The 266,415-nt window shown below is 42.7% G+C and overlaps 1 protein-coding gene and 1 long non-coding RNA gene across 4 annotated transcripts; both read left to right on the forward strand.

Moving 5' to 3' along the window:
* The first annotated feature begins 25,649 nt into the window (after positions 1-25,649).
* On the forward strand, positions 25,650-219,638 carry LOC139538289 (collagen alpha-1(XVIII) chain-like). 3 transcript variants are annotated; one of them, XM_071340143.1, is made up of 43 exons: positions 25,650-25,817; positions 25,909-25,976; positions 137,183-137,724; positions 140,871-140,954; positions 141,197-141,259; positions 142,751-142,819; positions 146,734-146,815; positions 160,519-160,640; positions 162,240-162,266; positions 163,168-163,374; positions 164,031-164,057; positions 167,490-167,552; positions 168,115-168,198; positions 168,453-168,503; positions 169,114-169,242; positions 169,537-169,599; positions 171,730-171,774; positions 175,036-175,167; positions 185,004-185,075; positions 185,192-185,218; positions 185,393-185,491; positions 185,903-185,929; positions 186,220-186,309; positions 186,991-187,023; positions 194,776-194,811; positions 195,013-195,072; positions 195,213-195,290; positions 195,374-195,409; positions 201,254-201,307; positions 202,851-202,922; positions 203,008-203,073; positions 204,989-205,016; positions 205,537-205,590; positions 205,705-205,739; positions 206,236-206,367; positions 206,534-206,693; positions 208,758-208,822; positions 215,780-215,908; positions 216,072-216,104; positions 216,209-216,592; positions 216,716-216,913; positions 217,144-217,259; positions 217,937-219,638. In XM_071340143.1, exons 1-43 carry the CDS (start codon positions 25,807-25,809, stop codon positions 218,148-218,150), a joined length of 4,167 nt encoding a protein of 1,388 aa, XP_071196244.1. In that variant the 5' UTR covers positions 25,650-25,806; the 3' UTR covers positions 218,151-219,638. The 3 variants fall into 3 exon arrangements, with proteins under 3 accessions (XP_071196244.1, XP_071196243.1, XP_071196242.1); XM_071340142.1 differs by lacking the exons at positions 25,650-25,817; positions 25,909-25,976 and adding an exon at positions 119,029-119,501; XM_071340141.1 differs by lacking the exons at positions 25,650-25,817; positions 25,909-25,976 and adding an exon at positions 119,555-120,530.
* Positions 43,077-49,782, forward strand: LOC139538290 (uncharacterized). The gene is made up of 4 exons (XR_011667699.1): positions 43,077-46,998; positions 47,094-47,686; positions 48,209-48,255; positions 48,361-49,782. It is a non-coding gene; the product is annotated as an uncharacterized lncRNA (long non-coding RNA).
* Positions 219,639-266,415: the final 46,777 nt, after the last annotated feature.

Below are 266,415 nucleotides of genomic sequence, written 5' to 3' on the forward strand. Positions count from 1 at the left end.
GAGCCGTTACAATTAGTGAGGTCAGGCACTGATGTTGGGTTATTAGGCCTGGCTCTCAGTCAACATTCCAATTCATTCCAAAGGTGTTTGATCGGGTTGAGGTCAGGGCTCTGTGCAGGCCAGTCAAGTTCTTCCACACTGATCTCGACAAACAATTTCTGTATGGACCTCACTTTGTGCATGAGGGCATTGTCATGCTGAAACAGGAAAAGGCCTTCTCCAAACTGTTGCCACAAAGTTGGAAGCACAGAATCATCTAGAATGTCATTAAAATTATGAAACATTTTATGCTGTAGATTTCCCTTCACTGGAACTAAGGGGCTGTTAGGGTGGTCCTTTGCATGGGGTGATGTTAGTTTCCTTTAACAATCAGTCTTCCAGATAGATGACACAGACACAGGAACCTTGATATAAAACTCTTTAGTAATAAAATGCAATTGCAGACAGAGATTCACATAAATAATACCTCAGTAGTCTATAGTAAAGATCTGTGTGGCGAAACAGGAGACAACAACCTAACGTCAATCATATCTTAACATTGTTGCATTGGATTAGATACAAAGTATCTAAGTTGAGAAGAACATGTCTAGACTGTGGTTTCTCACTCTACTATCTTGGCCTTGAGCCTGCGTGACTATCAGCAGGTGCAGACAATTCTCAGCCTGAGAACTAAAGCAGTACATCTCCACTTACCCAGTACTCTCCCATCATTGCACATTGCAAGCATACAAAGGTTATCACATCTATACAGTAATCATGGCACTGGTGTAGTCCCACACCCGACCCCCAGGGTAACCCCCAACATTCTCCCCTTTGAGACTACCTAGCCTCATATAACCATGTACAGAAATCGACGTTAGACATCTGGAACTTTTAACCATTCACATATAGGTAGTATAGTAATTATCCTCTGGGTCAGTTGGGAAAGCAAGAGGGTCATAGTTGGGGTCAACACCAGTGGAATCATAGTATTCATCATAGGAGGCAGGTAAAGCCAATACCATTAAACCAGGCATGGTCTTCCCTGCCATTGGTATACTCATTGAACCAAACAACTCTCTCATGGATTTGGGTTTAGACAAAATTAACACCGCATTCCCGTTTGGGGACACTTTTCTACCTAAGTCTCGAACAAACTTTACCCACGTGTTGACAGGGCCAGCTTCACCCACACGAACAAGTAGCATGGATAGAGCCAACACAGTCAACCACCGATGTAACGGTTTTCTTCCGTTGGTGAAGGAGAGGACCAAAATGCAGCGCGGCTAGTGTTCAACATGTTTAGTAAACAAAAAGACGATAACGTGAACAGTATACAAAATACAAAATAACAAATGTGAAAACCGAGACAGTCCTATCTGGTGCAGAACACAAAGACAGAAGACAACCACTCACAAACCCCAACACAAAACAAGCCACCTAAATATGATTCCCATTCAAAGACAACACAAAACACCTGCCTCTGATTGAGAACCATATTAGGCTAAACATAGAAACAGACAAACTAGACACACAACATAGAATGCCCACCTAGCTCACGTCCTGACCAACACTAAAACAAGTAAAACACACAAGAACTATGGTCAGAACGTGACAGTACCCCCCTCCTGAGGTGTGGACTCCGAACGCACCACCTAAAACTCTAGGGGAGGGTCTGGGTGGGCATCTGTCCACGGTGGCGGCTCCGGCGCTGGACAAGGATCCCACTCCACCATTGTCTTTGTCTCCCTCCATAGCGTCCTTTGAGTGGCGACCCTCGCCGCCGACCTTGGCCTAGGAACCTTCACAAAGGTCCCCACTAGACTGAGGAAACTCCTCCGGACTGAGGGACAGCTCATGACAGAGAGGTAGCTTAAAAACTTATTGTCAATAGGGGGGCGCTGTTTTCACTTTGGAAAAAATCGTGCCCAATTTAAACGGCCTCGTACTCTGTTCTAGATCATACAATATGCATATTATTATTACTATTGGATAGAAAACACTCTGAAGTTTCTAAAACGTTTTGAAGGATCCCACTCCACCATTGTCTTTGTCTCCCTCCATAGCGTCCTTTGAGTGGCGACCCTCGCCGCCGACCTTGGCCTAGGAACCTTCACAAAGGTCCCCACTAGACTGAGGAAACTCCTCCGGACTGAGGGACAGCTCATGACAGAGAGGTAGCTTAAAAACTTCTTGTCAATAGGGGGGCGCTGTTTTCACTTTGGAAAAAATCGTGCCCAATTTAAACGGCCTCGTACTCTGTTCTAGATCATACAATATGCATATTATTATTACTATTGGATAGAAAACACTCTGAAGTTTCTAAAACGTTTTGAATTTTATCTGTGAGTGAAACAGAACTCATTTGGCAGCAAACTTCTATACAGGAAGTGAAAAATCTGAAAACGAGGCTCTGTTTCAGGGCCTGCCTATTCAACTGGCTTTTATTGATATGTATGCACTTCATACGCCTTCCACTAGATGTCAACAGGCAGTGGAAGGTGGAATGGGGTGTCTAGCTTGATCTGAGGCCGAATAAGAGCTTTTGGAGTGACAGGTCCGGTATTTTCTTTGTCTTCGACGGCGCGCGGGGGAGCTCGACATTGTCTTCTGAAAAGCGTTCGGTATACACCGCGAATATATCCGGCTCTGGTTTTATTTGATACATATGAGAAAAACATCCTTAAAGTAGGTTTTTTCAACCGAGTTTTATCAGTTTATTAAACGTTTAATGGGACTTTTGGAATTTTCCGTTCTTTGCGCCAAGAGAGGATGGGAATGTTCGCACCACAATGCTAGCCAAGGTTGCTAATTCGACAGAAGAAATGGACATTCTAAAACCAAACAACGATTTATTCTGGAAATAGGACATTCTGATGGAAGCTCAGCAAAAGTAAGAAAACATTTATGATGTTATTTCGTATTTCTGTGTAATATGTTGATGCCTATTCTCCGCCGTGTTGGTGAGCGCTGTCTCACAATAACCCAAGCTGTATGTTGTGGTAAAGTTATTTTTTAAAATCTAACACAGCGGTTGCATTAAGAACCAGTGTATCTTTCATTTGCCATACAACAAGTATTTTTATGTAAAGTTTATGATGAGTTCTTTGGTCAGATTAGGTGAGTGTCCAAAATATCTCCGGACATTCTGGGGAAATGTTGCTACGTATTCACAATGTATAACCACGATTTGCAGCTCTAAATATGCACATTTTCGAACAAAACATAAATGTATTGTATAACATGATGTTATAAGACTGTCATCTGATGAAGTTGTCTAAAGGTTAGTGATTAATTTTATATCTATTGCTGGTTTTTGCGAAAGCTACCTTTGCGGTGAATAAATATCTTTGTGTGTTTGGCTAATGTGGTATGCTAATTTAATTCTATATTGTGTTTTCGCTGTAAAACACTTAAAAAATCGGAAATATTGGCTGGATTCACAAGATGTTTATCTTTCATTTGCTGTACACCATGTATTTTTCATAAATGTTTTATGATGAGTATTTATATATTTCACGTTGCTCTCTCTAATTATTCTGGCTGCTTTGGTGCTATTTGTGATGGTGGCTGCAATGTAAAACTACTATTTATACCTCAAATATGCAAATTTTCGATCAAAACATAAATGTATTGTATAACATGTTATAAGACTGTCATCTGATGAAGTTGTTCAAGGTTAGTGATTAATTTTATCTCTATTTTGTCGGTTTTGTGAAAGCTACCTATGCGGTGGAAACATGGTGAAAATATGCGGTTGTGTGTTTGGCTATTGTGGTTAGCTAATAGAAATACATATTGTGTTTTCGCTGTAAAACATTTAAAAAATCGGAAATGATGGCTGGATTCACAAGATGTGTATCTTTCATCTGGTGTCTTGGACTTGTGATTTCATGAAAATTATATTATATGATATCCCTGTCCCGTTATGCTAGGCTATGCTAGTCAGCTTTTTTGATGAGGAGGATCCTGGATCCGGGAGGGTGATGTAGAGGTTAAAGTTTTTTTTAAATCTGACACAGCGGTTGCATTAAGGAGAAGTTAATCTAAAGTTCCATGTATAATACTTGTATCTTTTATCAATGTTTATTATGAGTATTTCTGTAAATTGATGTGGCTCTCTGCAAAATCACCGGATGTTTTGGAGGCAAAACATTACTGAACATAACGCGCCAATGTAAACTAAGATTTTTGGATATAAATATGACCTTTATCGAACAAAACATACATGTATTGTGTAACATGAAGTCCTTTGAGTGTCATCACATGAAGATCATCAAAGGTTAGGGATTAATTTTATCTCTATTTCTGCTTGTTGTGACTCCTCTCTTTGGCTGGAAAAATGTCTGTGTTTTTCTGTGACTAGGTACTGACCTAACATAATCGTTTGTTGTGCTTTCGTCGTAAAGCCTTTTGAAATCGGACATTGTGGCTGGATTTACAACAAGGTTATCTTTAAAATGGTGTAAAATACTTGTATGTTTGAGGAGTTTTAATTATGAGATTTCTGTTTGAGGTTAACCTCTCTAGGGTACGTGAGACGTTAGCGTCCCACCTCTTCAACAGCCAGTGAAACTGCAGGGCGCCAAATTCAAAACAGAAATCCCATAATTTAAATCCCTCAAACATACATACTACTTTATGCTGAAAAACAGACACATGAGGACAAACAATAGAAGATGATGTCATTAATGGACATACAGTTGAAGTCAGAAGTCTACATACACTTAGGTTGGAGTCATTAAAACTTGTTTTTCAACCACTCCACAAATTTGTTAAAAAACTATAGTTTTGGCAAATCGGTTAGGACATCTACTTCGTGCATGACACAAGTCATTTTCCCAACAATTGTTTAAAGACAGATTATTTCACTTATAATTCAGTATATCACAATTCCAGTGGGTCAGAAGTTTACATACACTAAGTTGACTGTGCCTTTAAACAGCTTGGAAAATTCCAGAAAAGCATGTCATGCCTTTAGAAGCTTCTGATAGGCTAATTGACATCATTTGAGTCAATTGGAGATGTACCTGTGTAAGTATTTCAAGGCTTGCCTTCAAACTCAGTGCCTCTTTGCTTGACATCATGGGAAAATCAAAAGAAATCAGCAAAGAACTCAGAAATAAAATTGAACTCCACAAGTCTGGTTCATCATTGGGAGCAATTTCCAAATGCCTGAAGGTACCACGTTCATCTGTACAAACAATAGTACACAAGTATAAACACCATGGGACCACGCAGCCGTCATAACGCTCAGGATGGAGACGCATTCTGTCTCCTAGAGATGAACGTACTTTGGTGCAAAAAGTGCAAATCAATCCCAGAACAATAGCAAAGGACCTTGTGAAGATGCTGGAGGAAAAAGATACAAAAGTATCTATATCCGCAGTAAAACGAGTCCTATATCGACATAACCTGAATGGCCGCTCAGCAAGGAAGATGCCACTGCTCCAAACCACCATAAAAAAGCCAGACTACAGTTTGCAAATGCACATGGGGACAAAGATCATACTTTTTGAAGAAATGTCCTCTGGTCTGATGAAACAAAAATATAACTTTTTGGTCATAATAACCATTGTTATGTTTGGAGCAAAGAGGTGGAGGTTTGCAAGCCGAAGAACACCATCCCAACCGTGAAGCACGGGGTTGGCAGTATCATGTTATGGGGGTGCTTTGCTGCAGGAGGGACTGGTGCACTTCACAAAATAGATGGCATCAGTCAGGAAGTTAAAGCTTGGTCGCAAATGGGTCTTCCAAATGGACAATGACCCCAAGCATACTTCCAAAGTTGTGGCAACTTAAGGACAATAAAGTCAAGGTATTGGAGTGGCCATCACAAAGCCCTGACCTCAATCTTATAGAAAATTTGTGGCCAGAACTGAAAAAGCGTGTGCGAGCAAGGAGGCCTACAAGCCTGACTCAGTTACACAAGCTCTCAGGAGGAATGGGCCAAAATTCACCCAACTTATTGTGGGAAGCTTGTGGAAGGCTACCCAAAACGTTTGACCCAAGTTAAACAATTTAAAGGCATTGCTACCAAATACTAATTCAGTGTATGTAAGCTTCTGACCCACTGGGAATGTGATGAAAGAAATAAAAGCTAAAATAAATCATTCTCTCTACTATTATTCTGACATTTCACATTCTTAAAATAAAGTGGTGATCCTAACTGACCTAAGACAGGGAATTTTTTCTTGGCTTAAATGTCAGGAATTGTGAAAAACTGAGTTTAAATGTATTTCGCTAAGGTGTATGTAAACTTTCGACTTCAACTGTGAATATCACTTGAAGCTTGATGATGACTTGATCATTTGAATCCGCTGTATAGTGCTAAGGCAAAACAAAAATGTGCACAGGTGTTTGGAGCATTCCGATATGCTACAGCTGGTGAGGTGTCAGGTTCGCCTCTGTCCTTAAAGGGTGATTATTCCAACGCTCTGTGAAATGCTGCAGATCTGCACGCAGACGAGGTAGGAAGACATATCCCAAACAGAAGAGGTGGATAGAATTTGACAGGTCAAGGTATCCTTCTTCCTCCAAACTGCATGTGAGACAGGTTCCATGTACAACAAGACAGGCAGAGATGAAGAGAGAAAAAGAACACAGAACAGTTTAATTACCTCTGGTTATGGACACTTTTGCCAGTAATAAAGCTTCCACGGCCTGTTCCTTGGACAGTTAACATCTGGCAATATCTACATTCTCGAACACTTGATCAGCTCGCACTCTGAAAGTTAAGAAAATATCATATTTTTTTGTAGATATGAAAACAATAACCGAGATATGACCGTTCAATCTAAAGCAGCAGATGTCATTTTCAGGATACGTCAATACAGCACAGAAAGCTTAACACCAGACTGGTGTTGTGGTTGTTCAATAGGTGATGGGAAATATGCAATATGTATTCAAAATAATATACTTACCTGTTGTATCTTGAAAAAAAGCGTTGGAATTAAAAGTGAAATGTTTAACCTATTAACCTGCTTCATTATTTATGTATTACCTGTTGATGAAGAACAACTCCAATTTCATACATCATTGAAAATGTGTCTAGCAATAAGTAAGAATAAAAAAGATAAAATAACTTCTTATATTTGATGGAGACGTTATACATCTTAGTACCTTATCATTTTATGATTTGTATCAATGTGGACGAGAGCCAGGGGAGCAGGAACAGAGTATTTTTGCCGAGCAATGCAACGAAGCTGGATCATTCTGGCAATGATACCTGCACCATCTACACACTGCAAAGACTCCCTATCTCTTCGCCATTGTACACAATGGCCCATTGCTCTGAGACTTCCTTTGACCATTCTAAAGCCCGCATGGGGCATCCTTGCCTTAATGGCGCTGACTTTCTGGTCTACCTCTTCATCTGACATATCAGAATGGCATTCCCTGACAGACATATTGTGTTCTTTCATCCTTCCGTTAAAAAAAGCTAACCGTTACACTGTCATGAAATATGATTATATACTGTATCGACTATGAAACAAAGAGGACATGGCCTGCTTATGAGTTGCCATGAAAGACAGTTAAATGCTAAATGCTTTTGGTTAGCTAAATGCTTTTGGTTAGCTTGAGATTCTACAGTATGTATGTATGTAATGTAGTACAATGTTATGAACCGACACTGAATCTTAGGAGCTAACTACTAGCTGTGTAAAAGTTTGACGGAAGAATGCCCAGTTCTGCTTACCTGAGATGCCATCATCACACAGTCCTTCTTTGTAGGTGTCTGATATGACTTCCTTTGTGTCAGAAAGAGAGGCTGAACAGTATTGGTTATAGCCAAACTGATACTCAAAAAATTGCCAAAATGGAGGGTGGTTGGTGGCAAAATTAAATTTTTTGTTTTCAAATACATTTTTTGTTCTCAAAATATTTTTGTGGAATAAAATCCATAAAGATTTGCGCTCTATTACAAAATATTTGATTGCAACATTTGTTTTACTTTGAAGCCTTGATTTTCCTTTCAGAACAATTATTTTTGATTGAAAATAAAAATGTTGCTTTCAGAAAAATTATTTTTGATTGAAAAAACAAAATGCCCTCGACAAAAAGACTTCCATTCGTTGCAAGTTGGGGAGGGATGCTAATAGCTGAACAATAGACTATTAAACATTTGCTAAAGAATAGTCTAATAGCCGAGCTAGGTGTGGGAAAAAAAACGTCCTATCACAGACCAGATTTGCCCTAATGACCAAGGGGGAGTTAGAGCACTGATTATGCTTTTGGGTCCCAACGCACTACTGTGTCTCTAACTGACAATGAATGGGCATATAAACCAAATAATAAACTGATAATTGTGCACGACTTCAAATGAAACAAGTAGGGAGCAGGTTTCGAACCCTCAACCTTCTTGCCCGAAGTCCAGCGCGCTATTGACTGTGCACCAAAAGCATGCTCAAGCCACAGAGTCGATAGAGCGCGGTAGCTTGCTAGTCAATGTAATAAAGTAATGACTTTTCAAATAAGTTACCTTACATGTTATGATGGCTGACAATTTGTTAGCTATGCTGTCCTTACAAACCACATAGCATATCATTACAGCAGTATTTACCGGTATGTTAGCTATCTGCCTAACGTTAGTAGTTATACATCAATCTTGACAGTATATTAACTATAGGCTATCTAACTACCCAATGTTTATTGACTTGATTACTCCTGTCATTCTTAGCTTAGCTAAATGGTATTGTCATTGTGTGTTCTCAATGGACATTCGGGTGCTTTCGTAAATATGCTCTGGCTATCTACACAGATTTCAGAGCACTCTCGTCTGAGTACCAGAGTGCAGAATAATGAATTTATGAGCGCTCAACACCCATTGAATATGGCCGGTGTCAGTAAAATTCGGCTACAAAAGCGTAATTAAATTGTTTCCAGTAGCACAGTTACAGTCACCAACACTCTGGATAACACGAAAACTGCCTAACCAGCTCTGCTAGGGCAAGTAAAATGGTCAGATTGGTCTCATTTGTGTCTGGAAGTAGCTAGCAAGCTAGCCAATGTTAGCTTGGGTGCTTGACTGCCGTTGTAAGGCCAGAACGCTCAAATCAACCCTACAACGTGAGAGCGAAATGGTCTGAATTTACAAACTGACAATGCTCTGAATTTATGAGCGTCACGTTGTACAGCGTCATACTTTCCGTTCCATCTTAACAGAAACCCAGAGAGTTTTTCATTTTTCATGGAATAGAAACACCATAATATTAATCAAATTAAGTAAGTAAGTACCAGTCAAAAGTTTAGACACACCTACTCATTCCAGGATTTTTCTTTATTTTTACTATTTTCTACATTGTAGAATAATAGTGAAGACATCACAACTATGAAATACATATGTAATCAGTATAGAACAAATTCTTATTTACAATGACAACCTAATCATTCCCCCCCGTTGGGGAATTGACCCCGGTCTCCCATGTGCCCTCCCCAGAATGTGCCCTCCCCATCTCAGGTAATGCCAATATGGAAGACTATCAAATGCTTCTCAAAGATGCCCTCTGGTTGTCAAACTAGCACTAACTTGCAGCAACAGAAAAAATGGCTGACAATTAAATGACGCGCTACAGAATGGTGCGGCAGCACGCAAGGTGTGCCGCAGTATGACGCAACTTTTAAAGGAGGAACCACTGTAAGTGAATCTCAGAAATGGCTAATATATGAATGTTATCTGATGTTATCAAGTTATTGATTTCATGAACCTTATTTCTAAGGCTACATATAGTATTGATATGGGCTATCTTCAACCCTTTCCTGGGTAGCTTATCAGAGATAGACATAATACTGAAAAGTGCAAACATAGCAAGAGAGAAAAATATACATTCAGCAGTCCATTAATCAATTGATGTGTGTGCGCAATTAACATATTGTTTAGTGTTGTGTTGTGTGGTGGCTTATCTGGCATGCATCTAAAAAAATGTTGGGGAGTTTGCCCCATCAAGATTTACATGCTAAAATCGCCACTGCCAAAGTCAACCTTTAAAGATCATAAAAGTATATGCCAGGGATGGTCTTTAAACTGATACATATCTTCATTTATTTGAGAAGAACAATTTACTGCCTCATTTTGAAATTCTAGCATAGAAACACACACACACACGCAAAACAAAGTTATTTGTCTGGCTGGATCCATTAGACATTACCTGATAAATTGACTTGGAGATAGGATCATTCAAGTTTGAAATCTATATTCTCCTATCTAATCTGGAGAATATAGAGACAAAAGTTGTTACTCCTGGAAGAGCGGCGATAATGGTAGCTATCTTGTGTAAACATATGGCTTTTAAGAGGCATGTGGATGTGCGCTGGGGCAGGACTACAGCCAAGCAGGGATGGTTGGGACATGCCTGGACTGGCCAGGGAGCACGTCGCTCATTTGAGGTGATGGCCCGTCGCTCTGTGTGGGCAGTCCGATTTGTTCAAAAGTGTCTTAAAGGCGTTGGACAGGTTAAGCACATTTAGCAATATCAAGGAAACTACTGGTCAAATAACAAGGGATCAACAAGGGATGTTAACAAGGGATCAAGCTTTTATCTTCTGGACAATTGAATGTTACAAAATGTCCCATATTACTAATCTAAACCGACTGTGTGACATCATGCGCCTATTTTTGGTGATAAGTTGATAGTGATATTGTATTCCAACTTGTATTCCAACACCCCTAAATGTTTTCCTGTCCTTGTGACATCTCCGTATCGACCACAAAATAAACAGAAGAGATTAATGCTACTGTCACCTACTGTATGTGGGTACTTTCCAGATATTATAGAGGATATAAATAAATGCACTGGCATACCACACACCCCCGCAACCCCCTCGCCGGATAGCATATGAACACGCCATAAGCCATCACAAAAATTTTAAGAATTATAGGAAATTAGCTGTAAAACTGCATAATTTACTCTCAGCCTCATGGAAACATTTGTAGAATTGCAAGAAATTTGCTTTAAAACAGCAACATTTTATTTCAGCATTGTGGAAAAATGTGCAAAATAGCAGGACAACTAGTTATGTTATTAGGGTTACTCTGTGTTAGTAACTTGAGCAGTTACAGTATACACTGCTTACATCCAGCTAGCATCTCCTATGTATTTGACCCCAGACAAGAATTTATAAGGGAAATTCCTTCCCGGTCAAATGACCTATCAAATCCTACTGATGTCAGGAGAGTATTTATAAGGTATGACTGCATCCTCTGTAGTATGTCATAGAGCACATCTCGCCATGCTAATGCACTTTATTAGCTGACTTAACTGAGTTCAATGGAATTGACCACAACCCTGGTCAATAGCTTTATTTAATGGCCTGATTAGTAAACTCAACAGAATATCCTAAGCTTTGTTCAGAGAATGGTCTAAATGAAAACCGTATTTCTACGAGCTAGTTTTACCTCTAACCTATACTAGTGAGTGGTGTCAACTTACTTACATCATACGTCAAGAGTTGAATACATTGCACTACCTCCAGGCACATTTCTCAAGTTATAAAGGCCATCTGGGCCTCTTGAGGTCACACTTTTATGTTAATGTGGGGAAAACTAAAGGGACATAAACTGACCAGCAAAACCATGCCAACCCATAGCACTAACCGATGAATTACCTGATTGGTTAAGGTTAGGGGTTGGCTTCTGGTTAAGGTTAGGGTTAGAGTTATGGTTTGCCATGCCAGTCATGACCCTTTAGTCGTACCCTGTCAATGTGAATGCAAAATATTTTTATCTAATTAAAGTCAAACTCATGACTCTTTCATTGAATTAAACTTAACCAAACGATATTGAATTTAGCTCAAGCCTGCTAGACACAGCCCACTGGGCACAACACGTAATTTCAGCATTAATAATTGGGAAATATTTGTGTGAGACATTGATCAATTACAACATATATTCACCCACTCAAAATCACAGCCAAAAGTTAGTTGAATTTCCAATGTGTCATCAATATGCTTTCAACCATTTAGAAGTAGAACCAAATTCCAATGAAAAAACAATGTCTTATTTTTGGTTTAGATGTCACCCAAATGTCTATCACCATTCAAAGCACATTTTTCCTATTTTGTTGCCGTACAACCTGGAAGGAAATTTTATTTTGGGGGGGTTTGTATCATTTGATTTACACAACATGCCTACCATTTTGAAGATGCAAAATATTTTTTTATTGTGAAACAAACAAAAAATAAGACAAAAAAAATTAAAACTTGAGTGTGCATTACTATTCACACCCTCAAACTCAATACTTTGTAGATCCACCTTTTGCAGAAATTACAGCTGCAAGTCTAGCCACTGGGATTTTTGCCCATTCTTCAAGGCAAAACTGCTTCAGCTCCTTCAAGTTGGATGTTTCCCCTTAAACCACTTGAGTGTTGCTTAGCAGTAGGGTCATTGTCCTGCTGGAAGGTGAACCACCGTCCCAGTCTCAAATCTCTGGAAGACTGAAACAGGTTTCCCTCAAGAATTTCCCTGTATTTAGCACCAAATTAAATCAAATCAAGTTTATTTATATAGCCCTTCGTACATCAGCTAATATCTCGAAGTGCTGTACAGAAACCCAGCCTAAAACCCCAAACAGCAAGCAATGCAGGTGTAGAAGCACGGTGGCTAGGAAAAACTCCCTAGAAAGGCCAAAACCTAGGAAGAAACCTAGAGAGGAACCAGGCTATGAGGGGTGGCCAGTCCTCTTCTGGCTGTGCCGGGTGGAGATTATAACAGGACTATGCCAAGATGTTCAAAATATTCATAAATGCCAAGCATGGTCAAATAATAATCAGGAATAAATATCAGTTGGCTTTTCATAGCCGATCATTAAGAGTTGAAAACAGCAGGTCTGGGACAGGTAGGGGTTCCATAACCGCAGGCAGAACAGCTGAAACTGGAATAGCAGCAAGGCCAGGCGGACTGGGGACACCAAGGAGTCATCATGCCCGGTTTGCCGTGACGTATGGTCCTAGGGCTCAGGTCCTCCGAGAGAGAGAAAGAAAGAGAGAAGGAGAGAATTAGAGAGAGCCAAGATTTTCAAAATGTTCATAAATGACAAGCATGGTCAAATAATAATCAGGAATAAATATCAGTTGGCTTTTCATAGCCGATCATTAAGAGTTGAAAACAGCAGGTCTGGGACAGGTAGGGGTTCCATAACCGCAGGCAGAACAGCTGAAACTGGAATAGCAGCAAGGCCAGGCGGACTGGGGACAGCAAGGAGTCATCATGCCCGGTTTGCCGTGACGTATGGTCTTAGGGCTCAGGTTCTCCGAGAGAGAGAAAGAAAGAGAGAACGAGAGAATTAGAGAGAGCATACTTAAATTCACACAGGACACTGGATAAGATAGGAGAAGTACTCCAGGTATAACCAACTGACCCTAGCCCCCCGACACAAACTACTGCAGCATAAATACTGGAGGCTGAGACAGGAGGGGTCAGGAGACACTGTGGCCCCATCAGAAGAAACCCCCGGACAGGGCCAAACAGGAAGGATATAACCCCACCCACTTTGCCAAAGCACAGCCCCCACACCACTAGAGGGATATCTTCAACCACCAACTTACAATCCTGAGACAAGGCCGAGTATAGCCCACAAAGATCTCCACCACAGCACAAACCAAGGGGGGGCGCCAACCCAGACAGGAAGATCACGTCAGTAACTCAACCCACTCAAGTGACGCACCCCTCCCAGGGACGGCATGAAAGAGCACCAGTAAGCCAGTGACTCAGCCCCTGTAATAGGGTTAGAGGCAGAGAATCCCAGTGGAGAGAGGGGAACCGGCCAGGCAGAGACAGCAAGGGCGGTTCGTTGCTCCAGAGCCTTTCCGTTCACCTTCACACTCCTGGGCCAGACTACACTCAATCATATGACCTACTGAAGAGATAAGTCTTCAGTAAAGACTTAAAGGTTGAGACCGAGTCTGCGTCTCTCACATGGGTAGGCAGACCGTTCCATAAAAATGGAGATCTATAGGAGAAAGCCCTGCCTCCCGCTGTTTGCTTAGAAATTCTAGGGACAATTAGGAGGCCTGCGTCTTGTGACCGTAGCGTACGTATAGGTATGTACGGCAGGACCAACTCGGAAAGATAGGTAGGAGCAAGCCCATGTAACGCTTTATAGGTTAACAGTAAAACCTTGAAATCAGCCCTTGCCTTAACAGGAAGCCAGTGTAGGGAAGCTAGCACTGGAGTAATATGATCAAATTTCTTGGTTCTAGTCAGGATTCTAGCAGCCGTATTTAGCACTAACTGAAGTTTATTTTGTGCTTTATCCGGGTAGCCGGAAAGTAGAGCATTGCAGTAGTCTAACCTAGAAGTAACAAATGCATGGATACATTTTTCTGCGTCATTTTTGGACAGAAAATGTCTGATTTTTGCAATGTTACGTAGATGGAAAAAAGCTGTCCTTGAAACAGTCTTGATATGTTCGTCAAAAGAGAGATCAGGGTCAAGAGTAACGCCGAGGTCCTTCACAGTTTTATTTGAGACGACTTTACAACCATCAAGATTAATTGTCAGATTTAACAGAAGATCTCTTTGTTTCTTGGGACCTAGAACAAGCATCTCTGTTTTGTCCGAGTTTAAAAGTAGAAAGTTTGCAGCCATCCACTTCCTTATGTCTGAAACACAGGCTTCTAGCGAGGGCAATTTTGGGGCTTCACCATGTTTCATTGAAATGTACAGCTGTGTGTCATCCGCATAGCAGTGAAAGTTAACATTATGTTTTCGAATAACATCCCCAAGAGGTAAAATATATAGTGAAAACAATAGTGGTCCTAAAACGGAACCTTGTGGAACACCGAAATGTACAGTTGATTTGTCAGAGGACAAACCATTCACAGAGACAAACTGATATCTTTCCGACAGGTAAGATCTAAACCAGGCCAGAACTTGTCCGTGTAGACCAATTTGGGTTTCCAGTCTCTCCAAAAGAATGTGGTGATCGATGGTGTCAAAGGCAGCACTAAGGTCTAGTAGCACGAGGACAGATGCAGAGCCTCGGTCTGACGCCATTAAAAGGTAATTTACCACCTTCACAAGTGCAGTCTCAGTGCTATGATGGGGTCTAAAACCAGACTGAAGCATTTCGTATACATTGTTTGTCTTCAGGAAGGCAGTGAGTTGCTGCGCAACAGCTTTTTCAATTTTTTTTGAGAGGAATGGAAGATTCGATATAGGCCGATAGTTTTTTATATTTTCCGGGTCAAGGTTTGGCTTTTTCAAGAGAGGCTTTATTACTGCCACTTTTAGTGAGTTTGGTACACATCCGGTGGATAGAGAGCCGTTTATTATGTTCAACATAGGAGGGCCAAGCACAGGAAGCAGCTCTTTCAGTAGTTTAGTAGGAATAGGATCCAGTATGCAGCTTGAAGGTTTAGAGGCCATGATTATTTTCATCATTGTGTCAAGAGATATAGTACTAAAACACTTAAGTGTCTCTCCCGATCCCAGGCCCTGGCAGAGCTGTGCAGATCCAGGACAGCTAAGCCCTGGAGGAATATGCAGATTTAAAGAGGAGTCCGTAATTTGCTTTCTAATGATCATGATTTTTTCCTCAAAGAAGTTCATGAATTTATTACTGCTGAAGTGAAAGCCATCCTCTCTTGGGGAATGCTGCTTTTTAGTTAGCTTTGCAACAGTATCAAAAAGAAATTTTGGATTGTTCTTATTTTCCTCAATTAAGTCCATCATTCCTTGAATTCTGACCAGTTTCCCGAGTCCCTGCCGATGAAAACGCACAGCATGATGCTGCCACCACCATGCTTCACTGTGGGGATGGTGTTCTCGGGGTGATGAAAGGTGTTGGGTTTGCGCCAGACAGAGCGTTTTCTTTGATGGCCACAAAGCTCCATTTTAGTCTCATCTGACCAGAGTACCTTCTTCCATATGTTTGGGGAGTCTCCCACATGCCATTTGGCGAACACCAAACGTGTTTGCTTATTTTTTTTCCTTTAACCTGGCCTCTCTTCCGTAAAGCCCAGCTCTGTGGAGTGTACTATGGACAGATACTCCAATCTCCGCTGTGGAGCATTGCAGCTCCGTCAGGGTTAACTTTGTTCTCATTGTTGCATCTCTGATTAATGCCCTCCTTGCCTGTTCCGTGAGTTTTGGTGGGTGGCCCTCTCTCGGCAGGTTTGTTGTTTAATAATGGATTTGAGTGTGCTCTGTGGGATGTTCAAAGTTTCTGATATTTTTTTATAACCCAACTCTGATCTGTACTTCTCCACAACTTTGTCCCTGACCTGTTTGAGGAGCTCCTTGGTCTTCATGGTGCCGCTTGCTTGGTGGTGCCCCTTGCTTAGTGGTGTTGCAGAATCTGTGACCTTTCAGAACAGGTGTATATATACTGAGATCATGTGACATATCATGTGATACTTAGATTGCACACAGATGGACTTTATTTAACAAATTATGTTACTTCTGAAGGTAATTGGTTGCACCAGATCTTATTTAGGGGCTTCATAGCAAAGAGGTTGAATACATATGCACGCAGCACATATGCACGCAGCCAAGCTTCCTGGATGACAGGAAGCTTGGCCCCAGTAATGTACTGGGCCGTACGCACTACCCTCTGTAGCGCCTTGCGGTCGGAGGCCGAACAGTTGCCATACCAGGCGGTGATTCAACCAGTCAGGATGTTCTCGATGGTGCCCCACAATGGAGGTGTCATAATACCCATAAAACCTAGCAATCAAACAGGGAAATGGTTCCAATAGTTTTTCCACCATTCATTTTTCCCACAGCAAATTTTAGAAACACTTAAAATAAGGTCTGTGTTTCATGTAGGCTTACCCTTGTGTGATGTTTTGATAACCATGTAAAACTCTGTTTACTTTCAGATTAAAAAATGCTAATTATCATCAAAGTAGACATCATGCAAGACTACAAATCCATGCAAGCTCCTACACATCATCTCCAGCTGACACCTTTGCTAATAGGTATTGTGTCAATTTAAAACTTGCACAAGACCATTCACAATTGTCATTTTAAAGAAATTTTGCAAATCTATTCATCATTCCAGAGATTCTTACCTTTGCCTTGATTCGGCAGTCTCGTCCAACTCATCATGATAGCCACACCAGCAGGTAATTTGTATTTCAGTTTTGGGGGTAAATACAGGCGAATATATTGTTAAAAGCCACGTGTCCTCGAGAGATATTCACAGCTATCAAACCGTCATGCCACGGGAAACCTACATGAAACAAAGCACTTATTTTAAGTGTTTCTAAAATCACCTATCGGAAAAATGTATGGTGGAGAAATTATTGGAACCATTTCCTTGTTTTGGTTTTATAGGTATTATGAATCATACTATGGTACTCTATACTGAACGATGTAAGAGCAGCAAACTCTCCACCTTAACAGACACAGTAGGTTCACACAATATTGCCGAGGCCAACTGTTTAAAGATTAATCAAAAGTTGAAATGTAATATGTTTCTCAGCATACAAGGTGAGTAAAAAGATGCCTGGCTATTTCTGCGCAACTTGTTGCTTATAGCATATAATAACAGTCAAGGAAATGTACCCACAAGTGCAGTTACAATGTTGTCCGTTAGGTGGCACCAGCCATCTAATATCTATGAAGAACACTAGCCAAAATGATATGATGGCAGGCATATACAGTGCATTATGAAAGTATTCAGACCCCTTGACTTTTTCCACATTTTGTTACGTTACAGCCTTATTATGAAATAGATTTTTTTTAAGTCCTCATCAATCTACACACAATACCCCATGATGACAAATCGAAAAAAGGTTTTTATAAATGTTTGCAAATGTATAAAAAAACATATTTACCAGTATTCAGACCCTTTGCTGTGAGACTCGAAATTGAGCTCAGGTGCATCCTGTTTCCATTGATCATCCTTGAGATGTTTCTACAACTTGATTGGAGTCCACCTGTGGTAAATTCAATTAATTGGACATGATTTGGAAAGGCACATACCTGTCTATACAAGGTCCCACAGTTGACAGTGCATGTCAGAGCAAAAACCAAGCCATTAGGTCGAAGGAAATGTCCGTAGAGCCCCGAGACAGAGTTGTGATGAGGGCACAGATCTGGGGAAGGGTGCCAAAAAATGTTGTCAGTATTGAAAGTCCCCAAGAACCCAGTGGCCTCCATCATTCTTAAATTGATGTAGTTTGGAACCACCAAGACTCTTCCTAGAGCTGGCTGATCGGCCAAACTGAGCAATCGGGGGAGAAGGGCCTTTGTCAGGGAGGTGACCAAGAACCCAATGGTCACTCTGAAAGAGCTCCATAGTTCCTCTGTGGAGATGGGAGAACCTTCCAGAAAGACAACCAATCTCTGCAGCACTCCACCAATCAGGCCTTTATGGTAGAGTGGCCAGACGGAAGTCACGCCTCAGTAAAAGGCTCATGGAATTTGCCAAAAGGCACCTAAAGACTCTCACACCATGAGAAACAAGATTCTTTGGTCTGATGAAACCAAGATTGAACTCTTTGGCCTGAATGCCAAGCATCACGTCTGGAGGAAACCTGCACTATCCCTACAGTGAATTATGGTGGTGGCAGCACCATGCTGTGGGGATGTTTTTCAGTGTCAGGGACTGGGAGACTAGTCAGGATCGAGGGAAAGATGAACAGTGCAAAGTGCAGAGAGATCCTTGATGAAAAGCTGCTCCAGAGAGCTCACGACCTCAAAATGGGGCGAAGGTTCATCTTCCAACAGGACAACAACCAAAAGCACACAGCCAAGACAATGCAGTGGTGGCTTCGTGTCACGCCCTGACCTTAGTTATATATGTTTTCTGTATTATTTTGGTCAGGTCAGGGTGTGACGTGGGAGGGTATGCGTGTTTTGTGTTGTCTAGGGGTTTTTGTAGAACTATGGGATTTTTGTAAGTCTAGGTTATTGTAGGTCTATGGTGGCCTGAATTGGTTCCCAATCAGAGGCAGCTGTTTATCGTTGTCTCTGATTGGGGATCCTATTTAGGTTGCCATTTTCCATTTAGGTTTTGTGGGTTATTGTCTATGTGTAGTTGCATGTCAGCACTAGTTGTTTATAGCGTCACGTTCGTTTTGTTGTTTTGTTTAAGTGTTCTTCGTTTAATTAAAATAAGAATGTATTCCAATCACGCTGCGCCTTGGTCTCATCGTTATGACGAACGTGACACTTCGGGACAAGTCTCTGATGGTCCTTGAGTGGCCCAGCCAGAGACCGGACATTAACCCGATCTAACATCTTTTGGAGAGACCTGAAAATAGCTGAGCAGAGACGCTCCCCATCCAACTTGGCAGAGCTTGAGGGGATCTGCAGAGAAGAATGGGAGAAACAAATAGAATGTCACATTGTACATTACGATGAAGCAGTATTTTAACAATCAAACACAAAATATGTGTAGGCTGTGCAAACAATCAATTGAATGTTTGTATTAGAAAACAACATATTTAAGTAATCCATGTTCCTAAAGTAGGCTATAGTGGCCTTATCTACTCATCTACTTATCTACTTATCTACTGGTAAAATCAGACAGGACAAAAGCTATTCAATGGATGCTACAGAGGATATGTGGCCATGGTGGATGTTGATGGCTCATTCTCAATGGCGTATAGGTGAGTCACATCTTAAGCTGTGTACACTGAATTGGTGTTGTGGGGGGATATCATGCTGTGTTGTCGGGCCTGCTTTGTGTTGTTGAGGGACACCTTTGGTGACGTGGGACAAGCGCCCTGCCACACATTCAAATGTGTTTGTCAGCTGCTGAAGCACAGTATGAACGCTCTTAATCTCACTGAGGAAATTAAAAATTAAGAACATAAATATCTAATTTACATAAGTATTCAAACCCCTGAGTCAATACATGTTTGAAACACATTTGGCAGCGATTACAGCTGTGAGTCTTTCAGGGTAAGTCTCTGAAATCTTTGCACACCTGTATTGTACAATATTTATTACATTCTATTTATTATTTCTTTTTAATCTTTAGGCTCTGTCAACTTGGTTGTCGATCATTGCTAGACAGCCATTTTTAAGTCTTGCCATAGATTTGAAAAAATGATAACTAGGCCAATCAGGAACATTCAATGTTATCTTGGTAAGCAACCCCAGTGTTTGAGGTTATTGTCCTGCTAAAAGGTGAATTCATCTCTCAGTGTCTGTTGGAAAGCAGACTGAATGTAACGTTCGTCGTCTGGAATGAGAAGGTTCGGACCAAAGCGCAGCGTGGTAAATGTTCATGCTTTTTATTACAACTGAACACTAATAACAAAAATAACAAAGAGAATGAACGAAAACCGAAACAGTCCTGTCAGGTGCAGAAACACAAAACTACCCACAAAACACAGGTGGGAAAAAGCTGCCTAAGTATGATTCTCAATCAGAGACAACGATAGACAACTGTCTTTGATTGAGAACCACACCCGGCCAAACAAAGAAATACAAAACATAGAAAATTAACATAGAATGCCCACCCAAATCACACCCTGACCAAACCAAAATAGAGACATAAAAAGCTCTACGGTCAGGGCGTGACAGTACCCCCCCCCCCCTCCCCCAAAGGTGCGGACTCCGGCCGCACAACCTGAACCTATACGGGAGGGTCTGGGTGGGCATTTCTCCGCGGTGGCGGCTCTGGTGCGGGACGTAGACCCCGGACTGGGGACCCTCGTAGCGGGCCCCGGACTGGGGACTCTCGTAGCGGGCCCCGGACTGGGGGCCCTCGTAGCGGGCCCCGGACTGGGTGATGGAGGGCGATGCTGGACGCTCCGGACTGGAGGGCGTCGCTGGAAGCTCCGGACTGAAGGGCGCCGCTGGAGGCTCCGGACTGGAGGGCGTCGCTAGAGGGTTCGGACTGGAGGGCGTCGCTAGAGGGTTCGGACTGGAGGGCGTCGCTGGAGGCTCCAGACTGGAGGGCGTAGTTGGAGGGTCCGGACTGGAGGGCGACTCTGGAGGGAGGAGACGCAGAGACAGCCTGGTGCGTGGGGCTGCCACAGGGCCCACCAGGCTGGGGAGACCTACAGGAGGCCTGGTGCGTAGAGGAGGCACCGGATAAACTGGGCTGTGGGGGAGCACTGGAGCGCAGCCTTGGCACCACTCCTCCAGGCTGAATGCCCACTTTAGCCCGGCCCCTCCAGAGTGCAGGCACAGGTCGAACCGGGCTGTGGGGGAGCACTGGAGATCTGGTGCTTACCGCTCGCACCTCTCCATTAGGCTCAATGCCCACTAGCGCTCCGGGCTATGAGCGCGCACTGGCGACACCGTGCGCTTCACCGCATAACACGGTGCCTGACCAGTACTACGCTGCTTCTGGTAAGCACGGGGAGTTGGCTCAGGTCTATCGCCTGACTCCGCCAATCCCCCCGTGTGCCTCCCCCCCAAAAAAGTGGGGGCTGCCTCGTGCCTGCTGCGCTTCCTTGCCTCATATCGCCGCCTCTCAGCTTTCACTGCCTCCAGTTCTTCTTTTGGGCGGCGATATTCCCCAGCCTGTCTCCGTGGTCCCTTACCGTCCAATATCTCCTCCCAAGTCCAGGAGTCCTGAACCCTCTGCTCCTCCATACCACGCTGCTTGGTCCGTTGGTGGTGGGTAGTTCTGTAACGACGTTCGTCTGAGGAATAAGGAGTAGACCAAAGCGCAGCGTGGGACATGTTTATTATAACCTGAACACTTGAAACAAAAACAAATGTGGAACAAAACGCAACAGTTCTGTCAGGTACTCACACAAAACAGAAAACAACTACTCACAAAACCAACATGGAAAATGGCAACCTAAATAGACTCCCCAATCAGAGACAACAAGAAACAGCTGTCTCTGATTGGGAACCAATTCAGGCCACCATAAACCTACAAACCCTTAGACCATACAAAACCCCCATAGATAAACAAAAACCCTAGACAAGACCAAACCCCTAGACAATACAAAAACTAAACAAACCACCCTTGTCACACCCTGACCTAACCAAAAAATAAAGAAAACAAATATAACTAAAGTCAGGGCGTGACAGGTTGTGAATACTTTCTGAAGGCATTGTATGTTTGGGCCAGTATTCGTTTATGTTTCACATATGCTTTATAGTGCAGATCAGGGTAACACACGCTCCAGGATCCAGATCAAAGCATCCTTAAGAAGCAAATAAAAATGGTGCTAAAAAATAGAAATATATATATTCCAAACACACCTCTTGCAGATCGAAGACGAGGTTAAGCTGGACAAAGCAGAGGATCCGGAAGCTATGGCGGAAGCGGAGGTATTGTGCTATTCTCTTGGCACAAGTACAGTTGATGATAATGAGTTGACGATGGTGAAGAAGAGTGGAGTAAGAAGGACTAAAGTTGGAAATGAACAGCAGTTCATGGTTGAAGTGCGATTCACGAGCAAGGATGATTTTTTGGGTGACCCGTTTGCGGTCTCGAAGATGACAAAGGACGAATTGGATAAAGTGGAATTGGTCAGAGTGACCAGGAGCGGTATGATGTTGATTTTGTGTGTGTCAAAAGCGCAAAAGGAGAAAGCTCTGTTGCTCTACAAGATGTCAACGTATGATGGGGAAAGCTATGATTGTCAGAGTAGGGCACCGGTGAAAGGTGTCATCTCTGGTGTCTCGTTGGACAAAGAATCTGTGTGATTTAAGGATGACATTCCAGGAGTGGTAGACGCACGTTGCTTGAATCGAATGATAGACGGAAAGAAGGAGCAAAGCCTATCGGTTTTACTGTTTACTGTTGATGAAGTGGTTCTCCCAATGTATATAAAACTTGGGTATGTGAGATTTGCGGTGAGACCGTAAGTGCCGAAGCCATTGCAGTGTTACAATTGTAAAAACGTTTGGACACGTGGCAAGTGTTTGTTGAAGGAATAAATGTGTAGTAGTTGAAGAGTCAGATTAAGCATCTTGTTGTAATTGTGATGGTAATTACGTTCCCGAGTTCCCGCAGTGCCCTGTAAGGATGAAGGAGGTCGCAGTAGCTAGGATCAGGGCGATCCAGCAGGTCTCCTATGTGGAGGAGCAGTGAAAATAGCTGAAGGAGTGAGTAGAGAAGAGATGTTAGTGAATGTCCCACAATCTGCAGTGAATGGCATGCAGGAGTAGGATCCCGACACACTAATAGTGAAGAAGGTAGATTTTGTTGTGTTTGATTTTTTATTAGTTTGAGTAGCGCAATTTATCACTTGCGCTACTCAAACTAATAAAAAATCTAAGCTATACATCATTGTCAAGGCGGCAAATAGATTTCTGGCTCTCCAGGACTGAACTATGAAATATTACAGTGAGTACTGAATGACGAGTTCCCCCCTCCCAGGTTCCTGAGCCTGTGTAAGGATCTGATATTTAAATCCGACTGAAGGAGTACAGTTTTTGTTTTTGTTTGAAATTCAGGGTAGTAGCGTGAATTCGGTTAGTGTTTATTATTAATTATTTATTTATTAGTATGAATTTGTTCATCTAAAACATATTTTATTTTTGGGGTATTTTGTACTACCCCGTACAGTAGGTGGCGGCACTACACCTTATGAGTGTAGTCTGTCAATAAACCTCAAAGAAGTAGAGGAAAGAAAGAAGAACACCTCATGCAGTCAGGCCCCTACAGGGCGAGAGAGGCAGGTTTGAGGTTTCCAGGGTTAGAGTAGTGCAGAAGTTGTCATATGCTGAGGCAGTGAAGAAAATAGAGTAAGATGGGTCATGGGCAGTGGCGACCCGTCATTCAGGGCAGAGCCCCACCTGTTTTGACCCCTCATTTTTTAGCAAAAAATGTGTTAATAAATACATATATATATATATGTCCTGCCATAGAGTTATATTGCAAGTACTCTTCCAAGAAGGCTCAAAGTCATTGGCCACAGATAAAATGACGTCAAATCACTTTATATGCACGGTAGCTTTGATTGGACTGATCATGTCAATATCTTACTTTCAAAGTCTTAGCTAGCAGTCATCATCATGAATCAAGTCGACAATCTACTGGCAAATCCTTTTTAATCCTTGTCATATGAAGAGAAATAATAAAGAGAAATTATAGATAAAATGTATCGGTGCTCATCGACCATTGGACATAAAGAACATGTTGGAAATCGCAAATTCAACAGTGAGTCGTTTGGAAGTAATCAGTGGCTAACTGCAAACATTGCAAAGCAACCACTAATGTTAACCTGCTATTCAATGGAGTGGCTGTGTGTTTTTTCCCCCCGAGTTCCCACCATAAATCCAGAGAATGTCAGACTTTGATGACACAATTTGCCCACAAAGGACCTCTGTGTCACCTTTGCAAGGTGAGTTCAAAAATATATTGTATGCTGCTGCATAAATTATGTAATATGCAAGGAAGATATGCATACTGTAGCTAAGAAAGTCATAAAAAGTGCATGATGTGTAGTAAGCTGATAGTATGTGCCTAATTTGGTCTATTTTCCACAACGCTGTATTGTAAACACATCGTTCGTGGCCCTGTGTGTGCTTGTTTGCCAACTTTTTTGTACAGCTTTGACAGTGCTACTGATAGCACACACAACATTATATAATAGAATTGTGTTATTTGACGTGTCAAATTAAAAGATTATTTAACACGTCATATAGTGTTATACTGTATGACGTGTATCTTTTTTGACACGCAAAGACCCAAACGGTGTTCAATGTGCCTCACCCTAATAATTTGGTCTATTTTCACCTCTTAATTTTGCCTACTGTTCTAACTTGGTGGTGGACATGTAGCCTATAACCTGTTTTAGAGAGATGTAATCATCGAATATTGTAAGAGTTTTCATTGTCTTATTATATGCCCCCTTTATTTATCCTACAGTTCTGACTTGTTGTTCAGGGTGTACACTGTAAGAACGACCCATGTTATGAATTTTGTTTCTGTAGTTTTCAAAAGTGCTGAACAATTTGTTATATTGACTACATCCGTCGTTGCTCGCTCATTAATGTCTTAATTGAAATGATGGATTGCCTCTTATCGCTGGTCGTTCTTATGCCATAGTTTGTACATCTCAACTGTCAGTAGAAACCACATTTGTTTAAGCAAGTCAGCCATATCAGCTATGTTTTTTTAAAAGGCAGTAAATGAGGCTGAATGAACTGTTTCGATGCCAGACAAGGCTCCGCTGAAAGCCAGGTGTAGCAGTGGTAAGGGGGTGGGACTCTGCTTTTGGGACAGCTTTATGTAGGCCCTAACTTTTTGTGGGCACCGTTTGTCACCGTTATAGTGCAATTAATGTATTGTTTAGTGTTGTGTAGTGGCTTTGCTGGCATGCATCCCACAATTCTTTTGACCCACCAAGATTTACATACTAAAATAGCAGCTGGTTAAGGGAGAGTGATCCTGAGAGGAGTGGTGTGAGTAGTAAATCTGTACCAGTACAGAGGGATAAACCAACAAGTGATATATGTTTCAGTAAGATTGGATTTTTAGCATTTATAGCAATGGTTAACAATTGTACTGCAAGGATGGAATGTAAATTGCAGAAAATTGAGGCATTTGTTGCAGCTGCAGAGAGGTATTTGGGTGTGCGAGACTTTTCCTCAGAAGAGTTACAGGGTGTGTTAAGTGGTGTAAGGGAGTTATACTACAGTGTAATAGGGGGCGGTAATGCAACATTTATTGGATGCCAACCACCACTAAACCTCATTGAAGAAGAAGACGCAAAAGGCACCTACAGTCGGAAACCTGGCACTCTTTAGGACCCAGAAGGATTCTCCTTTGTCAGATTATGTGGGTCACTTTTCTCTCCCACGATTTTCTCTGTAACCAGCAGAGCCGACAGCCGAGCATCAGCTGTTCAACCGGCTTCGAATCAATCGTGGGGGACCAGGGAAATTGCGAAAAGTTTTACATTTATTGGCCCAGAAATCACATGTAGCCTTTGAACTTGGTCACTACCAAAACAGAGATGGAAATGAGGTATTTTTCATTAATATACGCTCATGGGGGATGTAAAGAAATCGAAAGATATGATTATTAATTTAATACACGATGTGTTACCTCGTTGCAGGTGTTGCTCGTGGCCACTACTTTGCTTTTGCCTGGTTCTTCTGACACCCGTAGCATCGCAATGGCCAGGTAAGCCCTAAGAACTATAAACTATTAGGAAATGTAGCTGCTCAGATGTCTACAACTTGTTGGGTCTTTGTCTCTCGAACCGTTGTGATGTTACCGTTGACAGAAACGTTTGTGAACCTTGTTGGTAATGTAGGGACACAGTTTTAATAAAACAGTAAAATATTGAAATACACTTAGACGATGGTTTTACAACTTTCATTGACCAAAACTATTGGAAGGTTGACACCTGTAGGCTAATGTAAGGTGGGGGCTTTCAGTAGGCCTGTCTATGCTAAATTACCTTTTGTCCTGAAAATAATCTACAGTTATTTTGGAAATGCTGTTTGTGTAACTGTGTAACTGTGCTATAATGTAACCAGCGTTAGCTATTAGAAACATTGCCCGCGTCTGTGACGTTTCTTATTTTGGACGGTAGATTACTTTCTTCGAGTCAATATTTATTGTATGAGTTATTTTATATTGGCATCAGGGGAGAAAAGAGTTGCAGGTGTACTGGTTAATAAACAACCTCAGGCTGTATTTCAACTTGCAAGGCTTTCTGAATTATTCCATTTGATCATCCCTGCAAGTTTTTTTTCTGAAAATAAGTGTAAATGGACTGAGTGATTGATATATTTAATTCCATATGATTTTATAGACCAATAACAGAGTTCCAAACCTCTTGGCCAATAAGAGCAAAGTTTCAGTTTTCCTGCATTGGACCTTTTAAAGCTGCATCCACAAAAAATCTCTCTGTCCAATGACAAAATGTGTAGATTGTAGGAAAGTTGCTTGAAAACTGCAAAATGTTTTCTCTGATGCCAAGAGCCAGATCTTTAAAATGTTCCTAGCCATTGCCGGAGATTTGGTTAGTCCGGCTATGCACTGCAGAAGTCCTAGTAAAACTCCTTGTATGCTATCCCACTCTAGTTGTTTTCTGATTATGTTGGGGTCCCTGATGAATTTGCTATCACCAGAGGGTTCCCCAGCCCCAAAAAGTTTGAGAACCCCTGCTCTAAGGCAAAAATATTGGTGAAAGTAATAATACAATTAGTTTTCATTGGTATTTTGTGAATTATGTTGAACTGTGTTTTTACGATTTTGGTTGATTCAGTGATAGTTGCTCAGTGAAAGTGTGTTCCATAGCATAGTCCCATGGATAGCATAGTTCCACAAGCAAACACTATGTGCTGGATTGACATTGTATACCAAATAAAAATAGAGTTTTGAATTAGACCTAGTCTATTGAATGTCGATAATCAGGCCAGGATGCAAAGAGAACGACATCTTTCATCTGAACTTCTAATTCCACTTTGACGTGCACAGAATGGCTTTGGTCTGTTGACAGGGGCTTGCTCAAGTCCAAAGTCTGCCCTCAGAACTCACATTCCTTCACTGTTTGTCCAGTGTCTTGCTTCATATCTAACCAGAGGTTGGGATGGGGACCCTTGAGTAGAGCTGGGATGATAAAATGAAAATTAACATCACCGACATTGCCTTCCTCTTACCGAAGCATTTTGCTTACGTTGGTCATTTTCTACACAACTGTTCCTGTAGATTGTTCTTAAAACCATTATTTGGTCAACAGAAATAGCCTATGCATTATCTTAATTCTTGCTATGAATGTTTATATGTGCCTGTTCCTGTTTCACTGTGGGCTGCTGACTCTCACTCCCTCTCCCAACTGTGCGCACATAGGAACTGAGAAGCACAAGCATGACCGTTGCTCAAAATGCTATTGCGGGAAAAATACATTTTTCAAAGCAGCTACTATTGTAGTTCCAGAGAGGAGTGTCACAGCTTTCTATAAATATATAATGTATTTCTCACCTCTTAATATTGAGTTCATGGCACCACTTCACAACCGGATTAGGATCTAGTTGGTATGGTTTTGATGCGCCCGCAGTGCGCGCCATTAGCAGTGAATATGCCTACATCAAGAGAGCGTAGATATGGTAAAAAATTGTTTGATTTATCAGTATGTATTTTTGTTCATATCGCCCAGCTCTTCTCTGGAGTGTACTAAGCTCTGTAGTGCACACTAGTCTTGAGAAAGTGGAGTTTCAGAATGGAACTATTCCATACTAAATTATTTATCTCTGAATCTCACTGCAGCCCATTATTTAATTTATGTCAAAGTTCTGTCCATTGGATTGTGCAGCTGTCAGATTGAATACAGGGAGGAGATCGACACTTTACTCACTTACCTCATAGAAGCTGTAGTCGAAATTGATAGATTGGGGAGCATTATCTACATAAATGTTAATAGCAGTAAGAACTCACAAGGGAAAGCTTAGTGGTGTAATACTGTGAGTAGGTGTTATGTCCAACGAGCTGGGATATTTTACACCTGTATAATTTGGTCCAAATGTCTTCCACATGATTTAAGACACTATTGCTGCATAAGAACCAAGTCAAACTAGAATTGAATCATGTTCACTTCATCTAGCTCATTGGGATGCATTTCTCCATTTTAAACAGTGTATTGTTGAGACCAGTGCCTCTGATATAGCCTTCAGACTTTTACAAAGTGCCACGTTGGCAGCAAATACTTCAGAAACACTCTAATTCCAGTTGAAAATACAATGTTAGCGACAATGCCGTGGATCTTATGGTGCCATTAGTTTGGTGAATCCTGCACGTCTTTCGCTCTGGTTGGAGATTAGAGTTAAATGGGCATGTCTTGTAGGCTGGGACAGGAATGGGGAATCTCCAGACAATCAAGGATTATAAAAGACAGCCACATCGTGGGCACACTTGCTCCTGGACAAGTTAAACAACTTCTTCGCCCACTTCAAGGAAAACCGCACCGAGCCGCTGATGTGGGCCCCCGCCGCTCACGAGGACTGTGTGCTCCCGATCTTCGTGGCCGACGTGAGTAAGACATTTAAGTCTGTTAACCCTCTCAAGGCTGCCGGCCCAGACGACATCCCAAGCTGCAGCCAAGCTGCAGAGCATGCACAGACCAGCTGGCTGGAGTGTTTACGGATATATTCAATCCATCACTATCACAGTCTGTTGTCCCCACTTGCTTCAAGATGTTAAGGACCATATCACCTCCATCTTACCTGACTCCTTAGACCCACTACAGGTTGCAAGCACCCCAACAGATCCATGGACGATGCAATCGCCTTCGCACTGTACACTGCCCTATCCCACCTGGACAAGAGGAATACCTATGTAAGAATGCTGTTCATCGACTACAGTTTGGTGAAGAAGGCACAACAGTGCCTCTTCAACCTCAGGAGGCTTAAGAAATTTGGCTTGGCCCCTAAGACCCTCACAAACTTTTACAGATGCACCATTGAGAGCATCCTGTCGGGCTGTATCACTGCCTGGTATGACAATTGCACTGTCCGCAACCGCATGGCTCTCCAGAGGGTGGTGCGGTCAGCGCAACGCATCATCGGGGCACACTGCCTGCCGTCCATGATATCTACAGCACCCGGTGTCACAGGAAGGGCAAGAAGATCATCAAGTACCATGGCCACCTGATCCACGGCCTGTTCACCCAGCTACCATCTAGAAGGCGGAGACAGTACAGGTGCATCAAAGCTGGGACCGAGAGACCGATAACCATCTATCTCCAGGCAATCAGACTGTTAAACAGTCAGCACTACCCGGCATCTGCCCAGTACCCTGCTCTGAACCTCAGACACTGTTGCTAGCCGGCTACCACCCGGTACTCTACCATTCACCTTAGAGACCGCTGCCCTATGTACATATTCATTGAACACTGGTCACTTTAATAATGTTTGCGTACTGTTTTATCCACTTTATATGTATATACTATATTCTAGTCATGGCTCGTCCTATATAACTACTGCTATACACCCCTATTCTATTCAAATACTATCTATACGATCTATACACACCATTCACATACATATGGATATATATTATTCATATTCTGGACACCTGAAGATAATTTCCTGCAATTCTATCCAATTTGCTATGGGGTTTTGTACTGTGTATTTATATACTGTATTCTCGATATACAGTTGAATTCGTAAGTTTACATACACTTAGGTTGGAGTCATAAACTCTTTTCTCAACCACTTCACAATTATCTTTTTAACAAACTATAATTTTGGCAAGTCAGTCAGGACATCTACTTTGTGCTTGACAAGTAACTTTTTCAGGATCCGAGGACCCATGCCAAATCTTTTCAGTCTCCTCAGGGGGAATAGGTGTTGTGCCCTCTTCACGACTGTCTTGGTGTGTTTGGACCATGATAGTATGTTGATGTGGACACCAAGGAACTTGAGGCTCTCGACCTGCTCCATTACAGCCCTGTCGATGAGAATTGGGGCGTGCTCTGCCCTCCTTTTCCTGTAGTCCACGATCATCTCCTTTTTCTTGATCACGTCGAGTTTGTTGTCCTGGCACCACACTTCCAGGTCTCTGACGACCTCCCTATAGGCTGTCTCATCGTTGTCGGTGATGAGGCCTACCACCGTTGTGTCGTGAGAACTTAATGATGGTGTTGGAGTCATGCTTGGCCACACAGTTGTGGGTGAACATGGAGTACAGGAGGGGGCTGAGCATGCACCCCTGAATGGCCCCCGTGTTGAGGATCAGCATGGCAGATGTGTTGTTGCTTACCCTTACCAACTGGGGGTGGCCCGTCAGGAAGTCCAGGATCCAGTTGCAGAGGGATGTGTTTAGTCCCAGGGTCCTTAGCTTAGTGATGAGCTTTGAGGGCACTATGGTGTTAAACGCTGACCTGTAGTCAATGAACAGCATTCTCATGTAGGTGCTCCTTTTGTCCAGGTAGGAAAGGGCAGTGTGGAGTGCAATAGAGACTGCATCATCTGTGGGTCTGTTGGGGCAGTATGCAAAATGGAGTGGGTCTAGGGTCTCTGGGATGATGGTGTTGATGTGAGTCATGACAAGCCTTTCAAAACATTTCATGGCTACAGATGTGAGTGCTACGTGTCGGCAGTCATTTAGGCAGGTTACCTTGGTGTTCTTGGGCACAGAGACTATGGTGGTCTGCTTAAAACATGTATTTATTACGGAGTGAATCAGTCAGAGTACACGTCCTGGGAATCCGTCTGGCCCTGCGACCTTGATCACACAGTCGTCTGGAACAGCTGCTGCTCTCATACATGTTTCAGTGTTGCTTGCCTCGAAGTAAGCATAGAAGTAATTCAGCTCATCGGGTAGGCTTGTGTCACTGGACAGCTTGCGGCTGGGCTTCCCTTTGTAGTCCATAATATTTTGCAAACCCTGCCACATCCGACGAGCTTCAGAGCCGGTGTAATCTTAGTCCTATATTTACGCTTTGCCTGTTTGATGGTTCGTCATTCAAGGTCAATGGCAGCTTCCACAGGTATGAAAAGCAGTGAATAGGTACCATGCTCATACTGTTCAGTGGGCGCAGTTAGAGCTGGGCGAATGTATGTTTTTGCGTGATATTCCAGAGGTGGGAAGGAAGGCGACCAACCTTAGGTCCAAAATAAGCCCAGAGAAACGCATTGGGCTTATATTGGACAGATTTTGTCGAGAGTGATACCTCTCGCTTCACCTCTTCCTCTCTGTTTACACACACACACACGTATCTTACCCTCAACTAGCTATGCATTTGAGATTTGATCCAACCTTTAACCCTTTTTATGTCTCAACTACTCAAATTGCTTAAAGCAGACACTACTAAAATGGGAGAATTAATGAACATTTATTGTGGAAAATTAATGCTTAGTCTGTCGTGCGCGGCATTCCAGTACCACCTACCGCTAGCAGCATTTTAGCCAAAGACTATTATACAAAATGTCTAGTCTTCAGTTTATAAATGTGCAATAAGCATAAAACACAATTATAGAAGGTAGGGATGGGCAACTTTGATGAAGGTGGGGGCCACAAAACATCTGAAGTCATGAGGGGCTGCAGTTGCTGTCATCCAACATAATTTTAGTTTTTAGAGTTAATTTTGATCAATTCCACACATTTTGCCATGGGGTGTAGAGCAAATGTTGCAGTTTTAATGCAAGTCTGCTGCAATTCTACAAATATTCCCGGTGGCGGAGAGAAATGTCTTATGGCTTGGGGGTAGAAGCTTGGTAGCTGGTAGCTGATTTTATTTTATTTTTTTACTTTTTATTTAACTAGTCAAGTCAGTTAAGAACAAATTCTTATTTACAATGATGGCCTACCAGAAAGCAAAAGGCCTCCTGCGGGGATGGGGGCTGTGATTTAAAATAAAAAATAATAATACATTGACATATAAGAGAAACTACTGATGCACAACACACTTTCTATTCAATCTCGCAATGTCGTCCCTAAATTAATCGTCCCTAAATTAATCGGATACATTTTTTGTTGGGAATTTAATCCGTGGGCCTTTAGTCGGGCCGCCAGTTGCCCATCCCTGATATTCGGATTTGGCAACTCATTCTCTTTCTGAGAAGGTAGGCCACTTGATTTCAAAAGGTGGACAGGCTAGCATGCTGTTCAAACAGCTGGACATGGACAGAAGAGTGTGTTCATAACAATTAAACTGTTTTCTTGTTGGCTAGCAAACAGATCCAAGTTGGCTGAATTTGAAATATAGAGATTAGCTGGCTACTCACTAACACGTGGGCTTGTGGTTGAGAGATTGTTTGAGAGCTGTGTTCTTTTTCTATAATGCCTGCTACAAAGTTAATAATTGTTAGTGAATGTGCGTTATGCATGATTCTGGTTAAATTTGTGACAAAAAGATTTTCATAGACTGACTTGAAAGCCAGATCAGTGATTATTGGAAAAAAACAGGTACAATTATTTTGAATAAGTGATTAGTGTGTCTTATGATTGTGGAAGGTTTATATTTAGCCTAGGTATAAATTCACAAGCCTTGAATTCTATTATATTATTACTGAGTGTTTTGAAATGCAGTGCAGTGCACTGACCTTTTATTATACAACAAAGCTTTTTTGCAGAGAAAACATTTAGCTATAGATCATGAATCAGCCATAATAAAAAATAAAAAACTGATATATATATATATATATATGATTTTTAGGCCTTGTCTCTCAGCCCAAGGCTATGGTGTCTAATCCATAGATTTTCCGGTCAATAAACTGACTTACCAATGGTTGAAGTCTCTAAGCGTGCCCATTGTCATGGCTGGGAATGTTGTTGCTAGGACATGAGTCATGGTCTAATAGAGTTTCTTGCCCACTCTATGCAAAGTGCCACAGTTATCACTGAAGCCTGGCCAATAATTTAACCCACTTGACTGTTGTGGGAACTGGGAATAGCTGGGGGTTGAAAGGTTGTGTGCGTGTGGCCAATAGTTCAACCCACTTGACTTGTGTGTGTTGCAGGCGGGGCTCGGCAAGCATAAGTCTTGCTGTGTTTGGGTTCTAAATCATATTATTAATTGTAAATACTTGCTAGTACTCACATATTCCATTACTCAGAATTAGGGATGCACGAAATATCGGTGAACATATCGGAATCGTCCGATATTAGCTAAAAATGCCAACATTGGTATCGGACCGATGTCCTTCTAGTTTAACACCGATGTTAAGAACTGATGTCAAAGCTACCGTGCATATCTAAACTCAGCAAAAAAAAGAAACGTCCTCTCACTGTCAACTGCGTTTATTTTCAGCAAACTTAACATGTGTAAATATTTGTGTGTAAATATTTGTATGAACATAAGATTCAACAACTGAGACATAAACTGAACACGAACCACAGACATGTTACTAACAGAAATGGAATAATGTGTTCCTGACCAAAGGGGGGGGGGGTGGGTCAAAATCAAAAGTAAGTCAGTATCTGCTGTGGCCACCAGCTGCATTAACTTCTTCGGGGTAGGGGGCAGCATTTTCACTTTTGGATAAATAGCATGCCCAAATTCAACTGCCTGCTACTCATCCCCAGAATATAAGATATGCATATTATTAGTAGATTTGGATGGAAAACACTCTGAAGTTTCTAAAACTGTTTGAATCATGTTTGTGAGAATAACAGAACTTATGTAGCAGGCAAAACCCAGAGGACAAACCATTCAGAAGTTTTATGTTGAGGTCACTGTCTTTTCAATGAGGTTTCATTGGGAAACCAGATTCCTAAGGGACTTGTTTGCAGTTCCTACCGCTTCCACTGGATGTCACCAGTCTTTGGAAATTGGTTGAGGTTTTTCCTTTGTGTAATGAAGAAGTACGGCCATCTTAAATGAGTCACTTGAAGTAAATTGTTTGAGAGAGGCACATTACCAGAAAAGTTGCGACAGTTTGTTTTCTTTTTGTATTGAACACAGATCATCCCGTCTTCAATTTGATCGATTATTAACGTTTAAAAATACCTAACGTTGTATTACAAAAGTAGTTTGAAATGTTTTGGTAAAGTTTACATGTAACTTTTGAGATTTTGTAGTGACGTCGCGCAAGTTGGAAGCTGTGTTTTTCTGGATGAAACGCGCCAAATAAATGGACATTTTGGATATATATGGATGGAATTAATCAAACAAAAGCACCATTTGTGATGTTTATGGGACATATTGGAGTGCCAACAAAAGAAGTTCGTCAAAGGTAAGGCATGAATTATATTTTTATTTCTGCGTTTTGTGTCGTGCCTGCAGTGTTGAAATATGCTACTCTCTTTGTTTACTGTTGTGCTATCATCAGATAATAGCATCTTATGCTTTCGCCGAAAAGCCTTTTTGAAATCTGACATGTTGGCTGGATTCACAACGAGTGTAGCTTTAATTTGGTATCTTACATGTGTGATTTAATGAAAGTTTGATTTTTATATCAGTTTATTTGAATTTGGCGCTCTGCATTTTCCCTGGCTATTGGCCAGGTGGGACGATTGCGTCCCACCTACCCCAGAGAGGTTAAGTACTGCAGTACATCTCCTCCTCATGGACTGCACCAGATTTGTCAGTTCTTGCTGTGACATGTTAACCCACTCTTCCACCAAGGCACCTGCAAGTTCTGGGACATTTCTGGGGGGAATGGCCCTAGCCCTCACCCTCCGATCCAACAGGTCCCAGACGTGCTCAATGGGATTGAGATCCGGGCTCTTCGCTGGCCATGGCAGAACACTGACATTCCTGTCTTGCAGGAAATCACACACAGAATGAGCAATATGGCTGGTGGCATTGTCATGCTGGAGGGTCATGTGAGGATGAGCCTGCAGGAATGGTACCACATCCGGGAGGATGTCGTCTTCCCTGTAACGCACAGCGTTGAGATTACCTACAATGACAACAAGCTCCGTCCGATGATGCTGTGACACACCGCCCCAGACCATGACGGACCCTCCACCTCCAAATTGATCCCGCTCCAGAGTACAGGCCTCGGTGTAACGCTCATTCCTTTGACGATAAACGCAAATCCGACCATCACCCCGGGTGAGACAAAACCGCATATCGTCAGTGAAGAGCACTTTTTGCCAGTCCTGTCTGGCCCAGCGATGGTGGGTTTGAGCCCATAGGCGATGTTGTTGCCGTTGATGTCAGGTGAGGACCTGCCTTATAACAGGCCTACAAGCCCTCAGTCCAGCCTCTCTGTCTATTGCGGACAGTCTGAGGACTGATGGAGAGATTATGCATTCCTGGTGTAAGTCAGGCAGTTGTTGTTGCCATCCTGTACCTGTCCCGCAGGTGTGATGTTCGGATGTACCGATCCTGTGCAGGTGTTGTTACACGTGGTCTGCCACTGCGAGGAAGATAAGCTGTCCGTCTCACAGGACGGACATTGCAATTTATTGCCCTGGCCACATCTGCAGTCCTCATGCCTCCTTGCAGCATGCCTAAGGCACGTTCACGCAGATGAGCAGAGACCCTGGGCATCTTTCGTTTAGTGTTTTTCAGAGTCAGTAGAAAGGCCTCTTTAGTGTCCTACGTTTTCATAACTGTGACCTTATTTGCCTACCGTCTGTAAGCTGTTAGTGTCTTAACGACCGTTCCACAGGTGCATTCTCATTAATTGTTTATGGTTCATTGAACACACATGGGAAACGGTGTTTAAACCCTTTACATTGAAGATCTGTGAAGTTATTTGGATTTTTACGAATTATCTTTGAAAGACCGGGTCCTGAAAAAGGGACGTTTGTTTTTTTGTTGAGTTTATATAACTTAGTTACATGATGTAATAACGCTGCGTAAAATTTTGCGCTACACGTGCAACACGGCATTCCTAACCTAGCCCACACAATGTCTGCTGTGTGGATCGAGCAGTCAATTGAAATAGTAAGAAAATTTCAACGAGACAACTCAAAGGCGAAATCCATTAACGCCATGACTCTTCTCTGTCGTGGGTGATGTTGGCTTTCGCCGACTGGTCGAGCACCGTTACACACTACCAGGTGCGCTATTTTTCAGATGTTGCCCCACCGGAGTTACACAGTAATAGCGCCACTGCTATTAGCTTCACGACATACATACTATGGAACGCCGTTTGGGTCTTTGCGTGTCAAAAAAGATACAATAGCACTGTCAAAGCTGTACAAAAAAAGTCTGCAAACAAGCAAATACCGTCAACGAACGATTTGTTTACAATAACGCGTTGGTAATAAAGCATAATTTGTTCAACCGCAACTTCTGGGGTAGCTAGCTTTAGCTTAGTACCTAGCTAGCACCAATACAACCAGCCTGAAAAGAATGACCAGTAGAAACTGAAGTCATTTTCCTTATTCTTAGCAATGATTTAGGAATCCTTGTGAGTAAGTATTAGCTAGGTAGCCACTTGTTGTTTGCCTATTGAAATTGAACTTCAGTTCATGAAAATTATTAGCTAGCCAGCTACTTAACCCTGTTGCCCAAACCTAACGTTATAAGCAGCCAGCTAGCTTCATCTGGTATCGGCCAAAAATGGCAAATCGGTGCATCACTGTTCAGAATGTGCAATGTCGTCAAGGATGTGGTCTTTGTCTCTTTTTCTGTTCTCTCCACTAGTTTTCAAAGACTTGGTTACAGAGATTGACTCTGCCCTAGTGCCCCTACTCTTTCTACTCACATTAGTGTAACCCTCTTATTTGTCAGTCACTCAAAGATTGTGGGTGGGATAGGATCATTCAAGACAATGGTTGTCTCCACACAGTCGCTATAGAAGTAGTAATGGACTAATCACATATGGTGTTCTGTTGTAAAAACACCAGACGTGCCATTGTACAATAATCCCTTAGCAATCCTTACAGTATATAAAGCAACACTGCTGAAACAATGGCAGTTCTTTCCAAATATCTCACAAAGAGAGAGGAGACCACACATAATGTAATGCAACATAACTGTTACCGAATGATTGAATCAAAAATAGTTTTTCTGCTGCTGTGAATAATTACCCCCGGAGAGTGATAAGGGAATGTAGACCGTGTAGTTTATATGTATTAGGGCTGTCCTCGACAAAAAAAAATCTTGGTCGACCGAGAGTCATCTGTTCTTTTGACCAATCAATTGGTCAACATTTTGAAACGTGTTGTTCCATACTGTATATTGACACATCCTATGCGTTTTAATCAAATAAACTATATGCACTGAGCTTGTCTGATGCTTTAAGCGCTCTGTTTAATGAAATAAGACACACATATTACTAGAGGGAGTCCGACTGCAATTGATTTGATTGTGCTGGGCTCAGACTTGCTGCACTGTGTAAAATAAAAACATTATAATAATAATAAGTACAGCGAGTGACTGTGACTAGCACCCATTGTCTGTCTCTCCTCCCTGCTGCAGCGACCACCGCAGAACATCAACAGGGTTTATCGCACTGTCCATGTTGGAGAAGCTGCAACATACAGTGCATTCGGAAAGTATTCAGGCCCCTTCCAATTTTATTTTTTTTACTTTACAGCCTTATTCTAAAATTGAATTAAAAAAAAAATCCCCATCAATCTACTCACAATACCCCATAATGACAAAGCAAAAACAGGTTTTTAGAAATGTTTGCAACTGTTAATAAAAAATAAGTATTCAGACCCTTTACAAAGTACTTTTTGAAGCACCTTTGGCAGCGATTACTGCCTTGGATTTTCTTGGGTATGACGTTACAAGCTTGGCACACCTGTATTTGGAGAGTTTCTCTCATTCTTCTCTGCAGATCCTCTCAAGCTCTGTCAGGTTGAATGGGGAGAGTTGCTGCACATCTATTCTCAAGTCTCTCCAGAGATATTAAACTCTGGGCTCTGGCTGGGCGACTCCAGGACATTGAGACTTGTCCTGAAGCTACTCCTGTGTTGTCTTTTCTGTGTGCTTAGGGTCGTTGTCCTGTTGGAAGGTGATCCTTTGCCCTAGTCTGAGGTCCTGAGCGCTCTGGAGCAGGTTTTCATCAAGGATCTCTCTGTACTTTGCTCCATTCATCTTTCCCTTGATCCTGACTAGTCTCCCAGTCCCTGCTGCTGAAAAACATCCCCACAGCATGATGATGCTGCCACCACCATGCTTCACTGTAGGGATGGTATTGGCCGGGTGTTGAGCGGTGCCAGGTTTCCTTCACATGTGACTCTTGGCATTCAGGCCAAAGAGTTCAATCTTGGTTTCATCAGACCAAAGAATCTTGTTTCTCATGGTCTGAGAGTCCTTTAGGTGGTTTTGGCAAACTCCAAGTGGACTGTATTGTGCCTTTTTACTGAGGAGTGGCTTCCTTCTGAACACTCTACCATAAAGGCCTGGTTGGTAGAGTGCTGCAGAGATGGTTGTCCTTCTGGAAGGTTCTCATCTCCACAGAGTAACTCTGGAGCTCTGACAGGGTGATCGAGTTCTTGGTCACCTCCCTGACCAAGGCCCTTCTCCCCCGATTGCTCAGTTTGGGCGGGCGCACAGCTCTAGGAAGAGTCTTGGTGGTTCCAAACCAATTTTTTTGATACCCTTCCCCAGATTTGTGCTTCGACACAATCCTGTCTCGGAGCTCTACGGACAATTCCTTCGACCTCATGGCTTGGTTTTTGCTCTGACATGCGCTGTCAACTGTGGGACCTTTTATATAGAGAGCTGTGTGTGTGTCTTTTCCAAATCATACAATTATTTAATCCATTTTAGAATAAGTCTGTAATGTAACAATATGTGGAAAAGGGGTAGGGGTCTGAATACTTTCCGAATGCACTGTAATGTTAATAGACATGGGTACTCCAGTGAAAATTTAATATTTTGGCAAATGAAATTAGTTTTTGATCAAAACCCTACGTCCCTATGCTTTCCATTAGCATCTATCAGGTTAGCAGCACATTGAAGTTCAAAGACTGATGTGAATCGTGACGATATGCATTACACAAAGTATCCCATCCAGAAATGTCATGTTTGACCCTAAGAAGGTGAGGTGGAGCAGTGAAAGTGAAATGTTTGCACTCACTACTGTAAGTCTCTCTGGAAAGCAGAAACCCCTCCTCCCGAATGAAGTGGACCAGATGGACTATGTACATTATAGTCTAATCCAAGGTGGCTTAGCAGTTCAGACGTCTTTTTCTGTTCCGTATTGTTCGTGTCCTGTATATATATATATTTACACCTTTCTTCGCATATCTTTTATCTATTTTATTATCCAAGAACTCAACTACAAAAGCTTTCCTGCAAAAGCTTTCCTGCAACCCGCTTCACCAATTACAAAAAGTATTACTTACCTCAATCTGAAAATCCATCGTGGAAGCTAGCCAGGGGCTAATTCAGAAGCTAGCCTGAAAGCTTAACCAGAAGCTACTCCGATAGCTAGCCAGAAGCTAATCTGTAGCTGCCCCGAAATTAGCCGGTTTGCTGGCTAGCGTTGGTGTTTCAGCTGCCCACGTTTAGTGGTCATCAGCTATTCCTTTAGCTCGATAATCTACCGGCACTTTTGTGCAACGCGACTCGGACCGGAGCATTCCGGGACTCTTTTTTTCTCTCAGTTTCCCCGGATTCCAGCCGCAGGCTCTGGACACTTGTACCTTGATTTCGCAGCTAGCTAGCTGCAAACCGTGTGACTATTGGCTTACGTCGACCCCGGAGCAAACTCTAATCATTCTGGAGCTAGCCAGCTGAGGAGTTCCATCACCATCCGGACCCGTTTCTTTTGTTGCTGCTGCAGATACGGAACCCCACCGGGCCTTCACGACTGACTGCCGCGACTGACTGCCGACGTTATCTGCCCGAGGGATTTATCCAACTGGCACCTCCGTCCCGACGTTACCTGAACGCTCATCTGAGGCCCGCTAATCGTTAGCTGTCTTATCGGCTGCTATTTGAACAAGTATATTGGACAACTATTATTATTATTATTATTTATTTATTTTATTTTTTCCTTGGGTCACTATATCTATTTTGCCAATTTGGATTGATCCCCTCTACCACACGGAACCCCACTACACGGAACCCCACTAACCTACCGACGGAAACGCACGAGGTATCTACAAACAGACCTCCATCCTATGCTGCTACCGATAGCCATATACCCGGCCAGCTGTCTGGATCGCCACGACCCCAACCAACCTCTACTCACTGGACCCTTATTGATCACTCGATTAGCATGCCTCTCCTTAATGTAAATATGCCTTGTCCATTGCTGTTCTGGTTAGTGTTTATTGGCTTATTTCACTGTAGAGATTCTAGCCCTGCTCTCTATACCATATCCAACCTCTCAGTTCCACCACCCACATATGCGATGACATCACCTGGTTTCAATGATGTTTCTAGAGACAATATCTCTCTCATCATCACTCAATACCTAGGTTTACCTCCACTGTATTCACATCCTACCATACCTTTGTCTGTACATTATTCCTTTAAACTATTTTATCGCCCCCAGAAACCTCCTTTTACTCTCTACTCTAGTAGCTCTAGGCGACCAATTCTCATAGCTTTTAGCCGTACCCTTATCCTACTCCTCCTCTGTTCCTCTGGTGATGTAGAGGGGAATCCAGGCCCTGCAGTACCTGGCTCCACTCCTATTCCCCAGGCGCTCTCTTTTGATGACTTCTGTAACCGTAATAGCCTTGGCTTCATGCATGTTAACATTAGAAGCCTCCTCCCTAAGTTTGTTTTGTTCACTGCTTTAGCACACTCTGCCAACCCGGATGTTTTAGCCGTGTCTGAATCCTGGCTTAGAAAGACCACCAAAAATTCAGACATTTTCATCCCCAATTACAAGATTTTCAGACAAGATAGAACGGCCAAAGGGGGCGGTGTTGCAATCTACTGCAAAGACTGCCTGCAGAGTTCTGTTATACTATCCAGGTCTGTTCCCAAACAATTTGAACTTCTACTTTTAAAAATCCACCTCTCTAAAAACAAGTCTCTCACCGTTGCCGCCTGCTATAGACCACCCTCTGCCCCCAGCTGTGCTCTGGACACTATATGTGAACTGATTGCCCCCCATCTATCTTCAGAGCTCGTGCTGCTAGGCGACCTAAATTTGAACATGCTCAACACCCCAGCCACCCTACAATCTAAGCTTGATGCCCTCAATCTCACACAAATTATAAATGAACCTACCAGGTACCACCCCAATTCCGTAAACACGGGTACCCTCATAGATATCATCCTAACAAACTTGCCCTCCAAATACACCTCTGCTGTTTTCAACCAAGATCTCAGCGATCACTGCCTCATTGCCTGCATCCGTAATGGGTCAGCGGTCAAACGACCTCCACTCATCACTGTCAAACGCTCCCTGAAACACTTCAGCGAGCAGGCCTTTCTAATCGACCTGGCCGGGGTATCCTGGAAGGATATTGATCTCATCCCGTCAGTAGAGGATGCCTGGTCATTTTTTAAAAATGCCTTCCTCACCATCTTGAATAAGCATGCCCCATTCAAGAAATTTAGAACCAGGAACAGATATAGCCCTTGGTTCTCTCCTGACCTGACTGCCCTTAACCAACAGAAAAACATCCTATGGCGTTCTGCATTAGCATCGAACAGCCCCCGTGATATGCAACTTTTCAGGGAAGCCAGAAACCAATATACACAGGCAGTTAGAACAGCCAAGGCTAGCTTTTTCAAGCAGAAATTTGCTTCCTGCAACACAAATTCAAAAAAGTTCTGGGACACCGTAAAGTCCATGGAGAATAAGAACACCTCCTCCCAGCTTCCAACCGCTCTGAAGATAGGAAACACTGTCACCACCGACAAATCCACTATAATTGAGAATTTCAATAAGCATTTTTCTACGGCTGGCCATGCCTTCCACCTGGCTACCCCTACCCCGGACAACAGCACTGCCCTCCCCTCTGCTACTCGCCCAAGCCTTCCCCATTTCTCTTTCTCCCAAATACAGTCAGCTGATGTTCTAAATGAGCTGCAAAATCTGGACCCTTACAAATCAGCCGGGCTAGATAATCTGGACCCTTTCTTTCTAAAACTATCTGCTGAAATTGTTGCCACCCCTATTACTAGCCTCTTCAACCTCTCTTTCGTGTCGTCTGAGATCCCCAAAGATTGGAAAGCAGCTGCGGTTATCCCCCTCTTCAAAGGGGGGGACACCCTTGACCCTAACTGCTACAGACCTATATCTATCCTACCCTGCCTTTCTAAGGTCTTCGAAAGCCAAGTCAACAAACAGATTACCGACCATTTCGAATCCCACCACACCTTCTCCGCAATGCAATCTGGTTTCAGAGCTGGTCATGGGTGCACCTCAGCCACGCTCAAGGTCATAAACGATATCGTAACCGCCATCGATAGGAAACAATACTGTGCAGCCGTATTCATTGACCTGGCCAAGGCCTTTGACTCTGTCAATCACCACATCCTCATTGGCAGACTCGACAGCCTTGGTTTCTCTAATGATTGCCTCGCCTGGTTCACCAACTACTTCTCTGATCGAGTTCAGTGTGTCAAATCGGAGGGTCTGTTGTCCGGGCCTCTGGCAGTCTCTATGGGGGTGCCACAGGGTTCAATTCTTGGACCGACTCTCTTCTCTGTTTACATCAATGATGTCGCTCTTGCTGCTGGTGATTCTCTGATCCACCTCTACGCAGACGACACTATTCTGTATACTTCTGGCCCTTCTTTTGACACTGTGTTAACAACCCTCCAGGCGAGCTTCAATGCCATACAACTCTCCTTCCGTGGCCTCCAACTGCTCTTAAATACAAGTAAAACCAAATGCATGCTCTTCAACCGATCACTGCCTGCTCCTGCCCGCCTGTCCAACATCACTACTTTGGACGGCTCTGACTTAGAATATGTGAACACCTACAAATACCTAGGTGTCTGGTTAGACTGTAAACTCTCCTTCCAGACTCACATCAAACATCTCCAATCCAAAGTCAAATCTAGAATTGGCTTCCTATTCCGCAACAAAGCATCCTTTACTCATGCTGCCAAACATACCCTTGTAAAACTGACCATCCTACCAATCCTCGACTTCGGTGATGTCATTTACAAAATAGCCTCCAAAACCCTACTCAATAAATTGGATGCAGTCTATCACAGTGCCATCCGTTTTGTCACCAAAGCCCCATATACTACCCACCACTGCGACCTGTACACTCTCGTTGGCTGGCCCTCGCTTCATACTCGTCGCCAAACCCACTGGTTCCAGGTCATCTACAAGACCCTGCTAGGTAAAGTCCCCCCTTATCTCAGCTCGCTGGTCACCATAGCAGCACCTACCTGTAGCACGCGCTCCAGCAGGTATATCTCTCTAGTCACCCCCAAAACCAATTCTTCCTTTGGACGCCTCTCCTTCCAGTTCTCTGCTGCCAATGACTGGAACGAACTACAAAAATCTCTGAAACTGGAAACACCTATCTCCCTCACTAGCTTTAAGCACCAGCTGTCAGAGCAGCTCATAGATTACTGCACCTGTACATAACCCATCTACAATTTAGCCCAAACAACTACCTCTTTACCTACTGTATTTATTTATTAATTTATTTTGCTCCTTTGCACCCCATTATTTATGTCTCTACTTTGCACTTTCTTCCACTGCAAACCAACCATTCCATTGTTTTATTTTTATTTATTTTTTATTTATTTTTTTTATTTTTATTTTATTTTTAGTTTTTATTTTACTTGCTGTGTTGTACTCACTTCGCCTCCATGGCCTTTTATATTTTTATTTATTTATACATATATTTGTTTGCCTTCACCTCCCTTATCTCACCTCACTTGCTCACATTGTATATAGACTTATTTTTATTTTTTTTCACTGTATTATTGACTATATGTTTGTTTTACTCCATGTGTAACTATGTGTTGTTGTATGTGTCGAACTGCTTTGCTTTATCTTGGCCAGGTCGCAATTGTAAATGAGAACGTGTTCTCAATTTGCCTACCTGGTTAAATAAAGGTTAAATAAAATAAATAAAAATAAAAAGTGTCATAGCATGGTGACCAGGGCTTTGAGTTTTTTATTCAAATGTGCAATCTGTAGCTTTCATCTCCTGTCAAAAGTTTGGCCCCTACATTTGCTGTAAACTGAGGTAGTGGAGGCCGTGGCAAATTTAACTATTCGTTTTTTGTTTGACTGAATGTGTTTTCTAGTTGGCTTCCCATTTTTTTCTTTTGAACTGGTGAAGTGAAGTACATTTTTGTACCTTTTTAAACCGCATGAGAGATCAATTGCTGGGGTTCACAACGGGTGGGTCACAACGAGTAAATGAAGGTTCGGTTTGGTTACAATTATGTCAACAAATCATGCCTCCTTTTGCCAAGCTCCACGTTCAAATCACCCCTCCGTCCACTTCGCTTCCCTTCATTGAATGGGGCGCCGTTATTTCATCACCTCCAATGCGTTCAAAGGATCAAACATTTAAGACTGAAAAGCCCAATACGGATTGACCATGCAATGACTGCTTCAAGCAGGATGCACAGCCATCTGGTTTGCATGCCCTGCTGAAGGACCCTATCATGCAGAACAGGTGGTTGGAGTTCGCTGGTCCCCAGTGGTGGTGAGTACACCTGTAGACCATAGACTGCTGGTTATGTATCTGCTTATGTGTATTTTGATAATCATTTTCACTCTCATCGCTAGCATAGCTGACATTTAGCAAGCTAGCTACCCTAACTAGCAAGCTGGCTAACGTTAGCCTACCTCAATACAACCCGGATTTGGCTTGGAAACACTATCATTTCAAAAGAAGGCAAATAATTATTAGGAAAACCTTTTGTCATGATTGTGAGCCAGATTGACTTTAGTTGCAATATAACTTTAGCCAGCTAACTAAGATTGAGGGACCACCGTATTTTAGATAGCTACCAATGCTAATGTTAGCTATTTTTGAAAAACTTTGCTAGTAACAATAATGGAAACATTGGCATCTCTCTAAAGTAAATTTGACGACATCATAATATATATTTCCTACTAATTATTTGCCTACTTTAGCAATGTCATCGTATTTCCAAGCCACTCTTAGTGTAATTTAGACAAAGTCACAATGGCCTCCAAGACTTTTTCCATATTTTGTTACATTACAACCTTATTCTAAAATGGATTGCATTTGTTGTTTTTTCCCTCATCAGTCTACACACTTTCCCCTAATGACAAAGCATAAACAGGTTTTTAGAAATGTTTTCTAATTTATAAAAAAATGTACAACTGAAATATCACATTTACATAAGTTTTCAGCCCCTTTACTTACTCAGTACTTTTGTTGAAGCTCCTTTAGCAGTGATTAAAGCCTGGAGTCGTATTGGGTATGACGCTACAAGCTTGGCACACCTGTATTTGGGGAGTTTCCCCCATTCTTCTCTGCAGATCCCCTCAAGCTCTGTCGGGTTTGAATTGGGAGCGTTGCTGCACAGCTATTTTCAAGTCTCTCTAGAGACGTTTGATCGGGTTCAAGTCTGAGCTCTGGCTGGGCCCACTCAAGGACATTCAGAGACTTGTGCCGAAGCCACCACTGCATTGTCTTGGCTGTGTGCTTAGGGTCGTTATCCTGTTAGACTGGCGCAAAGGTTCACCTTCCAAGGTCCTGAGTGCTCCGGAGCAGGTTTTCATCAAGGATCTCTCTGTACTTTTCTCCGTTCATCTTTCCCTCATTTCTGACTAGTGTCCCAGTCCCTGCCACTGAAAAACATCCCCACAGCATGATGCTGCCACCACCATGCTTCACCGTAGCGATGGTGCCAGGTTTCCTCCAGACGGCACGCTTGGCATTCAAGCTAAAGAGTTCAATCTTGGTTTCATCAGGCCAGAAAATATTTTCTCATGGTCAATGCCTTTTTGGAAAACTAAGCGCTCTCATGAGCCTTTTTACCGAGTGGTTTCTGTCTGGCCACTCTACCATAAAGACTGATTGGTGGAGTGCTGCAGAGATGGTTGTCCTTCTGGAAAGTTCTCCAATCTCCACAGGGGAACTCTGGAGCTCTGTCAGAGTGACCATCGGGTTCTTGTTCACCTCCCTGACCAAGGCCCTTCTCCCCCGATTGCTCAGTTTGGGCGGGCGGACAGCTCTAGGAAGAGTCTTGGTGGTTCCAAACGTCTTCCATTTAAAAATGATGGAAGCCACTGTGTTCTTGGACCTTCAATGCTGCAGACATTTTCTAGTACCCTTCCCCAGAACTGTGCCTCGACACAATCCTGTCTCGGAGCGCTACAGACAATTCATTCGACCTCATTGCTTGGTTTTTGCTCTGCCAAGCACTGTCAACTGTGAGACCTTATATAGACAGGTGTGTGCCTAAATAAGGGGATTCTGTTTTTATTAATACTTTTCTAAACTTGTTTTCGCATTGTCATTATAGGGTATTGTGTGTAGATTGCTGAGGTTTTATTTAATCCATTTTAGAATAAGGCTGTTTACGTAACAAAATTTGGAAAAAGTTGAGGGGTCTGAGTACTTTCCGAAGGCACTAAGTATTTGATGCAGCTATTGTGGTACTAGCTAACCCATGTCTGACAACAACAGTGTACTAACTAGCAGCAACAAACTCAAACCAACCCAGGACCATAGCAAAACATGTCAAAGTTGGTTGCATCGTGCACACCGGCCAGAATCCAATCCAATCTGGAGCCATTCAGTCTGCATCTGTAAAGCATAGAATGAGCTTCCAAACCAAATGACGCTATTTTCCGAGCTATGTTTATAATCGAGAGATGATGACAATCGTTGACCCTGTTTTTCAAAGTGCACAGTTGGGTACCAGACTGATCGCCTGGTCATGAACGGATGCCGGGACCTACGAGAAGGAGCGAAGGTGGGTATCATAACATGTCGTCCAGCAATGTGATTGCAGTGGTTTAGGGACCGCCAGAAATAATTTAAATAATTGTTCACTTGCTATTTTCACAGCTTGTCAGGCAAGACCTCAGCATAAAAGTGTCATGCGACACAAGTACCCTTGTGACACCACCTCCGTTGTTGCCAGAGTCTTCCTTGATTCCTGTGAAAAGGACACACCATTATGAGCTCTCTGATAGTGACCCGAGTTACTGCCCTGATGACACAGGCGGCTTCATCAATGACAGGCAATGTGTTATGTGAAAAGTTGTATTAAAAAATACTCTGCTTGATAAACTAGTAGGCTCATTCCCCCAGTCAAGCAGCTACAACTAGTAGTCATTTTGGTTGTGAAGTGCATTAACAAAAATGCTTTGTCCTTTCTTTAGAACTAAATGCAATTCACCACTTGGCTGTCTATTATATCACCCTGTCGCAGGCCCTCCCAGTCATCACCACCACATAAGATTGCCTGCTGCAATTTGCAGCTGAACATGCAGCATAGGGAAGACCAGCAATGGGGCCCTCATCAGCATCATGCAGACATGCCCTCTCTGTAAGCATTCCTGTGAATGGAACGGTCAGCCACCTGTGGGCAAGAATCCGGCAAGCAACCTTCAACAGGAACAGATTTCACAGGCTCCTTATTTGTACAAATACACAAGGTAACCCACTTCATTACTTTAATACATTTGATAACCCAATTGTGAAACATCATTTATGTAAACTGACATTTTAGTTGTTGCTTGTTTTCTACTTGGATGCATATAATGTCCAGGGCATAACCCTCGTCTGGTGGAACCAGCCTGATCGCTGTCTTCTATCTTTTTCACTTTACATTTTATAATAACTGAAGTGAAATAGAAAGGTGAACGCAGCGAACAGGTTGGTTCCACCAGGCTAATCATAACCATCCTTAAAAATGTAATCAATGGTCTGTGTGTGTCCGACCAGTATTTTTGGTGAGAGGCCAGGAGCTGCTCTTTGCTACAATGCCCATCAATGGGGCTCTGTCAAAGGCCTCACCTCTTGCCTGCTCACCAACATTCGTCAATGGGGAGAACAGAATTATGTAGGTTTAGTCAGACCTGTTCAAACTTGAACATAGTATATGTTTTTGTGTCAGATATTACGTATCCCTGACTACCATTGGTAATAGAACAGTGACTGTATGTATGTGTTCACAGATACATGAGGTACAAAGAGACCTGGCACTCAACACATCCACAATGAGGTGATGACTAATAATACAGTACATCACAAATGTCCAGTAATACAACACCCTTTTCATTCCATGTGTCAGTGATGAACTTTGCCTCAACTCTGCCTATTTCTACAGGTGGACTGGAGATGCTATTGCCAGACTGCAGCCTCAGTCAATTAATGGGGAGACCATAATTGGCAAGGTTCAATCTGACCTGTTCAAGCTTCAACATAGTACTGATCCTAACTGCCATTGGTAATAAAACAGTGACTGTGTGCATGTGTTCACAGAAACATGTATGGAACCAGCACATGGAGACTTCCAAGTCCAGACTGACAGACAGCCTTGATACTGATGTCTCTGAATGGAAAGACCTGGCGTTCAAATTTTACTACACAATTTTGATTTGTACTGTCTTTTTTTTATTAGTGAATTGAATGGTATCAGTCAAATTGTATTGTGCATCAGGATCAGGGAACTCCTGTTCTATACGGGACACCACACAGGAAGGTATGTCCACTCTGACATGTTTGCCAAGGTAGCCCCATTATGACATAACATTGAAGGTTGTGCAATATTTAGACTTAAGGATGCCACCCTTTAGATAAAATACATAACGGTTCCGTATTTCACTGAAAGAATAAACGTTTTGTTTTCGAAATGATAGTGTCTGGATTCGACCATATTAATGACCAAAGGCTCGTATTTCTGTGTGTTATAATTAAGTCTATGATTTGATAGAGCAGTCTGACTGAGCGATGGTAGGCAGCAGCAGGCTTGTACGCATTCATTCAAACAGCACTTTCATGCGTTTTGCCAGCAGCTCTTCGCAATGCTTCAAGCATTGAGCTGTTTATGACTTCAAGCCTATCAACTCCCGAGATTAGGCTGGTGTAACCGATGTGAAATGGCTAGCTAGTTAGCGGGGTGCGCGCTAATAGCGTTTCAATCGGTGATGTCCCTCGCTCTGAGACTTGGAGTAGTTGTTCCCCTTGCTCTGCAAGGGCCGTGGCTTTTGTGGAGCAATGGGTAACGATGCTTCGAGGGTGGCTGTTGTCGATGTGTTCCTGGTTCGAGCCCAGGTAGGGGCGAGGAGAGGGACGGAAGCTATACTGTTACACTGGCAATACTAAAGTGCCTATAAGAACATCCAATAGTCAAAGGAAAATGAAATACAAATGGTATAGCGAGAAATGGTCCTATTATAACTACAACCTAAAACTCTTACCTGGGAATATTGAAGACTCATGTTAAAAGGAACCACCAGCTTTCATATGTTCTCATGTTCTGAGCAAGGAACTTAAACGTTAGCTTTTTTACATGGCACATATTGCACTTTTACTTTCTTCTCCAACACTTTGTTTTTGCATTATTTAAACCAAATTGAACATGTTTCATTATTTATTTGAGGCTAAATTGATTTTATTGATGTATTATATTAAGCTAAAATAAGTGTTCATTCAGTATTGTTGTAATTGTCATTATTACAAATAAAACAAATCGGCCGATTTTAATCGGTATCTGCTTTTTTTGGTCCTCCAATACGGTATCTGCGTTGAAAAATCATAATCGGTAGACCTCTAGCCGCTAGGCATCTGTATCAGCTGGGAATGACAATGAAAAGTGCACATTGTTATATTAGCGGAACAATGCTTCTGTTGTATTATGTAAAGGGTTATTTATTCTACATGGATTTGTTCCTACATTTGAAAGTTATCAAAACACTTACTTTTGAACATCTACATAAATTCAGCAATTGCTTTCTCATATTACTCTGTAGGCTACTGATGTATTCAACGCTTCCCCTGGCATCTCACCATACATCTGTCGTGATTGAGTGGGGCGAAACAGCTGTTGTCAAGGTTCTGACAGATGGGTGTGTCTTGGTGGTGGCAAGGACATACCCAAGAAACACCCACATCAAACCACACCCCCAAGCCAACTTGCGTTTGGCTTCTGTCATGGCCACCAGCATTTCTTGAGGAAGCCAAAAACGTGATATAGAGTCTGTACTCTATCTGCTTTGAACCATCAGACATTGGTTTCTGATGTGCGTGCAGAATAGGGGGTTAATGTCAACAAAAGCGGTGCTATTTGCTATCATCTATCTTCTTCCCTTTCAGGAGAAGTATTCTACAAAACATCCTTTAGAATCGCACTGACAGCTGTTATTAGTATTTTAATGTGCTGTCTCTGCTTACTGTTTCAGGTGCTCTCGCCCAGACTCATACCAGCCCAGTGTCAAAAAACTGGTTTGACAGTTCCAAAACACAGAGGGAAACAATAATTACTGCTTATGTTTTAAGGACGGTGGATTTGTACCTCCACTTCTTGTGTACCTAGCCATCTCCAGTGCTAATAGCACACTGAGCCACCTTAGCTCACCATAAGTCGTTCCTGTTCAATGTGAAACCCTCACTTGTTTGCGCTTCTTTCACAGCCGTAATGTAAGTGAAAGCTAACAGAACATGATGCTTCACCCAGCAAATGACAGGTCTCCCGATACCATGTTTCTCTGAAATTGCAATTCACTTCAGACCGGGGTGTCAAGTAGAGGTCTGAGTGGGACTGATTTTTTTTCTCCATCCCACTCCTGGCTGCACCTGCAGCTTTTCATACCACATACGCCCGCTGGCTTTCTGTCCGACTCGCTCCCACAAGAACTGGTCCCGAACCCAACCGCAGTCCCGCAATGTTTTTTTTTTAGGTGTATGTGATGCAACTTGCTTGCCAGCCATGGTCCCAGCAATTTCAAATGTATTTGTCACATACACATGGTTAGCAGGTGTTAATGCAAGTGTAGCGAAATGCTTGTGCATGTAGTTCCGACCATGCAGTAATATCTAACAAGTAATATAACCTAACAATTTCACAACTACCTTATCCACACAAGTGTAAAGGAATGAATATGACTAGGTACATAAAAATATATAAATGAGTGATGGCCGAACGGCATAGGCAAGATGCAGTAGATGGTTTCGAGTACAGTATATACATTTGAGATGAGTAATGTAGGGTATGAGAACACTATATAATATAAAGCGGCATTGTTTAAAGTGGTTAGTGATACATTACATCAAGATGGCAAGATGCAGTAGATGGTATAGCGTACAGTATATACATATGAGATGATGAATAATGTAGGGTATGAGAACACTATATAATATAAAGTGGCTAGTGATAAATTGATTACATACATTTTTCCATTATTAAAGTGGCTGGAGTTGAGTCAGTATGTTGGCAGCAGCCACTGAATGTTAGTGATGGCTGTTTAACAGTCTGATGGCCTTGAGATAGAAGCTGTTTTTCAGTCTCTCAGTCCCCGCTTTGATGCACCTGTACTGACCTCGCCTTCTGGATGATAGCGGGGTGAACAGGCAGTGGCTCGGGTGGTTGTTGTCCTGGATCTTTTTGGCCTTCCTGTGACATCGGGTAGTGTCCTGGAGGGCAGGTAGTTTGCACCCGGTGATGCGTCTATCCTCTGGAGAGACTTCCGGTTATGGGCGGAGCAGCTGCCGTACCAGGCGGTGATACAGCCCGACAGGATGCTCTCGATTGTGCATCTGTAAAAGTTTGAGTGTTTTTGGTGACAAGCCGAATTTCTTCAGCCTCCTGAGGTTGGAGGTGCTGCTGCGCCTTCTTCACCACGCTGTCTGTGTGGGTGGACCATTTCAGTTTGTCCGTGATGTGTACGCCGAGGAACTTAACTCTCCACTATTGTCCCGTCACCCTCTCCACTGCTGTTTCCTGAAGTCCACGATCATCTCCTTAGTTTTGTTGACATTGAGTGTGAGGTTATTTTCCTGACACCACACTCCGAGGGCCTTCACCTCCTCCCTGTAGGCTGTCTCGTCGTTGTTGGTAATCAAGCCTACCACTGTAGTGTCGTCTGCGAACTTGATGATTTGAGTTGGAGGTGTGCATGGCCACGCAGTCGTGGGTGAACAGGGAGTACAGGAGAGGGCTGAAAACGCACCCTTGTGGGGACCCAGTGTTGAGGATCAGCGGGGTGAAGATGTTACCTACCCTCACCACCTGGGGGTGGCCCGTCAGGAAGTCCAGGACCCAGTGGCACAGGGCGGGGTCGAGATCCAGGGTCTCGAGCTTAATGACGAGTTTGGAGGGTACTATGGTGTTAAATGCTGAGCTGTAGTTGATGAACAGCATTCTTACATAGTTATTCCTCTTGTCCAGATGGGTTAGGGCAGTGTGCATTGTGATGGCGATTGTGTCGTCGGTGAACCTATTGGGGCGGTAAGCAAATTGGAGTGGGTCTAGGGTGTCAGGTAGGGTAGAGGTGATATGGTCCTTGACTAGTCTCTCAAAGCACTTCATGATGACGGAAGTGAGTGCTACAGGGCGGTAGTCATTTAGCTCAGTTACCTTAGCTTTCTTGGGAACAGGAACAATGGTGGCCCTCTTGAAGCATGTGGGGACAGCAGACTGGGATAATGATTGATTGAATATGTCTGTAAACTCACCAGCCAGCCAGCTGGTCTGCGCATGCTCTGAGGACGTGGCTGGGGATGCCGTCTGTGTTAACACGTTTAAATGTTTTACTCGCGTTGGCTACAGTGAAGGAGAGCCCGCAGGTTTTGGTAGCGGGCCGTGTCAGTGGCACTGTATTGTCCTCAAAGCGAGCAAAAAAGTTGTTTAGTCTGTCTGGGAGCAAAACATCGTGATCCGCGACGGGGCTGTTTTTTTGAAAATTCTTATTTTCAATGACTGCCTAGGAACAGTGGTTTAACTGCCTGTTCAGGGGCAGAATGACAGATTTGTACCTTGTCAGCTCAGGGATTTGAACTAGTCCACAACTCTAACCACTAGGCTAACCTGCCACCCCATTTGATTAGATTAGGCCTACTGTAATTTGTAGAGCGCAGAGTTGGAGAGAGAGCAGACACTTGCATATAGCCTATCTTTTTAGGAATGGAATGATTTTGATGGACACATTTGGGTGATCAATATACATTTTTAGGTAATGTAGTAAACTATAGTACATTTCCTTGGAAAGGTAACTGCCCCATGCTTCATCGCCCATGCATAGGCTGTAGCCTACTCTACTTGATCTCGCACGAAGCCTATGTCTACCTAGTTCGAACGCATACAAAGCAGAAAGGCAGCTTTCCAAACATTCTGCGGGACCCCAAAAATATTTTCATCCCAAAGTTGTCCGTCTGACCGCCTGCTCCCGCCTTCAGCATGAAAAATGCAGAGCGAGACACAGTTATTCTCTGTCTTGACCCGCAAGTTCCGTGTGCATCCCACGGGATTACAGCCATATTGTTGTAAACATAAGAAAGTGCCTAATTACGGGGCACTCGGGAGACCGGGGTTCAAATCCCTGTTGGGGAAGAAGGATTTTCCTGTCCATGTAAATAAGAATTTGTTCTTAACTGATTCCATATGTGTTATTTCATAGTTGAGATGTCTTCGCTATTATTCTACATTGTAGAAAATTGTAAAAATATAGAAAAATCCTGGAATGAGTAGGTTTGTCAAACTTTCACTGGTACCTGCTTAATTGATTTGATTAATATTATGGTGTTTGTATTCAATGAAAAACCCTCTGGGTTCCTGTTTGGATGTAACGAAAAATATGGTGCTGTACAATGTGAGGTACAATACTGGGCTTTTTAGCTAAAGAATCCCTGTGTCGGGTGGACGAGAGACCGGGGTTCAAATCCCCGACGGGGAGGATGGAGTAGGCTTGTCTCAGAGCAGCATGAAACGGTGCTAAAATAGTTGTAGGCTTTTACTTTTAACTTCAATATGCTCTTTAAATGAATAAGACCTACACCCATTTTTAACAGCATATCTACAAATATTTTTTCAATGATGTGACTCGAATAATTATATTTAGAGGATTGAGGACTCTATATTAATATCTAAGGGGCATTTTCCATTAGGATCTGTGAGAATATTTGAGACTAAGGGGCTTTTATCGAATTCTAAATTAATGAATAATAATAATAATTTTGTTTAAATAGTTGCAATATTTTGGAGATTTCGTTTTCATTTAACCAAGAGTGAGTGAGAAAGCCAATTCTTGAACATGGTGAGACATTCTCACCAATTTGTAAATAAAGCCAGTTTGTTATTTAAGTTTCTCCAAATATAAATAATTCTAATTTGAATATTTAGCAGTCATCACTTGCTTATTATATTCAGTCAACACATACAGTTGAAATTGGAAGTTTAAATACACCTTAGCCAAATACATTTAAACTCAGTTTTTCACAATTCCTGACATTTAATCCTAGTAAGAATTCCCTGTCGGGATCACCACTTTATTTTAAGAATGTGAAATGTCAGAATAAAAGTATAGAGAATGATTTATTTCAGCTATTATTTCATTCATCACATTCCCAGTGGGTCAGAAGTTTACATACACTCAATTAGTATTTGGTAGCATTGCCTTTAAATTGTTTAACCTGGGTCAAATGTTTTGTGTAGCCTTCCACAAGCTTCCCACAATAAGTTGGGTGAATTTTGGCCTATTCCTCCTGACAGAGCTGGTGTAACTGAGTCAGGTGTGTAGGCCTCCTTGCTCACACACTCTTTTTCAGTTCTGCCCACACATTTTCTATGGGATTGGGGTCAGGGCTTTGTGATGGCCACTCCAATACCTTGACTTTGTTGTCCTTAAGCCATTTTGCCACAACATTGGAAGTATGCTTGTGGTCATTGTCCATTTGGAAGACCCATTTGCGACCAAGCTTTAACTTCCTGACTGATGTCTTGAGATGTTGCTTCAATATCCACATAATTTCCATGCCTCATGATGCCATCTATTTTGTGAAGTGCACCAGTCCGTCCTGCAGCAAAGCACCCCCACAACATGATGCTGCCACCCCCGTGCTTCACGGTTGGGATGGTGTTCTTCAGCTTGCAAGCATCCCCCTCTTTCCTCCAAACATAATGATGGTCATTATTACCAAAAGGTTCTATTTTTGTTTCATCAGACCAGAGGACAATTCTTCAAAAAGTACGATATTTGTCCCCATGTGCAGTTGCAAACCGTAGTCTGGCTTTTTTTATGGTGGTTTTGAAGCAGGCCGCTCCGCAAGGAAGAAGCCACATTCAGGCTATGTCGATATAGGACTCGTTTTACTGTGGATATAGATACTTTTGTACCTGTTTCCTCCAGCATCTTCACAAGGTCCTTTGCTGTTGTTCTGGGATTGATTTGCACTTTTCGCACCAAAGTACGTTCATCTCTAGGAGAGAGGACGCATCTCCTTCCTGAGCGGTATGACGGCTGCGTGGTCCCATGGTGTTTATTCTTGCGTACTATTGTTTGTACAGATGAACGTGGTACCTTCAGGCGTTTGGAAATTGCTCCCAAGGATGAACCAGACTTGTGGAGGTCTTCAATTTTTTTTCTGAGGTCTTGGCTGATTTCTTTTGTTTTTCCCATGATGCCAAGCAAGGAGGCACGGAGTTTGATGGTAGGCCTTGAAATACATCCACAGGTACACCTCCAATTGACTCAAATTATGTCAATTAGCCTATCAGAAGCTTCTAAGGCCATGACATAATTTTCTCGAATTTTCCAAGCTGTTTAAAGGCACAGTCAACTTAGTGTATGTAAACTTCTGACCCACTGGAATTGTGATACAGTGAAATAATCTGTCTGTAAACAATTGTTTGAATAATTACTTGTGTCATGCACAAAGTAGATGTCCTAACTGACTTGACAAAACTATGGTTTGACATTTATGGTGTGGTTGACAAATGAGTTTTAATGACTCCAACCTAAGTGTATGTAAATTTCCGACTTTAACTGTGTTAAGAATATCATGGAATATTTGAACGTTTTCGTCTCAGAGCTGAAATAGACGTCCGCAGCGGGAAGGCTATGTATTCTGTGTGAATCTCTCTTCGGTTACACATCCTTGGAATAGCAGAACAGCACTACGGTCCGAGCGGCCCTTGCTGTGCCTGGTGAGCAGTTGGTCAAGTTCTGTTATCAGAAGACAAACCCGCCACGTATGTTGACTCTGCCTGTCGGAGGTGGAATTCCAGAGCTCACAGGTGTGCCTGGCATGGATTGTGACTCCATCTCGTTCCTCGCCCTTTTCAACGCATGAGTGAGGCAATGATTCCAATGATTCGTCTGACAAACGAACTTTGCGCCCTGCAGGCCCAGGCATAGATCAAAGCTGGCGAGACATTCAATAACGTCATCTTCACAGACTGATCAACCGTGGCCTTTGAGCAATTTGCTCAAAATTGCTACAGAAAAAAAAGGAAGAAGATCAAGAAGCTTAACGAAAGCATGAAGATGTTAATGAAGAAATGTTGTTTTGAGGTAGAAATGTAACACTTTAGAGTACTTAAGCATCGAATACATTGCAGGTTGAGGGATTTTCACAACAGTTGCCGGGCTATAAAAAGTCTATTGTCCTGTTAATAGAAAACATTTGCATGATGGGCTACAGTCTTTATTGTATCCCCAATGTCACACATTTATCTACCTTTCCGATTACTTTTCTAGTTTGGGATTTACAAATGTGCGCTTCTAATTATTAATTACATTGTTTTAGTTCGAACGTGCATACTTTTTTATTTAAATTATTGTTTTATGTAGGATGCTACATTTTTGACCAGTTGCAATTGTAAAAACATCCTACTTCTATTAGGCTGTTAAGCCTCATAGCCTACCTCAGCCAGTTGTTATTTTATATAGGTCTAGGCTCCGAAGAAATACTCCAATTAAGCCTTCTTGTTGTTTGTAAAGTCAAATTAAAATTAAGATTACTGTTGAAATGAATTTCTCGATTGGTGTAGGTTTTCGCCATCTGTTGGTGTGCAACACTTGCATAACAAGTTAGCTATATTTTCAGCACCAGCCACTGTTCACCTCCTATTGTTGCCCTGTGGTTGCCACCAGTTGTTTTTTAAATTGAATCTTTATTTAACTAGGCAAGTCAGGTAAGAACAAATTCTTATTTACAATGAAGGCCTACCCCGGCAAAACCCGGATGACGCTGGGCCAGTTGTGCGCCGCCCTATGGCACTCCCATTCACGGTCGGATGTGATACAGGCTGAATTCGAACCAAGGACCATAGTAAAGCCTCTTGCACCGTGTGTAGGTAGATGTGGAAAGATGGATACAAACGATTTGTTGGGGTGGGGGGGTTGGGTTCACACCTATCTTGGCTATTAGACAATTCTTTAGTAAAGGTTGAATAGCCTATTGTTCATTTAATAGCCTATCCTGCTACGCTTGTGAAAAACTAATAATTATTATTTTTTCACATGTTAAAGACTCCAATTGATAGTGTTTTTAGCCACAATCGGCCCCAACCCCAATTAATATATTTGGGCACAGTTGATAGCGTGCTGGACTTTGGGCTAGAATGTTGAGGGTTTGAAACCTGTTCCCTGCTTGTTTCATTACATTATTATGCCAGTCTCAGAGCAGATAGCCTGGATTGTTACTCCCATCTCGTTCCTCGCTCTCTCCTACGCGTCATTCAGCACGCTTGTGGGCGTGCTGGCAGGATGTACTGTTTTTTATTCTGTATATATGAATTACAAATCGGCCTTTACTTAAATCAAGTTTCTAGGCTATTGCATAGTTACAATGCGTAATCATTGATGTCCCAGGAGCAGGAGTGGTTAACACTGTTGAAGTGTATAATTGTAATACATACTTGCAGACACAGCATCATTCAAATAATGGAGTTTGATACACCTGGTATTGGCTATGACTGAAAAAAAACTTGCTAAATAGCGATTTTCCTAAATTAGCTTTATAACAAAAAAAATTGCACAATCGTTTGCAATACGCACAAGCCGTGACGCTGGGTTCCTCTAAGTCACACGGTGTAAGCTCAACTTTTATAGGAGGAACCACTGTACGTCAAACCACTGACTTGCACATGTGGGGGGAATCAAGTGTTCAATGAACCGTCTGCTGAGCAATGACTGTGGCTCTGGTGGGAGATGGATTTGCAGTGGATGGAAAAGATATTGGCATTCAGATGTGCTCATGCGCTTCACACACTCGCCTTTTGCTAGTTGTTTTTTTAATCCACTTCCACAGTGGAAGAACACGAGAGTTAATCATTGAATCAATATTTTTCATCAGACATTCGACAGAGGGACCTGTGTGTGGGTGTATGTGTGTTTCCGCTAGAACAGAGACTGCCGACAATCAGTGCTCTGCTCCGATGCTCAGTCTTTATTTTGGTAGTTTGGAAATCAACCTGGACTTTTGAGATATCTGTATTCCACCTTTGGCTTCAAACGAAAGTGTTCCTGTTCGCTCCAATAGACCCTCTCAATGGTCAAAGAAGCCCTGAGAACCTCCATAATTAAAATGCCAGTGATCAAAGAAATCTTCAGCCTAAAGGTTGATGAAAAATGTATGCGCATAATGTTCAGGATAAAAGTGTGATTTCCCTCTTGCTCACTTTCTTTCATTATCCGATTTCCTCCAACCCCCTCAACTGGTAAACTCTTGCTTGGCATGAAACATTGATGACCCTCTTCCTACGTGGAGTGCCCCTCTCTACATTGAGAGCTGGTGCAGTGCCAGCTATAGCCACTAAGGGTTGTGGACAGGCAACTTCCGCTTACCCGCATGTTAAAAAGACCATTCTGCTAATTATAATTCTGTCGAGGGGCAGTGGGAACCATCAAACCTAGTGGTCAAACAAAGAAATGGTTCCAATCATAAAAGTCCTCTTGTCCTAGAGAGATTTACACAATTATCAAAACGTAACGCCAGGATAAGCCTACACGAAACACATCGCTTATTTTAAGTCTTTCTAAAATCCCCTATAGGAAAAAATTATGGTGGAAAAATTATTCTAACCATTTCCCTGTTTGACCACCAGATTTTATGGGTATTATGACTCATACATAAAAATGTGATTTATTTGTCAGATGCTCTGAATAATATTTCTTACTGTGAAATGCTTACTTACAAGCCCATTAACCAACAATGCAGTTCAAGAAATAGTTAAGAAAAGATTCACTTTGATTACTTTAGTTTATTTCTTAACACAATAAAATAACAATAATGAGACTATATACAGTGGTACCGGTACTGAGTCAATGTGCGGGGCTACAGGTTAGTCGTGGTAATTTGTACCTGTTGTTAGGGGTGAAGGGACTGTGTAAGTAGTCTGGGTGGCCATTTGATGTATTGTTCAGCAGTTATGGCTTGGGGGTAGAAGCTGTTAAGGAGCCTTTTGGACCTAGACTTGGCCCTCCGGTCTCGCTTGCCATGCGGTAACAGAGAGAACCGTCTATGACTTGGGTCTATGACTCTATGACAAGTCTATGACTTGGTATCTGAAGTCTTTGGGAAAAACATGTGGCCTTCCTCTGCCTAGTATATAGGTCTTGGATGGCAGGAAGCTTTGCCCCAGTGATGTACTGGGCCGCACGCACGACCCTCTGTAGAGCCTTCTGGTTGGATGCTGAGGAGTTGCTATACGAGGCGGTGATGCAACCAGTCAGGATGCTCTCTGGTGCAGCTGAAACACTTGAGCCTCTCCGCTACAGCCCTGTCGATGTGAATGTGGGCGTGTCCCGCCCTCCTTTTTGTCTGTAGTCCACGATCAGCTCCTTTGTCTTGCTTATGTTGAGGGAGAGTTTGTTGTCCTGGCACCACACTGCCAGATCTCTGACCACCTCCCTATAGGTTGTCTCATTGTTGTCTGTGATCAGGGCTACCACTATTGTGTCATCAGCAAACTTAATGATGATGTTGAAGTCGTGCTTGGCCACGCAGTCGTGGGTGAACAGGGAGTACAGGAGGGGACTAAGCACGCACCACTGAGGGGCACCAGTGTTGAGGATCAGCGTAGCAGATGTGTTGTTGCCTACTCTTACCACCTATGGGTGGCCCGTCAGGAAGTCCAGTTATCCAGTTGCAGAGGGATGTGTTTAGTCCCAGGGTCCTTAGCTTAGTGATGAGCTTTGAGGGCACTATGGTGTTGAACGCTGAGCTGTAGTCTTGCTCACACCGGCTACGGAGAGCGTGATCACACAGTCGTCCGGAACAGCTGGTGCTCTCATGCATGCTTGACTGTTGCTTGCCTCGAAGCGAGCATAAAAGGCATTTAGCTCATCAGGTAGGCTCGCATCACAGGTCAGCTCGTGGCTGGGTTTACCTTTTGTAGTCTGTAATAGTTTGCAAGCCCTGCTACACCCGACGAGCATCAGATCTGGTCTAGTAGGATTTAATCTTAGTCCTGTATTGATGCGTTGCCTGTTTAATGGTTCATCTGAGGGCATAGTGGGATTTCTTATAAATGTCCGGATTAGTATTCTGCTCCTTGAAAGCGGCAGCTCTAACCTTTAGCTTGGTGCGGATGTTGCCTGTAATCCAATGCTTCCGGGAACATATTCCAGTCTGTGCTAGCAAAAACAGTCCTGTATCCTAGCATCCGCACATCTGAACACTTCTGGATTGATTGAGTCCCTGGTACTTCCTGCTTTAGTTTTTGCTTGTAAGTGGGAATCAGGAGGATAGAATTATGTTTAGGTTTGCCAAATGGAGGGCGAGGGAGAGTATGTGTCTCTGTGTGTGGAGTAAAAGTGATTCTTTTTTTCTTTCTCTGGTTGCACGTGACATGCTCGTAAAAAGGAGATAAAACATATTTAAGTTTGCCAGCATTAAAGTGCTGCTTATGGATCAGCATTTTCTTCTTTTCTTATGGCCTTATACAGCTCGTTGAGTGCTGTCTTAGTGCCAGCATCGGTTTGTGCTAGTACATAGACGGCTACCAAAAATATAGATAAACTCTCTTGGTAGATAGTGTTGTCTACATCTTATCATGAGGTACTCTACCTCAGGTGAGCAATACCTCGAGACTTCCTTAACATTAGACATTGCGCACCAGCTGTTATTGACAAATAGACCCCCCCCCCCGCACACCTCTCGTCTTACCAGACGTAGCTGTTCTGTCATGCTGATGCACGGGAAACCCAGCCAACTGTATATTGTCTGTGTCATTATTCAGCCACGACTCGGTGAAACACAAGATATTACAGTTTTTAATGTTCCGTTGGTAGGATAGTCTCGAACAGAGATCATCCAATTTTTCTCCAATGATTGCACGTTGGCCAATAGAACGGATTGTGGAGGCGGGTTACCCACTCGCCAACAAATACTCACAAGGCACCGCGATCTCCGCCCCCTGTATTTCTGTCTTTTCTTCATGTGAATGACAGGGATTTGGGCCTGGTCTCGGAGAAGGAGTATATCCTTCACGTCGGACTCATTAACCTCTTTGGGCTAGGTGTGACGCCAACATCCGGTGAAATTGCAGAGCACGAAATTCGAAATACAAAATTCGTAATATTAAACATTCATGAAAATACAAGTGTCTTACATCATTTAAAAGCTTAACTTCTTGTTAATGCAGCCGCTTTGTCAGATTTCAAAAAGGCTTTATGGCGAAAGCACACCATGCGATTATCTGAGGACAGCACCCCACGAACAAAAGCATTACAAACATTTTCCAACCAAGAAGAGGCATCATGAAAGTCAGAAATAGCGATAAAATAAATCACTTACCTTTGTGGATCTTCCTCTGTTTGCAATCCAAAGGGTCCCAGCTACATCACAAATTGTCCTTTTGTTTGATAAAGTCCTTCTTTATATCCCAAATAAGTCAGTTTAGTTGGCGCGCTTGACTCAGTAATCCACCGGTTTCCCTCGTTCAAAATGCATACAAATGAGTCCCAAAAGTTAACAATAAACTTCGTCCAAACAAGTCAAACAACGTTTCTAATCAATCCTCAGGTACCCTAATATGTAAATAAAATATCAAATTTAAGACGGAGAATAGTATGTTCATTACCGGAGATTAATAACAAAGTGTGCCCTCTCATCCACGCGCGCCACAACACTACAGCCAAAATGGGAGCCACTTAGAAAAACTACAAATTCTAGCTCATTTTTCAAAAAACTAGCCTGAAACTCTTTCTAAAGACTGTTGACATCTGCTGGAAGCCCTATGAACTGCAATCTGGTAGGATTTCCATTGATTTCCCTGTAGACAGGCATTTTAAATGGTGTCACCTCCCCAAAAAGTTTTCCGGATGGATTATCCTTGGGTTTTCGCCTGCTATGTCAGTTCTGTTATACTCAGACATTATTTTAACAGTTTTGGAAACTTTAGTGTTTTCTATCCAATAGTACCAATTATATGCATATCATAGCTCCCGGGCCTGAGTAACAGGCAGTTTACTTTGGGCACCTCATTGATCCAAACTTCCGAATACTGCCCCCTATCCCTAAGAAGTGAAAGAAAAGCTCTTCGTCCAGGTTGAGGTGTGAAATCACTGTTCTGATATCCAGAAGCTCTTTTTGGTCATACGAGACGGTAGAAGCAACATTAAGTACAACATAAGTTACAAACAATGTGAAAAAACACAAAATAGCACAGTTGGTTAGAAGCCCTTAAAACGGCAGCCATCCCCTACGCCGGCATTATAATATGTGGTACTCTATTAGCAGGAACACGTTGAGAGGTGGGGGAGGCTTTTATGTGGAACCCAACCCTTTCCACGGCATCCAAATGCAAATCTGGGAAGAGTTTTGGTGTTAGGTGGCTGTTTCATGTCCCAGTTTAATGACGATTCATGTGATAATAGCAACATTTAGGCTATGTCTCCACAGCTTTCATGAAACTTGTATCATAATGATCCCTTAAGTAGGCCGTAGCCTTGCTAGGCCTAGTATTGTGCAATTAGTTTTGCGACTCTTTATTAACCAAATGAAAACTTCAGAAATATAATAGTGGTAATCGTTTATAAATGCCAGAGTTTTTCGTAAAACATTTTAAGGCGTAATTCTCTTAGTGCTAAATCTTCTGCTTTATGATCGTCTAGTTCCATTCACATCAGTCAGTCCGTCAGCCCTCTGTCTGAATGATGGTTGCCATGGCTACTAGGTACAGATTTGTTAGACACAAAGCAGTGTTTGGCCCCAGCGAGAGGGAGAAACGGGATCCCCGGACTTGGTACTTTGTCCCCTTCTTCAGCTTTAAGGAGTGTTTACATGTTTACAGGGAAGAACAAAACCATAGAGCCCCCCCCCCCATCCCCCAATGGAAAACCATACCATTGAATGGAAACTGAATTGGAATAACTACCATTGTAAGGTTTTTAAGCAGCAAGGGCAAACGGTAGTAGGCTGTGTAGGCTGATCCTTGGGCGTTGTTTTTGAATCCAGGCTGTATCACAACCGACTGTGATTGGGAGTACCATAGGGCGGTGCACAATTGGCTCAGCGTCGTCCGGGTTTGGCCGGTGTAGGCCGTTATTGTAAATAAGAATTTCTTAACTGACTTGCCTAGTTAATTAAAGTTAACAAAAAAAGAAAGGTTAAAGGTTTATTTCTTTTCTTTTTCTTTTATGTTCAAAATTATTAATTTATCCGATTTTGAATATCCCTTCAGACTCCCCAGTGTGTTATTCTTTAATTAACAGCCTATGCAGTGGGGAGAAGGTTTCTCAAAGCCCTATATGTATTTCCATTGCACCTAATTGGACCTCACTCATGGCCATACCCCTCTTCCTCCTCTTATCTCCTGATTTGAAATTCCTCCTATTCATCTGTCCTTCGGGAGTGGCAGTCTCCATAGACAGTTCTCGTCTCGCTTGCTCACAAATCTCACACCATGGGGGGTGTGAAAGAAAATTTGCCTGGGTAGGGGAGATTAACATCGAGTGCACAGGGACAAAAAGGGAATTTGCAGTCCGTTACATCGTCCTCTGGTCTCTTGACGGATGCCGGTAATGGGGGTTGTGGGTTGAATATGGCAAAAGTTGAAACGCAAATTTTTTTGCTCGTCTGTAGATTTGTCTTTTTTTAATGCAATACAGACATTTTGATTTGACATGTACACATGCATAGAAATACTAAATTCAGGAGGGGGGAATTAAGCAGGTTTGGGCAGTATACTGGGGTATTTGGAAAAAGCCACATTATATACAGTGGGGCAAGAAAGTATTTAGTCAGCCACCAATTGTGCAAGTTCTCCCACTTAAAAAGATGAGAGAGGCCTGTAATTTTCATCATAGGTACACTTCAACTATGACAGACAAAATTTGAGAAAAAGAATCCAGAAAATCACATTGTAGGATTTTTAATGAATATATTTGCAAATTATGGTGGAAAATAAGTATTTGGTCACCTACAAACAAGCAAGATTTCTGGCTCTCACACACCTGTAACTTCTTCTTTAAGAGGCTCCTCTGTCCTCCACTCGTTACCTGTATTAATGGCACCTGTTTGAACTTGTTATCAGTATAAAGACACCTGTCCACAACCTCAAACAGTCACACTCCAAACTCCACTATGGCCAAGACCAAAGAGTTGTCAAAGGACACCAGAAACAAAATTGTAGACCTGCACCAGTCTGGGAAGACTGAATCTGCAATAGGTAATCAGCTTGGTTTGAAGAAATCAACTGTGGGAGCAATTATTAGGAAATGGAAGACATACAAGACCACTGATAATCTCCCTCGATCTGGAAAGGGTTGGGTTCCACGCAAGATCTCACCCCGTGGGGTCAAAATGATCACAAGAACGGTGAGCAAAAATCCCAGAACCACACGGGGGGACGTAGTGAATGACCTGCAGAGAGCTGGGACCAAAGTAACAAAGCCTACCATCAATAACACACTACGCCGCCAGGGACTCAAATCCTGCAGCGCGAGACGTGTCCCCCTGCTTAAGCCAGTACATGTCCAGGCCCGTCTGAAGTTTGCTAGAGGGAATTTGGATGATCCAGAAGAAGATTGGGAGAATGTCATATGGTCAGATGAAACCAAAATATAACTTTTTGGTAAAAACTCAACTCGTCGTGTTTGGAGGACAAAGAATGCTGAGTTGCATCCAAAGAACACCATACCTACTGTGAAGCATGGGGGTGGAAACATCATGCTTTGGGGCTGTTTTTCTGCAAAGGGACCAGGACGACTGATCCGTGTAAAGGACAGAATGAATGGGGCCATGTATCATGAGATTTTGAGTGAAAACCTCCTTCCATCAGCAAGGGCATTGAAGATGAAACGTGGCTGGGTCTTTCAGCATGACAATGATCCCAAACACACCGCCCGGGCAACGAAGGAGTGGCTTCGTAAGAAGCATTTCAAGGTCCTGGAGTGGCCTAGCCAGTCTCCAGATCTCAACCCCATAGAAAATCTTTGGAGGGAGTTGAAAGTCTGTGTTGCATCCTCGAATATCTCAACAAATATCTCCGTGTCACCCAACAGCTATCAACTCCTCTGCTTGAATCTGGTTCTAGGCCGAAGACTGAATTGTGTGCTTTTGTGTTGGGTTGAGTTTTTTTGATCATTGTTGAGAAACTCATCTTGCCATGACTTATGTTATATAAGAGGATAAAAAATGTTCACAAGAATTCTCTTAAATGTTCACTAAAACCTAAAGGTGTTGAGGATTCACCTCCCTTTAGAATATATTATCAATGGACAATATTGGCTGCAAGGTGCTCGAAGAGGCACAGAGAAGGGACTAGAGGGTCTCCTTTCACAAAAAGCCTGTTTCAGCACTTGATGCCAAAGAGCCAAACTGAATTCCCCAGCTCAGATGCTGCTAAGGTCTCATTCGTGAATCGAGAGTGGGGTGGACAATGAAGGAAGCCCTATATTCAGTTTGGCCGGTGTGGCCAGATGGCACAGTGCCATGCATTGAGATACACAGAGAGGATAAGAGGAGAAGGTGACTTAAGCCAACCGTAGGGTCGTTAAAGCATTTAGAGAGCCAGTGAAATATTTGCAGGTGATTATTTTGGCCCAAGCCAGTGACATTATCAATGTTGCTGAGTGGGAGGTCCAGCAGTCTTGACATGTCTGCAGTTACCCTCTGTCATTATTGGCCCGTTGGCAGAACTATCCAATGAGGCTCCATTTTGCGCCCGTCGGAAACAAACTGAGGCGGGCCCTGTGGTTTCACGTCGCCAGTTTACAGCCATAGTGTCTTGTTTGGAAAATGGACTCTTCTTCTGGAGATATCTTTATTCTGTCTCATATAGAACCGACACGTTGTCAGGTACATACAGATTTTCATGACCTTGAGTTTCCTGTCTTGAAGCTGTCGGTCTCAACTTAGTAGCCCACAGCAAGGTGAAAGTAAAGAGACGACCTTGTCAAGTGGATTCTGTGCCTCTCAGTATGGCGTTAACTGGGCTGGGAGGTTGGTTAGAATCAGTTTGTTCGCCCACACCCTACATCTAATATTACAGTCTTTGTATTACTCTCGAAGGTGTGAGGGATACATTTCTTTATTTCATGTAATACTTCCCTCCCACTCTACTGTATTCTCTTTTCTCCCAATGTCTTTCTTTTTCTGCCCCACTGAGTGAATGAAGTACCCGGTAACGTTATACCACGCCTCTGACAGAGAATAAATGTCGATGTTATCATGTGCTTATATGAATGAAGTCGTAATGTTTTATCGTGGCAGACAGCAAATATCTCCCGCTCAATCCAGAAATAATCTTTGCCTGCCCCAGAATGTCTGCCTGCCTTCCACCTTCAAATTGAATGCTTCCCTCTTATCACACACACCAAGGAGTTGTCAAAATGTTTTAGTCCAACTTAGTTATGCTATGTTATACTCCTTATCGTTTATAGCTGGATAATGTCTTCATCACCTATGGCTGCTAAGATAATTCAGTGATTCAAGTCACATTTCCATTCTTTGTACAAACATATCAAAGCAAGTGTGTAAATAGTGTAGCCGTCATAAACCAGCTGCAGATGTCAGTTCTACGTCCCTGCCTGTACACCCTTTAATTACAGTGCATTCTGAAAGTAGACCCCTTGACTTTTTCCACATTTTGTTATGTTACAGCCTTATTCTAAAATTGATTAAATATATTTTTCCCTCATCAATCTACACATAATACCCCATAATGACGAGGCAAAAACTGTTTTTTAGAAATATTTGCACATTTATTAAAACAAAGAAACTGAAATATCAGATTTACATAAGTATTCAAACTTTCTGCTATGAGACTCAATTGAGCTCTGGTGCATCCTGTTTCGATTAATCATTCTTCAGATGTTTCTACAATTTGATTGGAGTCCAACTGTGGTAAATTCAATTGGTCGGACATGATTGGAAAAGGCACACAGCTGTCTATATTGAAATTCCCACAGTTGAAAGTGCACGTCAGAGCCTAAACCAAGCAATGAGGTCGAAGGAATTGTCCGTAGAGCTCCGAGACAGGATTGTGTTGAGGCTCAGATCTGGGGAAGAGTACCAAAACAATTCTGCAACATTGAAGGTCCCCAAGACCACATTCTTAAATGAAAGAAGTTTGGAACCACCAAGCCTCTTCCTAGAGCGAGCCGCCCGGCCAAACTAGGCAATCTGGGGAGAAGGGCCTTGGTCAGGGAGGTGACCAAGAACCCAATAGTCACTCTGACAGAGCTCCAGAGTTCCTCTGTCAAGATGGGAGAACCTTCCAGAAGGACAACTATCTCTGCTGCACTCCACCAGTCAGGAATGATGCAAAGATGAACGGTGTGAAGTACAGAGATATCCTTGACGAAAACCTGCTCCAGAGCACTCAGGACCTCAGACTGGAACGAAGGTTCAACTTCCAACAGGACAATGACCCTAAGCACACAGCCAAGACAACGAAGTGGCTTCGGGACAAGTCCTTGAGTGGCCCAAACAGAGCCCGGACTTGAACCCAATCGAACATCTCTGGTGAGACCTAAAAATAGCTGTGCAGCGACGCTCCCCATCCAACCTGACAGAGCTTGAGAGGGTCTGCAGAGAAGAATGCGAGAAACTCTCCAAATACAGGTGTGCCAAGCTTGCAGCATAATACCCAGGAAGACTCAAGGCTGTAATTTGCAAAAATTTCTAAAAAACTGTTTTTGCTTTGTCATTATGAGGTATTGTGTGTAGATTGATAAGGGGGGGAAAAAACAATTGAATATTTTTTTTTGAATAAGGCAGTAATTTAATAAAATGTGGAAAAAGTAAAGGGGTCTGAATACTTTCTGAATGCACTGTACCTACCTTCTAAGGGAAGGAAGAGAGCCGTGGCCTGCCTTTACTCTTTTTGCGCTAAACTGCCCACTGGGGGACAATGAAAGCTGGCACCCTTCTTCAGTCTCGGCCAGACTAATTGAGGGCCTGATATTGTCATCCCGATGAAAGCTCCCTTTGTCCCGCTCGCTTTTCCTCCTGTGTACCTGGCCCTCTGATGTAGCTACAGGCTGAATGTCATCCCCTCCAAGCTATTTTCCTCTCTTTATTACTGCGAATTAAAATGTAGTTTGAAGGTAGGGGTAATCTTCATTTTGGCTCTTGTGGTGTTTATAAAGGGGCGTCCGATGCTATGGGGACTGTCGTCCATCAGCATTCAAGGGCGACTGACAGCGTCTGCTTTTTATTGTGTTGCTTGAACATCAGAAAAAGTTCAGTCTGCTCATTAATCCACAAGTATAAGATGTCCTTGACAGTCAGTACCTAGGCAACGAGGATTAACACAGAGGAATGGGAAATGGAACTCACTGTGCCCTAGAATGTGGTGCTACTTTGAGCCAGTCACAGGTTCACGGACTCTTTGCCCCCTCAAATACATTTCCAGTGGGCGAGCTGAAATTTCTTTAGTTTGTTTCTCACTTTGGGATCTGTGTTGGGCCTGATCCCTCTCGTGTCAATGGCCACATCAACTAGGGTTTGCTCACACACAAAGTGAAGCTCTATGATGAAATGGGGGATCCTTATTAAATACAAAAAAAGTACTCATTATTTCACGGTCAAATCTACTGTCAAAGTCTAGATATGCATTGACATGATCTTGATGTGCAGAGCAAAGCTGAAATGCAATACTCAAGCGTGGGCCTTGCTGTTTCTAAGCACTGCAAAAGGACAAAGAGCTGAGCTGACCATAGAGTGATCTAACAGACTCTGTTTCCCTCAGACCTGAGCAGCACTCAAAATGAGATATCCATACACATTCTTTTCTGATGAATCCTTCCCCCCTTCAATGAAGAATGTTATTTATTTATGCATTAAAATGCATCAACAAGCATAAAAAATGGATCCCCGAACCCATATACAAAGTTAGAGGATGTGCATATGTATGTGTGATTTTGCTAGCGTTTGTAAGCCAGTTTGTAAATGTTGGACTTGCACAGGCAGGTAGAATATGTGCATACTTCTGATAATTTGTCTTATGGCATAATCAAAGCACAACGTGACATTTGGAAAGTAGGTAAGAGGTTATAAAGCTTTTGTTCACATCTTTCTACACATTTTATTACTTTTTGTGTATACAAAGTATCAAGAACACCTGCTCTTTCCACGACAGACTGACTAGGTGAATCCAGGTGAAAGGCTATAATCCCTTATTGATGTCCCTTGTTAAATCCACTTCAATCAGTGCAGGTTAAAGAAGGATTTTTAAGCCTTGAGACAATCTAGACATGGATTGTGTGTGCCATTCAGAGGGTGAATGGTCAAGACAAAAGAGTTAAGTGCCTTTGAACGGGGTATGATAGTAGGTGCCAGGTGCACCAGTTTGAATGTGTCAAGAACTGCAACGCTGCTGGGTTTTTCATGCTCAACATTTTCCCGTATGTATCAAGAATGCTCAACCACCCAAAGGACATCCAGCCAACTTGACACAACTGCGGGAAGCATTGGAGTCAACATGGGCCGGCATCCCTGTGGAACGCTTTCGACACCTTGTAGAGTCCATGCCCCGACGAATTGAGGCTGTTCTGAGGGCAAAAGGGGGATGCAACTCGATATTAGGAAGCTGTTCCTAATGTTTGGTATACTGTGTTTTTTCACACACTGAGAATGTGTCATGAACGATTGCGTTGTTTCCCCACTATTCGTTGATTTCGGGAGTTCTTCCACATATCTAATTGATCAGCCGTTGTCAAAAGCGAAATGAGTATGACATCTGGGCATTTAAAGTATACTATTTTTTTAAATTTGTCGCATACTATTAAACTTTTTTTTTCCGCATACTCAAAGTGAAGCAAACAGGGCTCTCATCTGAGTGTCATAATTAGAGGTGTTGGAAATGACAGACAGACCCTTTAGTCTCTATGTGTGTTCTTACCTATAGTAACAGCATTTCATCTAAACATACCAGTTCAGCTTTTTGTATCATCTCCCAATTATAACTTCAAAAGGTTATTGTGGATGTTTCATTTGTGTACATGTAACAGTATAACTTTAGTACGTCCCCTCGCCCCGACCTCGGGCGCGAACCAGGGACCCTCTGCACACATCAACAACAGTCACCCATATATAGGACAGACACTTCAAAACCTTATTCTTCAATTTTCTGTATTTTTGACCATGTTATTCAATGCATTTCTATGGACTATTTTAATATATACCTAAAGGGATCCTGAAATTCAAAATGAAATAAGTAAACGATTCATGTTATGACCTTCTTAAACAATTACCCCCCCAAAACAGCTTAAACGTTTAAGAAATTTTAGAAAATGAGCAATTGTATTAGTATAAAATAATATAATTTCCGTATTTTAATTATTTATTTCTATAGTAATTTTTTCTAATCTTAAACAAGGGTGTCAGTAATTACGGATCCCACTGTAAAATTATATTCGTATTTGTGGATTAATTGACTTCTACCTGATCCCTTTTATGAAGGTTTTCGATCACAACAAAGAAAATGCTGTCGGGTACATCAAGGTTTTTGTGTTGTGCCGGCCATCGGTTGAGACACAACATACTCTTGAATACAGGGTGAGTGTCATATTTTGGCTGATGAATGTACTAAAATTGGAATAAAATTCAATGTTCACCTTTTTAAATGGTACCACAAAGATGGTTGGAGGGCTTGACATCAGAGAATATTGAGTTGAATGGAAATATCTGTTGTGTTAAAGTATGCTGTCAATCCTCCATAGGAAACTGATTAGAAATGTATATGAAAAATATATAATATCCATAATAGAATAGACATTGACATTTTTAAGTTGACATTCGACGATGGGTGGACCAGCGGTCATCTTTGTGGTAGTAATTACAAATAAAACATTTAAATGGCGTACCAGCTAAATTGCAGTGGTCTGAAGGGATCAGTCCATTCTATGAATTCTATTTCGATGATTGAAATAACGACCACCCTGTTCAAGAGCATGTTGCGTTTCAACCCATGGCGGGCACAACGCAACCAAAGATGATGGGAAAAAGGGTATAACCAACAAAAATACGTGAATATAAAACAAATCTGTGAGTTTAAGTGTTTTTAGATGATTGAACAGAAAGGTTTAAAAATGAATTTAAAAAAAATTCAATAAATAATCATAGTTTGACAATACTGTTTGTAAGCTTTTTAATGGTATCAAACTCAACTGTTGATCTTGTCCAGTGATGAATACATGGATGTCTCATGGTATAGTGAGGTATGCAAAATGGCTAAACTTTGAGCACCTTTATCTCCTGAATGTTTTGGCATTTAATTCCAAAAAGTCACTTCTGACCACTTCTTCCATGGGCAAACATGTATGGAAAGTTTGTTGAAATCAAAAATGTTATTGAATTCAAATAGATTTACCAAATCAAAAACCTTTAATGAAAGGCATTAAATTAAACCATTAATACGTATATAATTTAGCATATTTTAGATGACCATGTTTTCAGGAATTTGATTATATAATCTTAAAGCCCATTGGAGAAATAGTATTGGACATGATACAGGAAGTAGGCGGGACATTCATAGCCTATACATTAATGTTAAGAGGTCCAATGTTAAGCTGAAGAAATGTCTCTCTTCTGTTTCTCAGCTAAACTCAGATTTTTGGGAGTGTGACGTGCAGATTGCAAAATCTAATTCAATCTAGAGCGAAAACATGCTAGCATACCGCTAACATACCTGTAGACTTCCAGTCATTGTGGTAACGCTAGTCAGCATTGGCTTGTGAAAATACCTCTAACTTCCTTCATACTGCACTTAGAGACGTAAAAAGGTCATCCATTTGAATCTGTGGCTTGAAGAACAGCTCGAAAGTTTCTGAAAGAGTTTGAGTTACACAATCTCAATGTTTCAAGTCACTTTGATACGAGTCTTCTAGTTCTTGGGAGCCACTCAATGTGTATGTAACACTTGAGCTGAGTTGAGTTTCTCAACTATCTAATGTCTATCAACTGTCAGACATGAAATACCTGTGAATTGATTGCAGATATATATGAGGGCAAATGTGTTATAATTCATCATAGAACAGGAACCGGAAGTAGAGGTCTCTTCTAGTGTTACCGAAACGGTTACTTTTTCTATAAAAAAAAAACACTGTTCGGTACTCAAATTTTTTTGTTGTGCGTTTGGTACTTCTGTCAAATGTGTCTCACGTGATTGACAAGATCAAGTCTGTCTATCAGCGCAGCCCCTTCATAGCCCAAACTTCCTGCTCCACTTATTCATTCATTGCTAGAGCTGTTTGGGCTGGATTGTTCGCTCCCCACTCGTGCTGCACAGAAGTTAACATACTTGAATAATGCAACACGGCATGTAGAAATGTTGAACCTGTCCATTACTGTACGCAAAACAATGTCCATACAGGCTAGAACATTTTCACCATGCAAGAAGATACCGGTAGCTTCCAGCTTGAATTGTGCGCTAACTTTCCTTGCTAGTTAAACAGCTGAAGCAAACATCAATTCACTACTTGACTACTTAGTTTGTGATAATATGCTTACAATAATGCAAAATATGCTGGTTTCCAAGCTGATTGTCACCAAAAAACACTATTCATTCAGTCTTCCTCGCCACCAAAAACTCATTCACTTCGTCGTCTCCCTCACTTCCCGTCTGGTTTCCATAGCCACAGTCGGATTCCACAGCCACGTTCTACCTCACAAATGATGTCATTATTGTCATAAAGAGAAAGCGCACACTTTCATTGGAGGTTTCTTCTATGCAAATGATGTTGATCAGTACAATAAAATATGTTCTCCTAGCCGTTGCTAATAAAATATGTCTTAACAAAGTAAAAATGATTGTTTGATTTGTATAATTGATTCATTAGCACATGGCATTAGCATTAGCACATGGCTGTCTCTAAAATAATTGACATAAAAATTATTGTAATGTAATGATACTGAACTCAAAAGATGCCCAATGATTGAACAGAGCAATAGCTGAGGTGTATCTGTCTGGATCAAGTGCCATTCTGTGACTGGCTAAACACGCCTTAGTTTTCTTTTTTCTTTTGTGGGACTGTTTTGGTATTGAGTATCGTCATACTAAACCTGGTATCAGTATCTAAGTCAAAATTCTGGTATCGTGACAACACTACTTGGTGTATAGTCATACCAGGGGGAACATCATACTGGTCATTTTGTCTTTAAATATCCTTACATATGGAGCAAAGCTTCATGAGCTGTTTTGTGCAGGACATCGAGGCAAAACTCGTACATGACATGGACTTGAAATGCTCTCTGTCAATGAAGCCTCAATTTGGGATGGTCCCTTTCTTATACACTACAGTGTTTTGACTTTGACGGCTAAGATCATTTGGAAAGACATATTGAGGAAGTCAATGGCTCGTTCATGCTCTTTTTCGCTCTCTGAGCTCAGTTTCTCCCCTTCACTTCATTGACATTCATCACATCAGTGAAATAAAAGCCTAACCCTCTTTTTCTGCTCACTGCCAGTGGAATTCTGTGGCCTGGTTGCGCAGCGCCGCCTTACCTTGTCAGGAGGTAGGGATTAGCAGTGTAATTAGTACACCTCTGAAAGTGACAATGGCTGGGTCTGTTCCCACCGCTATCTGCTTAGGGGATCAGCTGAACTGCCCCCATCTAAAATTGCCCCCCATTTTTCTTCTATCCCACAAACCACCATGCAGCAAGGACTCACGGTCAACGGAAATGAACTGTGATTATGAAGAGGAGTTTCGCCTCGATGTCCTGGAGTTGAATCAGTTCATGGGAATAATAACAGGTTCTTGTCCCCAGTTTTTTATTTATTTTTATTTACTAATGATGCAGCAATTTGTGACGAGCGTAGAGCCTCACTCTGTTACTTATCTGGAAGGATAAACTTGTAAGCTTACCTCTCTGAAAGGCCCCTGAGTCTCTGTTTGAATAGCATCAAACTTGAATCAACCTTGTTGCCAAGGCCCTGCTGAGTTTTGTATTTGAACAGATGCTAAGTAAAGGACGTGTGCAAAAGTGGGTCAAGTGGTGTATGGAGAGGGCTCAAGTGTGCGAAACTTGTTGATGGTCCTTCTCCTGTTCAGTGTTCCCCTTTTCCAATTGATGGTCCATTTGATGGTTTATTTGTCACAGTATCATCCTACATTGGGATTTTCTGTCCTCTAAAGCTCTATTCGGACGGGATAAGTTTTACTGGGGGAGCTCAGGTAATGTAATTATGTGCACAAGCACAAATCACCATCATTTTAGTCCCGTCCGAATCTGCCATGTCAGTCATTTTTACTTGGTAGGAAGGTTATTATCCCAGCCTTAAAAACCTACTGTTTTTCGGCAAACTCCGATGTCCTCTGATAATACTTATCCTGTGCAAATCGTCATTCCTGTGTTTTGAGGGATATTACAGAGTTTAACATGTGCTGCACCCAGTTTGGGTAAGAACATGGGAACAAATTGATGCTTAAAACAAAGTGCCATGCCCTTAGTCTACAGATTAATTATCTGTTTTGTCATATCAACTTTCCAAGTGACATTTAAAAAAAAGATGAAGTGGACGATATTGTGCCAATGAATTGATAAATTGTCAAATACGTCAGGTAACTAAATGTGTGCATAGGTGCATTAGGCCAATATCAGGCTATCCCTAGACATTTGAAATATTTTCACACCTAGAAGAGCCTCCAGGCTTCCTTTCATAATGGTCAATTGCGAATGAGGGAAGTAAAATGTGTTACAGGGGCAGTTTTTTAAAACAAATCCAGTCCTAATCGTCTGCTGGAAAAACGGACATGCCGGGGTAATAATTACATAACCGACGTTCTATAGTAATGCTAGTTACTAGTACTAATACTAGTTACTGAGTTGTGTAGTTGAATAAAGGTTAAAATATATATATATGTGTATATATCTCTATATATTATGTGTTTGTACGTGTATATATACAGTGGGGAGAACAAGTATTTGATACACTGCCGATTTTGCAGGTTTTCCTACTTACAAAGCATGTAAGTGGGCCAAAATCCCTGCTGCAGTGTGTGCAAACCTGGTCAAGAACTACAGGAAACGTATGATCTCTGTAATTGCAAACAAAGGTTTCTGTACCAAATATTAAGTTCTGCTTTTCTGTTGTATCAAATACTTATGTCATGCAATAAAATGCAAATTAATTACTTAAAAATCATACAATGTGATTTTCTGGATTTTTGTTTTAGATTCCGTCTCTCACAGTTGAAGTGTACCTATGATACAAATTACAGACCTCTACATGCTTTGTAAGTAGGAAAACCTGTATTTGTTCTCCCCACTGTATATACATACACGTACGTACACATAATAAATATATATATACTTAAAATAAAGTGGTGATCCTAACTGACCTAAGACAGTAATCTTCTGACCCACTGGGAATGTGATGAAAGAAATAAAAGCTGAAATAAATCAATCATTCTCTACTATTATTCAGAAATTTCTTCCTAACTGACCAAAGCCAGGGCATTTTTACTAGGATTAAATGTCAGGAATTGTGAAAAACTGAGTTTAAATGTATATGGCTAAGGTGTATGTAAACTTCCAACTTCAACTGTACGTACGTACGTACATACATACACACACATGTACGTACGTAATTACAGTTGAAGTTGGAAGTTTACATAAACATTAGCCAAATACATTTAAACTCAGTTTTTAGTAGCATTGCCATTCAATTGTTTAACTTGGGTCAAATGTTTTGTGTAGCCTTCCACAAGCTTCCCACAATATGTTGGGTGAATTTTGGCCCATTCCTCCTGACAGAGCTGGTGTAACTGAGTCAGGTTTGTAGGCCTCCTTGCTCGCACAAGCTTTTTCAGTTCTGCCCACACATTTTCTATGGGATTGAGGTCAGGGCTTTGTGATGACCACTCCAATACCTTGACTTTGTTGTCCTTAAGCTATTTTTCCACAACTTTGGAAGTATGCTTCCTACCTCATGATGCCATCTATTTTGTGAAGTGCAACAGTCCCTCCTGCAGCAAAGCACCCCCACAACATGATGCTGCTACCCCCGTGCTTCACATTTAGGATGGTGTTCTTCTGCTTGCAAGCGTCCCCCTTTTTCCTCCAAACATAATGATGGTCATTATGGCCAAACTGTTCTATTTTTGTTTCATCAGACCAGAGGACATTTCTCCAAAAAGTGCAATCTTTGTCCCCATGTGCAGTTGCAAACCGTAGTCTGGCTTTCTTATGGGGGTTTTGGAGCAGTGGCTTCCTCCTTGCTGACCGGCCTTTCAGGCTATGTCGATATAGAACTCGTTTTACTCTGGATATAGATACTTTTGTACCTGTTTCCTCCAGCATCTTCACAAGGTCCTTTGCTGTTGTTCTGGGATTGATATGCACTTTTCGCACCAAAGTACGTTCATCTCTAGGAGACAGAACGCGTCTCTTTCCTGAGCTGCATGTACCGAGATGAGATCCTCAGAGCCCTTGTGAGAACATATGCTGACACATGCACATTTGTGGCCTGCTGGAGGTCATTTTGCAGGGCTCTGGCAGTGCTCCTCCTGCTCAAAGGCGGAGGTAGCGGTCCTGCTGCTGGGTTGTTGCCCTCCTACGGCCTTCTCCACGTCTCCTGATGTACTGGCCTGTCTCCTGGTAGCGCCTCCATGCTCTGGACACTACGCTGACAGACACAGCAAACCTTCTTGCCACAGCAGCAGTTTGATTTCACAGAAGTGTGATTGACTTGGAGTTACATTGTGTTGTTTAAGTGTTCCCTTTATTTTTTTGAGCAGTGTATATATATACACTGCTCAAAAAAATAAAGGGAACACTTAAACAACACAATGTAACTCCAAGTCAATCACACTTCTGTGACCTCCAGCAGGCCACAAATGTGCATGTGTCTGCTCAAACGGTCAGAAACAGACTCCATGAGGGCCCGACGTCCACAGGTGGGGGTTGTGCTTACAGCCCAACACCGTGCAGGACGTTTGGCATTTGCCAGAGAACACCAAGATTGGCAAATTCGCCACTGGCGCCCTGTGCTCTTCACAAATGAAATCAGGTTCACACTGAGCACATGTGACAGACGTGACAGAGTCTGGAGATGCCGTGGAGAACGTTCTGCTGCCTGCAACATCCTCCAGCATGACCGGTTTGGCGGTGGGTCAGTCATGGTGTGGGGTGGCATTTCTTTGGGGGGCCGCACAGCCCTCCATGTGCTTGCCAGAGGTAGCCTGACTGCCATTAGGTACCGAGATGAGATCCTCAGTCCCCTTGTGAGACCATATGCTGGTGCGGTTGGCCCTGGGTTCCTCCTAATGCAAGACCTCATGTGGCTGGAGTGTGTCAGCAGTTCCTGCAAGAGGAAGGCATTGATGCAATGGACTGGCCCGCCCGTTCCCCAGACCTGAATCCAATTGAGCACATCTGGGACATCATGTCTCGCTCCATCCACCAACGCCACGTTGCACCACAGACTGTCCAGGAGTTGGCGGATGCTTTAGTCCAGGTCTGGGAGGAGATCCCTCAGGAGACCATCCGCCACCTCATCAGGAGCATGCCCAGGCGTTGTAGGGAGGTCATACAGGCACGTGGAGGCCACACACACTACTGAGCCTCATTTTGACTTGTTTTAAGGACATTACATCAAAGTTGGATCAGCCTGTAGTGTGGTTTTCCACTTTAATTTTGAGTGTGACTCCAAATCCAGACCTCCATGGGTTGATAAATTTGATTTCCATTGATAATTTTTGTGTGATTTTGTTGTCAGCACATTCAACTATGTAAAGAAAAAAGTATTTAATAAGAATATTTCATTCATTCAGATCTAGGATGTGTTATTTTAGTGTTCCCTTTATTTTTTTGAGCAGTGTATATATATTAGTCCCGTGTGAATAGGGCTTAAGTAGGCCATGGACAACCATTCAAAGCTACAAATGTAACAAGTCAACATTTTGTTGGGCTCGCTCCGTTCTTGTTATGAAGGTTGTTTTAGGTGACACAACTTTGGCATAGCATTGCATATTTACTCTGATGTCTGGTGACTAATGCTTGCAGACATATTATGCAGTAAGATAAATCCTTTTTTGTTTTCATTTCATCAACCAAAAAGGGATGTTCCTCTCCATAGATAATTTTGCTGTTAGACAATATGTGTTGAGGAATTGGTTCTACGACAACCCCTTAAAATATTTAAGATGGCCTGTCTTCATTACTTCTCTCAAGGTCTCCTTATCTCCAGATGAATGTGCTTGGGACTTGTCTCAATAGGTCACTGGCTAACAAAGCAACTGTCTTTTTGATGTTTTGCAGACTGGCAGAAAAGCGGTGATTCATCAGACCAATTTTCTTTTGGAGTGCGCTACAGTAGGTTGTGTTAGCAGAATCCAACGTTTCATTGCTTTAAAGTCTGACCTCTTGAAAAGCCTTACAGGCCCCAACAAGAGGGACAATGTTGAGATGGAGGAATTGAAAAAGATAATTGTGTTATGTAATCCACTTCAGGGTTCATTTTCTTATGAATCATGTGGAGGAAATAACCCCCCCTGTGAGTTTATGGTCACAGTCTTTATAGGTGGGAAATCCCCTAGACAGTGTATTTATAGCCCATTATGTAAGGATTTAATCCAGATTGTGACACTTCTCTTAGGGCTGCACAATTAATCAAATTCAGATCTAAATTGCGATATTGTTGTGTGTAATATCAATATCGCAAGAGGCTGCGATTTCCTCCTTTCTTTGACACTCCCTTAATATGACAGAAACTAAACTATGGTACCTCCTCCAATGAGATGCGTTAGGCTCTGTTCATCCACTCTCTACATGCACAGAGGATGCTGACAAATCAGAAGCATGCTCTCTCACTTTTGGCGCATGCTGGCCAATCACAAGCGTCCTTGCTTAGAGCACGCAGTTAGTCGACAGGTAGCCTAGTGGTTAGAGTGTTGGACTTGTAACCGAAAGGTTGCAAGATCGAATCCCCGAGCTGACAAGGTAAACATCTGTCATTCTGCCCCTGAACAAGGCAGTTAACCCCCTGTTCCTTGGCCGTCATTGAAAATAAGAATTTGTTCTTAACTGACTTGCCTAGTTAAAAAAAAAAGATGCTGCGAGGAGAGAAAGGGCTTTACCAAAGACAGTGCAGTATGTGGTTTAGAAACTCTGTGGCTTTACCTCTGTGTCGGAAACCTGAGTGCTGCTAGTTCTAACAAGAAGGTCAATTTAATGCCAAAGAAGGGCGCATCTGCAGTGTTTTGGCAGTATTTCGGCTGCTGGCGAACCGATGTCAACCACATGCAAGTGTTGTACAAAATGTTCCTCAGACTTGTGGAGACCACAATCAACACGACAAATGTATTCAATAATTTGAAGAAGAACCATCACCTACTTATTATGATTGAATGGTTAAAAAAAAGCCAGACAGCAGCAAAGCCCCTCAGGCACAACCAGCAACTGTCACGACTTCTGCCCGAAGTCAGTTCCTATCCTAGTTTGGCGGTGTTCTGCGGTTGACGTTACCATTTTTCATTTTCTATTTGTTTTGTCTTGTTTTCCCACACACCTGGTTTCCATTCCCTCATTACGTGTTGTGTATTTAACCCTCTGTTCCCCCCATGTCTTTGTGTGGTATTGTTTGTTGTAAGTGCACATTGTTGTCTGGTGCGCTACGGGTCTTGTACCCATTCTTTATTATTCTGGATGCCGGTGGTTATATATATTTATATTTAACTGCTCCGGTTATTACCCAGTTCTGCTCTCCTGCTTCTGACTTCACTGCCACCAGTTACGCACCCCTTACAGCAACCTACGTTAAACAGGCATTGATTGCCTATGCATTTTCAAGTGTAATGCCCTATGAAAAAACATCCCGTAGACACATAGAAATCACTGAGGCTATCACATAGCCAAAGACATGTTTCCTATTTACACAGTCAGCAAAGACGGCTTCAAGGTGATAAAGGAGCTGGACAGGAGATACAAGATTTCATCTCGCACATATTTCTCCCAAGATGCCATCCCAACACTGTATAACAAAATGAAGGGAGAAGTTGAAACGTCATGTTGAATGACTGGACCAGACTCCAATGTTTGGACACAGGCTGCACCTTGCAATCGGTAGGCTACGTGTTACATGTTTTTAAGGCAATTTTATTTACAAGTTCAATTATAATAATGATTTAACCTACTTCATTTAAAAAATATATATATTTTACCTATATTTAACTAGGCAAGTCAGTTAAGAACAAATTCTTAGTTTCAATGACGGCCTAGGAACAGTGGGTTAACTGCCTTGTTCAGGGGCAGAATTACATAATCATAAGCTTCCTATTCCATCTTCAGCCAATGGTGCCTGAATAAATAATTAACTTGGGTTTTTTCAGAACTCATAGTGGTAAAATAGCTGGCTGTAGGCAGAATGGGATATCTATCTACCTCGAGGGCACCACCTTTACCACATCAGGTGTACTTCACACCCCTGTATTGACTTAGTGCCTTAAAGTATTCACACCCCATTACTTTTTCCACATTTTGTGTTACAGCCTGAATTTAAAATTGTTTCAAATGTAGATTTTGTGTCACTGGCCTACACACAATACTACAATGTCAAAGTGAAATTGTTTTTATAAATGTTTACAAATTAATATAACATGAAAAGCTGAAATGTCTTGTCAATACGTTCAGGCGTAAAAATGTGCTTACCAAGTCACATAATTAGCATGGACTCACTTTTTGTGCAATAATAGTGTTTAACATGTTTTGGAATGATTATCTACTCTCTTTACCCCACACACATAATTATATGCAATGTGCCAGTTCAGCAGTGAATTTCAAAAACAGATTCAACCAGAAAGACCAGGGAGGTTTTTCAATGCCTCGCAAGCAAGGGCAACTATTGGTAGATTGGTTAAAAAAAGCAGACACTGAATATCCGTTTGCATGGTGACATTATTAATTATACTTTGGTTGGTGTGTCAATATAGCCATTTACTACAAAGATACAGGTGTCCTTCCTAATTCAGTTGCCGGAGAGGAAGGAAACCCCTCAGGGATTTCACCATGAGGTCAATAATGCCTTTAAAACAGTTAGTTTAATGGCTGTGATAGAAGAAAGCTGAGGATGGAGCAACAACATTGTAGTTACTCCATAATACTAACCTAAATTACAGAGTGAAAAGAAGGAAGCCTGTATAGAATACAAATATTCCAAAACATGCATCATGCTTGCAGTAAGGCACTAAAGTAAAATTGCAAAAAATGTGGCAAAGAAATCAACTTTATGTCCTGAATACAAAGTGTTATGTTTGGGGAAACATCACTGAGTACCACTCTTCATATTTCCAAGCGTGGTGGTGGTTGCATCATGTTATGGGTATGCTTGTCATCAGCAAGGACTAGGTCCTTTGCTGTTGTTCTGGGATTGATTTGCACTTTTCGCACCAAAGTACGTTCATCTCTAGTAGACAGAACGCGTCTCCTTCCTGAGCAGTATGACAGTTACGTGGTCCCATGGTGTTTATACATCCATACTATTGTTTGTACAGATGAATGTGGTACCTTCAGGCATTTGGAAATTGCTCCCAAAGATGAACCAGACTTGTGGAGGTCTACACTTTTTTTTCTGAGGTCTTGGCTAATGTATTTTGATTTTCCCATGATGTCAAGCAAGGAGGCACTGAGTTTGAAGGTAGGCCTTGAAATACATCCACAGGTACACCTCCAATTGACTCAAATGATGTCAATTAGCCCATCAGAAGCTTCTAAAGCCATGACATAATTTTCTGTATTTTTCCAAGCTGTTTAAAGGCACAGCCAATTTAGTGTATGTAACTTCTGACCCACTGGAATTGTGATACAGTGAGTTGTGAAATAATCTGTCTGTAAACAATTGTTGGAAAAATGACTTGTGTCATGCACAAAGTAGATGTTCTAAACGATTTGACAAAACTATAGTTTGTTAACAAGACATGTGTTGTTGAAAAACAAGTTTTAATGACTCCAACCTAAGTGTATGTAAACTTCTGACTTTAACTGTTTGTATATTTTGGGTATATGTTGTGAAACTGTTAGATATTACCTGTTAGATTATACTGTCGGAGCTAGAAGCACAAGCATTTCGCTACACCCGCAATAACATCTGCTAAACACGTGTATGTGACTAATAGATTTGATTTGATTTGGATTGGAATCAGAATTAAAATCAATAAACTTTTTAATTCCGTATGACTAGATTAATTTTCCCTTATTATCCATCTTTCAGACAAACAATCTCTGCTGAAAGCACAATTGACAGTTGTTGGATTAGTCAGCATGTGGCCCACAACAAAATTTGTGATTCCCCCCCCCCCCCCTTACGTTTAATTGTTAACTCAAATATGAATGCTTTGGGGGGTGGGGGAGAGCCTGATGTTGAACAATCCATGTCCGTGTCTGAAATCTGGCTTGTATATTACTTCCTTAAACTGCATATTGTGTAGTAATCGTCCTACAATCTATTTAGCACATACTGTTTAATAAAAAGTATGCAGTATGTCAAGGTTGAAACGTATTACTTGTGGTTCCTTTCAAGACAACTGGGATCTCGGAAACAAAACAAGAAATAGTGTGACGTTGGTGATCTTCAGGTCAGAGAAGTTGGACCTCTAGGATGATGCCAGAGTTTTTGACTTGTAAATCCAAGTTGGATGACCGTTCAAAACTATTTTTCCCAGTCAGAGTACATTTTTTCCCCCCAGATGCCAGAGTTCCCAGATGCCTTGAATGTACCATCAGTTACGGCTTCACATATGAACCGGAAAGGATTGTCTATAGCCCTACTGAGTTTAGCCCCACCTTTCACTACAACTGAGTGCCTGAGTTGTTGTTTTGGGCTAATGTTAGCTAAGTAGCTAGCATTTGGAATGACGTATTTGGAGTAAACTTGAGTGTACCCCAGGCTTACGCATGTATCAACTGAAGAGTCACCTGAAGCTTGAGAGGAATGGGAGATGCAGTAGAGCAATACAGTGCTGGGGCAGAGGGCTCGTAATGAGGATGACTGGCGGTTCTATGAAATGTGTGTGTTGGGCTTTCTGGTGCCCAGAGCTGCTGAGGCATCACCCAGGTGTGTTCCATACATTGTGAAGGATAAGTCCAGTGTCTACACGACTCAGGCTGGCTCGGTGGTGTTCTAGCTATCAATAGATCTAGCTATCAAAACTCGCAGCCCCCCTCTTCCAATGCATTGTGGCTGCATCCAATGCAGTGTTTAGTGAATTCTGCTAGATGAAAAGCCGAAATGAGTATAACATTCTGACACTAAAAGCATACTCGATTTTTGAAAATTCACATCATTTAAAAACGTTCTTTTTTTGAATACTGGGAATGTGTCATGCGTGATTACATTGTTTCCCGCAATTGGTTGATTTCAGTAGCGTGTTCCCATATCTTATTGACAAATGATTAGCAGTTGTTGTCAAAGCAGAAATGAGTATGACATCCAGCCATTTAAAGTATACTTGATATTCAAAATGTCACCATACTATTAAACAAAATATTTTTGCATACTAAAACGGTCTACTATTTAGTAACAGCCCCTTTATCTCCGCTTTTGATTCATCTCTGCTCCCCTCCACTGAATTCCAATGGCCGTTAGCGCGGTATCCTTAGTGAACGGTCTGGCCTGTGAGGAATTCCCCGGCCTGCGAGGAATGTCCCGGTAGACAATAGAGCCTGGGCTCACCTCTCTCACCACCAAGCTGGGCCCAGTCAGAGAAGGGAGGAAGAGACTGGAAAAGGGGCTAAATCCAGGGCTCAGCTCAGGGATTGAGTGTCTGTGTGCTCTCGTTTTTAAGTGTATTTCTGGGCCTTTGTTGCAATGTCACATCTTTGATGTTTGGGATGAAAAGACCCCTCCCCTCCCTTATCTTCCATAAGCATAGCTTTAGCCAGTTAAGGTGCATTTTGTGTCCCCTACACCGCTGGAACCTTCTAGTTACACACAGGCTTTTTGTGTCGTTCTGCCTGGGAGCCTCTTTCACATGCAGCACTTTGGTAATGCCCAGCCTGAACATGATTGGAATGCTTTTTTCAATTAATTTTTTACATATTTTTTTTGTATAAAGGCTCTTTTGTTCCAACAGGATAATTATGTTGGAATGTATTCCCATCAGGGGGGCTTGAGTTTGGGGATGAGAGGAAAGAGAGAGAGAGGGGGAGACAGACAGGCATGGGAGAGAGAAGGTCTTTATCTGTCCAACACTTATTCCAACACTGTCGCAGCGGTTATAGCCATTGTCTTACCCGCAGAATTTTGGTGGACATGGAGCAGTCTGCAGCCCCCTCTTTGTTGCTCATCAAGACACTAGCATTTCCTAAACCGCATATTTTGCATGCTTATTATCCGGTCGTGTGTAGAGGCTGTTCTTCTACAAACACAATGACTTTCCTTTGTTTACAGAGGATTATGTAAATAATTTCAATGAACATGAAAAGCTACAGCATGTCCTTTTTTTCCCCCTCTATTAGCCTTTTCGGAACACATTCCATAACCTTAAACAAAGGGAAAATGCCTCAGAATTAACTAAGAAAGTGAGTCATGCTGCGAGGTCGCGGACTGCTTGATCCGCAGGGTCAGCTGACACTGTGAAGGGTCAGCCATCTTGACTTATCCTTCTCTGGCCACTGGAGTTCAACTTAACTCTGATGCACGTACCGCAGTCATGGACCTTTTCTGCTGACATGTCAGTTTAGTTGCATATTCGTCACAATCCATTTGGCACATTCTATGCATGTTTGACTTAGATGTGGACCATGTAAGGACATTTAGTTAAGAATAGAAGGAATGATGTGTGCACAGTCAGCAGAATAAGGGCCATATATTCAATCAAAAGTAAATCAAGTTAAATCAAGTCTTTGTTCCACCGTTTCCCTGCACCAGTCTGGTTTTGTCTTGTTCCAGACATGAAATTGTGAATTAAAGTATTTTTCACTGTCCTGCAGCAAACTTCCAAATAAAGCTTTAGGTTTTGATTAAATATGGGGCTTGACTCTCTCACTTTGTAAGCTGTTATTGGAAAATGGCGTGTTGAAGCCTGTCTGACGGACAAATTCATCGGTTGTTTATCATTTGGAAGTGCAATAAAGCTCCTGAAAATGATTTGTTGAGTCTCATTTCAGGATTAAGAGGTCAGAGATAGGCATGGATGGTTGATGGATGGAACCTAGTAATGCCTTCACTGCCTTGTGTTCTCAAAACAGGCTGAGTAACAAGTGTTTGGCAAGCCTTCTTGAAAAATCCTACCACTGAAGGAACTATCTAGTTAGTAGACAGTTGCCATGTTTTTCCTATGTTATAAATAAAATATACTATCAACTGCTGTGTCCCAGCTATATCCTTAATGCATGCGAGGGATACTTACAGCCACCCGAGGTATCCTACATACCCCGGGAGGTTTTCACCTTCTGTATCTGAGACTTAAAAAGTTAGAGCTTGGTGTGGGCTCACATTGGACGATGGCTTGTTGTTCCACGTAATACTCGCTTTCAGGATAGTCCTACACCAAGCTTGTTTGTGTCTCTGATTTCCTCCCTCAAGCTGAAGAAATCAAAGAGAAAACAGAGGTCCCAATGTAAACTGTCCGGACTATAAGGTATAAATGTTTGTAGAGCTGGCTCTCGCACGCAAGAAACCCCTGGCGATACAACAGATTTGCATTCATTAAGCACACGATGGCAAAAACCTTTTGCATTGGAAAATGAGAACAAGGTCCTCTGAAATGTATGCACCACCCGGGCGCCTGGATTTCCCCCCTCTTACTTAGCGGGGGTAGAAGAGTTCCGATTCAGCTGTCTGCTTGTCCTGACTCACTGCTTTGCTTGCAGAGGAACTTTATTTGTTTTGGCATGAGTCACTCGTCGGAATTACTTTTGTGAGTCTGTGAACATTTTTGGTGGGATATCAACACACGCCATATGAACCATAATTGTCGTTAAAGCGACTTATACCTATATCGAAACACCGGTCATTCTATTTCATGTCATTCTCTCATATCTATACTCCTTTGTCAAATACTGCACTTTGTTACTTGACTGTAAAGTGTAACTTCACCTTGCATTGGCTGAGAGGGTAAGACAGCTCAGTAAGCCAGACAAAATGTGTTTGAGCCATGTAAAGGTAGGCCTATTACAAGCAATGAGACGAATATAATGTCCAATCCTAATGACACCTCATCCTGTGGGTCATGAAAAAGCAACGCTTTTGCGAAGTCCTGTTTTGACATACACACCATGACCAAAAGTATGTGGACACCTGATCGTTGAACTTATTATTCCAAAATCATGCCCATTAATATGGAGTTGGTCCCCCCGTTGCTGCTATAACAGTCTCCACTCTTCTGGGAAGGCTTTCCACAAGATGTTGGAACATTGCTGTGGGGACTTGCTTCCATTCAGCCACAAGCAATAGTGAGATTGGGCCTGGTTCGCAGACGGTGTTCACATTCATCCCAAAGGTGTTCGATGGGGTTGAGGTCAGGGCTCTGTGTAGGATAGTCAAGCTTTTCCACACCGATCTCGACAAATAATTTCTGTATGGACCTCGCTTTGTGCACGGGGCATTGTCTTGCTGAAACAGGAAAGGGCCTTCCCCAAACTGTTGCCACAAAGTTGGAAGCACAGAATCGTCTAGAATGTAAATGTATGCTGTAGCGTTAATTTCACTTCACTGGAACTAAGTGGCCTCGCCCGAATCATGAAAAACAGCCCCAGGCCATTATTACTCCTCCACCAGACTTTACAGTTGGCACTATGGGTTGGGGCAGGAAGCATTTTCCTGGCATCCGCCAAACCCAGATTTGTCCATCGGACTGCCAGATGGTGAAGCGTGATTCATCACTCCAGAGAACTAATTTCCACTACTCCAGAGTTCAATGGCCGTGAGCTTTACACCACTCGACACTTGGCATTGCGCATGGTGATCTTAGGCTTGTGTGTGGCTGCTCGGCCATGGAAACCCATTTCATGAAGCTCCCGACAAACAATTATTGTCCTGGCGTTGCTTCCAGAGGCAGTTTGGAACTCGGTAGTGAGTGTTGCAACGGAGGACAGACTATTTTTACGTGCTACGCACTTCAGCGGTCCCGTTCTGTGAGCTTATGTGGCCTACCACTTCACGGCTGAGCCATTGTTGATCCTAGATGTTTCCACTTCACAATAACAACACTTACAGTTGACCGAGGCAGCTCTAGCAGGGCAGAAAATTGAAGAACTAACTTGTTGAAAAGTTGGCATCCAATGATGGTGCCACGTTGAAAGTCCATGAGCTCTTCAGTAAGGCCATTCTCCTGCCAATGTTTGTCTATGGAGATTGCATGGCTGTGTGCTCGATTGTATACACCTGTCAGTAATGGGTGTGCTGAATAACCGAATCCACTAATTTGATGGGTTGTCCACATACTTTTGTGTATATATAGTGTATCAGCTTTTGTCTGAATATATTCCTTGGGGTGAAACGGTCATTTTATGATGGTAGCCAGGGACCATTAAAAATAGTAACAGTCAAGGAAAGGCTTTGTGTGTAAGCGGAAAGAAACGCCACTTGCTATGAGGGCAAGACACACAATGCAACAGTTTAGGTCAAGCCAAGTCGTAATAATATTATAAAAACCAACGTTAAAGTGGCATAAAAGGACACTTGGCACCAAATCTGGATAATTTTTTTCTCTTATCTGCTTGATATCAGTGTTTGCAGAGGGTTAACAAAGTGGATACATGTACACACACTATATATATCTGTTCACTTCATGAGGGCATTTTCCTATAACATGCAGGGCCAGTATAAATAACAAACCAAACATTGGCTCCTTCATGAGGACCTTACAGTGGGAATGGCTCATTGCACCTGTATTTAGAAGCCTTCTAATTTCCTATCTTCCACTGAAATGTTGACAGAAGACCGTCCACAGACTTGAAGGTGAACAGGGTGAAAATGACGTCTCTTCCCCACTGTTGTTGAATTATGTTTATCTGCAAATGTATAGTAGAATAGAGCTGGGCGATGTGGACTTAAATCCATATCGTGATAAATTGACCCATTTTTGCGATAACGATACATCTCAAAAAAATGATTTTGCTCGATAACAAATACAATAAGAAAAACGAATTTATGGCCAGTTACTTTACATTAGCGACAGGGCTCTAGATTTTTGTTTGCCAGTGCCAAGTAAGACAACTGAGGTAATTTACATTTAAGTCATTTAGCAGACGCTCTTATCCAGAGCGACTTACAAATTGGTGCATTCACCTTATGATATCCAGTGGAACAACCACTTTACAATAGTGCATCTAACTCTTTTAAGGGGGGGGGGGGGGTTAGAAGGATTACTTTATCCTATCCTAGGTATTCCTTAAAGAGGTGGGGTTTCAGGTGTCTCCGGAAGGTGGTGATTGACTCCGCTGACCTGGCGTCGTGAGGGAGTTTGTTCCACCATTGGGGTGCCAGAGCAGCGAACAGTTTTGACTGGGCTGAGCGGGAACTGTACTTCCTCAGAGGTAGGGAGGCGAGCAGGCCAGAGGTGGATGAACGCAGTGCCCTTGTTTGGGTGTAGGGCCTGATCAGAGCCTGAAGGTACGGAGGTGCCGTTCCCCTCACAGCTCCGTAGGCAAGCACCATGGTCTTGTAGCGGAAGCGAGCTTCAACTGGAAGCCAGTGGAGAGAGCGGAGGAGCGGGGTGACGTGAGAGAACTTGGGAAAGTTGAACACCAGACGGGCTGCGGCGTTCTGGATGAGTTGTAGGGGTTTAATGGCACAGGCAGGGAGCCCAGCCAACAGCGAGTTGCAGTAATCCAGACGGGAGATGACAAGTGCCTGGATTAGGACCTGCGCCGCTTCCTGCGTGAGGCAGGGTCGTACTCTGCGAATGTTGTAGAGCATGAACCTACAGGAACGGGTCACCGCCTTGATGTTAGTTGAGAACGACAGGGTGTTGTCCAGGATCACGCCAAGGTTCTTAGCACTCTGGGAGGAGGTGTTTAGGAGGAGGTTTACTTTTTTAATCATAGGCTATTTCATTTAACCTATCCAAGAAATTCATGACAGATCTTTTGATGTGCAACCTGTCAAATTAGAATCCAGAATTATCTGATTTCTTTTTGGCTCTTCAGAAAATTTCCCGACATCTTTGTGCATATTGGCCTATAGGCTGTATTATACACCACCTGAGGAAGTGGGAACTCAAAACACTTATCTAGATTGCTAACTCGAAATATGATATTGTTGCTAGACAGCCATATAGGCTAATTGATTAATCTATCAGTAAATGTAGGCTAATGTTCCGCAAAAACTTTCCAGCGCTAGGCCTAGGCTACTTGATGTAGGCCAAGTCACTGCGAATGGCACGCTCCGTTTTATGGGCGCAATAAAAAAACTACAGCCTACGGCGGTTGTAAAGTGGTGCCATGAACTTAATATTAAGAGGTGAGAAATACATGATATACTTACAGAAAGCTTTCACCCTCCTTTCTGTAACTAGAGCAACAGTAGTTGCTTTGAAAACTGTATTTTTCCTGCAATAACATTTTGAGCAGCGGTCATATGCTTTTGTGCTGCTTCTCAGAATGCCTCTTTCCCTCCTCCATGTGGTGAAAGGGAGCGAAAGGCAGCAGCTGACAGCGAAAAAGGGACAGGCAGATACTTTCATAGCTGGAATTACCATAATGGATATGATATTACTGTTGTTGACCAAATAATGCTTTTAGAACAATCTACAGAAACGTTGTGTAGAAAAATCGATAATTTTCGGATGATCGTCCAATATAATGTGCTTTATTCTCTTCCATTTGTCAGCACTTCAGTTGGGGTGTGCGTTGTGTTCTTTTTGTTTTACCCATACCCAGTAGATAAGTCTATGAGTAAATTAATGTTTGTCGTCAAAGTAGAGCTAGCTTAAAATGCTAGAGGGAGCTTAGCTTACTAACTGACATGAAGTTCCTTTGACATGACCACTCCAATGTTTCTGACAGACTGCATTTTTTCCCACCTTTTCATAATTTTGATGGGGGCCCTTTGTTCCGATGTCCTCCTCAGAATTGCACGTCCAACCCCCACCCCCTCACCCCACATTCTCTTTCCTTTTCTGTTTGTCTTTTCTGGGAAAATACTGTAATAGCAACAGGCAATTTTTCCAAGATAAATATGTACACTGCAAATCCCGATGGGACAAACAGTCTGTCAGATGCACTTGATGAGTGATAGAAATGGTCATTGTTGCGAATGGAACGTTTGTTAAAAGAACAAATTTGAAGGATGGCAGTCTTATCTTTCCATACTGGAAATGGGTTCTGTACTCTTAAAAGAAAATGTATTTAACCCTTATTTTGTCTTTGGGACTTTATGGATTTTGTTCCAGTTCTTCCCCTTCCAAAGCAGATGTTATAATCGCAGAAGTCCACACCTCCACTTCCTGACTTCCGCCTCTGATCTGTCCGCTCTTCACTGAGGTGAGAGTGAGGCAGATGACATGACCTGCGTGCCAGCTCCGTTCATTCACATCCAAATGACAGCTCATCACCTAGCCAACCCCTCCCCTCCCCACCGCACACCACCACCCGTTCTCATTGAGCTATCAAACCACAAAGCCCTATTCTCCTGTCCGACTCAGGGCGAGGCAGACCACAGTGAGTACAGTCCATATTTCAGCTTACTGACAATTTGCTCATTGGCAGAATCCACTGGCTTGTGTCTTGCGAGCCTTCACTGAAACGATAGAATTCTTGGAACACAATAGTTGTGAGGCGAAGCTTTGCCAGAAGGTTAGAGTTTACAGTTCACCGAAAGGAAAATACTTTGGCTGGAATCCAACCCATTTATCTGAGGGGACAGGACAGGGCTTGACATTTGGTCTCTGAATAGGGACCGTCTCCCTCATTTTTGTGTCTGATGTTATCAAAAAGAATCCTCGACTTCCTCCGAGTGCTTGTATGTAGCACAGGTCTACTCCTGTTGGGTAGCTGCCCTTGCACTGTTCCTCAAAGTACCCCCCCCCCCCCCCCCTTCCCAGCAAACCAGCTGCTGTGTGCAATGTCCCCCACCTGTCTCCCACCACCACCACAATCGCTCCCCCTGCTCCTTTTCAATGGAGATTTAGAGCAGGGAAAGCCTCTCTTTCAGTTTACAAGATTGATGGTGGTTTAAAAAACAGACTGGTCACAAACAAAGTGACAGGTGTATTTTGTGGTCAGGGTTCAACGCGGATGTGGTCGTCGACGGCAGGGCACAAAGCCCGGGCCCTCCGTTTGGGTCACACTGGAACGGACGACTTTCACCTCAGCTACTTGACATTGGTGGTTACTCCCATCTAATCAGAACCGAACCAGGCTGACCCCAAATGGGGTTGGGTTAGGGTCAAGTGGCTGAGCTTTGCACAGCACCGTGTGTGTGTGCGCGTGCATGCGTGCGTGCCGTGCATGCGTGCGCTGATGCCCCCATGCGCCATTGGTCAGTCATTTCATTGTATTGTAAAAGCAGTAGTTGTGTGGTGTACTTCTTGGTGACAGTTGCTAGTTATATAATGTGTGCTCAACCCGTTTACACTAGAGATGGGCATTTGAAATATTTTCAAATAATAATAATATTTTAATATATCTAGATTATTTTTCTTGTTTGCTGCGCGAGTCGGTACCGCTTTGCTTGCGCAGCAGGGCGGAGGAAGGGCAGGGGCCTTTGTGTGTGGGGAGGGAGGTAGAGGTCTTCATGGGTCCAAAAAGTTGCACCTGTTCCGAAATGGACCTGGGGCTTTCCCACCTAGACCCAATATGCATAAAGGTTGTTTTTTTAATATAGCGACACGTTTTGAATGGACCGAGGACAACTAGACCTGTTCTGTATAGACCTGGACGGATCCAGTTCCGGTTCAATCAGAGTGAGGGAAGAAAATACTTTTAAAAAATTAAGCTACTTTATTAACTGGAGCTTATTAAGCGCAATAGGAAGGAGAGAGGTGCTGCTCTAGCAGGTGCGGAAGGGGCTGTACTGTGAGCGAGTGACATAGGGAGGGAGAGATGAGAGCAACCAACCAAACCGACTTGCGCAATAGTAGACTAATAGCTGCCATAGCTAGGTTATTTATCATCAAATATGATTACGTAGTACCTGTCTTGGTACTCTCAAACCGGGAGACGCTAGTTACTGTAAGCTAGCTAACGTTAGCTAGCTTTCTCATCCTACAGTTACAAATAACAACAACTCCATTCAGATTATGAAGTAGCAGCCTGCCTGTTGGCTCTTGGTCATTGTAGCCTGTCCTTCTCCTTTAACTTAAATCCATCATTTTAATTCCATCTTCCATTGATTAGATATCTCCTAACTTTTGCCACTCACGGAGCAAGGCTATATGACTGTAGCCTATTGCCTTGAGTTTTGATTGGTCAACAAGCTACATTCACCACGCTTCACTCTCGTGAAAAGCAAGCGCTGCAGTAAAAAGAGAAGTGAGAAATGTTATAATTTATACTGCAGCGCTTGCTTTTCAAACGCAGTTGCGTTTGGATCTGTACAGGCCCTTCCGGACAAGTCAGTTGAAATTACACGTACCCGAGACCCGTGACAATTAGATTCGACCGAGACTCGTGACATTATTTAGAATTCCGGACCTTCTCGGGTATTTGGATACAGGTGCATCCGTGAAGACCTCTAAAGGGGGAGAGAGAGAGAAAGTAGCTATACTCACGCTAGTTAGACAAACTTGTTGCTGCCATAGGTTATCTGTCATACCATCTGATAGTGCCTGTCTTGACTGTTTCAAATCAATGTAAAGATGTTATCTAGGTTAGAACAGCAGCGTCTGGTAAGACAAGGGGCTGCGGTCTATGTATTTTTGTAAACAACAGCTGGTGCAGGAAGTCTCGAGCTCTTGCTCACTTGAGGTAGAGTTTCTCATGATAAACTGCAGACCACACTACATACCGAGAGAGTTTTCATCTATATTCTTTGTAGCTGTTTACATACCACCACAGTCAGAGGCTGGCACTAGGATGGCATTGAATGAACTGTATTCCGCCATAAGCAAACAAGAAAATGCTCACCCAGAGGCCGGGGACTTTAATGCAGGGAAACTTACCCCAACTTACCCCAACCAGAAGCCATGGATTACAGGCAGCATCCGCACTGAGCTAAAGACTAGAGCTGCTGCTTTCAAGGAGTGGGACTCTAACCCGGAAGCTTATAAGAAATCCCGCTATGCCCTCCAACGAACCATCAAGCAGGCAAAGGATCAATACAGGACTAAGATCGAGTCGTACTACACCGGGTCTGATGCTCGTTGGATGTGGCAGGGCCTGCAAACCGGACCGACTATTTTCTATGTGTATATCAATGATGTCGCTCTTGCTGCTTGTGATTCTCTGATCCACCTCTACTCAGACGACATCATTCTGTATACATCTGGCCCTTCTTTGGACACTGTGCTATCAAACCAACAAACACGCTTCAAAGCCATACAACACTCCTGCCGTTGCCTCCGACTGCTTTTAAATGCTAGTAAAACTAAATGCTCTTCAACCGATTGCTGCCCGCACCCTCCCGCCCGACTAGCATCACTACTCTGGACGGTTCTGACCTAGAATATGTGGAGGTGCCTGGTTAGACTGTAAACTCTCCTTCCAGACTCACATTAAGCATCGCCAATCCAAAATTAAATGTAGAATTGGCTTCCTATTTTGCAACAAAGCCTCCTTTACGCATGCCGCCAAACATACCCTCGTAAAACTGACTATCCTTCCCGATCCTTGACTTCGGCGATGTCATTTACAAAATATCCTCCAATACCCTACTCAGCAAATTGGATGCAGTCTATCACAGTCCCATCCGTTTTGTCACCAAAGCCCCATATACTACCCACCACTGCGACCTGTATGCTCTCGTTGGCTGGCCCTCACTACATATCTGTCGCCAAACCCACTGGCTCCAGGTCATCTATAAGTCTTTGCTAGGTAAAGCGCCGCCTTATCTCAGCTCTCTGGTTTCCATAGCAACACCCACCCGTAGCATGCGCTCCAGCAGGTTTATTGCACTGGTCATCCCCAAAGCCAACACTTACTTTGGCCTCCTTTCCTTCCAGTTCTCTGCTGCCAATGACTGGAGCGAATTGCAAAAATCTCTGAAGCTAGAGTCTTATCTCCCTCTCTAACTTTAAGCATCAGCTGTATGAGCAGCTTACCAATCACTGTACCTGTACACAACCAATCTGTAAATAGCACACCCGACTACCTCATCCCCATGTTATTACTTAATACCCTCTTGCTCTTTTGCACCCCAGTATCTCTGTGTGCACATCATCATCTGCACGTCTCCAGTATTAATGCTAAATTGTAATTATTTTCGCCTCTAGGGCCTATTGATTGCCTACCTCCCTACTCTTCTACATTTGCACACACTGTACATAGATTTGTTTATTTTTCTTTTCTTTTGTGTTATTGACTGTACATTTGTTTATATGTAACTCTGTTTTGTTTTTGTCGCACTGCTTTGCTTTATCTTGGCCAGGTCGCAGTTGTAAATGTTCTCAACTGGCCTACCTGGTTAGTAAAGGTGAAATATATATTTTTTATAAAAACCATTACAGACTACAAAGGGAAGCACAGCCGAGAGCTGCCCAGTGACACGAGCCTACCGGACAAGCTAAACTACTTCTATGCTCGATTCGAGGCAAATAACACTGAAACATGCATGAGAGCACCAGCTGTACCGGAAGACTGTGTGATCACGCTCTACGCAGCCGATGTCAGTAAGACCTTTAGACAGGTCAACATTCACAAGGCCGCAGGTCCAGACGGATTACCAGGACGTGTACTGGGAGCATGCGCTGACCAACTAGCAAATGTCTTCACTGACATTTTCAACCTCTCCCTGTCCGAGTCTGTAATTCCAACATGTTTTAAGCAGACCACCATAGTGCATGTGCCCAAGAACACTACGGTAACCTGCTTAAATGACTACCGACCCGTAGCACTCACGTCTGTAGCCATTAAGTGCTTTGTAAGGCTGGTCATGGCTCACATCAACACCATCATCCCAGAAACCCTAGACCCACTCCAATTTGCATACCGCCCCAATAGATCCACAGATGAGGCTGTCTCTATTGCACTCCACACTGCCCTTTCCCACCTGGACAAAAGGAACACCTATGTGAGAATGCTATTCGTTGACTACAGCTCAGCGTTCTACACCATAGTGCCCTCAATGCTCATCAATAAGCTAAGGACCCTGGGACTAAACATCTCCCTCTGCAACTGGATTGTGGACTTCCTTACGGCCGCCCCCATCTCTTTAAGGAATACCTAGGATAGGATAAAGTAATCCTTCTAACCCCCCCCCCCCCTTAAAAGAGTTAGATGCACTATTGTAAAGTGGTTGTTCCACTGGATATCATAAGGTGAATGCACCAATTTGTAAGTCGCTCTGGATAAGAGCGTCTGCTAAATGACTTAAATGTAAATGTAAAGGTAGGTAACAACTAGAGGTCGACCAATTATGATTTTTCAACGCCGATGCCGATTTATTGGAGGGCCAAAAAAAGCCGATACCGATTAATCGGCCGATTTTTATATAGATATATATATATTACAACAATACTGTATGAACACTTATTTTAACTTAATATAATACATCAATAAAACAATTTAGTCTGAAATAAATAATGAAACATGTTCAATTTGGTTTAAATAATGCAAAAACAAAGTGTTGGAGAAGAAAGTAATGCAACGTTTAAGTTCCTTGCTCAGAACATATGAAAGCTGGTGGTTCCTTTTAACATAAGTCTTCAATATTCCCAGGTAATACGTTTTAGGTTGTAGTTATTATAGGAATTATAGGACTATTTCTCTCTATACCATTTGTATTTCATATACCTTTGACTATTGGATGTTCTTATAGGCACTTTAGTATTGCCAGTGTAACAGTATAGCTTCCGTCCCTCTCGCCCCTACCTGCGCTCGAACCAGGGACACATCGACAACAGCCACCCTCGAAGCATCGTTACCCATCGCTCCACAAAAGCCGCGGCCCTTGCAGAGCAAGGGGAACAACTACTCCAAGTCTCTGAGCGAGTGATGTCACCGATTGAAACGCTATTAGCGCACACCCCGCTAAGTGGCTAGCCATTTCACATCGGTTACACCAGCCTAATCTTGGGAGTTGATAGGCTTGAAGTCATAAACAGCTCAATGCTTGAAGCACAGCGAAGAGCTGCTGGCAAATGCACGAAAGTGCTGTTTGAATGAATGCGTACGAGCGTGCTGCTGCCTACCACCACTCAGACTGCTATATCAAATATCAAATCGTAGACTTAATTATAACATAATAACACACAGAAATAAGGTCATTAATATGGTCAAATCCGGAAACTATCATTTCGAAAACAAAATGGTTATTCTTTCAGTGAAATACGGAACCGTTCCATATTTTATCTAACGGGTGGCATTCCTAACTCTAAATATTGCTGTTACATTGCACAACCTTCAATGTTATGTCATAATTATGTACAATTCTGGCAAATTAATTACGGTCTTTGTTAGGTATAAATGGTCTTCACACAGTTCGCAACGAGCCAGGCGGCCCAAACTGCTGCATATAACCTGACTCTGCCTGCACGGAACGCAAGAGAAGTGACACAATTTCCCTAGTGAAAAGAAATTCATGTTAGCAGGGAATATTAACTAAATATGCAGGTTTAAAAATATATACTTGTGTATTGATTTTAAAGAAAGGCATTGATGTTTATAGTTAGGTAGACATTGGTGCAACGACAGTGCTTTTTACGCGAATGCGCTTGTTAAATCATCACCCGTTTGGCGACGTAGGCTGTGATTCGATGAGAATTTAACAGGCACCGCATCGATTCTATGCAACGCAGGACAAGCTAGATAAACTAGTAATATCATCAACCATGTGTAGTTAACTAGTGATTATGTTAAGATTGATTGTTTTTTGTAAGATAAGTTTAATGATAGCTAGCAACTTACCTTGGCTTCAGGCTGCACTCGCGTAACAGTTAGTCAGCCTGCCACGCAGTCTCCTCGTGGAGTGCAATGTAATCGGCCACAATCGGTGTCCAAAAATGCCGATTACTGATTGTTATGAAAACTTGAAATCGGCCCATTCCGATTAATCGGTCGACCTCTAGTAACAACACATCCGCCACGCTGATCCTCAACACAGGGGCCCCTCAGGGGTGCATGCTCAGCCCCCTCCTGTACTCCCTGTTCCCTCATGACTGCACGGCCAGCCACGACTCCAACACCATCATTACATTTGGCGATGACACAACAGAGACCTGGCTGTGTGGTGTCAGGACAACAACCTCTCCCTCAACGTGATCAAGACAAAGGAGATGATTGTGGACTCCAGGAATAAGAGGACAGAGCACGCCCCCATTCTCATCGACGGGGCTGCAGTGGAGCAGGTTGAGAGCTTCAAGTTCCTTGGTGTCCACATCACCAACAAACTAACATGGTCCAAGCACACCATGACAGTCATGGAGTGGGCACGACAAAACCTATTCCCCCTAAGGAGACTGAAAAGATTTGGCATGGGTTCTCAGATCCTCGAAAGGTTCTACAGCTGCACCATCGAGAGCATCCTGACTGGTTGCTTCACTGCCTGGTATGGCAAATGCTCGGCCTCCGACCGCAAGGCACTACAAAGGGTAGTGCGAACGGCCCAGTACATCACTGGGGCCAAGCTTCCTGCCATCCAGAACCTCTATACCAGGCGGTGTCAGAGGAAGGCCCTAAAAATTGTCAAAGACTCCAGCCACCCTAGTCATAGACTGTTCTCTCTACACTGCTTGCTACCACACGGCAAGCAGTACCGGGGCACCAAGTTTAAGAGGCTTCTAAACAGCTTCTCCCCCCAAGCCATAAGACTCCTGAACACCTAGTCAAATGGCAACCCAGACTATTTGCATTGCCCCCCCCCCCCCTCCACACAACTGCCAATCTCTGTTGTCATCTTTGTATAGTCACTTTAATTAACTCTACCTACATGTACATACTACCTCAACTAACCGGTGCCCCCGCACATTGACTCTGTACCGGCAGTACCCTGTATATATTGTTATTTTTTACTGCTGCTCTTTATTTACTTGTTACATTCATCTCTTATTCTTATCCGTATTTTTTTAAACTGCACTGGTGGTTAGGGGCTCGTAAGTAAGCATTTCACTGTAAGATCTACACCTGTTGTATTCGGCGCATGTGACTAATAAAATTTGATTTGATATCTACGCTAGCCAGATAAGTTAGCTAACTAGCTAGCTAGCAAAGCTAATTGGAGGCAATTTTGCTGCTCTTCATATCCTTTTGTACAACAACTCCATTCGGATAAAAAAAAACAGCCTACCTGTTGGTTACTCGTTTTAGTCTACTCCTTTCATTAAGGTAACTTAATTCCATAATTTGAATTCCATTTTGCATTGATTAGAAATATCCTACTTCATCTGCTAGGCTATATATGGAGCCTCTGACTGTAGTGCCTCTTTGATTGCCCGACAATAGCAACAAGCTACAGGCATGAAACATGTGCAGGCTACTGGTGTCTTTATTTCGGCACCCCTTTTAAAAAACAACATAAAAAACAACGTTAAAGTCATGGTATAAACAGTACTTGTGTGTAGCGATGTCACACGAATAATTCTATTTAATTCCGGCAAAGCCATTTCATTGTTAAAACATGGCTATAATACTAATGTTCAAGTTTGTTCGTATATTAGATGAATCGATTAACCGTGCCCTTACCTATTTTTACACTAGCTCCAAATAAGCCCAATTCTTAAACCCCCTCACCCTTCACTCTCAGTAAATATTTAGCCAGTCAGTCTCAACCCACAGGGTCCTCTTCACCTCTATGACCCCACCTGCCCAGCCCTGTCCAGTCAGTCACAGACAAGCAGACATCTGGATTCCTGGTGGGGAGTGCCAGTTTGTTCATTCTGGGTCTGGGAAGCAGGTAAATTATTAGCAGTAGTTGGTTCACTCCCCACCTCTACACTCCACTGGCTTTCTGGCACAAAATGGCTATTGGAGACAGTGGCATCACAAAGGTGGGTGTTGCTGCACATTGGTGCCATGGATGAGGTGAACTTCCTCCCCCTCAAATCGTAAAGTGCTTTGAGCACCTGGAAAATTAACTATAAATCACATCCATCAAGAGCTCCTATGCTCAGTTGCCCTCTGTGGATGGAATGGTGGTTTGAGCTCAGTCTTGTCCGTGGCCGTGTTTGAATATCCCCTTAATTTACCCGCTGCTCAAAGTGATCACTGATCCAGCCATTCACAGAGGAAGGAAGAATGCATTCTTAAAAGGGATAGTTCAACCACATGACGAAATAGATATTCGAACATGGCCCATGTCCCGAACTCCCATGACCCCTGATCTTGGTTGGCCTCTGCTTCTTGCCCCTGCCCATGTTCCGTCTGAACTGTGTGAACAGGCCCGTCCTGCGGGCTGCCCCTTAAGCCCTGCTAATACTCTTGTGATTGAGCCTCTCCACTTCTAATGAGGTTGAAGACTCTGTGGCTGGCTGTGGCACCCCGCAGAGCTCTCCAGGATTTGAGGACTCCCTCTTGTGTTAGAAGGGCTGTATTGCATTGCATTGGTGAATTGGATAGAATTTGTTGTTCACAATTCGTTTTTGTACCTCAGGTGAGTAGGGATGTGCTACTGTTTAAAAATAGGATGTATTATCAAACATCTTGGCACTGTATAAATATGTTTCGTGGCCTCATTTCAGAATATTATGTGGATTTGGCAGCATTTTGAAGCAGAATTCTCACACATACCTAATATTGGCGCACACAGCGTATTAGTTTTTGATCCAGTAAGGGTGGGGGGGGGGGGAGGAGGCATTATGATTGTTCAGTCGAGTCGTTCAGGATACGTTGTAACAAAGAACACGTTCCTGTGGTCTGACTGTTGCTTATGAGATCAATATTGCAGAATTGTTGAAAGGTTTTCGCTCTGGGGTTGGCTGCTGACTTGTTCAACGTTTATTACGAAAATAAGCAGTTTTATAATTAATTTATCTCAGTCAACATTGTGTATGGGCCTACTGGTGGATTTTTCTGTTCACCCCCTCCCCTGAAGAAAGTCCCCTCTCCACTCCGTTTATTGACATTGGATGAGAGGCGTTGAGCTTCAGGATAGGCATCAGTTGCATTGTCGTTGTGCACGCACCTACCAATCCCTCTGTTCGTTTACCTGCACAATCACATGCTTTATCTGACAGGAGGTTCCAGCGGGTTCACTGTTGACAAGCCTTATTAATACACATACAGTGCATGTTTATGTTTCCACAGGTGTCTCTTTGTTCGGAGAATGTCTCTCTCTCTCTCTCTCTCTCTCTCGCTCTCTCTCGCTCTCTCTCTCTCCTTTCTCTCTTGCTCTCTCTCTCTATCGCTCTCTCTCTCTCTCTCTCTCTCTCTCTCTCTCTCTCTCGCTCTACTCGCTCTACTCGCTCTTTCTATATTGTAAGCACATGTTCTTTTATCCGTTTGGATCAAGGCCCAATTATGTCCGGGTTTTCATCACGACCACTTCAAATCAATTAAACTAATGTTATATTCTATTACATTTATATATCTTCTAAGTCAAATGTATTACGGTTACACTTACATTTTCACCAAGTGGAGGAACTGTTGGTCCATAAATACAATTCTATGCAGATATAGTGGTTTGTGTTGGGTTACAGTCAGCCCCACTTATAAAGTTATAGAAATGATGAAAATATCAGCCATAACACATTTTAACATTGGTCTCATTTGATTAAGTATGGCAAAGTTTCTCAAAATGTATTGTAGAGTACAGTTATTTGGTCATACATTAGGCAGCACAGGGAGCCACTTGCATGAAGCTGACTTTTCATCCACTGCTGTGTGAATTAAATCTATACATCAGGGTAGTATTCTAGCAGCGATTCTGTCCTGGGTGCATATTGAAAGGAACAGTGTAACATTGTACTGCGCGTGTTCTTGTTATTATTATGTATTATTATTATAATTACACAACAGCTTCTAACACTTTTATTGGTTTCATAATACCATCATCGTTTTAAGAACGAGTCAGAACATGGTTGTGTATCAATGGCAACTGTAGAGAAAGTGTGAATTCATTGATATTGTTATAGCTATCGTACTGTATCCATGTTATAACACAATTCAACTAGTTACTAGTGTCAATAAATTGAGTAGTTATAGCATTTCACTTTGTTGGATCAACAAGTGATGGTCCTGCCATACATGGATTAGTTCGAACCATAGAGAGTGAGTTTGGCCATTGTGGTTTCAAAATAATAGTGTACAAAACTTCATAATTTCAGGGTTGTTCTATATAAATTCAATCACTTTCTAAAAGCACATCCTTTTGAGGGTAGAAGTTGTCAGAAAGTGACATCTGAGGTGTTTGTGTTGTGCCCACCATTGTTTGAGACACCTCCAGGATTAGAAGTAGAATCCAGTTGCTCATCATTTACTGAGCGGAATGCTTGGTGGCAGGAACATAGTGTCCCAGCTCTAAAGTTGGCCAACCTCCCTCTCTTTCTTTATTTCTCCCTCTTTCTTTCTCTCTCCCCTCCCTGTCTCTCATTTCCCCAATCCCTCTCTTTCCCTGCCTCTCTTCCCCCATCCTTTTCTTTGCTCTCTCTTCCCCTCCATCCTGTCTTTCTCTCTCTCTCCCCCCTCTCTCTATGTCTCTCTGTACTGTATCTATTTGACTGGGCTGAGCACTATGGGCTACATTCTCCCCTGTTGTTCAGGAATGTAGCGATGAAGGCGGGGGATGCTGCTTCTGCTTGCCTGAGCAGGACCACGAGACCACGTAGGGCTGAGCTGGCTCTTGGGTTTGTCTGTACAGGTTGGGTTTGTCTACGAAGAACAAGTCCGCCGAGAGCAGACATGAAAGATGTCTGTCAAATTAACTCCCCTCCCTCACTCCTTGGTTGGAGCCCCCTCTACCCCTCCTTGTCCTCCTCTCCTCTATCTCCATAAATGCAGCTGAGCTGCGACACATCTCTAACAGCATCTGCGAAAGGCCTCTCCTTCCTTATCTGCCAGAAATGGCTTTGTGATGTCTCTCATTGTTATAGCCTTTTCAAATACTCCTTCAGGTGCCGCGATAGTGCTCTGGGGAACTTGTGCACACACACACACATGCACATAATTGTCCGTACAGTCTATGCACACCACATATTTATATTCCAGACTCTGACATTGCTCGTTCTGACATTGCAAGTTTTGATATTTCTTCATTTTTGTCATTGATTATTTGTGTATTATTATTATTGTACTGTACTGTTAGACACTTACTGCATGGTTGGAGCTAGAAACATAAGCATTTCACATCTGCTAATCTGTGTACGCGACAACTAAACTTTGATTTGATTGTGAAGATGGAGTCTACAGCATTTCTCAATCCATTGCTGGAATGCTCCTCGCGGTGTGCACATTTTTGCTCTGGCCCAGCATGAACACACCCAATTCAACTTTGTTTATTCTTTGTGTTGGTGCTGGGCTAGAAGACAAAAGTGCACCCTCTGTGGGTCCCCTAGTTATGGATTGACAAACACTGCTATAGGCATAGCAGTTCTGGGATGATGACCTTCTAGAAGGCGTTTTGAGATGTTCCTGTTGTTCCTTTGAGTGCTGCCCTCTGCTGGAATGGGTTACCACTTGTGTTTTCATGACACCATAGCTACGGTAACATCCTTGGCTTTCATGCAGAACATGAGGAGAGTTGAGAGGGAAGCTATACCTGAATTGTATAATTTTCTCTATGCAGTGTAGCAATCCGAATTTATGTTTTATGGGAGTACTCGCCTACTAGACATTTTTGTCAGCTGAAGGGGTGTATGTTGTTGGACAGGTTCAAGATACTCCTATCTCCTGCAATCTTATTTTATGTTGTGGATATTTGTCATGGACAGTAGTGGGAGATGTTTGGCTTGTCTTAGATGTCCTGAACTGGTTTTAATTATTATTATAAGACTTATATTACACAGTTTCCTGGTGTAGGAAAATAACACTATACATTTTTGTAGGAAAATAACACTATACATTTTTCTTAAACGTACCACCTTTAATTAATTGATCTAAGTCCTATAATCTCCCCCTTTATCTCTTGAGACAATCAGGTGTTTCTTGCAAAATCGATTTTATTTATTGTGTAGAGCTTAAGTACGTGTGTGTGTGTGTGTGTTCTATTATTTTTATGTATACTTTATAATCTCAAATTGCTTTGTAAACAACGCGTGTAGACTAACAGTGAAATGGGGTTACTTACAGGCCCTTCCCAACAATTCAGAAAGAAAAGTATAACAATTATAGAAAAAAATAACAAAAGTAATAAATACACACTGAGTAACAATAATTTGGCTATATACACACGGGTACCAGTACTGAATCGATGTGCATGGGTACGAGGTAAGTGAGGTACAGTAGATACAGCTGCGTTACTGCCTAAATTCAACATTTATTACATTAATTTTGTTCTCCTGCATCTACCCACAATACCCCACAATGACAAATTTAACATTTTTGCAAATGTATAGAAACATATACAGAAATATTTACATAAGTATTCATACCCTGAGTCAATACTTTGTAGAAGCATCTTTGGCGGTGATTACAGCTTTGAGTCATCTTGGGTATGTCTGTGTCAGTTTTGCACATCTGGATTTGGGGATTGTCTCCCATTCTTCCTTGCAGATTTTCTCAAGATGGGGAGTGGCGGTGAACAGCAATCTTCAAGTCTTTCCACAGATTTCAAATGGGATTCAAGTCTAGGCTTTGGCTGGGCCACTTGAGGACTTTCACATTATTGTTCCGAAGCCATTCCAGCATTGATTTGGCTGTATGCTTGGTGTCATTGTCCTTTTGGAATGTACATCTTCGCACCATTCTGTCATTTGCACTCTGGAGCAGGTTCTCATCAAGGATGTTCTTGTATTTAGCTCCATTCATTGTTCCCTCTAACCTTACTAGTCTCTCAGTCCCTGTTGCTGAAAAGCATCCCCATAGCATGATATTGCCACCACCATGCTTCACGGTAGGGATGTTGTTTGACAGGTGATGAACTATGCCTGGTTTTCTCCAGACATAGCACTTTGCATTCAGGCCAAAGAGTTTAAAAAATGTCTTATCAGACAAAGTCTTTTTCCTGATGATTTCAGTCATTCACCTGCCTTTTTGCAAACTACAGGTGTGCTGTCATGTGCCTTTTTTCAGGAGGATCTTCCATCTGGCCACTCTACCATAAAGCCCAGATTGGTGAAGTGCTGGGTTGAGGTCAGGCTATGTGCATGCCAGTCAAGTTCTTCGACACTGATCTCAACAAACCATTTCTATATGGAACTCACTTTGTGCACGGGGGAATTGTCATGCTGAAACAGGAAAGGGCATTCCCCAAACTGTTGCCACAAAGTTGGAAGCACAGAATCTTCTCAAATTTCATTGTATTCTGTAGTGTTAAGATCTCCCTTCACTGGAACTAAGGGTCTGAGGCCAAACCATGAAAAACAGCCCCAGACCATTATTCCTCCTCAACCAAAGTTCACAGTTGGCACTATGCATTGGGGCAGGTTCTCGTTCTCCTGGCATCCACCAAACCCAGATTTGTCAGTCGGACAGCCAGATGGTGAAGCGTGATTCATCAATCTAGAAAACACATTTCCACTGCTCCAGAGTCCAATGGCGGCGAGCTTTACACCACTCCGTGCGGTTCTTGGCATTGCGCATGGTGATCATGGGCTTGTGTGCCGCTGCTAGGCCGTGGAAAGCCATTTCTGGAAGCTACCGACAAACAGTTCTTGTGCTGGCGTTGCTTCCAGAGGCAGTTTGGAACTCGGTAGTGAGTGTTGCAACTGTGGACAGACGAGTTTTATGCGCTACTCACTTCAGCACTCAGTGGTCCCGTTCTGTGTGCTTGTGTGGCCTACCACTTCGCGGCTGAGCCATTGTTGCTCCTAGACGTTTCTACTTCACAATAACAGCACTTACAGTTGACAGGGGCAGCTTTAGCAGGGCAGAAAATGGACAAACTTCTTGTTGTAACTGTGCCATGTTGAATGTCACTGAGCTCTTCAGTAAGGCCATTCTACTGCCAATGTTTGTCAATGGAGATTGCATGGCTGTGTGCTTGATTTTATACACCTGTCAGCAACGTGTGTGGCTGAAATAGCAGAATCCTCTCAATTTAAGGGGTGTCCACATACTTTTGTATATATAGAGTATGCCTCATCACAATTCTATTTCGGAGATCTACGGAAATTCCTTGGACTGCATGGTATAGTTTTTTGCTCTGACATGCACTGTCAACTGTGGGAACTTATATAGATGTGTTTCTTTCTAAATCATGTCCAACGTATTGAATTGGCCACAGGTGAACTCCAATGAAGTTGTCGTGACATCTCAAGGATGATCAAAGGAAATTGGATGCACCTTAGCTCAATTTGTAGTGTTATAGCAAAGCAGTGTGAAACGTTTTTTTAAATGAGATATTTCTGTATTTCATTTCCAATACATTTCCAATTTCATTTCCAAAAAAATTTATCACTTTGTCATTAATTGTGTGTAGATGGGTGAGAAAAAATCGAATACATTTTGAGTTCAGGCAAACAAAATGTGGAATAATTGAAGGATTATGAATTATTTCTGAAGGCACTGTATGTACATAGAGGTAGGGGTAAAGTCACTATTCAACAGGATCGATAATAAACAGTAGCAGCAGCGTATGTTATGAGTCAAGAGTTAGTGCAAAAAGGGTCAATGCAGATAGTCCAGGTAGGGATTTGGTTAACTATTTAGCTGTCTTATGGCTTGGGGGTAGAAGCTATTCAGGCTCCCTTTGGTTTCAGACTTGGTGAATCAGTACCACTTGCCCTGCAGTAGCAGATAGAACTGTCTATGACTTGGGTGGCTGGAGGCTTTGACAATTTTTAGGGCCTTCCTCTGACACCGCCTGGTATAGAAGTCCTGGGTCGCAGGGAGCTCGGCCGTACAGACTACCCTTTGTAGAGCCTTGAGGTTGGATGCCAAGCAGTTGCCATATCAAGTACTGATGCAGCCAGTCAAGGTGGTCTCAAAGGTGCAACTGATAAACTTTTTGAGGGCCCATGCCAAATCTTTTCAGCTTCCTGTGGGAGAAGAGGCTTTGTCGTGCCTTACTTCACGACTGTGTTGGTGTGTGTGGACCATGTTTATTCCTTAGTGATGTGGACACCAAGGAACTTGAAGCTCTACAGCCCTGTCTGTGAATTAGGGTGTGCTCGGACCTCCGTTTCCTGCAGTCCACGATCAGCTCCTTTGTCTTCAGACATTGAGGAAGAGGTTGTTGTCCTGGCACCACACTGCCAGGTCAATGACCTCCTCCCTATAGGCTGTCTAATCGTCGTTGATCAAGCCTACCACCATTCGTGTCGTCAGCAAACTTAATGATGGTGTTGGTGTCGTGCGCAGCCACGCAGTTGTGGGTGAACAGGGAGTACAGGAGGGGACTAAGCACGCACCCCTGAGTGGCGCCCGTGTTGAGGATCAGCTTGGCGGATGTGTTGTTGCCTACTCTCACCACCTGGGGGCAGCCCGTCAGGAAATCCAGAATCCAGTTGCGTAGGGAGTTGTTGAGTCCCAGAGTCATGAGCTTAGTGATGAGCTTGGAGGGCACTTTGGTGTTGAACGCTGAGCTGTAGTCGATGAACAACATTCCCACATAAGTGTTTCTCTTTTCAAGGTGGGGAGAGGACAGTGTGGAGTGTAATAGAGATTGTGGATCTGTTGGGGCAGCATGCTAAATAGACTGGGTCCAGGGTGTCTGGGAGGATGGTGTTGATGTGAGCCATGACTTTCAAAGCATTTCATGGCTGCAGAAGTGAGTGCTACGGGAGTTAGTCATTTAAACAGGTTACTTTTGCGTTGTTGGTCACAGTAACACAGGACTATGGTTGTCTGCTTGAAACATGTAGGTATTACAGACTGGGTCTAGTCTTGTGAATGTATACCTGTGTAAAGGTCTTACTCACATTGGCTACAGAGAGCGAGATAACGCAGTCGTCTGTAACAGCTGGTGCTCTCATGCATGGTTCACCTTTGCTTGCCTTAGCTCGTCTGGTAGGTTTGCGTCACTGGGCAGCTCGTGGCTGTGTTTCCCTTTGTAATTCGTGATACTTTGCAAGCCCTGCCACATCCGACGAGTGTCAGATCCGGCGTAGTAGGATTCAATCTTAGCCCTGTATTGCTGCTTTGACTGTTTGATAGCTCGTTGGAGGTTGTACCGGGATTTCATATAAGCGTCCGGATTAGTGTCCCGCTCCTTCAAAGCGGCAGCTCCAGCTTTTAGCTCAGTCGGATGTTGCCTGTAATCCATGGCTTCTGCTTGGGATATGTACATCATCGATGCACTTATTAATGAAACCGGTCTCTTGTATGGTGAACTCCTCAATGTTATTGGATGAATCCCAGAACAAACAGTACCAGTCAAAAGTTTGGACACACCTACTCATTCAAGGGATTTTCTTTATTTTTACAATTTCTACATTGTAGAATAATAGTGAAGACATCAAAACTATGAAATAGTACATATGGAATCATGTAGTCATCAAAAAAGTGTTAAACAAATCAAAATATATTTTTTATTTGAGATTCTTGAAAGTAGCCACCCTTTGCCTTGATGACAGCTTTGCACACTCTTTGCATTCTCTCAACCAGCTTCACCTGGAATACTTTTCCAACAGTCTCGAAAGAGTTCCTGCATATGCTGGGCAGTTGTTAACTGCTTTTTCTTCACTCTGCGGTCCAACTATTCCCAAACCATCTCAATTGGGTTGAGGTCGGGTGATTGTGGAGACCAGGTCATCTGATGCAGCACTCCATCACTCTCCTTCTTGGTCAAATGGCCCTTACACAGCCTGAAGGTGTGTTGGGTCATTGTCCTGTTGAAAAACAAATGATAGTCCCACTAAGTGCAAACCAGCTGGGATGTCGTATCGCTGCCGAATGCTGTGGTAGCCATGCTGGTTAAGTGTGCCTTGAATTCTAAATAAATCACAGCAAAGCACCCCCCACACCTCCTCCTCCATGCTTCACGGTGGGAACCACACACATAGTAAATGATGGCGGAGGCATTATGTACAAAGAAAACAAAATGGCTGCTATCTACTGCAGCGCAATCATATTAATCAGTTCACCTGATTAGTGTATCACCACAAAAATATAAGGATGTATGTTTGAACAAACTTTTCTAAGGGCTATGTTTGCCCACAATGAAGTCTCCTTCTCAGAAGGACGTAAGATATCTCATCAGCAAACATTCACATCAAGATTAGGAGGAGACAGCTCGTCCAGTTTGTTCTCTAGTGACTGTACATTTGCCAACAGAACGGAGGGCAGAGGCTGTTTATTTGAAGGCCAACGTAGTCTAGTAGTCTAGTCTAGTTATGAATCACCTGGACCACTCTCCCTATTCGTCGGATCTACCCTTGGCTCATACTTTAATTCGACCGGAGTCCTCCAAGCTATCTGTTGTTCGACTATATGCATCAGGAGAAATCCATAGGCCTCGATCCCAAATGAATGGAAACAATGGGACCCCAGATCGAATTAGATGTTGCAAATCATTCCCATTCATTTGGGATTGAAGCCTGCAGATATTCCATATATATACACACCAATGTTGTGGAAAATGGACTCATGTCTGCATGGGGGCATTGAGATGTAAACTGTTCCTCACTGGTGGTCTGACTGGCCAACTACTTTTTTAAGTTTGAAAACCTCTGTCAAACGTTTGTTTTGGGGTGACCCATCCCATGTGGACACAGCAAGAGAAACAGGTTGGCCAGTCAGACCTCCAGTGAGGAACATTTGCATCTCAATGCCCCCCATGCTTACTCCAATTCATCTTCTCAAGGGTCATGCTGACTTCTTTGCTTTTCTGTGGTAAACTGGTTTGATGATTGTATCACACTCTTTCTCTGTGTTTAGTTCTGGTCTGTGTTTGATGTGACCAAGATGTGTGAAGACAGTCATATAGTTGTGGGGTTGTGGAGAGGCCTGTGTGTAATGTATGTGTGCATGCGTATGTACAATATGTCTGTGTATCCTTGAGGGAGTATATATGAGTGAATGACAGAAAAGTGAAGTGTGTTTTGTGTGTAAATTTGAATAGGAATGTGAGTTGGTAAAGTGAGGAGTGTGTGTCATTTGATACACCCGTGTCTGGAGTCCACGCACCAGTGCTTGTTTATTCTCCACTGCCCTGTCTTTATGGTGACTTCCAGTAAGAGGCCAATGACCCACGCTAGCTGTAACAACAAGGGCCAGGGGGCTGCCAAAAGGCCCCTGGGTGTGTGGAGTGTTACTAAAGATCCGCTCATTGCATTCTGGTTTATTGTCGCCGTCTATCCTGCCTGAGTTATTTCCATGTTCTGTTCTGTTTGGCCTGCAGTCAAAAAGGCACCAACGCTAACGGTCACCCTCTTGAAATGGATCCAGATATGTTGCACACTTCGAACTAGCTGCGGTCTTATGGCCCGCAGTCTACTTCAATGTCATTTTTTCACCACTCTGCTTTATCAAATATATGAATGGTAGCTAGGTCTGAAGTTGTAAATAGAGTTGCAAATACCCATAAATGATTCACACAAGCTATATTTAGGCCTAGCCATTGTATATTTGCTGTACGATTAAGAAGACACCTAATCTCAGAGGTTGTGTACTGTGAAAAGTAGTGCATAGTGGCAGACGATTGGACGGCGTTCGGCCTATCGGATTACCCTGTTTTTGTTGCCGTTTTCAATTAGGCAAGTCCATTCATTGACCCATTGACAACGGCAGCCTAACGAGTCATTCCTCGGGTTATGTTACATAAGTATTGTCTGAAGAAGGGGAAGCAGGTTAGGAGACAGTGCTTTGGCATCACTCCTGCTTCATATGAACAGTCATACCATTTTGTCATAATTTCCAGTCACAAGTTTGAGTGACAAACTCCAGGAGAGTTTTATTGATGACTACTGCTTCATAGCCTATTGATGTCTCTTTCTTTGCACGTGCTATGTCATTTTTTATGGGTCAAATTCATCTTCAATGAACTCTATGTATTCCTATAAACGAGTGCCTTTAAAAATGTTTCAGGTTTCTTTTGACTTACATTTGTAGGTCCCATGTGTGATCGCCTAGTACTTTTCTCTCCACATAAGAGTTAGTGGAAAGATGTCCTCCCACCTTCCTGTTTTGATGGAAGAGTGTTCTGCTCACAATAGGTAGCAGCTGTGGAGGAGAGGTGGGTTGGATGTGAACTGGACAAGAGGAAGCGGATGTTTCAAACCCACGCAGCGATAGCCTGTGATTTCAGCGCACAGGGCTTTTACGAGTGATGCCAGAAAGACGATAAGCATGCAATTCAACCATTTTCTGCTTCTTGTCCCAGTTTCTCCATTCGAGTCATCACGTCGATGGGCATCCAACTGCCCTTGTCCACTATACACATTTCCAGTGCCAGTCATTCAACAGCCACCTCCTGATTGCACAGAATAGGTTCAATGCCAAGTTCATATCTGCCACACCATGCTTCCACGAACCCCTCAGACTTGGTATACAATCACGACTTCCCAAAATGTTTCTGGACTCTGGCCAAAGAAGATATTACATCCAATAATAGTTACTGCATGGTGTAACAAGCCTTCTCAGGCCAGGTCCTTGTTGGGTGCTTTTCACATAGGGTTTCTTTGTAGTTCATTTGGCATCTGTGCAAATGTCTGTTCCTTGATGGTGTTAAGGGGTGATCCCTTGTGACTCAGCTCAACTGTGATTCCTTCCGACAGTAACCCCTGAGCCTATTTCAGTATGCCCCAAACTGAAGTAAACAGACATAGGATTTCACACTTGGTTACTTTCAGCCAATTTTGGTGAACTCAGTGCATTTCGCTTCATTTTATGTGGAGTGTGAACACTCCAAAGGAACTCAGACCCCTCAAAGTGCCCCTGGAGCAAACCAAACTGAGACCATCTCGAGACGTGGTCTGAGTTCGGTTCGCTTGGATTCTGTGGTCCGGTTCCCTTTTTTAGAGAAAATTGAACATAAAGTTCCCCAGGTTCCCTTGTTATTATTCCTGCACCACACACTAGACTACTACAACTCCGTTTCCCCTGCCAGTGCCATAAGTTCTCACGTTGGTGACACAAAAGAGGGAAGATGATGATGTGCAGGTTCGCGGGGAAAAAACGTGTGCCGTTTATGGATATTGATTAGCGGCTGTCAAGGGTGCACATAAATTCCAAAATGTGTGGAATTTTTTGTTCAGATTATTTGTTTGTAATATGTTCTCTATAGGATAAGAGTGCTTCATAAATTATTTATTTGATTGGGGGTTTGAATAGTGTGAGAAGACAACATATTTGGGGATGATCACAATATAGGGTACAAAATCAATTCTAGCTCTTGAAGGGGCAATGGCCTACATTGGGTGTACAATGTTCAATTATAGCATTATTTAATCTGCAGTTATTTTTCTGCTATGTATTATGTTACCAATAATATTGACATGTTCATAGTGTCTTGTTAATAGTAATTGATTACAATCACTCATCTTTTAACTGAATGCAATCTATTAGCTTCCAAAATGTAAGTAGGTATATCTAGCTGTCTGATAACACATTCTGATAGAATGGATTGTCCTCCACATGGTAAAAACCCAGAGTGCATTGAGTGAATCTTGGAAAAACTTGTTGGTTCCTTTCTGAACATAACAATGTGAATGCAAAGACGACTAGGACCACAAAATAGATTAAGTGAACCGGCAAAAGAGTTGAATCCTCATTCAAAGGCAAGTGCCGTGTGAATACAAAGAGAACTGTGTTCTTTTGCTTTATTTTAGCCCATAGTTCACTTTAAAGTCGGCTGAGATCGGTTCTTTTAAAGAGGACTATATGTGATAACACCCTTAAACAGAGAGGAACGCAGATTTTAGTTTTCTGTTGCAAAAAGTTTTTCAGTTTTCCCGTTGCATGTCGTAATGAACATGATCCAGGTGTCTCTGTCTGCTGTGGGATTGGGACGTTCTCCTGCAATATCCCCAGCTAATATCTGAACTCTGAATTGTGACCCAAAGGGAATTGAAATGAATGTAGACTTTATTTTTGCAGGACAGTCATTTAATTTCCTCTGCTGCTGGAATAGTACTGTTTTAGTGTTGTTTCGATCTATATACCGTCTATGCAGCATTACTTTCTACTCTTTTCTTTCCACTGTGGTGGGAGACGTTTCTTCTGAAATGCTGTGATTTGTGTATTACACTTCATCAAGAGCTATTCAAAATATCTTCATTTGATTTGCCTTTACCTACAGTGTGATTCTTTTATTTTATACTGGAACAGGAATTGATGGTCTATGTCACCCAGATATCATTAGTTCAGGGAGTAAAGTTTCAAGTATGGTTCCATCCAATTTAATGATAATTTGTGTGCGGGGAAGTCTAAAACAACCCTACTAAAGTCGTTGAAAGGAAAATGATCCACAAATTTGAATTTGTCTTAGTTTTACTATTCCATTGTGCATAAATACAAGTTACAAAATGCAGTTTAAAACCTTTTTTACGGTACTACTAACCTTTTCCCAACATCCCAAGGGCCCTCGGTAAAAAAGAAAAAAAAGAAAAGAATGGTGTCCAAGTTTCTTATAACTGAACGTTGTTGTCTTTGTTAGACATAACAGTGCACACCTTACACATCCTCACAAATAATTACCAGTTGCAAATGAACATGCCTCATATAAGAAGATGACAGGACGTTTTTCGATCTGCGTTATCTTTACAGCGGACGTGAAATAGATGGTGAAAAGCTGGGGCATTTGCCTTTGATTTTCTACTGCACTTAAGGTACTTTTGTTTCGTGTAGATTGTAGATTTCCGTGTAGATTTCCCGTGTTGAAAACTCTCTGGCGCTGTCACTCAAAAGGCGACTTACACGGCATCAGTTCAATGGAATTATGTCTCTACATCGTCGGGGACGTCCAGAAATAAGCGAATTTCCTGATGCGGAGGAGACTCCAGCAGAGAACACGCCAAGCGAAGGATATTCTTGGGCACCCACTCTTTTGGCAACCTCCGCCCCTCCCAGGCCTATGAAACATTGCAAACCCTGTGAACTCTCTATCACACATTATATTTCACATTATGACACCTTTAGGCCCTGCCTATTCATTTCATAGCTGCAATAACAACACTCTAGTTTGATTTCTCCAGATGATTGCATCCATGCGAAGTCTTTGTTCTTCTCTACAGTATGATTCTCTCTTTGAGGACTTTGGGAGACAGAAGGCTTTGGCATCTGATGCAGTGACGGAAGGGAGTGAGGGAGATGGAGCAGAAGAGGGTCAGGTTGTGTCTGGTTGTCAGGGATGGAAGTAACTAATTACAAATACTCTTGTTACTGTAATTTAGTAACTTTTCCATGTAATTTGAGCATTTTTCAAAGACAATCATTTAACTTTTAGTTAAGTATGTATTGTACTTCTCTACCTTATTAAAACCATCCGTTACAGAGTACAATGTTTTGTAGGCTATCCATAATAGTAGATCATGAGGGCAAGGAAAGTTTGCGACTGAGGCCCTCCAAAAAAAGGTAATCGTTGTTTAGTCAGTGACCAATCAAATAAAATGTCACGCATCACACCAATAAAGGCCAATCATATCAAGCTGTGCGCACAAAGTGAATAGAGATTTTATAAAATGCAAAAATTACTTAGTTTAGTTCGAGACGTGTCATGAAAGAGAGGAACGTTTTTTTTATCAAAGCGGTGTGTGTGAAAACAATGGAGACGGAGGAGACTGACCAGTTCTCATTCAAGCACAAGAGAGGTGATGCAATGCAATCTTTGGTGGAAGCCTACACAAACTCTGCCTCGAACTTCAGGGAATATTGTAGAGGTAAGATAACTAGCTAGCTATGAATGATCAAAAATGTTGCTAAGGATGACTTTAGCAGCTAGTATAGATAGCTATCTAATATTCAAGCAAGCTAACAGCGAATGTTACCTTGCTTGGTCATGACACAGTACTTAGAGAGACCTAGGATTTTTTGCTATGTACTGTAAATTGTCTTTGTAAATTAGGATAACGTTAATCTAAAAGCCTGAGACTCAGTTAGTCTAACTGTGCATATATATAATTGCGTGTCTACACAATAGGTACAGCTAGACATGGACTCATCGCAACATTAGACAACTTGTTAGGTCTGAGAACGTGATGAACTCACTACAGTCCCGGTATCTGAGAATAATAAGTATGGAAAGTCTGTCTGGGCTATTGTAATGTCCGTGATATGATGAACTAAGTTGCCACATAAAGCAGAATTTGCTGAAATATTCCATATTTGTATGTTGTGTATTTACAACTATACAGGTTTGGTCTACACGAAACATCATCTTGGCACAATGACAGAGGACGAGACAGAGAAGCATTCATCATATGAAGATGATTTCTTCTCATCACTGATGCCAAAAAGGTCACACGGTACAGGGGAGCTGGATGGGTGCCAAGCCTGTGTGTCAGACAATATGGACTTGCTTCATTCCTTTCCATACATAAAGAAGCTGTCCCTCAAACTGAACAAGGGCCTGCCTGCCTCTTTGGAATTCTTAGCCGTGTCGGACTGCTCTTCACTGCAAAGCGAGCCAGGATAGACTTGATTCACTTTGACAATCAGTGCCTGCTGAAACTGAACAGCATGTTCAGAGAGATGTTCAGAGAGAAGTAGGCCTTAGAACAGAACTCCTTTTGTTTTTGATCAAGGAACACTAAATAACCTAATGTACTCTGTACATGGAGCCTATATATAGTTTGTCAATCTAATACAGCCCATTTTCTATTTTGAGGGGTTTGCTCATTCATTTAGCATAGGAAGCTAGCTCTGTGATCACGCTGGTGGCAATGCACGTTGCTTGTGTGACTGCGTAGGACAACACATCAAGTCCTTCATCCTAAACCAGGGATCATCAACTAGATTCAGCCGCAGGCCGATTTGTTTAATATGAATACTAGGGACAGATTTCTCAAATTAAAATCACTTGGATCTGATTTCCTGGTATTTTTACAGTCTATTATGTCCAACAATAAAACATGTATTTTTTATTTATTTATAGAAGACTCGCGGGGGGCCAAATAAAACCACCCGTGGGCCGCCAGTTGGGGAACCCTGTCCCAAACTATGATAATCAAAGAGAGCTCTAAGGGATAATGGTGTCGTGGATTTTTATGAAGTTGTGACCACAATGAAAGAGTTATCGCTTGGACTGCAAATGGAAATAAATCAGTAAACTGCTTTATTCTAAAGTTGTCAGCACCTCCTCTATCTCTTGTGGTTGTGGTCAACTTAGTTTGGAGTGACTTGTTAATTTCCTTAGAAACTGGCAAACAATCAGCAACAATGGACATTAATTTTGATAGTGTTGTGCCAATATCCTCTCCATTGAGGGAAAATGATATTAGCCTTTGTTTCCACTTACAAGTGATCATTAAACAGTCCCAAATCATCCTTCCAGCTCGTAATACCGATATCCGATATTTTCCTTGCCATAAAAAACGATACCAATATTAAACATTTTAGTGGCCTTTTTAAGCATTAAAGTACAGTTGAATAATTACACACACACACACACACACACACACACACACACACACACACGGACACAGCGGTCTAAGGCACTGCATCTCAGTGCAAGAGGCGTCACTACAGTCCCTGGTTCGAATCCAGGCTGTATCACATCCGGCCGTGATTGAGAGTCCCATAGGGCATCGCACAATTGGCCCAGCGTTGTCCGGGTTTGGCCGAGGTAGGCCGTCATTGTAAATAAGAATGTGTTCTTCATTGACTTGCCTAGTTTAAGGTTACACACACATACACCACACCACACTGACCAAAAAGTTATTTTGTTGGCATTTATGTATGTCCCCATTACGATTAGATCATAATCAAAACCTATTTCTTTCACTTACTTGTTATGCTGTTTCGTTGTTCATTTGTTCAGTCGTTTCATTCTCAACCAGGATTTCATCATACATGTCAAGCAGTGAAGTTTCAGCTCTGTCTGTCCATGGCCTCTCTTCCTCAGTGTGCACTGTCAATCAATCAATCAATCAATCAATCAAATGTATTTATAAAGCCCTTTTAATATCAGCCGAAATCCAGCCTAAAACCCCAAACAGCAAGCAATGCAGATGTAGAAGCACAGTGGCTAGGAAAAACTCCCTAGAAAGGCAGGAACCTAGGAAGAAACTTAGAGAGGAACCAGGCTCTGAGGGGTGGCCAGTCCTCTTCTGGCTGTGCCAGGTGAAGATTATAACAGAACATGGCCAAGATGTTCAAACGTTCATAGATGACCAGCAGGGTCAGATAATAATAATCACAGTGGTTGTAGAGGGTGCAACAGGTCAGCAACTAAGGAGTAAATGGCAGTTGGCTTTTCATAGCCGATCATTCAGAGTTAGAGACAGCAGGTGCGGTAGAGAGAGAGTCCAAAACAGCAGGTCCGAAACAAGGTAGCACGTCCAGTGAACAGGGCAGGGTTCCATAGGCAGAACAGTTGAAACTGGAGCAGCAGCATGACCAGGTGGACTGGGGACAGCAAGGAGACAGGCCAGGTAGTCCTGAGGCATGGTCCTAGGGCTCAAGTCCTCCAAGAGAAGAGAGAGAGAGAATTAGAGGGAGCATACTTAAATTCACACAGGACACCAGATAAGACAGGAAAAATATTCCAGATATAACAGACTGACCCTAGCCTCCCGACACAAACTATTGCAGCATAAATACTGGAGGGATATCTTCAACCAACAATTTACCATCCTGAGACAAGGCCGAGTATAGCCCACGAAGACCTCCCCCACGGCACGAACCCGAGGGGGGCGCCAACCCGGACAGGAAGATCACGTTAGTGACTCACCCCTCCTAGGGACGGCATGGAAGAGCACCAGTAAGCCAGTGACTCAGCCCCTGTAATAGGGTTAGAGGCAGAGAATCCCAGTGGAGAGAGGGGAACCGGTCAGGCAGAGACAGCAAGGGCGGTTCGTCGCTCCAGTACCTTTCCGTTCACCTTCACACACCTGGGCCAGACTACACTCAATCATAGGACCTACTGAAGAGATGAGTCTTCAATAAAGACTTAAAGGTCGAGACCGAGTCTGCTTCTCTCACATGGATAGGCAGACCATTACGTAAAAATTAAGCTATAGGAGAAAGTCCTGCCTCCAGCTCTTTGCTTAGAAATTCTAGGGACAGTGAGGAGGCCTGCGTCTTGTGACCGTAGCGTACGTGTAGGTATGTACGGCAGGACCAAATCGTAAAGATAGGTAGGAGCAAGCCCATGTAATGCTTCGTAGGTTAGCAGTTAAACCTTGAAGTCAGCCCTAGACTTAACAGGAAGCCAGTGTAGAGAGGCTAGCACTGGAGTAATATGAACCATTTTTGGGGTTCTAGTCAATGTTCAAGCAAACTGATATCTTTCTGACAGATAAGATCTAAACCAGGCCAGAACTTGTCCGTGTAGACCAATTTGGGTCTCCAATCTCTCCAAAAGAATGTGGTGATCGATGGTATCACTGTCACTGTGTCCGTTTCTATCTTGTCCAGCTGTGTATGTAACATTTCACGTAAACCCTGTTTCTTGTCTGCATCGAAGTAGCGGTCCTTTTACCTAGCATCGAGCATGGTGGCGACACAGTAAAGAGGCTCAGAGAGAATGTCACCAAATTGGTTTTCAGCTGAGCTAACATAAGTGCAAAAGGATTTTCTAATGATCAATTAGCCTTTTAAAATGATAAACTTGGATTAGCTAACACAATGTGCTCTTAGAACACAGGAGTGATGGTTGCTGATAATGGGTCTCTACTCCCATGTAGATATGCCATTAAAAAATCTGCCATTTCCAGCTACAATAGTCATTTACAACATTAACAATGTCACATAGCCCTTTTTTCAAAGGGATTTGTTGTTTTTTAGGGTGAGTCGCTCTTTAAGAAATTGTATTATTAGACTATTCTCTGGATCATAATATACAATTTTGACAGTGTTTCTTCTTAGCCAAAATTGATCTTTGCATTACCGCTGTCAGATGACAGATAGCTAATAGGCTATTTTATCATTTGTGTGGTGAAATTAATAAGTGAATGTTCACCACATATGTTTCTTTCACAGAAATGGTGGAGTATGTAATGCATTTAAAGTTTACGTTTATAACCCTCTAGACTTCAGATGAAATTACATAGGTAAACAATGTCAATGACAACAACAAGACCATAAAACCCTGCACACTCTCTCTATGCCCTTCCATCATGCGCCTACAATTTTCACATACTTTAATTTAGTTTTTTAAGATAGGCTGGTGGACTTTCTACTTATCATGTTTGTACAAAGAGATTAACTCAGGGGGAAAAATGGCCCTTTTCTGTAAATCAATGAAAAGCACCAACATTAACATTGAAAGTCAACCAGCTGTTTTCTCTAAAGGTATTCTTTCTAAAGATACTTTTCACTGCTGGAACAAAAGGAGGGTAGGAGGAGGAGGAGCTGTGGGAGGGAAAAGTTACAAGGGCAACCCAATAAGGATGAGACCTCCTTGTACCCGCCTTCAAATTAAGGCACACTGGTCTGCAGTGTGCTGGAGGAGAATGGAGCATGTGGAGTGAATCAGTGGCAGTGGGCATGTCACAGTTCACTCTGGGAACCTGATCAACACTGCTGGTGGAGTACGTTTGGGCAGCAGCGGGATGGATTGCAAGATTGGATTCCAGCTGAGTATCTCCCTTTTAGTGGTAGTCTTGGTGGGCCGTTGTGAGGCGTTCTGGTTTTCCTGGGGCAGTACACATGGCACCACTGAGGACCCATCGCTGGACAATGATGGATCTGGGAACCCAGTGACGCCGGAATCACCAACGCCGGAGAACATTGAAGAAGTTGGGGCAGATATCATTGACATAGCAAGCGGGATACATAACTTTGAGCTAACTTGGAACCAGAATGCAAAGGCCAAGGAGGCCCCCAAGCTGACCAATGTGAGGTCAAAAGCCAGGAATGAGCGCCCAATGGAAAAGGGTGCCGGTCGGCACACGTCAAAGGGAAGCAAACCTGGTAATGACATGTCCGCAGTACAGGGTATGGGATCTGGTCTCTGGGAGTGGTCAGGGGTTGGGAGTGGGTCTGGATTTGGATCCTGGTCGGGATTTGGGTCTGGTTCTGAATTCGGATCTCGGTCTGGATTTGGTGCTTGGTCTAAAATTGAATCTGAATCTAGTTCTGAATTTGACTCAGAGTCTGAAATCAGACATGGGTCTCAAATTAGACCTGTGTCTGGAATTGGTTTTGGGTCTCAATCTGGATCTAGCATTGAATCTGGATCTGAACCAGGAGCCTCTATGTGGGATAGCCAGGAGGGAACAGTTTTACCCACAGACCTCATCGGTTTAGCAGAGAATGTCAATGTGCTTGCAGGGAAAGAGAATGAGATGCTGGGTATTACCCAGGTGGACCTAGCAGAAAGTGTTTTGGATGAGCACAACAGAACAGCTGAGTGGAATGCTACGGTTTTCCCCATAGACAGTCAGCCTGTCCCAAGTGTTAATACCTCTCTTGAGACAACTCCCAGTAGCAATAGAGTAATTAACAGTAGCTCTAGTTGGAACGCCAATAATTTTAACTCGACAGAGTATTCTGATGAATACACTGTCTCAGGTGATTTTCTAACCCCTTTTGACAGCAACCGTTCTCTCTTAGCTACGAGTGAGACGCCGGCCCCGGAATCCCCACGTTGCTTTCCAATAGATTTCCATTTGCCTTTCTGCAAATCCATGGGTGGCGACAGCTTTGTGTTACCCAACTATTTCAATCACAGCAGCGTGAAGGAGGTCCGGGCTGTTTTGGGCTCTTGGGCGTGGCTCTTGAGGTCCCGCTGCCACCATAGCCTGGAGTGGTTTTTCTGCCTGCTGCTGGTGCCCAGGTGCCCCCGGGGACTGCCACCGCCTTGGCCTTGCCGTAGCTTCTGCGAGGCCCTGCAGGACAGCTGCTGGACAGTCCTCGATGAGGGCAGCCTCCCTATGGAGTGCCACTCTTTACCTGATGAGGACGATGGGTATCAGTGCTTGTCAGTTGGTAACCAGAAAGGTAATCCCTGGTTAAAATGCATCCCCTTTTTTGGGAATCCATTTTCAACCATCCCCAATCCCACCCCGTTTGTCTTTTTTAAACACCCAGTAGTCCTTGGACATTTGTCTCGTGTTTTCGGGGGCTCATCCTGACACAGTGTGTTTTAAGTGCATTGTGTGAAGGTTCAGGGGACTAACCCGTGTATTTCCGTTTGCAACTCAACCCTTCGGCAACAACAATGGTGTGAGCAAAGACTAAACAAGCATGGCACTAGTGTTTTCCTCCCAACCCAAACCGGTGGCATGTCAATGTATGTCCATGTCTTCCGGTTGGCAAGTGACTAACTAAAATGTATAAGAATGTGTCACACACACACATGAACGCACACACATTCCCCAGATGTAAAACATTTGTTTTCTTCTTCTGGAGAGCTATAGATGGGCTATAAAGAGACTTTAGCATAATGTAAGTTAGGTGCAGGATAAAGAGTCTACTTTTGAGGGAGAGGGACTTGATGAAGCTGAAGTTGGACGTTTATGCATATATAGTTTGAGATGATGTAATAAAACCAGAGTAAGGGGCTAAAGTTCACAGTTGGATTCCGTGTTATATGATTTGTCCCTCCCAGACTTAAATGGAGTATTTATAGAGCCATTTTATTTCTTTCATGTGCACTTAAAGGAGTGAAGGACACCACGGCACTTATATCAACAAGCTGTCACATGTATTCATAGAATAAACCATTGCAATACACATTACAAGTACATATACACGGTAACTTTGAAATGAAAATGGTTACATTTTGGTTGTATGAATTGCTTGTCAAAGTTTGTGCATTCTGCTCTCTGCATGGTCAAATGAGCTGTCGTGTTACATTGAGCACAAGGGAAGTGATTCTTTTATTTCTTGTGGTTTGGTGTGATACATTCAGCAAGCCCACCTTTGTGTGTGTGAATATACTTGCATGACAGTTGATCTTATTTTAGCTTGGTGACTGTTTCAACTTGGAGACATATAGACACCAGTTGCGGGTATTTCAATGGCCTTGAGCATGACGGGGGACAGATAAATGGTACTGGTAGAAACTTATTTTTCCTTTCCCTGTTCAGTCTGCATATTGCTTTCAGCAACAAACTTGTTTTGGATGCCACTGGGTGCACATGCAACATTTTTCCTCTGCTAGTTGGGTAGAAGTTGGGTTGAGCAATAATTTGCCTATGCCATCAGTGTACTAGGATGGTAGCTCATTATATTCAGTTAAGTCAGTTCTTAGCCGTCACTGACCTTTCTAGCCTCCGATCTCATGATTAGATCCCACCCTGCTGTTATGGTACAGTGAGAGGGGGCTCTCAGGATTCACTTTTGGCCTAAGCATGCCGTGGCAAAATCTCTAAACCACATGTTGAGCTCCAATTTACTTTCTTCTCTTTGCCAGGTAGTAATGTGGAAACACATATGCTTATGGTTTCTATGACAAATGAGTGCATTTTATTTTGTAGGCGTTTTTCTGAATCTGCACATAACTTTTTAAATACTTCAGCAGGCACATTTCCTAAAATGGAAAAACATGAAACATAAAAATCGTCTTACAATGTTGGAGATGTAGGTGGTGTAGGTACACTACATGATCAAAAGTATGTGGACACATTCTTGTCGAAAATCTAATTCCAAAATCATGTGCATTAATATGGAGTTGGTCCCCCCTTTGCAGCTATAACAGCCTCCACTCTTCTGGGAAGGCTTTCCACTAGATGTTGGAACATTGCTACGGGGACTTGCTTCCATTCAGCCACAAGCACATTAGTGAGGTCGGGCACTGATGTTGGGCGATTAAGCCTGGCTCACAGTCGGCGTTCCAATTCATCCCAAAGATGTTTGATGGGGTTGAGGTCAGGGCAGTCAAGTTCTTCCTCTCCGATCTCGACAAACCGTTTCTGTATGGACATCGCTTTGTGCGCAGGGGCATTGTCATGCTGAAAAAGGTAAGGGCCTTCCCCAAACTGTTGCCACAAAGTTGGAAGCACAGCATAGTCTAGCATGTCATTGTATGCTGTAGCATTAAGATTTCCCTTCACTGGAACTAAGGGGCCTAGTCTGAACCATGAAAAACAGCACCGTACCATTATTCCTCTTCCACCAGACTTTACAGTTGGCACTATGCATTCGGGAAGGTAGCGTCCACCAAACCCAGATTTGTTCATCGGACTGCCAGATGGTGAAGCGTGATTCATCACTCCAGAGAACTCATTTCCGCTGCTCCAGAGTCAATGGCGTCGAGCTTTACACCACTCCCATAACAGCACTTTCAGTTGACCGGGGAAGCTCTAGCATGTCAGAAATTTGACGAACTGACTTGTTGGAAAGGTGGCAGCCTATGACAGTGCCACGTTGAAAGTCATTGAGCAGCCATTCTACTGACAATGTTTGTCTATGGAGATTGCATGGCTGTTTGCTCGATTTTATACACCTGTCAGCAACGGGTGTGGCAGAAATTGCCGAAACCACTAATTTGAAGGGGTGTCCACATACTTTTGTGTGTATATATAGTGTACATTTCAATGAATAAGTCATTCAAAAAGAAGAGACACATTGTTTGCCCTATTAAGAGCCCACAAATGTTTAGAATAAGTAGTTGTTTAAAGGTACTGAAAATGGCTCCAGATGACGAAGTTGTCAAATAAATACAGCGGTGGAGAATGATGCCATTTCACCCTGATCAGGGTGGTGTATTTGGAGTTTCAGTGCTCACATTCATATCATCCGGCTTTACACAATCTCTTTTTACGGCACTGCTATCTCTCGACAGCTTGCTCCACTGACAGGCTTTAGTGGACAAGATGTCTCTGGTCCGACACTAAGTGAATATGTAGAGTGAGTCTGAAAAGTCTCACTTTGTAGGAACCACCAACGTGATTCTCTGAAACATTCAGAGTATGTGCCAGCTAAATTAAATAAGTCACATTGTAAATGACCTCGGGGCAAGTCATGCTCTGCACTCATGTTATAAAATGAGTCCTTGAGGGCAGGAATTTTATTGACGATTTATATAAGAGTTCAGCAGTGAGGCTGAGGCATCTGTGCTTAGTATTGCCTATTAGAGCTGCCTTGAGGTACAGCTCTATTTATCCATTGCAGCCTATCATCTTAGTCAAGACCAACAAAAAAAATCCTGCTGAAAGACCATCTGGTAGCACTCACCCACATAATGGTCCCTTGGTTGAAGTCCATCAGCTGGTGCCAAACAAATGGGTTTTGGGTGTAACAAATGGGTCTCATATTGCTTCGTTTTTGGGTGAGCGCTGAGCTGCTGAGTATGCCACAAACATAATTGCCCTAAAACATGCACAAATGTGTGATTTTTGTACTTTTGTCAAACATTTTTGGGTCATACTGTATATTACACTACTCACGTGGTGCCTGTTACGATGGCAAAATTGCTTGATTTTCTGAAGTGAACTACAGTGGTGCAGCTCAGTGTTGAAACGTTAACAGGTTGACGCTTTCATAAGACTGCAGGTCACAGTTGAATAGCCGAGCTAATGTGTCACAACCTGTAAAGACCAACCCTAAAGCCAAAATCGGTCTGTTTCTTTGTTTATTAGCCCAGGGTAACTTAATATGGGTATTTTTCCAACCCCCAACACTCTTCCACCACATCCATTCCCTCGCTGGTAAATACATTCATAGTGTTGTGTGTGTGTTCGTCATGGCTACTATTTCAGACACTTCCCGCTATCTACAGTTCCTGTGGACATCGTGTGTGGGAGAGTGCACTTTCTTTATCTCTATCTGTACCCCCTCATGCCCCCACTTGTCATTTGAATGGCGATGGGCCGCTTATGGAAGAGTCTCCCATCGCTTCCCTTCATAATTCTGAGCCGGAATTTTGGACTGGTGCTCGGTGGGTTCACAGGGGGTTGTCATGTTGACTTCATCAGGGCCCTGCACAGCAGAGTACAATGAGGCAGTTTACACACTTTCTATATGGAGAGATGTGTGGGAGGGTCACTGCCCATGGGAACATTGCACTGCTGTTGCCCTTGTGCATGAGTGGATCAGATAGTGGGTCGTTCTACCACTTTAGCAACTGGGAGCACCCCAGTGGCATGAAATCAAATGGTTTAACTCATTAGCCATTTTAGTCATGTCTCGGGTTTTGTCATGGTCACTTGCTTTCCTTTGAAAGATAAGCGGTTACAGATTTCAGGGTTGTTGGGGTCAATTGCATTTACATTTGATTTGTTTTAACGTGGCAAATTGGAGAAATGTCCAAGAAAGTCCTCTTTGTAAAGAAGATACATTGGGTAAGGGCATTGACTGACCTAGTATGGGGTCCATTCCTGCAGTGGTCAGCAGGTGGAGCTAGTAACTAGTTATCCATGCTCTTAGATAACCCCCACATTTCTATATCATATAATGATATTCTCCCTTCAATGTGTACCATACCAGATTATGACCTGATGATGAGTGAAATTGTCTCCCTGAATTGTGTATACGTTGGCCAATATACAGGATGATGTTCCGTATGAATCTTTATTGCCATGTAAAAATGGAAAATAAGAACGACCTGTAATTTTTGTTTTGTGTTGCTTTGTATGCACTTACATCATTCAGTAGGCCTATTGGCCATTTCATAGGCTATAGGCCTGCCTACCTCTGGATGGGATAGGGTGGGTGGGAATAGAGCTAGGAAAGTCATGTTGATGTTAGGCTGTATATGTTTGTGCATGTGTATGTATCTTGTTTGTTTATTTTGGTCTCGTCTGAATAAATAAACAATATAAAAATGGAGACATTGCTTCATAAAAGGGCAGTCTGCTGTTCAAACAATAACACAAGTAGTCACCCCGCCTCTGCGGGATGGAGAAATGTAACCACTCTTAAATTCATTGACTATGGATGCAAGGACTAACCAGCTATGATGTCAAAATTATAGTTTGAACACTGTTTTGAGGCTCTACAGTGTTTGTTTACAATTGCATTGATTAACAAACAATGGAGTAAAACAAGCGTATATGTTGGGCTATAGTGGGGTACGACAGTTGAACTAGGTTCATGAGGCATTTATTTAGTTATATTCTTAAAGAATCAATTGGTGTAACAGTCCAAAAATCACAATTGCCCATGTAGTTTAACTTTAATTTAACATTTCCGGGAATCGACTGAATTTAAATAGTTAATCCCAACGTCGCTAACTGCTACGGTGGTCCGTATGTCTTCCCCACTGCCAGACAAAACTCTGGCAGTGGGATCATGTATATATTAGGGTATGTGTTTGTGTTTTTGTGGCTTTGCAGTTTCTATTCCCAGGGGTTCATACTATACTGGGTCTGACACTGATTATCCACAATGCAGTGGTTCCATGCAGGGAGTCTAATACTGTATCCCATGACAGGAAGGCTTAAAGCTGGCACAGATCTCACACAGGTGTTAGCCATGGAAAAACATTTCTAATCTGCACTCTGACGGTTCCAATTATGGGCACAATGTTGTCAATAGTTCACTGACAGAAGCTCCTAGCTCCCTGGTTTCTGTTACAATTGGAAGGCCAATTAAATGGTCCTTTAGTATAGTAGAGATACAGAAGTCACTGGAGTATGACCATGCAGAGAACCTCTTGATTAAACAGTTTTCAATGACTTTTGGTAATTTTGGTTGCCATTTTGTTTTTTCCAGAGCTATTCTTTGAAGCATTGTTTTATTTTATTTTTTTAAATCTTTATTTTAACAGGGAAAACAGACTGAGACCTGGATCTCTTTTACGGCTGTGCCCTGTGTAAACATGTTGACATGTACAGTTTTAGACATACAGACAAAAACATTGAAGCATTGAAGGAACACCCTGCCAAATTGCTCAAGGCATAGCATTCCCATCTCGTAATTTTCTGAGGTGATATGATTAGGGCCCGGTACCGAGTCTGCAGAGCTTAAGTGGTACCCACTCCGTCAGCAGTTGTCTTTTTGGAAATCGAGCTCAAATCTTACTGCTGGCGATATCGTTAGAATGCCTCCACCCCCATAAGTTATGCGCTATGGTCATATTCAAAGAGAATGCAATTTAGGCCTCGTCACCAAAAGTGCAAAAATGTTGGATGCATGGAAAGGGTACAACCTGGTGGTCATCAGAGTGCAATGCATTTCTTTTCCATCCACATTTGAATATGACTTTACCTTGATGTGTACCATCCTCCATGTGCACCATTGAACTCTCTCACTTGTTTCCAATGGGGAAAATGAATGGGAAAATAAGTTGGAAGTTTCCTTGCCTGTCTGTGTGTGATTTAAATAAACAACTCAATAACGCAGAAGTCCCAAACGCTAGTGTCATTTTAAGATATCAGACTTCAAAATCCTTCTAGACATTTCCGCACAGCGAGGTACTAGCCAAACCAGCTCGACCCGTGTCTTCTACGGCTTGCCGCACCTCAGATTGTGGAGCCCCTTGACACATATGTTTTATCTATCCATTCTCTTAGGTATTATTCATTTGTTCTCTCACTCCACAAAGGTAGCGATCCCTGCGATCATAATAATTTGTGGCCAATCTCAAAACACTCAGGTGTGGTCCTTTTTAGATAGAAATTGTATTGGGGATGCTCACTGGGACACAGCACCATCTCGGCTGCTTCTCAAGTCATAAATTACATAGTTTACTAACTACACAGGAAACCGCACTGCGATGCCCTTTTTATATTGCTCTGTCGAAAGCATTCAATACGGTTGATCATGTCGTCCTGCTACAGAGGCTACCCGAAATTGGTCTCGACCCGAGCGGCCTACGGCTGGTTAAGAAATTACCTCCACGATAGAAGTCCTGTGTATCTGCTGATGGAGTTCAGTCTAATTTTCTTAACATAACCAAAGGAGTGCCACACGGCTCAGAATTAAGCCCTTTACTGTTGATTACATTAATGTTGGCTTGTTCTTGAATAATAACTGGGGCCTACATCTCTATCCGGATGCCCCCTCAGTGCAGCAGGCCATTAACGACCTTCAGCTTTGATTCAATACAAGAATTGCTTACAGATCTTAAATTAGTGTTAAATGTTGATTACACCAAGTTTGTTGTTCTCCAGGTCTTGTCAAATTGAACCTAAAGAGCTGCGTAGCGGCACCTTCAAGGGAGCCTAAATTAAGCCAATCCGTCATTAGTATTTAGGTATTTGGATTGATGAAAACGGTCTTTTAAAACACACATTGAATAACTGAGAAAGATTGGTAATTAAGATCGGTTTCCTTTATACAAATAAATCCTGCCTTACTTTTGAAAACAGGAAGACGATTGTTAAAGCATCGCTCCTCCCAGTACTTGACTATGGTGATATAATCTACGTGCACGCAGTAGCCTCTGTTTTAAAACCTTTAGATTCAGTCTATTACTCAAGCCATGCATTTTTAATCACAGGAGACAATTGTCATTCATATACAGTAGTTCTGTTGGCTGGGAGACTCTGACTACCAGAAGGGCCCAACATTGGCTGATATTTGTATATAAAGCCGTTCTCCAGACACTCCCATACTACCTCACCACTTCTTAATTGGAAATCCAGCCACCATCAGACTTACTCTCAAGACTGGCTGGTTCTAGAGGTTCCACGTGTCTCCACAGAGTCCGGGAAGATTGCTTTTAGTTATTGTGCCCCTAGAGCATTGAATGACCTGCAAGCCACTTTGAGGCTTGACTCTCTGGTCTCGAAGGGTCAGTTCGGGACTTTAATTATGAATGTGGTGAAGGCGAACTGCACTTGTTTTGATTGATTTGTAATTTTATCCGTCGCTTTTGAATGCGATTTGTTTTAATTGTAAATGTTGATTCATTTTTTCCAGAGCACCCTTGTAAATGAGACCCTGGTCTCGATGGGACCCTGGTTTCCCCTGGTTAAATGAAAGGTTACATTATTATAATTTTTTTAAATTGTCACTTGTGCCACTATTTGGCTAAAGATATGAGAAAAAAAATATCTGTACAAAAAACAAATCCCTTTGGAATGGTAATTGTTTACGTATTTTATTTCAACCCTAGATTTTCAAATCTCTTATTCCCCAACATGGGATAATTTGGGAACCAACCCCAACAGGACCCTTTCAGAAGCTGCACTTTTTTTCTGCCTGATTGAAATAGATCAAGTCTTGTTAAACTGTCAGTGGATGACAAAAGCTTTTCTGGGGGTTGAATGGAGATCCTAGTTAAAATGCTAATATTATAGGGCTGGGCAGTATACTGGTATTGATGCATGGACCGGTTTAGTTTTTTTCTTTACCTCCTATTTCAATGTTTTGGTTTGTTAAATGTGATACGGCACTCAATTTTTATACTTTACTCCACTACTTGAGTCTTATCTCTCGCCAAACTACTCCCCCATTCACTCAAGGAGTGCAGTTGTTGTTGCTTGGCCACAAGATCGTTTGCCGACCGTTCACTCTTCAGTTTGCATGGTCATTGCAGCAGATGCAACAATATGTTGATGACAACGATGCTGCTTTCCACTTTGCTTCTGAATATAAATTTGCAAGTGTTATATAATTACACTTGTGTACCGTGTTACCGTCTGCAAACAGCTAATTGTCTTTTCATAGCAAGTTGTGGCTAAAATAAAGCATTAGTCACTAATCGCTAGTTAGCTCGCTGGCTAGCTAACTAGCTAGCTAATAAATGTACTGAGTCAGAGCAAACGTAGCTAGCTAATACAGCCTAATACCTGTGCTGGTGTAAGCTTAAATCAGCATGTTGTTTGTGCAACAGCATCTTCTAAATCAGAGAGGAATAGAAGCTGCTTAGCGACATGAAGTAAGATACAACATTTAATGTAGCCAAAGATGATAGGATCCGACTCCCCTGGGAAACACTGACCAACACTTTGGTTCCTACCTTGTGACAATAACGCCTCCATAGAGATCCTATTAGAATATGAATGCCTCCCTGGCTTTTTCATTTGGTGTCATGTCAAACAACACTCTATTCAAAGTGCCCACTATTCCATTCTGAATAATCATTATATTTCCATGATTCCAACAGTTCACCTAAGTGTTTTGACCTAGCCTAGGCAGCCGATAGTGGCCGCTAGATCTGCACTATTATCTAGGATTGATGTACATTCCCGGTAATACACTCGTGTCGCCCGTGGACCGGCTCATACATAAAGCATCCTCCATTCAGGGGATAATTTTCCTCATTAACTATCTTTATTGGCGAGTCAGCAGATTTTCCACCACCATTTTTGGATTTTCAGACAATTTAGGATGTTGCACACCGCATTCAACCAAGGCTGTGCAACATCCTAAGTGGTGTGAAAACCCCAAAATGGACGTGGAAAATTGTGTTAAAGCTAGTTAAAGAGGAAAAGTATGCCCTTTAAGCCTGAATGGAGGATACTTAATATACGAGCCAGTCCACTAGGGACACGACTGTATTACCGGGAATGCACATCAACCTTAGACGATAGTGCAGATCTAGAGGCCACTATCGGCTGCCTAGGCTAGTTTTGATCTAAATCGCAATTGCAATATTTTGTTAAAAATAAGGCCTAGATTTTTTTACCCATATCGTGCAGCCCTATGTGGCAGTGTGTAAATTAGCTCAAATTATATCAACTTTTGTTTTGAAGTTTCTTTGAACAGAGTAAAACAACCTGAATTGAGAAATACCCATTTAAAATCACTTAGAATATATGTGTTGCCACTCTAGGGTCATGCACAACTCATAGAGCAAATGTACAACTTTTATTATTAAAAAACATAAAAGACCACCAAAGACCGCCAAAAATGTGAAACATATCGTGATATGATATTTGGGCCGTATCGCCAAACCCCTGCACACAGACCAATTTGTTTTCATCATTTCAAATGACTCACTCACACCTTTTAGACGACACGATACGGGTGCATTCACCGACATCTGCAAAGGCATTCCTTTAGCTTTACGTTTGAGGGGGAAACCCTTACAATCATTCATTATAAAGCCGGTAATTCAATTGGCTTCCGTTTCTCGTTGTGTTGCAAGACGCTTTGCCGTTGTTGTTGACGAGTGATTGATTCTACATTGTTTAATAGGCACGTCAACATCTCCCAGCTTATGTTAGTATGCTGAGCAACATAGGTCATTTTAGGGACTATGGAAAGAACCACACTGTGAATGCTTGTCACTCAGCAGCACACATTGCCATGAACTGCCAGATCTGTGCCTAAGATATCAACTGAGTCTCCCTTGATATTGTTTATGGCCATGCCTGTGGGTGAAACTAGATCTGGTCGGCATAATAGGTGAACTGTTCCATAATGAGGGGGCTTGTGTTCGGAAAACTCAGAATGCTGTAGGAGCACACAGTTCCAGGAAAAGGAGGACTCGTGCCGTAGGATTGGCAAGGCACATCGAAAGATCAGATGACCGTATCATAGGAGAATGAGGTAAGGGCATTAAGAAGGTGGAGAGGAGGCAAACTTTCCCCTCCAGATGGAACGTTATGATCTCAGACTGAGGGACAAGGCTCTGTTTGTCTATTGTCACAAGACACAGATCTTTGTCTTTTTGTTTTATCCCAAAAACCCTGGGACACCCCCACGTGTCAGCCAAAGTGCAACACCCCTGCAGACTTTTAGGGGTTAATTGGTGCCTTGCACAAGCGCAGGAAATTATGACTAGGACCTTGATGCCAGCAACCCTCCAGTTGCCGGCCCACTCCCCACCAGACTTTGTACCATTGAGAACTGGCAGAGAGAGAGTGAGGGGGGTTCCTGTGTTGACATGCAAGCGCAGGCCTGCCCGTCCATCTGTGGCCCCTCGAGCAGTCATTCTCACTTTATCCTGACTGACATCTTGTAGGGCAGTGCGAATGACGATTTATTGTTTTCTATTCAACAGTCATGAACCCACAACTCCCTCTGGTGATTTGAGTGGGGCCCTCACTTGCAGCAACAAATGCCTAGTCCTGTTTAGGGTCATATGTCTGCTTAGTTAGGTCATATGTGACAGACCGGCTCGATTTGGTCTTATGTAGCAAAATTTGAAATGGTGTATTTTACATTGGATAAAAGTAGTGACTCAGAGCTAGAAAATGGTACGTCCTACACTTCAGTTGAGGAACAATGGGAAAGTAATTCCGCTTTGAAAGTTGATAAACGTGTAACCTCACTTTTGAGAAAATGGCCTTTGAATGTGTTGGTACACCTACTGAGAGCTCTTCTTTGTCTACACCCATTCAGCATTGTTTACACCTTCTTAAGCTTTAGCCCCACCCATCTATTTAAGGGTTGATCCGAGCGTTCTGTCCTAACAACAGCAGTCAAGCACCCAATCTAACTGGCTAGCGTTGGCTAGCTTGCTAGCTACTTCCAGACACAAATGAGAGAATAGCTCACTCTGACTATTTTCCTCTGCCCTAGCAGAGCTGGTTAGGTTGTTTTTATGTTATCCAGAACATTGGTGACTGCAACTGTGCTGCTGGCAACAATTTACGTTTTTTTGCCAACATTTACTGGCACCGGCCATAATCAATGGGTGTTGAGCGTTCGTAGATTTGTCCGTTATTCTGCGCTCTGGCTATCTAATCCGATTTCAGTGCTCTCTCGTTTGAGTGTGCCAGAGCGCAGAATAATGAATTTACCAGCTACAACTATCAACAGTTGTCACAGTGACATCATTAACATTCTATTGAAATGGTTACTTACATAGTGGAGTATTTTGTGAAGACATGTAGGTAGCTAAACAATGAACCATAATCCCAACTCATGATGTTACTACCCTGCATGAATCTGCAGGTAGCTAACCAACCAGGTTCAATGTTAGCTAGCTAACATTAGGCTATAACTAGCAAAGCAAATGGCTCTGAGATACAAATAATATACACCTAGCGAGCCAGCCAGCGAATGTTAGATAGCTAGCTAACAGTAGACTTTCATTTGAAATGAAAACAACTTTCTAACAAAATTAGAAATGTGTAATGTCTGAAAATGTTGCTAGCTAGACTATCTTACCCGTTATACATGGATGGCTGCTTCTCCCTCTGTCATAGATGCCACGGTTGCCCTTAGTTTGAAGATGTAATCCGGAGACAGGTGTTTTCTCCATCTCCTTAGCTATCATACTCTAATTCCACTGATTACAAAATTCGATCCAACAGAAAGTGGAGAGCAACACTTATGCAGTTCTACTACGCAATATATATATATATATATATATATTTTTTTTTTAAACGCGTTAGACAGTATTACCTACACATACTGACCAACTCAAATAGACAGAAGTGTGCTACATGGCAGACCGTTCTGAACTCATCTCTCGACATGTCCAGCCCACTCATTATCTCAGCCAATCATGGCTAGCGGGAAGGTTGCTCTTTTTCTGTGGCTAAACCAACTAGGCTCATGATTTAACAATCGTATTCCTATTTACAGATGGCATACACGTTTTGTATTAATGCAAATGACAGTTCGCATGTTCTAGAAGGCATTTCTGCCCAAAAAAAGTTCATGTTCAAATGGCTCTCCTGTAAAGTAGTGACATACGCCTAGTTTCCTGAAACGAGTCACATATACAGTATTATGCATGTTGAACTTTTAAATCCAACATTATATTGTTGATATGTGCACATTAGTGTCTAGCTGTGTTGGAGAACAGAACATGACCCACTTGAGAGTTGTTTGGCTTTTTCTTCAGTTCTGTCAAATGACGTTCTAATCTCTCTCGCACTGATAGATTGGCAATGCAATAAGCGAGACACAGGAAGGGGCCCCTGTTATTTCAGACCATGTACTCCACACCTTATTTATTTATGTTCATAGGAGCGCTCTTCCGTAGCTTTGGCATAGGGTTAAGTGGATTACCTCATGTATTTGACCTTTCAACCTAACCACCTGCAGGCCCTAATGGCCTACGCTTCTCATAGATCCCCAGGAGGACTTTGAACCTTGTGTAATGACTCATAGAACGTGTTTATCTGTCATCTGAAGGTTCTCAAATAATGTTTTGTAAAGGAGAAAAAAACCATATCAGCTAATGCTCAAAGATGATCAAACAAACTTGTAGAGGTTTTGTAGAAAAAAACAAACATTTGTTTTGCATTACTTCCCATTTGAAGTGTCTTCTTTATCCTTGACCGATAAGATTTTTATCTCCCATAATGTTCAATATTTATAAAGATGTATTGATTTATGTTTTGAATTAGAATTATGATGAAATTGGACAATTTGTGCAAGGTTATTTGCTTTTCACCGTGCGATAGAGGTGCATTTTCTCACTACAAATCACAAGATGCGGATTTGAGGTCGAGAGGACACACACGTCTTTGTGTTCTCTGTTTATTTCCAAAACTTCCCCCATTATTATGCACTGATCCCATACCATTCACCCGGGGTGACGGAAGAGGGAGCACAGATATTTGGGGAACACAGCTGTAGGTTTCCTGTTGCACTGACATGATGGCATTTAACAGATGTCACTGAATTAAAGGGGAACTGGTGTGTGTGTGGAGTAGAAGTCAGGAATTCCATTAAATCAATTCCATAAAATGAATTAATTCACTGATTCAGTTCGGTTCAATTCAGGAATTGATGGAATTTGAGAAATGTATCAATATTTTGTATTTTTTTTATGGAATTAATTTCTTATGCAGAATTTATCCTCATGCAGAGTATGCAGTGCATAAATATCTTCTTCTACTTACAAAACTACAGCCTGAAAAACCTTAGACTTACAGTACCAGTCAAAAGTTGGGACGCACCTACTCATTCAAGGGTTTTTCTTTATTGTACTATTTTCTACATTGTAGAATAATAGTGAAGACATCACAACTATGAAATAACACATATGAAATCATGTAGTAACCCAAAAAGTGTTAAACAAATCAAAATATATTTTAGATTTGAGATTCTTCAAAGTAGCCACCGTTGCCTTGATGACAGCTTTGCACACTCTTGGCATTCTCTCAACCAGCTTCACGAGGTATTTACCTGGAATGCATTTCAATTAACAGGTGTGCCTTGTTAAAAGTCAATTTGTGGAATTTATTTCCTCCTTAATGCGTTTGAGCCAATCAGTTGTGTTGTGACAAGGTAGGGGTGGTATACAGAAGATATCCCTATTTGGTAAAAGACCAAGTCCATATTATGGCAAGAACAGCTGAAATAAGCAAAGAAAAATGACAGTCCATCATTACTTTAAGACGTGTACCTTTGATGTCTTCACTATTATTCTACAATGTAGAAAATAGTAAAAATAACGAAAAACCCTTGAATGAGTAGGTGTGTCCAAACTTTTGACTGGTACTGTGTGTTTCTTTGTGATAATCTTGTGATCCTAATTATGTGTTGTGATGAGTGTCATAAGCATTTGGTTTACATGTACATCTACAGTATTCACCTGGAACAAGAATCTGGGTGATAATATCTCAATGGTCTTAGGAAGTGTTTTCAGTACATAATGCATCTGATCTAACTGAAGCATACAGTGTTAATTAACTCTGATTTCAATTGCAGTACAATCAAGGATGACTATCCTCCCTTTTTTTAGATGAACTTTTTTTCCAAAACATGATTGCGTGAGAAGTGATTCAAATTTCGAAACACGTTGGAAAAAGCAGTCGGAGGCACTTGTTAGAAAAAGCTTACAAAGTCTATTCAATCAGACTTCCCGTTTTCTGTTTACCTGTGTCAAATTTTGTTAACTATCGTGTAAGATCCTAGTCACTTCAAATTTATACAGACAACGAAAAAAAGGTCCACAGACACTGGTCGTACACTTTGTGCCTTGCAATATTGCATACAGTCAGTCATAACCCCCATGGATCTATTTGAAATGCTGTCGTTTGAAATCAAAAGAAGTATGGGGTCACTTAAAGTAATGATTCACCCATTTTGAATGCTATGTTTTTTTGCGCATCTCTCAGCGATGTTCTGTGTCATTTCATGTTTTCATCTGTATCTGAGCTATTCCCGTTCAAGCATACATACATTTGGCCGGTATGACATAGCATTTAAGACTCTCGAGTGGTGCAGCGGTCTAAGGCACTGCTTCTTGGTGCTAGAGGCATCACTACAGACCCTGGTTCGATCCCGGGCTGTATCACAACCGGCCGTGATCGGGTGTCCCATAGGGCGGCGCACAATTGGCCCAGCGTCTTGCGGATTATTAGGGGAGGGTTTGGCCGGGGTAGGCCGTCTTTGTAAAATAATAATTTGTTCTTAACTGACTTGCCTAGTTAAATAATATAAAGCCTCTCTCACTACACTGGAAGTTAACAGGAATATGATTTTAAGATTGCGAAAACGTCTATCATACATGTCAGATTTCAATACTGGCTGATGTCATAACATGGGAGGTTGTCTTCTCTCGAATGAGCCATTGATCATGCTTTTGCGATATTCCAACCTCAAGGAATTTATAATTTAACAGAGGGACTAACACATTTCTCCTATTTGTCTGCCTCTTCAGTGCATTGCATAGTGCCGTTCGAATATCAGACTCGAATCACATCGATATGCTGGTTGAACATGGTGAGATTGTAGACTCCTATATTGATAGTGCAGTTTGTTTAGGCGATTTTACAGCTAAATAGCTATTACTGATATTGACTTTAGTATTATTGTAGCTACGTCCAGCCAGCCCATAGAGAGAGCATTGCATTGTGTGCTTTGTAGTCGACTTGAGCTGCAACAGATTACCGCAACGATTTTCACATGTTGCTACCAACCTATAAGGACAACCTATTAGGACAAAATTAAACATTTGCTCACAGGAATATTTTTCTCACATATTAGTGTTATGTAACACTGGAAATTATAGGAATAAGCAAAATTGATAAGTAGCTTTAAAAATGACATTTTTGCGTGTGTTGCCTGTCCTTAACTGACCCCATGTTAAAACAATCTGAGACTGGCTAGCATGGAGTTCCCCTTATCCAATGTCAGTGAGGGAAGAACGTCATGTCGGCATGCATTCACAAGGGGCTTTGGGCTAAAATAACTCAGTCTGTTGAAGCGATCTAGATTCTTGTAGGTCCCAGGAGAAGTGTTCTCCCCATGCTTTTTGTGGGATGTCATAGTCGCTATTAGTTTTTATAACCCACTCCATTATTTGAAGGCAGGCAATAGGAGTTGGCTTGTTTGAATTAGGTCCTTTGAGAAATGCTCACATATAGGGTTGGCTTTCAAAAGTCAAGCGCAAAAAGGTAATTGTTTACTGTAGCTTCGCAAAGTATTCCAGCACAGTGGTTTGTTTGGCTGTGTGTCAGTTGCAATTAACTTCAGCCGTATAATGTGTTTGTTTGTAATGATTCCCTGATATCTAATTACCATTATCGTGTGGAGTTGATTGACACGTTGATATGCAATGCACAATTTATCTTGAAGTTGTGATAGATGATTTACAAGTCCAAGGAAGTTTCCCATGTCAGGTCATATTTCTCTTAAATATTAGACCAGGAATCATTGAAATATCATTACGTTAATGCAGATCTTCAAGTGACTCTGGACACTGGGTTCATTAACATTGCTGCCAGTTTCCCTCCCCAAAAACTCACAAAACACTACTAAGAAAGTGTTGGCGGTCTGCTTTTACTTCACAGACCAAAACTCACGGTGTCAAACCCCAACACGCTAACCCAATATCGCCATGCAGCTCACCCCGTCATCGGCGTTTCCTGTGTGCTGTGTACTAACTTCCTGTTTCTCTACTGTAGATGAGAACGGTATCTCACTCCTGCAACTGATCGGGGACCCTCCCCCAGACGAGATCACCAAGACCTATGGTCCCGACAACAGCCCCGGCTACGTCTTCGGTCCCGACGCCAACACGGGCCAGTTGGCACGTGCCCATCTTCCCAGCCCCTTCTACCGGGACTTCTCCCTCCTCTTCAACCTGAAGCCCCAGTCCACCAAGGGCGGAGTCATATTTTCGGTCACAGACGTCTCGCAGAAGATCATGTATGTGGGCGTCAAGCTGTCGCCGGTCAAGGCGAGCAAGCAGAATGTCATCTTCTACTACACGGAGCCCGACTCGCAGGTGTCGTACGTGGCGGCCACCTTCCCCGTGCACAACCTGGCCGACCAGTGGAACCGCTTCTCCATCTCCGTGCTGGACGACAAGGTCACCTTCTACATCAACTGCGACGACCAACCCCAGGTGGTACGCTTCGAGAGGTCCCCGGATGAGATGGAGCTGGAGGCCGGAGCCGGGGTGTTCGTGGGCCAAGCCGGAGGGGCCGATCCCGATAAGTTCCTGGTATGTATCATGCTATGACTGGACTTTTTAATATCAGAGTCTGGGGTCCGTTGTGTTTCTACTTGGTCAATGCGAAAATGTGACATTCGTAATTTCCTGGATTGAAGGACTTGAAAGGCAATTCTACCCCAAACCCGGTCTTATATTGTACTTAGGGCCCTATCCTGAATAGCCTATGGCGTAATAATAGCATGAGAGTAGGATCTGTCGTCCGCAATTCTGGCTCAAACTTGAGCAGAAATCATAAATCAGAACGTCCGATGCAGTCCAAGACGAATTCATAGTTTTGACGTATGTGCACTTATCTCAAGCTCTACTATCCTTATAACATGTCCGACTTGAGAAATATATCGGTGTCAGGGGCAAGTGGAATCGGATATCAGACCAGTCAGTGTTGCCCTCCTAGTCAGGCTGATTCAGACACGTGAAACAGCAACAGTCGTGTTTGGCAACCCCTTTATGATTTGATTGCCTTTAATTGGCCTGCTTTAAATCAAAACATAAAAGTGGTCTGACCCCGACCATCCCCTGTTTCCTCCTGGGAAACACAGAAGTATAATTGGTGGACTTCATGGTGGGGGATCAATTAGCTCCAGTTGGCCCTCCCCTCCACCCCCCTGTGTAAGTGCCGCAGCTGACCCTTATACTGTCACTCTGCAGCACCCAGCACACAGAGACAGGTCTCCCTGTAAGCAGAGGGCACAAGTAGACAGGTGCTTCTGTGACCAGGACAATTGGCCTTATGTTCCGAGCACAACCAAGATGGTGCCTATTGACGGTGCCCTTTGTTTAGTTTTTGCTGACATCATCTGAATTTGTTGTATCTCCTCATTCCGTAGATTGTAGGGTAATATTTTAAGCATATGAATCGCGTAGTGGTCACTAATATGCAGTTTAAAAGTGTATAAATAAGTAGCTAGTTAGGTCTTTGTGTGATATAAGCTATTCATCAAGCCTTTATTCAGTGTTTTATTTTCTACCTGTGTGAATAAGGAAACAATGAATATGCTACTTATATTGCAAATCAGTGGATTAATGTCATCCGTATACTGAAGTGTTACCAGTTGTATATTCAAATCTGTAAAGACTAAGACCTAACATTCTGAGAATGAACCCTGTTTGAAGTTAATGAATGAAATTGAGTACAGTTTATTTCAGAATATTTGGCTTGCGCTGGGACAATGTTGCTAGGATAAAGAAAAAGTTGAGATTGAACTTAAATTTATCCCGATTCAAGTCAGTATCTTAAGCCAGTGTTTCCCAACTCCAATCCTTGAGTACCCCCAACATTACTCATTTTTATTGTAGCCCTGGACAAGCACACCTTATTCGCAAAAATATGTGCTGTTGGGAGTCCTCAACATGGTAAGCCATGCAATCATATGATGTGAGAATGAGAAAAGGTATGAACACATACTGAAAGAGAAAGACATTTGACCAGCCTTTTGACAAATAACGCAATATTGAATATTTTTTATTGCTTGACTAACTTACATATTTCTGCAATGATTCATTAGTTCCCAGACAGCGTTGTAATCATTGCTTTACTTGCTGTCTATACATTTACAGATGGTTAACCCTGTCTTACTAAACCAAGATAATTGGATGATTTAAAACATGGTCAGAGGAAGCAATGATATCTTTATTCCAATAAAGCATGAACGGGAAACTCGAGGGAGTTGTCTTTTTGTGCATATTAACCCTGAGATAGACATAGAAAAATATTGACGGACGTGGGTTCATTTTATGTCCATGGCATGGCCTTTAAAATATGTGATTGTGTGTAGTTCTACCCACTGTTGACTGATTTTGCTGGGCATTTTGCTGGGCATTTTGCTGGGCATTTTGCTGGGCATTTTGCTGGGCATTTTGCTGGGCATGTCTTCAAGCAAAGGACACCTCAGGGGCCTCGGAATGCTCAAAGCAGAATCCCAAATAGCTCTAATTTGGGTTCAAGACAGCTCAGTCGGTCTGTCCTATCTTGACAAGACCAAATGAGGGGATTTAGACAAAAGGGTTTGGCCAAATGTCAGGGCATTGTCTCTTTTTTCTCTCCAAGCTGTGTGGAAGGGAGGTTTTCATCTTTTTAAAGACAGTTCTTAGAGACAGCTGAGGCAAACAATGGTTGTTTACATAGGCCCCAGGCATTGCCCGAGTTCAGACACTTATCATTGCATTATCTGTTGACTCAACGCAGGGGTGTTGAACCATTATGCCTGCACTGAGGAGGTATAGGCCAGAGACATGTAACCACTCAAGTCAAATGTATAGATAGTCTGTGAGATTGACATGATAGTTTTAACATATAAAAATAAAAAATAAAAAAAGCTATACATTGTTCATTTACACATACTCAAATGACAACAGAAACATAAATAACCGAGTAATATAACCTGTTATTTTTGGTTAGGATAGGGTAAGATAGCGCCTCCTCCCAGGCCTGGAAGTAACAGTGGAAAACGAAATAGGGTGTACCGACTCAGCTTACTGAAAAAAAGTCCTCGTAAAATCAACGAAATAAATACGTTTGCTAGCTATTTAGGGACATTGAAGGCTTGTGAAACACATTCGTGGGCCTTCGTCGAAAGAAAAGCTCTTCACAACTAGAGCTTTTACCCGTTTAAAACATGTCAAAAGCAAATTCCCCCGAATCACATGATTTGGCTTTTTGATTGACTTGATAAGATGCGATTAATGCGAGACTTTGAAAGAAGCTCCTGTGGTGGAGAGTTTGATGGGACTGGGACCGTGGAAGAGGAGAGTGTCATATCACATTCGTTGCTCAGCACTGGGACAAACTGTAAGAAACCCCTCAGCTTCTTCGACGAGGGGTGGGATTCCACAACAAATCCACCACACGGATCACGTACACATGTTTGAAGACACAGGACTTCAGAGGGAAGATATATTTTTGATTTCTGTTTGTTTATGTTTAGAGCAGGGCCGTAGCTTGTGGGCGTAATGGTGGGAGAAGAATGCAGACGTGTACAGGCAGAGGACCAGCTGTGCAGCAGCACCGCACCATGCCTTGTTTTACGTCACCCCACACACATACAGACACCAGACATCAAAGGCCATGTATTGACAACTGTGTGTGTGTGTCTGCCTGCGTATATGCGCTTGCCTGTGTGTGTTTTCCTTCATAGGGGGTGATTGGGGAGCTGAGAGTTGTTGGAAACCCCCGGGCTGCTGAAAGACAGTGTGAGGAGGAAGGGGACGACTCGGATGTGGTAAGTGACCCTTGACCCGCCCACCCATACATTAACATAGGTGGGGCAGCGTAGCACTTATACAGTTGTTGCCTTAGCAGGATATGGGGAGGCTTAAACTTAGAGGGAACAATAGGAACCAAACAGAAGCAAAGGGGCTGAAATCGGAAGGGACCTACCTGAAGAAACACTAGTTTTTCAATGCAAAACATTTTGCTACGGGTTTGCACTAATGAATACACCCCTGGTCTCTCCCCGCCCAGGCATCAGGAGATGGCGGAAGTGGCGATGTGGAAGGGGAACTGGACGTGAAGAAGAAAGGCCCGGTATGATCGTTTGACATTTTTGTGTTAAAATTAAGGTTAAAACCAGGTTATCCGTGACGTTTCAAAGGTCAGACAGTGTGAGCAGCAAGGCGTGGCTATTTACTGGTTGTAGGTTTAGTAATGTCGCCACATGATGGGTTTTAAAATATAAACGCAACATGTAAAGTGTTGGTTTCATGATCTGAAATAAAAGATCCCAGAAATGTTCCACACGCCCAAAAAGCATATTTCTCTCAAATTGTGTGCACAAATTTCTTTACATCCCTGTTAGTGAGCATTTCTCCTTTGCCTATATAATCCATCCACCTGACAGGTGTGGCATATCAAGACGCTGATTACACAGGTGCACCTTTTGCTGTGGACAATAAAAGGCCACTCTAAAATGTGCAGTTTTGTCACACAACACAATGCCACAGATGTCTCAAGTTTTGAGGGAGCGTGCGATTGGCATGCTGACTGCAGGAATGTCCACCAGAGCTGCTGCCAGAAAATGTAATGTTAATTTCTCTACCGTAAGCCGCCTCCAACGTCCTTTTAGAGAATTTGGCAGTACATTCAACCGGCCTCACAACCGCAGACTACGTGTATGGCGTCATGTGGGCAAGCGGTTTGCTGATGTCAACGTTGTAAACAGAGTGCCCCATGGTGGCGGTGGGGTTATGGTATGGGCAGGCATTTGCAAGGGACAACAAACACAATTGCATTTTATCGATGGCAATTTGAATGTACAGAGATACCATGACGAGATCCTGAGGCCCATTGTCGTGCCATTCATCCATTCATCGTGCCATTCATAATTTTTTAATTTATTTTGTGTTATTGACTGTACGTTTGTTTATGTGTAACTCTGTGTTGTTGTTTTTGTCGTACTGCTTTGCTTCATCTTGGCCAGGTCGCAGTTGTAAATGAGAACTTGTTCTCAACTGGCCTACATGGTTAAATAAAGGTGAAATGAAATAAATAAAAAATCCGCTGCCATCACCTAATGTTTCAGAAAGATAATGCCCGACCCCATTCCTCAAGGATCTGTACACAATTCTGCAAGCTGAAAATGGCCCAGTTCTGCCATGGCCTGCATACTCACCAGACATGTCACCCATTGAGCATGTTTTGGATGCTCCAGTTCCCGCCAATATCCAGCAATGTCGCACAGCCATTGAAGAGGAGTGGGACAACATTCCACAGGCCACAATCAACAGCCTGATCAACTCTATGCGAAGGAGATGTGTCCTGCTGCATGAGGCAAATGGTGGTAACACCAGATACGGACTGGTTTTCTGATCCATGTCCCTACCTTTTTTTTAAGGTATCTGTGACAAACAGATGCGTATCTGTATTCCCAGTCATGTGAAATCCATACATTACGGCCTAATGAATTACAATTGACTGATTTCCTGATAACGCAGTAAAATCTTTGAAATTGTTGTGTGTTGCGTTTATATTTTTGAGCACAGTTGTTGTAGTGCATCCTTTGTCTTACTCTCCCCATAGGGTACTTTCAAATGGGACGCGGAGGTACAAAAACATGTGTGGGTTGAGGACGACAGACCGACAGTTACGGTACGTGCCCTGAAATCCATTGTATCTGTATATGTTGGCGTTCACCCACAAGCATGTGAATTATTCACCTTTTGATGTGTCAGGACTTCACTCCATTCTCCTGAGCGCCGGACACAAATCAAATCAAATAGTTTTTTTTTTTTTTACATGCACCGAAAACAACAGGTGTAGGTAGACCTTACAGTGAAATGCTTACTTACAAGCCCTTAACCAATAATGCAGTTTTAAGAAATTACCTAAAAAAAAGTAAGAATTAAAAGTACCAAATAATTAATGAGCAGCAGTAAAATAACAATTGCGGAGGCACTGGTTAGTCGAGGTGATTGAGGTAATATGTACATGTAGGTAGAGTTATTAAAGTGACTATGCATTATTTAGTAGGGAGGTATGGAACTCTGTAAAACTATGTATGGCACGCTATTCAAATGGCACCCTATTCACTACTATAGTGCACTACCGCATGTTGGGAATAGGGTGGCCTTTGAAATGCAACCATCCACAGTCATGTACTTTTAACATATGGTCAACATGGAAACTGAGTTATCTGGCTATTTCAAACTGTAGGGAGCTGTATGGGGAGGGGGTGGGTCGTGGTGAATGTATATGGCCGGTTTGGCTGTGGATTATCACCTGGACAATGTCCTAAACTAACACGAGCATCATCCCCCCCCACACAAACACACAGACGTGGACCATGCATTTTATGATATTACAATACCCTTTACAACAAGCAAATGTTGCAGCACAACCTCGAGCCTCCATACAACGGCACTGTCGGGGCACGTCGGGTCCAATTACAGTGGAAGACTCGGTAGACAGCCAGATGTGTCTGATCCAGCTCAGGGCGATATCGCCAAAGTTCCTGTTTTGTTCTTCTGACTGGTTTCTCAATCAGACTTAAAAGTTGAGAGAACAGGAATAGGGAGGTAACGGAAAGAGATGACGGGGAAAGTTGGCCTGTCTTTGGCCTGCCAGACCCTGTAGGTTCCACAGGGCTCCAGGTGCACAGGCCGACTTTGAAGTCTAGTGCCACTTCACAACGGCTTTCCATCCACCCGACATGTTTATTAGCATCGTATGGAACAGCTGTTACCCAACATACCGTTGACTTTGACTTTCCATCAAGTTGTTTCATTGCAACATATAATGCCTGTCTGACCAGATTGTCTGAGTTTTAGCATGTCTGACTCCCGCTCAAGCTTGGGAAAGCAAAGAAGGAAACGCAGACAGAGTTATCTGAGGAAACTTTCTGTTGTGCGACTGACGGCGGATTTGTGTGCGATTGAAGGACTTGTGAGTTGTCATCGTTACACAGTGCACTAAGGGCAGGATTTCACTCAAATCCGCACTGCAGAAAAAAGCGACATCGTTTCTGCTCCATTAAACGGCTTGTAACTGTGCTGGATGTGATGTTCACATACAGGTTTACTACAGTGCATATTTTATAAAAGCTGCCACTCAAACACTTAGAAGTGTTGAGAGTTAAATAAATTTTGGTAGGATGAGTTACCTACCGTCAAGCTTAAGAAAACTTGCAAACTCCCATTACGCAATTGTCTGGGTGAAAGTGCGTATAATTTAATATGGTGTGAGATTTGTTTTATTTTAAGACTCAGCTCGTGACAGTGAAGTAAACAGACTTCTTATTTCATTACATTTCTCACACAATTGTGTCTCGAATCTCATGTGGAGTCCGGGATTAGGCGTGTGTGAATCTGGTCCTTGTGCCAGCTTTACTTTGTTGCATCAGCTTTGTGGCCTAAATAGTTTTGTTCAGAGAACATATAGCAGACAAGTTTCAATCTGCATCGGGCAAAATTGGGCTTGTGCCGTCTATGGTTAAATTAAGTTGTGTTTTTCAAATCCATCACCACCCAGTGCCTCGTCTGTCCCCACGCTCTTCACTCCCACCTCTCAGAAAGGATGAATGCATGGGAGTATACATGCAGGTCTGTTTTATTATATATATCCCCTTGGATCTGTCATATAACAGTCACGAGTCAAATTCTTCACACAGTCAACTTCAGGCCCTACAAAAGGAAGAATGTTTGCCCACAGAGGAAACTGCTTCATTTTATGAAGATTTCCATACTTTTTATTTCAAATTGCATCTATCCATTCATCTGTCCCACCCAGTACTCCCCTCCCAGATTCCACAGGTGACAATATGAGGCGTGTCACCTGGTGAAGAATGAGCTTAGAAAACAGGGGTGTTATCGTCCTCTCACTGAGGAGGGTGAGTCTGGAAATGGCCTCCCCTCTTCCCCCCTGCAGATTGTCCCATCTGTAGAGCGCTAGCAGTGATGACAGATCTTTGGCAGTCCTTCCTTGTCTCTACTCCCCAACACACACACACACGCAGGCGCACACCCTGACACACACACCCTGACACTTACACCCAGACACACACACACCAGCTCCTCCACTTTATTCTCTGACCACTATCTTAAGAGCTGGAGCCCAAAACGGGTCACATTCCTGTTGCCAGACATGTTCCTCCCAACCAAAATATCTGCTGCTTGTTGCCATCCCATCCGCTCCCAGTGGGAGAACGTATACCCACCATCTCGCTCACTGGACCAACTCACTGTTGTATATTCATAATGGGCGCACATAAACTTGGCGCCACCATCACAGCTCTTTGCAACACCACTGTAGAGACTACCTCACAGATGGGAAGCGAGAGTGTGTTTGCTTGGTCATCGGTATTAATTTGTTTAGGGTAAGCTAGCCCAAGAGGAAATTACATAATGGACACCGTCTAGTCTGTGCTAGTCTGCCAACAATTAGCACGTATGATTACGCCATAACAAAAATAGAACACAAAACATATAGTACATACAGTGGAGTCTGAAATGATTGACATCATACCCCCAAGGCTAATCTCCCCTGTTATTGGTAATGGTGAGAGGTTAGCATGTCTTGGTGTTATGATCTTTGACCCTCTGTAACTTTCTCACTCATCGTTATTTACGATCTGGTAGCATCCACATTAATGCAGAAGTGTTTAAAACATATTATATTCTTATTTACAATAAAAGTGAAGAAGAAAAAATGACACAATACATTATTTACCATTAATTTCTATTGGGAACAAAATCATCTGAAACACAACCGAAACAAACTGCAAATGCATCCAGCAAGTTTGTAGAGTCACACTCTTGATGTAGTTAATTGTGTGCTAGGAATATGGGATGAAATACTAAATTTTTGACTACTTTATTTATAAGAATCTTTCAAGGTGTCAATAATTTTGACCACTACCTTTAAAAAAAATAAAAAACATTACAAAATCTTTCTGTGCAATTGTATTACTATAACATAATATATGTTTCCCATTTTTTTAAGCATACAATATAGCTCAGAATTTGAATTGTTTATTTTATACAATCATTATTGCCCATCTTTACCAAGGGTGTCAATAATTTCGGACCCCGCAACTCAAAACTCTTAAATGTCATTGTTTTCTTAGTTTGAGAACTACAAATAAGCTAGCTATTTGGCAATATTATGGAAGTTAGCAAGCCAACTTTGAGTATTTGAGTGACAACTTTGTACCACAACTTCTGAAAATTAGAATGTATGATTACGACAAACATGTCCTAAAACATCAACATAATCTCTTTACAAGTCATTGTTTTTTGTTAGTGAAGTACCGTACAATTACCCATTTCGCGATATGCCAGTTGGGAAGCCAACTTTGAGGTGTCCTTGGAGCTGGATATATTTTTATGGTCATATTAGGTCATATTATTACCCCATAACAACAAAAACATGAACATAACATGGTTTTCTTTGTTAAAGATCTACAAATACTCATGTGGGATCAATATGCACGTTTTCTTCTCTTTGGAGCTCAGCTGGATATATTTTTATGTTTGGTTTTTCAATGCTGTTTTAACGTCTTTCTCCAGACTACCCCTCCATCGTCACGCCCGATTCAGCAGCCCCCGGTGACCCGGCAACAACCAGAGGTGTCTCCCAAGAAAGAGACTGGTGAGTTCAATAAGGTCATAGTCTAGATCAGGACTCCCCAGCCCTGTGTCTCTGGAAAGCTACGCTACTGTAGGTTTTTGCACCAAACCCAGTTGTAAATAACTTGATACAGCTTATCAACAAGCTAATTATTGGAATCAGGTGCACTAGATTATGGTTGGAGCGAAAACTTACAGGACGGTAGCTTTCCAGGAACATAGTTGGAGAACCCTGGTCTAGACTAGACAGAATGTTGTATGGGTTTGCAAGACCACTAGTCACATTGGTTGACTATTGTAGATGTGTTTGTAGCACTTTATAATAATATTCATGTAAGATAAGATGTACTTTATTGTCCAATAACCTATAAAACAGAAATGTGTCTTTATGCACAACCCAACCCCCCGAGCATCATTAATAAGACATGTGTTAATGATTTGTGTAGCATGTGTAAGTCATTAACACATGCCTTATAAATGATCTATTATTGGCTTGTAAAAAGTTATTATAAAGTGTTACCAATGTGTTACATGCATCTGTATCTGCATCTGTGGACTATTGACATGGACCAAATGTGACATGATGGTTATGATATTATGAGAAAAGTTCATGGTTACCATACCATATGCATGCTATGTGTGATGACACATTATTTTCATGATTTAGGTAGACTACTGGTTATTTTCAGTGGTGAAAAGTAATTAAGTAGTACTTTAAAGTATTTTTACTCAAGTCGTTTTTTGGGGTATCTGTACACTACCTTGTAATTTAAATGTTTGACAACTTTTACCTCACTATAAGGGCACACGGCGATACACAGATGCAGACACAGGAGGCAGATGGTTGGAGTCTTAGATGTTTATTAATCCAAAAAGGGGTAGGCAAGAGAATGATCGTGTACAGGCAAAAGGTCAAAACCAGTTCAGAGTACAGTAGGTACCAAGGGGCAGGCAGGCTCGAGGTCAGGGCAGGCAGAATGGGCAGGCAGGCGGGAATGGAGTCCAGAAAACAGGCAAGGGTCAAAACCTGGAGGACTAGTGAAGAGTAGAGAAAAAGGAGTACGGGAAAAAACACACTGGTTGAGTTGACAAACATACAAGACGAAATGGCACAGAGAGACAGGAAACAGGGATAAATACACTGGGGAAAATAAGCGACACCTGGAGGGGGTGGAGACAATCACAAGGACAGGTGAAACAGATCAGGGTGTGACAATTCACTACATTTCTAAAGAAAATAATGTACTTTTTACTCCATACATTTTCCCTGACACCAAAAGTACATTTTGAATGCTTAGCAGGACAGACAATGGTCCAATTCACACATGTATCAAGAGAACAACCCTGGTCATCCTTACTACCTCTGATCTGGTGGACTCACTAAACACATATGCAAATTAGGTCTGTGTGTGGCCCTGGCTCTCAGTAAATAAAAAATACAAGAAATTGCATTACCCATTTAAATTCAGTGCAAATATCCATCACAAATATTACAAACTTGCACAAACTGTGAACTGGACAAATTCGTTTTTGAAAAATTCTGATATGAGACATACAGTACCTTCAGAAAGCATTCATACAACTTTACTTATTTCACATTTTGTTGTTACAGACTGAAGTAAACATTTATTAAATAATGTTTTTTTCTCACCCATCTACACACAATACCCCATAATGACAAAGTGTAATATTTGTAGAAATGTTAGAACATTTATTGAAAATGAATTACAGAAATATCTAATTTACATAAGTATTCACACCCCTGAGTCAATACATTGTAGGAGCACCTTTGGCAGCGATTACAACGGTGAGTCTTTCTGGTTAAGTCTCTAAGACGTTAATGGACAACATTTGCCCATTTATTATTTTCAAAATTCCTCAAGCTCTGTCAAATTGGTTGTTGATCATTGATAAACAACCATTTTCAGGTCTTGCCATAGATCTCAGGAACATTCACCGTTTTCATGGTAAGCAACTCGTGTAGATTTAGCCTCAAGTGTAGATTAATCTCCCAGTGTCTGGTAAAAAGCAGACTGAATCTGGTTTTCCTCTAGGATTTTGCCTGTGATTATCTCCAATCCATTTCTTTTTTATCCTGACAAACTCCCCAGTCCTTAACGATTACAAGCATACACATAACATGATGCAACCACTACTATGCTTGATAATATGGAGAGTGGTACTCAGTAATGTGTTGTATTGGAATTGCCCCAAACATAACTTTTTGTCCTGAATAAAAATTGTTAATTGCTTTGCCACATTTTTTGCAGTATTACTTTAGTGCCTTGTTGCAAATAATTATATTTTTCTTCTGTCCTTTTCACTATGTCAAATAGGTTAGTATTGTGTAGTAACTACAATGTTGTTGATCCATCCTTAGTTCTCCTATCATAGCCATTCAACTCTGTAACTATTTTAAAGTCACTATTGGCCTCATGGGGAAATCCACAGCGGGGGACACCTGTACCTTTGTATTGACTAGGTGTATTGATACACCCTCCAAAGTGTAATTAATAGCTTCACCATGCTCAAAGAGATATTCAATGTGTACTTTTTTTTTTTACCCATCTACCAATACGTGCCCTTCTTTGTGAGACATTGGAAAACCTCCCTGGTCATTGTGGTTGAATCTGTGTTTGAAATTCACTGCTTGACTGAGGGACCTTACATACTTTTGGTCATGTAGTGTACAATTATGTGGACACCTGCTCGTCCAACATCTCTTTCCAAAATCATGGGTATTGATATGGAGTTTTGCTGCCATAACAGCCACCACTCTTCTGGGAAGGCTTTCCACAAGGTGTTGGAACATTGCTGCGGGGACTTGCTTCCATTCAGCCACAAGAGCATTAGTGAAGTCGGGCACTGATGTTGGGCGATTAGGCCTGGATTGCAGTCGGCGTTCCAATTCATCCCAAAGTTGTTCGATGGGGTTGAGGTCAAGGCTCTGTGTAGGCCAGTCAAGTTCTTCCACACCAACCTCGACAAACCATTTCTGTATGGACCTCACTTTTGTGCACGGTGGCATTGTCTTGCTTAAAAAGCAAAGGGCCTTCCCCAAACAGTTGCCACAAAGTTGGAAGCACAGAATCGTCTAGAACGGCATTGTATGCTGTAGCGTTAAGATTTCCCTTCACTGGAACTAAGGGGCCTCGCCCGAACCATGAAACACAGCCCCAGACCATTATTACTCCCAATACCGATATCCAATATTTTCCTTGCCCCAAAAAACAATACCGATATTAAAAAAATGTATGGCCTTTTAAGCATTCTAGTACAGTTAAATAGTTAACACACACACATGGACGCAGCAGTCTAAGGCACTGCATCTCAGTGCAAGAGGTGTCACTACAGTCTCTGGTTCGAATCCAGGCTGTATCACATCCGGCCGTGATTGGGAGTCCCATAGGGTGGCGCACAATTGACCCACTGTCGTCCGGGCCATCATTGTAAATTAGAATTTGTTCTTAACTGACTTGCCTAGTTAAATAAAGGTTACACACACACCACACTGACCAAAACGTTATTTTGTTGGCATTTATGTCTGTCCCCATTACCAGTAAAACATAATCAAAACCTATTTCTTTCACTTACTTGCTGTGCTGTTTGGTTGCTCATTTGTTCAGTCATTTCATGCTCAACCAGGATTTCTATAGAACGCCGTTTGGGGATTTGCATGTCAAAAAAGATAACACTTAGACATGTCAAATAACACTTTTTGACGTGTCAAATAAGCTTGTTGACCAATCAGGCCTGAACTTGACTGCACATCACATGATAATTTAAAGCGTTCATTAACTTTTGTCGTAGTTATTACACATTGATTACACTATCACTCATATTTCATGTGTCACAACGATTCATCGATACGTATGCTGTGATGATGGTAAAGTTGTCTCGCGCACCTACTGTGATGGTCATAAAAAAGCTAGCTAGTTCATGGATGCAAACAATGTTCTTCACCCAAAACGACAATCTGTTTCTGTAGTTATAGTTAGCTACCTATATAGCTAGGTTTCATCATCTAAAATAACCCTAATTTATAAGACAGTTCTTATTTGATTAACGGTGGTTGGACCCATCTATGTGAAGCTAGCCACAAAAGGATTAGCCACAATAGTGGACTTTACGGTTAGCCTTCAAAGTAAAAGTATGACATAATTCTACTATGTATATATTTACATCACTGTCAATTACATACTTTTATTTTGAAGGCAAACCACAAATTCCACTATTGTGCCTTATCCTTATTGTGGCTAGCTTCACAATACATAACCCGGTCCAGTCGAGCGTCACTAGCCAGTTGAAGCTAGCTGGCTGCTTATAACCTTACGTTTGGCCAAAAGGGTTAAGTAGCTGGCTGACTTATTTATTCATCATTTTCATGAACTGAAGTTCAATTTCAATAGGTGAACAACAAGTGGCAACCTAGCTAATACTTACTCACAAGGATTCCTATGTCATTGCTAAAAATAATGAAAATGACTGCAGTTTCTACTGGTCATTGTTTTCATACTGGTTGTAATGGTGCTAGCTAGGTTCCAAGCTAAAGCTAGCTACCCCAGAAGTTGCGGTCAAACAAATGATGCTTTATTACCAACGCGGTATTGTAAACATCTTTCGTGAACGGTGTTTGCTTGTTTTCATACTTTTTCGTACAGCTTTGACAGTGCTACTGTATCTTTTTTGACACGCAACGACCCAAATGGCGTTCCATAGTATGTATGTCATGAAGCTAAAAGCAGTGACGGAATTACTCTGTAACTCCGGTAGGGCAACATCTGAAAATAGCACACTTGGTAGTGTGTACCGGTGCTCGACCAGTCGGCGACAGCCAACATCACCCACGACAGAGAACGGTTGACTGTCAAGGGCAATGAGTTCCATTATCTTGGCTTGAATGGATTTCACCTTTGAGTTGTCTCGCTGAAATGTTCTTACTCTTTCAAATGACGGCTCGACTTGTTGACTGCTCCATCCACACAGCAGATCTTGTGGGCTACGTTAGGAATGCTGTGTTGCACCTGTGGCGCAACATTTCATGTGGCGTCATGACGTCATGTACCTACGTTATAAAGGTATGCACGGTAGCTTTGACATCGGCTTTTAATATCGGCGTTAAACTAGACATCAGGCCGATACCGATGTTGCCATTGTTAGCTAATATTGTCTGATTCCGTTATCTTCACCGATATATCAGGCATCCCTAGCTGAAACACCTGCGTTTTGGTGCTGCCTTACTCAAGAAAGCAAAAAAGAGACCATGTTGTATGCGGCTTTATTAACACAATTTTTTTTAAATGATATTGTTTTGCAAACTGATATGTGACGTATTAATGCCAAAATAACATGCAGAACAGGCAAATATATAGACACTACCGTTCAAACGTTTGGGGTCACTTAGAAATGTCCTTGATTTTGAAAGAAAAGCACAGTTAATTTTTTTCTTCTAATTGATCAGAAATACAGTGTAGACATTGTTAATGTTGTAAATGACTATTGTAGCTGAAAACGGCTGATTTTTAATAGAATATCTACATAGGCTTACAGAGGCCCATTATCAGCAATCATCACTCCTGTGTTCCAATGGCACGGTGTTAGCTAATCCAAGTTTATAATTTTAAAAGTCTAATTGATCATTAGAAAACATTTTGTAATTATGTTAGCACAGCTGAAAACTGTTGTCCTGATTTAAAGAAGCAATAAAACTGGCCTTTAGACTAGTTGAGTATCTGAAGCATCAGCATTTGTGGGTTCGATTACAGGATCAAAATGGCCAGAAACTAAGCACTTTCTTCTGAAACTCGTCAGTCTATTATTGTTCGGAGAAATGAAGGCTATTCCATGCAAGAAATTGCCAAGAAACTGAAGATCTCGTACAACGCTGTGTACTACTCCATTCACAGAACAGCACAAACTGTCTCTAAACATAATTTAAAGATTAGTGGGAGGCCCTGGTGCATAACTGAGCAAGAGGACAAGTACATTAGAGTGTCTAGTTTGAGAAACAGATGCCTCACAAGTCCTCAACTGGCAGCTTCATTAAATAGTACCCGCAAAACACCAGTCTTAAACGTCAAAAGTGAAGAGGCGACTCCGGGATGCTGGCCTTCTAGGTGGAGTTGCAAAGAAAAATACATATCTCAGACTGGCCAATAAAAAGGAACGATTAAGATGGGTAAAAGAACAGACACTGGACAGAGGATGTCTGCCTAGAAGACCAGCGTCCCTGAGTTGCCTCTTCACTTCATTTACAACATTAACAATGTCTACACTGTATTTCTGATCAATTTGATGTTATTTTAAATGGACAAAATGTTTTTATTTTCTTTCAAAAACACAGAAATTTCTAAGGGACCCCAAACTTTTGAACGGTAGTGTGTATACAGTTGAAGTTGGAAGTTAACATACACCTTAGCCAAATACATTTAAACTCAGTTTTTCACAATTCTTGACATTTAATCCTAGTAAAAAGTCCCTGTCTTAGGTCAGTTAGGATCACCACATTATTTTAAGAATGTGAAATGTCAGAATAACAGTAGAGAGAATAATTTATTTCAGCTTTTAATTCTTTCATCACATTCCCAGTGGGTCAGAAGTTTACATACACTCAATTAGTATTTGGTAGCATTCCCTTTACAATTTTTAACTTGGGTCAAACGTTTTGGGTAGCCTTCCACAAGCTTCCCACAATAAGTTGGGTGAATTTTGGCACATTCCTCCTGACAGAGCTGGTGTAACTGAATCAGGTTTGTAGGCCTCCTGCTCGCACACGTTTTTTCAGTTCTTCCCACATATTTTCTATAGGATTGAGGTCAGGGATTTGTGATGGCCACTCCAATACCTTGACATTGTTGTCCTTAAGCCATTTTGCCACAACTTTGGAAGTATGCTTGAGGTCATCCATTTGGAAGACCCATTTGCGACTAAGCTTTAACTTCCTGACTGATGTCTTGAGATGTTGCTTCAATATATCCACATAATTTTCCTACCTCATGATGCCATCTGTTTTGTGAAGTGCACCAGTCCCTCCTGCAGCAAAGCACCCCCACAACATGATGCTGCCACCCCTGTGCTTCACGGTTGGGATGGTGTTCTTCGGCTTGCAAGTATCCCCCTTTTTCCTCCAAACATAACGATGGTCATTATGGCCAAACAGTTCTATTTTTGTTTCATCAGACCAGAGGACATTTCTCCAAAAAGTAAGATCTTTGTCCCCATGTGCAGTTGCAAACCGTAGTCTGGCTTTTTTTATAGCGGTTTTGGACCAGTGGCTTCATCCTTGCTGAGCGGCCTTTCAGGTTATGTTGATTTAAGACTCGTTTTACTGTGGATATAGATATTTTTGTACCCGTTTCCCCAGCATCTTCACAAGGTCCTTTTCTGTTGTTCTGGGATTGATTTGCACTTTTCACACCAAGTACATTCATCTCTAGGAGACAGAACGCGTCTCCTTCCTGAGCGTTATGACGGCTGCGTAGTCCCATGGTGTTTGTACAGATGAACGTGGTACCTTCAGGCGTTTGGAAATTGCTTCCAAGGATGAACCAGGCTTGTGGAGGTCTACAATTCTTTTTCTGAGGTCTTTGCTGATTTATTTTGATTTTCCCATGATGTCAAGCAAAGAGGCATTGAGTTTGAAGGTAGGCCTTGAAATACATCCACAGGTACACCTCCAATTGACTCAAATTATGTCAATTGGCCTATCAGAAGCTTCTAAAGCCATGACATCATTTTCTGGAATTTTCCAAGCTGTTTAAAGGCACAGCCAACTTAGTGTATGCAAACTTCTAACCCACTGGAATTGTGATACAGTGAATTTTAAGTGAAATAATCTGTTTGCAAACAATTGTTGGAAAAATTACTGTCCTGAAGTAGATGTCCTGACCGATTTGCCAAAACAAGACATTTTTGGAGTGGTTGAAAAACAAGTTAATGACTCCAACCTAAGTGTATTTCAACTTCTGACTTCAACTGTATATATATATTTTTTTTTAACTAAACAGGTAAGGCTCAAAACAGGTGGGTTTCTGCCCGGAATTACAGGTCGCCACCGGAAATAGCTGCCTCTCCTTGTTTCCTTTTTTTTTTTTTAAGTGATTGGGTGAGCGACTGACTTTTTTCCCTCATATTGATTTTCAGTGAATAGAGCTAGAGATGCAGGTGTCATTTGGTTAGCTAGCAACAACTTGAATGAATGTTATACACTTAGCATATCTCTTGCATTCACAAATTCACTCTGGCTATCGACTCCAATTTCCAAGCACTCTCTTCTACAGATAACATGTAAATAGCCTAACCATCTCTGTTACGGCAAGTAAAATGGGGGGGACAATACTTCACCGCAAAATCTACAGGGAGAGATAGAAAAATCAAGCCCCTTGGGTTCTGCCATAGATTTACAGTGAGGTGTTCTCTCATTTGTGTCTGGAAGTAAATAGCTAGCCAACTTTAGCCAGTTAGCTTGAGTGCTTGGTTGGGACAAGCATGCGTTGGCAGGCAAGCTGCAGAAGGACAAGGAGGCTTTAATTCCCCATCGTTTATCAGTGCAATTTTGACGGCCAAATAGATTAAAAAGTTTGGTGTTTATCGAATGTTTCTTAGCTAGATTTGAGCTCATCTTGCTCTGGCTAGCATTAGTTGTTGATCTTGTTGTTGTTTATGTGTATAACTGAGGGAGTGCCTACCTTTTCATGGTTGATTGATCAATATGACTGTAAAGTTCTCAAATGTAAGAGGACTCCCGTGGTGTTTACATATTTGCAGAAATTGATTGTAGCTTTTAGCGAATGCCTATTAATGATCTAAAGTCTCACTGTTGCAACTGCCCGTAAACAAATGCCTTAGTACACGTAATTCCCAAACATTGTAAGAATTTATGAAAACCACCATATCTAAGTGGTTGCTTGTCAGATTTTTTTTTTAAGTGTCATATTCTTCCCGGGGGTGTATATGAACAGATTTTAGTAAGATTTCATGCTGCTAAAATGCTGTCAGTTCCACTTTAAATGCAACAATGTTTCACACGTAAGTTATTTTCAAAGAGATGGCTAACAACAAGCACAGTAACAAAAAACACAGTTCCACTCACCAGATGATGATCACTTAAAACTTAGTGTAACGATCTTTGTTGGGAAAAAGAGAGGAGGACCAAAGCGCAGCGTGGTAAGTGTTCATGATGAATATTTAATGGAACAAACCTGAACACTGAAATACAAAACAATAAAGTGAACGAACTAAAACCGAAACAGTTCCGTGTGGACCACACAGACACGGAAGACAACCACCCACGAAACCCAGGTGAAAAAAGGCTACCTAAGTATGATTCTCAATCAGAGACAACTAACGACACCTGCCTCTGATTGAGAATCATACCAGGCCAAACGAAAAAACCAACATAGAAAATCGAACATAGATAACCCACCCAACTCACGCCCTGACCATACTAAAACAAAGAAATAACAAAAGAACTAAGGTCAGAACGTGACACTTAGGTTATTCTTGAAAAGGAAGAAGCTAACAAATTAGCAATAAAATCTGAATTGCATGAAATGATTGCTACAATATATATTTTTTAATCCTCCACCCCATGGCAAAATGTGTAGAATTGCTGCAAACTTGCTTTAAAACGGCTAAGTTTTGTCTACGCCACATGGCAAAATGTGCAGAATTTCTGGAAATGAACTTTGTGATAACAGCTGCTGCAGCCCCTGCAGCCGCTGCAAACTACTGACAAGAAAAGTTATCTAGCTAGACCGTGGGAAAACTACTGCTCGCTATTGCACAGGGACCTGTTGGCCTTCAAGAAGGCAAAAGTTTCCATACATTTTTTGTAAAAAAGGTCCCACTCATTAAGTCAAAATGTGATTGGTTGATTCCAATGTCACTACTAAATTTTGCCCTAATACTGTTGAATGGCAGATACCTTTATCTAGCTTTTGATGGCCTAACCAATGGCTGCCTCAGCTAGCTAGATTTATCCAGTGGCTAGATTTATCCAATTGTCATACTTGAGTAAAAGTAAAGATACCTTAAAAGAAAATGACTTGAGTAAAAGTGGAAGTCACCCAGTAAAATACTTCTTGAGTAAGTCTAAAAGTATTTGGTTTTAAATGTACTTAACTATCAAAATAAATGTAATCGCTAAAATGTACTTAAGTATCAAAAGTTAAAGTATAAATCATTTCAAATTCCTTATTTTAAGCAAACCAGACGGCAAACATTTCTCGATAAATAAAAAAAATTGCGGATAGGCAGGGGCACACTTCAACACTCAGACATCATTTACAAATGAAACATTTGTGTTTAGTGAGTCTGCCAGATCAGAGGCAGTAGTGATGACTGGGCATGTTCTCTTGATAAGTGTGTGAATTAGACAATTTTCCTGTCCTGCTAAGCATTCAAAATGTAACTAGTACTTTTGGGTGTCAGGGAAAATGTAAGGAGTAAAAAGTACATTATTTTGTTTAGGAATGTAGTGGAGTAAAAGTTGTCAAAAATAAAAAATAGTAAAGTACAGATACCACACAGACACCAGATACCGCTGGTCTTCAGTGTTAACCATTTCCTACAGAAACTGAAGAGATTAAATCAGAACATATTTGAAAATAATATTATTATTATAATTGTTTTATAAATCCTTAGCCCTTCTCTGAAGGCTACGAAGGCCCATTGTTCCCCACTGTGTTTGGATTAGTAATAATTTGTAGAGTGGCTCTATTTTCCCTCAGCATGCATTCATTCTATCTGAATGTCTAAAGAATCCATATGTTGTTCTGAAATATGAACACAGAAATACTGGACATTGTAATCTCTTATTATGGTGGTGATTTGGTAAAATTACAATCATTGTCTTGAATTGGACTCGCATTTTTCTGGTCTCGATCTTGACTCGGTCTCGAACCCCTTGTCCCCCTCCCGGTCTTGGTCTTGACTCGGACTCGATTTGCTCCGGTCTTGGTCTTGAATCAGTCTCGCTTTAGGTGGTCTCGAATACAACATTTACTAGGAATTTGCTTTTATCTCCACATCAGTGGAGATGGATGAAAAGGGACACAGAGAGGAAGTCACTTGAGATGCACCCACAAAGTGTCGGAGTTGGATGCTCTCACTCTGGACTGCAGGTATGTGGCAGGGTCTACAGTCATTCACGGATTACAAAAAGAAAACCAGCCCCGTCGCGGACCAGGATGTCTTGCTCCCAGACAGACTAAATAACTTCTTTGCTCGCTTTGAGGACAATACAGTGCCACTGACACGGCCCGCTACCAAAACCTGCGGTCTCTCCTTCACTGCAGCCGACGTGAGTAAAACATTTAAACGTGTTAACCCTCGCAAGGCTGCAGGCCCAGACGGCATCCCCAGCCGCGTCCTCAGAGCATGCGCAGACCAGTTGGCTGGTGTGTTTACGGACATATTCAATCAATCCTTATCCCAGTCTGCTGTCCCCACATGCTTCAAGAGGGCCACCATTGTTCCTGTTCCCAAGAAAGCTAAGGTAACTGAGCTAAACGACTACCGCCCTGTAGCACTCACTTCCGTCATCATGAAGTGCTTTGAGAGACTAGTCAAGGACCATATCACCTCCACCCTACCTGACACCCTAGACCCACTCCAATTTGTTTACCACCCCAATAGGTCCACAGACAACGCAATCGCAACCACGCTGCACACTGCCCTAACCCATCTGGACAATAGGAATACCTATGTGATACCTGGGTACTGGACTTCCTGACGGGCCGCCCCCAGGTGGTGAGGGTAGGTAACAACATCTCCACTCCGCTGATCCTCAACACTGGGGCCCCACAAGGGTGCGTTCTGAGCCCTCTCCTGTACTCCCTGTTCACCCACGACTGCGTGGCCATGCACGCCTCCAACTCAATCATCAAGTTTGCAGACGACACTACAGTGGTAGGCTTGATTACCAACAACGACGAGACAGCCTACAGGGAGGATGTGAGTGCCCTCGGAGTGTGGTGTCAGGAAAATAACCTCACACTCCGTCAACAAAACAAAGGAGATGATCGTGGACTTCAGGAAACAGCAGAGGAAGCACCCCCCTATCCACATAAACGGGACAGTAGTGGAGAGGGTAGTAAGTTTTAAGTTCCTCGGCGTACACATCACGGACAAACTGAATTGGTCCACCCACACAGACACCGTGGTGAAGAAGGCGCAGCAGCGCCTCTTCAACCTCAGGAGGCTGAAGAACTTTGGCTTGTCACCAAAAGCACTCACAAACTTTTACAGATGCACAATCGAGAGCATCCTGTCGGGCTGTATCACCACCTGGTACGGCAACTGCTCCGCCCACAACCATAAGGCTCTCCAGAGGGTAGTGAGGTCTGCACAACGCATCACCGGGGGCAAACTATCTGCCCTCCAGGACACCTACACCACCCGATGTAACAGGAAGGCCATAAAGATTATCAAGGACAACAACCACCCGAGCCACTGCCTGTTCACCCCGCTATCATCCAGAAGGTGAGGTCAGTACAGGTGAATCAAAGCAGGGACCGAGAGACTGAAAAACAGCTTCTATCTCAAGGCCATCAGACTGTTTAACAGCCACCACTAACATTGAGTAGCTGCTGCCAACATACTGACTCAAATCCAGCAACTTTAACAATGTAAAAGTTGATGAAAAAAATGTATCACTAGCCACTTTTAACAATGCCACTTCATATAATGTTTACATACCCTACATTACGCATCTCATATGTATATACTGTACTCTATACCATCTACTGCATCTTGCCATCTTGATGTAATACATGTATCACTAGCCACTTTAAACAATGTCACTTTATATAATGTTTACATACCCTACATTACTCATCTCATATGTATATGCTGTACTCGATACCATCTACTGCACCTTGCCTATGCCGTTCTGTACCATCACTCATTCATATATTTTGATGTACATATTCTTCATTCCTTTACACTTGTGTGTATAAGGTAGTTGCTGTGAAATTGTTAGGTTAGATTACTCGTTGGTTATTACTGCATTGTCGGAACTAGAAGCACAAACATTTCGCTACACTCGCATTAACATCTGCTAACCATGTGTATGGGACAAATACAATTTGATTTGATTTGAGGATATGCAAGACTCTGCATGTTGCATTGGCATGCAATGGATTGCATATGTATTTGGACTTGTAAGTGATCGGCACTGTGGGTAGAACTTATTTTTAGAGATGCTTCATTACCTGTCCCCAAGCTATAAGGTGTCATCTTCAACTGTTTTACTACGTTGCAAATCAATTGATGTCATAGTTGATACTTGATACACGTCATTTGTAAGTTTTGGGATATCTATACTTGCTTCTGGAAGGGGGGGGGGGGGGCTGGGTGGTATCCAAATTAAAGTGTCTGCTTGGTTGGTGGAATGATGGGATGAGGACTAGGCCAAACATGGATTTACCAGGAAAGATGATGGCGAACGATGTGCATGCATGCGGTTGTGGAATTTTAACTCTGTCCAGAAGTTTATGACCATATCCTCCAAGGCTTCTCGACAACCTATAAATTACAGTCGGTAGTCAGGACACAAGGATGCTCTGGCCAACAAACGAGAAAGACATTTCCTGCCGGTAAAGTGGGGAAGGAAATGTTGGTTTAGGATAAGGATGCAACCGTTCATCATTTTTTTAAACGTTTCTTTTCAGGAGGTAATAACTTTTGCCTTTCTTTTTCCTCTATCTTTCTTTTGTTTTCAAGGCCCAGGTGGATCTAGAGGAGAGAAGGGCGACAGAGGAGAGAAAGGAGACAGGGGTCCTTTCGGTCCAAAGGGAGATTCTGGGTCTGAGTCGGGCACACGAGGAGGGGCACGTGGAGAGAAGGTGCAGACTTATTGAATAATTTTAAACAAACAAAATAGATGACGCATTCATACAGTGTACTAATTCAAATTCCATGAAACAACATTGTTGGTCTTAAACTTCAATGAAAAAACATCATGGTGTGTTCAAGATGACAGACCAAAATGTCTATTCATTTTCTATTTATTTTCTATTGAAGTCTATTTTTACAGTACCAAAAGCAGCTCAAGAAGCTCAAGAAGCTTCATGTGCTCTAGGTGCATTAGAACCTGAGTTCAATATCCAAAGAGTGAAGTGAATACAGGATAAACGCTGAGTGTAACAAAACATATTTCGATGACATAGGCTGACCAGGTGAATCCAGGTGAAAGCTCTGATCCCTTATTGATGTCACTTGTTAAATCCACTTCAATCAGTGTAGAGGAATAGGAGGAGACCGGTTAGGGATCTGATCCTTTTTTTTCAGATTTTGCCCAAAATGACATATCTAACTGCCTGTAGCTCAGGACCTGAAGCAAGGATATGCATATTCTTGATACCATTTGAAAGGAAACACTTAAGTTTGTGGAAATGTTAAATTCATGTAGGAGAATATAACACATTAGATCTGGTAAAAGATAATTCAAAGAAAAAGAATGTGTTTTTTTTGTATTTTTTGTACCATCTTAAAATGCAAGAGAAAGGCCATAATGTATTATTCCAGCACAGGCGCAATTTAGATTTTGCCCACTAGATGGCAGCAGTGTATGTTAAGCGTTTTAGACTGATCCAATGAACCATTGCATATATGTCCGAAATGTTGTATCAAGACTGTCCAAATGTGCCTAATTGGTTTATTGATACATTTTCAAGTTCATAATTGTGCACTCTCCTCAAACAATAGCATGGTATTATTTCACTGTAATAGCTACTGTAAATTGGACAGTGCAGTTAGTTTAAGAAGAATTTAAGCTTTCTGCCCATATCATATATGTTTATGTCCTGGGAAAATGTTTTGTTACTTACAACCTCATGTTAATCACATTAGCCTATGTGGGGACAACCATACCGTGGGGAGGACACTGATCCTGTAGAGGTTAAAGAAGGATTTTTAAGCCTTGAGACAATTGAGACATGGTTTGTGTATGTGTTTGTGCATGTGGGCAAGACCAAAATATTTAAGTGCCTTTGAATGGGATATGGTAGTAGGTGCCAGGCGCACTGGTTTGTGTCAAGAACTGCAACGCTCCTGGGTTTTTCACATGTGTATCAAGAATGGTTCACCACCCAATGGACATCCAGCCAACTTGACACAACTGTGGGAAGCATTGGAGTCAACATGGGATAGCATCCTTGTAGAACGCTTCCGACACTTTGTGGAGTCGAGGGCAAAAAGGGCAAAAAAAACAATACTAGGTTTGTGTTCCTAATGTTTGGTATACTCAGTGTATGTGTTATTTCTTAACCACTTATTCTCAATGCTCAATGTCACAACACTTGCTAGTGTGGAAGGAGGTTTTTTGAAAGAACTAGTATAGGGACCAGGTGAAGCCTGCACCCATAGGTCTTATTGCTTTCAAACACACCAAAATTGTTTGGTCATGTAGATACTCAAATGTTCTTTTGTGTTTTTTCCTGCAGGGAGTGCCTGGAGAAAAGGGTCTGAAGGTATGTTCAAATTATCTATTATTGTCACCTTGTTGTGGTACTAAATACTGTTGAATGCTCCCTCAGGTTTTTTATTTATTGTCTGGTCGAAGACCTTAAGCTCGAAATGTTGCACAATAAAACTGCACGGACATTCAACAGAAAGCAGGTGTCGGGCTTTTTTAATTGATCTATCTTCGGGCTCCTGAGTGGCGCAGCGGTCTAAGGCACTGCCTCTCAGTGCTAGAGGCATCACTACAGACACCCTGGTTCTAATCCCGGCTGTATCACAACCGGCCGTGATTGGGAGTTCCATAGGGCGGCGCACAATTGGTTTGGACGGTGTAGACCGTCATTGTAAAAAAGAATTTGCTCTTAACTGACTTGCCTAGTTAAATAAAGGTTAAATAAAATAAAAGTATTTCTGACTTTACTTTTTGTACCGTGCACCTGCAAGTTACTGGATGTGTGTGTACACTACTTCTTAACCTGTGGTCCAAATAACCACATAATAATGAATGGCACTCCAATTGTCTTGTTCATGTGCTGGTCTTTTGTATTTTATTATCGGTCTCCTCCATACCTTTTGATATAGCCTCATTATGATTAGTCAATGCATTTTGGTCAAGATGGAGTGACTGAATGTTGAAATTAGTTCACCTCCTGAACTGCGGCAAATTATGACAACTCTCACCATTATCATCTTCTTTATTATCTTTATTTAAAGTCACATTTACATCTGGTATGTGTAGCATGATGTACTAATTACTGTACCCATATTGTTATGAACTACACAACCAGTTTTATTTTATAGAGGTTGTTCCTGAAGCTAACATAATGCTTTCCCGTCTCCATACCAAGATGGTATTCTTTGGAAACAATAAAGATGTATAACTTTTTGAATGTCCTATTGTGTCCGTAGGGAAAAGCAGGCTTCGGATACCCTGGGTCGAAGGGCGACCCCGGCCCCGCTGGTCCCCCCGGACCACCAGGCTCCCCGGGGTCCGCGGCTGAGGTGGTATCACGTGGCGACAGCTCCGGGATTCCGACGGTTGCGGGTCCCAGAGGACCAGCTGGAACTCCGGGACCAGCAGGCCCTGAGGGACCCGCAGGAGCCGCCGGAGAGCCTGTGAGTTGCCTGCCCTGCCCTTCCACCTCCATACCAGCAGAGGGCAATCAATAACAAAGTTATTCAGTCAGCTGTGATCTGATTCTCCATATTTATCCCATTGCACTTGCACACTCCCCGTCATGGATTTAAAAGCATTGGATTGGGGTAAACATTGGTCCGATGGAGTTTCAACCATTGTTAAATCCATTAGAGGGAGTGTGCAAGTGGACACTTCGGGAGAAGTATTGAGAGCCACAGTAGGATGATTTAAGCCTCATGGGTAATCCTATATCTGTGCCTATAGACAACTTCTACCTGGAATAGTGCTTAGCGATTATGGTGACACATCTTAGACCAGGATATTTTATTTTCCCTTCTTGATAATAAATAGCCATACTTTATTAGACAAGTTGTAATTAATGGATTGCATACATTTGAAAATATAAACTAATGCGAGTGTACTACCATGAGTTTTCCATTCATATAACCTGTACGACCTGTGCGGGTGATCTTAGTGCGTATTGATGGTTTAACGAGAGATCACCTGGAGATAAAACGGTGGTCAACAGTGGTTGCAATGAACCTGTTGCGTCATCAAGTTTTAAATCCTTTCCTTTTTGATCAGTGTCGTAGACCATACTTGTAATTATGTTTTATTTTCCTCCTCTTCACAGGGTGATCCTGGTGAAGATGGATCTCAAGTGAGTTGACAAATTAATCAATGTAATTTGAACATTACCATGTAATGGATAACTAGTTGTGCAGTGATAATGGTTTGCCTTAAAGGTGCTACACATAGGATTTATTTTGAATTTTTGCATTGCAATTTCAGAAAATGTCAATAATATATCTGCAGTAATAGTGGAATGATAGTGTTTCACAGTGTTACTTACCTGCCAGTGTTGTGATTAGCTATGATATTCACTTATTGATTCCTACCACCATTCCTACCACCAGAGCGGCATCCAAAATGGGAAAGCTGTTTTGACTTTGTGGCTTGTGTTATCTAGTGGATAAGTGACCAATGTAGAAATCGCTCTCTCATTTCCTGGTCGCTAAAATCCTACACTGTTCTCTCAATTTCAGTTTTGTTAGGTAACAAGCACTGAATAGTGTAGGGAATCATTGTCCCATCTAAATCGCTATGAAATATATTTTCAATAACAAAAAATACTGGTTTTACTGCTGGTTGAAACTATCAAAACCGAAAGTAAAAGGCTCAAGCACGAGGAAATGGGATGCGGTGGAGGGGGAGATTGGTTTTGAATGAAGCCTAGTGCTATTACAATTCACCTAGCTTACACATAGGGGAGAAATTCTAGAGCTGTGTTCGAATACTCATACTAACCACACTAACCGTACTATTGTGATGTAAATTGAGTATGTAGTATGCTTATTGGTCATAGTATGGATATAAACTCATCAAAAAAAGAAACAGCCCTTTTTCAGGACCCTGTCTTTCAAAGATAATTCGTAAACATCCAAATAACTTCACAGATCTTCATTGAAAAGGGTTTAAACACTGTTTCCCATGCTTGTTCAATGAACCATAAACAATTAATGAACATGCACCTGTGGAACGGTTGTTAAGACACTAACAGCTTACAGACGGTAGGCAATTAAGGTCACAGTTATGAAAACTTTGGACACTAAAGAGGCCTTTCTACTGACTCTGAAAAACACCAAAAGAAAGATGCCCAGGGTCCCTGCTCATCTGCGTGAATGTGCCTTAGGCATACTGCAAGGATGCATGAGGACTGCAGATGTGGCCAGGGCAATAAATTGCAATGTCCGTACTGTGAGACGCCTAAGACAGCGCTACAGGGAGACAGGATTGACAGCTGATTGTCCTCACATTGGCAGACCACGTGTAACAACACCTGCACAGGATCGGTACATCCAAACATCACACCTGCCGATCCAGGTACAGGATGGCAACAACAACTGCCCGAGATAAACCAGGAACGCACAATCCCTCCATCAGTCTTCAGACTGTCCGCAATAGGCTGAGAGAGACTGGACTAAGGGCTTGTAGGCCTGTTGTAAGGCAGATCCTCACCAGACATCACCGATAACAACAATGGGCACAAACCCACCATCGCTGGACCAGACAGGACTGGCAAAAAGTGCTCTTCACTGACGAGTCACGGTTTTGTCTCACCAGGGGTAATGGCCGGATTCGCGTTTATCGTCAAAGGAACGAGCGTTACACCGAGGCCTGTACTCTGGAGCGGGATTGCTTTGGAGGTGGATGGTCCGTCATTGTCTGGGGCGGTGTGTCACAGCATCATCGGACTGAGCTTGTTGTCATTGCGGGCAATCTCAACGCTGTGCGTTACAGGGAAGACATCCTCCTCCCTCATGTGGTACCCTTCCTGCAGGCCGATCCTGACAATGCCACCAGCCATACTGCTCGTTCGGTGTGAATCCCTGCAAGACAGGAATGTCAGTGTTCTGCCATGGCCAGCGAAGAGCCCGGATTTCTCCCATTGAGCACGTCTGGGACATGTTGGATCGGAGGGTGAGGGCTAGGGCCATTCCCCCAGAAATGTACGGGAACTTGCAGGTGCCGTGGTGGAAGACTGGGGTAACATCTCACAACAAGAACGGGCAAATCTGGTGCAGTCCATGAGGAGGAGATGCGCTGCAGTACTTAATGCAGCTGGTGGCCACACCAGATACTGACTGTTACTTTTGATTTTGACCCCCCCTTTGTTCAGGGACACGTTATTACATTTCTGTTAGTCACATGTCTGTGGAACTTGTTCAATTTATGTCTCAGTTATTGAATCTTGTTATGTTCATACAAATATTTACACATGTTAAGTTTGCTGAAAATAAACGCAGTTGACAGTGAGAGGACTTTTCTTTTTTTGCTGAGTTTAGTTAGTAAGCCAAACATCCCGGACATCCCGGACATCGTACTAAATTCGCCAAAATACGAAGTATACAAGCAGTGGATACGATTTCTGTGCTTTTAGGGCCCGTAATGCAATTCTTCAGAAAATGGGCATGGCTTCACAAGGTTTTCAGATTTGAAGAAAATGGCGGAAAATATGCATCCGATGTCCGACGAGAGCGTATACAAATTCATTGCTTTAACTAATTATGACAAATGTTAAGAAAATGTTAAGCAATGTAATAAAGTAACGACTTTTAAAATAAGTTACATGACAATTTGTTAGCTACGCTATCCTTACGAACCACATAGCATATCATTACAGTTGGCTACTAATACAAATACATTGTCGAACTTGCCAGTATATTAACTATATGCTAACTAACTAGCTACCCAACGTTTATCGACTTGATTATTCACGTCATTCTTAGGGTAGCTAAGTGGTATAGTTGTGCGTTCTCAATGGACATTGTTAATTCTGGCTATCTACTCCGATTTCTGAGTGTGCCAGAGTGCAGAATAACTGATGAATTTACGAACGCTCAACACCCATTGAATATGGCCGGTATCAATAAACATCTGCAAAAAAAGCGGAATTACATTTTTGCCAGCAGCACAGTTAGTCACTAATGCTCTGGATAACATGAAAACAGCCTAACCAGCTCTGCTAGGGTGAGTAAAATGGTCAGAGTGAGGTGTTCTCTCATTTGTATCTGGAAGTACAGTAGCTAGCAATTTAGCCAGTTAGCTTGGGTGCTTGACTGCTGTTGTGAGGTCAGAACGCTCTGTTCAACCCTACTCCTCGGCCAGAGCGTCCAGTGTGCGCTCTGAATGCTCCGAAAGCGAAACGCTCTGAATTTACGAACTGACAATCTGACAATGCTCTGAACTTACGAGCGCACTCTGGCACTCCAGATTTGAATTTAGGAACACACCCGAAATCCAAAGATGTCTAGCTAGTTATTTCTTATGCTAACAAGCTAGCAAGAGGTTGCATATCAACAGCATCAACTTCCGGTAGACAGGCGAAGCGCTAGTACGCTCAACTGAAGGGATACTGCTCGTTTACAGTATACTAAAATTAGCTAATAGAATGTAGTATATACTCATTAAGTATGTAGTATACAGTATGCTATTATGGGTATTCAAACACAGCTTAGGTGTAGCATCTTTAAGTACCAGTACTTGTATTTCTCAAGATACTAGTCAGCTCTCTGCTCTGTCTCTTACCCAGGGCCTTGTTGGACCGCCAGGCTTCCCTGGAACCCCAGGAGACTCTGGGCTCAAAGGAGAGAAGGTACTAAATGCTGTCATGTCATGACATTGTTGTATTGAGAAGCTGGCATAATGTAGCCTGGTCCCAGATCTTTTTGTTCTGTATAACCAACTCTTATGGTCGTTTGGCACGACACTGAACATAGGAGTTAGCAAGAAAACACAAGCAGATCTGGGACCTGGCTAGGGATTATCCAGCAGTCGTCAGTTGCAGTCTATTATCTGTGGATTGCCCTCCCCAATGAGTCAAAGACCAGTGTCAGCATGAGCGGGGGATCAATCCAGTTCAGAAAAAGTCAAAGACTTATTGATTGAAATGTTTCGAACGCCGCTTCAGATCTTGTGTAAATAAACACATGACCATATTGAGATGTACCCCTTGTTTGTGTCCCAAATTGCACCCTTTTCCCTTTATAGTACGCTACTTGGGCTCTAGTCAAAAGTAGTGTACTATGAAGGGAATAGGCAGCCATTCGGTGCGCAGCCCATAGCTAGGTTATTCAATACAAGTTTATTTGTCCCCTTAGGGCAATTACTAGCTAATTACTAATGCAGTCAATCGTTCATGTGTGTCTGCTCCACAGGGTGACCGTGGTGAGGGCCAGCCGGGCCCCAGTGGACCTCCCGGACCCCCAGGACTCCCAGCGCCATCCAGTCATGACCGGCCGGTGAGTCCACATTGACCTCAGTCATTTGAGCCAAAGTTCTAGTTATGTATTTTCCACAACCACTTGCAGCTAGCAAAGGACACTGAAACCAACACAACAGGGTTGTTGATACCAAAAAATTGTCAGTTGAGATCAGCAAATCATATTTTAGCTCAATTATTTCAGATGGGAAGAAGGGGCCAAGAGAGCTACTGTAGTTGTGGAGCACATGACTTCTATGATGTGTATGAGCTATTTCACCTTCTTTGTTTCAGACCTTTGTGGACATGGAAGGCTCTGGGTTCCCTGACTTGGAGACTCTTCGGGTAGGTCCACTTTTCTTATATTGGCTCCAGTCGTTAAGCAAAAGGGCCATAGATTGCCTTGTCATCCTACACTGGTTCAGGTGCAGTTGTTAGGGGTGTAGGGTCAATTTTTTTAGCATTTTCCCAACTAATGGTTAAGATTAGAATTGGGGGAAGGGAAGCTGATCCTACAGCTGCACCTAGGGGAAACTTCATCCCGGAGCGTTGTTAGGGCTCCACTACACCTGTATAAACAACCCAAACTCAGTACAGATTGTTTTATGTATTCGCCTGACAAAACGCACAGCGTCCTACCTCAAATTGGAACCCGACTTGAGCTGTGAAATGCATTTGAAGGAATTTGGAAAGGCCTTGATTTACTTAGCCGATGTCAAGCTGAAACTATTACAAACTGGGGTTCATGGATGTCCGTCAGCAGTTTACTCTTACAAAAATGTATTCATTTATTTATTTTAATTGGACTAAATTGACTGAGAATTGTACATTATTTTTTGCAGCAACAAACTGGGAGAACAGTTGCAGAGGGAGGAGAGGAGTTGAATGGGCTAAAATGAAGTATGCAACAGTCATGATTCATGATGTATTCTCTGTGTATTTTCTGGGGTGGTAGGGACTGCCTGGTTTGCCCGGCCCGCCTGGACTCCCCGGGGCCCCAGGTCCTGCCATTGTTGGCACAGGGCTCTCTAGCTCGTTTGGCCCCCGAGGTCCCCCAGGACAAGATGGTGCCCCTGGTCAACCGGTAGGTCCTCAGGAGATGGACCCTTCTCTCCGTTTGTTTACCTTTCATGTTACATACCACAGTGGAACCATAATAGTCATAAGCGTTTGATTGTGTTTTTATCCATGATTATTTGGAAAGGATGTGCTGTGCTTTATCATAATGTAAGAGGGAAGGTGACCTATCTGCAGTAAAAGGACTGTATGAGTAATCAATTGACCCACCACACTGCTGATACAGTGTGCAAAGTGTAATGATTATGATGATGATTAAGTTAATAAACATAATATTAAGTCCTAAACTTGTGCTTTGTAGGGGTTACCCGGCCGACCTGGTACTGATGGTCGCCCAGCAGTTGCAGGGGCCAGGGGAGAGAAGGTGACTGAAAAAACACAAATTATTCTAATGATCAAGTTCTTTCCATCTCTTCATCATGGCTTCTTGTGTCATTACCAAATGGCATCATTGATTGTTTTCTGAAGATAAGTACCTATGGGACTTGAATGGGATCAATTCAAGTTGATCGCCTCTACATTCAGAGTTCCAATCTACTGTGGAGATAGCCTGCAGAGTTCTGTAATACTATCCAGGTCTATGCCCAAACAGTTCGAGCTTCTACTTTTAAAAATCCATCACTCCAGAAAACATCCCTCACTGTTAATGCTTGTTATAGACCCACCTCAGCTCCCAGCTGTGCCCTGGACACCATATGTGAATTGATTGCCCCCCATCTATCGTCAGAGTTCGTACTGTTAGGTGACCTAAACTGGGATATGCTTAACACCCCGGCCATCCTACAATCTAAACTAGATGCCCTCAATCTCACACAAATGATCAGTGAACCTACCAGGTACAACCCCAAATCCGTAAACATGGGCACCCTCATAGATATCATTCTGACCAACTTGCCCTCGAAATACACCTGTTTTCAACCAGGATCTCAGCGATCACTGCCTCATTGCCTGCGTCCGTTATGGGTCCGCGGTCAAACGACCACCACTCATCACTGTCAAATGCTCCCTAAAACACTTCTGCACGCAGGCCTTTCTAATCGACCTGGCCCGGGTATCCTGGATGGATATTGACCTCATCCCGTCAGTAGAGGATGCCTGGTTGTTCTTTAAAAGTCCTTTCCTCACCATCTTAAATAAGCATGCCCCTTTCAAAAAATGTAGAACTAAGAACAGATATAGCCCTTAGTTCACTACAGACTTGACTCCCCTTGACCAGCACAAAACATCCAGTGGCGTACTGCACTAGCATCGAATGCTGCGGGTGATTCCTTGATCCACCTCTACGCAGACGACACCAGTCTGAATACATCTGGCCCTTCTTTGGACACTGTGTTAACTAACCTACAAACGAGCTTCAATGCCATACAGCACTCCTTCCGTGGCCTCCAACTGCTCTTAAATACAAGTAAAACGAAATGCATGCTCTTTAACCGATCGCTGCCCGCACCCGCCTGCCCGATTAACATCACTACTCTGGACGGTTCTGACTTAGAATATGTGGACAACTATAAATACCTAGGTGTCTGGCTAGACTGTAAACTCTCCTTCCAGACTCATATTAAGCATCTCCAATCGAAAATTACATCTAGAATCGGCTTCCTATTTCGCAACAAAGCCTCCTTCACTCATGCTGCCAAACATACCCTCGTAAAACGGACTATCCTACCGATCCTTGACTTCGGCGATGTCATTTACAAAATAGCCTCCAACACTCTACTCAGCAAATTGGATGCAGTATATCACAGTGCCATCTGTTTTGTCACCAAAGCCCCATATACTACCCACCACTGCGACCTGTATGCTTTCGTTGGCTGGTCCTCGCTACATATTCGTCGCCAAACCCACTGGCTCCAGGTCATCTATAAGTCTTTTCTAGGTAAAACTCTGCCTTATCTCAGCTCACCTTCACCATAGTAACACCCACCCTTAGCACACACTCCAGCAGGTATATTTCACTGGTCATCCCCAAAGCCAACACCTTCGTTGGCCGCCTTTCCTTCCAGTTCTCTGCTGCCAATGACTGGAGTGAATTGCAAAAATCACTGAAGTTGGAGACTCATATCTTCCTCACTTACTTTAAGCATCAGCTGTCAGATCAGATGACCGATCGCTGCAGCTGTACACAGCCCATCTGTAAATAGCCCATCCAACCAACTACCTACCTCATCCCATATTGTTTTTCTGCTCTTTTGCACACCAGTATTTCTACTTGCACATCCTCATCTGCACATCTATCACTCCAGTGTGAATTGCTAAATTGTAATTACTTCGCCACTATGGCCTATTTATTGCCTTACCTCCTTACTTCATTTGCACACGCTGGATACAGATTTTTCTATTGTGCTATTGACTGTACATTTGTGTTGTTGTTTTTGTCGCACTGCTTTTGCTTCATCTTGGCCAGGTCGCAGTTGTAATTGAGAACTTGTTCTCAACTGGCCTACCTGGTTAAATAAATGTTAAATTTAAAAATTAAAAAATTCCACCTCTACAGGGTGACCCAGGAGAACTCGGTCTTCCGGGAGCAGTCGGCGCAAAGGTGTGTACCGAGCCTTTTACTTTACTTTGTCAAAGACTCCATTGAAAACACAGAAGTCAGATTTGAAAACATACAGTATTCTGCAAGGGCTCAAGCTTTTGCTCTATTCTTCTCTTCCTCCATCCAGCAAAGCTCCTCCTCCTACTTTCCTAGCTATCTCTCCAACCTGTTATCTTCCTACTGTACGTCATCTTCCTCCCCTAGACCTGCCAATATGCAGCAGGTACCAGGTACCAGGTCCCCAGCATGGGAGTGTGGACGTTCTGTGTCTCTAAGGCATGGTTGTGTTCATTAGGCACCAAACAGACTAAAACAGGGAGGGGCTTCCTGAACTTTCCTTGTAGAAGGTTTAAAAAAAAAATGATGTTGGGTGCCCTAATGAACACGACCCAGGTATATCTTACTCACACTTCCCTGAAGAGCTACTGGATGCACAGGCTTTCATTCCAAATGCTTGCACACCCAGTAGCTCTCCAAGACCAGAATTGGTGACCCTTGATTTTGTGCTGTACTAAATGTAGTTTTAAAACCATGTTAAGAATGTGGAATGCCTAAAATTAATCAATTTAGCATGTGTGTATGAACTGTAGTGCTGACCCAATTTAGTTGACTGGTCGATTGTTTGGTCGAAAGGCTGTTGGTTGATTGAGATTTCTTTAGTCGAGCAGTAGCAAAGAAAATTATAGTTTTTATTGTGTACAAGACACCTGTCTGATTCGGGCCTGTCCATCACTCTGACACACGCTACTGAAATTGAATATGGCTATATCACATAAGAACAATGGTGCAACACTAATGAAACGTTTTATAACAAATGGGCTTTCTCCCACGTTGGATAGCGGTCGCTGTCTGCGGTTCTGAAACATCAGTGCTCTGTTGAATAGGTACCTTTTCCTAGACCATGTTGCTATGTGCATCATATCAAAGTTACCCAGTATATTGGTGTTGAGAACAATGCAGTGGCGTTAGGAGACGAGAAAACAGCCCTTGCCTTAATTGTCTAAGAAAATTAAAGGAGACAGGAAACCCCAATATATTTAAGTCTATAATCAACAGCCTAACTGTTAAATGTGCCTGGCTTTATAAATCATCCATACAGTGCATTCGGAAAGTATTCAGACCACTTGCCTTTTTCCACATTTTGTTACGTTACAGCCTTTTTCTAAAATGAATAAAAACATTATTTCTCCTCATCAATCTACCCCACAATACCTCATAATGACAAAGCAAATTTTGAGTTTCATAGCAAAGGGTCTGAATACTTAAGTAAGATGTTTCTGTTTTTATATTTAATACATTTGCACAAATTTCTAAAAACCTGTTTTCACTTTGTTATTATGGGTTTTGTGTTTAGATTGATGAGAAAAAAATATATTTTATCCATTGTAGAATAAGGCTGTAACGTAACAAAATGTACATACATTGAAGGGGTCTGAGAACTTCCCGAATGCATTGTATCTACAGAAATAAGACAATTCCTGTTTGTGTAGCCTACTGATTCCGTGAGCACCGAGCCTCACGCATCCACAAAATGTTGGATAAACAATTTCACAAATTTGTCTGTTTTTAATCTTTGCTATGCTGTGATAAAGGATTTACTTTTTTTTAACAGCTTCTCTGGTATTACTTACACTTTATTTTGTGTTATTTACACTGTTCAAGTTGTCCCAAAAATTATATTTATAATAATATTAACACTCCTTTATCCTTCTTGTTCTTATTATTATAATTATTATTATTTAACCACCATCGTGCTGTAGGCCTAGGACCGCATCCTGTTTATTTCTTAATTAACTTATTTAGGCCTATATTTCAGTATTTATACAGTCTACTGTATCAATCAATCATTAATTTGTTAATGTCGTCACACAGCATACGAGTCATTCATGATTTGAAATGCAATCGAGCATTTTAGTTTTAAAATAAAACAGCAAAGCGACCTTGAAAAGGCTAATTAGCGTGAACGATAAATAAACCGTTACATGACAGCAATTGCATTCACAAATACATGCAACTGTTTTTAGTCTGCTGAAGTAAAGGCTTTCCCAAAAAAAGGCATTACAACAGGCTCTCTGGTACGGTTATCATTTATTTTGCATTGTTTACATTGTTCCAAATGGTCAGAAGAATTATATTGTAATCTAACAGCACCTGTTTTTCCATTTTTCTGTCACATGTGTTATGGTGTTCGGAGTTTGTTATAACCAATTTATTGATGTGATTATGATATGCTATAGGTCAGGGCCTATTGGTTATGTGCATGCGATGCATACATTTGTCACATAAAGAGAGCAATTTCGTGTGATTTCAGTAACAGAACTTTCAGTCAGAAATAGCTATAATTATGTTGCAGCTACAGGAACACAGACAGCGCAATAAACTCTGTCGATGTTCTGCTGTGGTCGCCTCAGCAGGGAGGAGAGACAACAGGTGCTAGTCACACAGTCACTCGCTGTTAAAAATACACAGCACAGCAAGTCTGAGCCCAGCCCAGCACAAATCAATTGTGGTCGGACTCGCTGTAGTCATTTAAAGCGCCAGACAAACTCTGTGCATATAGTCGTCGATATATATTGTCTATATATGGAAAAATACACGTTTTACATTTTCGACCAATCGATTGGTTGAAAGAACAGACGACTTTCGCCGACCAAGGTTTTGTTGTCTGGGACAGTCCTAATGAACTCTAAGTCATGTTTCAGGCTAGGGGACTATTTCAACTGTCCAATGACCGTATCGGCAGTTGGTCAGTTTCTCCTAATGTTGCTTAGATTGCCCTACAATGTGATTAATACCTGTGTGAAGTGTGTCCTACTAGTACACTCTTAGAAAAGAAGGTGCTATCTAGAACCTAACAGGGTTGTTTGGCTGTCCCCATAAGAGAACCCTTTGAATAAATATTGGGTTAGGGTCTGTTATTTCCACAGAGGGTTCTACATGAAACCAAAAAGGGTTCTACCTGGACCCAAAAATAGTTATCTATGGGGGACAGCCGAATAACCATTTTTGAACCCTTTTTTTCCAAAGTGTGTGGTTCGGATGGCTCATCAATATGATATTGATATTGACGGTCCCGTGTGGCTCAGTTGGTAGAGCATGGCGCTTGCAACGCCAGGGTTGTGGGTTCATTCCCCACGGGGGGACCAGGATGAATATGTATGAACTTTCCAATTTGTAAGTCGCTCTGGATAAGAGCGTCTGCTAAATGACTTAAATGTAAATGTAAATGTTTTTAATCTTGACCTTCATCCCATTCCACAGGGCGCACAGGGATTGACTGGCATCCCTGGTCAGCCAGGACAGGGCGGATTGGCTGGCCTTCCTGGACCAATGGGACCAGTGGGACAACCCGGGCCGCCAGGACCCCCCGGACCAAGCTATCACGCTGGCTTTGTGAGTCCCCATGAGAGATGGGTTTCGCTATCTCAATGGTCTTTACGATGCATGATTACTAATGCCCAATGTTAATACTGAGTGTTTCTTAGTATCACAAGAATCTCACTAGCTTGTCAAACGATCTGTAAACATTACCCAGTGTAAAACGAATGCTGCATCAACGTTCAGATTTACATTTTATTGATCAGTTTTAGTACAACAATAGTTTTTGGTAGTGATGCACCGATATGACATTTTTGGCCGATACCTTTATCCAATATTTTCCTTGCCCAAAAAAACAATGCCAATAACCGATATTAATTTTTTTTGCTGCCTTTTAAGCATTCTAGTACAGTTAAATAGTTAACACACACACATGGACGCAGCGGTCTAAGGCACTGTATCTCAGTGTAAGAGGCATCACTACAGTCCCTGGTTCGAATCCAGGCTGTATCACAGCCGGTGGTTATTGGTAGTCTCATAGGGCGGCGCACAATTGGGCCGGCGTCATCCGGGTTTGACCGGGGTAGGCCGTCATTGTAAATCAGAATTTGTTCTTAACTGACTTGCCTAGTTAAATAAAGGTTACACACACACCTACACACACACACACACACACACACACACACACACACACACACACACACACACACACACACACACACACACACACACACACACACACACACACACACAAACAAACACTAACCAAAAAGTTATTTTGTTGGCATTTATGTATGTCCCCATTACCAGTAAAACATAATCTAAACCTATTTCTTTAATTTACTTGCTGTGCTGTTTCGTTGTTCATTTGTTCCGTTGTTTCATTCTCAACCAGGATTTCTATGGAACACGGTTTGGGTCTTTGCTAAGGAACGCCATTTGGGTCTTTGCGTGTCAAAAAAGATAACACGATTTGACGTGTCAAATAAGATTGTTGACCAATCAGGACCTGAATATGACTGCACGTCACAAAATCATTTAACGCATTCATAAAAATTTTACGTAGTTATTACACTTTGATTACACTATCACTCGTATTTCATATGTCACAACAAGTCATCGACACGTATGCTATGATACTGGTAAAGTGGCGAAACGACATAATCTGTTTCAGTAGCTATAGTTAGCTAGCTAATTATATAGCTAGGTGTCATCATCTAAAATAACCCTAATTTTATGACAGTTCTTATTTGATGATTAATGGTGGTCGGACCCATCAATGTGAAGCTAGCCACAATAAGGATTAGCCACAATAATGGTCTTTGCGGTTAGCCTTCAAAATAAAAGTATGGCATAATTCTACTATTTGTATATATTTGCATCACTGTCAATTACATACTTTTATTTGGAAGGCAAACCGCAAATTCCACTATTGTGCCAAATCCTTATTGTGGCTAGCTTCACAACACAAAACCCGGTCCGGTCGAGCCTGACTAGCCAAATGAAGCTAGCTGGCTGCTTATAATGTTAGCTTTGGGCAACTTGGTTAAGTAGCTGGCGCTAGCTGTTTATTTTCATGAACTGATGTTCAATTTCAATAGGCGAACAACAAGTGGCAACCTAGCTAATACTTACTCACAAGGATTCCTAAATCATTGCTAAAAATAATGAAAATGACTGCAGTTTCTACTGGTCATCGTTTTCAGGCTGGTTGTATTGTGCTAGCTAGGTACCAAGCTAAAGCTAGCTACCCCAGAAGTTGCTGTCAAAGAAATTATGCTTCATTACCAACGCGGTATTGTAAGCACATCGTTCGTGGCTCGTGTTTGCTTTTTGCAGCCTTTTTTGTTCAGCTTTGACAGCGCTACTGTATGTTTTTTGACACGCAAAGACCCAAAAGGAGTTCCATAGTATGTATGTCGTGAAGCTAATAGCTGTGACGCTATTACTGTGTAACTCCGGTAGGGCAACATCTGAAAAATAGCGCACTTGGTAGTGTGTACCAGTTCTCGAACAGTCGGCGAAAGCCAACATCACCTACGATAGAGAACGGTTGATTGCCAAGGGAAATGGACAGTAGGCACATATCCTGTCTTCTCTTCAGAGCCAGGTCTGCCTATGGCGACCTCACTCAGTAGCAAGGCTATGATCAATGAGTCTGTACATAGTCAAGTATTTTCTAATTTTGGGTCAGTCACAGTGGTCAGGTATTATGCCACTGTGTACTTTCTGTTTAGGGCCAGATAGCATTCCAATTTGCTCTGTGTTTTGGTTGATTCTTTCCAGTGTGTCAAATAGTTATCTTGTTGCTTTCTCATAATTTGGTTGGGTCTAATTGTGTTGCTGGCATGGGGGTTTGTTTGTGTTTGAACAGAGCCCCAGAACCAGCTGGCTGAGGGGACTTTTCTCTAGGTTAATCTCTTTGTAGGTGAGGGCTTTGTGGTGGAATGTGTGGGCATCGCAACCTTTTAGGTGGTTATAGAATTTGACAGCTCTTTTCTGGATTTTGATAACTAGCGGGTATAGTCCTAATTCTGCTCTACATGCATTGTTTGGGGTTTTGTGTTGTATATTTTTGCAGAATTCCAATTTGATGTTTGTCCCATTTAGTGAATTATTGGTTGGTGAGTAGACCCCAGACCTCACAACCATAGAGAAATGGGTTCTTTAACTGGTTGAAGTATTTTTAGCCAGATCGTAATTGGAATGTTGAGTTTTATTTTCCTTTTGATGGCATAGAAGGCTCTACTTGCCTTGTCTCTTAGATCTTTCACAGCCTTGTGGAAGTTACCTGTGGTGTTGATGTTTAGATATAATTATTTGTGTGCTCTAGGGCAACAGTGTCTAGATAGAATTTGTATTTGTTGTCCTGGCAAATTGACTTGTTTTGGAACATAATTTTTTTGGCTTACTGAGATTCACTATCAGAGCCCAAGTCTGACAGAATCTGTGCAGAAGACCTATGTGCTGCTGTAGACCCACCATGGTTGGGACAGAAGCACCAGATCATAAACAAACAGTAGACATTTGATTTCCGAGTCCAGTAGGGTGAGGCTGGGTGCTGCAGACTAATCTAGTGCCCTCGCCAATTCATTGATATACATGTTGAAGAGGGTGGGGCTCAAGCTGCGTCCCTGTCTCACCCCACGGCCCTAAGGAAATAAATCAGTGTTTTTTGCCTATATTAACTGCAGACTTGTTGTTTGTGGACATTCATTTTATAATGTCATATGTTTCTCTTCCAACACAGATTTCCATCAATTTGTATAGCAGACCTTTATGCCAAATTGAGTAAAAAGCTTCTTTAAAATCAACAAAGCATGAGATGATGTTGATTTTGTTTTTGTTTGTTTGTCAATTGGTAAGAAGGACATTGTTTTCACTGAGGACATTTTGGAGTCTGCTGTTGATACTGCAGACAATTTTTTTGAGATTACTGTTGACACAGATTCCACAGTAATTATTGGAGTCAAATTTGTCTCCACTTTTGTGGATTGGGGTGACCAGATCTTGGTTCCAAATATTGGGGAAGATCCTAGAGTTGAGGATAATGTTGTGAAGGTTTGTAAATTATCATGTTTTTGTTCTTAGTTATATGTCCAAAAAGGTTGGAGAAGTGGTTTATCCATACATCTACATTTTTGGATAGGTAGCTCGTTTGTTTAGTATGTTCCAAATTTCCCAGAATGAATTTGATTCTATGGATTCTTCAATCACATTGAGCTGTTTTCTGACATGCTGATATTTTGACATGCTGATCCTTCATTTTTCTTAGTGTATTTTTGGAATGTTTTAGTTTTTCCTCATGGTGAAGGCGTAAACTAAGATTTTCTGGGTCTGTGTTTTTGGCAAGTCGGTTGGGACATCTAATTTGTGCATGACACAAGTAATTTTTCCAATAATTGTTTACAGACAGATTATTTCACTTATAATTCAATGTATCACAATTCCAGTGAGTAAGAAGTTTGCATACGCTAAGTTGACAGTGCCTTTAAACAGCTTGGAAAACTCCAGAAAAATTTTATGGCTTTAGAAGCTTCTGATAGGTTAATTGACATAATTTCAGTCAATTGGAGATGTACGTGTGGATGTATTTCAAGGCCTACCTTCAAACTCAGTGCCTCTTTGCTTGACATCATTGGAAAATCAAAATAAATCAGCCAAGACCTCAGAAAACAAATTGTAGACCTCCACAAGTCTGTTCATCCTTGGGAGCAATTTCCGAATGCCTTAAGGTACCACGTTCATCTGTACAAACAATAGTATGCAAGTATGAACACCATGGGAACACGCAGCCACCATACCGCTCAGGAAGGAGACGCTTTCCGTCTCCTAAAGATGAACGTACTTTGGTGCGAAAAGTGCAAATCAATCAACAACTGCAAAAGACCTTGTGAAGATGCTGGAGGAAACAGGTATAAAAGTATCTATATCCACAGTAAAACGAGTCCTATATCGACATAACTTGAAAGGCCGCTCAGCAAGGAAGAAGCCACTGCTCCAAAACCACCATAAAAAAGCCAGACTACGGTTCGCAACTGCACATGGGAACAAATATCGTACTTTTTGAAGAAATGTCCTCTGGTCTGATGAAACAAAAATAGAACTGTTTGGCCATAATGACCATTGTTATGTTTGGAGGAAAAAGGGGGAGGCTTGCAAGTCGAAGAACACCATCCCAACCGTGAAACACGGGGGTGACAGCATCATGGTGTGGGGGTGCTTTGCTGCAGGAGGGACTGGGGCACTTCACAAAATAGATGGTATCATGAGGCAGGGAAATTATGTGGATATGTTGAAGCCACATCTCAAGACATGAGTCAGGAAGCTAAAGCTTGATCACAAATGGGTCTTCCAAATGGATAATGACCCCAAGCATACTTCCAAAGTTGTGGCAAAATGGCTTAAGGACAACAAAGTCAAGGTTTTGGAGTGGCCATCACAAAGCCCTGACCTCAATCCCATAGAAAATGTGTGGGCAGAACTGAAAAAGCGTGTGCGAGCAAGGAGGCCTAAAAACCTGACTCAGTTACACCAGCTCTGTCAGGAGGAATGGGCCAGAATTCAGCCAATTTATTGTGGGAAGCTTGTGGAAGGCTACCCAAAACATTTGACCCAAGTTAAACGCAATTCTACCAAATACTAATTGAGTGTATGTAAACTTCTGACCCATTGGGAATGTGATGAAAGAAATATAATCTGAAATAAATCATTCTCTCTACTATAATTCTGACATTTCACATTCTCAAAATAAAGTGTTGATCCTAACTGACCTAAGACAGGGCATTTTTAACCGGATTAAATTTCAGGAATTTGGCTAAGGTGTATGTAAACTTCCGACTTCAACTGTACATATGAGAAGAGTAATATAGGATATGTAGACATTATTAAAGTGGCGTTATTTAAAGTGACTAGTGATACCTTTTTTTAATCCATTTATTACATTTGTTAAAGTGGCCAGAGATTGGAGATGGTATGTTGGCAGCAGCCACTCTATGTTAGTGATGGCTGTTTAACAGTCTGATGGCCTTGAGATAGAAGCTGTTTATCAGTCTCTCGGTCCCAGCTTTGATGCACCTGTTCTGACCTCGCCTTCTGGATGATAGCGGGGTGAACAGGCAGTGGCTCGGGTGGTTGTTGTCCTTGATGATCTTTTTGGCCTTCCTGTGACATCGTGTGCTGTAGGTGTCCTGGAGGGCAGGTAGTTTGCGCTGTTGCGCCTTCTTCACCACACTGTCTGTGTGGGTGGATCATTTCAGATTGTCAGTGATGTGTACGCAGAGAAACTTAATCCTTTCCACCTTCTCCACTACTGTCCCGTCGATGTGGATGGGTGGATGCTCTGCTGTTTCCTGAAGTCCACGATCATCTCCTTTGTTTTGTTGACGTTGAGTGAGAGGTTATTTTCCTGACACCACACTCTGAGGGCCTTCACCTCCTTCCGAGTAGGCCATCTCGTCGTTGTTGGTAATCAAGCCTACCACTGTAGTGTCGTCTGCGAACTTGATGATTGAGTTGGATGCGTGCAGCCCTCTCCTGTACTCCCTGCTCACCCACGACCATTCAGTCGTGGGTGAGCAGGGAGTACAGGAGAGGGCTGAGAACCCTTGTGTGGCCCCAGTGTTGAGGACCCAGTTGCACGGGGCGGGGTCAAGACCCAGGGTCTCAAGCTTAATTATGAGTTTGGAGGGTAGTATGGTGTTGAATGCTGAGCTGTTGTCAATGAACAGTGTTCTTACATAGGTATTCCTCTTGTCCAGATAGGATAGGGCAGTGTGATGGTGATTACATTATCTGTGGACCTATTGGGGCGGTAAGCAAATTGGAGTGGGTATCAGGTAGGGTGGAGGTGATATGATCCTTGACTAGTCTTTCGAAGCACTTCATGATGACAGAAGTGAGTGCAATGCGGCGATAGTCATTTAGTTCAGTTGCCTTAGCTTTCTTGGGAACAGGAACAATGGTGACCATCTTGAAGCATGTGGGCACAGCCGACTGGGATAGGGATTGATTGATTATGTCCGTAAACACACCAGCCAGCTGGTCTGCACATGCTCTGAGGACACGGCTAGGGATGCAGTCTGGGACGGTAGCCTTGCAAGGGTTAATACATTTCAATGTTTTACTCGCATTGGCCACGGTGAAGGAGAGCCCACAGGCTTTGGTAATGGGCCTTGTCAGTGGCACTGTATTGTTCTCAAAGTGAGCAGAGAAGTTGTTTAATTTGTCTGGAAGCAAGACGGTGATATCCTCGACGGGGCTGGTTTTCTTTTTGTATTCCGTTTTTGACTGTAGACCCTGCCACGTACATCTCGTGTTTGAGCCGTTGAATTGCGACTCTACTTTGTCTCTATACTGAAGCTTTGCTTGTTTGATTGCTTTGCGGAGGGAATAGCTACACTGGTTGTATTCGGTCATGTTTCCAGTCGCCTTGCCAAAATTAAGTGGTGGTTCGCACTTTCAGTTTTGCGCAAATGCTACCATCAATCCACGGTTTCTGGTTAGGGAAGGTTTTAATAGTCACAGTGGGTACAACATCACCGATGCTCTTGCTAATTAACTCGCTCACCTATTCACCGTATACATCAATGTTGTTGTCTGAGGCTACCTGGAACATATCCCATTCCACGTGATCGAAGCAATCTTGAAACGTGGAATCCGATTGGTCAGACCAGCATTAGATAGATCTTAGCACTGGCGTTTCCTGTTTTAGTTTCTGTCTATAGGTTGGGTGCAACAAAATTGAGTCATGGTCAGATTTTCTGAAGGGAAGGCAGGGGAGGGCTTTGTATGCATCGCAGAAGTTAGAGTAGCAATGGTCCAGAAGGCTACCAGCTCGTGTTGCTCATTCGATATGCTGATATAATTTAGGAAGCCTTGTTCTCAGATTAGCTTTGTTAAAATTCCCAGCTACAATAAATGCAGCCGCAGGATTTATGGTTTCCAGTTTACATAGAGTCCAGTGAAGTTCTTTCAGGGCCGTCAATGTATCTGCTTTGGGGGTGATATACACGGCTGTGACTATAATAGAAGAGAATTCTCTTGGTAGATAATGCGGTCGGCATTTGATTGTAAGGAATTCTAGGTCAGGTGAACAAAAGGACTTGAGTTTATGTATGTTGTTATAATTACACCATGAGTTGTTAATCATAAGGCATACACCCCCGCCTTCTTCTTACCAGAGAGATTTTTTTATTCTGTCGGCGCGATGCGTGAAGGAACCGGGTGGCTGTACCGACTCTGACAACATATCCCGAGTGAGCCATGTTTCCGTGAAACAGAGAATGTTTCAATCTCTGATGTCTCTGGAAGGCAAAATTTCATCCACCTTGTTGTCTAGAGATTGGACATTGGCGAGTAATATGTTCGGAAGCGGTGGATGGTGTGCTCGCCTTCTAAGTCTGACCAATAGGCCGCTCCGCTTCCAAATGTATGTACGATAAGTTGACTCTCTGTCTCTCTCTCTATTTATTGTTCCCCACCCCCTTTCCATTGTGTAACAAGCCGTCATATCATGTCAGTTCACTAGGTGTCTTTTATCTCATGTAAGTGTGAATGGGTATTCTGTGTTATTATTTAGTTAGTTAGTAAATAAATAATTTAGCCTATTTGTCTATTGCTGATTCATCAATGAAGTTAGGGTTCTTGCAGATATCAAGGAGTATGCGACATTTAGAAAGAGACTGATATGAGGTAATAATAATTAATAATTGACTGTTATTGATGTAAGAGCTATCTATATATCTTTAGAGTTTAAGTTGGGAGATAGTAACTCGTTAAACAACTTTTCCCATGGTGCCCCAAATTGCTAATGAGTTACATTTACATTTTACATTTAAGTCATTTAGCAGACGCTCTTATCCAGAGCGACTTACAAATTGGAAAGTTCATACATATTCATCCTGGTCCCCCCGTGGGGAATGAACCCACAACCCTGGCGTTGCAAGCGCCATGCTCTACCAACTGAGCCACACGGGACCGTTAATTGTTACATGATTAATTTAATCAAGTAACAATTAAACATAGTTAGTTGATAAAATAAATAACAGTCATCAGATTAATGAGAGTCACGACACATCAAACCGTAAGCTTAATGCATAATCTATATATGGAAAAATACATGCTTAAAAATGTTGTCAAAAGAACAGACAACTTTTGGTCGACCAAGATTTTTTTTTTGCCGGGGACAGCCCTACTCTCTCATGAGTTGTTCATTGTCGCACCTCAGCTTTCTCACTTCCTTCAGCACTCTCCCCTCCTTCAGCTGGGCTGTTTTTCCCTCTCCCTCCTGTTGGAATTTTGTCACCACCGTCCAGAATGGGTCTGGTTGAGGGGGGGTTGTTGTGCTGGTCTGTTGGAGTCTGTGATGTGTTCAATTGCTGTTTGAGCTCTACCAGCTCGATCTCCAGCTGTGTGAATGTATCCCTTATATTAATGCTGGAGCAGTGCTGTGGGGGCTGACTCTCCTATTGGGGTTGCTTGTCTTTAGGACTGTTTGAGGAGGGGGTGTTATCTGTCTTGTTCGTGAAGGCGGAGTCGTCACCAGGGGTGAGCTTCTCATACTGTGCTCTCTCTTTGATCTGAGGTTTGAGGTTCCCATTCACCATTACCATTCCAGACTTGTACAGGTTGACACGGGCTGTCTCGATGTCCTCAATGTGCAGTATTCTGAGTTTCCACCCTGGGTTAATACCCTTTCTCTCGACAGAGGGGTAGTGTGCTCTTATTGTCCTGTGCCATGCCAGGGGCTCGTCTGTGTGGAAGATGAGATTGCTTACATTCCCATTCTTGTAACAGTCAGCAAATAGTGTCTCTGGAGAGGCTTATCTTTGTACTTTTTACGTGCATGATCTTTTTTTTTTATGTGGGGAACTGCACTTTGATGGCCTCTGCATAGGGGTGTGAGGCCTATTCATTTGGGTTGGGATTGTGTTCTGCTGGCATTGTTGTATTCAAGGGCATTCACACCTCTCACTTCGCACCTCACTGAAAATGGAAGTTGCTGCCAGGATGTCTGTCCTGTCCTAACTAAGCATTTGAGTCTTCATATAGTAAGGTATATTATAGTAATATATCTAGAGATTATTTTAAGATCTTTCTCTTTCTTCTTGGCCTTGAAAGTAGCTCTCAGTTGTAGGTTTGGTGGTATGTTTAGTTTTTTCCTGTGCTTTTTCTGCTGGTTGTTTTGCTCGGTGGTCCTTGGCAGTTTTTGGTAATAATAATTTTGTCCAAATTCAAGGTTGTTCGCTTGAATTTTCTTTTTGGATTGAAGGTTCTATTGTAAAGGGCAGTTTCCTGAGTAAGTCCATGTGAAAAAATCCAGGTTTATCACACAAATTTTGGGGAAAAGTTAATGATCTCATGACCTCTGTCTCAGTCTCTCTCTCTCCTTCCTATCCCTATGTGTGAAGGATGACATGGAAGGCTCTGGTGTGGGAGTGGCCAATGGGGTTCCTGGAGCCCGAGGGCCAGACGGGCGACAGGTGGGTGTCCTCTGCAGCTGTCATTTAATTTTAGATACAATATATACTGTATGTTTTGATTCTGCCATTTTAATAGATTCTCTCACTGATTCCACTTTTATTCTGTTCACTTTCAGGGTACTACTGGCATCCCTGGCCTACCGGTATGAGCTTTACTTTGGTTTATTTCATATAATTTCATAAAGGAAAAAATACAAATCATTGAATAAAAAGTTTAGACACCAATACAATGCAATCCATCTCAATATTCTAACATTAATTCCTCCTCTTGTGTGATCAGTTTCAATATAACTTGTGGTTTGTATTTCACTCATTAGGGAAAGCCTGGTTTCCCTGGTGCTGCTGGCGAGAAGGGAAGTGAAGGACTACAAGGAAGAGATGGCCGACCAGGGTTGGACGGTTTCCCTGGACCTAATGTATGTCAGAACCTGCTTCCCTCCACCCACCTCACAATATCTACATAAGGGTTCTGAGACATGTAGTTAGCGTTAGCTAGCTATCTGGGAACACCAATTCAGGTCGGTCCTGGAGACCTGCTGGTTGTGCAGGGTTTTCGGCTCCAGACTGAAGGTCATGATTAGCTGATTACATGTGACTGGTTTGTAGTGCAGCTGGGCTGAAAATGAACTCCTGTCTAGATTTGATCTGTTCTTGCACACAAAGACAACGATTCAAAATCAAAGTGGGGGACAAGATTGGGGTTCAATCTTCAGCAAGTCAGCTCAGAGAAGGAACTGAAATTGAATTTATGGACATCCTTTCTCTTAATAATGGACTTTTTCTCACAATTGTATGTTTTTCTGTTTGGTTCCCCTTTCATTTTCCAGGGACAAAAGGGGGACAGAGGAGAAAGAGTGAGTTTTTTCACGTTTTCCTAGAATTAAAATGTCATTCAAGGGACATAATAACAGTTCAATTACATGCGTAAAGCAAGACAATTTAACACAGATATTGTGTACCAAAAATGGAACTAGCTACCAGGAAATCAATGTGTTTAGCAATTAAACATCAGGCGGATGAGAAAATCTCTGACCCTGTGTCAGTTATTAGGGGCAACTTCCACCCAGTCCCATGAAGCGTATGGATTCTGTGCCAGCATTTCTTTGTCACTAAAGGCTGATGTTCTCTTCGGTCTGTTTTTTAGGGCGAAACTGGTCGTGATGGAAACGGACAGCCTGGACCACCAGGCCCACCCGGCCCACCTGGACAAATAATCTACCAGACCTCCAGCAGCGTAAGGCCGCCTCTCGAAACAACCCCTATAGCCCCTACCCACATAGACACTAGCCCCTCTAGTCCCTACATCTCTAGACCCTACCCCCCTGCCCCTCTAGACCCTACCCGCCTGCCTCTCTAGACCCTACCCCTCTTGCCCCAATCCCTTTTGAAACTTGTTATGATCTGAAAGGCTTGGATATTACCTGAAGGGCTCCCGAGCAGTCTAAGGCACTGCATCTCAGTGCAAGAGGCATCACTATAGTACCTGGTTCGAATCCAGGCTGTATCACATCCGGCCGTGATTGGGAGTCTCATAGGACGGCACACTATTGGCCCAACGTTGTCGGGGTTTGGCCGGAGTAAGCCGTCATTGTAAATAAGAATTTGTTTTTAACTGACTTGCCTAGTTAAATAAAGGTTAAATAAAAAATGTTAAAATAAAAAAAGTATTGGCAATATGTTACAACAGCAAAATCCCTGGCATATCAATTGGCAAGGTTTAGTTTCTAGCATATTGCTTATACCTATCTGACTATTTTGTATCTACATGAAGTGCCTAGGGGTGTGGGTTAGGGGTCTGGAAATAAATATACCCATCCTTCTGCATGATCATCTTTTAGCTCTACTGTATCTCCACCTCCAACATGGACGGTTGAGTGTGCATAGACATTAAGCTGTTTAGTTTCTCTCGTTGCAGTATGATGGTGTCGTTGGAGGAGCTGGGCCCCAGGTAGGTGATTTGTCCTGTTTGAAAACTCTGTTACCATTTATGTGGTGCCAAGTTACTCCAAAAGTCTTCAAAGCTTATTTTCTAAGACCTACAGGACACTGCCTTTTGATACGACTAAGTGTTTAATTGATGAACTAGGTCATTTATTTTCCAAACTTGATTGCTCAGTTGCAGTAATTATTAGGGCTCTCAAACTATTTAAATATGTAAATCGATTAATCGCATGATTTTCTGTAGTACATTTGAGAATTTGCTCCAATTTGGCGCTAAAGAAAGATTTTTCCACTGGAAAAAGCAGTGCATTGAGTTACAGGCATACTATCCTTTAATTGTAAGAGACGGAAACACGAAATAATCTGTATCAGAAACAAAATACACCCAATGTTTAAGTAGGCCAATCAATGTGTGACGCACTTAAGCGTAGTGGGTGCGGAGTCAGGCGCAGGAGGCAGAAGGAACTGAGTAGTGCTTTAATAGGCACAGGGAACAAATCATGCGCGCCAACACACACGGGCGCAACAAACACGATACTCAACAAAACACACTACCAAATACACTACCACACACAAACACAGTGAAAAGAATAAGCCCGCACAAAGAGCAGGCGGGCCGACCAGCTTAAATAGCCCCACTAAACGTAAACAAGGAACAGGTGTAACTAATAAGACAAAACCAACAGAAAAGGGAAAAGGGATCGGTGGCAGCTAGTAGACCGGTGACGACGACCGCCGAGCACCGCCCGAACAGGAAGAGGAGCCACCTTCGGTAGGAGTCGTGACACAATGTTCACAAACACATACTGTTAAAGCTTCAGGCATTCTAATTGAGCGTTCTCCCAATTTCTGATTGAAGGGTTGACTACGGGAAAACAATTATTTGCTCTAAGGATACAAAGAACATTCGAACCTGTCCAACAATGTTATGAATTCCACCGAAAACAATAACAACACGTCCGCCAGGTCTGAGTTCCTGTAATACAGCTATTAGATCTAGCCTAGGCTACTTCAACATGAACTAGCCACAAGCTGCCACTACTAGAATTTGAATCATTTGCTTAAAACCTTTGACATGAGAAGTACAACAAAAACAGTAGCTAGATGGAATGGATTTCCTGTTCTGATTTACAATCATTGTGGGAAGTTAGATTTGTATCAATAGGCATTCAGCCATGGCATTATAAACATTAGTTTGGTTAGGTAGCGTTAGCATAAATATCTAGCTACTTCTGTACCAATATGTTTTTGCTGTTGTCTAAACAAACGCCTGGCAATGTGTTTATGGTTTAACTTTCTGTACGTTTTCCTTGAAAATTGTTGCTCAAAGCTGCGTGCATATTCTATGTTTAAGAGACAGTAAGCACTACATGACAGCAGCTCCCACCGACTGCAGTGTCCATGCAGAATAGGGTCTGTGCTTATCAGCATCAATGTTTTTTTTTTACAGCAGAACATTTTATATGCATTATTAACGTGTAAAGAACATTGTCCTTGGTAATGTTATTAACACGTTAACTTTGACAGCCCTAGCCATTATGCTTGATGTAATTTCATCAATGTTTGAAATCCAACCAGCGACTCAATCAAAAGCCACAAATAAAAGAAGCCAATGACTATAAACTTGAAACTAGTGGTGGGCACCAATATTGATCATTCGATTTGATATCGATATGAGCGAGGCATATCTTGATATCGATTTATCCTTGCTGGTAGCCTACACTATTATGTAAAAGTATTATGTAAAAGAGTATACATGTGCCAGACACAAAATCCTCTCAACTTAGCATACTTAACTGCCTGACGATGGGCCATCAACGGGCGTTACATTGTATTCAAACTGGTTGGGTAGGTTCCCAGATCATTCACACTTTCCCTAATGGGCAATCAGCTGGAAGTTGTTTGGACACTAAAGCTGTTTAAGTGAAGTGTACACAGTTTCAATGTTATTTATTCAAGCCAATATATCGGTTTCTGAAAAAAGCAGCTGATATTGATATAGATCTTCCATATCGGTGCACATCACTACTTAAAACCTTGGGTCGTAGTCATTCACACCAACTGGAAGAAAACAGACCGAAATACGTAGGGGCTACCTGAATTTGTCCAATAAGATAGTCATTTTGTTTTCTGTTGCAAAATGGACCTTAATGAATACAACCACTGTATATGGTCCTCATTACACTTTGGAAGTGTAGCTTGTATAACAAAGGTTAGGCTACAGATCTACGGAGATGGCAGTAACCTTCTGTTTCTATTTGTTGTATATAATTAATATATAATGCTATCGCTGGCGTAGTGCAGTTTCTCTGAACACCCCGCAGTTTGCCCCCTTCCCACACTTCCTACCGTTAGGGTATCAGATCACACTCCTTCCGTGGCCTCCAACTGCTCTTAAATACAAGTAAAACGAAATGCATGCTCTTTAACCGATCGCTGCCCGCCCCCGCCTGCCTGATTAGCATCACTACTCTGGATGGTTCTGACTTAGAATATGTGGACAACTATAAATGCCTAGGTGTCTGGCTAGACTGTAAACTCTCCTTCCAGACTCACATTAAGCATCTCCAATCCAAAGTTAAATCTAGAATCGACTTCCTATTTCGCAACAAAGCCTCCTTCACTCATGCTGCCAAACTTACCCTCGTAAAACTGACTATCGTACCGATCCTTGACTTCGGCGATGTCATTTATAAAATAGCATCCAACACTCTACTCAGCAAATTGGATGCAGTCTATCACAGTCCCATCCATTTTGTCACCAAAGCTCCATATACTACCCACCACTGCGACCTGTATGCTCTCGTTAGCTGGTCCTCGCTACTTATTCGTCGCCAAACCCACTGGCTCCAGGTCATCTATAAGTCTTTGCTAGGTATAGCTCCGCCTTATCTCAGCTCACTGGTCACCATAGCAATACCCACCTGTAGCACGCGCTCCAGCAGGTTTATTTCACTGGTCATCCCCAATGCCAACACTTCCTTTGTCCACCTTTTCTTTCAGTTCTCTGCTGCCAAAGAATGGAACGAATTGCAAAAATCACTGAAGTTGGAGACTCATATCTCCCTCACTAACTTTAAGCGTCAGCTGTCAGGGCAGCTTACCAATTGCTGCAGCTGTACACAGCCCATCTGTAAATAGCCCATCCAACCAACTACCTACCTCATCCCCATATTTGTTTTTGTTTTTCTGCAATTTTGCACACCAGTATTTCTACTTGCACATCCTCATCTGCACATATCACTCCAGTGTTAATTGCTAAATTGTAATCACTTCGCCACTATTGGCCTATTTATTGCCTTACCTCCTTACTTCATTTGCACACACTGAATACAGATTTTTCTATTGTGTTATTGACTGTACGTTTGTTTATCCCATGTGTAACTCTGTGTTGTTGTTTTTGTCGCACTGCTTTGCTTTATCTTGGCCAGGTCGCAGTTGTAAATTAGAACTTGTTCTCAACTGTCCTACCTGGTTAAATAAAGGTGAAATTAAAACATTTTTAAAAGTATGTTGTGCTAGTGCTTGTATTAGCATATAGCTTTGCTTTAATGGATACATGTTTATTTTTATTTGGTCATAATTTTCTCATGTTAAGCCAAACGTTTATGTTTCACTCTGCTATTGAGAATGCTGGCTGGTGGCAATGATTTATTTACTTGTTCAGTAATTAAAGTGGCATGTTCAAACATTGCCGATTGTAAATCGAATTTTCGATGCAGCAGTATACTAATCAGTAACCAATAGATTTGTTGTATTTTATGGACAACTGTCCTGTAGGCCTACTTTAGCCTTCCTCATGTTCTCTCCGAGCTTGGATAGAAAGATTGTGCTGTATAAAACCAGTCTATTAATGTCAAATAGTACAATCAGTCAACCGTCAAAATAATATCTTACTAGGGATTGTTTAATTATGCAGACAATGCAGTCTAGCCTCTTTGCCTATCTATAGCTATACAGTGCATTCGGAAAGTATTCAGACCCCTTTCCTTCTTCCACATTTTGTTACAGCCTTTTTCTAAAATTTATTAAATGCATGTTTTTCCTCATAAATCTACACATAATACCCCATAATGACAAATGGAAAACAGGTTTTTTGAAATGTTTGCAAATTTATAAAAAATAAAAACAGGTACCTTATTTACGTAAGTATTCAGACACTTCGATAAGAGACTTGAAATTGAGCTCAGGTGCATCCTGTTTCCAATGATCATCCTTGAGATGTTTCTAGAGCTTGATTGGAGTCCACCTGTGTTAAATTCAATTGATTGCACATGATTTGGAAAGGCACACCTGTCTATATAAGGACCCACAGTTGACAGTGCATGTCAGAGCAAAAACCAAGCCATGAGGTCGAAGGAATTGACCGTGGAGCGCCGAGACAGGATCGTGTCGAGGCACAGATCTGGGGAAGGGCATCAAGAAATGTCAGCATTATTGAAGGTTCCCCAAGAACACAGTGGCCTCCATTTTTAAATGGATCAAGTTTGGAACCACCAAGACACTTCCTAGAGCTGGCCGCCTGGCCAAACTGAGAAATCGCGCACAACGGCCTTGGTCAGAGAGGTGACCAAGAACCCGATGGTTACTCTGATTGAGAATTATTCTGTGGAGATGGGAGAACCTTCCAGAACGACAACCATCTCTGCAGCACTCCACTAATTAGGCCAGACGGAAGCAACTCCTCAGTAAAAGGCACAAGTCAGCCCACTTGGAGTTTGCAAAAAGGCACCTAAAGGACTCTGACCATGAGATACAATATTCTCTGGTCTGATAAAACCAACATTGAACTCTTTGTCCTGAATGCCAAGCATCACATCTGGAGGAAATCTGGCACCATCCCTACGGTGAGGCATATTTTTCAGTGGCAGGGACTGGGAGACTTGTCAGGATCGAGGGAAAGATGAACGGAGCAAAGTACAGAGAGATCCTTGATGAAAACCTGCTCCAGAGCACTCAGGACCTCAGACTGGGGGCGAAGGTTCACCTTCCAACAGGACAACGACCCTAAGCACACAGCCAAGACAACGCATAACTTCCTTCCATCTCATATTGCTCAAATAAACAGCAAACCTGGTTTCAAAAAACAGATAAAGCAACACCTCACAGCACAACGCCTCTCCCTTACTTGACCTAGGTAGTTTGTGTGTGTATGTAGGCTACGTGTAAGGGGGTGCATGCTGGTGGCAGGGAAGTCAGGCGCAGGAGATCAAACTTGGTATAAACGGAGCAGTTTAATAAGTGCTCAAAAACTCAGAAAACCAAAATATACAAAATAATACAAGTGGGCACAAAACCCTTCGCACACCAGAACAAAACTTGCACATAGCTTACAAACAAACGATCACCGACAAGGACATGAGGGGGAACAGAGGGTTAAATACACAACATGTAATTGATGGGATTGGAACCAGGTGTGATAAAAGACAAGATAAAAACCAAAGGAAAATGAAAAGAGGATCAGCGATGGCTAGAAAGTCGGTGACTTCGAACGCCGCCCGAACAAGGAGAGGGACCAACTTCGGCGGAAGTCGTGACACTTCGTGTGTCTTTTTAAAAATCTATGTTGTTCTGTCCTTGAGCTGTTCATGTCTAATGATGCTCGGTATTATGCCATTCTGTATTATGTTTCACGTTTTGTGTGGGCCCCAGGAAGAGTAGCTGCTGCTTTTGCAACAGCTAATGGGGATCCTAATAAAATACCAAATACCAAAAAAAGTACTGAGTAAAGGGTCTGAATACTTGTGTAAATGTGGAAGTTCAGTTTTTATTTTCAATACATTTGCAAAAAAAATCTAAAAATCTGTTTTTGCTTCGTCATTATGGGGTATTGTGTTTAGATTTAATCTGTCCATCTCATCACTCGTAGGCTTACCAGTGTACAGTACACAGAAGTGGGGCCTCTCTTATGAGCGCCGTTCGGTCTCTGGCAGTCATCAGCTTGGTTTTCTGGTAGAGGAGAAGGAGGGTCGGCCCTTTCAATAGAGCAGGGCTCTCTAACCCTGTTACAGGAGAGCTACCCTCCTGTAGGTTTTTGCGCCAGCCCTAGTTGGAACTAACCTGATTCAGGTTAGGATGTTAGCAGTCCAGGAACAGGGTTGAAGAGCACTGCACTAGAGGAACTGTCACTCTTCTCGATGGGATCAAGAAGAGGAGGTGCAAGGCCACTGTCATTGTCTGGCCCAGGCAATGACAGTCTCTGACAGGACTAGGAGGCTGCTAGTGCTAGCTGCTGCATAAGTAGGCCTACTAGCTTCCACCTGCCATGGTGTTTCGTCAGTCGAGGTGGTAGCTTTGCTGATGTGATTATCTTCTCTAATTTTGCACAAGCTTGATCAGATAAAGCGTCTTTGTAGCCATGCTGGTTAAGTGTGCCTTGAATTCAAAATAAATCACTGACAGTGTCATCAGCAAAGCACCATCACACCTCCTCCTCCATGCTTCACGGTGGGAACCACACATGCGGAGATAATCCGTTCACCTATTCTGCGTCTCACAAAGACACGGCGGTTGGAACCAAAAATCTCAAATTTGGACTCATCAGACCAAAGGACAGATTTCCACAGGTCTAATGTCCATTGCTCGTGTTTCTTGGCCCAAACAAGTCTCTTCTTCTTATTGGTGGCCTTTAATTGTTGTTTCTTTGCAGCAATTCCACCGCGAAGGCCTGATTCACGCAGTCGCCTCTGAACAGTTGATTTTGAGATGTGTCTGTTACTTGAACTCTGTGAAGCATTTATTTGGGCTGCAATTTCTGAGGCTGGTATCTATATTGAACTTATCCTCTACAGCAGAGGTAACTCTGGGTCTTCCTTTCCTGTGGTGGTCCTCATGAGAGCCAGTTTCATCATAGCGCTTGATGGTTTTTGCGACTGCACCTTTCCGCATTTACTGACCTTCATGTCTTAAAGTAATGATGCTCTGTCGTTTCTCTTTCCTTTTTTGAGCTGTTCTTTCCATAATATTGACTTGGTCTTTTGCCAAATAGGGCTATCTTCTGTATACCACCCCTACCTTGTCACAGCACAACTGATTGGCTCAAATCCATTAATAAGGAAAGAAATTCCACAAATTAACTTTGAAATGCATTCTAAGTGACTACCTCATGAAGCTGGATGAGAGAATGCCAAGAGTGTGCAAAGCTGTCATCAAGGCAAAAAGATGGCTACTTTGAAGAATATAAAATATATGTTGATTTGTTTACACTTTTTTTGCTTACTACATGATTCCATATGTGTTATTTCATAGTTTTGATGTCTTCACTATTATTCTACTATGTAGAAAAACGTAAAACTAAAGAAAAACCCTGGAATGAGTAGGTGTGTCCAAACTTTTGACTGGTACTGTTTATTAGGCGAAAGCTACATTTACACAACCCACTTTTAAGAAATGCCATTTGCAGTAGTTTTCCCAATGGCCTGTGTAATTTTCATAACTGACATTACTCATTCATCGAGATATTTTATTAATGTTCTCATAGGAAACAAATGTTATTTTGTTGCAAAACCTATTGAGAGCATATCATGCAATAAAATCATGGTAATGATTCATGTCCTCAGACATTTGAGTTGATTGGAAAAATATTCTGTAGGGGGAGATAGTGGAAATCCTTTACAATACCACGAAATATTGATTTGACTTAATGGGTATACGTCCCTATCAAATATTTGGAACGATGTGTGGCCTTACTTAACCAGTCATGAAAAAGGGATAAATCATTTTAACAGATTTTTATGTTGTCTCCTTTTCTTTTCTGTAGGGTGGAACTGGTCTACCTGGCCAAGCTGGATTCCCTGTAAGCATTGATTTTCCTAATGTTATCCTACAGGTCAGTTAACGTTGTCTTGCTACAGTTCTTCTAACGTTGTGTTCTAACACATGTAGATGTCATAGTGTGGTGTATATTTGCCCTGAAGGACTAAAGAAATCAAACATTTGTGCTAGTTTGACGTGTGATAAATAGCTAATTTTTCAACTTTGTTGTATTTTCTAAAAGGGTCCCATTGGATCAAAGGGTGACATGGGAGACCCAGGCCAGCCCGGTTATGGAGTCAAGGTCAGTGATGTGACCGCACAGCAACATAGCCCTATCATTAGTGCTACAGTGTACCACTATGTAAGGCCTATTCCCAACAAGTGTTTATTCTGTTGGGGCTAGCAAATTAACAGATTTTCTTTATATGTGTCTCGTCTCAGGGCGAGAAGGGCGAGCCTGGATTAATAATCGGGCCTGATGGGAGTCCTTTGTACCTGGGAGAATTGTCGGGTGAGAAGGTGAGTGTCTCACTATTGACTTCTGTTTGCCTCTGTCTCATCTGTCTGTTGGCCTCATTAAACACCAACTCCATCTTCTGTAGGGAGACAGAGGACCTGCTGGACCCGTTGGGCCTCCTGTAAGTACTTTTAGGCTTATTACTTTACATTATGTTCTTACTATTTGAAGCTGCTTAAATTAAACTGACTCAGCGATATGACGTGGTCACGAGTTTCACGTTTTATTAGTCATATGACCAGGATACACAAGAATAAAAAGTAAATGGCTTGGTAGAATAGAAAAGTCTAGTAGTAGCAGTTGTGATTTGTGTGTAGTATGAGTGTGGATGTGTGTGTTTGGGTGGGTGTGTTCATGTGTGCTAAGGTGCAGAGAGTCAGTGCGGGTGGTCAGTCCAGTTCAAGTGTTCAGTAGTCTGATGGCTTGTGGATGGAAACTGTCTCTGAGCCTGTTGGTCTGAGACCAGATGCTCCTATACTGTCTGCCAGACTGTAAGGGAGTGAACAGTTAGTGACTGGGATGTGTGGGGTCCTTGATGATGCAGGCACCGTTTTGTGTAGGTGTCCTGAATGGATGGGATCACGGCCGCATTGAGCGACAGTAGGGCCAGAGATATTGTCAAGAGAGAGTGTGAGGCAAAAGTCTGCACTTGTCAGCACCAGCACAGATACTGTTAAGCATCTTCGCATGTGCACGACAGTTCACGTCTCTCTTCTGCAAGGGGATAGCTGCATGACAGCAAATGCTGACGTGTGCAACCACTCGCTTCATGCGGTCTTAGTTTGTGTCGGAAGTAGCCCTGTTCCTCGTGGTAAACACATATTGCTGAGTCTACCTTAAGTATATTGAGCTGCCATGTATATCAATAGCTATGTTTCCATTAACTTGTCTAGTGATTTTATTGTCAACATTTAAAAAGTTTGCATAGAAAATGGATTCAGCAATTTCCTGCTAGGGTGCATTTCAATTGAACTATCTTGTGTCGATAAAAACAGCTGGACGTAATGATGTCACACCTAAAACGGCAAATAGCGGCAAATTGCACATTAATAAATTGCCGACAGGCTGGGAGGGCCCACATTATTCTCAAGTATAGCCTGCGAAAACCAGCATGTATAAAATGCTATAATTAAATTTTATAAACCGGGTAGTTTGGCTCCTGGATGCTGATTGGTTGAAGTCTGTGGTATATCAGACATTATAAACATGGTGGTTCGAGCCCTGAATGCTGATTGGCTGACAGCCATATTATATCAGACCGTATACCATGGGAATGACCAAACATTTATTTTTACTGATCTAATTACGTAACCAGTTTGGTAACCAGTTTATAATAGCAATAAGGCACCTCGGGTTTGTGGGATATGGCCAGTATACCACAGCTAAGGGCTGTATCCAGGCACTCCGTGTTGTGTCGTGCTTAAAAAACAGCCCTTAGCCGTAGTATATTGGCGGTGCCTTATTGCTTAATTATACCATGGCATTGTTGAATAGTAATTTCTGATTGGCTTGAAGGGCATTCTAGAGCGTGCATTATTTCCCTATAATGCACAGTATCAGCATGGTAGAATTCAGTGGCTATAGTTGATTCTAATAGCCATATTTTTATTCCTTATAACTGGAACTTCCATCAGGAGCTAGTCTTTGTTAGCCACGGCTAGCGGTCCTCGCCTTTTTTCCCTCCGGAATCAGACAGCCTTAGCTCGGACAATCACCTGCCAGTCTGCACAGCGCGATATCAACCCAGAACATATCGGACTGCTTCTCTCTACCATATCACCGGATTTCTGCCGCTCTGGATCATTATACCGGATCATTACTAGCTAGCTGCAAACGAGCTGCTACTGGTAGCTAACGCCTCTGTCCCGAAGCTAGCACCAGTTAGCCTTGAGCTAGGCCCATATACCAGTTAATTCTAGGGCTACAATACCTCCTTTGCCAATTGGCCTGGACCCTTTATTGTCGACATGGAGTCCCGCTAATCCATCACGACTGGACTGCCGACGTGATCGCCCAATGTGGTCTCAACAGGCTATTCTGTTACGATATCGCCACAGAACCGTCTACTAGCCCCGGCACACTAGCTTTTCTGAACGCTGTGTCCCCTGCTCGCCCATCGTAGTAGCGACTACCGAACAGCACCCTGACTCACCTATTGCTGCTCTTTTGACCCTATGATCACTCGGCTACACAGCTGATGCCCCATGGACCGTTTCAATAACACTGTACCTCATTTGGTTTACCTGTCAGCCCCTGCCTTGAACTCAGGTCCTGTATGTACCTAACTGACCCGCTCTGCACATTCATCGCCATTTACCTGTTGTTGTCTTAGGTCTCCTGTTCAACACCTGGGATTGCTTTATTTCTCTCTCTAATGTCAATATGCCTTGTCTACTGCTTACTTGGCTAGTTTTAGTTTTATTTCACTGTAGAGCCAAAGGTCCCACTCAAAATGCCTTAGATAGCTCTTTCGTCCCACCCCACACACATGCGGAGTCTTCACCTAGGTTAATTGATGCCTCCAGAGATGAAACCTCTCTCATTTTCACGCAACGCGTAGGTTTACCTTCACTGTACTCACATCCTACCATACCCTTGTCTATTCTATCACGCCCAGAAATCTGCTCCTTTTATTCTCTGTCCCCAACGCACTAGACGACCAGTTCTTATAGCCTTTAGCCGTAGCCTTATCCTCCTCCTCCTCTATTCCTCTGGTTATGTAGAGGTTAACTCAGGCTCTGTAGTCCCCAGTTCCACTCCTATTCCCCAGGCGCTGTCATTTGTTGACTTCTATAACCGTAAAAGCCTTGGTTTCATGCATGTTAACATCAGAAGCCTCCACCCTAAGTTTTTTTTCCCACTGCTTTAGCACACTCCGCCAACCCTGATGTCCTAGCCGTGTCTGAATCCTGCCTTAGGAAGGCCACCAAATAGTCTGAAATTTCCATCCCCAACTTCAACATTTTCCACCAAGATAGAACTGCCAAAGGGGGTGGAGTTGCAATCTACTGCAGAGACAGCCTGCAGAGTTCTGTCATGCTATCCAGGTCTGTGCCCAAACAGTTCGAGCTTCTACTTTTAAAAATCCACCTTTCCAGAAATAAGTCTCTCACTGTTGCCGCCTGCTACCGACCCCCCTCAGCTCCCAGCTGTGCCCTGGACACCATATGTGAATTAATTGCCCCCCATTTATCTTCAGAGTTTGTACTGTTACGTGACCTAAACTGGGATATGCTTAACACCCCGGCCGTCCTATAATCTAAGCTAGATGCCCTCAATCTCACCCAAATTATCATGGAACCTTTCAGGTACAACCCCAAATCTGTAAACACGGGCACCCTCATAGATATTACCCTGACCAACCTGCCCTCTAAATACACCTCTGCTGTCTTCAACCAGGATCTCAGCGGTCACTGCCTCATTGCCTGGGTCCGCGGTCCAACTTTCTAATCGACCTGGCCCGGGTATCCTGAAAGGATGTTCACTTCATTCCATCAGTAGAGTATGCCTGGTTATTCTTTAAAAGTACTTCCTCACCATATTAAATAAGCATGCCCCGTTCCAAAAAAAAATAACCAGGAACAGATATAGCCCTTGGTTCACTCCAGACCTGACTGCCCTTGACCAGCACAACAACATCCTGTGGTGTTCTGCATTAGCATCGAATAGTCCCCGCGATATGCAACTTTTCAGGGAAGTTAGGAACCAATATACACAGGCAGTTTGGAATGCAAAGGCTAGTTTTTCAAACAGAAATTTGCATCCTGTAGCACAAACTCCAAAATGTTCTGGGACACTGTAAAGTCCATGGAGAATAAGAGCACCTCCTCCCAGCTGCCCACTGCACTGAGGCTAGGAAACACTTTCACCACCGATAAATCCACGATAATTGAGAATTTCAATAAGCATTTTTCTTCGGCTGGCCATGCTTTCCACCTGGCTACCCCTACCCTGGTAAACAGCTCTGCACCCCCCACAGCAACTTGCCCAAGCCTCCCCAATTCTCCTTCACCCAAATCCAGATAGCTGATTTTCTGAAAGAGCTGCAACATCTGGACCCCTACAAATCAGCTGGACTAGACAATCTGGACCCTCTCTTTCTAAAATTAGCCGCAGCAATTGTTGCAACCCCTATTACTAGCCTGTTCAACCTCTCTCTCGTATCGTCTGAGATCCCCAAAGATTGGAAAACTGCCGCGGTCATCCCCCTCTTCAAAGGGGGAGATACCATAGACCCAAACTGTTACAGACCTATATCTATCCTACCCTGCCTTTCTAAGGTCTTCGAAAGCCAAGTTAACAAACAGATCACCGACCATTTCGAATCCCACCGTACCTTCTCCGCTATGCAATCTGGTTTCCGAGCTGATCATGGGTGCACCTCAGTCACGCTCAAGGTCCTAAACGATATCATAACCGCCATCGATAAAAGACAATACTATGCAGCCGTATTCATCGACCTGGCCAAGGCTTTCGACTCTGTCAATCACCGCATAGAATATGTAGACAACTACAAATACTTAGGTGTCTGGTTAGACTGTAAACTCTCCTTCCAGACTCACATTAAGCATCTTCAATCCAAAATTAAATCTAGAATCGGCTTCCTATTTCGCAACAAAGCATCCTTCATTCATGCTGCCAAACATACCCTCGTAAAACGGACTATCCTACCGATCCTTGACTTCGGCGATGTCATTTACAGATTAGCCTCCAACACTCTACTCAGCAAATTGGATGCAGTCTATCTCAGTGCCATCCGTTTTATCACCAAAGCCCCATATACTACCCACCACTGCGACCTGTATGCTCTCGTTGGCTGGCCCTCGCTTCATATTCGTCGCCAAACCCACTGGCTCCAGGTCATGTATAAGTCTTTGCTAGGTAAAGCCCTGCCTTATCTCAGCTCACTGGTCACCATAGCAGCACCACCCATAGCACGCACTCCAGCAGGTATATTTCACTGGTCACCTCCAATGGCATTTCCTCGTTTGGCCACCTTTCCTTCCATTTCTCTGCTGTCAATTACTGGAACGAACTGCAAAAATCACTGAAGGTGGAGAGTCATATCTCCCACACTAACTTTAAGCATCAGCGGTCAAAGCAGCTTACAGATCATTGCACCTGTAAATAGCCCATCTGTAAATAGCCCACCCAACTACCTCATTCCCATATTGTTATATATATATATTTTTGTTCCTTTACACCCCAGTATCTCTACTTGCACATTCATCTGTTCATGTTTGAGCTGCTTTTGAAAGCTAAAGTCAAATATAAAAACATTATTGGCATTGTTGAATTAGATTTCCATAATAGCAAGCTAGGACTGATGGTTTGGTTAGCTAAATTAGCAAGTCTGTCTGTTTGGTTACCACGGAAAATACTGTAGCTATCTAGTAAACTTGCTATCTACTTCAGTGGATGTTGAACACAGTTGAACAAATGTGTTAAATTATAGCCATGGTAGAAAAGGGGCTCTATGCATTCTCTGGAAAATAATGCAGTTCTGTGGAAGGTAAGTTTCACACACCTTCCACGTCATTTATTATTTTCCATATAACACATAACCCCTCGTTGAGTGTCCCTTACATATTTGCTATATTCTAATAATTGCCATGCGCCAACGTATTGCCAGATCTGAAATGATTGGATGGTGAAACTTGCCAGCCAACCAGAAAAGCAAGGTGAAGCAATTCAGGCATTGAAAGTCAGGACAATCCTTGTCCTGCAAAGAAGCATTATTTTTATAGTTGAAAAAAACAGATTTTGCATGCAATTCAGGAATTTAGAATAATATGTGGAGCTTAAGTATTACTCGGTGACATCACGTACCTAGAAAATGATTTGGCAATCATCATAAAAATAAAAAAAACACAAAACAAAACAAAAATCCACCCCTGTCGAACGGATAAAAATGTTTCTAGTGAATGTGTTTTTGTCACATATGATTGATGTGTTGTTTGTGCAGGGGCAGTATGGACCTTCTGGGATAAAGGGTGAATTTGGAATGCCCGGAAGACCTGTAAGTACTGGAGCTAAATTTCTAACTTTACAATTACAGTAGGGTCTCAGTAGCGTGACAGTAGTAGTGTCACACAAAGCAATATGGATGTAATTTTGGTTGCAGATGCAAATTCCTTGTGACATCATCTCAAGCTAGCAAGCTAACCACGCCAGTGACGAGCTAGCTAATGCAGTTCATGTTAGACATTTTCAGTTAAAACTGGACAGAGAAACGTCTGGTTTCACTTATAAAATTACCTTTATTGACTGCCAGACCATATACTGTACATAAACCATGACTAGCCAGGGTGTCTAGAGTTGTTTATATCAGGGGTGTCAAACTAATTTTGCCCCCGTGGCCGCAATTGGTCTCTCGCATTTCCTCGCCGTCCAAAACGATAGATAAAAAACATTTATCCAATTTTCTATGCTCCCTGACTGTCTAGCTTTCATTTCGTTGATTATTAATGAGCTGGACACATTCAAAAAACTGTATTAATGTTGGTCCATTATCATTTCAACACAGTTTCGATTTGGTTTTAGTCATTTAGAAGTATATTAAGTCCCCCCCACAATTTTTTTTTTTTAAACACAAATATATATATACAGTACCAGTCAATAAGGGCTATCTTCTGTATAAAACCCCTACCTTGTCACAACTGATTGGCTCAAACGTATTAGGAAGGAAATAAATTCCACAAATTAACTTTTAACAAGGCACACCTGTTAATTGAAATGCATTCCAGGTGACTACCTCATGAAGCTGGTTGAGAGAATGCCAAGGGTGTGCAAAGCTGTCATCAAGGCAAAGGGTGGCTACTTTGAAGAATGTAAAATCTAAAATATATTATGATTTGTTTAACACTTTTTTGGTTACTACATGATTCCGTATGTGTTATTTCATAGTTTTGATGTCTTCGCTATTATTCTCGGTCCCGTGTGGCTCAGTTGGTAGAGCATGGCGCTTGCAATGCCAGGGTTGTGGGTTCATTCCCCACGGGGGGACCAGGATGAATATGTATGAGCTTTCCAATTTGTAAGTCGCTCTGGATAAGAGCGTCTGCTAAATGACTTAAATGTAAATGTAATTCTACAATGTAGAAAATAGTACAATTCAATAAAAACCCTTGAATGAGTAGGTGTGTCCAAACTCTTGACTGGTACTGTACCGCGGGTCCTATGTTTGACACCCCTGGTTCATACATTTCCCATTTGTCATGTATTTTTTGTCGCTATTGGCTGCAGCACTGACAGCTGTGTTGACATGGCAACTGGGACGGATTTCCGATTGAAACGATATCAGCGAATCATGTAAACTTTTTTCTGCTCACTGATTGGATATTGAATACAGCCAGTTGCACGAAATAGGATTGATTTCTGTCTCTTGCAATGCAACTAATACTACTACTACTAATACATGCAACTAATACAACTAATACTACTTATACTACTACTACTAGTATTATCTCTTGTAATTATTATTACTGATATTATTATCTCTAGTGAATGCTCCTTGTGTAAGGCCTGTGTAGTGTCTAACTGTCCATGTCTGTTTCCTACAGGGTCGTCCTGGTGTAAACGGATACAAGGGTGAAAAAGGAGAGCCATCCACAGGTGCCGGATTTGGCTACCCAGTAAGTGTGACATGTGCATATTACATTGCACTGGGCCGGTTTACAATCCAATGGAAGTGCACTGACTAATGTCGTCTCTTTTCAGGGTGTCCCAGGCCCACCCGGGCCCCCAGGATCACCCGGACCAGCTGTGCCTGTGGACCGCTTCAACGTGAGTTTATCAGAATCCTTATTCCCAACACCAGGGTTGTGTTCATTCAGCACCAAATGGAAGACTGACAACTTTGACTTGTCTAATAACCAACAATCATTTTAATTTTCGAGTGCATGCACTAATGAACACAACCCTGAAGATCATATACAGTTGAAGTCGGAAGTTTACATACACTAAGGTTAGTCATTAAGACTCGTTTTTCAACCACTCCGCAAATTTCTTGTTAACGAACTATAGTTTTGGCAAGTCGGTTAGGACATCTACTTTGTGCATGACTCAAGTAATTCTCCCGACAATTGTTTACAGACAGATTATTTTACTTATAATTCACTGTATCACAATTCCAATGGGTCTGAATTTTGCATACACTAAGTTGACTGTGCCTTTAAACAGCTTGGAAAATTCCAGGAAATTATGTCATGGCTTTAGAAGGTTTCTGATAGGCTAATTGACATCATTTGAGTCAATTCGAGATGTACATGTGGATGTATTTTAAGGCCTACCTTCAAACTCAGTGCCTCTTTGCTTGACATCATGGGAAAATCCAAATAAATCAGCTAAGACCTCAGAAATCAAATTGTAGACCTCCACAAGTCTGGTTCATCCTTGGGAGCAATTTCCAAATGCCTGAATGTACCACGTTAATCTGTACAAACAATAGTACACAAGTATAAACACCATGGGACCACACAGCCGTTATACCGCTCAGGAAGGAGACGCGTTCTGTCTCCTAGAGATGAACGAACTTTGGTGTGAAAAGTGCAAATCAATCCCAGAACAACAGCAGAGGACCTTGTGAATGCTGGAGGAAACAGGTACAAAAGTATCTATATCCACAGCAAAATGAGTCCTATATCGACATAACCTGAAAGGCCGCTCAGCAAGGAAGAAGCCACTGCTCCAAAACCGCCAATAAAAAGCCAGACTACGGTTTGCAACTGCACATGGGGACAAATATCGTAGCTTTTGGTGAAATGTTATCTGGTCTGATGAAACAAAAATAGAACTGTTTGGCCATAATGACCATCGTTATGTTTGGAGGAAAAAGGGGGAGGCTTGCAAGCCGAAGAACACCATCCCAACCGTGAAGCACGGGGGTGGCAGCATCATGTTGTGGGGGTGCTTTGCTGCAGGAGGGACTGGTGCACTTCACAAAATAGATGCCTTCATGAGGAAGGAAAATGATGTGGATATATTGAAACAACATCTCAAGACATCAGTCAGGAAGTTAAAGCTTGGTCGCAAATGGGTCTTCCAATGGACAATGACCTCAAGCATATTTCCAAAGTTGTGGCAAAATGGCTTAAGGACAACAAAGTCAAGGTATTGGAGTGGCCATCACAAAGCCCTGACCTCAATCCCATAGAAAATTTGTGGGCAGAACTGAAAAAGCGTGTGCGAGCAAGGAGGCCTACAAACGTAACTCATTTACACCAGCTCTGTCAGGATGAATGGGCCAAAATTCACCCAACTTATTGTGGGAAGCTTGTGGAAGGCTACCTGAAACGTTTGAACCAAGTTAAACAATTTTAAGGCAATGCTACCAAATACTAATTGAGTGTATGTAAACTTCTGACCCACTGGGAATGTGATGAAAGAAATAAAAGCTGAAATAAATCATTCGCTCTCCTATTATTCTGACATTTCACTTTCTTAAAAAAAAGTGGTGATCCTAACTGACCTAAAACAGGGAATTTTTACCGGGATTAAATGTCAGGAATTTTGAAAAACTGAGTTTAAATGTATTTGGCTAAGGTGTATGTTAACTTCCGACTTCAACTGTACCATCGATGCCATTGGCCACAAAAAAGTCTATAATGCCATCTTCATCTAGGAATAAGAAACAAGATATCATGTTTGTGTGCAAAATACTGGAGAATACTTTAATGTGTAATTTCCCATTTTATTGCAGGGATATGACGCCTCAAGGAATTATCCAGGTATGCTGACAATGATTTGTTGTTTTTACATCAAACTTAAAACATCTTGAAGACAGAGGATTACATTTGGCACATGAGCATACCCAGCAGTCAACAAATTGAAGAGTTGAAAATGAAGAGACAGTTTTTATTCTTTAAAGAGACATAAACAGTTCCCCATCAACCGTCAATTGTTTTCAGCTATTGAAGAAAGAGGGATTCATGATCAATCTACTGTCAAGAGATTAGACCAATGCTTTCATAAAAAGCACCTAGATTTGGGGAATTTACTTATAAAAAAACTGGAACATCAAATAGCGCTGTCAAGGTTTGAGTTAGACTTCGAAATCCATTCTGTTTTAGTGTAAGGCTAACCATTCCATTAGCCCATAAAAAAAGTGACATTTGACTGCCATTGGGCATGGGTAGTGCATACAACCATTACAATACAGTGATACAAATTATATTTATTTCTAATAGAAATGTTTCCATATTTATTTTCTAAACTGTGTATATTCTTCACGTGTTCTGTTTTTTGTAGCGACAAAGGGGGAGAAAGGTGATCACGGAGCTCAAGGTCTCCCAGGAACGCCAGGTAAGACTTTTATGTCTCAATACAGCACAGGGATAACAACAACCACTTGGTTTTATCTTAAGGCTACAATTCAACCAGTATGCTTTTCGTGATTTTTTTATTTTTTATTTCCAGGTGTGGCCTCTAATTTAGACATATTCACATTCAAGGTACAGTATTACCATTAATAGTACTACAGTATGCATTACATACAGGGATTTAGTAGCTAAAATAGTAGGTTTGTACATTTTGGATACCCTGGTTGAGATGGCGTAATCGTTCATGCAAAAAGCACTAATTTGGCGGAACAGGTGGTTAAAAGATATTCACAGAATAAAGAGGTGCATAAACAGCGTTTACAAACATTTAACCTCCACTACATCGCTGTTGAATTTTTCATCTAGCCTTAGAGAGTTCTTCTCCAATAAAAATGTATCTGGATTTCAGTCATCTCTTTGTATTTTGCCTTTCTATTTCTCTCACCACTCTGATTTGGTGGAAAGAGCCCTTTACTGCCAGTCCAGATTCCGCACTCTCATCTTCAATTAACCTAAAGACCTAACAAGAAGTAAAATGCTATTATCCTATACCTACATAATCCTATCATCCTTAAGAAGATGGGTATGTTTGACAGGACAGCGCATTAATAGATGTTTGTCTTTGCAGAATGACCTGAAAGGAGATCGTGGGGATTCTGGCATGAAGGGGGAGAAGGGAGAGCCAAGTGGTGGCTATTATGACCCCCGTTTTAGAGGACAACAAGGCCCACCAGGACCCCCTGGAAACCCAGGACTTATGGTACGAAATTGAGAGGACATAAAAGGAACTTGTCACAACCTGATATCAGTCACTAAGACACCTTACGATATCTGTCATGTCTTGCTAACAAAAATGGAAAGAGAGCCTTATGGTGAATGTGGCACAAGTAAAGTTAAATGTTATTTTCCATTTTTTTTTATCACAGGGCCCAAAGGGAGATTCAATCATGGGCCTCCATGGTCCCCAGGGCCCACCAGGCTCCCCAGGGATCGGCTACGATGGTCGTCCAGGAATCCCAGGCCCAACAGGTCCTCCCGGGCCCCCAGGGTCCTCCTCACTACCAGGGGCCTATAGACCTAACCACTGTGAGTTTCCTAACCAGTGACAAACACAATGTCACAATAGTCTTCAATAGGGTATACTCCCAAGTTAAATTATACATTGGTGGTGGTTTGGAGTGAGGTACAAGCAACTACACAGAGTGTACAAAACATTAGGATCACGTGCTCTTTCCATGACATAGACTGACCAGGTGAAAGCTATGATCCCTTATGTATGTCACCTGTTAAATCCACTTCAGTCAGTGTAAATGAAGAGGGGAGGAGACAGGTTAACTTCTTATGGCTGCAATCCCGTTAACGGGATGATATGACAACAGCCAGTGAAAGTGCAGGGCGCCAAATTCAAACAACAGAAAACTCATAATTAAAATTCCTCAAACATACATGTATCTTATACCATTTTAAAGGTAATCTTGTTGTTAATCCCACCAAAGTGTCCGATTTCAAATAGGCTTTTCAGCGAAAGCACCACAAACGATTATGTTAGGTCACCACAAAATCACAGACAGTCATTTTTCCAGCCAAAGACAGGAGTCACAAAGAAGCAGAAATAGAGATAAAATTAATCACTAACCTTTGATGATCTTCATCAGATGACACTCATAGGACTTCATGTTACACAATACATATATGTTTTGTTCGATTAAGTTCATATTTATATCCAAAAACCTCCAAAATATCCGGAGAAATTGCAGAGAGCCACGTCAAATAACATAAATAATCATCATGAACTTTGATGAAAGATACATGTTTTACATAGAATTAAAGATACACTTGTTCTCAATGCAACCACTGTGTCAGATTTCAAAAATCTTTACGGCAAAAGCACAATATTCAATAATCTGAGAACAGCGTTCAGCCACAAAAGGAAGCCATACAGTTACCCGCCAAATTGTGCAGTCAACAAAACTCATAAAAAGCATAATAAATCTTCACTTACCTTTGCTGATCTTCGTTGGAATGCACTCCCACAAGAAATGTTTGTTTTGTTCGGTAATGTCCATCATTTATGTCCAAGTAGCTACTTTTGTTAGCGCGTTTAGTACACAAATCCAAACGCTCGTGCAGGTCCCGCATAACGTCGGACGAAAACTTCAAAAAGTTATATTACAGGTCGAATAAACTTGTCAAACTAATTATAGAATCAATCTTTAGGATGTTGTTATCATAAATATTCAATAATGTTCCAACCGGAGAATTCCTTTGTGTCTATAGAAGTAATGGAACGCAACCCTATCATGTGGAATGCGCGTGACCAGGACTTGGCTCTCTGCCAGACCACTGACTCATTCAGCTCTTATTCAGCCCACCATCACAGTAGAAGCTTCATTCGAGGTTCTACAGACTGTTGACATCTAGTGGAAGTCGTAGGAAGTGCAAAGATCCATATCCTACTGTGTTTTCAATAGGCGATGAGTTGAAAATCGACCAACCTCAGATTTCTCACTTCCTGGTTGGATTTCTTCTCAGGTTTTTGCCTGCCATATGAGTTCTCTTATACTCACAGACATAATTCAAACAGTTTTAGAAACTTCAGAGTATTTTCTATCCAATACTAATAATAATATGCATATATTAGCAACTATGACTGAGGAGCAGGCCATTTACTCTGGGTACCTCTGTGCACCTTTCATCCAAGCTACTCAATACTGCCCCTGCAGCCATAAGAAGTTAAAGAAGGATTTTTAAGCCTTGATGCAATTGAGACATGAATTGTGTATGTTTGCCATTCAGAGGGTGAATGGACAAGACAAAATATTTAAGTGCCTTTGAACAGTGTTTTGTAGTAGGTGCCAGTTGCACCGGTTTACGTCAAGAACTGCGACGCTGCTGGGTTTTTCACACTCAACAGTTTCCCGTGTGTATCAAGAATGGTCCACCACCCAAAGGACATCCAGCCAACTTGACACAACTGTGGGAAGCATTGGAATCAACATGGGCCAGCATCCCTGTGAAACGCTTTCGACACCTTGTATGCTGTTCTGAGAGCAAAAGGGGGGTGCAACTCAATATTAGGAAGTTGTTCCTAATATTTTGTACACTCAGTGTATATCATATCGTCATCATTTATTTTTTTCTTCATCACAGCCATCAATATTCCTGGCCCCCCCGGACCTGCTGGACCACCTGGAACTCCTGGTCACACTTCAGGGGTAAGTGCTCATCCCACGGTCTGTCATACAGTATTTGATTTTCTTTATATTTGTTTATCGTTTACACTGAACGTTATCAGATCGTCAACCAAAACCTAATATTAGATGAAGGGAACACGAGTGAACAAATAACACATTTCTATTAGTGTTGCACTGTATACCAGTACCATGGTAATATCACGGTACCAAAACGTCATGATCCTTATGATACCAATACCGTAGTACTGTTCCATATGATACTACCACATTTTTCAGCCCTAGCGATCTAAAAAACCCGCATTTTTCAGCCCTAGCGATCTAAAAAACACCGCCAGCATTCAAAAGTGACCAAAACATTAGCCAGGAAGCATAGGAACTGAGAAGTGGTCTGTGGTCACCACCTGCAGAATCACTCCTTTATTTGGGGTGTCTTGCTAATTGCCTATAATTTCCACCTTTTGTCTATTCCATTTGCACAACAGTATTTGACATTTATTGTCAATCAGTGTTGCTTCCTAAGTGGACAGTTTGATTTCACAGAAGTGTGATTGACTTGGAGTTACATTGTGTTGTTTAAGTGTTCCCTTTATTTTTTTGAGCAGTGTATATAAAATATCTATATTTTATTTACATAAGTATTGAGACCCTTTACTCCGTACTTTGTTGAAGCACCTTTGGCAGCGATTACAGCCTTGAGTCTTCTTGGGTATGACGCTGCAAGCTTGGCACACCTGTATTTGAGGAGTTTCGCCCATTCTTCTCTGCAGATCCTCTCAAACTCTGTCAGGTTGGATGGGGAGCGTTGCTGCACAGCTATTTTCAGGTCTCCAGAGATGATCGATCAAGTTTAAATCCAGGCTCTGGCTGGGCCATTCAAGGACATTCAGAGACTTGTCCCCAAGCCACTCCTGCGTTGTCTTGGCTGTGTGCTTAAGGTCATTGTCCTGTTGGAAGGTGAACCTTCGCCCCAGTCTGAGGTCCTGAGAGCTCTGTAGCAGGTTTTCATCAAGGATCTGCTCCATTCATCTTTGCCTCGATCCTGACTAGAGGTCGACCGATTATGATTTTTCAACGCCGATACCGATTATTGGAGGACCAAAAAAAAGCCGATACCGATTAATCGGCCGTTTTTTTTATTTTTTTAAGTATTTGTAAAATTGACAATTACAACAATACTGAATGAACACTTATTTTAACTTAATATAATATATCAATAAAATCTATTTAGCCTCAAATAAATAATGAAAGATGTTCAATTTGGTTTAAATAATGCAAAAACAAAGTGTTGGAGAAGAAAGTAAAAGTGCAATATGTGCCATGTAAAAAAGCTAACGTTTAAGTTCCTTGATCAGAACATGAGAACATATGAAAGCTGGTAGTTCCTTTTAACATGAGTCTTCAATATTCCCAGGTAAAAGTTTTAGGTTGTAGTTGTTATAGGAATTATAGGACTATTTCTCTCTATACGATTTGTATTTCATATACCTTTGACTATTGGATGTTCTTATAGGCACTTTAACTGTGTAACAGTATAGCTTCCGTCCCTCTCCTCGCCCCTACCTGGGCTCGAACCAGGAACACATCTAGTTTCAACTGTTCTGCCTGCGGCTATGGAACCCTGACCTGTTCACCGAACGTGCTACCTGTCCCAGACCTGCTGTTTTCAACTCTCTAGAGACAGCAGGAGCGGTAGAGATACTCTTAATGATCGGCTATGAAAAGCCAACTGACATTTACTCCTGAGGTGCTGACTACTGTGATTATTATTATTTGACCATGCAGGTCATTTATGAAGATTTGAACATCTTGGCCATGTTCTTTTATAATCTCCACCCGGCACAGCCAGAAGAGGACTGGCCACCCCTCATAGCCTGGTTCCTCTCTAGGTTTCTTCCTAGGTTTTGGCCTTTCTAGGGAGTTTTTCCTAGCAACCGTGCTTCTACACCTGCATTGCTTGCTGTTTGAGGTTTTAGGCTGGGTTTCTGTACAGCACTTTGAGATATCAGCTGATGTAAGAAGGGCTATATAAATACATTTGATTTGATTGACAACAGCCACCCTCGAAGCAGCGTTACCCATGCAGAGCAAGAGGAACAACTACTCCAAGTCTCAGAGCGAGTGATGTTTGAAACGCTATTAGCGCACACCCCGCTAACTAGCTAGCCATTTCACATCGGTTACACCAGCCTCTGAAGCTCTGTCAGAGTGACCATCGGGTTCTTGGTCACCTCCCTGACCAAGGCCCTTCTCACCCAATTGCTCAGTTTGGCCAGGCGGCCAACTCAAGGAAGAGTCTTGGTGGTTACACACCTCTTCCATTTAAGAACGATGGAGGCCACTGTGTTCCTGGGGACCTTCAATGCTGCAGGCATTTTCTGGTACCGTTCCCCAGATCTGTGCCTCGACACAACCCTGTCTCGGAGCTCTACGGACAATTCCTTCGACCTAATGGCTTGGTTTTTGCTCTGACATGCACTGTCAACTGTGGGACCTTATATATACACGTGTGTCCCTTTCCAAATCATGTCCAATCAATTGACTTTACCACAGGTGGACTCCAATCAAGTTGTAGAAACATCTCAAGGATGATCAATAGAAACCTGAGCTCAATTTCGAATCTCGTAGCAAAGGGTCTGAATACTTATATAAATATGGTATTTCTAAAAACCTGTTTTCACTTTGTCATTATGGGGTATTGTGTGTAGATTGAGGAAAACAAATAATTTTATCAATTTTAGAATAAGGCTGTAACGTTACAAAATATGGAAAAAGTCAAGGGGTCTGAGTACTTTCTGAATGCACTGTATCTGTAAGATCCTTCAGTCGAACAGTGAATTTCAAACAAAGATTCAATCATAAAGATCAGGGAGGTTTTCCATTGCCTCGTAAAGAAGGGCACATATTGGTCGATAGGTAAAAAAAATAAAAAGCAAACATTGAATATCCCTTTCAGCATGGTGAAGTTATTAATTACACTTTGGATAGTGTATCAATACACCCAGTCACTACAAAGATACAGGCGTCCTTCCTAACAAAGTCGCCAGAAAGGTAGGAAACCGCTCAGGGATTTCACCATGAGTTACTTTAAAACAGTTAGACTTTAATGGGTGTAATAGGAGAAAACTGTAAGGGGGGAACAGAGGGTTAAATACACAACAATTAACGAGAGAAATGAAAACCAGTTGTGTAGGAAAACAAGACAAAACAAATGGAAAATGAAAAGTGGATCGACGATGGCTAGAAGACCGGTGATGCCGAACGCCGCCCGAACAAGAAGAGGAACCGACTTTGGTGGAAGTCTGGCCTCGAGGACGACCTGGAGGACGAGGTGCAGGGCGATCCGGACGGAGACGGTGGGACTCCTGCAGCATTGAAGGGTCCAACACGTCCTCCATCGGAACCCAGCATCTCTCCTCCGGACCGTACCCCTCGCAGTCCGCGAGGTACTGAAGGCCCCTCGCCCGATGCCTCGAATCCAGTATGGATCAAACGGAGTATGCCGGGGCCCCCTCGATGTCCAGAGGAACCTCCCGCACCTCAGACTCCTGGAACGGGCCAGCCACCACCGGCCTGAGGAGAGACACATAGAACGAGGGGTTAATATGGTAATCGGGGGGAAGCTATAACCTGTAACTCAACTCGTTCAGTCTCCTCAGGACTTTAAATGGCCCCACAAACCGCGGACCCAGCTTCCGGCAGGGCAGGCGGAGGAGCAGGTTTCGGGTCAAGAGCCAGACCCGGTCCCCCGGTGTTTGCCTCACTGCAGTGACGGTCTGCGCTGGGTTTCTGGCGCAGCACGGCGCGCTGAAGGTGAACATGAGCAGCGTCCCATGTCTCCTCCGCACGACGGAACCAGTCATCCACCGCAGGAGCCTCGGTCTGACTCTGATGCCAAGGAGCCAGAACCGGCTGATACCCCAGTACGCACTGGAAGGGGGGGAGGTTAGTGGAGGAGTGGCGGAGTGGCGGAGCGAGTTCTGGGCCATCTCTGCCCAGGGCACAAACGCCGCCCACTCACCCAGCCGGTCCTTGCAATAAGACCTCAGAAACCTACCCACATCCTGGTTAACTCTCTCCACCTTTGGGGTGAAAACCCGAGGTAAGGCTGATCAAGACCCCCAGACGTTCCTTGAACGCCCTCCAGACCCTCGAAGTGAACTGGGGACCCCGATCAGACACTATGTCCTCAGGCACCCCGTAGTGCCGGAAGACGTGTGTAAGCAAGGCCTCCACAGTCTGTAGGGACGTAGGGAGACCGGGCAGAGGGAGGAGACAGCGGGACTTAGAAAATACGGTCCACAACGACCAGGATCGTGGTGTTACCCTGTGAGGGAGGAAGAACGGTAAGGAAATTCACCGACAGGTGCGACCAAGGCCGTTGTGAAACGAGTAAGGGGTGTAGCTTACCTCTGGGCAGGTGCCTAGGAGCCTTACACTGGGCGCACACCGAGCAGGAGGAAACATAAACCCTCACGTCCTTAGCCGAAGTGGGCCACCAGTACTTCCCACTCAGACAGCGCACCGTCCGACCGATGCCTGGATGACCAGAGGAAGGTTGACGTGTAGGCCCATTAGATCAGCCGGTCACGGACAGCAGACGGAACGTACAGACGCCCAGCGGGACACTGGAGGGGAGTGGGCCCTGCACGTAGCGCCTGCTCAATGTCCGTGTCCAGCTCCCACACTACCGGCGCCACCAGGCAGGAGGCCGGGAGTATGGGGGTGGGATCCATGGACCACTCCTCTGTGTCATACAGTCGGGACAGTGCATCTGCCTTAGCGTTCTGGGAACCTGGTCTGTAGGAGAGGGTGAAAACAAAACGGGTGAAAAACATGGCCCACCTTGCCTGGCGAGGGTTCAGTCTCCTCGCCGCCCAGGATGTACTCCAGATTGCGGTGGTCAGTCCAGATGAGAAAAGGGTGTTTAGCCCCCTCAAGCCAATGTCTCCACGCCTTCAAAGCCTTGACGACAGCCAACAGCTCCCAGTCCCCCACGTCATTGTTTCGCTCCGCCGGGCTGAGCTTCCTTGAGAAGAAGGCACAGGGGCGGAGCTTTGTCAGGGCCCTGTTGCGCCATCCCGTGCCGGCGGCCAGGGTCCAAAAGTCCATGGCGAACTCCTGCCTCAGATGGTAGAGACGTTCACCATCCTCGAAATGGTCCAAACCCGCGTCTCCTTCTCCCCACACGGCGTTGGCCGACTCCAGGGCTTTCCCTGAGAGGCACGAGATGAGGGCGGACACCCTCTAACGGCCCGAAGGAGCCGGGTGGACGGTTACCAGGTAGAGATCTAGCTGCAATAGGAAACCCTGGCAGCGTGCAGCCGTCCCGTCGTACTCCCGGGGAAGGGCGAGACGAATCCCACTGGGACCGGGTGAATGGGAGGCGAGTAGTGGAGGCCCTGGTTGTGCTGGGGTAGGCACTGGAGGAACTTCCTGTCTCTCCCAGCGGTCCATGGTTTGGACGACGCGGTCCATGGCGGCGCCGAGATGGTGGATCATCGCCGCTTGCTCCTGGACGCGCCCCCCAACCCCTATACCAGGGGCACCTGCTCCTTCTGACTCCATATGTTAGGTTTGAAATTCTGTAAGGGGTGCGTAACTGGTGGCAGGGAAGTCAGACGCAGGAGAGCAGAACTAGGTAATAGCCGGAGCAGTTTAATTGCAAAACCAACGGCATAAAGAAATAACAAACAGGGGTACAAAACCCGACGCGCATCAGTAAACATGTGCACAAGCACTTACAACAAACAATTCCACACAAAGACATGGGGGGGAACAGAGGGTTAAATACACAACCAGGTGTGTAGGAAAACAAGACAAAACAAATGGAAAATTAAAAGTGAATCGACGATGGCTAGAAGACCGGTGACGCCGAACGCCGCCCGAACAAGGAGAGGAACCGACTTCGGTGGAAGTCGTGACAAAAACTGAGGATGGATGAACAACATTGTAGCTACTCAACAATACTAACCTAGTTGACAGAGTGAAAAGAAGGATGCCTATACAGAATACAAATATTCCAAAACATGCATTCTGTTTACAAAAAAATTTGGCAAAGCAATTAACTTTATCATAGTGTTATGTCACAAAGTGTTATGTTTGGGGCAAATCCAATACAACCCATTACTGAGCATAGTGGTGACTGCAACATGATATGGGTATGCTTGTAATCGTTAAGGACTGGCGAGTTTTTCATGATAAAAAATAAACGGAATGGAGCTAAGCACAGTCAAAATCATAGAAGAAAACCTGGTTCAGTCTGCGTTACACCAGACAATGGGAGATGAATTCACCTTTTAGCAGAACAATAACCTAAAACACAAGGCCAAACCTACACTGGACTTGCTTACCAAGGAACAGTTTTGACGAGTTACAGTTTTGACGTAAAAAATGGTTAGCAATGATCAACAACCAATTTGACAGAGCTTGAATTTTTTTTAAAGTAATAATGGGTCCTATGTTGCACAATCCAGGTGTGGAAAGCTCTTAGAGACTTACCCAGAAAGACTCACAGGTGTAATCGCTGCCAAAGGTGCTTCTACAAACTATTGACTCAGGGGTGTGAATACTTAGGTAAATTAGATATTTCTGTATTTCATTTTCAAAATTATTTTTTTTATACATGTTTTCAGTTTGTCATTATGGGCTATTGTGTGTAAATGGGTGAGGGGGAAAAAATATATAACCCATTTTCACTTCAGGCTGTAACACAACAACATGTGGAATAAATCCAAGGGTAGGAATACTTTCTGAAAGCGCTGTATATGTGCCATAAACCAGAGATTGATGTATTCAGTTAAGTGGATTCAGTGGAGGAACCTCAGAGAAAAAGCAGATTCAAAGATTGTAAAGGTGTACTGTATTTTGCATTGGTCAAAAGGGAATGTATTCATCATAACTAATAGGATTCACTGGTTGTTTGTCTGATTTATGTATGTAGTCTTGTACATGTACTATAATATGTACTGGTCTCCCCAGGTGACAGTTCTGAGGTCATACGACACCATGATTGCTACTGCAAGACGCCAGTCGGAGGGCACCCTCATCTACGTTGTCGACAAAACAGATCTCTACATCCGAGTCCGCGATGGATTCAAACAAGTCCTGGTACAGTCATACATTTTTCTTTCATATGAGAAATGGGTTGGTAAGGTAGGAAGGAGCTGGAGATGCACATTCAAAAAGTTGAAGTGCAGACTAAAAGAAACGTAGAAAAACACAACTCAGCAAAAAATGTATGTACTTTTTTCATATGCTAATTGTTTTTCAGCTCGGTGACTACAGTCCCTTCTACAGAGATCTGGTAAATTGTTCTATCAATATGAAAATGTGTAAATAAAAGAGAAAATGTATCAACTTATCAAGTACGAATTTTCATGTCAAATAAATAAAGTTCTTAATCTTCAGGACAACGAAGTAGCGGCAGTCCAGCCTCCCTCTGTTGTCAACTACCCCCAGTCCCAGGATCACTCGGCCAACAATGGAGCTGAACACTTCTCCCAAGGCGGTACCGCCACCCACCCCATCAAGCCTCCTCCTCGCAAGCCTGCGGAGATCCCCAGGCCTGCCAAACCCGACAACCGCAACCCCGACCCCAGATATCCCCCTCAGTACGACCCCAGATATCCCCCTCAGACTGACGCTAGGTACCCCCCTCAGACAGATGGCCGCTACAGCCATGTGCAGCCTGAGAACAGGTATCCCACCCGGCCCGAAAGCCGATTCCCAGTCACCCCCCAGCGAAGACCTGTTCCCCAGCCTGCCGGTCACTTGCACACATCAGGGCCAGGAGTGAGTATCTTTATCATCATTTAATGTGCCTTCCCAGAAAGTATGTATTGTTCAAATGGTCTCATCTAAATAGTGTGTGTAGACCTGAGCCGTTTTTATAACTCATCTCTCTTTTCTGATCAGCTCCACCTGATCGCCCTGAACATGCCCCAAATGGGCAACATGCGGGGCATTCGTGGGTCAGACTTCCTGTGTTTCCAGCAGGCCCGTGCTGTGGGCCTGAAGGGAACCTTCAGGGCTTTCTTGTCCTCCAAGCTCCAGGACCTCTACAGCATTGTTCGCAAGTCCGACAGAGACAGCCTCCCCATCATAAACCTGAAGGTGTGTAAACATACTCCTGAAAGCACAAGTCTAGACTGTGGGGTCCCACTTCTGACACCAAATTGACATTGCGTTTAGTGAAGTAACCTATTCATTAGCATTTCATGAGATTCTAGAGATTGTTTCAATCCAATACGGTTCAGCATCAAATAAGTAATGAAATGCTGCCGTGGGTTTTCATTTTAACCTTGTTTCTCTGGCTGACGAACATATATGCTCTCTCCCTTTAGGACCAAGTGCTGTTTAATAGCTGGGAGTCTATGTTCAGTAAGACTGGGGGCAGGATGAAGGAAAATGCACCAATCTACTCCTTTGATGGCCGAGATATCCTTAGGGACAGTGCATGGTGAGTGGTTGCCTCTCAGACACAGCTACACAGTAACATCTCCAGTGTTGAATCAACTCCGATAGTGTTAAATCTACAAAGTCCATTAATAAAGTCCCTGAAGCTAGCTAGCAAAAAAAAAAATCTATATTATTATACTACACAGAGTCAATGTTACACTTTCTAAAGTGTTTTCCAACGCTTGTTATTGTTGCATTCATTCGCAATGGTGTAACGTGTTAAAAATCTATTCCACCAGAGTCATTTCATTTTATTCTAATAGTTGACCACCTTTTTAACACTGTAGAGTGTTACCTTTTGTTTTACAATATCAACTCTCTCTGTGAAATGTTTGACTCTAATAGAGTTGAATACTTTTTAACACTGTGTGGTCTACACATGTCAAGCTGGCTGTTATAGAGAATTTGCAATTTTTTAAATCTAACCGTGCAGTATCGTTCTTATTATGGCAAATAGTTACTTTCTCATTAGTCATAACATGTCGCCATAAGCAAAAACATTTTTTTATAAAGTGTGGTAGCTCAAGTGGTAGTCTATGATATGCCAGGGCTTATGCCATACTGCTTATAACAGTGTCATGAAGGCACTGTATTATCACTGTTAACTGGATCGATTTTTTTATTAAATGTGTCTAATAAGGTGATTAACATAATTTCCTTCGATTTGTTTCCCTTCAGGCCTGAAAAAATGGTCTGGCACGGCTCTAGCAACGAGGGTCACCGCCAGACTGACAACTACTGCGAGACATGGAGGGCAGGAGACCGCGCAGTGACAGGCCTAGCATCCTCACTGCAGTCCGGCCAGCTCCTACAACAGTTGCCCAGCAGTTGCTCTAGCTCCTACATAGTGTTGTGTATCGAGAACAGCTCTCTCTCACACTCCAAAAAATAATTTAAAATACCATCCCTGTCACTTTGGTCCAAGTAAACGCATTACAAGTGTACAAACAGGCCCATTCCTCCGCCCGTAAAAATATGACATCTTTCGAACTGGGTCTGCAGCGCTTGCCTGGCAGAGAAGTTTCCCATTGTCTTCTCCATCCCTTCCATAATGCCAAAGAGACGGGTCGAACAGAGAGGTGTTTGCCTTTTTCTCGAGGCATTGGCACATATTTTCCAAGGGGTTGAACAAGAGAAGAGAAGCTAACTGTGGCAGCATTTTTTTTTTATTGTATGCGTAAAAAAATAAGTTTGTATATGATATGTCTGTTTGAGTTTTATTTTATTCCTGATTTTATGTTACTTTTGAAGCTGTCTTTAAATTTGGTATATTCAACCATTTTAATGTACCATTTTCCAAATGTTCGTTTTATTTTTATTCCATTTAAGGCTTGTAGTTTACTAAAGGGTACAGCAACCTTTTAAATGATATTTTAAGAATTAAAGAAGATAATAGATATTTATTTTTAAATTAAGTTATGTTAAAAAACACAATTTGATTTGGAGTAGTAACACATGAAAAATGCCTTAATCCATATTGTAGTCAGCACTTTTTCACAGACTATTTCATACATTTACACAGGTGAGGGTGTTTCTAACCTAATATGGAAAATTGTACGTTGCGAAAAGGAGTGTGTGGTTTTAGAAATGCATGTCAAAAGAGATTATGCTTTGATGTCAAGATACTTTAAAAAAAAAAATAAGTAAATAAAACTAAGGTAAGATATGATGACTCTTATAATAAATATGACTAATTCCTACATCTGTCGAAGTTTACTGTACATGTCTACTTGCCATTTTACATTTGGTGAACATTATGTTTTATATGTCCTCATTGGGCATAGCCTACACTAAATTCACCATACTCATATCCAAGAAGCAAGATACAAGATCTTTCGTAACCGTAAAGCAGATGCCGAGACAAATTTGATGTATGGGTCAATTTTGCTTTTAATAAAAAAATATAATCCTATTGATAATAACCTACCATTGGGGTTTGAAAATGTTTTGAGTTCAATTTGGTGCTAATCTCTATTGGAGTGACTGCTGACTGTTGAGGAAACCCAGATGTATTTTAATAAGACACTTTGTAGTGTCTTAATAAGTAGCCTTGTGTTGATACATTTCTGAGACTATCTTGGCTATAGTGCTACTGTTGTGTCTTGACTGAACCAGTATGAACCTGTGGATATTCATTATTTTTGTAACCACTATGTGCTGTATCATTTCTCAGAGGCACTACATAAATGTTCTTTTTTAATTCATTTAATTCATTTTTAATTCACGTTTTTTGCAATAATGTTTTGTGTGGCCAATATTTCAATGTAGTGTTACATTATGACTGGATTTGTTGTGGAAAATGTGTGTGCTGAGCAAGTAGGTTTAAAATATGTAAACCCATTTCCACCGACACTTGGACATTAAATATATTCTGCTACTATCATGTGGATAAAAATACAGAAGTTTCTATTCTTATCCAATTGCGTGGTTATCATAATTTGTCTGCTTACCAGACAAATTAACAAATGTTTGGTCTACCAGGCAAAATCTTAAAGGTAAACAAGGAATAGAACTAATAATCCCATGAATTGAGATTGGATTTGTTCAATGTAATGACTGGAATATTCATCTGTTTGGAATTTCTCTTCTCTGTTTTCTCCAAAGTAGATTTTTAACCCGTGCCCCAGGAAACTAGTTCCCTATCCAGATTCATGGTTGTCACAGACAACCACCTTTTGATGTGATTGCAATCCCACCTCAGCACCTTTTACTCCAACAGCACTGTTTTATGGCCTACTCAATGGGATTTAGCTGTGTGGCCTTGCAAGAACCCTCTTAACACAAATCAATGTCCTTGGTGACAGAGAAGGGTGCTCAAGGTTCCTTGTAGGTGATCCCTTAAATAAGGCCGTTGAAATAGGGCTCAAGCATACTGCATTTATGTGCCCTCAGTGCATATACAGGATGATGGTCCATGCCAAAGCTATTGGCACATAGGTCCAGATGATTAGTGAAAAGTGTAAAGTGAACGATCATACAATACAGATTGGTGGTCCAGGTCCTCCACATTGTTGTTGGTCATTGTGATGTGTGCATTCTGTTCAATTAGATACATTTTTATATACATTTACATTTACATTTAAGTCATTTAGCAGACGCTCTTATCCAGAGCGACTTACAAATTGGTGCATTCACCTTATGATATCCAGTGGAACAACCACTTTACAATAGTGCATCTAACTCTTTTAAGGGGGAGGGGGGGTTAGAAGGATTACTTTATCCTATCCTAGGTATTCCTTAAAGAAGTGGGGTTTCAGGTGTCTCCGGAAGGTGGTGATTGACTCCGCTGACCTGGCGTCGTGAGGGAGTTTGTTCCACCATTGGGGTGCCAGAGCAGCGAACAGTTTTGACTGGGCTGAGCGGGAACTGTACTTCCTCAGAGGTAGGGAGGCGAGCAGGCCAGAGGTGGATGAACGCAGTGCCCTTGTTTGGGTGTAGGGCCTGATCAGAGCCTGAAGGTACGGAGGTGCCGTTCCCCTCACAGCTCCGTAGGCAAGCACCATGGTCTTGTAGCGGATGCGAGCTTCAACTGTAAGCCAGTGGAGAGAGCGGAGGAGCGGGGTGACGTGAGAGAACTTGGGAAGGTTGAACACCAGACGGGCTGCGGCGTTCTGGATGAGTTGTAGGGGTTTAATGGCACAGGCAGGGAGCCCAGCCAACAGCGAGTTGCAGTAATCCAGACGGGAGATGACAAGTGCCTGGATTAGGACCTGCGCCGCTTCCTGTGTGAGGCAGGGTCGTACTCTGCGAATGTTGTAGAGCATGAACCTACAGGAACGGGTCACCGCCTTGATGTTAGTTGAGAATGACAGGGTGTTGTCCAGGATCACGCCAAGGTTCTTAGCACTCTGGGAGGAGGACACAATGGAGTTGTCAACCGTGATGGCGAGATCATGGAACGGGCAGTCCTTCCCCGGGAGGAAGAGCAGCTCCGTCTTGCCGAGGTTCAGCTTGAGGTGGTGATCCGTCATCCACACTGATATGTCTGCCAGACATGCAGAGATGCGATTCGCCACCTGGTTATCAGAAGGGGGAAAGGAGAAGATTAATTGTGTGTCGTCTGCATAGCAATGATATGAGAGACCATGTGAGGATATGACAGAGCCAAGTGACTTGGTGTATAGCGAGAATAGGAGAGAGCCTAGAACAGAGCCCTGGGGGACACCAGTGGTGAGAGCACGTGGTGCGGAGACAGATTCTCGCCACGCCACCTGGTAGGAGCGACCTGTCAGGTAGGACGCAATCCAAGCGTGGGCCGCGCCGGAGATGCCCAACTCGGAGAGGGTGGAGAGGAGGATCTGATGGTTCACAGTATCAAAGGCAGCCGATAGGTCTAGAAGGATGAGAGCAGAGGAGAGAGAGTTAGCTTTAGCAGTGCGGAGCGCCTCCGTGACACAGAGAAGAGCAGTCTCAGTTGAATGACTAGTCTTGAAACCTGACTGATTTGGATCAAGAAGGTCATTCTGAGAGAGATAGCAGGAGAGCTGGCCAAGGACGGCACGTTCAAGAGTTTTGGAGAGATAAGAAAGAAGGGATACTGGTCTGTAGTTGTTGACATCGGAGGGATCGAGTGTAGGTTTTTTCAGAAGGGGTGCAACTCTCGCTCTCTTGAAGACGGAAGGGACGTAGCCAGCGGTCAAGGATGAGTTGATGAGCGAGGTAAGGAAGAAGGTCTCCGGAAATGGTCTGGAGAAGAGAGGAGGGGATAGGGTCAAGCGGGCAGGTTGTTGGGCGGCCGGCCGTCACAAGACGCGAGATTTCATCTGGAGAGAGAGGGGAGAAAGAGGTCAAAGCACAGGGTAGGGCAGTGTGAGCAGAACCAGCGGTGTCGTTTGACTTAGCAAACGAGGATCGGATGTCGTCGACCTTCTTTTCAAAATGGTTGACGAAGTCATCCGCAGAGAGGGAGGAGGGGGGGGGGGGGGAGGAGAATTCAGGAGGGAGGAGAAGGTGGCAAAGAGCTTCCTAGGGTTAGAGGCAGATGCTTGGAATTTAGAGTGGTAGAAAGTGGCTTTAGCAGCAGAGACAGAAGAGGAGAATGTAGAGAGGAGGGAGTGAAAGGATGCCAGGTCCGCAGGGAGGCGAGTTTTCCTCCATTTCCGCTCGGCTGCCCGGAGCCCTGTTCTGTGAGCTCGCAATGAGTCGTCGAGCCACGGAGCAGGAGGGGAGGACCGAGCCGGCCTGGAGGATAGGGGACATAGAGAGTCAAAGGATGCAGAAAGGGAGGAGAGGAGGGTTGAGGAGGCAGAATCAGGAGATAGGTTGGAGAAGGTTTGAGCAGAGGGAAGAGATGATAGGATGGAAGAGGAGAGAGTAGCGGGGGAGAGAGAGCGAAGGTTGGGACGGCGCGATACCATCCGAGTAGGGGCAGTGTGGGAAGTGTTGGATGAGAGCGAGAGGGAAAAGGATACAAGGTAGTGGTCGGAGACTTGGAGGGGAGTTGCAATGAGATTAGTGGAAGAACAGCATCTAGTAAAGATGAGGTCAAGCGTATTGCCTGCCTTGTGAGTAGGGGGGGAAGGTGAGAGGGTGAGGTCAAAAGAGGAGAGGAGTGGAAAGAAGGAGGCAGAGAGGAATGAGTCAAAGGTAGACGTGGGGAGGTTAAAGTCACCCAGAACTGTGAGAGGTGAGCCATCCTCAGGAAAGGAACTTATCAAGGCGTCAAGCTCATTGATGAACTCTCCAAGGGAACCTGGATAAGGATGTTAAGCTTGAAAGGGCTGGTAACTGTGACAGCATGGAATTCAAAGGAGGCGATAGACAGATGGGTCAGGGGAGAAAGAGAGAATGTCCACTTGGGAGAGATGAGGATCCCAGTGCCACCACCCCGCTGACCAGAAGCTCTCGGGGTGTGCGAGAACACGTGGGCAGACGAGGAGAGAGCAGTAGGAGTAGCAGTGTTATCTGTGGTAATCCATGTTTCCGTCAGTGCCAAGAAGTCGAGGGACTGGAGGGACGCATAGGCTGAGATGAACTCTGCCTTGTTGGCCGCAGATCGGCAGTTCCAGAGGCTGCCGGAGACCTGGAACTCCACGTGGGTCGTGCGCGCTGGGACCACCAGGTTAGAGTGGCAGCGGCCACGCGGTGTGAAGCGTTTGTATGGTCTGTGCAGAGAGGAGAGAAGAGGGATAGACAGACACATAGTTGACAGGCTACAGAAGAGGCTACGCTAATGCAAAGGAGATTGGAATGACAAGTGGACTACACGTCTCGAATGTTCAGAAAGTTAAGCTTACGTTGCAAAAAATCTTATTGACTAAAATGATACAGTACTGCTGGCTGGTGAAGTAGGCTAGCTAGCAGTGGCTGCGTTGTTGACTTTGTTTGAAAGTGTAGCTGGCTAGGTAACCTCGATAACTGGCTAGGTAACCTCGATAACCTCGATAATTACTCTAAACTACACAATTATCTTGGATACAAAGACAGCAAAGACAACTATGTAGCTAGCTAACACTACACTAATCAAGTCGTTCCGTTGTAATGTAATAGTTTCTACAGTGCTGCTATTCGGTAGAAGTTGGCTAGCTGGCTAGCTAGCAGTGTTGACTAGGTAGGAGAACGGCGGCGCGGCGGACGAAAATAGCTGGCTAGCTAACCTCGATAATTACTCTAAACTACACAATTATCTTAGATACAAAGACAGCAAAGACAACTATGTAGCTAGCTAACACTACACTAATCAAGTCGTTCCGTTGTAATGTAATAGTTTCTACAGTGCTGCTATTCGGTAGAAGTTGGCTAGCTAGCTAGCTAGCAGTGTTGACTACGTTAGAAGGACGAAAATAGCTGGCTAGCTAACCTCGATAATTACTCTAAACTACACAATTATCTTTGATACAAAGACGGCTATGTAGCTAGCTAAGAAAAAATTGCTAAGATCAAACAAATCAAACCGTTGTACTGTAATGAAATGAAATGAAATGTAATACTACCTGTGGAGCGAAGCGAAATGCGACTACTCGCTCCAACCCGGAAGTGCACGTGTTATAGAACGACACATCGTTGTGAAAGATGGATGAGTATCTGTCCTGTGTATCTATCTGTATGATATTGTTCATTAACTTCATTGTAGTGATATGGTGTGGTATGTGTTGCTCCAGTGACCTTTGATTGACATTCATACAAGGTGGGACTCTTGCAGGGCTCTTGATCCTTCCCAGACAAGACTGGATTTGTTAAAAATGAATACAAAAGGACCATTCGGAGGCAATGGAGAAGGATGGGATTGGATAAGAGGAGGGCTCCTGATGCTGAGAGTGGTGCGCCTGGTTGTCAGGTGATTCTGCTAAAATATAGGAAAAGGCTTAATTTGTAACTTTGAGTCACCACGATGACAATCATTTTTTGATAATGACTATGAAAGCCAATTTACTAGCGGCTAAGTGTCCTGTATGCTCAAAACAAAAAGGTGCCTGAGTATGCAGCTCATATATAAAAACAAACATGTAAATACAGTAGTGGGAGAGAAAAAAAACATGGCACCCTACTAAATTTTATCTCATCCACAGCTTTCTCTTAAGCGTCTCAACCCATCTCGCTTCAGTAGTGTGACTGGTATGGGGCTAATATTAATTGACTGGGGGGCTCAATGTCGTCGAGGCTGTCTTTGGTTGAAAGAAAAATAACCAGCATTACACGCTGTTCGCAATTCTTCAAGGTCTTCGATTGAGTAAATCTTTCAGGGAAAAGAACATAATTTGCTGAGTGATGTAGTATCCATGTAAGTCTCCCTGACAGAGTGGTGTGTTAGAACAACGTACAGCTGGCTGCTGTGAAGTGCATGTTGACCATCTCAACAGCCTAGCTGCCATGGGAGAGCTATATTTAGGAGCTGGTAAGTAATAACTAAGCACATCCAAATGATCCACACGGACGGTAATAATACAAGAGCGAGATGACTAGATATTGGGCTTAATTACATTTGGGGCGGAAGCGAAAGCCATGTCTGTCAGAAGATCTGCCTCTGTTTATTCAAGCCGATTGACTCACCCGCGACCGAATTCAACAATATCTCGGCTAACAAGCAGGGTTTTCTTTCAGCTTGACCAAAGCTGTTCATAAGGAGAGGCATTAAACTATATATTCAGGTTTTGTAATCATATATTTTATTGACATATTGTGTAATCCATGCTGCTTTGATGCATAATGTAGCATGCTGGCAGTGTCGATGAAATTGGAGTGTCTAAAGGTGAAAGTCTCATCTGAAATTTATGCCATACAAACTTTATTAAATGTTTAATGGATTTGATTATTTGAAAAGCAAATTAATAAAATACATTTAAAAATGTGTAAAAATACTAAATCAACCCGATTTCAAAACAGCGACCTCGTCAAGACACCATTGGTATCAAAAGTGGGATAGCATCATTGCAAAGCACGTTCTGGCCGGGTCTGAGGCACAGTTTATTTTCCATAATCCGAGAGGAGTTCGTGTATCTACTGGATGGTTGAGGACATTATTTTTGATACTCTTAATTAAATGTATTTGATATTTTTAAGAAATCTGAAGAGGGGCATCCCTTTAAACAGTAAATATACGTTTGACTATTCACTTTTCCTTTCATTTAGTTAGATAATGAGCAACAATGTCCTACTCCTTACAATAAATCCCACAGTGATCCATCTGACATTTAAGTACTCCTTTATTCTTTAAATATTTGATGAGGATGAGGTTATCTTGAGTGGCTCCTCCTGGCATCACACAGCTATTGCTTGATCACTCCAACTCTCTCTCTCCCACTCTGACTTAGAACGGATGCTCCACTGATTTTCGATGGACAACTGCCAAAACCAAGTATAAAATGGGACAAAGGCAAAAGTGGCACTCTCGGAATGCAATAAGAGTTTAAACGTATAGGACAGACCATCCAAAACTTACCATAGTTGTGGTTAAAAAGTCGTGAATTGGCAAGTTAAAAAAGGTGCTAGATGCTAAGGTCAGCAGTTGGTGAAAGTGACTAGGTAAAAACAACCTAAGCATGGATTGCACTCTGTCATTGTCCGTAGACTGATTCCAAGGTAAAGAAACCATTTTCATTTTGAGTGAACTATCCCTTTAAAAACTTCACATCGTGGGTGAGCTACCCCTTAAAGTACTGTCAATCCATAATTTACCCAGGCCCGGTTCACGGTTACCTTGCATACATAGCGCACAGCTCACTACCCTCTCCTGTCTCTGCAGAGCCAGCTGGCTGGATATCCAATGTGACATCTCCTTCCATCTCCCATGAATTTTTTATGGGCCTCTCACCCCACCCCTCTCACATGGAGAGGGTCATGTACAGCATATCAGACCCATTCTATAAAAGCATGCTGTTGTAACTGCCAGTTTTGCTTTGGAATGGGTGACTCCTCCTCTTATCATCAGAGACGGAAGAGAAAGCGAGACGTCCCACAATTTTTTTTCAGTTTCAGTGGAAGTCAATGAACTACAGTGCCTTCAGAAAGTATTCACACCCCTTGACTTTTTCCACATTTTGTTACAAGGTGGGATTAAAATTGAATGGTCATTTGTTTGTCAACGATCTACACAAAATGCTGTGTCATGTCAAAGTGGAAGAACATTTTTAACATTTCAAAAAATAAAACAAAATAGAAAAATAAAACACTAATATATCTTGGTAAGATAAGTATTCAACCCCTTGTGGTCAATACATGTTAGAACCACCTGTGGCAGCGATTACAGCTGTGAGTCTTCCTGGGTCAGTGTCTAAGAGCTTTGCACCCCTGGATTGTACAATATTTGCCCAATAATCTTCTCAAAATTCTTAAAGATCTGTCAAGTTGGTTGTTGATCATTGCTAGACAGCCATTTTCAAGTCTTGCCATAGATTTTCAAGCCAATTTAAGTCAAAACTGTAACTACGCGACTCAGGTACATTCAATGTCATCTTGGTAAGCAAACATAACGCTTTGTATTCAGGACATGAAGTTGATTTCTTTTCCACATCTTTTGCAGTTTTACTTTAGTTTCTCATTGCAAACAGGATGTATGTTTTGGAATATTGTTATTCTGTACAGACTTCCTTCTTTTCACTGTCATATAGGTTAGTATTCTGGAGTAACTACAACGTTGTTGATCCATCCTCAGTTATTTATCGCAGCTATTAAACTCTGTAACTGTTTTAAAGTCACCATTGGACTCAAGGTGAAATCCCTGAATGGTTTCCTTTCTCTCCGGCAACTGAGTTAGGAAGGATACCTGTGTCTTTCTAGTGACTGGGTGTATTGATACTCCATCCAAAGTGCAATTAATAACTTCACCATGCTCAAAGGGATATTCAGCTTTTTTTATTTTTTACCCATCTACCAATAAGTGCCCTTCTCTGTGAGGCATTGGAGAACCTCCCTGGTCTTTGTGGTTGCCAAACGATTTTTGAAACATGGCCCTTACATTTTCGCTGATATGAAAAATATCTTTCAAATAAAAAATATACACTTACTGTAGCAGATTTGCACAGCTCCAAAAATGTATGCACTCATTACCGTAAGTCACTCTGGATAAGAGCGCTGTTAAATTACAAAAATGTAATCCACATGCTGTGCACCTCCAGCCGAAAAACTACTCTTCCGCTACACTTCCTCCCCAGTTAAGCTCCTGTTACGCATACACACAGGTGTAAGCATGGAGATATGGCCATGTGGGAACACTAATCCTATAAAGGTGTGTAGTAATTTAACCTTTTTTTTTTAAATTATTATTATTTCTTGCTGATATGAAAGATAAGTTCCTTATGTTTCCAAAACTGTACCTCAACTCATGTGTGTTAGCGATCAGACCGAGCATCGGGACTCTTAACAAAAGTCTCCCAGGAAGAAGATACTACTGCCAATAGGTGCTAAAAGTAGTTGGCATCTTGGAATGGGCTAGGGTTGAACATAGTCATCAGGAAACTTTGGAAACAGCTTGATTGGACGACTAAACACTTCTAATGATACACTGTAAATCCGAACAGTGCTATTCATTGATTGGATTATGTTCTGAAAACGGTTTTAGGTTTCCTTAAAACTGGAATCCATAGATGTGCAACTGTCACATCCGTTTGCAATATTACAACAACAAAGACGTTACTTCAAACAACCAACGCTGTTTTTTTCCCCCTCGGACATCATTGCACTCGCAATAGAACAGCAGAGTACAATTATATATTTTTTGCCACGATACTGGATGCTCATTTCCTCAAAACAAAAACAAATGCGCCTATCAAGGATTTCAGCTTTAACATGCACCTCAGTTTTTATTTTGTGAGACTAGTATTTTTTATTTTATTATTTTTACCCCCCCTTTTTCTTCCCAATTTCATGATTACGATCTCATTGTCTCATTGCTGCAACTCCCAAACGGGCTCGGGAGAAGCGAAGGTCAAGTCATGCGTCCTCCGAAATATGACCCACCAAGCTGCGCTAGTTAGCACCCGCCCACATGTTGTGGGAACAACGTTTGAACTGACAACAGAAGTCAGCCTACAGGCACCTAGCCCGCCACAAGGAGTCACTAGAGCACAATGAACCAAGTAAAGCCACCCCGGCCAAACTCTCCCCTAACCCGGACAACGCTGGGCCAATTGTGCACCGCCTTATGATTGAACCCCAGGCTGTAGTGACACTGCAACACTGCAGTGCCTTAGATCGCTGCGCCACTCAGGAGGCCGAGACTAGTATTTTTTATTCCAATAAAATGTATCTCAGTTTTTATGTGAAAAGGCCTGCTGATGATAGATTTACAGACACTCATATCTCTCAGGTTAGAACTACGTTCACATAAAAAGTGTAGCGCATAAAAAGTGATAATTAATTACAATGACCATAATCCATTGCGCGGCTACTTGTTGGGCATGTGTTTCTTTTATGCCTGCTACATAAGGGGAAAGAAAAAAGCATGATTAAGAGGGGATACGTAGAGAGCAGTTTCTTTGTGAGGTATCTCTGCCTGAAAATACATGATCTAAGTGATAGTTGATATTCATCCGTCATAAAAGTATGCCTTATTTACGTTGAACTACTAAAATAGTGATTTTGTCAGACAGCATAGACAGCAGCTCTATAGAGAGGAAGACTTGAAATTAAATTATAAAGTCATCAAATAAAACAAATGGAATATACACAACAATTAAAATATTTTATTAAAGTAATATAAAATAACTGATGGTTAATAAGTGGTAGGAGTACTGGACAGTCACTACCATCATGGGACTTTTATTAATTGTTTTATTCTGTGTTCTTACAGCAATGTCCCCCAATCACTGCCCTGGGATCTTTTTTCAGACCAGGGGAAAAAGTGCCTCCTACACCACTTCCAGCAGCATCTAATCTCCCATCCCACCAGGACCGACCCTGCTCAGTTTCAGCAGCAAGCCAGCAGTGAGATGCAGGGTGGTATGCTGCCAGCCAAAATACTGGGCGACGACTTGTGGGCAGTGGGTTTTGAACAACAATGACAAAACATTTATTTAAAAAAATAACATTTTTGGGGGGGAAATTATCCCACCACCCAAAAGGGCATTTAGGAGATTGGAAGGGCAAAGGGGCATGTGCTCTGCACAGGTAGAGCCCTATCTTTGCAAGTGTCTGACATCAAACGTAATTCAGAGGAACTCTGCCTAGAAGGCCAGCATCCCGGAGTCGCCTCTTCACTGTTGACGTTGAGACTGGTGTTTTGCGGGTACTATTTAATGAAGCTGCCAGTTGAGGATTTGTGAGGCATCTGTTTCTCAAACTAGACACTCTAATGTACTTGTCCTCTTGCTCAGTTGTGCACCGGGGCCTCCCACTCCTCTTTCTATTCTGGTTAGAGCAAGTTTGCGCTGTTCTGTGAAGGGAGTAGTACACAGGCTTCGGATGTGCACACACCACACACCGCTTCCAAGTATATCACTCGCTAATGTCTTGTCCCTAGCTAACAAAGTCGACAAAATTAGGTTGAGAGTTGCTTTCCAAAGACATATCCGGGATTGTTATATACTGTTTCACGGAAACATGGCTAGCTTGGGACATGCTGTCGGAGTCAGTACAGCCAACAGGATTTTCAGTGCATCGCGCCGACAGGAATAAATATCTCTCTGGTAAGAAGGGCTGGGGTTTATGTTTCATGATTAACGACTCATTGTGTAATTAAAACAACATACAGTCCTTTTGTTCACCTGACCTAGAATTCCTCACAATCAAACGTCAACCGTATTATCTCCCAAGAGAACTCTCCTCCGTTATTGTCACAGCCGTGTATATACACCAGCAAGCGGATACCAAGACGGCCTTCAAGGAACTTCACTTGACTTTCTGCAAACTGGAAACCATATATCCTGAGGCTGCATTTATTGTAGCTGGGGAATTTAACAAAGTTAATTTGAGAACAAGGCTACCTAAATTCTATCAGCAGTACATGAGCAAGTAACACGCTCGACCATTGCTAATCTAACTTCCGCGATGCATACAAGGCCCTCCCCCACCCTCCTTTTGGCAAATCTGACCATGACTCCACCTTGTTGCTCCTCTCCTAAAGGCAGAAACTAAAACAGGAAGCGCCCGTGCTTAGGTCTGTCTTGAAGATTGCGTTGATCACGTGGACTGCGATATGTTCTGCGTAGCCTCTGATAACAACATTGACGTATACGCTGACTCGGTGAGCGAGTTTATAAGAAAGTGTATAGGAGATGTGAGTAAAACATTTAAACACGTTAACCCTCGCAAGGCTGCCGGCCCAGACGACATCCCTAGCTGCATCCTCAGAGCATGCAGAGACCAGCTGGCTGGTGTGTTTACAGACGTATTCAATCAATCCCTATTGCTGTCCCCACATGCTTCAAGAGGGCCACCATTGTTCCTGTTCTCAAGAAAGCCAAGGTAACTGAACTAAATGACTATCGCCCTGTAGCACTCCTATCATCATGAAGTGGTTTGAGAGACTAGTCAAGGATCATATCACCTCCACCCTACCTGTCACCCTAGACCCACTGCAATTTGCATACCGCCCCAATAGGTCCACAGACGATGCAATCGGCATCACACTGCACACTTCCCTATCCCATCTGGACAAGAGGAATAACTATGTAAGAATGCTGTTCATTGACTACAGCTCAGCATTCAACACCATAGTACCCTCCAAACTCATCATTAAACTCGAGGCCCTGGGTCTCAACCCCGCCCTGTGTAACGGGCCGCCCCCCCGGTGGTGAAGGTAGGAAACAGCAGCTTCACTCCGCTGTTCCTCAACACTGGGGCCCCACAAGCGTGCGTTCTCAGCCCCCTTTTGTACTCCCTGTTCACCCACGACTGCGTGGCCATGCACGCCTCCAACTCAATCATCAAGTTTGCAGACGACACTACAGTGGTAGGCTTGATTATCAACAACAACGAGACAGCCTACAGGGAGCAGGTGAGGGCCCTTGGAGTGTGGTGTCAGGAAAATAACCTCTCACTCAATGTCAGCAAAACAAAAGAGATGATTGTGGACTCAGGAAACAGCAATGGGAACACCCCCCTATCCACATCGACTCGACAGCAGTGTAGAAGGTGGAAAGTTTTAAGTTCCTCGGTGTACATATCACAGACAAACTGATATGGCCCGGTTTGATACTGACATAGCCCGGTGCGCTATAGGGCAGCCCCCCGAAAGTGTCATGTGAGTGTGGGCATCCAGCCAGGGCGTATTGTGCCTGCTCAGCGTGTCTGGTCTCCGGTACGCCGTTTCGGTCCAGGGTATCCTGCGCCGGCTCTGCGTGCTGTGTCTCCGGGGCGCTGGGAGGGTGCAGTGCGTCCTATGCCTGTGCTCCGCTCATACCGGGCAAATGTGGGAGTGGAGCCTAAGGGAGAGGTGCGTGTAGTAGACACTAGATCTCCAGTGCTCACCCACAGCCCGGATCAACCTATGCCTGCACTCTGGAGGGTCCGGGCTAGAGTAGTAGTTCAGCCTGGGGGAGTGGTGCCAAGGCTGCGCACCAGAGCTCCAGTGCTCCCTGGTCCTTCAGGTGCCTCCTCCTAACACCAAGCCTCCTGTAGGTCTCCCCAGCCTGGTGGGTCCTGTGGCAGCCCCACGCACCAGGCTGTCTCTCCGTCTCCTCCCTACAGGTGTGCCCGTCTGCCCAGCGCCGCCTGCGCTACCCGTCTGCCCAGCGCCGCCTGAGCCGCCCGTCTGTCCTGAGCCTTCAAAGCCGCCCGCCTGTCCTGAGCCTTCAGAGCCGCCCGTCAGTCAGGAGCCGCTAGAGCCGTCCGTCAGTCAGGAGCCGCTAGAGCCGTCCGTCAGTCAGGAGCCGCCAGAGCCGCCAGCCAGACAGGAGCCGCCAGAGCTGTCAGTCAGCCAGGAGCTGCCAGAGCCGTCAGTCAGCCAGGAGCTGCCAGAGCCGTCAGCCAGCCAGGAGCTGCCAGAGCCGTCAGCCAGCCAGGAGATGCCAGAGCCGCCAGCCAGCCAGGACCTGCCAGAGCCGTCATTCAGCCAGGACCTGCCAGAGCCGTCAGTCAGCCAGGACCTGCCAGAGTCGTCAGTCAGCCAGGAGCTGCCAGAGCTGCCTGTCACGCCGGCGATGCCGGAATTGCTCCTCAGTCCAGATCTGCCCCTCAGTCCGGAGCTTCCCCTCAGTCTGGAGCTGCCCCTCAGTCCGGAGCTGCCCCTCTGTCCAGAGTACATCAGTACAGTGGGGTTATTTTGGTGGGTCGTCATTAGGAGGAGGCCACGGAAGCGGGGATTAACTATGGTGGTGTGGGGGCCACGTCCAGCGCCAGAGCCGCCACCGTGGAGAGACGCCCACCCAGACCCTCCCCTATAGGTTCAGGTTTTGCGGCCGGAGTCCGCACCTTGGGGGGGGGGGGGGGGTACTGTCACGTTCCTGACCTTATTTCCTTGGTTTAGTGTTTGTTTAGTTGGTCAGGACGTGAGCTGGGTAGGTGTAGTCTATGTTTTGTGTTTCTATGTTGGGTTTGTTGTTTGGCCTAATATGGTTCTCAATCAGAGGCAGGTGTTTGTCATTGTCTCTGATTGGAAACCATATTAAGGTAGCCTGTTTGCACTGTTGGTTTGTGGGTGATTGTTTTCTGTCTTTGTGTTCTGCACCAGATAAGACTGTTTTCGGTTTTCACATTTATTGTTTTGTAGCTTGTAGTGTTCACGTTCTTATTCTTTATTAAACATGTTGAACACTAGCCGTGCTGCGTTTTGGTCCTCTCCTTCATCCCAGGAAGAAAGCCGTTACAGAGCCACTGCCTGTTCACCCCACTTCCATCCAGAAGGTGAGGTCAGTACAGGTGCATCAAAGCTGGGACAGAGATAAAAAAAAAGAAGCTTTTATCTCAAGGCCATCAGATTGTTTAACAGCCATCACAACCACAGAGAGGTGGCGGCCTACCTACAGACTTGATATCATGGCCACTTTAATAAATGGAACACTAGTCACTTTAATAATGCCACTTTAATAATGTTTACATATCGCGCGTTACTTATCTCATATGTGTATACTGTATACTACACTATCTATTGCATCTTAGCCGCTCGGTCGCTGCTCATCCATATATTTATATATTCTTATCCCATTCCTTTACTAGATTGTGTTTATTAGGTTTTGCTGTGGAATTTGTTGGATATTAGATTTTGTTGTGGAATTGTTAGATCTTACCTATTGGATATCGGATCTAGAAGCATAAGCATTTCGCTACACTCGCAATAACATCTGCTAACCATGTGTATGTGACCAATAAAATGTGATTTGATTTGAGACAGCCTCATACCTCCATGACTATGAGTAGTCTCACGGACAAAAAAAACTAAGACCGTTCCAAAACAAGAGACTGTTAAAAACAAAAGGCTGTTCAGAAGTAAAAGACACAGTTGTGTCTTAAAATAACTGTAGGGTCAGTTGAAAACAAAACAATGCTTTAAATTTGCATTTGAATAAATTGTTCATGTATGGTTATTACATGATGAGTAATAGTCAAGTAAAATTTTTTGTTTAAATACACAGAAATGTTTGACAGTACTAGAAGTACACCCGTATTGTTGTAATGTTCTAGGCACGACATTAATAATTAATAATTGTTTACGACAACACCTCATGGTGGATCCATAGTACTACATTTTATGCTAGTCAGTCAACCGCTGAACAAGTACAGTGCCTTGCAAAAGTTTTCATCCCCCATGGCGTTTTTCCTATGTTGTTGCATTACAACCTGTAATTTAAATGGATTTTTATTTGGATTTCATGTAATGGACATACACAAAATAGTCAAAATTGGTGAAGTGAAATGACGGAAAAAAACGGAAAAGTGATGTGTTCATATGTATTCACCCCCTTTGCTATGAAGCCCCTAAATAAGACCTGGTGCAACAAATTACCTTCAAAAGTCAAATTATTTAACTAATTAAGCCCACCTGTGTGCAATCTAAGTGTCACATGATATGTCACATGATCTCAGTATATATACACCTGTTCTGAATGGCCCCAGAGTCTGCAAGACCACTAAGCAAGGGGCACCACTAAGCAAGCGGCACCATGAAGACCAAGGAGCTCTTCAAACAGGTTAGGGACAAAGTTGTGGAGAAGTACAGATCAAGGTTGGGTTATAAAAAATATATAAGAAACTTTGAACATCCCAAGGAGCACCAATAAATCCATTATTACAAAATGGAAAGAATGTGGCACCAAACTAAACCTGCCAAGAGAGGGCTGCCCACCAAAACTCACAGACCAGGCAAGAAGGGCATTAATCAGAGAGGCAACAAAGAGACCAAAGTTAACCCTGAAGGAGCTGCAAAGCTCCACAGCGGAGATTGGAGTATCTGTCCATAGGACAACTTTAAGCCGTACACACAGAGCTGGGCTTTACGGAAGAGTGGCCAGAAAAAAGCCATTGCTTAAAGAAAAAAACAAGCAAACACATTTGGGGTTCGACAAAAGGCATGTGGGAGACTCCCCAAACATATGGAATAAGGTACTCTGATTAGTTGAGACTAAAATTGAGCTTTTTGGCCAACCGCTGGCCAACCGCTGGCCATCACCCCGAGAACACCATCCCAGCATCATCCTGTTTTTCATCGGAAACTGGTCAGAATTGAAGGAATGATGGATGGAGCTAAATACAGGGAAATTCTTGAGGGAAACCTGTTTCTATCTTCCAGAAATTTAAGACTGGCACAGAGGTTCACCTTCCAGCAGGACAATGACACAAACATTCTGCTTAAGCAACACTCGAGTGGTTTAAGGGGAAACATTTAAATGTCTTGGAATGGTCTAGTCAAAGCCCAGACCTCAATCCAAATTGAGAATCTGTGGTATGACTTAAATATTGCTGTACACCAGCGGAACCCATCCAACTTGAAGGAGCTGGTGCAATTTTTCCTTGAAAAATGGGCAAAAATCCCAGTGACTTGATGTGCCAAGCTTATAGAGACATACCCAAAAATACTTACAGCTGTAATTGCTGCAAAAGGTGGCTCTACAAAGTATTGACTTTGGGGGGGTGAATAGTTATGCATGCTCAAGTCTTCTGTTTTTTTGTCTTATTTCTTGTTTTTTTCACAACAAAAAATATTTTGCAACTTCAAAGTGTTGTGTAAATCAAATGATACAAACCCCCCAAAAATCTATTTTAATTCCAGGTTGTAAGGCAACAAAATAGGAAAAATGCCAAGGAGGTGGATACTTTTGCAAGCCACTGTATACTGCCTTCCAAAAGTATTTACACCCCTTGACTTTTTCCACATTTTGTTGTGTTACAGCCTGAATTTAAAATTGATAAAATTGAGATTTTTGGTCACTTTCCTACACACAATAACCCATAATATCAAAGAGGAATTATGTTTTTTGCACACCACCTTTTCACATGTGAGGAGAACAACATGTTTTCATTTGAATTGCAGATTGAAATGAATTTTCAGTTTCACATGTGGGGGTTAAATAATTGTATTCTCCTCACATATGAAATGGTGGTGTTTAACATATTGCAGAAGCAATGTCTCCAAATGTGGACTTGCCAATTCTGTAATGCCCTTCTGTAAAGAAGCCTATCCCTGGAACTCGGTCTGTTTATTAGACCAAGTCTTGTTTTTGTATGTAAAATGTACCTATTCATATATTTCTGATTTCTAAGCCATCCCCTGCATTATTATGGTGTTGAGGCTAAAACTAGGGGGAGACATTCGGAGTGTTACTTTCTCTTCTTCATGTTGGTCTGTAACCGTTGGAAGAAAAGCCAGAAATACTGAGAGAAGCTAACTAGCTCTCTGTGTCTCCTTATTTATCTTGTTTTCAGGTTTGTACACACTGTTTCATTTTCAAAATCTAGAGACCTAGAGTTTTCTAGTCATTTTGATGTATAATTTAAGTGTTTTGACCGAGTGAAAAACAACAGAGTTTTTTTCCCATTCATGTGTGTAGTCAAGCTAAGTAGCTAGCTAACTTTGATAAAGATGCTGCCGATGGAAAAGGCCAACATCTGACAAGTTCAAACCCGACTTTGCCATTTAATATTTTTTTTTGTGTTTATCTTTACTTTTTTGTACAGAAAGTTATCACATGGCCTCCCGAGTGACCCAGCGGTCTAAGGCACTGCATCACAGTGCTTGAGGTGTCACTACAGACCCAGGTTCGATCCCAGGCTGTGACTGGCAAATCCACGGGGAGGCGCACAATTGGCCCAGCGTCGTCCGGGTTAGGGAAGGGTTTGACCGGCCGGGATTTCCTTGTCTCATCGTGCTCTACCGTCTCTTTGTGGCGGGCCCGGGTGCCTGCAAGCTGACTTCGGTCCCCAGCTAGACGGTATTTCCTCCGACACATTGGTGCGCCTGGCTTCTGGGTTAAGTGAACAGTGTGTCAAGAAGCAGTGCGGCTTGGCAGGGTCGTGTTTTGGAGGACGCGTGGCTCTCGATCTTCACCTCTCCCGAGTCCGTAGGAGCGATGGGACAAGACTGTAACAAAAAAAAAGTTAGCACATACTATTATCTCATATGACCGCCAAGCACTTTTGGACATAAGATTGCCAATTACTAACATTGATTTCGACATCAAATCCGACTTCAACCACTGACTCAGCTGTTCTCTTGATCACACCGGAAACTATTCCTTAGTTTCATGGGCTACCAAAACGCCGCAGGCATAGACTTGGTACACGGACTGGCATCCTTGTGAGACTGAGACGTCGAGAAAATCGACTGGCACTCCCTCCATTTTATTGGAAAATGTCCAGTCACTCGAGAATAAGATGGATGAGCTTCGTTCGAGAGTCTCCTTTCAGATAGACTTGAAAAACTGCAATATTATAAGCCTTGCAGCGGTACGATCGGATAACGTCAGCCTCGGGTAAATCCAAAGGGGGATGTGTGTTTCTCTTCAGAAGCAACAACTGGTGCGCTGCTTCCAGTGTGAAGGAAATCTCGAGCATTTGCTCACCTGATATAGAATACCTCATGGTAAGCTGCAGACCCTCTTATCTACCAATAGAGTTCTCATTTGTAATGATCATGGCTGTCTACATCCCCCCACAAGCCAGCACCACTTTGGCACTCAACAAACTGTATGAGGCCATAAACAAACAAGAAACTGCACAACCAAATGCATCGTTTCTGGTGGGCAGAGACTTTACTGCAGGGAGACTTGAAATTGTTCTACCTCACTTCTACCAACAATTATTCTGCGCCACTAGGGGGTGCTAAAACTCAACCACTTTTATTCTACCCACAGACGCATAAAATGCATACAAGGCCCTCCCTCACCCTCCTTTTGGCAAGTCAGACCATGAATCTTCCTGCTTCCTGTTTACAACCAAAACCTCAGTACCAGTGATGCGCTCAAGTACCAGTGATGCGCTCTCAAGTACCAGCGACGCGCTCAAGTACCAGGAAGTACCAGTGACGCGCTCAATACAGATGTGGTTCGATGAAATGGACGCGAGGCTACAAGACTGTTTTGCTAGTACAGACTGGGATATGTTAAGGGATTCATCCGATAGCATTGAGCAGTTTACCACATCAGTCAGTTACTATACTTATCCAAACCAAAAAACATGGATTACAGGCTCTCTCCGTGCTGGGCTAAAGGCTAAAGCTACCGCTAACAAAGAATGGGACACGGACATGGACGCATACAAGAAAGCCCGCTACGACCTCTGACGAGACATCAGGTATGCAAAAGGACAATATTAGAGGAAGGTGGAATCCTGTTACACCATCTCCGACGCTCGTCGGATGTGGCAGGGCTTACAGATGATAACGGATTATAAAGGGAAACCCAGCCATGAGATGCCCAGTGACAAATAACTCCCAAACAAGCTAAATGTCTTTTATGCTCGCTTCCAGGAAAACAACACACCCAAGCCATGGCCCGTTCTCTCCTTTTCCATCACTCAGACGCAGGCAGTATAGGAGCATCAAGGCAAAAACTGTAAGACTGGCCAATAGCTTTAACCCCAGACCATCAGGCTGCTGAATGAGGGGGGCAAGGGGAGCTACCTCCTGACCCCCGGGCTTCCTACCCCACTCTGCTTACTCTGCCCCCACTTCAATGGATATTTATCATTCCCACAGTTGTTAATATGCATACATAATTATTTAAATTTTATTTGTATTGTTATCTTTCACTTTATCCTACAATGTTGGAGCTTGGAACTCAAGAATTGAGCTCACTGTACCCTATAATTATATCTGTAACCCTGTACATGTGACTATTAAACTAATTTCATCTAGTTCTGGCTTGATTTAGGGAACCTTTCCTGAATTGCTGGCTGACATGCAGTTACACAGTGGGTCATTTCTGGCTGATTTACGGCAGCTGCCTCTGGGCCACTTCAGGAGCGTAATTCCAAACCAAATGTGGGCCAGAAGAAATTGGCTGATCTGTGCCAGGTCCGGCCCATATACATTTTGTTATCTGCAATGGAATGCAATTCAAATATTTGCGCAGATTGAGTAATACCAGGTAGAAAACAGAAATGTCTGAACAATGTTTTCAACCTTTTATGTTCAATTTAAGCCAATCCCAGACTAAAAATTTATTTGATTCTCCATTGAGCTTGCTTTTTAGGACTAGGCTTAATCTGTGTCTGGGAAACCGCCCCTGATAGTGCTATAATCTTAAACCCTTTGAGTCAGTGGCAATTAAACAAGACACGGTTGAACTAGTTTCATGAAGACAAAGGTGTTATTTTCCGATATATCTATGAATATCGTTTCCAGAGGAAGACTAACTCTGGGGACTTAAGTCTGGCACTGACCTCTGGACGTGGTACTTTGGCTATGCATATCAGACCGTGTTATAGTGCACTCCCTATTGACACAGCCATCGATTCTGGGCCCCTGTGTAGTATTTAGGAGATAGTTCTCTTTAAAGAAGCTCTCCGACAACACAGGGGAGTCCAGAGGTAGTCCATGCACTGAAACGTTCCTAAATCCTGAGACATAGGTAATGTTCCAAATGACACCTATTCCCTAATAGTGCATGGGCTGTCCATATGGCTCTAGTCAAAAGTAATGCACTATGTATGGAATAGGGTACCATTTGGGACACAGCCATTCACAGCTGGGGCTAGCTGGGAAGTCTCACGAGAATTCTCTCCCACAGAGAGAAAATCTACCTTTCAACACATCGGTGCGCACATACGAAAACGCTATCAAAGTCCACTTTGCATGCGTTTAATGGAAAATTAAGCTTGACAGTGCCGTTGATCATTTATCAAGCTGAGAACTCGGTGCGGGTATCGATCTGGAGAAATAAAATAAGCCCCGACATACAGAGAGTGCATGGGTCAAGTGTGTGTGTTTATTCATTTATGTGCATGTGCATGCATGCCTGCACATCTGCACATGTCTGCATGCATGCGCTTCCATGCATGTGTGTCAGTGTGCAGAGATATCCATTCCCTAACTCCACTCCACTTCGACAAACCTGCTCTTTCTTCTGGAGGCAGCCTTTGCCAGGTCTGCAGTGGAGCATGCAGTGTTATTGTGCTGGGTTAAGTGCCTCAAAATCTAATTACTCTAATGTCTGTTGCCGTCTTAAATCACACTTAATGGCTAAGTGCACTGGTTTGTCTGTCCTTCAGAGGGAAGCTTCCTTCACACTGCTCCCTTAGTAATAATTCCAATTGGATATGAGCAATTGCACTTATTGGCTGGGACACGGCACTGGCTGCCTGGTTTCTGATTTGCTGCCAGGGGTGTCTATTGGCTGCTCGCTATTGGCTCCTAGGAGAGAGTGGGAGGGTAGATCTCCCTTTCCTTCTTCTGTGGTAGAGCGTGTGAATGCGAGTACTCCTTTCTCTCATTGTTTGAGTGACTGCAGGTATTGGTGTCTGCCTCTGAACGTGCGCGCGTGTGTGTGTGTCTGGGAGTGTGTGTGTTGGCGAGGGAAAGAGATAAAAAGAGAGAGTGAGGCGAGCAGTGTTTCTTTTCCCCCTCTAGCCTCCCCGTCTCCCTGATCCCTGTCACTCCGTTCTTCCTCCCTCCCGGACCACCCTGCCTCCAGTCGGATAGACCTCGGACCTCCCCAGGACCCTTCTCCCATCACCCCTTTGACTCTCCTCACTTCTCCGACCCGCTTTGTCAACTGAGCAGGTAAGATGCTCATACTGCTGCGACTCTCCTTATCTCCCCCTTTTTCCTTCCCCCTTTGGATCTCTCTCTCTCTCTCTTCCTTACTCCCTCTCTCTTTCCCTCTCTCTCTCTCTCTTTCACTGTCTTTCTAGGTTTCAAGTTCTCCCTCCAGCAGTTCCCCTCAGAATTAGGCATGTTTTGAAAGTGGAAGGTAAAGGGAGATTAAACCTGGGAGGTCACAGTCTTTTCTCCCTCCAACTGATATCACACAGAGATCTTACCTTTTCTCCACAGTCATATATCTTCATCTTTCCCATCTGCCTTTAGAATCTCGGGCCCTCAGGGTTCGAGCGGAAACTAACACAGAGAGAAGGAAATTAGCTCTCCTACTCAAACTGTTCTGGGTATAACTCAAGCTGTTCCGGTCTGTAACAGCGCACCATATTTTGGTTGCATCCTTAATTGATTTACACTATTTACTGTTGTTTGCAATAACTATTTATAGATGTCAGTGTCAGCATGCGCTAGCTACTTCCCCAAATGGAGAATACGCAGGTCCACCAGAAACCAGAACACATGACATTGCACAAACGGTAATGACTTTACAACGTTTCGCTACTCCCTTGATTGAATCGAGCAATCTATCTTTCTCCAGCAAGCAGTTCTGACGTTAACATGCTCCGTAAAGCATTTCTGGCAACAGCAGAAGAAGAACGAAAGAAAAATGCTTCGTTGTACTCCACACAGACTCCACACATCCTGTGGTTTGCCAGGAAGGGGATGTCGTGCGATACTAAAGTGATTTTTAGATGTCAATACAACTGGGCCCCCGGAGGGTTTCAACAAATTTAACTCTAGCTTATGATGCTCGGCTATTTCAAAGGGGCTTCCCCTGTGTGAAGGGTGACCTTTATGTTTGTGATAATGATTTTTTAATTTGCTCTGAAAAATGCATCTGTGCTAAAGCCGGCTGGGAGTATGGGACCTTCAAGAGAGAGCAACCCTCTTGGGAGGTAACAGGCCTTGCTGAGATTGTTCTGGTGTGTTCTGTACAATTACAATGGACTGTGAAAGTACTGTGAGGGCCCCTTGAGACAACAATGACTTTTGTCCTTTCTACTTCAAACAACATTTGTTCATTTCGCCTGAGAGAAACATGCAGTTACCTCTGTGTCAAATGATTGCAGTTGCATATAGCTGTTTTTGAAGTTGAGTGTCAGTGAGAAGTGATGAGGCGCAGATTAGCTGTGTGGATTTTTCAGAGAGAAGAACAGGTGTCTTCCTTTACACCGATATCCCTATGAAGCCGAGCTGGCTCTGTGCCGAAGGCAGGATCAAGTGAAAGTGGCTCTCAAAATTTCTGCTAAGCTTTTGATTTTTTTTTCTTTCCCACTTGAATAGGTGTCCGCAATATGGCAGAAATGTCAAATGTTTAAGGTTAGGAATAAGTGGCCCGATGTCCTCAGACATGGATGGACGTTGATTACTGACTTGTATCACGGGTGCCTGGCTTTTTTTTGTAACTAGTGTCATATTCCTTGACAGAGTTATGGAGGTTAGGATTGCAATTGGCATGATATGTTTAAGCATTTTGAATAGAGTTTGTTTACAATACTAACAGCCTTTTAGTACAATTGTCTTATCCAATCAGAAACACCCACGATCAAAGGCTGTTAGTATTGTCAGCAAACTCTAATCAAAATGCTTAAAACTATCATGCCAATTGCAATCCAAGCCGCCATAATCTTAGTTCAACTGTCTTATCCAATCAGAAACACCCAAGATCAGATTATAAGGCACTTCTACGTTATATTATTCAAGAACCAATGGGCATCTATCATTAATTTAAGGGGAACAATAGTCAAAATTTGAAACTTAAAAGAGGCTTTGGGGCCTTTTGTGTGGCGCAGCGATCTAAGGCACTGCATCTCAGTGCTAGAGGCATCACGACAGACACCCTGGTTAAAATCTAGGCTGTATCACAACCGGACGTGATTGGGAGTCCCACAATTGGCCCAGAGTCGTCTGGGTTTGGCCGTGGAGGCCATCTTTGCAAATAAGAATTTGTTCTTAAATGACTTGCCTAGTTAAATAAAGGTTAAATATATATCACATTTTATTGGTCACATACACATATTTAGCAGATGTTATTGCAGGTGTAGTGAAATGCTTTTGTTCCTAGTTCCAACAGTGCAGTAGTATCTAATAATTCACAACAATACAAACAAATCTAAAAGTTAAAGAATGTAATTAAGAAATATATAAATATTAGATTGCGCAATGTCGGACAGGCATTGAATAAAATACAGCAGAATAGAATACAGTATATAGAGTTGATGTCGGAAGTTTACATACACCTTAGCCAAATATATTTAAACTCCGTTTTTCACAATTCCTGACATTTAATCATAGTAAAAATTCCCTGTCTTAGGTCAGTTACGATCACCACTTTATTTTAAGAATGTGAAATGTCAGAATAATAATGATAATTTCAGCTTTTATTTCTTTCATCACATTCCCAGTGGGTCAGAAGTTTACATACACTTAATTAGTATTTGGTAGCATTTCCTTTAAATTGTTTAACTTGGGTCAAACATTTCAGGTAGCCTTCCACAAGCTTCCCACAATAAGTTGGGTGAATTTTGGCCCATTCCTCCTGAAAGAGCTGGTGTAACTGAATCAGGTTTGTCGGCCTCCTTGCTCGCACACACTTTTTCAGTTCTGCCCGCACATTTTCTATAGGATTGAGGTCAGGGCTTTGTGATGGCCACTCCAATACCTTGACTTTGTTGTCCTTAAGCCATTTTGCCAAAACTTTGGAAGCATGCTTGGGGTCATTATCCATTTGGAAGACCCATGTGCATCCAAGCTTTAACTTCCTGACTGATGTCTTGAGATGTTGCTTCAACATATCCACATAATTTTCCTCTTCATGATTCCATCTGTTTTGTGAAGTGCACCAGTCCCTCCTGCAGCAAAGCACCCCCACAACATGATGCTGCCACCCCCGTGCTTCACGGTTGGGATGGTGTTCCTCGGCTTGCAAGCCTCCCCCTTTTTCCTCCAAACATAACGATGGTCATTATGGCCAAACAGTTCTATTTTTGTTTCATCAGACCAGAGGACATTTCTTCAAAAAGTAAGATCTTTGTCCCCATGTGTAGTTCCAAACCGTAGTCTGGCTTTTTTATGGCGGTTTTGGAGTAGTGGCTTCTTGATGAGCGGCCTTTCAGGCTATGTCGATATAGGACTCGTTTTACTGTAGATATAGATACTTTTGTACCTGTTTCCTCCAGCATCTTCACAAGGTCTTTTGCTGTTGTTCTGGGATTGATTTGCACTTTTCGCACCATCGTACGTTCCTCTCTAGGCGACAGAACGCGTCTCCTTCCTGAGCGTTATGATGGCTGCGTGGTCCCATGGTGTTTATACTTGCGTACTATTGTTTGTACAGATGAACGTGGTACCTTCAGGCGTTTGGAAATTGCTCCCAAGGATGAACCAGACTTATGGAGGTCTACAATTGTTTTTCTGAGGTCTTGGCTGATTTATTTTGATTTTCCCATGATGTCAAGCGAAGAGGCACTGAGTAGGCCTTGAAATACATCCACAGGTACACCTCCAATTGACTCAAATGATGTCAATTAGCCTATCAGAAGCGTCTAAAGCCATGACATCATTTTCTGGAATTTTCCAAGCTGTTTAAAGGCACAGTCAGCTTAGTGTATGTAATCTTCTGACCCACTGGAATTGTGATGCAGTGAATTATAAGTGAAATAATCTTTCTGTAAACAATTGTTGGAAAAATTACTTGTGTCATGCACAAAGTAGATGTCCTAACCGACTTGCCAAAACTATAGTTTGTTAACAAGAAATTTGTGGAGTGGTTGAAAAACGAGTTTTAATGACTCCAACCTAAGCGTGTGTAAACTTCCGACTTCAACTGTGCATATGAGATGAGTAAAGCAGTATGTAAACGTTATTAAAGTGACTAGTGTTCCACATCAGTTTTATGTTCTTTCATCACCATGCTAGTGGGTACTATTCAATAATTTATATATACACTAGATGACTAATAGGGGGCGCTATGTTGAAGCCATGCACACACCGTGCCTCAATCTTGGCAGTCCCTCATCATATACAGTATATATGTTTTATGCATATAAAGGCATTTAATAATATATACATTCGTTTTTGCCATATTTACTCTATTTCAGACACCTTAATGCAAACTTTAAATTATAATATGTGAGATGAACATAAACATTTTAAATTTAAAAAAAAGATTTAAAAATGTTCTTTGAAGTATCATTTTTAGAGATGAATGTACTTTTGTCCTTGAAACATTTAATTCAAACACTGTATAATTCAATGCATTCCTAGGCAGGACTGCTCCTACCGGGGAGTGCCAATATGGCCGACCGGTGGCGTCATAGCATCAGCAATCCAGGGTTTATATACATCATAGGTACTATTGCACGGTATCAAAAGTGAAGTGGAAATGTTGCTAACACTTTACTTAAACCCATAGTAATGCACTATTATTCTTTATAAGCAGGTATGATCCCTCCCTTCTTGTTGTGCCACACCATAATAAATGATAGCTTATGTAGTGTTATCAACATTTTGGGGACTCAAATATAACACCACTTGAAAATAATGTGTTACATATACTGTAGTATCTCTAAAGTAGTTCCACCACTACCAAACAGTTGCATTGTCAGAAATGAAGCAATAATACAGTACAATAATAACATTTAGTCTATTCTCTTTGTAGAGCCCTCTTCTTGTCTTGAGCCATGCTCTCAAAGCAGCTGGTCCCTTTGTGCTTTGGCTGCTTACGCCTGTTCCGGATCTCACGCTGTCCTGGCTTGGGAGTTGCCTCGGCAGCAGTTGCACAGCGTGAAAAGGGCACTGACATTCACTGGCCAGTGTCCCCATGTATGCCAGAAGGGATGGGGAGAGCACAAAGCAGACACATACGGTACCGGTAGCATCTACTCTGGTCAGATCTGGGTTCTGTTGTCATGAACACTCTTTAGCTTGACATTGTTGTTGTCTTTAAAACAGTGCCGTCTGACAAAAAAGGATAGTTTTAGGCATTCATCGGTTCCATGTTCCGAATGATTTGAGCTATGTTGACATTTTCTGTTTTTATCTTTCTCTTAAATATAATTTGAGGATTTAGCGTACGCCTTTTTTTCTGCAATAATCACACCTCGTTTGAGCCTTTATAGGCCTATGAGCTGTAAGCTATGATATTGCTGCGGTATAGGTGCATTGTTCAGAGCATGTCCGTGGTCAATACATTATTCCCGAACAACATATTGTAGATTAGAATCCTATAATTCTAACGCCTTAACGCCCTTTTGATGTCCTATACAGTGGGGCAAAAAAGTATTTAGTCAGCCACCAATTGTGCAAGTTCTCCCACTTAAAAAGATGAGAGAGGCCTGTAATTTTCATCATAGGTACACTTCAACTATGACAGACAAAATGAGAAAAGAAAATCGAGAAAATCACATTCTAGGATTTTTTATGAATTTATTTGCAAATTATGGTGGAAAATAAGTATTTGGTCGAAAACAAAAGTTTATCTCAATACTTTGTTATATACCCTTTGTTGGCAATGACAGAAGTCAAACGTTTTCTGTAAGTCTTCACAAGGTTTTCACACACTGTTGCTGGTATTTTGGCCCATTCCTCCATGCAGATCTCCTCTAGAGCAGTGGTGTTTTGGGGCTGTTGCTGTGCAACACGGACTTTTAACTCCCTCCAAAGATTTTCTATGGGGTTGAGATCTGGAGACTGGCTAGGCCACTCCAGGACCTTGAAATGCTTCTTACGAAGCCACTCCTTCGTTGCCCGGGCGGTGTGTTTGGGATCATTGTCATGCTGAAAGACCCAGCCACGTTTCATCTTCAATGGCCGTGCTGATGGAAGGAGGTTTTCACTCAAAATCTCAAGATACATGGCTCCATTCATTCTTTCCTTTACACGGATCAGTCGTCCTGGTCCCTTTGCAGAAAAACAGCCCCAAAGCATGATGTTTCCACCCCCATGCTTCACAGTAGGTATGGTGTTCTTTGGATGCAACTCAGCATTCTTTGTCCTCCAAACACGACGAGTTGAGTTTTTACCAAAAAGTTCTATTTTGGTTTCATCTGACCATATGACATTCTCCCAATCTTCTTCTGGATCATCCAAATGCTCTCTAGCAAACTTCAGACGGGCCTGGACATGTACTGGCTTAAGCAGGGGGACACGTCTGGCACTGCAGGATTTGATTCCCTGGTGGCGTAGTGTGTTACTGATGGTAGGCTTTGTTACTTTGGTCCCAGCTCTGCAGGTCATTCACTAGGTCCCCCCGTGTGGTTCTGGGATTTTTGCTCACCGTTCTTGTGATCATTTTGACCCCACGGGGTGAGATCTTGCGTGGAGCCCCAGATCGAGGGAGATTATCAGTGGTCTTGTATGTCTTCCATTTCCTAATAATTGCTTCCACAGTTGATTTCTTCAAACCAAGCTGCTTACCTATTGCAGATTCAGTCTTCCCAGCCTGGTGCAGGTCTACAATTTTGTTTCTGGTGTCCTTTGACAGCTCTTTGGTCTTGGCCATAGTGGAGTTTGGAGTGTGACTGTTTGAGGTTGTGGACAGGTGTCTTTTATACTGATAACAAGTTCAAACAGGTGCCATTAATACAGGTAACGAGTGGAGGACAGAGGAGCCTCTTAAAGAAGAAGTTACAGGTCTGTGAGAGCAAGAAATCTTGCTTGTTTGTAGGTGACCAAATACTTATTTTCCACCATAATTTGCAAATAAATTCATTAAAAATCCTACAATGTGATTTTCTGGATTTTTTTTCTCATTTTGTCTGTCATAGTTGAAGTGTACCTATGATGAAAATTACAGGCCTCTCTCATCTTTTTAAGTGGGAGAACTTGCACAATTGGTGGCTGACTAAATACTTTTTTGCCCCACTGTAGATGCACTACGCCACAGCTATGGCGGGACACTGCTTGTGTCCCTTGTTTCTCTCCCTCTCTCCTTCATCTCAGCCCTGATTGGTAAACAGGCCTCCCCCACTGCGCTGGGTTGTAACTTAAAGACGTTCAGCCCGTGTCATAACTCATAAGCAAATGCAATGCTGGAGGGGGCTGAAACTGAACACTGTACCTTTTCAAAGTTGAGGCTATAGGAGAGAATTATGACCTGTGAAATCAGGGGCCTTTTGTCTCGGCAATGTAATTTAAGCCGGCAATGGGCCGTGAGATCAATGAGAGGCTGAAGAGCCCGGAGAGAGAGCGAGATAGGGGTGGAGCTTGGCGCTTTGCCTCCCGCTGCCTGTGTTAACGTCGCTCTGGGTGGTGCAGTTAGGTCGTGAATAGGCACGCTCCCACAATGTCAAAAAGCTATTTTTATACCCGTTAATACATAGGTGGTTCGGAGCAATGCCCTAGTGGGATGTAACGTGGAAATATTATTGTTAGCTAGGAACAGGCCTGGCTTTGTTGATCAAAGTATGGTTGGTGGCATGGGAGGGATGCTGTGATTCCATTACAACCAGGCGCGCTGTTCAATCACAACTGGTATGCGGGAGTTCAACACTCTGCTTGTGCTTTTTTAACCCAATGATTCCACAGATTCATGTTGAGAATAAAAGGAGAACACATTTCCTTGCACGGTGAGAACAATATTGTTTCACCATATCCCTGACACCCATGGATGCTGGTTTTAATTCAGTAGGACCCTAGGTCCCAAAAGACAGAGCAAACTGGAGTTTAAAGTGGTCATTGACCTAAGCTGGTCACACTTTTTGGTTCTGCTTTCAATACTGCCCTCAAAAGCCAAATACCTACTGTACTGTAACACTGTGTGCTCTTGCAAAGAGACATGTCTGCAGCTTATACAGAAATGCTATCTGGTAATGTCAAGAAAAATGTAAGGGATATGCTTGAGCCCTGTCTCTTAGCCCGCACTTAGCCCACACACTCTCAGCGTTTTTGCTTGATTAAAAGCAACCCAGGAGTTTGTAGAGCACGATAGGTGCGAGCGCAAGGGCTGACAGCTTAACCGCTGATTATTCAAGCCTCTTAGGCTAAGCCACGGCACTCGGATGATTAACATCGACTCTTTTCCCCCCCTCTCTCTCCGTCTCAATCTCGCTCTTTCATTCTGTCTTCATTGAGGGGAGCGGAGTTTAGGAAATGGGAAAAGATGGAGACAGGCCGCAGAAGGCAGACCTGTTGTCTCATAGCTTGTAGGGGGATCAGTGCATAGCACAGTGATTCATGTGGTGCAGAGGCTTTATATAGACATAATCCACCCCAGTAGCGTAGCAGCAATGGTTGACTGTGTGAGGCAAGCACACCGGTCGGACTCTCCTATTGCGCCTCCTCCTCCTGCCACAGGGGTGTGAGAGTGTGTCACCAGGTCACGTGGTTATGACTCGGTGATACAGGTCATTAACCCCCCCCCGACAGTGTGTGTGACGCAGCAGAGCCTGACACACAACTCACGCCTCTCCCTGCGGGGTCATGTCATCTCCACGTCTGCAGGGTGCCAGTGGCTCAGCAACACAGCAGATATTTCTAGGGTTAAATAATGTTCCCGAAATGGGGAAGGCTATGGATTATTCTCTGAATCTTACTTTGTCCAGTTTTCTTGAACTACTTTAAAGAGCATTCCCCATGATATGCCTGCCATGATATGCCTGTCATGATATGCCTGTCATGATATGCCTGCCATGATATGCCTGCCATGATATGACTGTAAGAAGTGTGTGGCAAAAACAATGTGATCACAGTTTTGGTCTGCTGTTTGGTCTGTGTTGAATTCCCTTCAAAGCATCTCTAGAAAGCCTGCACACTCTAGCATTAAATCATAACATCATGAGAACATTGCCACACGTTCGACATACATGGTACACCATTTGTTTGATACTGTTTGGACTGGGGATGATCTTCAGCTTGTGTAAGAGTTATTGAATCATAACGTAAGCTCTTCTCCATGGTAGTTGGGCTGTGTTGGATTACCCCTTCGACTTGTTGGCACAGCCACAGACGACAGCACAGTGACATGCCTGCCGGACAGATTGGCCACAGTTGGGGGGGACGTAGGGTGGGAAGGAAAAAGGTGTAGGCTGCCACTGAGGCATCATTATTACATTTCTTGGGGCTAAAGCACTACAGCCTTAGGGTACCCACTGCCTAACCAAGATTGAACTTGAAATACCAGGTATAGTACTCTTAGAGCTGGGTTTGGATCCTTCTCACCCCTTTTTGAGAGAGGATGGAGGATGTGCCCCTTCGGCTTGCCTGACATACTTTCCCTGAGCTGTTGGTTTTTCAGCTCCCAAGGCATCCGCAGAGCCCGCTAAGTCAGCAAGCACGCTGCCGAGTGTGCATAAGCAGATGTAGAAAAGAGCGGACGGCTGTAGGAAGACTGAGAAACACTTCCCTCTCTGCTCTTTGCAGTGTACAGGGACTCTGTGTCTATTGTGTCGCCCGCAGAAACCTAAATGAGCTTCAAATCCCATTATTTACATTATCCCACCTTCCCTAGTCTCTGCGCTAATTCATGAATCACTAAAAGTTAAAGACCCCTTGGCCCGATTTAATCAAAACTGGTAACCAGGTTTTTAGGTAAGAACAAAATAGAATACCCTCTAGCTCTGCAATAATTTATGTTTCAGATAAATGTAGTCAACAAAATTCTTTCAATGTGAACCAAAACAACTTCACTGTATTCTAGGTATAACACGCTACTTTGCAATACTAGGAAAACATTCTCCACCTTAAAACTAGCCCTTCGTTTCATCCCTTTCTCCCCCACCCACTTCACATTATGAATGAAATGCTATTACCCTCTTCTTACTATCTATTATTCATATAATGCAATGCTGAAACTGTGTCTGTGCTAATACTTAGCAGATCATGTGGGTATCTCCACTAATGCTACCTCCTCTCCTCGTCTCCTTTCCTTCATCTGAACTGATCAGACACATGGACCGGTGAGGGTAAAATAGGGTAATATGCTGAGAGCCAACAGGGGTGTCTGCTGTCACCTCACCAGTTGTTTAATGAGAGGAAGAAGGAAAGGAAACAAGGAAAGGAAGCCACCTTAGACCATTGAGATGAAGTGCATTGAGATGAAGTGCAGGCCTGGACCTGCTTCTGTCAATTGTGATATGAAAGGATTATTGGTTGACAGATACCAGGATGTTTTTGTTATTTTTTTCTGGCTTTTCGAGACTGACACATTGGCCTCCTTACAACGGCAGAACTCCTCGAGGCATCAAGTGGTGCGCAATTAAGAACGGCTCCTCTATTTTGACATTTTAAAGAGCTCATCACCAAGTTGAGCTGCAATCTGTTTCCCGCAGGCAAATCTAAGTAGCATATTACTTAGCGTGGTACGATTTCTCCCTCCAAGTTTGGAGTTTGATCCATCGGCTAATTCGCTTTCACAATCTCTCAGAGAGTACCGCAGCCTGTGACATCATGATGCCCTCCCCCTCCCCTTATTTCTTGAAAAGCTTAGCAGCCTAGGTAAAGCAGAAACGAAGCACTATCTATTCTTCTCTGGAGGGGGACAAGAATGTGTGTGGGGGAGGAAGAGGGGGTGGTTTGGGTGATATTCAAGTCTGGGGAAATGCCTTTGAATTTTCTGAAATAGTTTTTTTTTTTCTGTGGGATTAAGACATTAAAGTCTCCAAATCATCAAAGTGCTTTAATGTCACTGCTTCATGAGGAGGGGATCTGCGTTGCCTCTTGAAGGTGTGAGCATGTCAAACGCTGCTAAACGATATTACCCTAATATTACCCTTCCTCTCCCCCACCAATCTTATTTTATTTTACCTGCATATTCAAATGACTAATACCGCTTTTGTTGTTGAGTCGATCGTGCTTAGACTTCAACAGTATTTTCATGGTTATGTTCAAAAATTATGTAAAATGGTCAGTGAGAGAAAGGCCTTGTTAATTTTTGTTTGAATTTTTTATCAGTTCACCGATTTACACCATTTTATATCTGTCATATTGTCAGGTCCACCTTGACACCCTAATTAGTGAGGAAATATTTATGCTTCTGTATGCACGTGTGATTATGGGAGATTTAGAAAGGAAAAGAGCGTGAGTGAGTGAAAGAGAAATAGAGACCGAGAGGGAGGGATATTCCCTCCACTTTGAGGGGCAATCAATCAGCCAAAACCTCAGAAAAAAATTTGTAGACCTGAAGTCTGGTTCATCCTTGGGAGCAATTTCCAAACGCCTGAAGATACCACGTTCATCTGTACAAACAATAATATGCAAGTATAAATACCATGGGACCACGCAGCCGCCATACCGCTCAGGAAGGAGACGCGCTCTGTCTCCTAGAGATGAGCGTACTTTGGTGCGAAAAGTGCATATCAATCCCAGAACAACAGCAAAGGACCTTGTGAAGATTCTGGAGGAAACAAGTACAAAAGTATCTATATCCACAGCAAAATGAGTCCTATATCGACATAACCCCATGTGCAACTGCAAAGATCGTACTTTTTGGAGAAATGTCCTCTGGTCTGATGAAACAAAAATATAACTTTTTGGCCATAATGGCCAAAGAACACCATCCCAACCATGAAGCACGGGGGTGGCAGCATCATGTTGTGGGGGTGCTTTGCTGCAGGAGGGACTGATGCACTTCACAAAATAGATGGCATCATGAGGTCGGAAAATTATGTGGATATATTGAAGCAACATCTCAAGACATCAGTCAGGAAGTTAAAGCTTTGTCGCAAATGGGTCTTCCAAATGGGCAATGACCCCAAGCATGCTTCCAAAGTTGTGGCAAAATGGCTCAAGGACAACAAAGTCAAGGTATTGGAGTGGCCATCACAAAGCCCTGACCTCAATCCTATTGTGGGCAGAACTGAAAAAGCGTGTGCGAGCAAGGAGGCCTACAAACCTGATTCAGTTACACCAGCTCTGTCAGGAGGAATGGGCCAAAATTCACCCAACTTATTGTGGGAAGCTTGTGGAAGGCGAAATGTTTGACCCATGTTAAACAATTTAAAGGCAATGCTACCAAATACTAATTGAGTGTATGTAAACTTCTGACCCACTGGGAATGTGATGAAAGAAATAAAAGCTCTCTACTATTATTCTGACATTTCACATTCTTAAAATAAAGTGGTGATCCTAACTGACCTAAAACAGGGAGTTTTTGTCTAGGATTAAATGTCAGTTGTGAAAAACTGAGTTTAAATGTATTTTTCTAAGTTGTATGCAAACTTCCGACTTCAACTGTACATGTAATACATTTTACATGAAGGGGATATACATTAGGCATTCATAGCAATTTTTTATAACCAGTCAGGACACCTTTATGAGTAGGCCCGTTTCCCTAGCCTGCTGAGCTGAAGCCTAGGCCCCTCATATTCAAATCTGTACCTCAAAGCCAGTTCCACTGCTTTTTTTCATTCTTCCACTCTATTCAGGGACTGATTTAGACCAGGTGGTGCAATACATTTTTAGGTAGAATGAAAAACCACCCGGCTCCGGACCTCATAGGGTAATATTTGAATAACTCTGGCCTTGGCATTAGTTGGGTAACTGATGCAGATCTTCAAGTTTACAAACACATTACAATGTAATCAATTTCTCGGGGGCCATCACCTAATGCCATTGCGGCCTTGAGTCCCTAAACTACTACAAGGGCAATGCTATCTGGCTGACCCTGTGTTGCTCCCAGACAGTTAGTGTGTGTGGTGTGTTAGGGGTTGGTACTGTGACAGCGAAAAGCCCGTGTCCGTTACAAGTGGACCAATAAAGTGTCCGTTACAATGGACCAATAAATACATATTCTACGGGACTTTATATAGAATAAAAAATAAAACAGCCCTTCACTGATGTTGAACCAATGTGTTAAGGGTCGTAATCAATTGGAAACCACACTGCCATTTCACCCTGAATGTTTAAGATGTACAGTGCTGTGAAAAAGTGTTTGCCCCCTTTCTGATTTCTTATTTTTTTGCATATTTGTCACACTTAAATGTTTCAGATCAAAATAATTTTAATATTACACAAAGATAACCCAAGTAAACACAACATGCAGTTAAGTGATCATTTTATTTATTAAGGGAAAAAAGCTATCCGAACCTTCATGGCCCTATGTGACAAAGTAATTGCCCCCCCCCCCCCCCCCCCCCGCCCCCTTGTTAAATCATGAATTTACCGTGGTTAATCACATTTTTTGGAAAGCTGAGTTCAATTTCACTAGCCACAACCAGTCCTGATTACTGCCAGACCTGTTGAATCAAGAAATCACTTAAATAGAACCTGTCTGACAAAGTGAAGTAGGCCAAAATATCTCAAAAAGCAAGGCATCATGCCGCGATCCAACGGCATTCAGGAACAGATGAGAAACAAAGTAATTTACATCTATCAGTCTGGAAAGCCATTTCAATAGCTTTGGAACTCCAGCGAACCACGGTGAGAGCCATTATCTACAAATGGAGAAAATTTGGAACAGTGGTGAACCTTCCCAAGAGTGGCTGGCCTACCAAATTTAACCCAAGAGCGCAGCGACGACTCATCCAAGAGGTCAAAAAAGAACCCACAACAGCATCTAAAGAACTAGCAGGCCTCACTTGCCTCAGTTAAGGTCAGTGTTCATGACTCAACCATAAGAAAGAGACTGGGCAAAAATGGCATCCATGGCAGAGTTCCAAGGCGAAAACCACTGCTGACCAAAAATAACATAAAGGCTCGTCTCACTTTTGGCAAAAAACATCTTGATGATCCCCAAGACTTTTGGGGAAATATTCTGTGGACTGACAAGACAAAGTTGAACTTTTTGGAAGGTGTGCGTCCCGTTACATCTGGCGTAAAAGTAACACAGCATTTCAGAAAAAGAACATCATACCAACAGTCAAATATGGTGGTGGTAGTGGTGGTGGTAGTGATGGTGGTGGTAGTGATGGCGGTGCTAGTGTGATGTTCTGGGGCTACTTTGCTGCTTCAGGACCTGGACGACTTGCTGTGATTGATGGAACCATGAATTCTGCTCTCTAACAAAAAATAGAGAGCATGGCCGAGTATGTCCGGCCATCAGTTCATGAACTTAAGCTGAGGCGCACTTTGGTTCTGCGGCAGGACAATGATCCAAAACACACCAGAAAGTCCACCTCTGAATGGCTTAGAAAAAACTAAATGAAGGTTTTGGAGTGGCCTAGTGAAAGTCCGGACTTGAATCCGATTGAGATGCTGTGGCGTGACCTTAAAAAGGCGGTTCATGCTCGAAAACCCTCCAATGTGGCTGAATTAAAACAATTCTGCAAAGAAGAGTGGGCCAAAATTCCTCCACAGCGATGTGAAAGACTCATTGCCAGTTATCGCAAACGCTTGATTGCAGTTGTTGCTGCTGAGGGTGGTACAACCAGTTATTAGGTTTAGGGGGCAATTACTTTTTCACATAGGGCCATGAAGGTTCAGATATCTTTTTTCTCTTAATAAATAAAATCATCACTTAAAAACTGCATTTTGTGTTTATTTGGGTTATCTTTGTGTAATATTTAAATATGTTTGGTGATCTGAAACATTTAAGTGTCACAAATGTGCAAAAAAAATTGAAATCAGGAAGGGGGAAAATACTTTCTCACAGCACTGTATTTGAGATGTTGTCATATGGACACAACCTCACCTAATACAGCATAAACATTATGCTTAAACCTGTGGGGCAGTTATCCTTCATAAACAACTGATTGAATTGCGGTGTTCGAGTTTGGAGCACTGGCGGTGGGTGGACTTTGTCTTGTTTTGGACAAAATAAAATGATTCTGCAATTTTTGGAATATGATCTGTGCAACATCATAGACAATCTGGGATATCGTCAGATAGTGGCGGGGCTGCCGTTGGGCTTGAACAACAGACTCCAGATTGTGGCTTTAAAAATAGATTTTCTCACGTGGTTGGTGATGGTACTTGTAAATAATATCATGGGTCAGTAACTCACACACAGACACACGCACTCACACACACAAACAGGACTGCGATGACCAGGCAGAAAGCCTGGCTCCTCGGGCATAAACATGTCCAGGTTCAAGATATTCATCTGAGTGGATCAGTCTAATACTGTAGGTGTGTGTGTGTGTGTGTGTGTGTGTGTGTGTGTGTGTGTGTGTGTGTGTGTGTGTGTGTGTGTGTGTGTGTGTGGCTTCTCATCCTTCTCTGTGGTACTGCACAAAAGTAGAAAACCTAACGGGGTCAAACGAAGGGCATCTAAGAAAAGAGAAAATTACCTCTTTAGAATTATGCAAAACACATCCATATCAATCGCCTCTAGATAAGTTTCACCAAGGGCTGACAACAACCAAATTTGAAGCGGCACTGGTTTTATGGTAGTTCATTACTGATAACAAGGAATGCTAGAGCCTGTTTGGAAGTGCTATTTGATAAGCCAGATTGCATACATTGCTGTAACTGGGCTACTCTATTTAACAGAAATAGCGGGGAGTGATATGATGCTGTGAACGTTTGCTTACTCCTCTTCGTCCTGAGTGGGAAATAACATAAGACCTGCTCTTTAGATTACTGACAATATCAAATCAAATTTTATTGGTCACATACACGTGATTAGCAGATGTTATTGCGGGTGTGGTGAAATGCTTGTGCTCCTATTACAAGCAATATCTAACAAATTACACAACATATACCCAATACACACAAATCTAAGTAGGAATGAATTAAGACTATATACATATGGACGAGCGATGTCAGAGCGGAATGGACTAAGATACAGCAGAATAGTATAGAATACAGTATATACATATGAGATGAGTAATGCAAGATATTCACTTAATAATGTTTACATAAGACGCTGTAGAATAGTATAGAAAACAGTACATGAGATGAGTAATGCCAGATATGTAAACATTAAAGTGACTAGTGTTCCATTTCTTAAAGTGGCCAGTGATTTCTTGGCTATGCCTATATACAGCAGCCTCCAATGTGCTAGTGATGGCTGTTTAACATTCTGATGGCCTTGAGATCGTTTTTCAGTCTCTCAGTCCCAGCTTTGATGTACCTGTACTGACCTCGCTTTCTGGAAGATAGCGGGGTGAACAGGCAGTGGCTCGGTGTGGTTGATGTTCTTGATGATCTTTGTTGCCTTCCTGTGACATTGGGTGCTGTAGGTGTCCTGGAGGGCGGGTAGTTTGCCCCTGGCAATGGTTGGGCAGACCACACCACCCTCTGGAGAACCTTGCGGTTGCAGGCTGTGCAGTTACTGTACCAGGCGGTGATACAGCCCGACAGGATGCTTTCAATTGTGCATCTGTAAAAGTTTGTGAGGGTTTTTAGTGACAAGACACATTTATTTAGCCTCCTGAGGTTGAAGAGGCTCTGTTGCGCCTTCTTCACCATACAGTCTGTGTGGGTGGTCCATTGCAGTTTGTCAATGATGTGTACGCCAAGGAACTTGAAGCTTTCCACCTTCTCCACTGCGGTCCTGTCTATGTAGATAGGGGGGTGCACCCTCTGCTGTTTCCTGAAATTCACGATCATCTCCTTTGTTTTGTTGACATTGAGTGAAATGTTGTATTCCAGGCACAACAGTCCCAGAGCCCTGTAGGCTGTCTCATCATCATTGGTAATCACGCCTACTACTAATTGTGTCTGCAAACTTGATAATTGAGTTGGAGGCATGCTTGGCCACGCAGTCGTGGGTGAACAGGGAGCACAGGAGGGGGCTGAGCATACACCCTTGTGGGGCCCCAGTGTTGAGAATCAGTGGAGTGGAGGTGATGTTTCCTACGTTCACCACCTGGGGGCGGCCCGTCAGGAAGTCCAGGACCCTGTTGCACAGGGCGGGGTTCAGATCCAGGGCCTCGAGCTTAATGATGAGCTTGGAGGCTACTATGGTGTTGAATGCTGAGCTATAGTCAATAAACAGCATTCTTACATGGGTATTCCTCTTGTCCAGATGGGATACGGCAGTGTGCAGAGTGATGGCGATTGCATCATCTGTGGATTTATTGGGGTGGTAAGCAATTTGAAGTGGGTCTAGGGTGGCAGGTAAGGTGAAGGTGTGTGATCCTTGACTAGTCTCTCAAAGCACTTCATGATGACAGGAGTGGTGAGTGAGGTGGGTGCTAATGGGCGATAGTCATTAAGTTCAGTTACCTTTGCCTTCTTGGGTAGGTACAGGTACAATGGTGGCCATCTTGAAGCATGTGGGGAGAGCAGACTGGGGTAGTGATTGATTGTATGTTCCATGCCAGCAGCATACCACCCTGCATACCACTGCTGGCTTGCTTCTGAAGCTAAGCAGGGTTGGTCCTGGTCAGTCCCTGGATGGGAGACCAGGTGCTGCTGGAAGTGGTGTTGGAGGGCCAGTAGGAGGCACTCTTTCCTCTGGTCTAAACAAAGATCCCAATGCCCCAGGGCAGTGATTGGGGTCACTGCTCTGTGTAGGGTGCCGTCTTTCGGATGGGACGTTAAACGGGTGTCCTGACTCTCTGAGGTCATTAAAGATCCCATGGCACTTATCGTAAGAGTAGGGGTGTTAACCCCGGTGTCCTGGCTAAATTCCCAATCTGGCCCTCAACCATCATGGTCACCTAATAATCCCCAGTTTACAATTGGCTCATTCATCCCCCTCCTCTCCCCTGTAACTATTCCCCAGGTCGTTGCTGCAAATGAGAATGTGTTCTCAGTCAACTTACCTGGTAAAATAACGGTAAAATAAAAATAAAAATTGAATATGCCCGTAAACACACCAGACAGCTGGTCTGCTCATGCTCTGAGGATGCGGCTGGGCCAGAAGCCATGCGAGGGTTAACACTTAAATGTTTTACTCACGTCGGCCACGGAGAGGAAGAGCCCAAAGTCCTTGGTAGCAGGCTGCATCGGTGGCACTGTGTTATCCTCAAAACATGCAAAGAATGTGTTTAGCCTGTCCGGAAGCAAGACGTCCGTCTCGGCGACATAGCTGGTTTTCCTTTTGTAGTCCGTGATTGTCTGTAGTCCCTGCCACATACGTCTCGTGTCAGTTGAATTGCGACTCCACTTTATCTTTATACTGACGTTTAAATTGTTTGATTTCCTTGCGCAGTGAATAACTACACTGTTTATATTCTGCCATATTACCAGCCACTTTACCATTGTTAAATGCGATGGTTCACGCTTTCAGTTTCGCGCGAATGCTACCATCTATCCATGGTTTCTGGTTAGGGTAGGTTTTAATAGTCACAGTTGGTACTACACTTCCTTTCAAACTCAGTCACCGTATCAGTGTATGCGTCTAGATTATTTTCGCAAGCTACCTGAAATATCCCTGTCCACGTGATCAAAACAATCCTGAAGCGTGGATTCCGATTGCTCCGACCAGCGTTGAATAGTACGATGCACGGTTACTTTGTTTGAGTTTCTGCCTATAGGACGGGAGGCGCAAGATGGAGTCGTGGTCAGATTAGCCGAAAGGAGGGCGGGGGAGGGCGTTGTAAGCATCCCGGAAGTTTGAATAGCAATGGTCGAGAGTCTTAGCAGCACGAGTAGTACAGTCAATATGTTGATAGAACTTCAGCAGCCTAGTCCTCAGATTTGCTTTGTTAAAATCCCCAGCTACAATAAATGCAGGTGGGATGTAAACGGCCGTGTTGATAACAGAGGAAAATTCTCTTGGGAGATAATATGGTCGGCATTTAATTGTGAGGTATTCCAGGTCGGGTGAACAAAAAGACTTGAGTTCCTGTATGTTCCTAGAATTACACCATGAGTCATTAATCATGAAACACACCCCTCCACCCTCCTGCTTCTCTGAGAGATATTTATTCATGTCTGCGCGATGTACTGAGAATCCTGCTGGCTTTACTGACTCCGACAGAGTATCCCGAGAGAGCCATGTTTCCGTGAAACAAAGTATGTTACAGGCCCGATGTCTCTCTGGAAAGAAATCCTTGCTCTAAGCTCATCAACTTTGTTATCCAAAGACTGAACATTAGCGAGTATACCTCGGAAGCAGTGGGTGGTGTGCCCGACTCCTAAGTCGAACTAGCAGGTGCATCTCGCCGGCGATGTTTTGGGTCGGCCTCTGGAATAAGTTCAATTGCTCTGGGGAGAGTGAACAAAGGATCTGCTCCAGGGAAGTCGTATACATAAAAATCGAAATACGGCAAAGTTTTCTAAGAACTAGTCGCGATGCTGCCATCTCCGTCAGCGCCATCTTATGATATTAATGAATAGGCATAACATGTTTATTTTTCTCAGCATAATAACAATAACTAATGAGGCTGAACATTGACTTATAATGTTCTAAATTCTTAAAATAGCATTACTTTCTCTTAAAATAAGTATTCCAAATGACCTGTGCACTGGGAATTTAATTTTAAATGTGATTTCTGAGGCTGTTTCAAGCCTCCGGGACCGTAAATGGTGATTCCTGGTCTAGATTTTGTAGAGTCTTGATTTTTGAGGGAACAATTTTTTCCACAGAATGTCATATCATGCGGTATGTCACCTCACAAACGGTGCATTTCTGCTTTCTGAAGAGCTGACACATTAACTTTAGTAAACCTGGGTATAAAAATAGGCTACGCCCAAAATGGCACCCTATTCCCTATTTAGTGCACTACTTTTGACCAATAGGGTAAAACAGTGCACTATATAGGGAATAGGATGCAATATTGGACACACCCATAGCTCTACTAATCCTCCCTTTACAGTGGCACAAAATGACATGAAAGCAAGTCATCTTACTGCACAGTGAATGGGCTCTCCCCAACCTACATCAAAGCGCTCCAAGGAATGATACGCACAGTCAAACTTATGTGATGCAAGTAGTTCTGGTGGCCCATAGTGCAATTAAGCAATTCATACATTATGTAGTGTTTGCTAAAAAACTTCTTATGGCTAGCTAAGCCCCTCTGCTGAATCTTTTGTATAAAAGTGATTTTAAATCCTACAGCTCCTGATGGGTTTCTAGGTATGAGCAGTTTTACAATTTCCCTGTTTGTGTGTGTTTATGTGTGTGGGTGGGTGGGTGCGTGCGTGAGAGAGAGAGAGAACGAGATCCCCTCCCCTAAATGTTCTGTCTGGAACCTTGGATGTTGAAGCTCCCAAACGTTTCAGTCAGGATTTTTTAAAGACTGTATGTCAAAAGTACTGTACCTTAAAACTTCCTTGCCAGCACAGATTGTGAAAGAGTACAAAACATTAAGAACACCTTCCTAATATTGAGTTGACCCCCTTTTGCTTTCAGATCAGCCTCAATTTGTCTGGGCATGGACTCTACAAGGTTTTGAAAGTGTTCCACAGTGTTCCCATGTTGACTCCAATGTGGTGGACCATTCTTGATACACACGGGAAACGGTTGAGCATGAAAAAAAAACCAGCAGTGTTGCAGTTTTTTTACACAAACCGGTGTGCCTAGCACCTACTACCAAAGGCACTTAAATCTTGTGTCTTGCCCATTCACCCTCAATGGCACACGCATACACAATCCATGTCTCAATTGTCTCACAAATCCTTCTTTAACTATGTCTCCTCAACTTCATCTACACTGATTGAAGTGGATTTAGCAAGTGACATCAATAAGGGATCATAGCTTTCACCTGGATCACCCCCCCCCCCCCCCCCCTCGTCATTCTATGTCATGGAAAGAGCATGTTTTGTACACTCGGTGTATATCAATGATGCTGTTGTACTTACATTACGGATCTATGTACAGTTGAAGTCGGAAGTTTACATGCACTTAGATTGGAGTCATTAAAACTTGTTTTTCAACCACTCCACACATTTCTTGTTAGCAACTACATCTACTTTGTGAATGACAAGTCATTTTTCCAACAATTGTTTACAGATTATTTCACTTAAAATTCACTGTATCACAATTCCAGTGGGTCAGAAGTTTGCATACACTAAGTTGACTGTGCCTTTAAACAGCTTGGAAAATTCCAGAAAATGATGTCATGGCTTTAGAAGCTTCTGATAGGCTAATTGATATAATTTGAGTCAATTGGAGGTGTACCTGTATTTTGCTAAGGTGTATGTAAACTTCCGACTTCAACTATATCATTGATATTTGATGAATAGTTTAAAAACCTTTGTAGTGTCCAATAGTAACTATGTGTAAAATGTGTCACTGTGCTTGCTCAACAGTATAGCTTCCTTCCTCACATGTCTGCGACTGATCTCGGGTCCTCTGCTTCGCAAACACAAGTGACACCATCTTAGCCAGTTGTGCCACCGAAAAGGTACTAATCCGATAGCGAAGGTGTAGACATTTCAAGCTGGGGAGTGAGGCTATAGTGCAACAAGACCTGAGTTCAAATATATGTGTATTTAAGTATTTGTATTTTAAATACTTATTTTCTGTGTATTTAAGGATATTCAAATAATGTGGCCAAATCAACTGCTTCTATTTGAAGAATTTGCTGTTGCAGTGTGTGGGTAAAATCACTGAGGAAGCCAAGCCAAGTCAGTAAAAAAGCCATCTTACAACTATGTTGCGTTAATTGCCTAGTTTGCTCTATAACCCATTCGTTCATACGCCACGGAGACATACAATAAGGCCATGACAACAAAAAGACAGCAGTCACACACTGGTGGAATAAATTCTACACTTACGTTTGTTTCATCACAAAACCGGAGAGCAACATGTGTCCATGTGTCCAGCAAATACTGCATGTAACAAACAGTTATATCACCTGCAGAATGGTCAAGCAAGTTCATGTTTTTGACAATTTACTAAACAACTACTGATTTAAAACCACAGAGTTATCGCAAGTCAGCACAAAGACAACAGCAGAACTGCCTCTGCTATTCCAGCTGCCTCCGCTATTTCAACTTAAACATCATCAAATCAACAATACTATATATGCTTAGTTTAATACACTGAAAACAAACTTAAAGATACCAATAACAATTTAGGCCAATCAATGTCTCTAAATATCATGTGGCTGTCCATGGTACTGGTTTCTCTGTGTGTGTGCGCATGCGTGTGCATAAGTAAACAAAACAAATTGGGAATCACCCTACTTGTAGATTAGTTGAACGCCAATGTGATCCTCCTCTCTTTCATTTTGGCAAAACGGTCTATGGCTCTGTCATACAGTACACTTTAAGTTTTTGTTGTCATGTGCTACCAGGCTAAAATGCTGTCTGACTTCCTCGCATGGGCAACAATGTACCAGGAAAGTTAGCTAGCTAGCTAGTTGATGTGATGCCTACTAGCTCCCCTCATTGAATCGTGGGATGGGACAAGGACATCTCGGCCGGCCAAACCCTCCTCTAACTCAGACAACACTGGGACAATTGTGCGTCGCCTCATGGGTCTCCCGGTCGCGGCCGGCACGGGTCTTGAACCAGCATCTGTATGAACGAAGTTTGCAGTGTCTTAGACCACTCGGGAGGCTCCATCCACAAAGTTTTTATTGCTTATCAATTGCTTTGCACAAAGTATCAAAATACTAAAATATTACTTAAACAGGACTCTTAAAGAATTTCACGTGAATATTAAAGAATTTCACGTAAATAATTTTTTGATTACAGAAATAACGAAAATAATATGGAAAAATAAATAAGAAAATGTTAATTATATAAAGCAGCCCATGTAATCATCTGTCAGAGAGTAGACCAATTCGGCCCGAGCCCCAAGTAATACATTTGGGCCAGATAACTCACACCGGAATCAGCCCGAGCTCAATCCCCACATCCTAGCCGTAAGTAAGACTGGGCCGAAGGCGGCCCAGACTCGGAAGGCGGCCCAAACTCGGCCGACATGACGGCGGCCCAAACTCAGCCGAGTGCCCCGACTCTCAGCCGGAATCGGCCCAGATCCACTGTGCTTGCTGGGATCTAGGCTACATATTGAACTTCAATCGTATCAGGCCAGTGGCACAGCATATTCATTTATGGTTAGATCAGATGGTTAGATCTCTCTGTACAGAGATTTTAGTCAAAACCACAAGTCTAAATCCCTGTCTCCATCCATGGCTTAGGAATGGGCCAATTTAGCAAGCTAGCTACTGCAGGACATCAACACAAGCAGACAAGTTTTTCTGAAGATGATGTTTTGCTTAGGAAGTGATTTGATTGGTCTGAAGCCAAATCCAAACTGGCCTCATTTGGGTTGGTTTTGCTGCACCAGGACAACCCACAGTTGAGCTCAGCTCAATGCTGATTGGCTAATTATTTTATAATTTTTTATCAAGGGAGGCCAAATGCTTGCTGGCATCAATCAATCAAATGCTACGGCGGCAACATGCTATACTCTTTTGCTCCAGACAGCATCAGATCCATGGGCTAAACATACAGAGACAGAGGTGCGCTGTTTCCCTATGTGCATTGATGTAGTAGTCATAAAATGTATTATCAAATTGATGGCAGATCCATTCCTGTACTCTAAAATGAGCCTGCTCTATTCAGTTGGTTAGTCAAAATGTATATTATTCAGTTATTTTTTCCATCGTTATATTGTTAATGGGTTTTTTAAACCAAATCTGTGGAAAGATCCAGAGGATCAAGTATTTATTTCCTCTACATGAATAAATGACCACTTCAATCTAATCATTGTAATGAAACTAACCAATGAGAATTCATATATTTTCCTCAATGAGTAGTCCATGAGTCTGCACCAAATACCCTCTCAAGAGATAACTTCATTTGCCCGTTTAAAAAATGTGGGACCGCTTTTGGTTTAATGAATACAGACATGATGCACTTTATGATTTCGGCAGTCCAAAGTGTCGTGTTTTCAGCAGTCCAAATTGGTTCACTTTTTGAAATCTTTCTCCTTTTGAATCATTGTTACTCTACAGATACAATATGGATCCCCTGTTGATAAATATATAAATTGCCCATTCTGTATCTCGCAAAGAGCACAGCTCCTTTTACTCCTCCGGAGATAATATGGATATAGAGATTTATCAGTTTGCCTCCCCCTGACGGCTTGTGTTTTGTAGCAAGCTTTCGTAGAGGCCTGCGATTCATTATTAAAACTCATCATATAAATTGTTTAGGTTGGATTAATATTGTATGATATGTTCTGTAAGGCAAAAAGATATGAGTGACTTATTTGGGAACATAAAATGGTGGTCTTAAATTGAAAACTGTGCTAACCTCAGGGAATAACGATTTGCGGTTATAGGATGTATGTTCTTTATGATGTAATCATTTGGCATTTGCTTGTATTTTGTTTACTCCTACTTTATAGATACACCAGTATTCAATTCAATGTGGAAAGAGACATTATTGATGCTTACGAATTAAGTTGCATTTAAATGCAGCCCTCAAGCTTCTGAGTAGTAGTTTTGCTCCAATCACATGGACGATCAGTGCATTATCAATGTCAGGTGATCACACGTCAATCCAATGCCTTGGCCTCATTCAGTAGGCAAACAGTGTGGAATGTTGCAGATAGACATATGAACAGAACTGACTTGAATCCTTATGGTACATGTCAGAGAGGCATGTCAGAGAGGCATTCTTATAAGGGCCATACAGTATAGACCTGGAAAAATGTACTTGCCCCACAGTCTTATAAAGGTTAACTACTCTGTAGATCTATATACCTAAGTTCCTTTATTCTCCCTGCCTCTCCGCCTCCATCTCAACAAATCTGCTCAGACAGACGGATGTGCATGTGCTATTACTATCAGAACAGCCTATAGTCCTGAACAGGGGTCAAACACTAATCTCTAAAAGTGAGGATATTTAAAGAGGAAATTAAAGGAGGAATAAGCGAGGATAAAGTATTAGGCTTTTTAGATATCATTACACATTAATATCGGATTCATGTGCCGAGGCCCTTTGCTGACTTCAATGCTGCGTTGTAATAGAGTTTCATCTCTGCGATTCTCGCCATTGGCTCTCTGTCAGAGGAGAGATCCAATCACCATACGCCACCCTAGTTCCGAGGAGGAAGATAAGCTCCCGTTCTCTGTGTGTCCCTGTCTTTTATCATTTCCTGTAGACTAGTAGAGGGATGTCTTGGGGATGGGGGTTGAATACATCAGACAAATGTTCTGATCCAGGGAGGCTTGTTAAACTTTCTAAATTCCACAGCAATTTCCATTGAAGATAAATAGACAAATATTTAACAGAATATATCATCATCTAGCAACCATGGAATGTTGTGTACATTCTGCGTCTGGCATGGCGTGGCTAAGGGTTAGGCCAGGCTAAGATTTTGTGGTGTATTATTGATTATTGTGTGAAAGTGAATGTGATAATCCAGCAGAGGGCAGTGTCCTCCCCTAGTAAATCAATCTCAGTGGCAAGGTGGTGTAGGGCTGATCTTGGGTCCGTTTTGCATTTCCCCCACTAATAGTTAAGGTTAGGACTAGAGAAGCTGATCCTAGATCTGTATCTAGGGGAATCTTCACACTGGAGCAAGTCAGAGCCAGTATTCACAAGAGTCTCAGAGTAGGAGTGCTGATATGGGATCAGGTTTGCCTTTTAGATCATGCTGAATATACGGACAGGGAGGGACCTGATCCTAGATCAGCACTTCAACTCTGAAACATTTTTTTTAAATACGGGCCCTGAAGGCACCATGTAACATCCTCACTCCCCCACCTTCCCTCAACACATCATTAATGTGACTTTAACATTGTTGTTATTGTAGGCCAAAAAGTATTGGATATCATTGTGTGTGTGTGTGTGTGTGTGT

Source organism: Salvelinus alpinus, chromosome 14 (genome assembly GCF_045679555.1).
Source record: "Salvelinus alpinus chromosome 14, SLU_Salpinus.1, whole genome shotgun sequence".
NCBI lineage: Eukaryota > Metazoa > Chordata > Actinopteri > Salmoniformes > Salmonidae > Salvelinus > Salvelinus alpinus.

What these genes read in the sequence shown, in the direction of transcription:
- LOC139538289 (XM_071340141.1), top strand. Translation starts at nt 119,786, where the DNA reads ATGTGGGATAGCCAGGAGGGAACAGTTTTACCCACAGACCTCATCGGT. An exon ending in CTGACTTGGAGACTCTTCGG is followed by an intron (nt 168,504 to 169,113) that starts GTAGGTCCACTT and finishes CTGGGGTGGTAG; the next exon opens with GGACTGCCTGGTTTGCCCGG. An exon ending in TAGACATATTCACATTCAAG is followed by an intron (nt 205,740 to 206,235) that starts GTACAGTATTAC and finishes TTGTCTTTGCAG; the next exon opens with AATGACCTGAAAGGAGATCG.